The sequence below is a fragment of the Nesoenas mayeri genome (assembly GCF_963082525.1).
Source record: "Nesoenas mayeri genome assembly, chromosome: 4".
NCBI lineage: Eukaryota > Metazoa > Chordata > Aves > Columbiformes > Columbidae > Nesoenas > Nesoenas mayeri.
Genome location: NC_137540.1, coordinates 47,007,385 through 47,276,885, shown reverse-complemented (window position 1 = coordinate 47,276,885; position 269,501 = coordinate 47,007,385). Strand labels below are relative to the sequence as shown.

Sequence of the window (269,501 nt, the reverse complement as noted above, 5' to 3'; positions counted from 1 at the left end):
TAATAACAATATCTTATTGTTGATTGAGCCAAAGGATAACCTGTGTTTTAAGATAGATTTCATATAATAGAATTACAAAAATTTCTAGCTAGTGTTGCTTTCAATAACAGGTTGTGCTTACATACCAATTTAAGAATACTATATCCTGGTGTTCATTGAGCCCTGATAACTCTCCAAATAGCATCCTCTTTCTATTCCAAATAATGTTAAATCCTGACTAGGACGAACTTCTAACCTAAGCATTTACTGTTTCTACTTTAGAAATATATAATAAGTAGACCCAAATAACAGCTTCACTTCCTCTGAAGTGACTAGATAGAGTTCATTCACTCTACTAGGTGGTGAAGACTTGTTAAAGTCCTGTGGAAGCAAATCCTGGGAGGGTCAGATATTTTTCTCTTGGTAGTGAGATTTTTGGTGGAGGTAGTGGTGGTTTTATTTTTTCTGTGATTTCATTAAACATATTGTCAGTACACTCCTATGCAAATTCAATTGCAAATAATATAAAAATAAACAAACAGGGAACATACACTTACACAATGCAATGGTAAACTAGAAATTTTATAAACAAAATCAGAACATCTCTTATTCTTCTCTTTTCTTAGTTACAAGCTTGACCTTTTTATCTATACAACATTTAAAGTCCTGGAAATATATATACGTGGAACTTCACTGAGATAAGTAAACCAATCTACTATGATGGAAATCACTAGAAGCACAAAATTACTTGTATGTATGAAATGGTACATTTGGGAATGATTAGTCTTCTTACACATGTAAGAGACTGGTTTTTTAGACTTTTACGGAAGTTAGAGGTTTCATGATCAGGATCTAAAGCAACTGTTTTGGCCACAACCATAACAAACTGCTGATCAATGAAGAAACACAGAGATAGGGAAGAAAAAGACAGAAAACTTTCAGGAGGGGTTGCTTTTTACAAGGATCTCTATAAAGAAAAGATGGTGCTGTGTGAAAAGTAGGATTCATGCCCCACAGTGTTCTCAGTCTTCAGAAAGACTTTATTTATCTTGAAATATGACAATGCTGTTGTGCCAAAAAACGTATGATAGAAGCAGTTTACTGAAGATAGTGAAATGTTTTGTTTCTAAAAATTTATTCCAATAAAACATTTTCAAAATGTCACTGTGTTTACATTTCAGAATACCATTTTGTTTTGAATTTTCATATAGAATATAAACATGCTTAGCTGAAAAGTACATTCTTACCATAACATTAAAAACAATTTAAAGTAAAGCACACATTTTTTGTTAGAAAAAATTATGAGAAAAAATTTAAAATAACTGTAGAGCAGTATGTGCACCCTGGAAAAGTCCAAGAGCATTGCTACATTCTGTGGTAGATATAACTGCTCTAATTACTTCACATTCATCGTTGAGAGTCAAGTAAATGATACGTTCTGTTGACACAGGCTCTGACAATCAATTTGTGTTAATTGTACATACTGGAGGTTTACACATATTAATAACCATGGTCTTCGTGTTGTGCTATTCTGCAATGCATAGTTACAGTGAGTTTTTCTGAAAAAACTTTTCCCAGAAATATATTTTGTATACCAACACTGATAGCTAGAACCCTGATGGCCTTCTGACTGAATCTGTATTGTGTGGTCTGTGGATGCCACCTAGTCTGAGTTTCCAACTGCTGGTATTACACTGAGAGTAAATATATGGACATAATTCATGTGAAAGACAAAGAAAAGTAATTTCTTGAGAATTGACACTATTATTAAGTAAAAAGAAATTGCTGTGAAATCACTATCTGACATACAGGGAGCATCTAACCTTGTCTACCAGTAATAACCTTGTCATATGAGTAGATCCTCATCCATTCATTCAGAAATAGACACTCCTCACACTCTGACCCCAGGAGGAAAAGACAGTGGGCTTTCTGGGAGGAAAAGAGTATTTATATTTTTTTTTCTCTTCTCATCCTTTCACTTCCTGTTAAGGCTGCTGAATTATTACCGGTGTACAAGCACACTTGGATAATGTAATCAACCCCCTAGTTATCTAATGACTTATTTAATTAAAATGATATGGCCATTGTGATTAAGAGACTGCTGATATCTCGGAATCCACATATGTTATTTACTAACATTACTATAATATAAAATAAACACCCATTTTACCAAATTTACTAAAAGGCCAGTTTCCTACCCACACAGTTTCTGTTCTGAGAAGAGGACTAAAGAATAATGATAATTAAAAAGCCTAAAAAGATTTTATTCTGCTTTCTAGTTCAAAAATGAAGCTAAATGTACTGTTGTCTCATTATGTTTGGTGGTATTGTTGATTGCTAATATTCTATTTAATCTATCAACAATTGCACTTCACTGAAGATGATAGCATGCTAGACCAACTTTCAGGTTAAATGAAGGAATAATGTCTTCCTATTTGGACATATCTGAAAGAATAAAAGCTACTGAAAGAGACACTGGTCTTCATAAAGAGGCTGGAAAACAAAACTCTGGAAAAGTAAAGTTGTGCCTGGAACAGATAACAGATGCAATGGCAAAGGAATTACCAAGCGGCATGGAAAGTCTCAAGGGTAAAGGATTGAAAAGTTAGAAATAGTGAGTTTAACTGAAGGAGGAAACAGCTTCTTCTAGGCAGATATCTGGCTAGAAAGAGAACAGGAACTTCTGAAGAATGAAAACTGTCTTTATTCCACTTCTGTCCAGGGACATAGGAAATATTTTGTTGGGAAAAAAACAAACAAAACCACACACACAGACACACACAAAAAAACAAAACAGAAAAAAAAAAAAAAAGATACAGTCATGCAAAATATATTCCTGACTGTATAAATCAGTTTCTCCTCTGATTTGAAACAGATCTTAGGCATCAGCTAACCAACCGGACTACAGGCAGCTATTTTACACCTGTCAAGGAAGAGTGGTCTCTTGCCTTACACTGTGTACTGCACAATGTCAGATAGGTGACAAATGATTACCTTGTAGTTTGCAAGCACTTCGTAGTACTTGGAAGAGGTTCTGGGAAAAGGAATGTAATTTCAAATAAATCTGAATTTTTGAGGTGCCGGTATCCATTATTTTACACACACATTAAAATTCCACTTGTATCTTGGTTTCACTGGCAGAAAGGCCATCATGTGTGTCCAGTAAAACCTTAAAGGTAGGCAATGTAAGAAATACTTTGTAACAAGAATTATGGGGAAATGGATGGGATCTCTGCATCAGCAGAATCTGAGGCAGAAATTCACCATTCTCCTAAAACACTGATGTTGCCTCTTCCTCATTGTTCTCAATAGAGGAATGAAGAGCATCAGTGTGACATTGTTTCTGACTGAAAAGATATATTGTACAGACTCAGTGGTCTTGTGGATGTGCCGAGTTGATTAGTAGATAAAAGCTACTACTAATGAAAATCAGTAGTGTTATGGCATGATGCTTATATACCAATTACATTCGGCTATATTCACGTGTTGTAGCTACATCACAGCCAGTGGTCACCACACACTTAATTTCTATGATCTACATACAGATAAAATAAACACATCAGAGTAAAGGATGTCCGACAGTCAAAAACCCTGTAAGTGTGAAGGATTTCCAAAGAGCACTGATGCTATCATGAACATGCCTCGTGGATTTCTGTTTTCCCAGTAGTACGATTAGTGTTTTAATTTAGCAGATATAAATCTTTAACTACTGCTGACCAGCAGAAAGCACATGCTTATGCAAAACTATCACAAACTGTTTGTTCAGCATACTTGTTTGTGTCAGCTTTGACAGACTCTCAGTATAGAAATGAATTTATTGGTATTATGAATTAAGTACTTGCTCAGGAGCCCCACAGCACCTCCAGCTCGAGCTGCTCTGCTTTGGGCCTTTCTGCCAAAGTTCAGGGGATGTCCTGCCTCTTGGTGCAGATTTCACTCCTGTTGTGGGAAACTGAGTTACTGCTTATATCAAGACAAACAATCCATGCCTGCCATCCCAGTAAGGGGGATTAATTCTTCCTGCCCTTTGTGTCTTCTTTATCCATGAAATTACTGGCTTTGCTGGACCCTGCCTTTATGCCTCACCCTTTTCTGCTTTTCCATGTGATCTCTGACAGACCTCTTGCTTACTCCCAAAAGGAAAGTGAAGCATTTAAATTTTATTTTAAAAATGCTCAGATTTTTCAAAGCTTTTGTGGAGTGGCGGAAACACTATATACACTGGGTCTACTCTTCTAGTTCAAGACAGTTAAATGAACAAACATTAACTGAACTCAAGTAAAATATGCTAAGGACAGGTCACATGAAAAAAAAGCAAGCACAAGAATTGTTAGAGTTTGTGCTGTTTAACACGCTTTAAAAGCAGATAACACAAAAGTCTAGGGGAAATTCTAAATTTAACTGTAATTTGATGCAATTCCTTTTTCAGTTAAGTGGGTTGCATAGTTTTGTGTCACATTGGAAGAGAGAAGTGTGCCAAACTATAGCTAAAATCTTGCAGGAAGAAGTCTTTAAAAAAGATGAAAATTTCTGAAAGTGATCCATATGGTCGTACTGCCAAGGTTAAATGTGTTCTCTGAACCAGAGACCACATAGTAGGACCAGACTTCTAAGATTAACTTCTGACTAACTCTAATTTTAGTATTTACTTTAATTTCCTTCTAGATTTCTGTAGCAAAGAAGGTACTGCCTTCATGAGCCTCCATTTAATATAGACTGTTCCTCCTATGAAGTTTTGTTTGCCTTCAACAATGCATAAATTAGATTATTTTTAAATCAATGAGATGGATACAAGCTAGACTGTAATACTGTTATTGCATTTATGAATAAATGTTTTCTGCATTTTCATTACAAAAGTCTAGATGATCTGTAAGAAACCTTTTTATTTTTACAAAGAGAAAGCATAATCCATTAGATTCATGCTCATGTCAGTTCTCAGTAACCCCAATTAAATAATGCAGTAGTATTCCCATGAGTAAGGCTTTGTCCTGTTGTCATAAGACAGAATCTATAGCTATATAAAGATATTGGACAAGAGGATTGTTTCCCCCCTAAATCTGATTATACTATATACTCTTCTTTTTGTTGTTTAAAGATATATTCTGTCAATACATTTTATAATTGATTTTATAGACATAATTATATACATTAATTTAAATATTTATTGCAGTCGCCTTCTAGCTAGGTCCAGTATCTCAGACATTGGACATAAACTGTAAGGAATATAAACTAGATCATAGAAAAACAATGAAAAGTAAAATGCAGAGGTGAACAGAACAGCATTCTGCCTCAAAAAATTACCTCAATCTTTTTTTCCTATTAAAGTCAATCTTTAAATGATTGAACCTGTAAATAATGTTTAAGTGAACTTCTGAAACGAGAGAAGTGAGAATGCTTAATTTATTCTATTAATATCTGAATAGATATTAAAAAAAAGCTATTTTCTACCAAGCATTCTTTGACTGCCTACTTAATGATATTGTTCTTGGAAGAAAATGGAAATTCACTTCTGCTTATGCAGCCAAAGCAAATCAGCTTCGATTTTCTCTCTGAGAAATTTGTAAATTCTACATATAAAATTTCAAATACAATAGTCTTAAAATGTGTTTTATCAGTTTGTGAAAAACGATTATAAGACAGTTGTCCACCACAGAAAATTCAATGACCCAGAAGACACTCTTTGTCTTGTGCATTGTGATAAACAGAGTACAAAAATTCTGTTTCCATATACTTAAAATCTTGCTATTTGAAGAAGTAAGCACTCTTCATAGTGCTTATTAGTATTTTTTTCTCAGTTTTTCAATATGCAAACATTGAACTCCGTCCTGCTGGTTTTATTCTCAGGAATAGTTTCTGTGGAATCAAGCACACAAAGGGATCCCAGCCTAGCAATATGCCCTCAAGTGCCTAGTTTCATGAGAAGTCCTATTGATTTCAGTAAATTATTTGAATATATAAAATTACTCTCAAGCTCAAGTACCTGTAGCAGCTGTGATCTAGGAAAAGCAGTGTAGCTTAAGAACATTTCCTGTGTTGTCCCTGCAATTAAATTCTATACATAATTTATCATATTCTACAAGTATAGCCCATCTAGTCTAGTCTATTTAATTTCTCTAACATATCTAACATCCACATACATACAGATATGTAGCTTAAATATAGAGTATATTACAGTATCATAGCATTACTCAGGTGGGAGGGCCCTCTAGTCCAACCTTCTGCTAAGGAAGCAGGTCTAGCTGTGGGATCAGCCCAGGTTGCTCAGGGCTTTACCCAGCTGTGTCTTGAAAACCTCCAAGCCTGCCCGACCTTTCAGGATGATATGATGGACTTTCCTCATGGGGAAAACATTCCTCTAGACATGCAGTCTGAACCTCTCATTTCAGTTTACACCCATTGCCTCTCATCCATGCACCAGTATGAAAACCTTGGTTCCATTTTCTCAATGTCCTCCTCAAAGGTGCTGCAGGGCTGCTGTTAGGTCTCACACAGTAGAAACTTCTCCAGGTTGAACAAGCTTTGGTCATGCAGCCTCTGCTCGGAGGGTTAGTGATCCAGTTCTTACCAGCTTGCTCTGTTGTTCTCCCTTAGACTTGCATCTTTATTGTATTTGGGGGCCCAAAGCTGGATGTGATCTGAGTGTTGCATAGAGGGGGATAATCCATTCCCTCGACCGACTGGCCATGACTCTGCTAATGCAACCCAGGAGGCGGGAGGCCCTGTCTGCTGATCAAATGCTAATGGTTTATGTTCAGCTCTCTGCCCACCAGCACCCCTATGACCTCTTCCACAGAGCTGCTCCAGCCCAGCTGTCCCCAGGCTGTATCTTTGCAAGGAAGTGTTTCTTTCCAGGTGCAGGACTTTCCCTTTGTCCTCACTGAGTTTCACAAAGGTCCTGTTGGCCTGTATGTCCAGCCTGTTTAGGTCCCTCTGGATGGCAGTACTGTGCAGGAGCATACCAACTGTTGTCCCCAGAGTGGTGTCATCTGTATATCTTGGTTATGCACATATTTTTGTGTAGATGTGTGCATACATACATACATAAATATATATACTTACACACATTATAGTTTGTCTACCAGTCTATCAGACATAATATACTGCACACAGTATTTAAAAATAAAAATAATTTTAAAATAATAAAATTTAAAAATAGTTTAAAAATAATAGTTATAGAATTCTGATTATACTTTAGTTGTTTCACCTTGTGTTCTCTTATTCTGCCATGAATGAGGCACTAGAGTGCACTGTCAGCAGGTTTGCTGATGACACCAAACTGGGAGGTGTGGCTGACTTGCCAGCAAGACCTGGACAGGCTGGAGAGTTGGGCGGGGAAAGATTTAATGAAATATAACAAGGGCAAGTGTAGAGTCTTACATATGGGCAAGAACAATCCCAGGTTTCAGTATAATTTGGGAAATGACCTATTAGAGAGCAGTGTAGGGGAAACGGATCTGGAGGTCCTGGTGGACAGCAGGATGACCATGAGCCAGCACTGTGCCCTTGTAGTCAGGAAGGCCAATGGCATCCTGGGGTGTATTAGAAGGGGGGTGGTTAGTAGGTCGAGAGAGGTCCTCCTCCCCCTCTACTCTGCCCTGATGAAACCGCACCTGGAATATTGTGTCCAGTGCTGGGCCCCTCAGTTCCAGAAGGACAGGGAACTGCTGGAGAGAGTCCAGCGCAGAACCACAGAGATGATTAAGGGAGTAGAGCATCTCCATTATGAGGAAAGGCTGAGGGAGCTGGGTCTCTTTAGTCTGGAAAAGAGGAGCCTGAGGGGTGACCTTATTAATGTTTATAAATATGTAAAGGGTGAGTGTCACGAGGATGGAGCCAGGCTCTTCTCAGTGAGAACCAGTGATAAGGCAAGGGGCAATGGGTATAAACTGGAACACAGGAGGTTCCATTTAAATTTGAGAAGAAACTTCTTCTCGGTGAGGGTGACAGAACACTGGAACAGGCTGCCCAGGGGGGTTGTGAAGTCTCCTCTGGGGACATTCAAAACCCGCCTGGACACATTCCTGTGTAACCTCATCTAGGTGTTCCTGCTCTGGAGAGGGAATTGGACTAGATGATCTTTCGAGGTCCCTTCCAATCTCTAACATTCTGTGATTCTGTCATTCTGTGTGATTCTGTGAATGCTTGTTCGACTTTTACTTCAGTTGGATTTAGGTAGCCTCTGGGTTTTGTGCTGTAATAATAACCTAAGTGCATTTTCAAAACTGTTTGGATACCAAGTATACTAACCTTCTTTTTTTTTTTTTTTTTCTTTTTTTTCTCTAAGTCTGATTAATATGCACTTAAACATCTGATGGAGTGTAGGGATGTTAAATTAAAATAGAACTCAGAGAGTGCAAGATGCATACTTTCAAAATTCACATGCAAGTTCATCTTATTAATGGTCTTCTCTAAACGTTTCCTTTATTCCTCTACGTCTTGTATGGAATTCTACTTTGAAAAATGATGTTTTGCTAGTGTTAGTGGAATGCTAATTAACTCATCATTAAAGAGGGAAAAATCCAAAACTATGAAACAACACTATCAGAGATAACTAGGTGGTCATTTATCTGCAGAAGTCTTGGTAAGTCGATTCAAATTCTTCTGAGAGTTAATTTACCCCTCTAGTTTTAATACATGAAGAATCACTAAAGTTCAGTGGGCTACCAGTGTCCTGTTAGGAGAAACCTTTACAGAACATTCCCACCTTGAATTTCTGTGGAGGATCCTGAAATCGTGCTGTTTTGCGGAAGGTAAATCACAGGTGCAGGTTTCCACTTTTTGTGGAAGATCTCTAGCTGACCAATGAAGAGCTGAGCTTCCTATGCTAGTTTACAAATGCATCCTTATTTAAAGAAACACTTCTTTACAATTTGTCTCAAAATGCTTTAGAAACTTGCGCAAACCTTAATAAGTTCATTACGTATGGTGGTTTAAAGTCATCCTATATGCTTCTTCATGTAAATAAATGCAATTACACTTAACTATTTTATCTGTCTTCTACGAGCATATTTTTCATATTCAATCACATTTTGAAGTCTTCTTGTCCTCTCTTATCCACAAAGTCTTTAAGAAAATAAAAGGTTTGTGGTTAAATGCTGTAAAGGTGGAATTCTAGCTAAGTGCTGCAAAGTTGTCTGAAGGCTTCTTATCATCAGTAGATGACCTCGATTTCCAGTGATTCTGCAGAACATTTTCTTCCACCAAGGATGATTTGCTCATTTTCTTTTCTTGGTATTTTTCAACAACCCTAAGTAGAAGACAGAGAGTTAAGAGGAAAGGTAATAAATATGGTGCTAAAGACCACTATGTAGAATTAATAAATGAGCGAAGCAATGTTTTGAGATTTGCCTGTGAATAGACCTGGGTCTGTCCACCTATACAAGCAAGTAAGAAGCAGTCAGCAATTGACTGAAGGGATGTTACATCAGCTGTAGAAACCACAGACAGTCTATTTACTGGCAAGGTCCTGGGTGTTTTAAAACTTAATATGATGAAGTCATTCATTTCAGGCTCTGAAGTGTGTGGATAACATACAGCACATTTTATGATCATGTTATGGAGACTAGCAAATCTGTTTTGAATACAGATCAGAAGACTATGTGTAATATGTAAACTGTGTATTTTATGTTCTGATGGAAACATATATTTAATATGAAGAACAACACGGTACAATAGATTTGATGAAAAATGCAAGTTGATTTGCTAATGACTCCTCTTTAAAGAAGACTGAAAATAGTCTAAATGACATGCATATTTTTTTGCTGTTTCTTGGTATTACTTTATTATTGAGGAAAACAGAATATATGATATTCAATCTTTGAAGAATATAAAAAACACAAGCATCAACATGTCAAATTCAGGAATGCGAAATTCCAGAAAACAACCAATTCTGGCCCATATTCAGTAAAGAGTTAAACATTGCTGAAGAAGAAAGAACTACAAAATTATAGTTGTTATGTTTTTAGTTTCTCCATACTGCATTTAAAATGTACATCCAGCTGCTTCATTTTTTTACTGCTTTCTCACATTCTCTACTTACATTCTGAGCTCTTCTTTATTTAACATAATTTTGTTCTTTTAATAAGATTTTTTCATATTTTCATGTGCTTTCTGGATTTTTCCTCAAGCTTTTTATATCAAACTACAGTTTCTGGAAGACTTGATTTACTTAAGCACTTTCCAAATATTTTACTTTGTGTTTCAGTTCTTCATGACTTTACTCTTTGTGCCTGATCAGACCATCATAAGTATTTTTAGACAGGTGGTATCTAGGCACCCTATTACTATTAAAGGTATTAGAAAGTACTCTAAAATAATGCTATAAAAAGAAATATTCATCAGGAGGAGTCGTGCTGCAGAGATACAAGAAGTGCTGACAAAGGGCTGGTTGTTCTAGCTCCCATGAAGTACAAACCTGCAGGACAAACAGTCTCACAATTAAATGAAGCAGGAAGAGTGATTTGGCATAATTCCATTTTTTAACGTGATGTCACTTTTGTACAAACAGTGCTAACAGGCATTTTACGTCAGTGGCACTGCATAGGCACATATAGGTAACAGACTGAGCGGATATTGGGAAGGGATACAGAGAATCTTATCATCCTGCAGAGCAGTTATGAAGTTGGTCAGTGAAGATGAGACACAATCCCATTTTCTCACCTGTGCCATGTCTGGTCTAGGAGAAATCTTTTGCCCCATTCTGCTCATGTAAGTAACACAATAACACCCATTCCAGCCTAAGAATACGCACCTATGTATACACAGTGCTGTTGCAACTCCAGAAGAGAAACAGGTGATGCTGCGCTACATGGAGAAGCTCCCATTCTCATATCATCGTTATTACCACCAGCTTTTCATGCAAAGTGGTAAAAAGCATTTATCATTTGTCATGAAAGAAACCAACTGCCTCACACAAAATCAATCCTGATCCTTCCTCTTTTGCTACCAGGATTCCAGCTGCAAAACTTCTTTGTAATCTTCCCATTTTATCAGACCTCAGGAAGGATGGGATTTCTTCCATTTTGTTGCTACTTTTAATTACTTTGCAAGAATAGTACTACCCATCCCCCTGCTGCTTTACTCTCTGAGATGAACTAAAAGCTCTTAGAAGCTGTTGTGGTGATGCTGGACAGATTTCTGTTGTAAACCTGAGGTAACTACTGTTTCTCATCTCCACTTTTCCATGTTGTAAAAGAAGTGAGATGGAAAAAGGTATCATGAGCTGGAGGTGATATCAGTGAGTAACTGTTACCTGACAAAATAGCACTCAGCAGCCTGCCAGTGCTGGATGGAGGCCAAGAAAGAGATAATCTGGCAGCTCTTCTTGGCTAGGAAAGCTCTGCTGCTGCTTTCTATACATTTTTTAACCAGAGATGCAGCCAAAGAGTTACTATCCAAGTGTAAAATCAGACCCACAAACCCTCAGTCACAGGGTCAGCATTAGTTCAAGAGGCCCTGAAGCACCTCATTGAGTCAATACAGTAAAAATCACAGGGAAGATAACATCCGACAGGAGTAGGTTCCCAACACCATGTCAAATTATGTTTTGACCACAGACATACGGAAAAAATTAGATTAAAATAATTTAAAGCAAATGTCACTGCCAGTTCCTTCAAGCTTTCAGAAGTCTCTGAGATTTCATGACCACATACATTATTATATTATCAGATTGAAACAGAGAAAAAAAGTTTTCCCTCCTTTTTCTGCTCTTATTTGATTTTCCAGCTTTGAACGAAGTTGTTATTGAACTGATTTAGTCAGAAACTGAGCCAAATACTGTATTCTTCCTGTACCTGCAGAAGGAGAAACATCTGTCAAAAAATGGATTAGTACTCCAATAAAACAATTTCTAACATTAAGCTAATAACTTCTACTTCATTGTTATTAGCACTTAGAGCAGATACTTCCTCATTGTTCTTTTTTAATTTAAAGGACAATTAATCTAAGTTCATACTACTTGGGGTATTACCTGTCTCCCATTTTTATTTTTAATATATCTTGTTTTTTACCTGCTTATATAGTCATTAAAACTTCCTTGTTCTCATTCTATTTGCATTTCTGGTGAAACACTGTTGGAGTTAATCCTGAAAATCATAAACTAAGTTTGCCCTTTTATATATAAGAGGGCCATGGACCACTGCAAGGTCTTGTGTGCAAGTGGTCTTGATTGGCTGAATTAATGGTATACCAAACTTTTATCTGTTCTTCTATAGGCCCCATCTGCTGCTTACATGCCCCTAAGGGGAGACTTACTGTCTGTGGAATCTGGGGTGGGTATTTTCAGTCCAGAGTACGTGACATGAATATGACAGCGGTGTTGCAGCACCAGAGTTATTTTTACCTATCCTGTAGCATTTTCTGGAGTATAGTGGGAGGCTATGTGGGAGACTTGAGTCTGCCAGGAGAGTCCAGAAGACTCTCTAGTCTAAAAGGAAACAAACTTGTTTCTGCCTTGCTATGATTTCTTTTGGAAATTGTTGTCTTGGAGTCAGGAAGTAAGTTAATAACTAAAAAGGGTGAACAGCTGGTGGTCCCATGCTTTGGCATACTCTCTGGTCTTGCTTTATTTAGCAGTATTTATTGAAGCTGTCTTGAAACAAGGGCATGCTCTGAAATGATGCTTTTTAATAACAGTGTGATTCATGGCAGGAAAGATTCTCAGTGACTTCCTGATTTCTGGCCTCCTTGCATAGGTAGGTTTGGACAGGCACTGACCAGTGTTTTCCTAGTATTGACATAATCTGCTGGAGCTGATGGCCTTGGGCTAGAGGGTGCTGTGAGTCTGTGGTGGTGCTCACTGTCAACCCTTTGAATTCTCCTGTCTTGGATACACATCTGCCCCTTTCAGCAGGCAGAAAATCAGCATTCTTCCTGGTTTTGGTAGATACTTTCCAGATTTGGGATAGGCTATTAACATTAATGACTACCGTTGCACTGATTTAGAAAGCATTGCTTCTCACCATGTCTTGCATAGTGCATGTAATATTTCAGGTGTCTAGTACACAACTTGAGAACTGTCTGGCTGGGAGTCAGATTCAAGTGCTCAAAGTGTGCACAAAGATCATAAAATGCTTTCCTTGTTCAGATGTGGGATTTGGCCACTCCATTCCTGTCAAATGTCTCATAGACATTCTGATCTACTAAGGCTTGTTTTCTAAAGTCCATTTAATTAACCTTGTCACCCATTGTGATGTCACAGTCTAAAACAATGCACATATGGTTGCTGTTGTTTTTAAGTTGATACAAAAATTGGCCTATCACCTGGCAATTCTGTATTTGCCTATAACATAAAGGCAAATGTGGCAAATCATCCATATACACACTTGTTTTTGTAGACAAGGTTACAAACGCACCTAAGACATGCCTGAACTGTCAACCCTACGGGTCACTCTCATCCAATAGAAGTTATACAAACTGCCCTTTTCCACTTATCTCATGACCTACTACTTGTAAAAACAAACAGTCTAGTTTTTGCTTCTTGATGCTTTCTAGTTTGTACAAAAGTATATACATTTTTGAGGTCATGATTCATAACACTGTTATAAAAGGCTGTAGTTGCAATGAAACAGATTATTTTTCTCATCCACTGGAAGAGTCTGGTCAGCATATACTAGTTTCCCTTTGTACTCTTTCAATTACACTCCGTTTTGTTTCCTCTTTTCTTGGCAACTGCATCTTCAAATTATGGCTATGTTAGTTAGCATGGTCTTCATCTAACTGGCAGTAATTAAATATATTTCAAATGTAGGTTCCCTCCTTTAAGCTTTTGTTTTCTGCTTGGTCCTTTTTTTGTTGCCAGCAACTGCTTTGCTCAATTACATCCACCTTTCTCCCTAACGACTAAGGTTTAGACAGAAGCTACACAAGGCTGTTGGTGGACATGACTGCAATACCAAGATGTTGAAGCTTGTTTGCAAAATGAGGCAGGTTGGTGGAAGCAAGAGGGAGAAAAATCAATCACAGTCCTGAAGTCGTACCCTTAAATTCATAGGGTATATCTTGGGGCATAGGAGCATAAAAAAAGAAAAAAAAAAAAAGAGAGCTCTTCATAATACCTCAGATGTTTTTCCAGGTGGTTCAAGAAGTGTGTCTCTTGTACAACCTTATAAAAACACATTTGCTCTAGATATCTTACCTCATGGTTTTAAGGCAGAGAGAAACACTGAATTTCAAATGTGCTCAGTAAGTTCGTGACAGTTTCTTTCATTAGAAAGGAAATGAAGTTTGAGATTGTCAGAAGGAGCCAGTTCCCTGCCTGATCCAGGTGTTTTTGGTTGAGTTTCTGAGGTTGAAGGTTTTTAAAGTGTAGCAAATGACTGCAGACTTGAAGCAATCTTAAGGTTTATTCTTTCAAAATACGTTTTAGGTGTTTGGTCAGTAAATTCCTCACATTGTTTGACTCTTTCATGCACAGACCTTAGTGGCAATTACAGTTTCATATTTTGAATGTTCATTTTCATCCACCTGTATAATTCTAATATCACTGGAGTATTTCCATCTTTGTAATCTTTAAAAGCTGGATTTTTAAGAAAGGCAGATATCACTCTACATGGCAATTCTTTTGTCATGGCTAATATGTCTGCTTGACCCTGTAAGAAACCTATAAATAACTATCTTGTATAATTATTGGGCCATCTGCTACACATTTGCATTTAAGAATAAAAGACTGCAGTTTGTTGGTATGTATCATCCCACAAGGAAAGAATTTGGGTATGTGCATTCATGTGTGAATGCACGTACATGTTTATTGTCTTGATTACACACTGTACCGACTAATGTCACAGGAACTTTAGCTTCCAAACCTGATGTGCTGAGTTGTTAAATACTGGTAATGTGTGTTCAGATTCACTACTATAAAATAATTCATAAAGTTGAGTCAAGAATTGATGTTCTATGTTTAATTTAGAGCAGGTTAAAACATGAATTGTTACACTTCCATTTCCTCTCTGATGTACCTAATGAACCAGTTTTTCAAGCAAAAAAATTAACACATTTCATTAATGCTTCTGAATATATCCTTTTCATGAGCCCTATAACCTCTCAGAAATTGCTGGAATATGGTTATAAAGCAATTTCAAAAAAGTTCAAAATACTGAATTAATTGCTGTCTATTATCCTGACAGCTGTGAGATGAGCTGTATTTTAACATTTTGCTGATCATGTTTCTCCTGGAATACACCATGATTAATGATCACGATGATAAAGTAAATATTTATTCAAGGTAACGGTTAAGCAATTAACAGAAACAACAGCCAACAGCTATACTGGAAAGTACAAAAAAAAATGAGTCCTTTTGACTGAGCATTCTTGCAGATTAACTGTAAAGGAGAACAAGATATTTGACAATGATCAATTTTAGATTCTTGCCTTAATATTCATTATAAAAAAACCTATTGTCCTGGCTGTGACAGTCCCCTACCAAGACAATGCTCTGGAATAGTCGCTACAGCATTATCTTCCAACACTCATCTCATCAAAAGTTTTCATCATTTGGAAGAGCAACTGCAAACCAATAGTCTCACCATTCAGTGCATTTTAATGTGTTGCTGTGTGTTATCACCTGTCCCTGTGAAATTTCTGTGTGAATCCACTATTCATAGATATACTTATATTACATTACAATAGTGTCTAGTTGCCCTCTCTGAGACCAGAGTGTTATAAATTCTCCAAATTAAATGAAAAACAGCTTCTGCTCTTGGAAGGTTACCATCTAAACAGAATAGATAGGCAAACATCAGAAGAAAGGAAATATTGTTAGCCACATATTAAAGGTGAGAGGTTGAGGTGCAGACTCAGGAGATGCGTGAATAATATATTCTGTGGGAGGACTGAAGGAAAAACAAAAACACCAAAACCACAGTTCTTTTCATTAAAAAAGAAAAAAAAAAAAGTTTTATATTGAGAAGTGTGTTTCATTCAACATGAAAAAAAACCAAACAAACCCAGCTTTTTTAAGGAAAAACGTGGAAAGAAAGCACTAAATTTAAAGGCTATCACTCCATTTCTAAGAAAGATGTCTTGCTTCCTTCTACCCTTAATTTTAGTTATAGACCTCTCCTAGAAAGAGTTTTCTCTTTATCTTAGCTCCACCTTATTAGTCAGGTTCCTAATCACAGTACTCTTTTATATGTTGAAAGAGTATGAATTTAAGTAATTTTATTTTTTTTTTTCTATTGGCTTCAGTTCTACTTTGTATAAATACCTAAAATATGGAAGTCTATAGAATTAGAGTTATTATTTCTCTTTTTCAATGCATATGTAAGTATTCCATGTAAGATGGAATGTCTTCATTGGAAAGCAGTTGAAAGCAGTCTACATCAAGTTGTTACGCAGAACTTTAAGGGATAAAAACAAAGTGTTCAAAGTCTTCCAGGATGAGGAGATAATTTAGGGAGGTTCTGTTAATTTTCAGGAAATTAAATTTTATATAAATGGTGGAGTTTGAATTCTAAGGGGTTAGAGAAAGCAGACTTGATTTTCTCTTATTTTCACCAAAAAGTTTTCAGAGTCCAAATGTTTTGGTGAGAAATAAGGTGATTTTCTCAAGTCATGTGAAGTTTCTAGTAAGGACAGAATAAGAAGCATGTGTTTCTGTACTCTAGTCCATATCACTCATTCATTGATTGCTGAATTCAAGGTACAGAAAATATAGCATATAACTTTAAAAAAATTACCATTTCGTGATGCTTCTCTTAATTCAGATTCCTCACAGACATCAGCTTTTTCAATATCTAACATGGAGTCACGTTTGACTCCAGAATCAAAATGCAGCATGACTAAGAAAAGAGTAAGAATACTTTTTAACTTCAAAGACTTGAATGTCATGAAATTTTGTTTCCTGGGAAACTGCAGATTTTACTTTGGTAGAGGCTACACCACAAAGAAAGTGTAAAAGCCATCTTGTAAATTGTCTCTACAGATATAAAAGCCATATACAAGATTCTCTGGTTTAGGAATCCCCTCCTTCCTGCCACAGAACAGAAGTGAAGATAATTTCTTTCATCTCATATATATGAACTCACAAAGGCAATAGTTCTCTCGTGTCAAAATGTAAGCAAATCAGAATTTAAGTATTATTGCTGTCCATGAAAGATAAAACTAAAATCTGAAACTATTTCCAGAAGTCACAGTGAGGCCCATTCTCCTCTACGGAAATAATGAAAATCTAGAATATCTCCATCATTTTGACTAGAATCACATTCTTGCCTTTCACAGTTGTTTGTTTGTTTGTTTGTTTGTTTTACATGCTGTAAAGGGTCATCACCAGTAAGAACCCATGTCATTCTGCTGAAGTTTAGTGTTATAATGATTCATGTCAGCTGAAAAGTTGATATCTAGACTATGGTGTCTCCAGTAATATTCAAAACAGGCCTCCTTTATAGCACATCACTAAATGCCACTAAAACCAAACACCTGAATATAAAGAAATATGTTGTTTATATTCTCTGCCATTTTTCTTACCAAAAAGAAAGTCCCAATACTAGATCTTCTGTGCTGAGAATACTTTTTTTCAAATAAAAACTCTCACCACTACTTCTATAAATTGCTGTGAATTCATATTTGTTTCTGCCCTAGTTGATTCCCAAAATCAGTTCATTTAGCATGACGTTACAGCAGTAATTAACAAAATGATGACTCAGTGCTTTCATTTATAGTGTAGCGTGGTGAGATTACACAATACGCTTTTCTCTTATTACTATTTTTCCTTAACCTCTGTTGTCTCCTTCTGTTTACTAATACCTCATATTTGGTGAATCTAACTCTCAGACACTGGAAATACTCGCTATCTTAAAGGAGCAGCAATTAAGATTTACACAATTTCTGGAATCAGCTATAAAATCCCAATCAGATAAACTTTCTTGGAATATCAAAATATTCTTGGATTCCTCTAGATGTAAATAAAGTATCCTGTATATTACACAGAAAAACTGAAACTATTGCACATATCATATTTCTGAAGAGTCAGCCACTCGTAATATGAACCTCACATTCCCCTAGTGACGGATCCAACACCATCAGCATGTTACACCCTCTTCCTTCTGTTAACTGCTTGTCACAGTTGCATGTAAGCTTTATTTCAAGTATGTATTGGTGTTAACTATTAGTTTGAGTAACTCAGAACAGAGAATGACTGTGCATAACAGGATTTAACCTTGTGCACAAGCCATAACTAATGAGTAAAGGTCTTCAGAAACTCCTGTCCTTACAGTTAAAGTCTGCCCTCTAAGCTGCTGACATTTTAGTGATAGATACTAAGCACACTTATCATTCAAGCCAAGAACCTCCATCATTAGTAGCACTGGGAATAAACATTCATCATGTAGGCTTTATTGTCTGCAAGGGTTGTTTTTATGTGCTTAGTTTAGAGCTCTCTTTAAAACATTTTGGCTTGCATTGCAAAGTAAGTGAGAAAAAGCATTACATTTCCTATTAGATGGCAAGAGCTATATTTTGAATCTGGCATCTAGACCATACCTTTCATGGGCTTCACTGATAAAGATGTTAATATTCTTCCAAAAGCTATGGATGCCTGAGATAGAAATAATAGAAGTCACCACATAGCAAAGAACAGTTAGAATTTGGGGTGTTGGGTTGGTTATGCCTGGAATACAAGTAGTTCCATGAATACCTTAAGGAAAGATATGTGTCTTTGACCTATGCCCTTCACACTGTAATCCACTCATGAAATAAAAAACAATTTCTTATAAAGAGTTAAAATTTTATTTTGTTCTGTATCTTAAATTATTTTTTGATGCCAAGGATGAAATTGCACCTTTACCCCTAAGTAGCCTGATTAAATGATCCAGATTTAAATCACTATTCCAAAAATTGCTGATTGGGACCACAAGCCCCAGTCTCCTCTTAGCTGGTGCTTGTCTGTTCTAGGAGAACACTCCTTTTTATGAAATTCCTGAAAAAACATCCCATATGAAACACTGTCTTCAATAGATGAAACCACATTTGAAATGGAAATAATGACCGTAAGCCATTACTGCTGTCCATACTCCATTTGGTGCTTCCAAAAGGTTCCATCAAATTGGATGGCTATTGGAATGTCTCCTTTTTTTCTGCAAAGAGTTTTCAACCAGACAGTTACATAACAAAACAAACAAAGAAAGAAAACATAGCCTCAAGGCCTTAAAAATTCCAAATCCTAATACAAGGGGAGCAGCTTTAACCTGATGCTCCATTAAGGTCATTATGGAAGAGCACATAGATAACTAAGATACACTGCATGTTCTAAAAAAATAAAGTCGTTATGTGAGAGATTATTAATTCTGAATTTATTTGGTGATCTCCTCATTACTTTCTTGATTAGCTCAGCGCATCTCTCAAGCTTGGCACCGAAGAACAAAGACAATGTTTTAGAAAAATTGTGCAAGGTCTTGGCTGATTTCTTGGCTGAATCAGCAGCACAGGTGGGACCTAATTTCAGGCAATACAATGGCCTGGTATAACACAGAAGCCACAACATAATTTTATGTGAATAAAAAATTCCAATGAGGCACTCCTGTTCTCTGCTGCGATTTTAAATGCTTTTAAAAATATTCTGCCGTTCATATTAACTTTATTGACATTTGCTGTAGCTGTAAATGAAACAGATGAAGAGTTGGAGGAGTTCTTCTGAAATTACTGTCAGCTGTGAAGAATATGGTAAAGCTGGTGAAACTTCTCTTTAGCGATTTCAAGACCTGCTTTTGAGACAATGAAGTGCATCTTATACTATACAAAGTGGGGAATAATTTCCGTGGAAAACGCTTTGAGCAGAGATATTTATCATGATGGCTATAATTTGCTTCAATAATTTTTTGATTGCATGGAGGTAAAATATATGAAAGTAAATGAGAAGAGCAGATAGAAATTGTTATGAATCTGTGTTGCAGATTTCATTTAAAACAAAAGCCAGATCTTCACCCAAGTGAAACGTCCATTCTGCTGCAGCTAGGAAGAAGGTAGCCCACTTATAATCATACTATTCCAGAGCTTGCTAAGGACAGTTTAAGCGATAAAACTGGCTTCAACTGCTCAGTTACTCTATTTTATTCTCAACTGCAAATTCCTTCAGTTTTTCTCAAAGCAATCAGTGAAGTACTACCATGCAATGTTCTTGCCCCATGTACGTGTTAAGACAATGCAGCCCACTCACTGGCCAGGGAGAGAGTGCACATGCCTTGCTAGTCCTGCTGTCACACTTCTTCATTCCTCCTCAGATTATCGGTGTCTGACTGTGGAGAGTGACTCTGAACCACCTGAATTTTTAAAAGTGATTTTATGGGCAGGCTAGGTCACAGACCAATGCTCTTAGCAAAGAAGCATTGCATACACAGCAGTGTATATAGCTCGTAACTTCCAATCATGATGAAAAGGAATTCTCTAATCATAGCAATAAGATCCACCAATAACATAGATGAAAGATGTCAAAATGTATGAGGCTTCTAATATATTGTTTTTCTTACATTAATACTACAGGGCAGTAGACATTTTTATTCAGGCCCTTTCAAAATTTTTAGCCGTGCTATAATAGTTATCCTTTCTATATCCCCCTTCACAAAGGAAGCTTTCTAAGAAATTGAATCCTCATGGTTTTATGGGGAAGTTTCCACCTTTCATCTAAAAAGTCAGAAACAAGACAGCATGTTTATAAGCCAAGGGGAAGATACATGTGCTAATTTTATCCTTCCAATTTTCTACTTTAATGCTGAAATTGATTCAGAGAATAAAGGGCCTAAAGTATGCCTTAATAAAAGTATCCTTTGAAAAACAAACAAACAAAAAAACAAACAAAAATTTGAGGTTCACTCTCTGGAAATTTCAACAGTTAACTTTTGATCCATTATCTGTTTGGCAATGCCATTATCCAACTGGCATCATGACCACATAGAAAAGATCTTCAAAAGTTCCTGAGCAGAACAATAACTAGCAGAATGAATTTATACCTATATATGTGTGTGTGTGGTTTTTATTCTGGTGAATATTTGCAAGATGGTAAATATAGATATATTTTAAGGGTTTGTTTGTGGTTTTCGGTTTTTGCAATGCAGGTAGGATTTACTCTACTATTACTTTTGTAAATTTGTATGAGAGCTCCATCATTTAAAGCAAAATTTTATATGAATGTGATCAGTGTCATCCTTTTTCATAAAGCATAGTTTATGTTTTTTGTAGAGGGAATTTGAGAGATTTTTTTGTTTGATGGTGTATATTCACATATAGAGAGACTGAAAAGTAGACCAAAAGTCTGTATGCTCTTTAGTTAATAGCAGAAAGGGAATGATATAGTTAATTGCTACCTATCTTCTCTCTGCAAAAAACATAATTAATATGAAAATACAATATTATTAGAGAAGAGACTGAGTTGATCAAACAATATGAAAAATAGAATTTATGAATGTTTATTACAAAGCTGTTTTTTTCCTGGTATCATTCATCATATAGCTTGGTGAAAATCAGGATAAAATGTTTGCAGAAGTATGAACCAACATTTGATACAGAGGCAACGATAGCATTGTACTGAATGTAAATTTGTAATGAAGGAATTAATTTTTTTCTGAGGATCTTTCAACAGTTTTCAGCAATAACTGTTCACACAATCATTCTCTGCTATCTGTAGGTCTGGGACCAATGATCAGATGAAAAGATCCTTGCTTTAAATTAATATTACTAAGCAACAGGTTTGGAATAAAAAAAAATATTCTTTATGAAAACAACTATATGTATACACAGGTTACAGCACATGGAGTAAGAAGATTGGAAGACAGCAAACCATTGAGATAGAGGAAATTAACTCCTAGAGGTTCCAGCAATTCTCTGCCTGCCCTTGCCAAAGGTTGGTTATGACAAAATTAATGAAATGACATAAAAAAACAAGTCTACACCCTGTATAAACAGAAAGGCAATATTTACGTGACATCCAGACTTCTCATAAAGGTAACAACAAAGATGCTAAGAGTTTATGCTAAAAAGATAATACAGAATACATAATTTAATCGTTTCAGAAACCCATACGGACGGATCTCTCCTTCAGATATAAGATTTTGTACATATAAGTACAATTATAGAATGAAACAACACAAACACACTGTTCCCGGGAAGATACATACGAAACCTGGGTATGGGTCCTGTACCTGAGGCAACGAAACATCATTCCTGATTACCTCTTTCCTATCTCCACAAAAGTACTTTGATATTTTATCATGAAGAAACATAAGTGGGATATTAAATCTCTGTAGCTGTCGCACTGTATCTGACTGGATTTAATGCATTTTCTCTGCCTCATTATCTTTCCAATGTCGTATGGTTTAGCGTATCAAATTCTTTCACATAGATGCAGAAACCTGCATTTAAGGTACTGAAGATCCACATCCCCCAGTTCTTTCCATATGTACATTTTTTGACGGTGCTTTACACCGTATCGCTGATTTTCATACCTGGTGTTGAGTTTATCTTCCATAAGGTGTAAACGCCTATACGCTGAAAAATTAATGTCATCCATTTTAGCTCATTATATCATCTGCTAATGGCCTGGTATCATCATACATTCATTGACACTGTTGATTTCATACAGCATCAGCATTCCTGTAAGAGATTTTCCTATTGTATAGTTTGTTTCACAGTTATTTCTATTTTTTTCCTGTATGAAAAACCATGTAAAAACAACGCATGAAGGAGAGAGGTATGACTTCCTGAAAGATTTATAGCCATACACGACTGAGATCTATGTTCAACAGAACAGTGCCCTTATCATAAGGTACTTCTGCATTGCCCTTGAGTAAATCACCTGCTGTGTGTTGGTAGACTGGCATGCTTACAATGTTGTTATTAATTTAATTACTGAAAGAGCCAAACACAGTTTTGGATCAAGCCTTGGGGTGTTTCTTAGTTTTAAGTGCAAAATAGACCTTCTGCCTGATCTGTGATCATTATTCCTACATCTCGCCCTCAGTGTGGCCTCTCCCCTTTGTGACCGAGTGCTCTTGTGGCAGATGTGAAGAGCTTTCAGAGCAGTAATTGTTTGCATGCCCTTATGGATATTACACCGAATTATACATCAGTCTCTAATTTAAACTTAGCTCACTGATGTTTTTTCCTCTTGTAATGTCTATAAACATTTGGCCTGTACCCGGCTGAGCTATTGTAGCTAAAATTGTTGTTGCTGAGCTAGCACTGATGTTTGCTTCCACATAAATATGCTCTCTCTTGAAGCTTCTCATTGAGACTATGTATTTGTTTGTGGTTTTCATATCTCCTTTAAAATATTTTGACTTCTAAAAATTTTGTTGGATGTTCATTTACTTTACCAATTTTTCCACACTTTCAAAACACCGTTTCCTTTTCCATTCCCTTTCAGACATGCAAACTGGCTGTTGATTGTTGCTTTTGTGGTAGACCAGAAACTATTTAAAACTATGCATGTATTTTTTTGTTCCTATTTATTATAAACAGAACTTGAGAACTGTTTCAACTGTTTTAGAAATAGTTACTGTTTCCAGTAAAGAAAACTTAGCAATAATTCTTTGATGTCAGAGATTTTATTAAAAATATTATCCTATCTCAATTAATTTTATACATACCATTAACACAGATGTCAATTTTTTCCTTTAACATTAAAACTCAGATGTTCTGATATCTTCCATTTAGTTACAAAAACGCATGTCGTATGCAGTTTTATCTTTCATGCTGACACTGACTTTTACCTCTTCATCTGGCATATAACACTAAATGCCTTTACCTTTTTCTCCAATAACATTAGACCAGTAACAGAATCCATCTCTGTATGCTTGGATTTTGCCAGTAAATGTCTATGCAAAAGGAGTAATTTCTACATCTTTAGAAGACATGTCCCCCTGTGGTTCATTCCTAGCAGTCAAATTTTAGTAGGCTTGGGTTACTTTGGCATTTTTAAAAGACTGCATCATGCTTTGGTATTTTTGTTTGAATACTGCAGTGATTTAGGTTCTGTGTCCATTAATTCATCTTGAGATTATGATCTCATTTTTCATTATAAGAAAAAAGCCACATATTGATATTTCCTATCCTCCTGCTTTTCATTTTCCATTTGAACTAAAATTATTAAGAAGTTTTGACAGAGAATAACGGTAGGTCAATGCCTTAAATGTTAAGGTAAGCTAGATGGTACGTCCTAGTAATAGTGCTGGGAGAAATCTGGAAAAATCACTTTGGAAAAGAAGTTTCCTAGTAAATGTCTGTCATTACCTGCAGCAGACTTGTTAATGAACTACACCACAGCTGGAATACAAAGTATAAGGCTAACCTATGGCATTTGCTAATTTTGGCTGCTTAAATCTAGAGAAGATCTATCAGATTAAAATGTGGTAAATTTTGCCATTCTGAAAATAGGTTTTGCGAACCTTGCAAAGGAAAAAGAGTTGATTATGCCTATATTTCCCTCAGCTTTAACTTTTAATCAAAACTAACAGATTAAGTAGCCACAGAAGTCAACCTGTCTCAGTGTTTTATTTGTGCAAAGTAGAACAGACAAACTTATACTAAGGCAGAAGGTTTGGGTGAGATGTAAAAAGCACTGGGACAGAACTTGCAAGAATTGCTGAGTTTCAGGCTGAAATTCTTAAGGACTGTATTGAAAAAAAGAAGATCTCCAGACTTCATGCTGGCCTGAGCATTGCCTCACCCACCATCAGAGCTCCAAAAAAAACAAGTGGCACCTGAGACTTCTACTGGACCTTTTGACAATTATTTCATTCAAAGAAATGTAATCTTAAGCAAGATCTTCAAGATATTTTTTTTTTTTTTTTTTACTATGTTATCTGTCTATGGAATGTGCTATTACCTTTAACTTTGTAGTGACAAATATGAGAATTTGTTTGTATTTTTATTGAAAGAACAGAAATAATGAATATTTATTACAGATGGGGTCTATAGGGCATAAATTACTATTAGGTTAAACTGTAAATAAATGCATTTTGGTTATTTTTTAAATTACCGCTTTTTAAAAATAATCAACTTAAAATAATTACGTACATTACTTTCATTCTCTGAGTCTTGATACTTACGCTATGCACTTGTTTTATTGTATAAAGCATTTCTAGATACTCCTGGTTTTAATGTTATTAGAGTAGTTGCTTGGGGATCACTCCTGACATTAAGCATAACTTTACTAAAATTTAATTAGAATCAAATTCTAAACATCTCAGGAACAAAACTCCTTCACAAGTCTGTTTATGGGCAAATTTTTGCATACTTCATACTTTCCCTGAGCACTGGCAGGAAAATTTTATCTTCTGATATGCAATAACTTAAGTTGCATATTTCTTTATTATTTTTTAATGAGAGAGTATAGAGGTCCTACAGAGTGCAGATTACTCTGTTTTACTCAGTGTTAATATATTTACAGTGGAACTTAGACTATATGTACAGTAATTGAGGGGTTTTTAGGAGAAATATTTAAATAATATTTAGTTTTAACAAAGAAATTTTGAAGGTGCACACACGATTTTGGTTTTATATACCCATCTTGTGTATGGTATATGACTGTACTTTATACATTAATTCTTCAGTAGGGAAAATGGAAAATTTTCAACAATATAGGCAAATAGGACAAAACACCCAGATGATGTAGACAACAAGGTAATTGCTGCTGCATTTTTATACTACAGAGAATCAGTTATTATAAAGTAAAACAGTTGAGTTAAAATCAGGACTATCTTTCTTATACTGTTTGTTGATGTCTGCTAAAAAAAGCCCAGAAAATTTGAGTAGAAGGTAATGAAAATGGATGAGTGTGTGTGTGTTGCAAAAAGCAAACACATCATCAGCCCTAATATTCAATACTATTATAGTCCAATTAGAACTCAAATAAGAACATTCATTACAATGACATCAAATGAGAAGTCTTGACCTTTGATATTTAACAATATTAATCTGGTAAACACTTTTAGGAAGCTTGAAAAACACATCTTTATTTAGAAAGTAGAATAAAAATTATCTTCGTGCATTTTGTCTAAGTCAAATGAATGTTAACAGTTCAAACAAAAATGCCTTTTTAAGGATGAATTGTAAAGTAATGCATAGCAGTTGCTCAAGTCCTCACTGGTCTACACAAATAAATACTCGTGAAATTAAGAAGTTGATCCTTTTGAACCTGTTAAATTGCTGCTCACATTTTAAAAAATGTCAACTTGCAGTTCTTTCCCATGCAAAACCTAACTTTGAAAATGCAGACCAGCTTAAGTTGAAGGCATAGGCTGAATGAAAATCATTACCTTTCCATAAAATTAACAAGATTTTCCTGCTCTCCCACTAATAGCCTTATTCTTCAGGGATGACATTTAAGAGCTGTGAAGCCCCTATGTATGTTTTTGTATTCAAAATCTTATTTCAACTTTCTTTAGTTCCATGAAGGCATAGAGACTTCACAGAAATGAAAACTGAATCAATCAAATCTTTATTATCTGCCTTTTTTTTTTTTTTTTTCTTTTTCTTTTCTTTCCTTCCTAGGGGATAGAGTCTTGCAAGGAGATCTAGTGGATTTTTGTGAGATGTTTCACTCTTTCAGGAAAAAAGAGCTAAGGGGTAGCTGATACTAACACCTTTGTATCAGAAATTCCAACTAACTTAAAGCTTCTCCAAGATATTTGGCTTCTCGGATCACATTAAATTAAATTTGAATTTTACATTACATAACAAATTCCTACAGTGAATGAAGAGATGAACTGAAAGTTGTGATCCCACTTGCTTTAAAAAAGACAAAACAAATCAGTCTTTCTCACAAATCCACTATTCAAATCTTTTATTTTTCAGGACTTGGCTTAATATTTTTACATGACTGAGATGTACAATATTATTTTATTTTTTTCCTTGGCTTCTCACTGCTTAGTTTGATATAAAGGGAAATATTAATGACACACAGTGGTTAACTGTTAAATTAGTGCATTAGGTATATAACTCTGTATTCAAGATTATAATAATGTTAGAAATTGCTTCCTGTTTGAAGATGAATGCAAAAGTGGCAGTTTGATGTGTTGCAAATTTCACTACTATAATTACATTGCTGAGATGGAAAAGACATTTTAGCAGACCTAGAAATGTGTGATACAGTGAGTGACAGTGGGCATCTCATAGGAGTCTTCATGTTGGCGTAGCTTTCACCTGCATTTGGCTGGTCTTTGAGATGTTGGCTAAAAGCTTCATTTCCTTTTAACAGAATAAGATGGGGAAAGGATAGAGGGTAGAGACTGGATGTCTTCGTGAACTCAGTAATCATGAAATTAGAACTTTTTCAGGAGACAAACATAAAAAGGACTGGAGAAGCATAAGATCATATGGAAAGAGTGCAACAGAAAGGCTGACCAAAAAAAAAAAAGAGATCAAAAGAAAGCAAAACGGTTATCTGATGAAAAGGAGTAAAAGCTGATTATATCAAAATATCATGTGATCAGTTTTATGGAAGAGAAGATCTAATGACTAGGCATTCATCTAGAGATATTACTAAGTTTCAGACATGATAAAGGAGAAGAACAAGGAAGGGATGCAATTCAGGTTCTACTTTAAAAGATCTATAGGCACCTACTGAACCTAGCCAATGGAATATATTTCAAGATCCATAATTAATAACAACTGATAACCTAAGTAGGATACAGAGGACAGAAAGATGCAGGAGAAAGTATTTATGTGTAGCACAGAAGCTGAGAAAGAGCATAATTGGAGCATGGGAGAATTCACTGATCACCCTTTATGCTGGGGTAAATTAAACTACAGGAACAAAACGCATATGTCTAGTGCTTGAAGATATTAGAAAAGTGATGACTTAGTGATATTCAGACACATTTTTCCAAGTCTTGTCAAAGTTGATTAGAGAGCGGCAAGCTCGAGAATTTGTATTGTAGGGAATATATGACTACTGGGACCACTGAAGGAACAAAGGGAAGTTTTTTGATGGATTGATTCTACCTGAGGTATTAGTCATTTAGGATTGAAGCTGGCATGAAAAAGCACCTTTTACTAAAGTGAATGATTTCCACTTCTGGCTGTAATGATCAAGACAAGGGAAGTAAGGACACCAAGGAATTCAAGAAAGGAAATGGAATCGACCTGTTAAAGGTGATTACATGAAGCCACATAGTCATTGTGTAGATAAATTCCAAGAAGTCAGACGGAAAATAATAGATGACCCTGAGATTTGGCAAAATATAAATAAAATTTTAACAAGCTAAACAGAATCACAGAATCACAGAATCACAGAATCACAGAATCACAGAATGGTTGGGGTTGGAAGTGACCTCTGGAGATCATCTAGTCCAACCCACCTGCTAAAACAGGTACACCTAGAGTAGATTGCATAGGAATGTATCCAGGTGGTCCTGAATGTCTCCAGAGAAGGAGACTCCACAATCTCTCTGGGCAGCCTGTTCCAGTGTTCTGTCACCCTCAAAGTAAAGAAGTTTCTCCTCATATTCAGATGAAACCTCCTATGCTTCAGTCTGTAAAAAATACTTAGGGACTAACCTGAATTTACTCCATAAGCTTCAGCTCATCACTTGGAGAGTTCATAGAGTATTTTTCATTTCAGTGTGTATGTATATGTATTATATACATGTGTATATACGTATACACAGATATATGAATTACCATTATGTAGCTATGAAAGGCCTGAAATACATTAAAAACAGTTGTAGATGTACAAGTGACCATGTGCTAAAGAGCAGGATGTCTGTGATCCATTGAACGGCTGATGAGGATCTATGCAAGACAGATGTAATATCATGCATGGAGGATGAACAGATCAGGCAATTGCCCAATGTAGCATGAAAAGATTTGAACATTTAGCATCAGACCTTGAAAACATGCTTAGTGTTTGTCTAACCTAAATACCTATTAAAATGCATGATAGATACATGACAGAAGACAGTGCCAATGGAAAAACCTACGGATATCAAGAATAGTCATCACTTGCAATCTCTGGTTGCCAGCTGCTGAAATCTCCTGTGTGCTATTTAATCACTGCTACACAATGTTATACTCATTATTTGCCAGGCTGTGGGATAAAAGACACTGAGTGACAGCTTTGGTATTTGACCAAGCTTTCTGGCTGGACAAGGTTAAGTGAGTGTTGTCTCTGGACTGATGTTAGACATAGCTTCTAAGCAGTCAACTGTAGTCACTGAAGAAGGAATCTCTGCAGTGCCAGTAATGGCTAATGAGCCAAAATGTCCAGTATCCAGTGGAAGACAGATCCTGAAACAAGGCACCAGCAAAAAAACCTGGTTTTACTAGTGATGGGGAAGTATTAATATAATTGTTTAATAATATTTGTCATATAAACTCTCTATACAATTCCAGGGCATTCATGTGCAAGAAGGATTTTAGTACAGAGATGGGGTAACAGCAGAACCAGAGTACTAGTGGTCTTCTGGGAGAGTAAACAGAGACGCTGGTTTATTTAATCTAGAAAAATCAAAGTCTGAAGGTGAAAACTGAATGTCTCAAGGACTACAAACCAGCTATGGGGAAGACTCTTTAAAAGAAGCAAATTCAAAACAAGAAAAAATACATGTAGGTGTTGAAAAACAAACAGACAAACCAACTCAAACCAACCAGCCAAACAAACAAACAAACAAACAGACAGAAAAAGAAACACCACCACAAACCCAAAACCAAAACCCCCAAAATCCTAATAACTCATTTGAAAATTAAGAGGAAAAAAATCTTCCTCCTCTCAGTGCAGTGACCTTCCAAAACAGCTTTAAATAAGAGTGGAGTGGAGACAAACCACTTAACAAGCTTTGAGGTAGACCTTAATAAACACAAGAATAAAATTATGTGTTATGGTGATAGCAAGACAATGGGCAAAGTTCCTTTTACTGGTGTCAAGACTATTTTACATTCTTTTTCTTATAACCTTATTATTTACAAATGAATAATTTACTTCTTTCATACCATACCCTACAGATATATATATATATATATATATATATACACTACCCCTTGTGCCTTTATTTCTGTGATATCCCTGTTGTCTCTTTCCAGCTAGTACAAATCAAATTCTGCCATTAAATAAAACAAAAGAGGCAGCAAAGAATAATGAAGCAAGCTCTAGGAAATTTTCAGCTTAGGATATGCTACTACATAGAAAACCTAGAGCTACTAACACACTCTTCTGTTCTTTACCATAACACCTGAGGATAACAGAAAGCAAGAGGCCTAGTGCAGATTTTATCTTAAGACAATGCAGCAAAATGTTGGTGGCTACATACAAAACTACTATGATTTCTTTGGTGTTGCCAGGTGAGTTTTCCCATGCTACATTTATTGCAGTCTTTCACTGCAGGTGGACACGACTAATGCACATTTATTAGCATATCTATGTAAAAAGTTCCCTATCATATTGCTTACCTACTGGAAATGCCTAGTGACAACACAATGATATGAAGATTAACAACCTCGTGATTAATACCAGAGAACACATTTGCAATCAAACCGTCTATATCAATGAGGCATGTGGAGAACATTCTGTACATGAGTTCAGCAGTCCATGGAGTGGTGCCATTACGACATAAAACCACCCATTATTCACCTCATGAGCTCTGTTGCAGTGTTTCAGAAAGCTTAATCTTATATAAAAACAGTATTTCTTATGTCTTAAAATAGATTCTCGTAATATGGTTTGGAATTTGCACGCTGGCAGCCAACTTTGACCACTCTGTGAAACAGAGTGCAATACAATGTGATCTCTGCTCCATGACTGCAGGCAGAGAACTACAGAAAAAGGTCAGTGGACATTTTGCCCATTATTCAGATGAAGACGCAGATGTAGAAATGAACAACTGCTGTGTTGCTCTGGAAAATTAAAATCACTATTAACACAATACAATACAGTGGAGGTTTTTCTGCTTCTGCCATTTCTGACTTTATCTTTGGAGACAAGTATTTCTTACTGACTTTAGGCACAATTTGTGAAACAGGTTGCTTTGAAAAGCAACCTAATTGCCTTTTGCATAAACAGAGAATGTTCTGTTCATTTTTTTTAAATATGCACTGTTTCTTCTAAAGATTATTTTCATAGGCAAGATAACAAGAAGAAAGAATTTTAAGAGTAAAGAGTGCAGATGCTGTGCAATCTGTTCTAGCTGTGTTCATGATCTCAGTTGCTGCAACTGGTCTTTTTCTATATGTATGTGAGAAACAGCTATTATGGTGCTTATTAATCTAAAAAAAAAAAAAAAGCCTGTATATACATGAAGAGGAAGGTACTACTAGATCAAAATACAAGTATATAGCAGTGAAGAATATAGGTCATTTTTGCTGAGGTTTACAAAACCTGCAGCTTCCATGCCAGCTTTGTGCCTGCAGATCTCAAGGATCTATGAAGAAACTGTTCCCCTGAAATCCCTGTCATGAGTCACCCCACTCCCAGGGGTTTAGTTGTGTGTGTGTGATGGACCCAGGATCCAACCCTGATGTGGCTTAGCTGTGCTACTTTGACTCAGAGTGCAGAGAAAGAGCCGTGAGACAATCTGCAGAGACAGAAAAGGGTGAACATTACAGAAGTAGAATTGCTGAGACAGGATCATTAATAAATCAAGAGGAAAAATGACAGTAAGGAATGGTATAAAACTCCAAAGAAAAACAGGAAAGCTAGTCAGTTTTGCTGGAGGTTGTTGGGTCGAGTTGTAAGTATTGTCAGTTGATGGGACACAGCAGCTCAGCAACATCTAAGACCAGACCCATGTAGGTATCAAGACTAAACCTTCTTGACTGGAGCCCACCTTTCTGGCATCTGTATGCTGTGTTGTATCATCTTGGTGTGCTGTACCAAGGGAGCTGAGCATGACAATGCTTGCCCAAAGAGCTCCCTAAAACTCCTTTTTACCTTAAAGTTGCATGTACCCCACTTGCAGAGTCTCTTTGCACCTGGCTAAAGATGCCTGGACAAAGAGTCCCAGTGGAGGGACTGTAAACTTAAAACAAATCCCTTGTGCTTCATCGTGGAGGATAGGTGGCAACACCTGGTGAAGTTCAGCTCCCTAGAGCATGTGGCTTTCTATTTGTCAGGCAGGATCTTAGTAAAAGAAAATGGATAGACCTTTTATCACCGTGCCTTACTGAAGTGCAGACTCAAAGGGCAACAGATACTTTTATATTCGTCACCCAGTTGGTGAAACTCAGCTTTTCTGTTAACCACCCACACTCTAGGGATTTTCCTGCCTGAGCTCAGCTATAAGAACACTGCAGACCTCATGTTTCAAATGTCATGAACAATGGCTTTCAGCATTGAGCAACTGGAACTATTTCTCATCTAGGAGTAGAGAATGACTGTAGAAAAATGTGGTTTCAGTTAGCATATTGACAAAAAATGCTGAGACTGTCTACGTAAGCTTTAAATTAAGCAAAAGGAAAGAAGTATATCTAGCTTTTCAAGCAATGACAATTGAGCACTGGATATATTTCTGTATGATAAAGAAATGGGGATACGCAAAAACAATGATTGTAGCAATATAAACTGGTAACTCAATGTTGGCATTACAGAGAAGGTTTGGGAACCTGGACTAAGACATGGCTGAAACTTTGCCTTGTTTATTACAAATAAACTGCTGTAGTCTGTTCTAAAGTGGCATAGACATGACATAGTTTAATGTATAATGTACTTCTGTAAATCGATGTTGACCTTACCCTTGGCATATGTCTTTAGTCTTCTATTTCTTTCCTTTGTTTCATTAATGATGAAGCTTCTCTCTATTTGTAATTATCAGTGGTGAATGCACACCCAGAAGAAGAATACTTTTTTTTTTTTTTTTTTTTTAATTGGACATTGAGTAGGGCTGGAGACTTTTTGTTCATTTGAGTCACATAATTGTAACATATATATCTACCTCATTAACATAACAGAAGATCTACTCCACTGCCACATTTGAAAATGTCAATTTCCAATTCAATATGAAGACCCTTCTAGTACAATGATTTATCTTAAGGAACAGATATAATTAATCTAAAGTGTCATAGTAAGTAATACCCTCTTCCACTGGTGTGTCTTCTTTTTGGTGGCATTATTTATTGTTGTTGCCTTGTTTACCCATGTAATATAGATCATCTTAAAGAAAAAGAATAAAAATACATATCAGGAAACACTGTTATTTAATTTCAACACTTATTTTCAGGAAAGGACCTTCATCTACTCTTTCTTATGCATCTAAAGACAAACACATCTCATTCAAAAATTATAATGACACATATATCACATGGACCAACCTGGATTTGGAAAGTGCAGACAATAATAAAGGATGGTTGAAAGTGTCATCATCCAGCCAAAATAATTTTTAGCTTGAAAATAAAGTATGCTCCATGATATTCAATACTCAGTTATGAGCTTGAAATGATGTTTGTTGATTCCTTAGCTTTCATACACACCAAATATACAGAGTGTTAGAGCTCTTTATCTACAATGTATCAGTGTTAAAAAAATTTTGGCCAACGAGGAATAGTTAGTAATCTTGTGATTTTGAAACAAAATATGGATTTGTTCAGATAATGTGATTCAATGTGATAACATGATGTAAAATACCTGTGATTATAGAAGCTTACTACAGATATCACTAAAAATTCCAAATTATAGCATACAGCCAGGTGAATGATTAGGATGTGGCCATGGGTTGACTGCCAGCAGAGAGCCATTCCGTGCACCACCTGCCATCTCCTTTCCCTTTCGAGACCCCTGAAGAGGATTTCCATGTTTTGGCGAAAGCTTTCCTATGGAATGCCAGAGTAGCATTCTCAAGAGCCAGAAATGATCTGTCTTTCTCTACAGCATGCTGCTCTTTTCTCCTTCTCATAGCAAGGAACAAATTTAATCCTTTCAGAGTAGAAATCTCAGTCCAGGTGCAGCACAAGAAGCCCATGTTCTGCTCCCATTATAGAAAATTGTACGGTCTTTTTTTTTTTTTTTTTTCCTTAATACAGTTGCTGCCAAGGAGCAGAGCATTGTATCTGTGGGATTACAAGTCAAACTTTTTATTCTATTTCATTGTCCTGTGGGATATTAACTATCCCAATGTTAAATAAATATATAATCTGGTATACTGTTTTGCTGAGTTAAAGATTTTTCTTCAAAATTATACATACAATAAAAATGAATGAAAATATCAAAATATAGTAGTGGTTTCCTAATTCTTTTGAATATGTTATTGACTTTAAAATATTTTCCCCTATCTTTAAGGCTCCTAGAAATATTAAGCCTTAGTTCTTAATTTTTTCTCTTATTCTTTTTCCTAATGGTATAATTTTTAGGTCAGAACATCCTGACTCATGATTTTGTCCTAAATATAATTTAAATATTGTGGGTGTCTGAGCTTTTAGTCTGTGCTTTCACAATGAAATGAAGTTCCTATTTACATTTGGAAAGCTGGTTGTGGATTTGGCTTTTTAAAGCAGAACTTGAAAGATCTATTTTCTGTGTTGCTTTTACTTTATTGGGATGCAAAACTCTCTGGGACTCTGAGGATGACACTTCATAAAGGGAATTTACTATTATTGCTTTTTTCTCCGCAGTAAAAGCTATTGTTAGTGACAACTGAGTTGTAGCCTTACAGCTCACTGTCCATTATTATAATATTGCAAACTACTCCTTTTGGCTTCAAAAATCTTATTCTTAGGTTAAGTCAAAAAATTTTGGTTGATTAGTTGACTGAAGCTGGTTCAGCTTTTTATTAGTTAGCAAAACATGTTTTACAACCAGATTCTGTATGCAAACAAAACAGCATCTATTTAAAAAACAGAATGTATATTTGAAAGCTTATTTTTCTTAGAACACAAATAACTTGAAGAAGTTGAAATATTAAAATCAGAAGTTTAGCTGTTGTAAATATTGTAGTTTTATTCATTTAAGTGAAGCTTTGACTGTTCACAAATGTCAGTCCTTAAATGTCTGTCTCCTAACTGGTATGTGTCAATGAAGAATTATCATTCATAATGGGTTGATCTTAAATGATGAGTGGGAGTCTGTGTCTGTGTGTGATTGTGAGTGCTAGAAGCTACTTGTAAAATTAAGTCATAGACAACGTTAAACTTTTGATAAGTTTTCTAAAAGTCTAGTTACAGTTAAAGAATAACTTGAAATTAGAAGTTCTTAAATGTTATTTTGTTCTCATTTCATTATTACTTAACATTAAACAGTAAGCAATTCAAAGATTTAATTGTAATATAAATTCTATACAAAACCATTTAGTGCATTAATACATAACTTTTAGGTTTGTGGATTACCCCTTAATGAACTAGAATTATTTATTATGGCTGAGATTATCAGGGAGACTGTCTAAATTTTGTGACTCTTTTATGGTTTACTGTGTTCTGACTTTATATTGCTGGAGGCTGCCTGAATAGTTAAAATGGGTTTATGAAGATTATGTTAAGTAAACTGAAAGACAGAGCAAGCAGCTGACATAAGTCAGCCTTAGGTGCCCTGTTTTATACAACTTCAGATGGAAGAACTTTTCAGGGAGAAATTGATTAACTGCCTATATTCAGCATAGGAGCCTTAGTGTAACATAGGAAATGTTTTCCTCCTTGATAAAATAATTCTTTGAAAATAGACCAGGAGACCTAAAATTACTCAATAGTTTCTTCTAAAAAAAAAAAAACAAAAAAAAAAAAACGGTAGGAAAGCATATATTAATACAACTTGGAAGAAAGTGATACAGATTCTCTTTATTTCTCTTCTCACCTAGTGGTTAGGATATTCATCTTGGCTGGTGGAGGCACAGAATCAATTTTCTCACCTGTTTGAAAGGGATTAATCCCATATTGTAACAAGGACTCCTTCCCACAATACCATGATGTATTTTGAGGTGGTTTACACTCAGTATTTCCCCTTGACTGTGACCCTGTAAGTATTGGATATGTATCAAGAAGACTGGCTCTAGAAGCTGACAGCTTTAAGTCATCCCCCCAGGTTTGACAGACTTTGTCTTCTGAGCCTAGTGGCGTGTGTTAACCACAGATACTGAGTGAATTCTGCCTTTTGAATATCTTCCAGCTTGATGATTTGACCTGAGACACAAAAATCTTATTCAGAACAAGCATTTCAATTAAATATGCCACACAATTAGGATATTGTGCTGCTGTCTTTCTCAACCATTGAACATTTAAGTAGAAAAACATCACCAGATGAAACTGAAACTAGCTTACTCCAGAGTATTTTATTATATGGTAGTTAGCACACTCTGGAGGTAGATGAAATCTGACGAGTCAGAGTACAACTCTGAATTTGGGTCAGGCACCATGGGGGGTAGGTATGGGGAGAACACACAAATCACAGGATATGGTGTACATGAGAGAAGGGCTGTCATCACCATCACCTGTGAATGGTATTTAATCAGGCTCTTTTACTTGTTGTATTTTTTTTTCCAGTAATTTTCAGTAATTTTTTCAGTATATTTTAAAAACAGAAATAAAATTATTGTGTTTCATATTACAAAAATATTTTGTCCATCTAGAGTTATTATACTTTGCTTCGCATTTCTGAAGTTTCATGTATACAAATATATTTAGCTTTGTGTGTGTATGAGACATATGTATATATGCATATGTGTGTACATAAATATCTACCTGCATAAGCTCAAATAATTCTTTTTCTCATTTATAGGACCATGATAGATGCCATTTGCTTTTCCTATTTGCTGTGTTTTGCTGTGACAGATTCCTTTGAGTAAGGAGTGCTTGGATTAGGTGTAAATCTCTGAAATGAAAGGGAACCAAGTGCAATCCAAACGCCTTTGCTTTTCCTAAAGAGGAAGAAGATGGTAAGCTGAAACGCCCTGAGAAGAGTGAAGTCTATAAGCACTTTGGGATTGATCTATCAGAATGGGAGCTGGCTAGGCTGGTAGCAGCATAAAAAAGTCTAAACAATACAGATGCTTCAGCAATCAGCTCTATTCTAAATGTTTAATACCTTTGAGGAATCAACAGAACGTGCTGTATTTGGCAAAAACTCTATTAGTTCTTCAACCAACTTTTGCCACAGGGTCCCAGAAGGAAGCTCTTTAATGGAAACCTTAAACCTCCTATATTAATTCAAATTGGTCCCCAAATGTAGCTCAGGCTGTAGTCTGAGTGATATTTCTGTAGCGTATTCTGCTGAAGGTCACACAACGGAGTGGGTGCACTCAGTGAGATCCTGAAAAGAAGAGGTCCCAAAAGGTGTCTCTTAGCTTGGTAACCATGACAATAGCTTTCCCAAATACTTTCTGCTAATGAAGAGTCCAAAATGTCACATCTACTTGGTATTTTTTTTCAGTGTATTCCGTGAATATCACCAGTACTTTCAAAATGGAGATACTGAGGAGCAGCATGGTTGCGATCAGACATCCAGGGGCTTGTACACTGGGCAGGTGACATGGGGCCAAGCAGGAGAGAAATAGAGGGTTGTGTAGTGGGACAGAGAGGAGGTGTAGTCTAACTCCTCACCTAAGGAAAAACATGAATGACAGACCACAAGCAGCCAGACTACACCTGATGAGATCTCACTGACCTATGAAGACATGTAAGCTTGTGGGAAGAAAAGCCTCCTGAATTATTTAAACAGCAGTCAGTGGTGTATTCAGAACCTGTGAGCAAAGTCAGTCTCCAAGGGTTGGTTAGTGTCTGTATAACATAGCATCCGAAGTATTTTAGTCACAAACCAGAAAGCTTGCTCCTTCTGGGGGATAATGGGGGAGAGTAGATGCAGGTTGCACATGGAAATAAGCCTGAAAAGTCAACAGTGACCCTCAGGGATGGGTAATTGCATGCTGGCCCTTGGCCTCAGGAGGAAAGGCTGGCGAAAGCTGAGGGGCTTCCCAACACCCTTCAGGTTGCGTTCCCTCCCAGGAGATGCTGTCTCAGCAGGCTTGGGGCTCTTAACCCTATAGTTGGACAGGATGAGCGTGGAGCCAGAGCCATGCAGCACCGTACGGTATGTGATGGAAAGGTTTCTTCAGTTGTGTACCAAAGGAGGCAAGCTCAGCAGAACATCTAGGCACCACACTGAGGTTTCCTGCTCCTCACCTGCAGTGCCAAAATGCTGCCTCCAGCTGTGGATGTGGTAGTGGATGACCATCAGGGGATGGTGCATCACCTTTTAATCACTGATATTTGAATTAAAGTCCAATAAAATGTCAGTTCTCACAAACATTTCTCCCTATTACATACTGCTGCCTGTTTTAACGGCTGCAGAAAAAACCAGTCCTTTTCCATGCCTATCTGCAAATATTTAGCATATATAACTTCTGTAGCTGTATTAAGATAATTCTGTGGCAGTGTTCATGTAGAAATATGTGTATACATATATGTATATATATATAGCATATCTTATATTCCAATAAATATTCTAAGATTTTTGGTGGGTGAAAAAATACACAGTAAAAGGAAAATCTGATTGCTAATGTTACAGTGGACTGGATGATGGGTACCAAGGAGGGTTCTTGAAGAGGGCAGAGTAAGAAATAAGCAACGTTTCCACAATATTTGAGAAAGGAGTGGATGTGTTCCTTTCATTTGGTGTGTTTTTTTCCATTTGAACAGATGCTGTTGTCTTTTGGCAAAGCACCCCTTCATAAGGTCAATTCTAAAACATCAGGATTACTCCTCTTGATTTATGCTCTTATTGTTTTCTGCATAAATAAAGCTATGGCCTCTTCCTTCCAGTTAATGTGTCCCTAGCTTAATTAATTTTGAAAGCGGAAGAGGGTGCAGAAGAGAGCAGATATTAATGAGCTGCACTAACAACATTAGGGACAGACTGAAACTAGTTATTAAAAATAAAAATAAGGCTTGTTATATGCTTTGGAATAGCTGCAATAACTAAATCCAGAGTAAACCCAGAATTTTATGCTATATGCCTATCTGCATATAGCTATGGTATTCCAGGAAAAATTTTGATCCAAACCTGAGCTTTGTTTAGTCCATACTTTTAAAAATCCATAAACATAAAATTCCTGCCTGTAAATGACTTCTTCATTTTGAAAGCTAACATTTCACTTACTGCTAAGAGAGGCCTTGCAGTTAAAATTTTGCAGTTTGATGGATCCATACTTCAGGGATTACTTTCTCTGGGGATAATTCTATTTCCTCATCTATTTTTATACTGCTAGTACCCAAGTGTCCCAGTTAAATGGCCATTGTGCTAGGTACCATACATTCATATATATTCAAAGCATGTACATTTTTCTGTCAAGAGCAAAATGTTGTGGAGAAGATGAGAAGAAAATAATGTAGCAGCCTCAAAGATATGCATGAAACACAAGAACCGCTAAAGGCAGGAAAAAAAAAAACCAAACAACAAAAAATCCCCCCAAACCAACACAACAACAACAACAAGAAGCAGCTGATAATTCACAGTATTCCAACTCACTTTGAGGAGAATCTGCCCTGACATCTTCAAAATAAGGAAACTGGAGAGACTACTACAATTACACAGCTAAATAGGTGGCCCAATCTGTTGTGGTTGTGTTTTGTATTTATTTCACTTTTAATATCCTGTGAGTTGGAAAGATAGTCTATTACCTCATTAAACTCCATTTTGAGCTGTTCTACATGAATTTATTTCTTTCATTTCCTTGTGACTTCTTTTACTGTTCTGCCCCATTTGGGATCTTTTTTTTTTTTTTTTTAAACTTTGGTTATAAAGATTTCCCTCAAGCTTTTTAGCTTTGACACAGCATGGTATTCATCTTCTTCCTATTCATTACCCTCAGATGGTTACTTGGTTACTTTGGTCATATTTCTTCCAACAAGTACTAACCCTATTTATCACGCTCCAGGAAACGTTTGGTCAAGCCAAGCATGAACAGGCTTTCAAGAGTTTGCAGAGAATCTAGGAAGGGGACTAAATTCATCATCACCCTGAACACAGTAGAAAAGGATAGATCAACATGATTAGATTTTGTATTCTCCTTGCTATGACTCCAGAGTATTTGCAGTACAAGCCAGAACAGTGTTCGACCAAGTCTTTCTGCCTACTGAGTGCAGACATGTTCACAGCAGAAGTCATAGTACAGTGCTAACAGCTGATAAAAATGTCCCTTTTACTCTTTGACAGGAAAAAAACCCTCATAGACATCAGGCAAGAAGGCTGTGTAGTGAGAAAGGAAGATGCAGGTGCTAAAAGAATGCCTTTCACATAAGTGAAAGTGTTTATCATTTCAAGTTGTTACACAGCAAAAGGAAAGAGAACCAAGTTCCAGGGGATAGGTGAGGAAAAGATACCCAACCAATTAGTCCTGGCTCTGCAGGGGAAACTTTAACCTTGCTTGGAAGGGTGAATAAGCCTCAATGCATCTGAATGAATCAAAGCTTACTTAGCTAATGTAGAAATCTCCTTTCTCCATTGCTACCTGTATAATGTTTGGGTAGTTACAGCATATATTAGGTATTACAAAGCTATTATAAAGTTAGATTGCATATAGACAAAACATACACTTCCCTGTAACTCTCAGAAATAAGAATGATTTTTCCATTGTTAATTAGTTCCATTAGAGTGTATGCTTATGCAGGATTGATTATAGAGTAAAAATCATATTTTCCACACTGTCCTCCATGATTACTATATTTAGCATGTAATCATTCATTCAAGTGCTTATTCCTGTGAAGTGATATTCCAGACCTTAGGATATTGTGATAATTATTCAAGCTGAATATCTCTTCATTTTGCAGATATGGTAAAATGCCTTGCTCTTTCTACTTCAAACCTAAGTACGACTGACATATATCCAAATCTCAAGGATAAGACAGGTGAAATTTTACTTCCTGCATGGATTTGTCAAGAAAACTGGCTAGTATGAGACAAAAGTATGCTTGCCATGACTTAGAAGAAGAAGGTAACAGGGAAAGATCTTCAGTCAACAGAGTGAAAATCAGTTTACAAGGAAATATTAAAGCCTGCAAGTAGGTTATAAGCAGAATTAAGCTGTTGCAGCACAGCTTCAGGAAGCTCATGAGTGAAGTGCTTATCTACAGAGAGAAAAGGTAATATGCTTATGCCATAACAAAAGTGAGATAATAAAAGTGATCAACACATGGTTTTCTGTCTGCAGAAAGAAGGATGTAAATACAGACTTGCACAGCAAAGTCAAAGAAAATCTGGATTGAGTCAGGCATAATATATGCAAAAGAGAAGAGCAATTTTTATCTAGCAAATGAAATAACTCCCACAACAACCAAAATTCCATATGTGCAGTGGTCAAAATAAAGTTGAATGCCAGCAGCTATTCAGTGTGTTACGTAAGTCATTCAGATATTTTCTCTTCTGAGCAGTGTGAGTTGTTACATTCATTCGATGGCTGATGGCCTCAATGCGGCTTCCCATAAAGAAAAGGAAAGGAAATTAATTAGAGATGATATAATCCCTGGCCACACTAGGAATACTCACCATGACCTTTCTTTTCTGGTCTTTGTCATTGAAGTAGGCAATAACAGCTAAGTAACAGTTCTAGCAGTAGTAAATCTCCTTTCAGTACTGGACCAACTGCTTTGCCTTGGGCCTGAAAAAGGAATGGGAAAAAAAAGACAAACTGGCATTCTTTGCTACTTGTGGAACATACCTACTATTTCTACTCTGTGAATACACAGCTAAAAATTATCACATAGTTATAATTTTAACATCTGCAGAAAGATACCATTACAACGATGTATTTTCTGAATCTCAACAGAAGGGAAACTCACAAATTTCCAAGTGCTAAATTAAGCTTGCAGACTGTCATGAGGGATTTTTACTTATACTTGCATGCAATGTGACATATGATCTTTGGACTAAAGCAATCAGATCAATTAAAACAAGTCGTCTCAGTGTGGAAAAGTAAAATCATTCTTAAGTATGAAATGCATTTTAAAACTCTCATCACCAAGATCTCTGAAATGGAAATAACACTAAGAAAATAGAAGGAGTAAACAGTCAAAAATATATGAGAAACAAAGTTTAGACGTTACTTAATCATTGGCATACTAACAGTAGCACTACCATCTAAAAGTGGAAAGGTTTCTGCACAAATTATCTTTTCTGATATAAATCCAGAGTGACTCTAAACCAATTACAATAGAGCCAGTCCAAGATTTATGTTCAAACAATGTAAACCCACATACTATTTGGGCCTCTCTACTGGGGCTCCAATTTCTGTGAAAAAATGAATGCAGTGTATTCTGGAAGGGAGAGGAAAAAAAAGTAAAATAAATATATAATCTCCTTGAATGTAAGAAAGCATTCATATGACCTTTATTTTACAGTTCCAGTCACCCAGCCTGATGATCTCTGGAATTCTAATGTCTGGCAGAGGTTATTTTTGTAATGATTTCTATTGACGGTGAAATTATAAATAACTGTATGTAAGAAAGAATGTGTCCAATTCAATATCGCTATATACAACATTATGCATAGTTATGAGTAGTATCACCTGCAGCTACCCTTTCATGTTTTAAATTCCTTTTGGTTTCAATCACTGCTAACATGCACAATACATTCTGAAGCCACGCTGTTGAATTTTAGTCTGTCATTAAATTAGTAATTTCTGTCTATTCTATTAATAATACAATTTTTGTATGACAAGACCTGGAGAAAGTTTATCTCAGCACCTTGTGTGGTGACTGTAAAACTGATATATCATTCACGGCACCAGCAAAGCAATCCCATATGAATGTGGAATAAGAATCAGTTTCCATCAAAGTAGATTTTTTTGTTGTTGTTGGGTTTTGGTTTGTTGTGTTTTTTTGTTTTTTTTTTTTTTTTTGTTGTTTTTGTTTTTGTTTTTGTTTTGGTTTTCTGAATCTCAAGACATTCACCAAGGCTCGCAAAACAAGAAATGATATTAATGCTGTCTGGCTTTATTTTAAAGGTCATAAAAAGCATTGATCACCCTTAACATCTTTCATGTCTCTGTAATTAAATTATATTGTTCATGTGTTTTTCAGACACTCCTAGTGTCAAACCCAGGGAAATATAATGAATACTATTTACAAGGGCAGAATTACAAGATTATTGGAATGAATGCTGTATTAACTGTACAACTTAAGGGTGAATGAATTTCCATCAACAGTATTCATAATTATTACAGCTTTGTTACTTTAGGAAAGAGTGAACTACTGAAATAAATCTCAGTTTTGCCTCGGCACTTAGTCAAATAGTCAGTAAGTATGGGCACAATACTTATTTCTCCTCAGTGGAATACGCTGGGCACAGCCAATGAATGCAGCTGTCAGAGACTCTGTCAAGGTGCTTTCACACTCTGCTGTGCAATAGTCTGGACAGGGGGCCTGAATGGCAGCTATTATGGTTCTGAATTTGGTTATGAATAGGAAGTGGCCGCCTGCGTAGCTGCTTCTGGGATTTTGTCAGTCTCGTGGTTAGAAGTCTTTTTCAAAGTTACTCTTCCCCTGTTAAAATACACTTGTTCTTTTAAAAAATGCTTTATGATTTTATACATGACTTTTCCCTCCCAGTATTTGTATTTTCTGTGTTTACTGAGAACAATGCAATGCCCTTGCACATCTATTTTTTGTTACGCTAAACAAGCTTTGTTCTCCCCTCAGGATTTCAATAGTCCTTCTCAGCAGCTGTTCTGGTACAAATTCATCTTTCTTGAATATAGGTGACCAGATTTATATACAGTATTCCAGATGGAGCTTTAGCAGGTCCTTGTAAAATAACAGTAATATTTTGTAATATCAAGTAGAATAATCTTTCTGTTTATAGTCTCTACACCGTCTTCATGGTGTATTACTTTGATACACATTAGACATCTCATAAACAAGACCTGTAAATTGTAGAAAATCTTTAAACTTATTTCACATTGGCACAAGAATGTTATTGGTAGAGGCCAATAACAAAACTGTTATCTGCTACATCATTGCAATAACTTTGACTTTGTAATAATAAATACCACCCTATTTCTACCACTAAACTCTAGTTTTTTTCCTATAGAATACTGCAATTCTCCAGCATTTTCATGATGTTTGCCAACTTAGTTATCAGCACATTTCATAAATACAATTCTTAATTTATATCAAAGCAACTATTGTTATTAAGATCTGTCCTAGAACCAAACCTTGTATAACTCCACAAAACGTTTTCCTGTACCCTGATATTTCCCATTTCTCCATATTAATTTCTGAAGTTCTCCTTCCATATCCTGTCAACATCTGTAGTTTACAGTTCTGTACTTCTAAAGTTAACCAGTAATTTCCCATGTAATTAAGTATATGACTTCTTCACGTAGATTAAATATGCAATCAGTTATTTCCTCAAAAAGACAATGCACTTGTCAATCATTATTCACTGTTGGTAAACACATTGCATTATATTACTTTATTCCATTAGCTTATATAGCTTTAAATTATGACAATGTTAATGGGTTCTGTCAGGATTTGAAGGTGGACATTTTTTGCCCTCTCACAGTCAGCATGGAATGTGCTAAATTCTGAGGTTTCCTTCCACTTGGCTAAACAATTCAGTTACTTTTAGCCATCGGGGTTTCTCTGTCTTTCCTAATAGCATATTCCTTAACAAAGTTTAGCTTTTCAGCAAAACTTACTTTGCCTTTAAAATTTAACCATCCCAAGTTCATAGTGAACACATTTCTTCTTTTCTTCTTTTTTATTTAACAGTTGTTTTTTTAAAAATATTGTTCTATTTACTATTTTCAAGATCAAATTGCATTTCCTTTCTTTGACAATCTGCTTTTTTATATCGTTGCTGCTGTTACTAATGCACTTCGCAATAAATTAGGTCTGGAATATTTTTTATTAAAGTTTTTTTTTTCTCTTTTATTTGAAACATAGTTTCCAGAAATTCTCTGTGCCTTTAAAGCTTTCATGCTGAGGTCTTTAATCTCTTCAGCCTAGATGTCATTCCTAATTCCTTTACTTTCTCAAAATTTTCTCATTTGAAGCTAATATTAAGTTACAGACTAATCTCTGGTTTTATTAGACTAAGATAAAATCCGAAGTGGCATAATTTCCAGCTGGTTCAACGAAGAACTGCAGCAGGCATCACACCTCAGAATACTCAGAGTACATTAATGGTCTTCATTTTCCAGTGCCTATTTGAACAACAAGTTTGCAACACTGAAAAATGTTCTGGTAGGATATATTTCTCTAGAAACAGAATATTAAAAGAATATCTAAAACAGAATACATGCCTTTTTCCCCCCTCTACTGATAACACCCTATCCTGAGGCAATATTTGTGGAAATAGTCTAAGAACATTCTTTTAATCAATATTATCAACATCAAAACAATAAACAGGTAAGAGTAATTGCAAGCATAACAATGAGAACATTTATTGGAAAAAAAATAATACTAAGCCTTTAACTGAAATCTCTGTTAAATATACATTCTTTCTAAAAAGAATCGTGATACTGTTTTTTAATGGAAGCTACACATTAGAACTAGAGAAAAATATTGAACAGTTTGCTGTCAAAAGTTGTAGTTTTGCCAAGACCAAGATGTTTCCCTGGAAGTATTCCAATTTCTGACCAACTCTATTATAAATACTTACTTGGGGAGCTGAAGGGTCTGGACTTTTTGCATACTAAGCAACATTGGTCTCCAAAGTTTTTATTGCGAGTAGAATATCTTGCAGGGTTTGATCCTAAAGGAACTGTATATCTCTCTATAGTACAGAACAAAATTCCAGTGCTGAATAAGTCTCTGAAGACTGACAGAAATTAGAGAAAAGGTTCCATCAAAGTAAGAATACAAGCTAAAGACTGTCTTCTGAATCCATGATCTAGAATAGTGAGTCCCATACTATTATATTTATAGCTTGGGGGTCAACATCCCTTAGTCTGATAAACTAGATAGGTACAAGAATCCACAGTTTTACCAGTCAATACAGATTGTGCAAGATAGAAACTAGAACTAAAAATATAGTCTGACTGGAAACTTGCCCTAAAAGTTATTCAAGGATAAAAGAGGTACCTTGGAAGAGAGATAAAAATTGCATAAAGAATATTTTCTACTAAAAAATACCAGTCACATTTTTTTTTTTCATTAAACAGAGAAAAATGTAAAATTCAGTTATAAGCATCTGAAAAATGAAATTGGAATGATACTTTAAAAAAGGAAATGAATAAAAATCATCAGTGTTGAGGAGGTAGAGTATTGCTTGAAAATACATGAGTATGATTCTTTCCTTTGATTCATCTGGTGCTTTCAAGACATTCTATAAGTCAAGCAAGTAGTTGTTTTCTGGAGCAATGGATAACTGATATCAACTCTAACACTGTATGGCAGATGCTGGCATTTAAAATAGTGGTTTCTGTAAAAGCAGGATTTGGTGGAATCTTATTCCGTGAGTGTGTTCCTGTTTGGCCATATTATGAACCTTTTATTAACACTCATATTCAGTAAGTCACATGTTTAGTCCCACCTACAGGTTTCAAAATTGGGGCATCGTGTCAGTTTTGCTGCACGTGCAACATGGAATTAATCTACAAAAGTACTGATATAAAAATCTGATTTAGAGTGGTGCAGCTGAATGTTCAGAACTATTTAGAGTCTGAGATGAAGTATTCAAAGTCTGGAAAGATATTTCTGGCTGCTACACTGGGTGGTTTTTGAAGGATTTGTGAACAGTCCAGACCTCTTGAATAACTGCTGCACGCTACCCAGCCAGATCATATTTGTGCTGAGTGGGCATATTCTATGCACAAAGGCAACTCAATTCATTCCGCAACTTGGAAGTCCAAAGCAACATAAGCATTGCTGTATCTCCACCACATTCTCTTCACTTCTGTGTGACAGAAACTTTCTCTCCTGAAGTTTACTCTTGTACAAAAAGGAGAGTCCTACCAATAGGTGGGATCAAGCTCAAAATTGATAATTTTTAAATTGCCTTACATTTGTTAACTGTTTAATCAGCACTTGTTTGATATTAAATGAAAGAAAATAATTTAAGCAATAAAATTATTCCATTTCCTTTTTCTACTTCCCGCCAAATCTATTTTGATACCTACTAAAATGGATTATTATTATTGCTATGTGGTGCATAACAACTGATTAAAATGGTCAGACTACAGAGCCTAACAATGCATAGTGAAAGATGTTTCTTTTTATTTTAGAGTGTCTTTTATGACAGCAGAGCATATTGATTAAACAACTGATAAGGCTACATCATAAAACACTGAGATTCTTGGTACTTTATGAGGAATTAGCACTAAAAACTGCACTGGAGTTCTATCTGCATATAGTCTTATTGAAAAAAACCTGCAGTCAAGGTCTCATTATTACCTATTCTCTGAGATAACTAGGCAGTATGATGTACCTGACTTTGCAGACAGACAAAAAATGAAAGAGAAGTCTAGTCAAATGTCTCTAGCTTTCTGGTAATAATGATTTCTTTTAATTATTATTATTCTAATGTCATGTATGAGTTCACTATACTGAAAGAATGATTTTATGTTGCTTCAGTTCATTACTCTGTGCTGATCCTATCACAAGAATGTTATTCACTCCTTTCTTTGATAATTAATATTGATTGCATGTTAGCCTGTGAACAAGTAAAATGGCTTTCAGTCCCAGTCAATAGAAAATCTACTTAGAAATTTAATAGATATTTCTTTTCACATCTTTTAGCTTGCTTAATGATGCACCTCTCTTGCCCAAAGCAGTTCTTATTGTAGTTAGCAGATGATGAGTAGAGGAGGTAACTAGTTTTATCATTGCCCATCTACAATTTCATTTGCTTGCTAATGCTTCCACCTGAATCTTTCCAAGCTGCTTCCCCTGAAAGAAGATACAACATGGGAAAATGAAAGGGAATGTGAACGGACTTTTTTTAAGCCCTAAAAGACCATTGTCAATCCAGTGCTTATTTGCTTTTTTTCCTTTCAATATTCTGTCGAATCTACTATATTCTGATAATGGGAGCCCAACCAATATTCTTCTTGCTTCTCAGGAATGTCCCAATAAGGTTGACCTTAAAAAAAAAAAGTTGTTCTGATCAAAGTGGAGGAGGGCCTGAACTAAAAGCACAGCTCTGAGATTCCTGAATTGTATTAGCATAAACCTCTGACTCCTAACCTTTCATCTTAGTTCCATCATGACACTGTTGGAAAATGTATAACTCATTATACAGAACAATTATCTGAATAAACCAAACTGACAGACCAGACTACTTCACATTACAAAGAGAAAACAACAGGAGAAAATGTGGAAAAATAAGTTAAAAAATTTACAGATCAAACACCACGAAGTAAGATGTAAAGTGATTATACTGGAGAATTGTTTTACTTTATCATTTAAGAGTTCTATATTTTTTAAACAGAAAATTGTCCAGCTACATACATTTAGAAACCCAGGCATGCATCTAATGGGTTGATAACAACAGCTTTAGAGTTCGAGAAAGACCAAAACCATGCCTTTGAAAATGGAGAATAGGGAGGTCCTAAAATGATGTCTGTTTTGCTAAGCATAGATTTGAAACAGAGTCCTAGAAGACTGTGTCACTTTATTTAAATGTCAGAGAGTGGTAGTCACCTGCTAAGCTGAGGAACCATTGTCCCTAAGAAAAAAACTACATTAAAGTATATTTGAGTAGTCAACAGACAACGAATGAAAAAGAATATTAATTGATAGAAGATACACTTTAGTAATCGTGCTTACCACCAATGGCTATTCCCTCACAAGAATACCCTCATTTTACAAAAGTATTTTCTATTAACCTATATGCTGAAGAAATCTAATGGGTACCCTGAAGATTTGGGGTGACATTTACATTCCTAATAGTGGAGCATGTCTGCTGGTTACTGTGTATGAGCATGGTTAAGATACTTTTTGCCTTTAAGAGCATGGGGTTTTTTTGCTTTTCCCGCAGATATAGACCAATGAGGTATTGAACCAAAGGCTACATTAGCATCTAGCCAGGCAGAAAATAGTCCTGATAAAAAGTAGCATAGATGAAAAAGGTAGAGGAAAAAATGATACAGTAACATATAGCACAGACACGATCTTGGTTTGAGTGGGTAGCAGTGATAGACAGGCACAGGAACACCTGGCTGGCCACAGTTCCCCGGGGGCACGCTGCAAATAGCTGACCTAATTGCAGGTGCTGGGATTGTTGTTAAAGTCAGCAACTGCCAGCAGTTTCCAGAGAATAGTATCTAAGGAATTTTTTGAATTCCAAATTGTGGTAGAGTCAATTCAAACATTGTCATCAGCAGAAATTTTTTACATTCACTTTACTGTTTTTATACACATGCTATTCTCTCTTACTCTGCCAGCAAAATGGCTAATCCGCCAACAGAAATACTGACATGGGAGGAAAGAAAGAATAGGAGCTGCCTGCCAGATAGTGTCATGTGAGAGCAAAAAGCCTCCAAAGATACAGTCACAACAGAAGTTAGGTGGCCCTCTAGCTATTTCTAGCTTGGTCATGGTCCTCCAAAGCACATTAAAAAAGTCCTGAATTAAAATTCTCAGGTGAGGACCATCATGCTTTTATGAAGATCAGTTCCACACCAAATAAAAGGCATCAGTGTATTTCCTAAAGAAATGTATTTTTCTAAATTCACCCACAGATTTTATAGCTAGAGGGAGTAATTAAGAACAGCCATTCTGAGTTAGTGAATATCATGGAATTTCAAGGAGTAATTTAATTATCTCAAAAAGATGTTATGGACGAGCTAAAACAGTTTAGAAAAATTAATTGGCTTGACTTAAATTCTCCATGGAGTAGCTGATAGACACCTTCTATAGATAAAATATTTCAGAGATTAATTATTCTTACTGTTAAAATATGTGTCTTATTTGTAGTCTTGATTGGTAAAACTTTAGGTTCACTCTTGATACATCTATCTGTAATGGAGCAAACAGCCAGATCTTCTTTCAAGCTCTCCTGAAGCAAATATTCCTATGCCTTGGAAAGAATAAATTTGAATTTGTAACTTAGCACACTCTGATTTGCAAATTCTATCCAGTGGAAAAACATGTCTAATCCCATATGCAAGAATAAGAGAAAAATAAGAGAGGTGATGCATGGAGGTTCGGAGATTAGGCTATTCCTACAAGAAACCCAGGATGCTTTTCTTTAAAGAAATGCCAAACATTCCTCTAAATTTAGTTAATCCTAAATAATGTAAACATATGATGCATGTACGCATGGACATGTTTATTTCCTAGACAATTAAAAATAATTGTGAGACTGAAATGTAATGAATAGTATTTTGCTAAGAGGATAGTGAATCTAGCTATTCGGAAGCCAATGCCATCCAAATGAAAGAAGAGTTGACAGGCTATTATTGGGACATCAGAGATCAAATGTTTTTCCACTTCTTGCTTTCTGTTTTTCACTTTGTTGTAGCTATTTGTGTAGCTGCTTCTCTTGCCACCCACGTATTTGCCCTCTGAATCCAGATACAGAACAGTGCATCAGATGACCTCTGTGTATTGGTGTGGTTGCACATACGCTCCCTGGTACCACAAGCTGTGAGAGTGAAATGGAGACTTTTTGCTTTAAAACACTAAGCTATTTAGGGAAAATATTTTAAAATATACTAAATAAAATGTGATGAAGCGGCAATTCCTAAGAACTAGGCTTCAAAGTGGAGTCATTTCTGTGCAGAGGTGTTGGAATATTAATTCTGAAGTCTATGAGTCCAAGTGGATCCAGTGTGAGAGGAAATCCTTAGCTCTTTAAAGTAAATAGAGTTTCAACATAGATACCAGTAGAACTCAAAATTTTTAAAGGAAATTTAAAAGATCTTGGAGATGCCTGTAAGCTGCTGAGACAGCTGAGACAAGGAAGTTCTAAAGGAACACCCATATTTGCAGAGAAAAAAGAGAACCAAATTTTATTTTTTATTATTTGGATTCGAATCGATAAAGCCAGTCTCAAGATGAGCATTTGTAGTGGTTAAAGAGTGTGTGAGCTTCGACTGCTTGAGTTTAGTACAATATAGCACTTAAGAAACCTTACCAATACAAAAATCTGTCGTCTGACAACAGTATTTTTATCTTGCTATCTGAATATTCAGGCACTCTTCTGAGAACAAAAAGTTTATCCTGAGAAGTAGAAGATAAGGCTATGAATCAGCTGGTAGTTTTCTTAGCCAGTGAAAATACTGACTGAACCATCACTCTTGGATTTTATACTGCAAATATACTTGCATCCAAATCAACTGTTATTAAGTAAAGAGCTTATTGAACTCATTGCTAAACAAAGGAATCTCCTCAGCATACACATCTCCAGAACTTATAGGCTTGCAGCAGGATTAGTGAAATACCATTATTTGTTTCATCATAATCTTGTGCCATGGGGAAAAATATTATTTTTTTTTAATATATAGTTATCAATTTTCTTCAGTCTTAAATAGAGTATTTTTCTGTCAGTTGTATAAGCTGACATGAAGTTATTCACAGCATTTTACTAGGCAAAACTGCAATTATCAGTGTGTGTAACAAGAAAAACAAATTTTTACCAACAGAAATAGCTATTTCTGTCTAAATTAGGGTACCACATTTACCACCATTTCGAATTTTTTTTTAGTTTTTAAATACCAGTGTGATATAAAAGTGAACACTCAATTCCAGCACTGCCTCACTGATACGTTGAATGCTAAAAAATTTGTATCCATCTTCCTGTCAAGAACTGTAAATCTATTGTCACGTGTGGTATTTGGAAAGTTGTTTGCTGGCTCAAGTGTCTTATCATAAAACAGTTTTCAATTCAGTGTACTGACATTTTAATTTGTCTGTTCTTTACTGCTGAGAATTAAGGAAGGGGCATCATTCCAAGATATTTCTCCAATATAATTTAGAAGCAACATGTCTTTTGACCTCTGAATTAGACTGCAAATCTCTTTGCATACACAGTATTTTGCAGTGCTGAGTTACTCCTTCCATTAAATCTCCAGCTGGTTTACTTTGCCACAGAGAAAATGCAACCACTTGTTCAGCAAAAAGGAGATTACCATGAAATAAATTAGTGTTTTTTCAAGGAAATTAAAGGTTTATGGAACACCTTGACTCAATGTAGAGCTGTATTGCTATTCTAGAAACTGCTAGTCAGCTCAACATAAAGCATCTTCATTTATTTTTAGTTATATACATAACAAGGAATATCAAGGTCAAAGTTTCTGTCAGGAATGAAATGATGTGAAATTACTGAGTTTATTTACTCCTCACGGTCACGTTGAATGTTATCTGTTATGACTACCATATGTGTAACCATTAAACATCTGACCAAAGACCTTTCAAACATCTTAATTTCCATTATCTGTGGAAAACAGTCTCAGTCCTATGAAAAGACCCTTGTAATCAAGCATTAACACCTATGTAGAAGATTCTTCACTACAGTGTGATTCTCCTTGGAAACTGTTCTTAAAATAAATGTGTATTTTTAACCAAAAGAAGGACTGAGATAATGTGCTTAGGGACACATAGATCATGACCAAAGGTGGGTACCTAATAATCATGATGAAGTGAAAATAATTCATGAAAAGGAAGGAGAAGTAGAAAAGGTTGAGGCAGGGAAAAAAAAAAAAGGGGGGGAGGCACATCTCATCAGAACTTTTAACTCAAAAGAATGTTATTTATCCTTACAGAAAAGTCCTATGAAACTTTAATGGAAATATTGCAATAATGGCTTGGTCTTCTGTATGTTATTTCTCTAAGTAACTTGTGCATAGAATAATAACAATGAACAACAGTGTTTTCTTTCAAGAAGTTTGAGATAGACCTGGAGCTGGGCCAATCATTGTCTCTCTGTTGTCTCTCCAGTAGGGAGAGCTCCGTTCACTCTGTTCTCTGCCTTTTCATCATTCAGGAACTGAATGGCATCAGACTACTTGAAGGGCATTTAATCTCATGGCCACCTGTAAGAAAATTGACTTTACCTACTTTAATGTCTAAACATTGATCCCATAGCAAGACCAGTGGTAGGGAACATGATCTGCCCTGGTGTTTATACATACAAATTAAGAAAAAAAAAGGTATTTGTTAGGTCACATATATATATGGGGCTGTAGTCCAACAAACAAGTTCCTCTAGAGGATACGAGGAAGTGGATTTCAAGTGTAGTGCCTATTCTGTGGTCTTCATTTGTATAGGTTGCTAATCTATATTAAGTAGTACTGCTTTCATAAAAACAGAGAATGTAATGGAGCAGCTGAGGCCAACTTTAAAAACTGTCTCCTTCCATCCTATTTTCTAGTCTGCTGTGTAGAGATACTTTCCTTTGTATACTCCAACTCAGTGTAATTTATGTGTGGTCTCAAGAGATACCCCACAGCAGAACTCGATATGCATATTTTTGTCACCTCTTTAGTTCTGAACTATTCTAAAATTTAAGAAAAAGTAATCCATGCATTTATGCATGTGAGAACAGTGGCAGCCACTGTTAATGAAACTGCAGAGTGATAGAAAAAGGAAGGTATTTCTGAAGTGCAGCATGGAGCTGAGTCAACCCTGAACAAATTAACTATATTCAAAATTATGATGGAGACTCAACATCCATTGCAAAGTCTGGCAGAGATATGTGCAAGAATCTATGTGATCTCAGGGACACTAGAATCAAATGAAACCCAAGTCTGGGTTTATGAAATGAATGCTATCTATAGCTTGGCCCTGCACTAATGCAATTATACAACCATTCTTTTGTTTAAAAATTGCATGGACAGATTTTCTGTGTTACTGTGGACTCTCGCATCTAAATTACATCTAGTCCTGAGCTTGTGAAATACACATGCTGCTGTGCTATGTCATATATTTTTTGCTGGCTCTGATTTGCACTGCATTGTTACTACCTTTTTTGATATGGTGACTGTATAGAAGTAATGCTCATATCTAAGAACTTATCTGCAGACACAGGATATTTTCTGTGTTTGTTGGTTTGTTTTGTTTTTTGTTGTTTTTGTTTGGGCCTTTTTTTTTTTCTAACTGAAACATCCAGTTATTCCAAAAGCTTTGTCTTAAAAGCACTCAACCAGGCCGTCATAGTTAGGGGGAAACATGAGCTGTTGGCTTGGAGCTGGAGTAGACATGATAGGATTATTGAGGATCATGAGGTAGAAGGAAAGGTTGCATTTCTTCTCCTTTGTATAATCTGTAAAACAGGATGTGCTGCATAGGTTCTTTTACCTAATATTTTACATTAAGAAAAAGTCTAAGATATGTATGTGGTCCCAATTAATGTCATAATGTGACACTGAATCAATGTCTCTATGCTAGGGTCTTCCCAGTAGGAATGACACAGTCAGCATGGAATTTCTCTCATGTATAAACTGCAAACATTTTAATGGGTAAACATCAGTCAATTAAAAGAATAGACTGCAAGTAGGTGGCATTTAAGACCTTAATTGTCCTCTGGGTAAACAGACAATCATTTTCTATCACCATCTAATTGTTCTTTCATGGAAAGGAGAGGAAAAACATCAAAGAATGGATGTGAACAGCTTTAACTCTGAGGCTTCAATGAAGCCTCACACAAAGTCTTACAACTCTGAGGCTTCAATGAAGTCTCACACAAAGTCAATGAAGTCTTACACAAAACGAGGTATTGCAAAAGATGCATCTGCTGCACTCACGCAAGTTTCTTATGACTATGCCTTACAGAATGCATTGTTCTATAACTAAATTACTAAGGTAAAAAGATATCTGTAACTTGTCAAGATTCAGATACAGCCAACAGAAGAAGTAGCTTTTGCTTACTGGTAAGAATGGGGCACTCCACAAGCCCTTTCTTCATCAGTCCATGGTTGGTTGACCCTGGCCAGTGGCTACATACCACATAGTTGCTCCCTCATCCTCCGCCCTGCAACTGGGGATGGGGGAGAGAATAGCAAGGGCAAAAATGAGAAAACTCATGAGTCAGGCTAAAGACAATTTCATAAATGAAGGAAAGAGGAAGAAAAAAAAAATACACAAAACAAATGATACTAAGGCGTTCACTTATTGTCTCCTGCAAGCAGGCTGATGCTTAGTCAGCCTTCAAGAAATGGCTACCTTCCCCAAAATTCCTTCTCCTCTTTATTTATTTATTTATTTATTAACATAGTGTTATATGTTCCTGGGTGTGTTCTGGCTGTTTCCCTTTCAAACTCCTTGCCCACCCCCAGCCTGCCTGCTATGCGAGACAAAGTGGGAAAGAGAGAAAGCTGTGAGGCTGTGCAAATATTGTTAAGCCCAAACACTGGTGTGTTATCAACATTATTTTAACTGCAAATCCAAAATACTACAGCATAGGGGCTGCTATTAGGAAAGTTTACTCCTTCCCAGCCAAAACCAGTATGCAGTCTTACCTCTTTCCTTTCTAAAATCAATCCTTGTATTTCTTCTCAGCGCACCCTTTTTGTCATTTAGTTGGGTTAGTGGGAAACGTTATCATCCTAAAAGGTTCTAGGGACATCTTCACCTTCTGTAGGTGTCCCACCTATATCTAGATAAGTGAGTGATATAGATCACTACATGAAGGTGTGGGTCTCTGGTTAAGATTAATTATTTTCTCCATCAGTCTTAGAAATGCTGCTGGACCTTAATATAAATTAAATGGACCACTAAAACTAACATGCCTCATAGAGTGTAGAGAAGGCAGTTGGCTTCTGGAATCTGGAAAGTCAAAAGCATCTCCAAATACCACTTGGTAAGTCAAGTTTCATTACATATTGGCCATCACCCAAGCCCAGTAGCATTTCATTAATCTGAGGTATTGGATGTACATCTGAACCAGATATTACATTTAGCTTCCAGAAATCAATACAGAAATCAGATATGCTGGTAAGGTTCCGGAACTAATGTAATTAGGCTGCAGCATTCTCTGTGTAATGCTGTAATGACTAACTGTAGCATCTTCCATAATTTGCCTTTTACTATGTTCCATAACTGTTCAAGATCTGAATCATTTGTAAAACTCTTCTAGGTTCAGGTGTTTCTGCTATAGAAGTAATCACATCCAAAAGCTTTTAATTAGCTATCCAACTTCTCCATGCTGGCCAAGAGCTGAGTAATCCCAAATGATATTTCTGGTCCTTTAATCAGATTTCTGAGGTTCCAGCTGCTTCTGAAACAAGCCACTTGCCATGTGTCTTCTATGTCTACCACTGTTTCAGGATAGTGACGTGATAAATTTGAGTCCTTCACCATTTTCTCACCAGAGAAGTCTTTTCCTAAATTTCCCTACATGCCCATAATTTCAAAAGTCTTTAGACCACTAATTGATTTTCACCAATAGAAAATAACAACACCCGATTGCCTATTTCTCTATCAATAACAGGATAATCTTATTAAAAACTTGCGGAGTACTGCTGCTGACTGTAGTTTTTTTTTTCCAGTGAAAGGATTGGAAATTTCTGTATTTTATTTTGTCCTGATATATGTTTTATAACATTCTTATTTGTCATCCCTTGTTTCTCTCAGGATTCTTGAAGGTGGGTCAGCGGTGCCTGCAGGTTGTTTTCTAGTGAGTAACATAAAGGTTGAGAACTCTGTAAAATCTTCCAAATTTTGAAGATCTTACTGATTCTACTGTGCAATAATCATCTACTTTTGAAATGTCTTGTTTAGTGTACATTTGAACCATGCAGACACAGTGTCATGGACAAAAAAACCAACCAAACAACAAAACAAACCCACAAACAAACAAACAAAATCCCCCCACCTCCTCTCCAATAAAAAAAAAACAAAACACAAAACCAAAATTAAATTGTGAGCACTAAGCATATAATTGAGTGTATGGGGAAGATGAACATCCAAACCTGAAGCAAACACTGACACTAAATGAACCTGATGTAGGGGCAGCATGGTGAAAGCTGAAGAGGTGTCAAAATAGCCTTTGCAATGGTGTTGCAGCTACTTGTGACCCCAGGTACCCAGGGGCTGGTACTCAGCTAATGCAGTGGACACAGCCCTGGGGTTGTTTGCCCACAACAAGGGATTGTCCTGTTTGAGCCTGGGGCACCAGTGAGGAACTGGCAGTGATTCCAGTAGGCTCCAAGTGAGTATAACCAAGAATCTAAATTTTTCTACTAAATGTATTTAGGGATGCAAGTACTGGAAAGAGGATTTGCCAGAACCGACTTTTGTAAATCTGTCTGTGACTCAGCCTTTAGACACCTGATTTTCCTGATGTGGAGGTTTCTTGTATGTGTTTCCTGTTTCTTGTCCAAAGAGACACCATAATAATTACCTCTGTTACTGTAAACTTAGCCGGTAACATATCAGAAAAGAGACCAGCAAATTCAAAATTAGTTACTCTTTTTCTATAGCTGGAATATCAGATTGCTTCAGGTGAAAAAATAAACCGCTATTACTCTCTACACCTGGTAACACTAGAGAGCCAAAACAGCCATAGGGCTCAGGTAAATTGCTGAATAATGTACTAGGGAGGGGTTTCCATCTCATATATCTTCAACAAAAGTGTTAACTAAATCCCATTAATGGTATCAAATTTTGCCTTCAATTATATCTGTGAAACCTAACAGAGAGAACAGCATTTACAGAGACACTATTTTGCCAGTAAATACATGACAGACTGAAAGGATATATCATGTCTGAGATTTCAGGCTGAGCATGCAGGGCTGCAGCTGGGAGGATTTTGATATTTTACCTAGAACATAAGCAAATATGATACAGAGTCACTGATCACAAAAAAGTCCTATCATGATGCTATTACACTGACAGATGTCAAGACTGTTCTACAACTCAGGAAATAAAGATAGCCCTGTTGTCTCATGGTCACTGTATTCCAGCTTAAATTAAATAACACATGTGTCATGAACCCAGCTCGTATCTCAAAAAAATCTACATTTTCTGAACGATTACATCATCACTTCAAAATTGGATTGTTTACTGAGAATGGAATAAAACTTGCTGTTTCTAAGAAATGGCAAATACTAGCTTGAATATATTTTGTAGCCCCGCTGAAATGTCTGAGGTGTATATTTCAGAAGCTCACATAGAAAAGAATGAAAAGACTGCTGTGCTGCCATTAAATAAGAAACCATATTGTAAATCTAACATACTGTTTCCATGATTAAGGTGAGATTTCTCAAAGATGCTGGAAGATTGGAAATGAAGGGACACTTAGCTGCTGAATCAGGCCTAAAGAGAAAAAAATGGCTCCTGTAGTACATGGCTAATCCTTTGCTGTCACACACTGCTGTAATATTTCACTTTAAAGTTACCTAGAGAAAATATTTGTGAAGTTATTAACATTTGTAGTACGAAACTCCCATGACAGCACTGCAGGGAAGTTTTGATACAGTTGCTTGTATCTTTTCACAGAGCTCTGCACTGTGGATTCCAATGATTTTATAACACTTTTAGCATGCACTTAGGAAAAAAAAAAAAAAAAGAAAAAAAAAAAAGAAAAGAAAACACATTCCATCAACTTATATCGACAGTTGCAAAGATCTCATTGCAGAGACCTTGTAAATCTAAACCCCAAGCGTTTAAAATACAATAAAAAAAGATTTCCATATGTTATTATTTTTAGGAGAACATGATTTTTGAAGGTGTAAGTTTGGGCATCTTGAGTAAATAGAACTCTTCCATTTCCTGGAAATCAATTTTATTTTACAGAAACATTTGTATTTATTGATAGAAATGCCATACAAAAACAGCCAATTACAGGCAATAGCAGAATCAAAGAACGGAAGACAAACTTTTGGATTATCAAAAATAAAAGAAGAAGAAGAATATTAAAAACTGGAAGTTGAACTGCAAGCTCAAAGGCACTGCACAGGAGTAACTTAGAGAGAAATATATTCAGACAAGTACTCACAAATGAATAACCTTACAGAGTCAATCACAACACAACCAGAGAGAAGTGCATGAAAAGAGGAGTGCATTCAGCTTCCAGCCCTCCTTGAGAGGCTTTCTGAGTGTACCGACAGACACTGACACCTCTGATCTTCCCCACAGGGGACTGGGGCATCTGTACTGAAGGCCATCTCAGACAGCCCCAGCCCCACAGCCTGCACCAGGCACCTCTGGCATCAGCTAAGGGATGCAAAAGAGCTGTGGGGGCCTCCACCCACACACCTTCTCATTGGCTTGGGAGCTGCATTTAAACTCCTGCCCTGGCTTTTCTTTCTTGTATTCTGCCTTCTAGGCATGTGTGTGCCTCACCTTCCATGTTGTTCATCCTTGCTTCACCTCAGCTGGGCTTGTTGATTTGACTTCTTGGCTTGACCTCAGACCTGCCTTGTTGCTACAGGCTTTTTCAGCAGTCACTGAGCTGTGGCTGGCTCCCGTTACTGCTGTGGGACTTGCCTTGCTTTTTCTGAACTGCTTAAAGGCTGTATTGTTTCCTAGTGAGCCTATCTGGCCATCATCCTCGGTTCCTTGCTTGTCCTTTGTTGAAGAGTACCTTAACTTCGGGTGCTCCCTACGACCTTCCCAATAATTAAGTGTTTCAAATGTGTAAAAACAGTCTTTACAGAGCTTATTAAATCAGTGGGGAGACCACCAAGCTGAAAAAATACTAGGAAACCACTAAAGCTTTAGTTCTGTAATACAACTTAAGGAATGTGGAAGTAGCTTTTTTGAACGCCAAGATGTAAATAATGTGTCAACAAGTGAGGTATTTAACCTACATAAGACATTCGGCAAGATGGAAAATGATAAACACTAGCATCTAAGAAGTAGGATGTCAGTTGCCTCTTTGTTCTCTTCAGTTAATAATTATACAACATAATAACGTGGCAAAATATTTTTACTATAAATAGTCAAAGGAGATAACACAAATGTCCATTTGCAACACTTAAATTTTACAGGCATAGGTATGGGTCTACTTAACTGCATAGGCAACTAAGATCTGTATATAGACATGAGAGGTAAAGGATTTATCTGTTAGCCTTTGTCATCGTTACACACCGAAATGTTTAAGGGCACTTCGGAATATGCCTTTTGTAGATGTAATGCTAACATCTGAAAAGAAACAAACTTGTATATAAAAACCTTGAAACACTGATATTAGCACTATAATGTATACCCCAAAGGAGAAAGACTTGGTCAGTATTGGAAGATTCTGAATACTTCACATAATTATCTCCTGTAGTTTTTTCCTGCAATGCTTGGAAATACTTTAAGCTTTGAAGACAAAGAATGAGGTCAACCATAGATAGCCTTTTAATTGTAACATTTGAATTGTGGCTTATAATAATGAATGCAGCTATAAGTACTCAGTGAATTTAGAAGATATTTCTTCATCGTTATGCCACACAGAGAATCTGTTTAGCTACTTATCAACTTAAATATTTCTATTCCTGAAAGTCATCTTTTTCTAAGTGAAAAGATGCTCAGATTCAGGAGGCACCTTGTGCATGTCAGAGTTGTCATCTAAGAGTAAGTTTATTGAAGTCTAAATAAGATCATATAATCAGCTGCTTATACTACCAGTAAAGAGGCATGAAAATCAAAGGGAAGCAGAAATCTGAACAAGCTGTGTATAGTCTCTGCAAATGTTCTTGTGTTACACTCCAGCTGAATTTTGCTTCTGGTTAAGAAACTGTAGGGATCAGTCATCATTAAAACTGCAGAAAGCAAGCTGAGCAAGCCACTGCAGCATTAGCCTATGCTCACCCAGCTGAAACCACAGGTGCTGACATTTCTTTTCATTCATCTGTGCCTCTGTTACTTCTCAGTAGGCCACCCACTGTTTGCTTGCATATTGCTGTATATGCACATTGGAGATTATGCACTATCATGCTCTATTTCTCTAAATTTTCCTTTAAATAAAAAAGCCCTGAGGCTTTCTAGGTGCATGGCTTTCAACCAATATAAAGCTTGGATTAATGATGCCTATAAGTTAATCTCTTCTCTGATAGGTGTTTCTCATTTTAACACATGCATATTTCCTAAAATGACAAGTTTACCACCTGTTGGTTCTACTAAGTAGTACTGGTGTCAGTGTAAGTACTGTTTGCTTATCAGAAAGATTCTGATGATTAGAAGTGCGGTGAAACTCAAAACTATTGAGTCAGATAATATTCTCAAAAATGAAGTTTTCCTATCAATAAGTTATTATCCTGGAGCAAGTACAGAAAATGAACTACACTGCATCTTCTAGTATAACAAAATCTTCATGTTTTCATGAGAGAAGTAGTTAGGGTGGCTGGTATTATGCTATTATTATTACTAATAATTAGCTGTTAGTAAAAAAAAAAGTCAAAAGGGTTAACTGATAAATGAATGCAGGCTCAAAAAATAAACATATTCAGCTGCCTGATTTTTAAAAAATCCATTGCAGTATTTCTGCCTTTCTGACAAGGGCAATGAATGTGTTAGTCAAATCTGGACAGTGAAGTGGCCACCACCAGCCTGTATTTGCACCAACAAAGGAGGATTTTAGGTTTTTATTTGTTAGATTTTCTCATAGTCCTCTTCAAATGTGTTTATGGGGCTTGTACATCTTGCAGAACTCCCCATGCTTCAGTGCATTGAATCCATCCTTCTCGTATGAGGAGAACCTTGTGTACTAGGGTTTAGGCAGAGGGAAGGTTCAATTGCAAAAATCACTTTTTGTCCAGCTGACTAGGATTTGGATTATAAAAGCCATTAGTGCCATTGTCTGCCTGATGTTCTGACTTCTCTGCCTTTTTGCTAGGACATTTCTCTCACTGGTAGGTCAGGGACTGAAGTTTTGCTTGTTTTCCTACTTCAAACACTGTTGTACCCCGGAGTGTCAGAATAATGCTGAGCTTGGCTTTCTGGTCATGTTTCTCACACCAGCGATCAAAGCAGGTAAGAATCTCTCGATGAGAGTACAGTGTGTTTAACAAGGAGCAAAAATAGGCACACAAACAAGACCTGTATGTGTGATACAAAAAAGCAAGCTGAGGTGTCTGTGTCAAACTAATAGTGGTGGAATATAAATTTGTAAAGACATATTGACCTTTGTTCCAGCAAAGATGCTGTGGATTTAAACTAGCAGTGACCTTGGCACTAGGCTGAATTGGCAAACTGGAACCCAAACTTGTGCACACTTTAGAGGCAGTGGTGTATAACCTTTCAGATTCTTTATGCCTCCATCAATGTAAATGTTGATATAATTAGCTTCTAACTTTCCACTTTTCACAAGGAAACATAATGCTTATTCATTGTTTATCTGCTAAGAAAATGAATCACTAATTGATTTTTTTTTTTTCTAAATACGTATATAGTTCAAAGAAGTCTGTGCTAGTTTTAAAAATGCAGGGACTGGAGTTATCTTCTCATTGACAGGCTGGGTGGAGGGCTCTTACAGCTGCTGTGCATGCTTCTTCACATCACTCACTGTATGTGTAGCACTGGCATATGAAAGTATTAATATCCATCTGAGCCATGAACCTCCTCAAGAATTTAGTATGATGATTACCCCTAAAACCTGGTAGCAGTGTGCTTCATGACAAAGTAAACTTAAAAGAGCATATTTCAGAAAATTAACAGCCAAAGAGCTTTATACTGTGCAAAACTGCTTCAAAGACAATTCTGAAGGTTTGGGTTTTTTTCAAAGTTGAAATAATTGTCGCAGATATTAAATATTGCAGAGCTAAAGATTACTATGAAAAGTACTAGCTAGCACATTGTCCTGTGAACTAACAGAAGAGAGAGGAAAAAATATTAATCTCAATATAACATGTAACCTAGTTTTGTGATCAACACTGAATGATAGATACCACACTACATAACTATAAAGGCATTGGATTGGAAACTCTAGAAGATGGGGGAGAGGAAGCTCTGACTAGTGCTGTAAAAGCATTTTTGTCATTGTTTTATATTACACATTACACTGACACTTAACATCAACTTTAAAAAAGAACTTTCCAGACCCATTTCTGAATTCTACAGCAGTCATCCCATAAAGCAACTCTAGCTCTTCTGGAGATTTTTCTCATGACTAAAACACAATTAGCATATGAGGAGCAATACAATATTGATATCAGCCTGAAAATGTGTAGACTATAGATCTGTTTGACCCATTCTATATGGTTCAAAGAGCATACAACAGGAAAAGAAAGTCATTACTGATTTCTGTGGGGATGTTTCATAAAACTTTTAGGATGTTTTTTATTATTCCAGCAAATTCCTTCCTCCTAAAATCAAAGTGAATAAGGTTTGACAGGTAGAATTAGTAATAACTAATGTTCTTTCTTTCATTTTCAAGAATCACTGAATATTTATCTATTCTTTGAATTCTAAGTGCCTAATTAATGGGATATCCAACCTTCTAATATTACTTAGACACAAGAACTAACAATTTCTGTGCATTAAGAGGAACATATTCACTAAATCAACAAAAGTTCAAGCTTACAATTTATTCTTTTGCATCATATCCATATACATCTATTAACAGCCTTGGAGCTTTGCATTTTCTATAGAATTTTCTCTTTTTGTCCTCCTTTTACTGAGTCTTTCTAATCTCTCAAACAGGCTTTTTTGTTATCTTACTATAGGGTGGTACTGTAAGAACTTGATTCTGTGTTTTTTTTCTGATTTTTTTTATTATTATTTTTTTTTCCCCACTTGCTTTTCTAAGCACAAAGGCTTACTGATAACTCTAGGAAATAACTCTGAGAAACAACAGTCATGTCAAAAGAAAAGTACAAAAGTGAGAGGGGAATAGGTGAAGGTTTTGTTAGGAGCTGAGGCTTGGAAAGGAAAATAATCTTCTGAGGCCAAAGTTATGTATCTTAAGGACTGGGGAGAGATGGACATACAAAATGAATAAACAGAAGATATTAGGTCCAGGATTAGAGTTATAGCATTGGGGATTTTGGAAATGTAAAAATGAATGAGACTTTTTGGGTGTTCCCTGATACTTCAAGAGCAAAATGAATGAGTAGAGCCCAAGAACAGATGAAGGAAGGATGAAAGAAGCTCAGGCATCAGAAGACTAGAGGCTTTCAGAAAATTCTCGGATGAAAGACCTGTTTACACCTAGCTCTGTGAGCCTGCAGTCCTCACAGACTTCAAAATGGGTTTAAGGAACTGCTGAGATACATCTCTAGCTAAAGGTGCTGCAGCCTGATGAGAGACAGACACAAAGGGAAAACTGAAAAAAAGCCATGATCCTACCCTGGATTTGAAGAATCCTGCTGTTTGGTGATACTCTAAAGAAATAACTCAGTGAGCTGATCTATATGATCAGTGATGATATGCTTGATCTATTTTGTCTGGTAAAATGAAATATAGATAACTTGTCAAAATATAAGATTTCTCTCTGGAGTCCGAAAGGATCAAAGACTATTTTCATGTCAAGTATATTTAAGTGAAATGTTGGAGGGAGCATAGCTTTCAACAGAAAGACTTGAACTCAAATATCTGTTATTGAAGGCCTTAGCTTATTGAATCCATTTTCCTTGATCATTCACTGGAATGAAGTTATATATAAAGCTATTTGTTAACCATTTTTACACTATTCCCCTTGTTTTTCAGCATAGGATTTTGGCAAATTTTGACTTGTAACTGAATATGTTGTGCTAAGGCTGTCCTGCACATTTTGCAGAAGTTTTTAACAATTTTAATAGTTTAGTAAAGCAGCACATACCAAACTGGGGCTATGATGTGAAGGCAGGAAGAGTGGACAAAGTGTAAAGCACTGCAATTTGCTCTTTCAAGCTGTTATTGTTATACAACATGAAGTTGTTCAATTTGACTGAAATAGGATGTGGATCAAGAGGTACATCTGAATTTACATCTATTTGCTTGTGTTAGTTACACAGATCATTCCTATGCCACCTCTTATGTTTTTCCTCCTAATAAACTTTATGAATCAAGCTAAAAATGTAAGACATAAGATTAAAACCTCTTCCATACACCAGTTCTAAGGTTCCAACAACTTTTTTGCGGCATGTGTTTAATAAGAGAGGAAATTAAGACACTGCAGGAGTCTGAAGGGAGTTGCTGGGTACTGAAGAATAGTAAGCATTTTTTCTATGAATATGGGTGCCAAAAGCTTTTCCTAATTCAACAAAAAATTCTCATGTCCTGAGATCCAGGCTTTATGGAATTTGTGATGGAAAAAAAAGTCTTTTGACTATTCCTTCTGGGATTGAATCTGACAAATTGGATGAATTAATGATTATTAATTTCTCAGTTTTGGAGACTAGAAGAAGAAATGCTATATTTCTGTTAGCAGAGCTATATCTTAATTGCTTTTTGTATTTGTAGGTGTACAAATGGCACTTGATAGATTTCCAGCTCCAAATCTGGAGTCACATGAACTTCAAACAAATTCAAGACTTTGGTTTCAATTAAGTAACTTGCTACAGTTTCTTTCCTACAGATATTTAGGACTTCTAACACTACCAGCAGCAATTAAATAAGATCAAGTGTTAGTGATGGAGACCACAAAAGAATTTGTGTATGGATCTACGGAACAGATATTTTGGTGTAGTGCAGAATTAATTCCAAACAGCCTCAATGCCATTACTGGGAATATAATGAAGAACAAGAACTCCAAAGACGTGAGCGAACTATGTGCTGAAAGTCTATCCCAATAATATTATTTGAACATCGAACTTTCCATGGAGTTTTCTGAAAGGTTAGTATCTGATCTCCTTTTTATCCTGCTAGTCTCTGACTCAGGGTTATGAGGTAGATGTGCTGGACAGACATCAGAAAACTGCAGGCATAATTATCTTTTACAACATGTATGCAAATCCCACCAATGTGAATGGCTTTAGAGGACAGGATTTGGGTCCATGTTCAGAATTCTGTTTTCACCAGAAACAGTTATCTTTGGATTTAAAAAATGTTTTTGTTTTAAAATATAGTCCTTGAAGGGAAAGTCTGTTTTGTTTTGGTTTTTTTTCTCTTCTTGAATACTAGGGAGGAATATAGAAACATATTACTTCTGCTGTGCTAAGAACTGGGTGAGAGGCAGTAGTGTTCAGACAGTGAAAAGCAGTTAAAATTTTGAGGGCTTTTTTGTAATGTAAATCAGCAAAGAGGGAGGAAAATTGTTCAGCAATTCTTTCCTTCAAGGACTTACATCTCTTTGTAGGAAGAACCACATAGGACTATTGTGGTATAAAATCCATGAACTTCAATTCACTTCTCATCACTGTGCAGGAACAATAATCAGACTGTGTTCCAGGGCCAAGAACCAATTCCCTCACCAGACTCCTTTGCAGAGGCTCAGTTCCTCACTGTTTCCAAAGTCTGGCTGTCTTTTCCTTCTTCCTCCTCACAGCTGGAACCACTCAATAGACTGAAGGAGCTACTGTTGTTGCCTGTTTTGGGAAGTGGCAGATAATAGATGGAATTAGAGCCCAACACCATTCTGAAGGACTCTAATACCATAGTTGGTGCTTAAAGTGATGGAAAGTGGCGTATTTCAGCCTTTGGCTTTCTGCCCTTCTGTTTTCAGAGTATTTCTCCTTTTTGAGAGAAAGAACTGTGCCATGGTATCACTTATTTCAGACACTCCAGGTGGACCTATAGAGCTAGGACGTTCTCCAGTTGAGTTAAAGACACTGTCATTGTATGTGATAAAGTGATGGTCACCACCCCTGCAAAAGGTGTTTGTACTACACTGCCACTGAACTCACAGCTGCAGGATTTTCCTACCAGACTCCCTCTGATCACATCACTTGTCCAAGCTCTGACCCAAAGCAAGTGCTGACAACTACACTCCAGCTTTACCAAATCCCGTAGTGTACCCTTGTACCAAATAAAACCTGGAGATGACACTTAATATCTTCATTTCCACTAGACAGATAGAAATAAATTCAGACTTTGTTCAGTGAGAAATAAAGTCAGACCTGAACTTGCTTGAACACAGATGCAGACAGATTGCCTTGAATCATATTGCACTGAATATTAGATGACTTATATTTGGTAAGTTTTATTTGTTTTAATTTGAGAGGGCTAAAAAAGAATTAAATACTAAATGCTATGCCAAAATGAGTCCCAAGATGGACATTTGTATAAAATGGTTATTAACAACCCTGTAACACTGTTGGCATTAAGAGCAGTTTAGGGAAGGCCTGGAAGAGGGAGTGTTTGGAGAAGAATAGTAAAGGGGTGGATAAATAAGGAAGAGGACATGCATTAGCCAATAAACCATGTTTCACTTGCCATCTCCAAGTGATTTTTTTTTTTTCCCCTCAGCATACCTTTGCTAGGTATAGAATGGATTTCTACATATAGATCTTTGTTCACTGATTTGTGTGGTACTTAGCTAGGAACCTTAAGTAATTGTTTTATATTTGATAGTATAATTTTGGTGCTACACACATTTAGTGGTGATTCAGCTCATTGATTGCAGAGAACACGGCACATTTCTGCTATTTATTTTCTGTCTCGTAGAACTAGAATTTCAGTAACTTTTCAAGAAAGAATATTCTTAATATAGGACAATCTTGGTGATCATAAATGAATCTTAGGTGGAGAAATTTTACTTTAACAAAGTAAGTAGTTTAGGGTGCTTTCTGTTTCATAATATTTTGTTTCTTTCATATTCTATACTTTCAGGAAATGCTGACAGGCTTTTTTGGGGAGTTCAGTTATAGTCTTGAAACATTCCCAAAGGCTTAGCAGCTATCCATCCCCTATAGATCTCTGCTTTCTGTGCCATTTTCAGCTGTCTACTTGAGAAGCTTCATTTCCGTATGCTCCACATTCAAGTAATTCCAGATATACTTTCCCTGCTGAACTGAAAAAATAATTTCCTGACAAAAGTTTCCCAAATAAGCCTAATTATTTTTGGGAAAAAAAAAATCCTAACAAGACTGAAAAGAAATTTCTTCTTCTTCTTTTTTTTTTTTTTTTTTTTTTTTAAACAAACCACTGTTCTCCATTTAGTTGTGAGTGCCCTCTGTAATATACTGAGCCCAAACTGAAACAGCATCAGTTAATTGCCTATGCCTCTTTCCTAAACTAAAAGTTCCTACTTACTCTCTTTCCCCTTGAAATACTGGGAAATGGCAATAGAGTTGCAAGGATCCACAATACTGATGACTACCACAGTGTTTGTTAATACATGGATATAATTTAATGAGTTTCATTCCTCTAACTTACTAATGCAAAGAAGTTTCATTTAAATTTCAGCTTACTGGGCAAGAAGCACAAGGTGAAGGAGAAGTTTCACTCTTGAGATCAAAGCGATAAAACCCATATAGATGCTAATCCTAGGATTTCCAGAGGCTGAATATCATTCTAGCGAATGCATTAATTAACTGTTACTGGCAAGGCTACAAATTACTGTTTCTAAGATCATTTTTTCAAGCTGTCATTTCTCTACAGCATAATGTACATGTAGTCATTTTGTCTTTCTAACTTTGGTCCGGTGCTGATAGTGGAGCACTGTAAATGGGGCAGCTGATTACCACCAGAAAGTTTACTGTTGTGTTTTGTAGATTTATATCTGCATGTTTAAACCACCAGAACTTAAAAAAAGCTACCTGCTACCCCATTGACAGAACTGCCAGACATGTGGGCTCTCCCAAGCAATATTTCCTATGAAAGATTGTTTTGGATAACCTTGAAGACTGTTTGGGATTTCCAGATGTGTTGCAGCTCTGTGTCTTCTTTGCATCCAGGAAATCCCACACAGGTTCACCATGAGGAGGTCAGTCCAAGGGCACATAAACTGCACAGGGATGTTCTTGAGAGCTGTCACACCGATTGGCATTGCAGGAGAGTAGCTGGTCTGGGTTGTAGCAGACCCAGCAATGTTCAGAAGAGTGGAATTAAACACTGATGTGCTGCACATGTGCAGTAAGACAGTCTGAAACCCTTCAGCTGATTACACTGCTGCTAAATTACGGTGACATGTACCTGCAAAACCGAGAAGGGGTTAAACTATTTTCTGGGATTTAAAGACTACCATAGAGGGAAAAGAATGAATTGTTCTCCATGTCTGTGGCACACAGGGTGAAAAGGAATGGCCTTAAATGGCAACAGAAGGCTTCCACTCAGACACTGTTTTCTTATGTGTACGAACTGCAAAGCACTGAAATGGGTGGCTTAGGGACTCTGGAGTCTTCATCACTGGAAATACTTAATGACAAGTTAAACAAGCACCATCAGGAGACAGATCTTGCTTTAGAGAGGACACTAGGCTAGATGATCTCCCCAAGTTCCTTCTAGGTTTATTTTCCTGTGATTGTATGCATAATAAGTCTGACATGTCCCAAAAGTTTCCAATTACTGTGCATGAACAGACCATCTGTGCAAAGCAATCTCAATATGCCTGTTACTTCCTGGAAGCATTTTACTTACTGAAACAGAAATATAACAGCTCTACCCATTTATACAAATGTCTGTCCAGAGTCATTGGGAAAAAATCTGGTAGAGGCACCAATCCAAGAATGTTTTCTTTATTTACTTGGCATTGCCTGTTGAATTTGACTAAGACCTGATTCTCCCAAGGACAGTGTATGTTGGAGATGACACTTCCAGGATATCGGGTAAGTTGTAGTCATGCCTTTCCTTGAAAATCCCATCCTGTAAGCTCTTAAGGGAAAAGATTGCCATTAGTCAGACATGTGAAGTGGTATTTGTTTCCAGGATCAGGCCCTTAACAAGAATTCTTGTTATTGTACTGAAATAGTTGTTCTTGTTTCCTTCCTCATGGAAGGAAAAAATACATCTAAAGCAAAATTACAGTACTAGTGGATAGTATTTGCTGTCTGTAACTACAGTGTCAACATGATAGGCAGTCATTTGTAAACACCTGAATTGAATGATTGAATGTGGAATCAAAGCCTTTAAGCAAATTGAAATTCCTCAGCTTCCAAAAAGGTGAAGTTGAAAATAAAAATTGCTCTTGGAAGAGCAACTTATCATGGAAGGCTACGTGGGCAAAGGCCATGACATTATGGATATTTGAGAGCCAGTGAATCAAATCTTAAATCCCGCCAAGATACTTTTGAACCTTTCTTAAAGTGATAAGCATGCCTCCAGCTTATATTATTCCTGCGGAGTTGCATTATTCTTATAGACATCAATATTATAATAATTTTTGAGGTTTACACAGCAAAGAAAACTATCAATACATACAGAATATTAAACTTTCAAGACTATTTGGTAAAAATATGATATATATTTAAGATAGGAACCTGTCTATTCCAAGAGTGGAATTCGGTAAAACAGCTTGATCTTCTTAATGTTAAGAACAACAACAAAGTATGTGAATATATCTGTCTTTTTCTCTTGTTCTCTGCTATTGCTGCTGTTCTTCTGATAGTAGTTGGTGGTTCTGATTAGATCTAGAGTAAGTTCAGAGACACACAAAAAATGTATCTTGTCTGGTGCTCATGCTCCCATAAGTCTTGCAGTCTTGGCACCACTCTCATTTCTAAAGGGATAACACTGTGATAATATAAATCAGGAGCTGGGGGGAATTCAGTGTAGCTATTGAGCCTAGAAGAATGAGGCAGAAAAAAGGTGGAGGATACACACAGAAAGAATAAGCGAATTTTCCCCAAACTCTCTAATATTAGTTTTGTGTTGTATAGTTACAGCTGATCTTGTTAAAGTTGCAGACTTTAAATTGGACCCTGCTGAATCAATTGACACAGAAAGAAAGCTAACAAACACAAAATAATGTCTGAGTTTCACTAAAAACCCAAAGGATATCAGATCCATCCTTCAGCTATTGGGGGATTAAACTGAGTTCTATTCACAGGAATATGCTGAGAATCAAGCTTTCCAAACTAAATGTTTAGTATAAACATTTGGTGCATTGGTACATTAAAAATAAACCAAACCAAACCAAACACCTTTTTGAATTCATCCAAGTTGTTATATTTTTAAATAATTAACTTTTTGAATAGCATGATAAAAAAAAAATAAAAAATCTTGAATGCCTGTTCCCTTTACACAAGAAAAGACAAAGGTCAAAATGAATGAAATGGATGAATGGGAAAGTCTGCATGTGGAAGCAGTGAAGGAAGGGTGTAAGAATAAAATTGGCATGGGTTAACAGCATCTTAGTCAGAAGGTATTACCATACATCTACGTGCAGCTTCTAAGACACCGAGGTCAGAAAAACAAGGTGGCCTAAAACAAACAGCAAAGGAGACATTCCAAAGAAAGTGAGTGACAGATTGAACCAAACAATTGGTTAAAGCCAGTAAGACATGACAGCAAAAAAATAAAGAACCAGTTGGAATCATTAGACCCTGAGATAAGGAGACAGAAGCCAGTGAGTGGGAGCATCATGCTCATCAGCACCCCACCAGCAGAGTTGCCTCAGTGGCTCAATGGCTTGAGGCTGGAGACAAAAGTTCGAAGCCACTGACAGCTCCTAATGGGTGCAAAAAAAAGCACTGTGTCCCCAGTTGAAAAAGAACTTTGAAAAGGTGGTGAGGACTTGAAAGCCAAAGTGGTTTTTTTTTTCCTTTCTGCACCCTGAAAGAGCCTTTCATCTGGCACCTAGAACACTCCTGGGAAAGTGACTTCGGCCCCTGCAGTAGATGAAAGCTGAGACTTAGTCCTTTGCTTCCGAGCAACTGTTAGGAGGGGGAGCAGAACCCTCTCCAAAGACACAGACTTTGGGGAAATGGAGGTGAAAAGGAAAAACACCACCCTGTTCAGATATTTGGAAGGGAGGAAGGGTAAAGAATTTTTTTTTTTAGAGGATTATTTTGGGTCACAAACAGAGAGTCACCTTAGTGCTCTGAAATAATATGCCTGAGGGAATTTGAACAAAACTTGTACCCAGTATTTCCTATTAACTCTGTGGCTTCCTGCTCAGCTTGCTGGGTAGCTATGTCCCTTCCCACAGCACTGACTCGCCTCCAGCTCTGTGTTGAATTTTAAGCTCCTTAAAGCAAGTGCTGGGCTTAACAGGCATCACTTGCAATAGTTTCATTCAGAAAACACCTTTTATTTTTTCAAGAATGTTTAGAATCTTGTTCCTCTGCTAAAATTTAGGAACATTGCCTGAAGTACTGGGATTTGTTTGTTTGTTTGTTTGTTTGTTGTTTGTTTTCTTTTTTGTGGTGGTTGTCGTTTTGTGGTGGTTGTTGTTTTGTTGTTATTTAGTTGTTTTTTAATTAATTATGGGAATGGCTGAACACTTCAGCTTAAATAAAGTTCTATACCTTCCAATTTGGAGTAAACGTGGCAAGAAAATATGCTCTGTCCTTCTAGACAAAAAAAAAAATAGCTGGTCAAAAGACATAATGCAAAGGGTGGTGGTCAGAATAGAAGTAGAGTTTAGTTGGAACAAGTTTGCAGTTTCAGGGACAAATTCTTAGAGTACATGAGCCTGGGTAGTTTCCCTTTAATACTCCATCAAAGCCTGTATCTGTCATCATCTTCAGTAATTGTTTCAAAAGCAAGTTTTGTTTGCATCTTTGTTGCTAGGATAGCTCCTCATTAAAATGCCTTTAAGATAACTCAATTTGAGCAAAATTCAGGAGAGAGAGATGTCTGTGGAATGCTACTTAGCTCTGTGCTCTATGACTCCAGTTACAGAGCTCCCTCTGACAGTTGTAAAGACAGGCTCTTTGCTTGATACAGTGTATGTTGATGAATTACTGCTTAACCACTGGTCTCTGTGTTTATATATATCTTCTTTATCTTGGAAGTCTTAGGGTGTGAAAGAGAAAATTCTTTTTGTTGTGGATTTTTTGTTTGGTTGGTGCTTGTTTTTGTAGTAGCAAGCCAAAAGAGAAAATCAGGTAGTTGCAGTCTAGAAATATGTAACAGCCTGATGAGAAATCTGTGTCACTCCTATGTATGATTGAAGTATTTGGTCTGTTCATGGCTGCCTATTTTAGGATGACATTAGTTACTGCAAATTTGTAATCAAGCTAGATAAATCTGGGGGAAAAAAAGAAATATTACGGATGTATTGAACCATTTGTATGTCTCTGCCAGTCATAACAGCTGTTAGAAATGTCTGTTAGATGCTTTCATCAGCTTTGCTTTCATCCTGTGACTAACATGATAGCTATAAAAGGGATGTACAGGCTTTTACACTTTCTTTTAAAATTTATTTCATAGGATGAGTAACTTCAGTAAGAAGTGAATAAGAGGACATGTAAGAAGTATACTGAATAAAGAAGAAAATGGAGACAAATTATATAGTCAGATCCTCTCTCACAATGAAAGAACATTAAAAGAAACTGGAAGACAATGCACCGTAAAACTAAGTATATTTGCAGGAAAACACTAAATTAGAAGCACTACAGTTGGTATAGACTTGATCATTGACTTTAATGAGCTTCAGTTTCTTGTTGTGGGATGAATTTGAAAGCTGAAAAAGGAAATATGAAAGGGACTTTTGCCTACTGGGAGAATTGCACACCTTGTTCTGTCAGGGTTTAGTTTTGCTATATTTCTGCCAGTGGAAGGCTTTGCATTGTGTGGCATCAGCTCAAAGCTGGAGAGAAATTCCCTTGCTTTGATCACAGTGAAGGAGGGAGAGATTATTCTAGACCCCTACCAAAATACAGGTCTCTCTGTCACCAGCCTGAATGCTAAGAATAGATCTAAAATACAGCACCAGAATTTTTGTTACAAGATATGCACCTGAGGCTAAAATGTATCCATTTCAATATGCAGAAGATCATCTGGCAAATTTGAGAAAATAATGCTTACCTGAAAATAATTACTTACCTGAACAGATGGGAAAAGTCCAGTGGGGCAGGCAGGCAAGGTAGTTAAAGCAGTGGAAACTTTTTATCTTCAGTGAAATTTTTTGACCTGTGGGAGGACACAGAAACATAACAAGGAAGATGAACAAATGGCACAAAGGATAATAAATCTTCAAGGGAGGCTGAAGCACTTGGAAGTGTGAACAGAGAAGGAATTACTTATCTCACCAGCCTAGGGAAGGAAAATTCTTTGGGCTGAGGTTTGTCTGAACTGGCAAGAAAACCTGTAAAATGAATAATTTTGAGAGGTATATAAGTAGCTTTACAAATGACTATAAACACAGAGAAGCACTGATAAATGAGGGTATGGCAGTAAGTAAACCAGTGTCAGATATCAGAAAGACGTGTAGTCACAGGTGAGAACTTCAGGTAAGTAATATAATTAATGAAAGGCTTGGATGAGACAACAAAAGAAGAAGCAGTAACTGAAAAGCTTGTGCTCAGTTCAGGACCCCAGACATTGAATACTGCAACCAGAATTACTAGTGTAGAACCTGAAAGCAATTATTAACATGGCAATCATAGCAGAGCACAGCTACTGACAGGAACAAATCATCCAGGAAAGACAGATATAAAAGTGAAGATGATGAATACCACTGCATGTGGTACTATAACAGATAAGAAATAAATAATAATAAAAAAAAGATAGCCAGGAATAAACTAAAATCTGCTTCAAGACAAAATTCATTTTAGGAAAGGTTAATAAACCAGATTGTACTGGGATAGTACTGTAATAGAGTCTCTGGATCAGATTTGGATGGGAAAAAATGACACAGAAATAAGGCATGAGAATAGTATAGAAGGCTATGTCAGTATTGAAGACCTTAACTTTTAAAATGATAGACCTGACAACATAATTATAGGTCTTTACATCTGTGAATCTTGTAGCTGAAAAGGTTTTCCATGGGCTAAACACTAACAAAAAGTGATGCCAGGAGTGATTTTGGTAAGATGGGAAAATGTGATCAAAACATAGTTAGAGAGGGGTGGGGAAAGGTGTGATCAACAATAATAATTTTTTTCTGTTTCTGTTAAATAGAAGATTGATAGGGTGATAAATTTTGGATTTCAGAGGTTCACATTGATCAGTGAAGAAAACTGGCTAGTAAAAGTATCTGAACTAAGAGCTTAGGGGCTTGAATATAAAAGAGGCTCAGAATTTATTGAAATCAAATGAGTCTGATTTCTAAGCGAGGTAAAAATATTATCAGAAATGTAAATAGATTCAAAATTCCTTCACAGGGCATGTTAGGATTAAAGGGCAAATTTAGAAAAAGTGAGACAAAAAACTTGATTATTTTTTAAAATAGCTGAATGCTAGAGATCAAGAACTGTAGGGATAAAATGAATATAGCCTGAAGTGGGCCCAGGTTTCACCTTAGAGCATTGAAAACAACAGTAAACATTAAACATTACATAAAAAAACCAACCAAACAAACAAAAAACAAAACAAAAAACCCCAAACAAACAAAAAAACCCCAAGCTACACAGATAAAAGCAGAATAAAATAATAAGAGTGGTCATTAGCAGTTTGGATGATACTGATACGGTGCATTATTTAGATACAGTCCAAAAGACAAAATAAAACCTTCATCTCAGTTTTTCCTAAAAAGGCAAATAGTGAGTAAACTTGAAAACAAGACTAGTAGAAATGAGGATAGAGAAATTTCCGTTGCCATTTCAAGCTGAAATCATTCTCTAGGAGTTTCATGCACTGGTATTTTAAGAAACCAATAAGCTCTTACTGGGAAATTGTGGAGAGGAAAAAGCAAACCAAAAAACCAACCAATACAACAAACAAAAAAAACAACAAAAACACCCCACCACAAGCAACAATGAAAACCCCAAACCGAAACCCAAACAATCCTGTCAGCTCAGGAAACAGAGGAGATAATGTACTGAATGTGCTCAAAGAATGGATGGAAGTCGGTGCAGCACGCAAGGTACCTCTTACGCATTAATAATTTCTACTTTCACCTCTGTCTCGTTACAGAGAAGTAACCGAGATGTAGAAATGGTTGAGTGGAGCATCCATGAGCTTGGTGTACTAGAGCGGCACAGGATACCCAGACTACTGCGGGCATGTGGCTGTGTTGCAAGAGGAAGGGAGAGAAGCAGCTGTGGTTACTTGATGCATTGGAACGGGTATTTCCAGTAGCAGTGGGGCAAAGAACTAGAAGTCTGCTCAGTTCAAGGAACCAGTGTCTGAGGGGATGAGATTTCTCTACATAAATAAATCGGGGGCTGGGGTATATTTTGGGAGGGAGCACTGTTTGAACTAAATGATGATGCTGGTGGAGGAGGTTTAAACAGGTCTCAAAAAATTAATCTAGAAGTTAGAAGGTTTAAGTACTGTAGGAGTGATGGTCTGAATGAATGAGGCTTGCCAACTGGAGCAGTAGGAACCAAGAAAACTTCTATTCCAGGTGCTGCAGTCAGTCTAAGGAAAGAATTGCATTCTGTACTGAGCTGTGATACCTTATGACTAAACCTAACAGCTAAGGAGGTCCATTCTAATTCCTTACTCCTGGAGTAACTAATTCTAATTTTTTCCAGTGCCTTTTCCTACAGAATTCTTCCCTCCTCCATGGCTTTTCAAAGAGTTTTACATGTACAAATTAATTATGCAAATGAATTACGCACCTTCAATCTGACAGACTTCATTTTTATGTCAGAGACATAATTTTTTTGGTGAAATTATACTGACTATTCAAACACTCAATGCAAAAATCAATAGAAATTGAAGAAAATCTTAATTGGATGTACAGCTTGTGTGTAACTCTAGTTATAGATTTTGTTCATTTGTCCTTTCAATAATTTTTGGGATACATTACTGGAAGTTATTGCAGAAACATTGAAAGGCATTCAAGCTATGCTATAGTAAAAACAAAACCAAGAACCTAACAAAAACAACAGAAGCAACATCAAGAGAAGACTAAAATCCTGGCTCTAGCTATCAGTTTTATTTCAAAACTAGCTCATCCTCAGTTCCTGTTGTGTCACTTTAGCAGAAATGTTAGTGCCTGGGTCCCTGTCTGGCCTTTGCAGTAATTAGTGCTAAAGTTCCGTTCAAAGCACTTCTAAACAAGTTGTCATCCTTCATGCGGCTCTAGTTTTCAGCAAAGCTAAGCTGCTCTTCAAAGTATGAAACATCAAATGAGCCTTGGCATTTTCAGAAACAAACCTTAGTTTGATGCTCCCCGTGTCTTTTTCCCCACAACCTAAGCACTCTCGTGGTTCAGTGAAAACTAATTTCTTCCTCTTGGGAACTCCTGCCAAGGACTAGGAACACCACATAGTTTTGATTTCTTTTGCTATGGAAGCATACAAGCACTACACTTCAAAAAACCTCCAGCCAATTTTATTAAGGAAAATGACATCACTCAGCAGTCCTGAAATTCTAGTTCAGTGCACACAGGGGAAAAAAAAAGTTAAAGAAATGCAATGAAACCTCAATTTTAGTTACTATATTTAAGTTTCAAATCTCAGATACCATAAAAAGTAAACCTTCTATGCCTGTAAGCTATCTGCATAGAAAATACTAATTTTTTTTGTTTTGTTTTGTATGTTGTTGTTTTGTTTTGTATGTTGTTTGTTTTTAAGCTGTTTGATAAACTTGTAAGAAATTTCAGTAACAGAGATGAAAAAAGCAATTAATTTGCTGATGTAACATATCTGCATACCTTTGCACACACATGAGTTTTTATGTCCACATGCTGGCATGTAGCTATGCGTCACTGCAAACTACCAGCTGAAACATCTTAGACAATCCCAGAGCCAGTAAGAGCTCCTTTGGGTTGCATGAGGCCCTTCATCTGGCAGACGAACTCAGTGCCTACACTGCACTGTATTAAACATCACGTACAATTTGCTTGAGCCTTCAATGAATGTACTGTCAGACCATATCACTTCAAGGTATCTTGCACTGAAATTCAGACTTAATTACTTGTTGATTGTTTAGAATGTTTCATTTCGTATGCACCCTTTATTAATTGGCATATTTTCTTCCAAATTCTGATTTTGTTCACACACTTAATGTTTTATGTATTTTTTTTTTTTTTTCCCAAAAACTCATTCCTTACCAATGATGGTTAGTTATTGCCTGGTCCTTTTTGGCTCATATCTGTTTTTAAACACATTTCTGTGAAGTTGTCACTCAGAGCTGCCAAGTTTCCTTGAAGACAAGTAGCCCATAACACTAGTGGTAGAAGTCATAAGAGTGTTTCTGGGAAAACCTATAGGAAAATACTGTTATGCTGACCATTACAGTATCTGTTTCCCTCTACTTAATCAAGACCCTAAAGGAGCAACAGTCTGACAGATTTTCATGCACTTTTAAATAGTGTTTTTAGATGTACTTTAAACAAGCAAGTAGATCCATACCTGTCACAACCAAAATAAAAGTAATTCAGAAACCTGTATAAAAAAAAAGTCACACACACACAAAAACGTATGGGTTGGTTAAGACCAGGGTAAGCTTACGGGTAGTTTGTTGAAAAGACTCAACAACTTCATCTGGAGCTGAACTTGGCCCCTGAAGACAACCAAAACATTCTTAAATTGAATATCACAACATGTCAAGTATTGTATGGCACTAGAGATACATCTCTGTGCCTACTGCTATAATGGTTAGTCTTTTATCACTTAGACTAGGAGAATCACCACTAGTTATTAGCAATGTTCTATTAATACCACAAAATCAGGCAAGTCTGTTTCTGTTCAGTAGAAATCACAGATATGCTGCAGATGAAAACATTGATCACTCTAATCCAATATATTCTGCTTGACAATGATCAGTGTAAGTCAGAGAAAAATGCAAGAACAATGTGGTAACCTACTTTTAGAAGTTTCTTTTTAGTTCCCCCCAGTTAGTGATTGCATGTGTCCTGAAGCAGGAAAATAACGATTGGTTGCTTTCATTTTCTCTAACAAAACTGTGGAAGATCTTATGGTGAATTTTGAACTTGCCTATAGAATCCATACATTTTTATGGTGAATTTTGAACTTGTCTATAGAATCCATATATTTATAAAAAGATCTGTAGATTCTATAATGAATTAATTCCACATTCAGATAAATAAAGCATCTCCTTTATTAACTTTTAATTGTCTGTCTTGTAATTGGAGCATGGCTGATTTTTAATGACAAGATGAAGGTATTTTTATTTTAGTTAATTTTAAAATCAAATGCTGTGAATGCAATTTCATTTATCCTTTTCTTGTTTAGTTATTCTATTATCTTTAGCAGTAGTAAGATTTTCTGTTGAGGTATACAACTCGATTTTCATTTTGCCTTTCACTTCATAAAATAGTCTTGTAGTATGAAAGTAATGCTTCAATTTCTGGATGACTGGCTTCGATGGCAATGCTGATTTCAGAAGTCCCTGTCACCCTTTGATCCCTCACCATGCCTGCTCTTGGTATTGCTCCTGCAACTCATGAGGTTGTCAGCTGTGTCAAACCTAATTATTGTGTAGCCATGTACAACGTGGATCAAAATACTGTCTTTAAATACTGATGTCTCTTCCTCCCTTCCTTTTTCTGTGTATGTTTATGTCCCCTTAGTCCACAGGGTAATCCAGCAAGCAGTTGAATGAAGGGGATAGTGAGCTGTCACAATTCACCAAGGCATAAACTCCTTAAACCATACTGTTTTCACAAACCCTGCATCTTCAAACTGAGGCTTCTGTCTGTTAGAGAAGCTACTTACAAGATAGAATTTTTCCAGAGAGTCAAGTAGAAAATTTCATTGCTAATATATAATCATCTGGCAGGTATGCTGATGTTTCTGCATTAAACCCCTTTCAGAGAAAGAGCTTATTTCTAAACTTCTGCAGATAAAGGTACAGTTCTTGCAGATTGTGCTTTAGTTGGCTGTAAATGTTACTTTAACTTGTTTGAGCAGACTTAAACTGATAGCTTTCCCTTGTACAACTCCACTGCTTCCCAGTTCACATCAAGTGAAGATCAGTTTCTTATTTCTCTTATAGTCTTTCAAATATAGGGTATAATTTTCCTTCTGAATTAGTTGGGGAAAGGTGGTTGTGTGTAGTCATTTTCTAATTTCATATAGAGCAGCCAATAACCCAGATTTTAGTAAATGATGTAGTAGATATTTGTCTGATAACAAGGTTTAATTTGCATTTGATTTGCTCAAATGTCTGTGAGCTTTGTATTTTATTTCACGTTCTTACAGCTGTTGCTTAAGGCTTTGCAGATGAAGCAGCAGAGATCTGATACCTAAAAAAACTTCATTTTAAAAAGGTTGAACAACAGTTGAAGCCTTCTGTGACTGTTCCAAGGAGGACAATTAAATGATTTTACCAGCAGCTTAGTTCGTCTAGACGTGCTCCTTGTTCAACTTTTTTTCTTTTTTCCTGAATTTTCAGGCAGGTTTCAGCCCATTAGTTACATCCAGGATATGCTATTTCTGCCTCAATTCCAGTGATGTTTATCCTGATCTGTGGCTGAGTACTGGTTTTTTTCTTGAAAGTTGTAAGCACTTAAATGTCTACAGAACCTAGTTGTAAGCACTTAAATATAATCTACAGAAGCTGTAGATCATGCCCAAAAATCACCTTGAGTTTACAACTGCACAGAGAAAAAGTATTTTCTCAAGTTGTGTAGCTCCAAAGATGTTAAACTTTATAGCAGCCTTGCCCACACAAAGTAGATGACATTAATGGTGGGCTTTCTTGTGCTAAAGACACTTTATATTTTTCTAGAAATCTAATTTTGTTTTGTCTTTGCATTACTAGAGGTGAGAACTGGTCATTATAGAAATCAACTAGATCTGGAATCTCAAAACCAGATTTCATCAGATTTTATCATTCAAACTTGAAACCTGAAATTTCAGCTTGAGGCAAGGAGGGAATGAGAAACACTGACACTTTTTTTTTCTACTGTGTTCTTGGATAACTGATATTTGCAGACACCTGGTCATGGCTATAGAGTATAGGCAATTCAACCAAGCAATTCATCTACATTAGGGCCAACATTACACCAGCTGTGCATGTATTCCATAAATGATCTGACTTGCACAGAGTGCATGGGATATATATTGTCCATACATTTGTAGTTCATGTCTAGTTGGTCTGACTCTTCCAGAAGGTATGAGGCTTGCTGCACACATGCTAAGCAGCCCCTGTGTTCATACCCTTACTCAGAAGAGTTCCAGCTAGAAACAAGGCAGTCTTTCCTTGAAAATTAGCTGGGATGTATTCCGAAAAATATTAATGTGGAAAATAAAACTAATTTATAAACAGTGTAATTTTCTTTGTAAATTATAATACCAGAGTTAGCTGTACATAAAATGACTGTTATTGTGGCAAGTATTTTGGGGTGTGGAGGGGGTATGGGGAAAGAAGTGCACTTTCTTAATAAAAGTGAAGCATATTTGAGGCTTTCTTTTTGGCTTAAAGTTTAGCACTGAGTCATCTTGTTGAGAAATGGTAAAGGTAAGAATATTCTTAAGAAGAAACCAGTCATTATTTAATTGATTAATTAATCCATTATATAATACATGGCCAGTTAAGAAATCATTATACTGAGAACAAAATTTCTGGTTTAATATCATGGATTATTTGGCTAATTGGAAGCTTTGCTGCTGATCATATTAAGGTGCGTGTTTAAGAGCTGAAAATAATATTGATGCATATCACAAAAAATTGAGCTTAATTGTCCTTTAGAAAGGTGTTCCAAAAGATTTATAAGCAATTTACTTCAAAAATGTAGATGTGGTCATAGTAACAGTGACCACCATTCACTTTCTACCAATAAATTTTTTGTTTTTTTCTTTTTTAGGAGAAGAATGGAGAAGGGAAGAGGGAGAGGGGTGCCCAATCAGAGTTTTCTGTAATTGAATACATAATGACAAATGCTAGTCCCAAATCCATTCTCTCCCATCAAACCTTGAGTGGTGGGGATAAAATTTAGCAACCTCACTGGCATTTCAAATAGTGTTATTAAATAAAGATTTAAAAAAAAAAATCTGTTTTCAAGAAAACATAGTAATGCAACATTTGGTAGCTTTGTTTCTTCTTTATTAATTCCTATAGTGCCTGGTACAGAGGAACCCCATGGCCTGCTTAAGTGTTGTTAAGAAATGCTTACTACTAGTGATAAGAATGTTCTGTAGTTTTCCATTTATGTTTCTTCACCAAAAAATAAAGTGTATTTATTTCACGCATTTCACTTGCAATCACAGCATATGCTCACTCCATATTTGGGTTGCAGGGAGCATTCGAGACTATTACAAAGTTCTTCATGTGAACAGTTATATGCTCATAATGCTCTCTACAGGGCTACTGTTTCCAGATTCGTGGAAATGGAAGAAACTAGTTTTGGCATTTTCTCGTTACCCATGGGACTCAGACATTTTCCCAGTCTTTAAAACTTCATTAGAAACTTAAGCCATATAATTGACAGAAATGTCTTTAAAAAATCGAAGGTATGTCTCTACTATAGCTTGCAGCAGACTAATGGATGTTCTCTACTATAGTAGGAACCCCCTAAACCAATGGAGGATGGAGACACACAATAAGCAGTGCAAGTGCAGCAGTGACCTGACCAGAGCTGGCTTTGGTGCCCAGTAACTCCATGCAACATACCACCTCTCCTGTCCTCAGTGACTGCTAGAATAGGCCCCAAGTCACAGACTAAATAAGCTGAGTGGACATTTTAGAGACTAAAGGAATGATATCTATTTAAATTGAAGGAGGGGAAGGTGATTGGTGGTTAATGAAAACACACTGCAGAGTACAGGACCTGAGCATGGTGTTGAATAAGGGGAGGAGAATGTATTGGTTTTGTCTGGGATGGAGTTAGTTTTCTTTATAGTTGCTGGTATGGTGCTGTGGTTTGGATTTGTGATTAAAAGAGTTTTGATTGCACAAGGATGTTTTATCTATTACTGAGCAGTGCTTCCACAGTGTCAAGGCCTTTTCTGCTTCTCATGTTGCCCTGCCAGTGAGTAGGCTGGGGATCCACAGGAAGTTGAACAAACGGATATCCTGTACCATATGACAACATGCTCAGCAATAAAATCTTGGGGAAGATGGAGGGAGACATCTGGAGTTATGCCATTTGTCTTCCTAAGTCACTGTTAAGTGTGATGAAACACTACTTTCCTTGAAATGGATAAACATCTGCCTGCCAACGGAAAGTAGTGAATTAATTCCTTATATTACCCTTCTCATGCACACAGCTTTTGCTTTACTTATTAACCTGTCTCTATCCTAACCCCAGAATTTTCTCACTTCCATCTTTCCAATTCTGTCTCCCATCCCACTGGGTGTGTGTGGGGGTGCTGAGTAAGCAGTTGTTGCATTATACTCCCAATTCAAAATTATATATTTGATATGATTAGATACTTGAGGCATGGTGTTACTAGAGTTGTTGACATGAAATGGTCACAGTTTGTATTTCTACGTATGACGGAAGTAATAAACCTTTTCTTAACAGCACCGCTCTATCATAGCACTGACTGAGAAAATCAAAACCTAGAGTGCAGAGAAACCTCTGATTGTCTTAATGCTTATCTGGAAATGTAAAAACTAAGAGAAAGGGTTCAATTCTGTGAGGAATCACTTGTCACTGGAAAAGAGTTGAAACTTGCAAAAGTAAAAGTTAGGTGAAGCAGATAAACATCTACTTGAGACTGAAACTTTCCCATCTACAGGGAAGCTCTTAGGTTGTTTTAAGAATATAAAGGGTTTATTGGGCACCGGTATGTAACAGAAGACATTGTTTAGCAGACTGGCAACCTATCCTGTACACTTTAAAAGAGCTTTCCATGCTCACAGGGCGTACTTTGAGTTCTCAAAAATGTTACTCAGTGGGCATCTATGCCCTGACCTGCAATGTAGAAAAATATGTGTTCTTTTGTGTTTTGACATTAAAAACTGCAGTCTATGCAAAGTCTTGTGGAAAGACATTTTGAACAACATGGAGGTTCAACACATCTTCATCCTAGCTGTTATATTAAAAGATTTGTGGGAGCTTGTCTACAAGCTGCTATTAGTACAGAGAATTCAAGGATGCACTTTACAGCACTTGCTATTTGATACTACTTCCATATGTTGGTACTAATAATGAGCATTAGCTGCTCACAAGCTAACTTAGCTTTCAGTGTTTCACTGCCCTGGGTATACGAGCCAGCAGGTGAAAGCAGATACTTCTGTCTACACTATCTCCAAAACAGAAGTGCAAGGAAATAGAAACACTCAAGTTGAAAGGCTTGTCTCTGGATGCAATGGTTGGGTTTGTTTAATGTTACAGATTAGTAAACTACACTTCACCTAGACCTAAGCTAATACCCTGTGTCCTTAGTACTCTAGGAGTCCATTGCTCAGATGAGTTCTTTAACTCATCTGCCTTCAGAACAAATTCAGAGTATACAGGCTAAGAACTAATAATGGTTCAGTTAGAGGTACTATAAACTCACAACCTAAAGTAGTTGAAGTTAACTTCAGATAAATCTTAAAAGGGTTGCTATTGTTTTATTTGGAGATGTAAGCTAAGCAAACCTTTTCCTTTTCTCTGTAGTAGGGGTTGTTTTAGAAAATTAGTTAAGTAGTTGTATGAACAGTAAACCATTAAAAACACTACTTTCCCTATCACTAATCTTTGTGAGAAAGATGGATATTTTTCTTTTTTAGCATGAGCTAAAAATGTTATGTTAATGTAGAAATAGGGGTTATACAACTTTATAGCAAAAGGCTTGACAATTCAGAAAAGATCAGATCATCTTTCTAGGGCTCCAGCACACTCACTGGTAATTGAAGTGATCATTGTGATCATTCTTTAAGAGCTACAACCCTTCTTGCCACTGGCAAGTACCTTCAAAGATGCTGATAAGCCAAGAAGGATGGGTTTATTGCAAAAAAGCTGTATATTACCTCACAAGGGGCCATATTGTGCCCAGAAATTATGCAGATGTATGCAGAGAGAGAGGGCAATCAACCTTTTTTCCTTCATCCAAAGCCTGTGAAGCTTACATAAGGACAGTGCATAATTGCAGCCTTCAAACTTGGTGGAGCACAGGGATTTCTCCCTCACTACTTTTCTAGAAGCATGAGACTGCCCCAAAAGGCAAGTGGGAGAAGAAGATTACTTCTTCTAAGACATCTGTGTCAACTAGAAATATGTAGAGGAGAAAACATAGCTGACCACTTTGGAGATCAATTACCCAAGCAGCATTCAATTGCCTTGTCTTTATGGCTAAATACAATTAAGAAGGTACCTTATATGCAAATTATCAAAACACACTTGATTTACTCATTTGCCCTTGAGGCATTACTAAGAAAAACCCTAAGCTAATAGTGATTACCTCTAGGAACAAATTAAGCAATGTCTCAACTTATTCCCAAGGGTGAATTCCCTACATCAGTTTCTGAACTGTGAAGTCTTTAAGCTTAGTCATGAAAATGCAACTTAGATATTATGAACCCTTTAATTCTGGTCAAAGAGTTGCTCATCAAAATCTACCTATGAAGTCTTGCAGTTACTTCTGAAAGTGAGATGTTCTGGACCTTGCTATACAGACATAGGAATAATCTTTTATCGTAATTTTAATTTCTCTAAAAACTGTCTGCTTCAACTTTAAACTGACAGAACAAATATTTCAATGAAATATTTCAAACATCATTAAAAGAAACTTAATTCCTATCCAGATATTACATAAAACCCAATCCTAATTAGGAATACTAAGGTCTTCCATTCACATTTTGTTTTGGAGATACTAATGCTGCAATTTTTAAAATTTTACATTTTTAAAATTTTGTATAGGACTTACTGCTACCTATGTTTTTAGTCCTGGCTACAGAGCTATTTTACATGGCTAAATTACCCAAGTAACTGGGTCAATTCTTATGTTTTAATATGTAAATACCATAGGCAAAAGAACAGCAGAGAGTTAATTTAGCTAAGGAAGAAGAATTACTGAAATTAATTTATAGACTTTGATCCAAAGTTTTGGATAGTTTTGACTGATTACCATTGATTAATTTGGCATGCTGCAATGTGGTGGGAGAGTATATAATGTGGTAGAATCTGCATAAGGAATAGGAGCAATCATATTGCTAGACAACATAATATGTGTGGTGAAAACCCATCTACTGGTTATCTGCTTCCTAACTGGATGAAGGATACAAGCGACTTCCTCTTGTTAATACAGGACCAGAACTATATTTTACTATATGCACTGTGCTATTTCTGCTCAGATTTTGTCCTCTTGACATCAAGACTCCAACTCAATTTATATACCATTGTTTGGGGTAGCTTTGTTTGCCAAAATATTCTACTCAGAGGTCTGATTGTAGAGTTCAACACTCAGAGAAGTAGATGCCTATTATTAGCATCTACCCTGAAACACACTAGTGAACACAGGTATTGTTTAGCTATGTAGTTCCAATACTTAATATTCGTGGGGGTTTTGGGGAAGGTATTTTTTATTTGTGTTTAAGGCCAGAAGAAGCATGAGATCATCTTCTCTGACCTTATGTATGATATCTTCCATTGAATTTCAGCCAGGTGACGCCAACAGTTTATTTTATAAAAAGACATTTTGATCTTGTACCAAAGATCAACAGTTAGACTCTGTCTCTTTCCCTCACTTTGAGTAAGTGCACAAACATCCTTCTTCTTAAAAATATATGTCCTCTTTTTATCTTGACTGCATCTGGCTTCTAATTATTATGGTTTATTAAAGCCTTTCTTTGCTGACCTTTAATGCCAGGTATGTGCTTCTCAAGGAAAAACTTATGCATTGTGTCAAGTCACCTTTCAGTTTTCTTTTTGACAGGCTAAACAGATTAAGATTTTAAGTCTCTTTCTCGAAGGCATTTTCTCAGCACCCAGTGATTTTTGGCTCTTTTCTCTGCCTTTTCCAATTTGTTAAATGTGAATAGCAGTAGAATATGTAGTATTCCAACACTGCAGTCAGCAACATCACTCTGAGAGGCTAAGTCCTGATGTCTTTTTTTACAGCAAAGGATCAGATAACACTGAAGTTACTGTGAACTGATTTTCTCTTGTAAATCCTTTTCAGGATTCCCCTGTCCATGACAAAGGGCCACTATTCTTCCTTATAGATGTATAATACATTATTTTCTTGGATATCTTCAGCCCGCTACGTGTTCTAAGTGATTCAACAGGACTGTTTTGTTATTATCACAAGTCTCCAGGTTTTGTCAGCAATGTGTTTAAAGACTTATACATTTAATAGTAGCATTCAGCTGATCTCAGCAGATCTCCACTAGAAGCATCCTTATTTGATGTTTCTTTATTAACAGATATTCTGATATGACAACTAGCTGTTCTAGGTCTACTTTATTGAAGCTACTTAATTTGTTAAAAACCGTGATGTTGTATGTAAAAAAGCTGTAAAAAGACCAAGTTTATTAGGTTTACAGCTACCTTTATTCCCCAAAACTGTAATATCATAAAAAGTTGAATATAATTCATGCAGATACATTATATCCCAAATAATTCAAAAACTCAGAAGATTTTGATGGATTTTGAAACAGCTGTCACTACCGCCTGGCTCAATTTCACTAGGACATTTAGGATTTTATGATTGTCATCCCAAATTTTTTAATGTGGAGCTTTGGGATGAAAATTCCCTATTTTTTCTTTCTTTATACTCATCTGCAGTTTCTCAGCATAGTAAAGCCCACAATGTTGCTTTGTTTCTCTTGTACTATGCTAGGTATTTCAATATTTAACACAGAGAATTTCAACAGAGTCAGAAGAAAATAAAAGGGCAAAACTTACAAACAAAACCAATGTGCAAGTGTAGCACATGTGTGCCTGTATCACCACACATTTTAGTCAAGCATCTGTTCAAGAAGTAGCTAGAGAGATTTAAAAAGTAACTGACTGTACTTCCATATCTTTTGCATTTTTTATGTTAAATATTCAAATAAAAATATACCAAGAGAACACTGGGTTTGCAAATTGAAACAAGCACACAACTAGGGAAATACCAACAGAAAAACCTCACATACGCCATTGTTTCTAGAAATCTGCCACATTAAGATTTAGATTGCATAGCAAGAATTTATATAGAAAGTCTGTAGCAAAGGTATTGTGCATTGTCAGCTTTTCAGTTTGGTCCAAATTCTGTTCAAATACCACATAAGGAATGAAGGAGCAAAGCCATGATGTATGATGTAAGAGCAAATTAAGAGATGTGTTTGTGTGGATGGTAATAGGTACCCAGCTCAAATATGTTGCCTTGCCAGTGTGTTATTTCTGAGTAATGAGGTACTTCATAATGCCTCAAAAGAAGTGAAGGTTGACAGTGGTCTCAGGAAAAAAAAAACCAACTGTCTGTGGCATCAGTGAGCTAAAGTGCCTGCACTGCTCCATAAACCTGCGTGGTGCCATGTACCTGCTCCTGTGAGCTCAGGCTGTTCCACTGCCAGTGGACAATCCTAGAAATATTTGCACCACATGAAGAATCAGTGACAGGCATCGTTACTCACATAGTATCGGAGAAAAAGAAAAACAAAACAAAACCCCAACCACACACACAGAATCATGTGGCCAGGGAGGAACTGATAAATAGATGGTTTTATAACACCTTACTTCTCTTGCAAGTAGTGCTGACATGAAATAGACTGAGATACTTCTACCTGTAGTCCTAAAACCAGTAGCAGTGGATGAATTGTTAATGACAGATGTGCTGCAGACCTTGATTTGACAGAAGAAATGAGTTCTACATAACATATAAGAGTGACTGACATGGTAAGATGGTGGAGATAAAGCAGGGGAAATGGTTTTTGCCTAAGTTTACCAAGGAGCAGCACCAGGACCCAAGGAACACCACCACCAGAATGCAGACTCCCCTATGCATTTAGCTGTGTTAACTACAGCTTTGCATGTTGCTAATGAACATAATCTGCGTGTTGTTCAGTTGTTGATAGTAGAGTTACACTAGGTGGCATAGTGTGTCACTCTATTTGCACTTTGAAATGTGAAAGAAAGCCAAAACAGCAATTAAACTCCACTCTAAGTTTTAATAAACAACCTCCTTTAAGAAAGGAGTGGATGAACTGTCCCCACAGTTGGCTGACCTTACTGGGGAGTGACAGTAGTCATCAGCTAATATATAACACTTATCACAGAAAATAGAAAATGTAACTGGGAAAATCAACTGGAATTAAAAAGTATGTTCAAGTACTTGTGGCCACCACATTACCCATTATTAGAAACCTAACTAGAAAGTCAGGAACATAATTGCAAAGACCATAGAAATTTGCCATTTTCCTAATCCCTTAGAAGTTTCTAAGCAGTTAAGTGGATTTTGCTTTCTGAAAACAAGTCATGAACAACCAGAGAACAAATTTAGACATGTCAAACAGGAGTTGAAAATTAAACAAAAGTGAGGAAAACACTTTCCAGAAAAGAAGTTTTACAATATCTGCAAACCAGATCTCAGAGGCCCATTATGGATCACGAAACTGTGCTACATATCTTGCAAGCAATTTAGCCAGTATCATGTACAGATTACAATCTAACACAAATGACTTAAAATACATTGTCATTTATAGTTAAAAAAAAAAAAAGCAAACATATAATTGCTCAACTTAAATCACCTGTAAGAAATAAAAATTAGTATAGTAAAGGTAATCTCTTAGTGCATTATGCATAGCTAGTCAATTGAGAACATGTGGAGATTTTTTTGTATCCAGCATTTTTAAAATCTATAAATGTAGACTTTGTGCAGACACAAGTTTTGACTGAGTTGCTCCTATAGAGGAAAACACACACATATTCTTATCATAGAATCATTTCAGTTGGAAGAGACCATCAGGATCACAGAGTCCAACCATAACCTAACTATCCGCTGTTCTTGCACATAAATTTAACTTGTTAAAGGTAAGAATTTTTAATTTAAACTAATTTGGAAGTAATTTAAGACTAAAAGAATGTTACTCTCTATGTAAAGGAAAAAGTTACAGCATTGAAATCTGGTAAAGGCTTTAGGGTTAGTATTTCACCTTGTTCCACAAACTAGCAAGCATGAGATCACCATTCCTGAAGGCTGTTTCCAAATCTGGCTGTCTAACTATGTGTATTGCAGTAAGTCACTGAGACTTAGTAAGCAATTGGTCAAACTAAGTTGTCAAAAGTAGTAAGACATTAGGTGCCATCCTTCTTGCCTGAGGATCAGTCTGAAATACCTAGCTGAACCCCAAGGTTCAAGCAAAAACTATGTATAGATATATATATATATATAGGCCTTTCCAAGGGAACCCACCACCAGCAAGGTGTTATTATCTTTTTAACAATGAAACAAGGAATGTGAGTACAGTACAAATACTGATTAGATGGAAGGAATTTCCAGAACATACAACGGGTGGCATTATTGACTTTACCTTTCAGGAGAGGCATAGGGGGGAGAAAAAAAGGTAGGAAGAAGATGAACTTGAACACTCAACAGAGCATAGCATTCAAAGTACCCGCAGCTTTATTTAAGCTAAGACTATCCAGCAGCACATAGGAGACTTTAAATTCTGAAAATAGACTCTTAATTCTTCATTTACCATATGTTAAGGGAATTAAAAAGCCAAGTCTTCAGATTTTGCTTAAAGAACTCTTCTGTCTTCTGTTATTGCCTGGTACTATATTGTACAACTGTTGTGTTAAGAGGGTAATAACTGTAGCAGTTAGCTTGCAGTTAAATAGAAACAGGTGATCTCAGCATTGGAGGCTTAACTGCCATCAGCCTGAAATTGTTTTCCCAGACCCTTAGGAGACTGTCAGTAAAGCCTACAAGATTAAGATGCTTACATGCCACAGAACTGCCATAAGGACATCTACTTCTATGGGTTCCATAAGAAACTCTTCATTGTTTCTTTGGACTTCAAGATTAGGTTTTTAAATTTTAAAGGTAGTATTGCAGTTCAAAAGTTGCAGATATTATTCTGAATTTCCGTAGTAATAAGCACAGAAATCTGAGTAAAATATGCAGGCACACTTGTCTTGAAGGTTAGTTATCTATAGTAACGGAAGGAAGATGTATTGGCAAACAGTACTATGTCAGTCAAGTAGCCAGTGTCTGTGCCCAAGTGTCATATGATTTCTAAAGCAGACCCATTTACCTTTTCATGTTGGGACTCCATCTAATTCTGGATGGAAGCACACTTGAAGCTCAAATGTTGAATAATGTAGGTGAGGCTTTGAAATGAATTTAAAGAACCTTGCTTTACCTTGGGCTTGCACCTAGTTTGGATGTAAGGCAGGTCCGGTGTGAAGTGTATGTTCAGGCCTGTGCTTAGAAATACAGTGCAATATATTCAATGCAGCTATAGTTTCCTTCATGATTATTTTTGTTCTCATCTTCTTTTTTTATGTTGTATTTTTTGTTCATAATGATAAACTGGTAAGCTCTTCTGAAATTTAATCCCCTGTTAGCTTTGTAGCTTCTATGTTAATCTCTTGTTAGCTTTACGGCTTGTACTCCTGGAGATGATTTGCATTCCTTAATCCAGAGCTGAATCTCTTTGCTCTGAGTACTTACTTTTGTATGGATATGTATATTTTAAATAATTAGCTGAAAGATCCTCCCCATAAAACTTAACACAGATTGAAGACATTTTATATAAGCTGATATTTAAATGGCTTTCAAGCCAACTATGATTTCTTTTTCTGATTTGTCTTTTCATCTGGTAACAGACAAACCGTATGTTTATGATTTTTAAAATTAATGCTCAGCTCTAATTCTATCATAATATTTTTGAGAAGCTTGCTTTAGTGCTTGTGAAAGGATTGCAGCAAAACTATGGGCTTTCTTCCATCTGACAAAACTGTAAGGTGACTAGGCTGGACTTGTGAGAGTCCTCCATTCCCTGGGATCATCAGGAGGCACAGATCTGCTGCCTTCAATGTATTGTAGCATTCATGCACCCAGAAAAAGGGATGTGACCACCGCAGTCTCCCACTCAGATTATTTGATTTGCAAATAGATCAACATGAACTAAAGCAGCTCTGCCTTGTGTAGCTAAACCAGTAGTGCCCAAAGATGCCCAGGATTTCCATCTCCTTCTCTCCCCAGTGACTGTGGCAATAGGAGATCTGTTGTATCAGGAACACTGCAAAGATTGTATCAGTGTTAAAGAACAGATAAAATATCAGTTTTTCCAGATATCTATTTTCTTTCTGATAATTCTGGCAACATAACTTGCAGTCATACATTCCACAACATATATTACACACATTTTTATCATGTTATTTTTACCATGGGTCCACAGAATATATCAATAGCTGTACTCAAAGCATGTAGCCTGATATCTGATATTGAACAGTGAGCAGTTGTAGATGACCATGGAAGAGTAGAAAAGTGGAATATAAATGGTATTTCTTGTTTCTTTGAGATTGCCATACAATTTTGGTTAAAACTTTTAAGCTTTCAGTTGAAACTTTTTAAGATCCATTCTGTCCTTTTTGAACTCCCTTCAGTACTGTACTTCTCATTTCTAGTTTAGCACAGACTCCAAAATGATCAGAGAACCAAACTGTTATAAAGCTGTTCTAACCAAATATAAGAAATTTTCCTTATTCCATAGTTTCCAGTTTTACTGATATTGTGGATTTACCAATTTTTAACATAACATTTCTGCTGAGTCACTTTTAATCTCTAACAGGAGCTACTAAATGGTTACTATTCTCATTTGTATATTTATGTAACAAATTATTCTAGCTATGTACTATAAAAATATAAATAAATGCAGTCAGAGAAGATACTACTCACACAAACTGGCTGCCAAAAAAGCATATTTACATGAATTTGACACATATGACCATCAACAAACGTATTAAGATGAAGTGAACCCCACTTAGCTGGAACTCACATTCAAAAGTATCTTCATGCGATAAATATGAATCCATGTCAGGCAGAACACCATGGCACAGGACATAGGAGTGAAGAGGCTGGATTGGTCACCAGGACTAGAAGTTACCTTAAGCTTTTAAATGATTATACATGCAATAGAAATCTTACTGAATACCATAACAACCCAATCATCAATCCCTTAGAGAAGGCAAACTTGGATGCATGCCCTGTCTGTGGGACTGTAACCCAGCTCTGACAGGCTGGAGGAATTTTCTTGGGAGTTGGCCTGGCATCAGAGCCTGCTAACTGAAGAGAGGAAACTAGAAATCAAACCAATCATCTATGTCCTGTTGTACTTTTCCTGTATCAGTTTCCAAACATAATGTTTGATTTCACTAGCTTGGCCTTTTACTACAATAAATTTATGTTTTACATCAGAGCATTCCAGATCATATAAGTGATCTCAGAAGAGCTACCAAGTGGCAGGAATTTCATTCATTAGGAAGAGACAGATCTAAATGGTGAGGCTGGTTTATCCTCATGTGCCCAGCATAAGGTCAGATATCCCCTAACAGCTTCTCGAGGCTTCAAAGACCAACTGGAAGCCAGTATTACAAATAACTGTCTAGGGAGAAGTACCTTGGAAGAGAAACTATTAGCTAAAATCTCCTTGCACTGCAGCAGAACAGTGAGGCTGCTGGTGGAATATTTGGCAGGCTACTTGAAGAAAATAACAACTCAGGTCATGACCTAACATGAAGTTTATTATGTTCACGTGCTAGGCAGACTATTACAATGAAAAGCTAGCCAGCATTCCCTTTGATGCCCCTTCTATAACGAAATGACAACAGAATGGGTAGTGTTGTCAGATCACCACAAGCTTTTTTCTTTTTATTATGTTTCCTTCTTTTGTTTCCCTCAGGATGTTTCAGGGTTGTGGTGGGTTTTTGTTTTGGTTTGGTTTTTTTGTTATTTATCTCAATATATATTTTTATGGCTAAAGTAATTCCTGAATGTTCATTTTTTTTGTGTGGTTCACACTTATATATGCTGGCCTGTCAGATATAAACTGGAAGCTGCAATTAGTTAGGCTAGGGCAGTACCAATAGTGGAGGCAGAGGTCATGTCTTCTAAGATCCCCAAATTGTGATTCTTCATAAATTAAATGGTAAGTGGTACTAGCAGAAACACTGTTGTTTTCTAAGGAATGTAACAGTCTGAACAAACCTTAAATTTATCTAGAGGGAAGAAATGCCTCCTTCCATGCAACCACAACAAAGACATACAATCTATTCACTTTTACCCTCACTATCACAAGTCCTGAACGTAATTTATCAATTTAGTATGCCCGTATTACGTGGTTTTCTTACTTTGTTGAATTGACTGCCGAGCAGACACATACCCGGATGATTTTTCAATATCGTCTGATGTGACAAGCCATTGTGGAGGCTCCTCCAGGCCAGCACTGCTCTGAGACCCTGTGGCACACACAGCTCACAGCTGTAAAGCCAAATTAGCTCAGGTGCCCTCACACCATTTGTCACTGTGCTTAGATCCACACAATGCACATGTAAGTGGTGTTCAGATATTTTATGCTTGCACTGTGTATATGTTCTTATAAGACAATGGTCACTCAGCTCTCACAAGTATTTTTCAAAGAAAAATGATCAAAAAGGTCAACAAATATTAACACACCTCATGTTACTGAAGGTACTAATAGTATAGTATGACAGAGAGTAGATTTGTTTATTAGACTGTCTATAAACTACACTTTTTATCTTTCTATGTGTACTAGAAAATATATTACTGAGGGAGAATATAATTTGTAGTGATTAGATTAATTAGACTGCTGGGATTCATATTTCAAGAGGTTCTATCCTTTTCATGCTTATATAAGCCTAAATTGTGACTAAGCCATCGTATTATTAATAACACAGAGCTGAAGAGCACTCACATCTCATATTTTTTTAATATCCCCTAATTGGGAGAGATGATTCAATCCAAGATTCCCATTAAAGTGCTTTTTTTTTTCATTTGCCACGATAATGATAACTAAAGTATGACACGACAGTTACCTTAAGTCTAGTCAAGAAATGAACGTTTAGTTGTTTGTTTAAATATTAAGTATAAGTCTTATATAGCAAAAGATTATTACAACACTACTCTGTAAGGCTACATTTTTGCTGATTAATTTGTTTCACAGTGTATGGTGATACACTCATCTGCTGACATAACATTCATTGCCCATCTTTTAATTAAATTGTTAAAGAATGATGTAGGATACTAGATGGTGAGAATACTGATTATATTTTATGAATTTCAGTCCACTTCTGAAACATTAGATATAAAAGCTGATCTGGAGCCTGTGCACATTTAAAGTATAATGTCTTCTTTGGGTTTTAATCTCAACACATCTTTTCTGCACAGTTAGTTGGCACTTCATTTTTATACTCTGATAGGTGTTAAAAATCTATGCAAATCACATATTTATATATAGGCAGAAATTAAGAATAAAGTTACTTTGGTACCAGGCATAAATTCTCAGGCATTATTGCTTCATTCAAATATTTTATCTATTGATATAATTTAAACAATCATCAGAGTGTAATTTACAGGTAAATATAGGACACTTTACTCCTGTCTGTGCTAATTTTTATCATGAATAGAGATCTAAAGAACTTAAGCGTATTGATTCTGTAGGACTGATGAGCACACCCAAATCATGGCAAGACAACCTTATTGCTCTCTGCAATGACCTGAAAGGAGGTTGTAGTGAGGTGGGTGTTGGTCCCTTTTCGCAAGTATTATAAACAAATGATAGGATGAGAGGAAATGGCCTCAAGTTGCACCAAGTGAGGTTTAGATTGGATATTAACAAAAATTTCTACATGGAAAGGGTTGTCAGGCATTGGAACAGGCTGCCCAGGGAAGTGGTTGAGCCGCCATCCCTGGAGGTGTTTAAAAGATGTGCAGATGTAGTGCTTAGAGACACGGTTTAGTGGTGGACTTCACAGTGCTACGTTTATGTTTGGACTCTATGATCTTAAAGGTCTTTTCCAACCTTCATGATTCAATGATTCTTTGATTGAATGAGTTTTGGAAAAGGAAGGAACAGAAGTTCTTCCTGCAGTTGTTTGTTTCAGACCATGTGAATAAAATTATGTCCTCCAGATTCCACCCATGCTACAGTACATAGAAACTTCAATTGCTTGGCAAGAAACTTGTAAGCAGTACTTAGTGAACAAACATATCTAAGAGGTTTTGTAGACTGAGGCAAATTTTAGGAAATTATGACTACAATCTGAGTGAAACAAAAAAAGTCAGACATCTCTTGCTTAATCATTTTTACACATCTCTGATTACATTTGTATGAAGAATAACTTTATTTGAGGTAATATTTCAAACAGGTTTTTACAAATAAAATCAAAGGAGTAATTTTACTTTCCATAAACATCCTTGAGCTGAAAGACATTCTTTCAGCTTCTTTACTGTTGAATTATCCTTAAAATGGCTGCCTATTTTTTCAATGTTTGAAAGTTAAGAGCTTTGAAAAGAAAACTTAAAATATACATTAAAGAAACAAAACAAAAGTCAAGGTAACCCATTATATTAAAATATCACACAGATTGTAAATGCAAAGAGTAAGTACTCTTATAAATGTGCTTTCAGTTCTCTGAAAGAGGCCACTGAACTTCATTTGGTCACTCCTGAAATAAGCTGTAACTCTGGACTACAAAATATGTGTAAAAATAGTATTCAGTATTTATTTCAAATGATAGAGAATATCTAGAGAAGCCTTTCAAACTGCACATTGCTAATATTATTGGCATTTTGCACCTTACTTTGTTTGAATGAATCTAACTTCTGTTTCTAATAACTGCTGCTTGTTAATGTCTTTTTTGTATATGTTAAACAGCTATTGTCAGATGCCTTTTCTCTACAGGTATACCTATTGACTGTAATCATATTATGCTGTAGTCTTCCTTGGAATTAAACAGTTTGAGCTTCTTCAGGCTTTACGGTAAAATAAACCAGAGCTCACATTAATCTCATGAATAATTAGTCTTTATACATTATTCTGGCTTCAACTTTATTTCATGAACTGTAGGTATTATTAGATATAATGTTCTAAGTTTGGTCTCACTGTTTTCTATAGAAAACCAGTAATACTCTTCTAATTCAATTTGATATCTCTTATCATCTTATGGATGGAACAATTGTGTTACAGAACCACCACATGGCTACTACATGGCAATGTGAGGTCATATTATTTGAGTGACTAACATAACCCCTAGGTCACATGTAATTGCTGTTTTTCTATCCTGTAACTGTTCTCTAAACTTGTTCTTATGGTTTGGTTTTCATTTACCGTTATTAGAATGTGGCACTCGAGTTTAATAAATCAATGTAAATGATTTTTTTTTCTTTTTTTTTAAATGCAAGAGGATGCAGAATGAAGCTTCAAAAAGACAAGGATATCCTCCTATGTTGTGAAGCTGATTCTCTTAGTGGCTGCAGCTGTAATGAAGCTCACAAAATAGGTTCTTAGGAACCTGTTAAATATCATATCTGGCAGACTTCACTTAATCATGCAAGCATCTGAGCTCTGCTTTGACAGTGGTCTTACCATAGCAGCATCTGATATTGGGTCACAAAACTACAGATAGCAGCTGAATCACTGTGTAGGATCTGTGTTATGGTTACAATAAGCTGTTTGAGATGGATGGCTTACAGTTTTCTGTAAGAGGTCAGAGAGCATATCAAAGCTGGATGGTGAAATGGTGAGGTGGGAGGTTGTCTTTACCAGCTGAGGGAGAAAGGATGTATGACTGGCAATAGTGGTTCTTGAAGCTCTCAATATACACAGCTTCTGTAGGCATGTCAGCCCTTGCATTAGGGTGGGCAGTCCTGATTGATGTTATGAAGTTCACAAGATGCAGATTGGCAGTTGTTACAGGCACTGTCATTTTTATCCTTTAAGATATCATCGCAACCCCCATTAGGGAAACAGAAGGACATAGTGAGAAAGTTGTCCATCAGTCCCATGTCTTCACAGACTAGCAGAGGAAGCAGAGTGAAAGGAGATTCTTCTCACGGCCCACAACGCTTCTGATACCATATTCCCTCTCTTCCCTCTAATACAGCCATATAGGTAAGCTTTAAAATATGTGTAAATGAAATGTTATAAATTTATCTATTTATAGCTTGAAAGACTTGTTCAGTGGAGAAAAACTTTTTTAATTGTTTTTTATTTTTTTTTAGTGTGATTATTACATAGCTTGCAGTATTCAAATAATGCTGAAATGATTTCAGAATGATAAAACTGAAGTGCTACTGGGGGACATTCATAGCCTGTAAACTGAGCTGCCATCCCAATGGTATCATCTACTAGTCTTCTCATTTGGCAAATCTCTCCTGAAGACTTTCAGGAGAGTGACTAAGGCCTGTCTCCAGTGGAATTGAGGAGTTTTTTAGGAAACAAATAGGTGTCAGCAAAAATCGCTCCCATATTAAATACAAAGTAGGAGACATAACATTAGTTTGAAATAGAACAATAGTATTAAAAGTAATAATAGTTAGAAGTTTAGGAAATTCAGTGTCATTTTCTCTCCACAATAAGTTAGAATTGCTTTCTGTGAGGAACAGATGTCCACAGGGATGCAAAATAAGTTATTAAGAAAATAATATTTTACACTGATTATTATAGGTCATTAAAATGTTTCCATTACCTTCGCTTAATATCAGATGTTTAAAATTATCCTCATATGCTTGATGAACATAATAATTTGCACATTCATGTTGTTGCCTATTTTAGCAAGTAAAATATCTAAGATAGTTAAACTTACAAAATCCTTTTCTTCAGGGAATGTCATATGCAAGAAACTTCAATAAGCTTGGCTGGTTTTGTTATGCTGAAGAGATACACTTTATTCTAAGTTACCATGTTTTGCTTTTGTCTTGCTAGAACCATTTGATTTTTCTAGATGGTAGGGAGAGATATTGAAGGATGGGAATTATTATTTTAACTAAACTTATTGTTTTGGATAAAACAATAAACAGTACAGAGGAGTTTCTTACAGACAGAATCCTGCTTCATCATTGAAGAATTTTGTTTATTTTTCTAGGATCTTAAAGAGGTTCATACATTGCTATCCATCCATGGTCTAGCCACCTCTCACAGAGTCTAGGGCCCTTTATCATATTTTCATTCTTCACACACCCTCTAGAGAAAATTGGAGCTTTTACATTCACATAAAAAGGTCTGAAAGTGCTGAGTACTAAAAAGGGGCAATTAAAATTTTGTGTGCTATCAACATTCACCTAAGAGTATGCTTAGATGAATACGTGTTAATTTTCTCCTAATAGCATTCCTTAAGAGATTATTTATAACAGGAATGTTGCAATCACAGCTGACTCTGTAATTGCTCCTTTAAAGAGACTAAACACTGATTTTTAGTTTCATCTGATATTCTTGTCACCTTTGCAGATTAAAGATTGTTTTGAGTATCCACAATAAACTAAACAATATTCAGTGGTCCTTAAATTATATTCTTTTGACTAATCAAACATTAATTTGTTCTTCCATGAAAAACACACAATCTGAACTGGTGTTTAACATAAATATTTAGTATCTCCAAGTAAAACAGCATCTCAATACTCTATTACAATTATTATTGGAACACATTAAACCTTATGCTGCGCAATAAAAAGACACATTATTGATGTGGAAATAATGTATGTTTGTGTTAACTTTCCCGGAGAAGAAATAAGTAGCATTCTCAAAGGTGTGATTTTTATTTAAACCTTTCCTCAGGGAGACATGTAAAAGAGATTGTCACTGAAATAACCACCTGTGCCGCTTGACTTGGGATTTTTTCATATGTCTCTCTTTTTATTTGTTAATGAAATGTTCACACCTTAGACTAGTCAGTATTTTATGTCTTCAATTTTGATAATCCTAAAGACATAATACAAAATGACCTGTGACCTTAGTGTGCTGCACCACATCCCTAAATTAGCATTCACTATGATAGTTCCAAGACAATGATTGAAACTGGGACTATAATTTTTCAATATTAAAAATGTTGAGAAGTTTTGTGCACCTTGTCCCTTAATATATTCCTGCCTTCCTCACAGGTTCTATACCAACTATCCATTTACTATTATTTCTCCAGAAATCAAAAGCCAGACTTTGTGTGGCACGAAAAAGCTCCTATTCTAGGCGATCATTAGGAAATGTGAGGTTAGGGGCTCTCAGGGAAGTAATTGTAGTGACTGTACTTCAAAATGCAGACCAGGTTACATTCGTTCACCCAAAGTATTAAATTCATCAATTATATTTCCATGAATGATGTTAATTCGTCCCAACTTCTACCAATCAACAGTTTGATGCCTACTCTGAAATAAGCTGCCTATATCTCAATGAAAGTAAGTGCTCTCAAAGAGTGATTCATCTGATCCTCCAAAAAAAGTTACCTGAAATAGCTCGTATCTTTCACCAGTTTAGAAAAATCTAACTTAAACAGAATTAGGTGACCTTAGTTCACCCCATATCACCAGCAGGGATCACATTGACATTCATGTCATGGCTGTTGGTGTTCAAGAAGCATTTGGACACTGCTCTTAGATACAAAGTTTAACTTTTAGGTTGTGTGTAGAGTCAGAAGTTGGACTTGATGAACCCATGGATCCCTTCCAACTCAGGATATTCTACGATTCATATCAAACATCTATTTTGGTCTTGATTCTGGAATAAGCTATTAAAATGCATGAACAATTTCACATCCTTTTTTATAACTAAATGCCCAACTTTGAATTTTCATATAAAATAGAATAGCTGTTGAGAGGTTATGGTGGCACTCTTTTAAGAATTACAGGTGGCAATTGCAGAGTTTTTAAGTTTTATTTTGCTACTATTTGCCAACAATGGAAAATTTTGAAAAGCTTTTTAGCCTAGATGGTCATGAGCAAGAACTGGACAGCTGCTCCACAAATCAAGTATACAGCTTCACCATCATTCTAACCTATTTAAGCTATTGAATATGCAAACTTCTTAACAAGAAAATAAAATATACATTTTTAATTAATTAGAAAAATTATATGAATTTGCAGTTATAGAGTTATTAATTATTTGCACATGATTTTGCTGTGCATTGGGGAACTTAAACATTTTTTCTGTATGTTTTGGTTTTAACTTTCCTAGCTCACTTTTTTTTTACAATCCAATATTGTTGATGTACATCTGTAACTTTTCTTCAATGTTAATAATACTTCTATGATTTTATAGATGATACACCACTGCCTACATATAAAGTAACTTTTGGAATAAGATTAGCCGAAACCATGTTAAACAACCAAAACAGGGTTTGTAACAAGGCTAAAAAAACCATTCAAAATACAACTATGAAGACAAAGATCCAACTATACATTTATTCATAATAATAAATTATTTTCCTAATTTAGTCTTTAAGTACTCATATTTGCAGAGAAGCACACTGCATTGACACTTTCTTGATACATAAAAACTCAGTCTGCTTGTAGATTTTTATTGCAGGTACTAACCTAGCAACATTATGCATTATATTCCTGCCTGCCACATATTTTTTCCAGTAATGCAATCTGAGCTTGGGTCCTGCTCTTAAACATAGGAAACCTCATTGCTGACAAGCACCTATATACACCTACATATATGTTTATATCTTCACACAGAATATGTACTGAGAAAATTCTTGGTTATGCTTAGATTGCTGTTTTAGTTTTCCTAATATATGGATTCTTCTATTCTGGATGTGAGTCTGTTTATCCGAGATAATATGCAATGCATTCATCATAATAATATGAAATTAATTTCTGAACAAAGCAAAAGGAAAGTTTGCAAACCAAAAGAAACTTAAATGTATGATGTGTTGCTCTAGATGTAAATTATTTTGTTGTTCAATTCTATCTAGTAATTTTTTGTATAATATTTCTTGGAATCTTAGTTGAAGTTGGTGAAATAGGACAATGATAGAAAAATTTACATCACTTGTATATAAAAATAAGAAATTCACTAAAATTAAATGTAAAGAAAAATATCAAAGTGAAGATGGTATGAGGTTTTGTAGACAATCTGGTTTCATAGCACTTATAAAGCAAGTTAATAAAAGTTATGTGCAACAATGAATACAGTATGCTTTGTTGCAAGTACTATAGGAGTATTCCCAAGGAAAAGATCAGTGCCCTGTTCAGGAAGAAAGATTAGGAAGATATTGTTAGCATGGTTTCAGCTAAAGAATGCTTTTTCAGCAATACCAGCCTGGCCCACCATTGCCTTTCTTTTGTTTAGAAAAAAACCCAAAACAAAACAAAACCAACCAAGCAAACCAAAACAACAACTAATAAAGGAGGAACCTAATAGTTTACTCTGTAAACTGACAAACTTGGATGGCTGACAGTAGCTAGATGGTTTTATCTTCTTTACTCAGAGTAAACAAAGTCCAGAACAGGCATTAGCAACTGCTACACTAATGCAAACAATATGCCCTGTACAGCTTTTTCTAATGGCGTGCATTAGGATCTGTGTGATCCCAAACCCCAAGAGCTTCAGTATCTTGAAAATCACGTCTGTGAGAGGTAACAGTCCTATTAATAAGGGCAATTGATTAACAGCTACTCACCTCTCTGGGAGGCAGCATCTCCCAGCAACACTGAAGTTTTCTTTTGCATGCTTCATCTTGAACAGGAGAAATAAAAAAAGCCTCAGTACACCACCCTCCAAACCTGACATGGATGTGATGTGGCTCGTCGGTCAGGGATAGATCAATGGGGCATGAATGAAAAAGAGCTCTCTGAAAGCTGATGGCTGAAAGCCAGAAGAGAAGATATCTTTTCATTTGACTGGAGTAAATCCATCCTTCAACACTGAAGTTTGTGACTTCTGATCTGTGACTGTTAAATGACTATATAAAAGGAGTAAAAGATTGTCCTTAAGAAACTGTGTTTATCCAGAAGTTTGTAACCTTTTCTCTTGGAATTAACCCTTGCTACTGCCTTTGACACTTTGTCTGTATCAAAACCTACACACCACACCCATTTCCTAAAGAACAGGATTATACTAATACGGATCACCTTCCAAGTCTATCACCTCTACAAATTCCAGATATTCTTCTTCTAGGGAACAATTAGGCTACTGTTTTCCCCTCATGCAATAATCTTCTCTCTTTAAAGATTTTTTTAAGTGTTTCTGGGTTGCAAGATCTGATTTGAGCTAATCTGATCTGTTGGTTTGTCATGTTCCTGTTGTCTGCTCCTCATTTTACTCTCTCTAGCCAAGCTTCGCTGCACTTCTTGTCTCCAGAGCCACACATCGGGCAGCTGCTTACTCCCCTACCTGTGTTCATATGCTGTTGTTTTAGGCACCCTCACTCCATTGCTCCTGCACTCATCCTGTCTCTGCTGAGTCCCACGCTGCTTTTTTTCCTCTGATAACCACTCCAGCCACATTCCCACAGCTCTGCTGATGGGCTATTGTATCACCTCTTAGGAGGGCTCATGTCTTCTCTTGCGTTTCCTTCTGTTTCCAGTCTTTTGAACTCATTCCTCCCTCATTTGCAAATGGGGAGAACCTATTTACTGAACAGCATAAATTTTGGGTAACTAAGATCTGGAGTGACATAATCTGTGATTTCTCAAAAAAAAAGGCACATGTACATCAATTTTTTGAAGACTTATGGCAGCCCTGGTGCCTGAAAGTCAATAGTCAACAGCTGTTGGGCCAATCTTCCTAAATCCTTGAGAAGCAAGGCCCAGATTGTACACCACTTTTGATTAATATCATGCAAAGACAGTCAGAATAGGATGGATGTGGATAACATGCAGTCTGAACTCTCTTGAACTTAAGCACTTGGATCAATTTTAAGTGTCTAGTGGATTACTTGAATATGATCTGTAATTCCTATGGATATAAGTATCTTCTCAAAGGCACACTGCAAATATAACTAAAGGGAACACAATGGTCTATTTAATGTTTTAAATGTTCAATGCTAAGACATCAACAGTATCATCAAATTAGCACCTGATATTATCATCAAAATACCGTATAAAAATTCTGTGCCCAAAATAAACAGATACTTTTGAATACTCCCTCAGTGCCCCAATTTTCTATTTTATTATGGTGTTTTCATTATAAAATTAATAAAATTTTTGAGTGGTACAGCAAAATCTCTGAAGAAATTAATAGTTCTGTCTTCAAAGTCTTCAGCACAGATATATGTAAGTAACTAATGCAGAATAAGGCAAAGAGTTGGAATCCTAGGAAAAAAACAAAAAAAAGGAAAAAACTTAAGCATATGCTCATTAATTTAACATTACCAGGTCATACACTGCAGTGTGTACTTTCATGGAAAAAAATACGCAGTCACTGACTTGAAGACTGTGCTGTAAATGAGAGTATCAAATTAAAGCTGCATGGTTAATGCTCTGGGAATTAAATTCAAATTAATTGTATTAGTGTATTACATTAGTATTATTTTCTGCAAAGGTGGCTTTCTGTGCAAATAGCGAAATCTGAGAAGTGTAAGCATGTAAATGTGTGGAAAAGAAGGGTCTCCCGTCATCTTTTTCTCTCTTTTTTTTTTTGTTTTGTTTTTTTTTACAGAGTCTCGATTTACGATTGTACTTGTGCTTCAGGTAGCTGTGGCACAGAATTTGGAGCAGCAGGTAAAGCTGCTCACCCCAGCCTCTCACGGGCTGAAATACCCCATACTCTGCTGGGATCTACCACTCCTGCGGCCACAGCCGTGGTAGAACATGCTGACCCGATGAGGCTGACAGCCAAGTCTCCGCCACACACGATCTGCCTCCGTCATACATCATGAGGGCTGAGCGTTTGGCCGCCTGCCAGGTGCCAGCACCGAGGCTGCCTCAGCCCCGGCCCCGGGACCAGCCCCTGCCGCGCCGCGCTCCGGGCAGCGCCGCCCAAACGGCGTCGAGGCGCCTCAGCGGGCACGCGGCGAGGCCGGCGGGACAAGAACTACATTTCCCAAGAGCCGCCGCGCCCCGGGGTGATGCGATTGGCCAGAGCCCGAGCCCAATCGGCGGGGAGGAGGTGGGCAGCGGTGCCGCAGGTGCTGGCGGCCGGGCCGGGCGGCTGGGGGAACATGGCGCTGGGTACCAGGGCACCGCGGCGGCTGCTGCACCTGCCGGCCGGGAGCTGCCTCCTCCTCCTGCTGGTGCTGCTCCTCCTCCTCTGCGGCCAGCTCGGGGGAGGACAGAAAAAGAAGGAGGTAGAAACGTTCGCTTCTTTCGCCATCGCGCCCGGCTGAGGGTCTGGGGCTGCCCTGCCGCGCTGTCTCCCCCGCGTCAGCGCCCCCGGGCGCCGGCGGCGCCTCTCTCTGCCCGGCGGCCCTCGCCCTGCCTCCCCCGCTCTCCTCCCGCCGCGGCCGCGGGCCGCCCTTCCCCTGCCCCGCCAGCTCCTCTCCCTCCCCTGCCCTGAGGGGGGCGCCCGTGGGGCGCGGGGCGGCGGGCACCGCTCACCCCGCCCCGCCGAACATGGCCGGCTGCCGGCGGCGGCGTTTCCAGGGCAGCCGGGAGCCGGTGCCGCGGGGCGCAGTGCTGGGTGCGCTGTCTCCTGCATTGAGGTCCCGGCCCGAGGGGATGCCATCCGTTGTCGTGGGCCTTTAACTCCCTGGTTTTGAGCATGTAAAGGCGAGGGCCGGTGTCCTCGGCTGGCTGTGCAGCCAGTCAGAGGTGAAGGGCACTGACCTGCGGCAGGAGGGTGAAGTTACACCCCATGTTTGTGGTGCCAGCTAAAAGAAATGCCCAGAGTTAATGATACTGAAGTCATGGCAGCAGGTGCGTGCGTGTGCTGGGGTAGGTGTTGGTGCTGCCTTCGAGGCCTCTTCTGGGTAAGACAGACGTGGAGGAAGGAGCAGTTCTAGTTCAGTTTCAGTAGCAACAGCCTGTCTTCTGCAACTCAGGCATTTAAATAGGGAAATTTACAAAAATGTGTACATACTTGCCTTTTTCCGTTCTCAGTGCTGCTAGAGCTTTCTATACTTTTCTCTTTTTAACTTGCCCTAAGTTTCAGGCCAGATTCTCATATACCCAATGCTTGGTCAACGAGTAGAGTCTCTTTACAGTTCCTCTATAATTTCATATATGGGTGGAGACAACTTTTTACCAAACAGTAGAATTTTTTTTATTTTTTTTTTTTTTTTTAAAATATCTGTTTTCTGTTGTTACTGTTACTGGAGGGCCTGTGCTTAGTGGTGGTGGAGGAGAGGGAAAGAACAATTTTGCTAAGAGGTCCTCTCAGTGCCCTATCTGCTCAGACAAAGAGGAGGATAAACAAACATTTTTTTCTTTGTGTTGATTTTCTTTAAAGAATTGTGTAGGCTACTAAGGCTTATAGGTCAAAGAAGTAAAGTGAGGGGGAGCAAAGAGGGAGGTGCTCCTGTTTTCCTTCTGATGTCTGCTGCCATGACTGAGGGAGTGGCTTAAAACTGCATCATGGGAGGTTCAGCTTGGATATTGGGAAAAAGTTCTTCCTTAAGAGTGTGGTCAAGCAGTGGAACAAGCTCCCCAGGGAAGTGGTCATAGCCTCAAGCCTCTTGGTGTTCAGAGAGCGGATAATGCTCTTAAGTGTATGATTTAACTTCTAGTTTTCCCTGTGTGGAGTCAGGAGTTGGACTTGATGATCCTCATGGGTCACTTCCAACTCAGGATATTCTATGATTCTAAAAAGCGAAAGTTAGTATGTAAAATTCTTATTTAAGTGTCTAAATAGCAGTCTGACTTTGTGGTTTTACCCAGTTAAAGCATATAATTGAAATCATTGAGATAAATCCCTGGATATCAATGTAAAAAAACAAATACTTTCATTCTAGGCATTCTCTTTTTCCTTCTTTCTAGAAAGAGTAGACAGTAATGTATTGCTCTTCTCTTGCTATAATTACCTTATTTTCAAAACTTTGACTTTTATTTTTTTTAAAATAAAATGTGTTTAACGTGTGACAGTCTTGATACTGTCTTGCTGTGATGCTAGCATTGCACCTTTTGTTGACACTTTCATGTGGAGTGGCAGGTGTGCTACCAGGGTAGCAGAGATAATCTTTATTTCTTTTTAAAGAAAGTAAATAATGGAAAATTAAAATTGGCATTTACTATTACTCTCTATGAAGTTTCCTAGTTCTACTGCAGAGGTGGTACATAACAGGATTGAAATTGATATGTTTTGCCTAGCCATTTGGTACTGTAGTTCAAGCTGGTATTTCTCCTCTGTGAAACTTGTTTATATTTTTTTTTCGTTTTTAGCTGATTTAATTGGTTAATTAACACCTCTTGGTCTTCTTCATCTTTTCACCTCAATTTTTCATTGCTGTTTAACATTTTTCTGCTTATGCAATGGACTAAATACTGCTCCTACAGACAAAACACTGCTTTTATGTAGACACACTGTATCTACAACTGCATCTTTGCACCAGCTGGTGCAACGCTGTAAACGCTTGCTTCACTTTAAATGCAAAGTTAAAGGAGAGTTCAACTTCGTGTTATTTGGGGTTTTATACATTGTACGTATATTAAAAGTATCACTTTGTATATGTCTGTATTATGTACATTACAACTAAAGTCTGTCTCCTTTCCTTGCCCTACAGATCTCATATGGAAAACTGTAGTAGTTTGCCCAATATATATTGGTGGAAAGCATCTGTATGCAAAAGATGAAACTTGAACTTTCTTACAGGAAACCATTTGGAAATAACATTTAAAAACTGTTCTGAGGAAAACTGTATGAATTGAAAGAGCACAGGTTCTTGTGCTATGGGAGGTTCCTGTTCACAATACTGTTCAGAAACACAGTGATAAAAGGCAAAGGTGATGGAGGTTAGATGTGTAAAGTGAACTTAGTTTTTCTACACAGAGACTGATAAGATTGCCATAGCTTTTACAGAAGTTGGAAAAATGGTGGAACACACAGTGAATTGTTTCAAAGTGAACACTGCAAGATGGAAGTTAATGTAGTAGGGTTACAAGGTATATTTCATGAGATATTATAATAAAAAGAAGTCACATCTCAGTTTCCTCTTTCCTGCTTGCTTTGTGTGTGTCTTGGTTGGGATGGCTGTCTGGAAAAAAGGGTTAAGGACTAGATCAAGGGTGTCAAACTCATTTTCACTGGGGGCCACATCAGCCCCACGGTTGCCTTCAAAGGGCTCAGTGTAATTTTAGGAATGTATAAATGTAACTACTCTGACATCGATACAGTCCTAAAATTACCCTGGATAAGAGAAAGGAAACTTCTTTCCCATCATCTTTTTTGGAAACCTTGAGTACTTGAAACGTACCTGAAAGTAGGAAGAACCTGAGATGATGGAATTGGAATTTATGCAATGAAAGTATTCTTGGTGAAGACAATGTGTGAATGTGTGTGGGTTGTGGTTTGTTTTTTCTTTTTCTTTTTTTTTTTTTTTGTTTGTTTTTGTTGTTTTTGTTTGTTTGTGTATGTGGGTTTTTTTTGGTTTTGTTTTTGTTTTTCCTTTTAAAGCATTGACTACATGAAAATGTTTGCATAAAGTTTGAATGATTAGAGATGTCTGGATCAATTGTAAGGCCTGGAAGATGGAAATAATGACTTTGCAGAAAGGAGAGGACAAAATTAAGGTATTAGGTGTTTTTGAAGGACTCATTGGTAGCAGAGAAAGTTGAACTGGGAAATGAGAACGCTGGCATAACTTTCTGTGTTTATGGTGAAATACTATGTTATAGCTGTGTTTGTAGTGGAAAATATGTAAGTTCTTAAATTACTAAAGTATAGTGTCCTATACAGTAAAATATTCTTAATGATAACTAAAGAAACTTTTTCCTGTGGCAAATTACTGAAAGGTGCTGAGGCCCAGCTTAAATTCCATTAAATTTGTAAAAAAATAAAGAACTACTGGAGAATGGATTTGAGTTAGCTGATAGGATACTATGCTACTTTGGCCTATAAGCCTTAGAAACCTACATAGTTTTTAAAGAAAATCAAACTAAACAAAAATACCTGAGTCTAGCACAGAGAGCAAAATTTATTTTTGAGCTCTCAGGTAGATGATTCAGAAGCTTAGTAAAACCACTAGTATGCAATTGGATTAGCTATTTTTCTATAGGTAAATTTGCCGTTACTGGTAAATGTGACTCAGGGAAGCTGTCTGTATAGACCAGCATGTCAGTTTCATTCAAGTGGAAGTATCTGGTTGGGCTGAAATCTACTCCAAAAGATGCTGATGACACATAACAATGTTGTAGTAATCTTCCTGTAATGTCTTAGTTTGCCCTGTAGTATCTTACTGTAATGTCTTAGTTTGCCTTGAGTATTTTTGAAGTGTTTCAAGACTGGTATCTCTATCACTGTTCCTTACCTTTTCTTCCCTGTGTCTCCTACCCTTTCCCCAACTGGGTATAGAAGTCACAGCAATTGTAAGACATTGTAGAAGTCGGGGTTGGAAGGACAGTCTAATTAATCCCATATCCCATAGCTCAGCGATCCTTTTATTGCTCCTGACAGATGTCTGTGTGATGTGCCCTGAGAAGCCTTTAGTGGTGGTGACTCTACAACTTCCTATAACTGTGTCCTATTGTTAAAAGGATTTTTTTCCTAAAGATCTAACCTGTGTGTTCAATCCCCTCACTTTAAGCCTGTTATTTCTTGTCCTCCTTACCATAAGCAATAGATTATTCTTTGCATAGTCTTCTCCATTTAGATGGAGACTAAAGGTAGCATTTCAGTTTTTTTCAGTTTGGTGTTTGCATTTTTTTGGTATTTGATTTTTTTTTTTAATTATTATTTTTTAAGGCTTTGGGTATTAAATGTGACAATTTTCCTGAAAGAATCTTCAGTCATGAACATACTTTCCTCTGTTTTATGTGAGATTAACTGGGATAGATTGGTGTGATCCTCTTGTTTCTGCACCATGTGTTCATGTTTTCCTTTGGGTTTACATATTGATCTCATTTTGTTTATTCAAGGTTATCGATGATTATTACTGTGTTCCTTCCCTTGCAGCCACAGAATCTTCTGCTTTAAAATGCCTTTCCTACTCTAATTTGTGGTGATGTTTCACCAGAAATGTAGCAATTGTTACCCTCTCAGAGCTCTGGCCCACAAAATGTGCAGCAAAGCCTGCAACATTCTACAATAAATTATGAGAAATATGTTCTGGAGTGAATGGAGAAAAACGGAAGAAAAAAGATAGATGATGAATGAGGAGTGTTCAGCATAGGTTCAATGGCGTGTGTTGTATAAGAGAGATTCTTGATTTCTCAGGATCTGTTATACTAGTTCAACAAAATAATAATAATTAAAACTTAAATTTCTTCTTTTTATCTCTTGAAATTCTGTTTAACATTAAACTTGAATATAAAGTCTGTTTGGTCTTCTATTCATTAACATTTTGGGTTTGGTCTCCAGACTGTGGAGCACTGCGTGTTTTTGCCTTTTGAAACAGCATGCAGGAGAATGTTTGGCAGTTCTACTGAGTATAGACTCCTTTTAAAACTTTCTTGAAAATTGAGATGTGACAAAGGTTGAACCTGTGAATGGAAGCTCAGTCCTGACTGTAGAGTCAGCTTCAAGCCATTTTAAAGATCTATTTTCAGTGGAGGGTGTATATCCAATTGTGTTATTTGCCATTTTATCAATTGTTGCTGTAGAGAGAAGAGGTTTTTTTTAATCAATGCTTAGAGCTTTAAAATAGCTGTTCTGGGTTTGAAGTGAAATAACAGTGTTGAGTCATGGCCGAAAATGTAAAATTCTTTAAATGCAATTCTATATGTTTTTCTCTACTCTGTCCTAAGAAGAATGGGGAAAAAGGTGTTGCAAGAATTCTTTATTTTCTATTGATTTTTTACAAGCCTGTCTTATTTGCCTCTGTCTTTTATTCCTAATTAACTGAAGTTTTGGTGAAACTTAACAAAGTTAACTAGCAGTTCTTATTTTAACAAATCTGTATATAAAACCTTGATGCCTACAGTGATTGCATACAATAAGTGAAATAAAGGATGCTTAAAGCAGCCTGATAGCATTTTCTAATTGGATTACTGAAACTTTTCTGTCCTAGATGTCTCCATTTAGCATCCTTGCTGTCGTAAGACAGATCAGTGGCGTAATTGATCTTTTCCCTGTTCTGTTCTATAACCATTAATATAGCACATCCTGTGTAACTGCATGGAAAATACAGATTGTATCTGCTTGAGTTCTAAGTGCTCTGGCAAAATCAGTCAGTACAATTAGAGTGGGAAAACATTAGGGTTTTTTATTATTGTTTTGGATCTTCAGATTTATTCTTTTCATTTTTAACAGTGTTTTAAAGGTCACATTTTATTGGCTAAGCTAATGATCAGAGCTAAAAAAGGAACTTTACCTAGTATTTGTTTTAGGCCTCTTCCTCTTGCTTTATGAAGTCTGAAAGCAGGCATAATAAAAAAGCATTGTTATATTTTCATCTAATGCTATGACATATTTTAGGAGATATATATATATATATGTCTTCTGTAATGTTTAACTATATCGAATGTAATAACATTTTTTTTTTTCTGTCAGAACTTTCACTAATGATTGCCATGAAATAAATTGAAATAAATTTTATAGTGATCCTTAAACCTGCATTTCAGATAGAGAAACTCATGTTTTTATATGCTATTATCACAAGTCCATCACATTCTGAGAAAGATAAGCAAATTAATACTTGCATTGAATGGATTGCTTCTCTTAGGAGGGAATTAAAAAAAAAAAAACAGGCAATATTTTGGTGACAGAAAATAAGCCCAGAGATTTAAGATGGAAAAGATTTGCACCCTTGCCAGTGCAGGCTTCTTTGTGGCAACGCTCATCTTCATGATTGCTGAAGTTGTGGCGGGACTTCTATCAGTTCTCCAGGGAGAGTGTTCTCCCACTTAATAGGATTAGGATTTACTGTTACGTTTGTTTTTTGTTTTGTTTTGTTTTGTTTTTAATTTCTTGATGATGATTTTATCAATGGTACCATTTTGGAATACCCCACGTTCTTAGTCTTTCTCTTAAGCAGTTTCAGTCCTTAGCCTAATTATGCCATTCCATTTCTTCTGAATCTAAAGCAACTTATTTTTGATGTGCTGATCGTTAAGCTTAGCAGAGTTTGCCTGTATTGTGTAAAATATTTGTATATCAGTTTCATAATATAAGTGCTAATTGCAGTTGTGCAGTCTCTTTGTATAATTACATTTTGAGCTCGCAGAGTTGTTCAAGGTTGGAGGCTGTAGCATCTGCTGCTTGGAAGATTAAAACTGTTTTCTGCTCTGCTTTTAGTTTGGATTTTTAATAATTCTATTTCACTATTGCTGTCTACACTACTATTACAAAATTAACATGTATTTACTTTCCTTACCCAGTTGCCTTACATAGGCCAAGTATGACAGGGTCTAGTCCCGAATCTTGTATATTTATATTTTTGTTTAACTCTTCTAGATATTGATGTGCGTGTGTTCATGTCTGAGCTATGTAAATGTCTCATGGTTTGAGATTTTTGACCTTGTAGAGTGAAGGTGTAGGTACTAGAGTAAAAAAATCTTGCTTGAAGTAAAAGGTTCATTTCTGGGTTTTATTTTATAACTTCTACTAAATATTGTTGTAAACTTGATTGTATTATGAAGTCCTTTGATACTTAGCCTGTTTTTCATGAGTCATGAAAAGAAATGGACAGTTGTTCAGCTAATTAATTAGCTAATTTCCTCAGTGCTGCGTGTTATCAGGTCCTGCTGACTACACATTCAGACTTTTTCACATATTTTGTTTCTTAGATCTTGTCATGGCAGAAATACATTGTGAATCTTAAGTTAAGCCTTTAACTCAAAGTTACACTGTCCTCCAAGAGTCAGTTTGTTGAAAATAAAGAATTTTTAAATTGCACTGTGTTTTCTGCCGTATGCTGAAGAATATGGTTATTTTAACAATAAAGGATGAGAGGTATTTTTTTGGTTGGTGCTGCTTAAACATTTCTCGGTAATTGTAGCTGTTGTGTTTACTTCAGTGGTTCAAATTATTACTTAAAACATTTTGTTCTTCCCTCTCTTAGTTTTCATAAACTTTATATGATCCTCCTCTACTTTTGATTGTAAACTAGAATGAAATCTAAATTATATTTAATCCATAATTACTAAATTCACTGGGGTACTGATGCACTAAAAATATGTAACTTTCAATAGTTATTCTTTTTAATCCTATTAAAGTATTTTTATGTGCATCTTCATCTTTCTATAAAAGACATAACTGGAGACTCACGTTCTTCAAGAGAGATTAATGTGGGGGATGATAAAACTGGGTAGACAGGATGCTTTGAAATACGGCTCCTTTCTCTACTCACTTTTTTTGAGATTATCTAACAATATAAAGAAGGTATTTAAATACAAATAGAAATCTGGTGACTGGCAGAGGTAATGCTTTTTGATATACCGCAGAAGTTGCAGGGCTAGGGCTGCATAATGAAGGAATAAATTAGCAGCATATATGTAAGTGTTTGTCCAAAGAGAGAAATTCAAGCTATAATTTGGTGGGGCAATCATAGAGCAACTTAGTAACAGAAGGCATAGGGCAGTACCAGGATTCTGCATAGTCAGTGATCTTGACCTAGGGAATAAGAAATGAAAAAGGATGTTTCCAAAATCTTGTCCTTCTCTAGAGTTTGGATAATATAGTTGGAACTGTAAGGCTGTGCTGTGCATGCTGTGCTCTCCAGAATTTGGTATAATTTCCTAATGTAGAAGATGTCTTAGTAAAGTATTACGCCAACTTTGGCTACAGGAGGAAATGATAGTGGTGATGACTGTATGATAATTCTTCAATAAGGACTATGTACATGGTCCTTAAAAATTGTAACAATAAAAAAGCAAAACAAGAATGTAGTCACTTGATTAGAGTTGTGGTTTCTTTTTTTCCTTTCTCGACATGGTGATGGTTAAAGTGGTGTATGTGCTGTTTTCTGTTCAGATTGAGTAAGGTGATGCAAGCATGCCTGTTAGTTGTGGTTTACAGAGTTTGGTTTCAGGGATTTTTCCTGAGATGTGGGTCTTGAATACCTGTATGTTAATGAAGATCGTTATACTTCTTACTTGATCAAACAGTCTAAAATTTAGAAGAGTGCACAAATGCACACAGGAATAAGCCAGTTTTCTTCTCAAGCACGCTTTTAAAGTAAATCATCTGTGATGCCTTTTACTGAGATATTTTTGGGTGTCAATTTAGTATTTTCAGATTGTGCTTAAGATCAGAGGCCTAGGGGGTTAATATACTTGCTACCTACTTTATTAGTCTCTTTACTGGGGCCGTAACTTTATCTTACTGCAAAGTCTGGCATGTTTTAGATGTAGGGCACATTCAGAGGCCTGGAGAGCACTGAGAATTCTTCCTCCTCCTTTACTGCTGTGTCCAAGAATTTTTTTACTTGTAGGCTATGCATTTTGGTAGTTGGATATAAAGCAGAACTACAAGTTGCAGATGCCTGTAGTTAATGAACTTCATTACCTCCTTACCCACACATCTAGCTAGTGAAAAACAAGTTACCTCAACATGCAAACCTTATGTCCAGTGTAATGTTATGCATTCAGGTGACTTAAATGGAAATCCCATCCCATGTTTTCTTGAAGTCCGTTTTGGAAAACAAAGGCAACTCGCTCAAGTTTGATAAAGCTGGGTTTTTGTTATTTTTGGGCTAGAGTATAGAAAAAGTACGAGGGGAAAATAAAAACTACTGAAAGCTGTCCTGAAGTGAAGAGGGCATGAATTGCCAGTTTTTTGTAGTGTTGTTTTTTTTTTTTTTTATTTTTTATTTTACTACAGTAACTAGACCGGAAGAATTAAGGGATATATTAATATGGTAATATGACACAGAATGCAGCGCTTTTACTGTGAAAGTGTGAATAAGTGAAACTTTTTATTTGCTCTTGTATTTTTCTGACCTAATTTCTTAAAAATGCTTTATATTTTCATCAACCATTTATGTTGCCTTTACACTATAAGAAGGCTTTCAGGCTATCTATGAATCCAGAGTTGAGTATTATAAAAATCAGTTCAAAATGAATCAGTCTTTATGGTGATGGTTAAGTGAAGTTGATAAGATTTCTTCTTATTGGCTACCAGCCATATGCCTTAAATGGAATTGCTGTTAATGGCACATGAAACTTTGTTAGTAGGCAGATTCCTCCTGCGTGTTCTCTCAACGAGTCCTAGGTTCTTCTAGTTTATGCTGGAATGTGACTTGCTCAGTGAGTGGCATCAGGTAGGGGTGTTGAATCTGATCAACTTTTTATTTTCTATGAGCGGTTGATCTGAATTTGAGGCAAAATGCCTGTGAAAGATGATGCCACCCAAATTACATGTAAAAATATTTTAAAAGCACACAATAAGATACATGCATTTTTAAAATACAAGCTTTGATCATCCAAACAAATATTGTTTTGATCCAACAGGAATATTTTTATTGTGCTATTTAGATGTGTCCTTTTATTACAGTTAAGCAGTAGTTACCACAAAATCTAGGTGGCAATATTTGCCTGAATTTCATTCAGGAAATTGTTCTAATGGTATTCTTTTTCCTTAAGGAAACATAACATGACCTTGCCATAAAAACAGTAAAAATGTTTATGAGGTTTAACTATTAAGATTTAAGAAAATCCAAGGTCAATGATCAAATGTGTTTAAAAGTGAGGGTCCGTAAATCTTTTAGTAATGTTAGAGGATAGAAACTGGTAGTGCTAAGTTGTCTGAATTCTTTATTATTTTTGCATCACACTTTAAATATTTTAGTCATGGTTTGAACTCCAGGAAACCGTACAATGGCTCAGCTCAAATGCATTCAATTGGAAGGTTTTTCATCCTTCAGTTCTATGTCTGATTTCTACCAAAGCTTCCAAATGAAGTGCAAAGGGAATGGCCAGAGCTCCATTGGAATTTCAAGCGAGCATCAGTCCTAGGAAGGTTAATCCAAACTCAAGCCGTAGAACTGTTAATGCCTCTTTTTTGTCCACAGCAGATGGATTCAGTTACTGATAAAGGGAAATTGCTTTGAGTGGGTGAGGCAGAAATTGTGCAGAAATTGACAGGAATGGTGCATTAATACTGATGTTATTGTGTAAATATTTTCCTTCTGTTGTGAGACACTTTCTATCTAAGCTAGGTGTGAATAAAAGCTCTTGTCTAGATTTGTAAGTTTTCTTCAAATTCTGCTTATTTGTAGCAGTGCACTAACTTCTTTAGTGGGCAATTTGTTTAGAAACAAAGATAAACCATTATTAATATCCGCTGGACAGACTCCAGATGTTATCATTGTTTTTCATTTCCTTTATGTTTTTTGGTTTCAGGCATTGCTAATAATTTTCCACTTAAAATGCATGGTAGGTTTTCTCGTTTTTCTGTTTGTTTCCTCTAAGCTGGATAAATCAGTCAATACAGATAGATTTTATATATAGATATATACACACACACACACATAATGCATACACACACTGGTTTGCCCTGGTCTTTATGAAATAGCATTTACCTTTGTGTTGAAAGCTGTGAATTTTTGTCTTCCTATAACTCTAAACCTAGATCCTGTAAATGATTGAAGTGCTTTAACAGATCTCATGGAGAATGTAGCTTTCAGAATTCAAAATTATCTAAGATGCTCTTGTGTAATGGTGTATTGGTTCTAGAGGCTGCTAACCTTATTCAATTTCTTTAAAAGTAATAGACATCTGAAGTTCTGCTTTTTCACATATGGAGGACAATTCTTATCTGAATTGGCATCTTGTGTTTTAAGCGATTCTGTGCACAGACACTAGGCATTCTTGTCTTAAGTCATTGTTTGCTATGAACTTGTAACATTCGCAGTAGGATTTAATTTGTCAATGAAGTGCGACATCTCAGCTTCTTAGACAGCAGCGTTGTGGTTAGAGCGTGTCTGGAAAACTGAAACAATGGGAACAGTTGATACTCATTTGATTTCTGGGAAGTGACATCCTGCTTCACATCAAGTATCCTGAACACTTGGCTGTCTGCTCCTCTGGGTGCTTGGATCCTCTGAAGGTAGTTTGCATGATTGTTTTAATTCAAGCAGCAGCTCCTACTCTGAAGTGAATCACTTGTTTTCCCCCAGCAATGCATAGTTTGTGCTCTAAAATGGTCTCTTGAGTGTGTAAACTGGATTCTATTACTGAAATAAATCTGAAGTGTGCACTCCAGAAATGCAGGTAATGCACTCCAATTGCTAATCCACATACAGCCCTTGGAACCAGTTTAGAATTAATTTGAAGCAAAATTCTGCAGGGTGTGGGTATTAACGTTTCAGTACCAGCTGTTTTGTTCTATAGATATATATGTTTTCTTTGCGCTACTCACTAATGTCAATCTAGTCAAACTGTCCTCTTGCACAGGTACAGAGCTTCAGAGAAGGATTCACTGGGCCACAGAGGAGCAACAAGAGGGGAGATAATTTTCAAGCCGAATGGTGATCATTTGGAAGAGGGGAGTCCTGGGTTCCCACAACTATTTGTACATTTAATCCAATAACTGTTTAGTGTAAAACATTGTAATACAATCTGTTCAAATAGGTTTACTTCTCCACCATCTGGACGTGAGTGTTGCCTGCCAAATCTTTAAGTTGGGGAACATATGGAGGGCAGTGAGAGAAATCAAAGTTAATTTTTAAGTAGTGAGAGTTCTTCAGGATAACCTCTGTACACTCACTTTTTCTATTTAAGCTGCTACCACCTTCTCAGCTGGAACTCCCTTTGTCAGTGGAGGTGGCTGAGAGAGGTATAAGTGCACTATGCCCAGTGCTCAGAGTGCCAGCCCTGAATATTTGGAGGTCGTGGGGACCTTGCTGGGAACATAAAGGTGCTCAAATCAGCATTTTTCTTCTGCTGATCTAAGCTGTTTGTATATTACAAAGCTGTGGAGGAGATTACACAAAATCTGACTATATGTACCCAGTGACAGGCAGGAGAAGCTCATTCAAATCTGGCAGCGCCAGCTCTGGTCTCAGTTCCTGTTCGCTGTAGATCCAAATTCCTCAGTTAACTGCTTCTGTGTGGCTTAGTTAAGCTAAGTACTGTGTTATACCTATAGATACCAACTGAAAGAGAGCATAGCACAAGATTATAGTGGTGTTTGATTTCATATATAGGTGGCCCAATCTCACCATATTTGACTCTGTTTTAATGGTATGCTAGATGAGGGGAGAGGCACTAAAGCTGATAAATTTATTTTAGTGCAAAATATTTTATACTGTAGAAAACATATTAGTAATGGGCTATACCACAAAACAATGAGGCCTGAAGTCATCTCACTCTAGGCTTTTATTAATAGTTGAGATATTATTATTGGAGGCTTAGCAACCTTTAGTGCTATCACTGGTGGTACTGAGGAGACATTTCCCCCCATATAAGAACTGAATGATATTTCCATCCTCAGCCTGCTCATAAATTTAGGACAAACATGCTGAGCCATGTTCATTTTACAAGAGCCTCAAGTTAACTGTGATGGAGAGATCGTAAGTCCAATTATATGTTGTGTATTAAGATGACATGTGGAACTTTCGTCTTTAATTGCATTTTTCTTGTCCCACCATGTTCAAGTCCTATAATTATGGATGTGTTAGTGTATTAATCTATTTGCATATATCTTAAATGATTAAAAAAAAATCTAGCTGAAGCTGTTCAGTTATAACAACATCAGTTTTTTAAACAATGAATGCATTGTGCTCTCATGCAGAACTCCTGCTTTCTTGGCTATGAGGGAGAAAATTACAAGTTCATTAGCTGATACAGCAGCTTTGTTTTCCAAAGTAATTTGAAGTCTGTGCTTCTCCCAAGGAGTGAAAATGGAACTTTTCTTGGATTTAAGTAACTGTTCTGATGTAAAAATGTTCTGGAGGAAACACATTTTTACTCAAGTCTTTACCATGAATCTTGAGTCAACAAAGAGTTAAAAGAGTGTGTGTTAAAAATGAGCTTAGAGAGAGATTTTCAGCTGGTTTTCGTCATTAGATCTATAGTCACTTTTTCTAAGAATGAAAAATGCATAGACCTTTAGAAATTTGATTTCAGGTTGATTTTGAAAGTTAATTTCAGAAAGTAAAAATTTAGACTTCATGTTATGTCCATGCTTTTGTGACAAGACAACATTATTTTGGTAAACACATCATGTTTTTAGTTTCTAATATAGATGTTAATTCCAGTTACAGTTTCCTCAATGTGAGTTATTGAGTTATCCACTATAAAGTACTTGATTTTTTAATATTCAACACAGAAATTAATTCAGTGCTTGGGTATTTAAACGGCTTTTTCTTAACATATTTAAACCATTAGGGTTTGCATTGAAGCTTCCTTACTACGTGTATTGTTTTGATTTAGCATTCAACAATGAACTTCTGTTTTAGTCTTCTTAATTTCACTTTTCTATTTAGATCAAAATTATGTGATGGTATCTATGAATGGTCTTGCCTTAAACTACTCAGAAATAGATCTGAAACTACAAAGTAATTATTCTATTAGGAGGATTAAGGGCTTTATCTGTCATTAGAGATTGTCTACCTCCTGTTGAACCACAGAATCCATTCATTAGTTTAGCACCATGCTATGTCCTTTGTCTTCTAATGAATGACTTACTGGAGAGGGTAGTATTCTGATGAAAGGAACTCCTGCTTAAGTAACTCTGTAATATTTCTGTTCTTTAATGTACGGGTAATTGCAAGCATGCAAGATCTTCATCTGGATGGCTGACACAGAAAAAAGGAAAGCTTTGTAAAAGGTTTTGTTATTTGAAAATGTTGAGGTACTAGTCATAGAGAAGAAGAACGCTAAATTTAATGGTTCTATTTTTTTTTTCTTCCTGAGAAATAGAATTTTCTAGGAAGCTCTGACAGGAAAGTGACCAATAAAAGGATGGCATAATAGAATAAAACTATGCAGAATAAATGTCAGAGATGGTGAAGAATGTATGAATAACTATTAATAATAAAGTGACAGTGGAATAATGTGACGATAGAGTAAATTTTTTCTCACGATGGGAACATTAGTCATGATGAAAATAAGTTAAAAGTATTAGGAAGTGTACTACTCTGAAAGATACCTTAACACCGAGGTGGTGGGTACTGGCTCACTTTCTTTTGTAAGATTGTTTACATGTGCTCAGGGTCTAAGCCTCTTACTGGAAACTGTTTGGGCTCCATAGCAGATCAGCTCTTCATTAGCCAATTCAATTACATGAAGTAGATTACAGAGCGTTTTTTGCCATACTGGAAAATTCATCTACCAAGTCAAGCCCAGTGGATTTTGACTATATATGTGCCATGGGTCAAATATGGTTATCTTCCTGATAAGCCTATGGATGAAAAAGGAGGTAAATACTTGTATTTATACTAACTATCCATCTTGTCTAGAGGGCTGATGCCAGAGGTGGGAACAAGAAAATTAAAATGATACTTGGAAAGTAGGAAGCAGTATATTTTCCAAAAAAAAAAAAAAAAAGCAAGCTGATTTAGGATTGAAAACTGATTGTCTGTCCAAATCATACTTACTATTTCATCCTGCCTTTCAAAGTGACCAAACTAATTTGTCATGTCCTTTCTAGCCATTATTATGTCTCAGAGCTGGGAAAGGAATCTAGGCTTCCTGACTGTCAATATTCTCTTGCTGATAGTGAAGGAAAAGAAAGAAAGGGGAAAAAAAAACAAAACAACAAACGGTAACTTAAGAGAAATGGAAATGTTTCCTCTGGAGGCTAGGCTATGTAGAAGTGTCCAGTTACAACTTGTGTTGCTCAATAGCATCTAACATACTGAGGAGTTTTTTTGATCCAGGGAATTCACACTGAGGTCAAGACATTCCATGCTTCTCAGCTATGGAGTTAGAATTATGATTTGATAGTGTGGAATTCACTTAATGCAATCACGTTTTTTAGGACAGTTCATTGGTTGATGCTCTTAACACAATTTATGGATATAGAGTATACATTCATTCCTTCTACAGACAGATGGGGAAAATGTGGAAATTGTTGCTGTGGCAGTGTGGGGACTAAAAAATTACAATGTAAACATTAAAATGTACAATTTGATAGTTTAGGTGAAGGCTTCTAATTCTTTAAAATTTATGGGTCCATAAATTACATTAGCAGATTCTTCTGAACTCTTGTAGGAAACTTTTAAAGTCTAGTTCTTCATAAAGTTCTACTCAAACTATTTTTGCTGGAAATTGTGTATTTTAAAACTAATCACAATACATAGAGCTCTAGGTGTTTATTATTAACAAGACACTATATATTATATCTACCAAAGATCTACTTATTTAAATCTCTAAGGTCATACACTGAAACATAAACAGGTTGGTCCAGATCATTGCTTTCAATACTCTGTTCATTTCGGTGATGGTAAATATCCAGTAAATTTGTCAAAATACTGCAGTGTGAACAGATCTAAGGTATCATACAGTTCTGTAGGCTCCTTTTTTTTCTTAGGAATTTCTCAGGGAAAAGCAGCATCTGCTTTACATTCAGGTTGCTGGCTGCTGAAGTGGTCTCTTGGTGATATGGAGTTAGACATCCTGTGTTTTGCGGGCTCAATCTGATCTGTTAGAACAATCCATATGGTTTCACTGGTGCTGTCACTCTCAGCCTTTCTTGCAGTTCCTATGTCTGTATTACATTGTGCTCAGATGTCTTTGTACTCCTGAAATGCACGTATGGCATATAATTAAATTTAAACTGGCTGTTAACAAAAACCTACCAAATTATGGAGCACAAAGTGCTGTTAATTTTTGAGTATATGACAATAATATATATTTTAGGTGTGTGCCATAGATATATACCCACCTGAAGCAATAAATTATGATGTTCCTTCAGTAATGGATGACAAGACTAGTGTGCTATTACTGGTTTATCTAAATAATCCTCTGTTTAAGGAAAATTAGTCTTGTGCTTCAATTTTGGACTTATGAGAACAACTGGCTAAATTAAAAGAAATATTTTTTGTGACCTCCTGAGCTTGGTGTCTCCCAGCATGTCTGTTCTCTTCGGTGTAGTCAGCCACATTATACATAATATTGTTCACATAAAAAAATCTTCTGTAAGATAGATATGAAATAGAAAAAAAACCCCAAACAATTACATATTTCATGTTTCAGATTGGCTTCTTTTGCATTCAGGGTATATCCCTGTCCTTTGGTTGCTTTAGTCTGTCTAGTCATTCTTTTCTCCTGTTAACTCTGCTTAATTGTTTTAGTTTCTTAACCATTTTCTCTTGGGTTAATTTTTCAAAAAGGGTGGGTTGTTTACTATGACTTTGGTTTTTTTTAATTATTATGTAGAAAGGGGAAATTTAGACCACTGAGAATATTGCTCAGTAATATGTCTGTGTGTCCTCTAGAGACAGATGGCCTAGCAGTTACCACATAACACTATGTGTCTGATACAGAGGAGGAAGAGGTGTGCCTTACTTTTAATGGCACCATACAAAGAGACAGCAAAAAGCAACACTTCCTAGCAAGGGTTCCCAAGGAAGCCTGAAGAAAATAGATGTAGAGATGTAGAGGGATTTTTTTTTTTTTTTTTTTTTAACTTAAGTGGAACTAGAAGGTTTGTAATGAGTGGATCATAGATATGCTTCTGTGATACAGAATGGAATTTCCAAGCACAGGTTATTTCATCGTCTAGATAATATTTAGGTCTTTTAATAAATGTGCCATCTCAGCAGATCCTCTTCATGTATCTGATAGTCATCCTGACCTATAATTTCTCCTTGAAATTCCCCCATGTACTCAGAATATTTTTTTTCCTAAATATATGGTAAGGAATGCAGTTATTCTGTAATAGCTGTTGCTTTTTGCATTGGATTTCAGATCAGAAAAGTATTTATCTTTTGATTATTTGAACTGTTTTTATTGTCTCTCTTCCTTCTGTTCTTGTTATCCCTTTCTGTAGAATTCTCTGGGGTAGCAGTTTAGTGTACATGTTGTCCTTTGATATTTGTATATAAAACCTGTAAATAAAGAAAAAACATAATAGCAGATCAGTCTCTCATAATCTTATTTTTTCCTCTTATAGAGATTTTGCAGATTTTTTTTTTTTAGAAATAACTTTCAAATCTTCTAGTGCAGTTTTTCATTGTCTTTTTTGTTTCATCTTTTGTTTTTTCAACGAATAACTTGTCTTCCAAAGCCTCTAAGTTTTTCTAAAATGCAGTGTCATTAGCTGCAGTCAATTCATCAAAGAAAAAGTTACTTTTCTTCTTCCTGTGAAGAAAAAAAAAAAACATCCCTGCTTAAACAGAAAGTCTCCTTAAAAAAAAAAAAGTCAGCTTAGATAAAAAGTCTACTTATTTTCTTCCTGTATCCTAACTATTTTTCTGATTTTTGTTTGTGGGATGTGGGTTTTTTTGTGTGTGCTCTTTTGTTTGTTTTGTTTGATTTGTTTTGTTTTTTGTGGTTGGATTGCTTCCTAAAATTTAGGTCCTCTTTCTTTTGGTATTTATTCTTTTAGTTTTGTTATTAACTTAGCTTACAGCTTGTGCTGAAGAAAGTAACACCCAAAATCTGCTTTCCAGTTGCTATTTCGTGTGACTGAAAATGCCTAGCAATTCTAATCTGATAGCATATTCCTATGTGTAATGTTCTCCTGGTGTTTCCAAACACTGCAAGGTAACAGTAAGGATAAATCCTTCAAGTACCACTAGTACTATTTCTAAACGTAAGATACTAAAGGACTTTTAGCTTTATAGATACTCAGCACAGATTGTTAATCTGAAAGATAAAATGTTTTATTAGTTCTGTTGGACCTGGCTTTTCTAATAATGACATAAAGTGAAGGAGTTGTCAGAGATTCAACACAATTCTGTTTCTCTGTGACCTATATCCTTTTGTCTTTGAGATTTAATAGGTTCCTTATTTTTGGCTCAAATGTCTTCATTGTGACTGATTGGTCTTGAGTTTGTTTCTTCCCTGAAAATTCAAAATAGGCTGCATGAATTAGCTCTATAAACTTATTTCTTTGCTACACTTGGAGAAGAAAAATAACTGGGATGACATGGTGTGAAATGCTATCAAAAGGAATGTGATCTCTGTTAGATGCTTTTATTTTTCCCTTTACAGTCCTTATGGCAATTCCCTGATATGTACAAGGCTAATAATGGATTCTGATCTCATCATGATCACTTTCTGCATTAATCTATAAAAGTGATAATTCTCATTCATTAAGCTCTAATCATTGCCTCTCGTGTTATCCATCTATCGACAGGCGCCCTCACGGAAGTGATTTTTGTCCTGTTCCCTTGTTCTGCTGAAAATGGTTCAGATTGTATCTCTTTCCAGAACGGCAAGCTGTGTGCCATATTGTGATAATCAGAAGAAATCTTTTTTTTTTCCCTTCCTTCCTGAGCAGTGGTAAAAATCTACCTTGTTCTATGAATATCTCATAATATCCAGTCAGCTCAGATCTCAATATAAGAAGGGTGAGAATGACTTAACTCATTCAGTCTGAGTTCACTTGTTCCCAATATTTTTTTCTCAAACAGCATCTACAGATGAATGCCTCCAGAGGGGAAGTGTTGCCCCCTCACCAGCTCATAGTCTCCTACCCCTTACCTGTTTTGTGCAATGGTTTTCTTGAGTGTAAATGTTTTCTACTAATGGGCCTTTCCATGAGGAATGCTAGCTCGCGATTAATTCTGTAGTCCTAGATCTTGCAACTCTCTTTCAATGCCTTACAGAATAAGACTGTTAAGGAATGTAGATCTGTATTACAACTGTATCTGGAGAGGACTGACGTGGCTCCAAACTGCAAGTATCTTATCAGATGTAAATTCTGCTGTCGTATGCCTTGTGTCGCAGGAATGTATTGTTCTTAATCCAGAGGCTGGTGAAACCATGCATGAAATAATCTGTTCAGTTTTTGTGTTCATTTGGCATCCTCTCAGACACTAACACAAAGAAACTGAATTTCAAATCCTCCAGGTTTGTCTGAGGAGCTCAGGCAAGTCTTAGGGCTCACACCTGGTCATTTTACTACTCTTTGTCTTTGCCAAATATTTTGATACCAAATAAAGTGAGAGCTTTTATTTTCTCCTACCATCTAGGGTAGGATTGTCTGTTAGGCAGACAATGAATTTACTGAAGAGAGTTACTCTTCAAAACACCTTGCTCTGTAACTAATTTGTTAATTTCTGAGACCCTGTTCTGGCAGGAAGTAGATTTTTTTTTTTTCTTCCCTTTCTTAGCCTTGAGTTCTGAATGAGGTGAAACTACCAAATCAGTCTGGACTCAAACTCATGTTTTACTAAGCACAAATTCAGTTGCAATGATTCCACACAAAATGTATTATTCAGAGAGGTTCAACCTTCTTAAGAGTAAGGTTTTCCTTTTTCCACTTTATATGGCACCAAGACTCTACCAAATTATTGGCCTCTCTACTTAAGAAGCAAAAGAGCCCATTCTATTGCTGAAGGGCATTTTTCTTTCAGGATAATTGGGCTGATATTTGGACATTTTATTATTGATATTCTTAAGCTGTGAACACAGTCTTCTAGCTTTCTGGAACTGAGAGTAAATAATTTAAGATTGAGCGGGGAGAAAGCTTTTGGTCATTTGGCCTTTGAATTGGTCACTACCCTTTTATCTTGAAACAGATTGAAAAGTGCAAAATTGGACTTGATTTTACTCTTATGTTTGGGTCTTCCTATGCGATATACTGACACAGAGATAGCTGATATGGCATGTCAGACTTAGCCAGTTTTTCAGATGGTGTAAGTATTATACCTTATGTGCTCTGAGCAGGCATTCTTCCCTCCTGTGGATAACCATCCTTCTGCAAGTCATGTAGTTTTTGAATTGTTGAAGGAGCAGAGCTATTCATTCTTCTTTTTTTTTCTTGACTTTTTCCCAAGAAACCTGAATTGTGGACACGTTATCTGTAATCTAGTAGTTTGTATAGTGAAAGAACAAGCAGTGAGGGCCACCAGATACAGCAAGAAGAAAATTTTCACTGGATTCTGAAGGAAAAAAATTATTCATAATGAAGAGGATGCCCAGAGAGACTGTAGAATCTCCATCCTTGGAGGCTTTCAGAACTCTACTGGACAAGGCCTTTGGTGACCTGTGCAACTCCTGAAGTTGGCTGTGATTTGAGGAGGAGGTTGGATGGGATAGCCTCTGGAGATCCCTTCTTACTCCATTTTTTACCATGGTGATATAATAAATAGGATAATAGTCCTTCTTAAGGAAAATTGAGCTACTTATACTTATCTTCAATAATGGGTACATTATGCAAAGAATAAGGTTTTGGTTTAGAAAGATAGGTCTTATTTTTCACCATTGCAACTATATGACTAAAATTAATTCTTCTCATGACTTCAAGGAAAGTAATTAGTTACCACAAAATGTTGAAATGAAAATACATTCATAATAATTTTATGCACTTGAAAACCATGATATATTCTGATTTATCAAATACTGTTATATTAACTTTTTTTTGAAGGAGAAGTAATGCCTGTAATACTTGTGATGCTGTTCCTACTGCAGGACAGAGTGCTGCTTTGCTGCAAGGACTTATTGTTGGTTCACTGTTCAGTTTGTTGTCCACCAGGACCATTAGATCCATTTTTTTTCTTCCAACTGGTGGTCCCGTAAGGTGTGCTGGTGCATGGGGCTTTTCCTCCCCAGATTTAAAAGTGTGCATTTTCCTTTGTTGAACCTGGAATTTCCGTTGGCCCATTTCTCCAGCCTGTCAAGAGTTCTTCTCATGGGCAGCACTATCATCTGGTTTATCAGCTACTCTGGGTCTTGCATCATCTGCAGTTTTAATTCTCTAAGTTCAAGACTTTCTGTAGTAAGTATAAGATTTTAAAAGAAAGTGTTTTGACTAGTTGGATCATACAGATTCTTGGACTATGCATGAAACATAACACTTTAAAGACCATAATACTAAACTTATTTTTCTTGATTCTGAATTAACCATTTCTGCTTGCATGGCTCTTAGGCATCTTTTTCAAAGATTTCCGTAAGATAGTCCTGGATTGCTGTGGCTATGGGGAAAAATAATTGGGTAATAGGAATATAAGGAGACAGGATACAATATTTGATCACATGTAGTCCTGTGTGGTGTATGTCTGTGTAGAACACTGCAGTTTGTATCCATCAGATCATCAGTACTTCAACAGTTGATTTAAACCTAATTAGCAGATGTGTTCTAATGATGAAAATTCTAATGACTGCATTCTCTGAACAGATTATCTGCAATGCACTTCCTGATTTTACATGGACTTTTCATTTGCTTGTAAACTGAGAAGTGACCGTTTTCATTTCACGTTTTTATAACTTTGTAAAAGTGTGCTTTCTAGATGCAGTATCAGAGTACAGTTATTCATTAAAAATTCTGTACTGAACACATATGTGATGGATATGTGAACAACGCGTTGGATTTGTGTATGCTGAATGAGTGTACCTGGGATTCCTGGTTGTCTGTAGTAGTTCTGAAAGGTCCAAAATGTAAACAAATGTGAAAATTCCTCAATCTGCCTGGACCAAATTTCCAGGCAAAAACATTTCTGGAGAAATGTCACTGTTCTGTGTTTTTTCATCCAAAACCTGTTAAGTGCACAACTGCATACATTCATGGTAACCATGAATGAACTGTAACAGAAAGTGCCTGAAAGAAGTGGTTTAAATATATGTGGGGAAAAAATATTAATATGGCCAGTTGATAAAGAGATGACAGTTGTCATTTGCAAGGTAATCTCCTACCATCTGTTCTGCAGCTTTATAAGACAAAAAAATACACTTGCTTGAACAAGCAGCAAGATGATCTTTTGCCTGCATTTATTGCATGGCAAAAATTCTGGTTTTAATGACACAGTAACAGTTCACTTCAGTGTTGAGAACAGCCTGTGTGAGCTCATGAGATAGTACTTTCAATGGTAGTTTTTAAAATGTGGAATGAACTTGTGATGGAGGTCAATGCAGTATGAAACCTGACTGCTTTTGAAGTACATTAACAGTTTTTCTTGAAAAATTGAACTATGTTCATATCACAGCAGTTTACATTAACAACAACACAACATTGTTTTATGTTTTGAATGGGAGAACCATGTCCTGGTTCCCAAATCATAATTTAACTCTGAAACTGCATTAGTAAGAGAAATGAACTTTCATTATTTTGAAGAAGTAGCTGTCTATATTGTATTTTTATTAAAGGTGGAGTAGAAAAAAACATGTGGAATAGGTCTTACACCTTCAGAGGAAAGATGCTGACAAAATATCATTCAATGTGTAAGATCCCCACCATGACAACAGATAAAATGAAACACCAAGAATATTACAAACAAAAAGAAGCAACTCAAAGTTCATGGCACTTGTGGTTAAAACTGTAGAACCAGTAAGTGTCAAGAATGTATGATTTTTAAAAAGCATTGTAGGTGACTCTACATTATATCTTGATAGAAGGCATGGTGCTGTGGTGAGTGGTAGGCTCCCCAAATCATTAGATCTTGAAGGTGCTAAGAATAATAAATGCTAATTTCAGATGATTGTTTTGGATGAGATGGAGTCATTTTTATGTCTAATATATTAGTCATCTTCCATCAGTCATTTGGAGAGACGAGTAAGTTTATATATGACATGGATTATTTCCTGTGATTAAAAACTAATGGAGCAGTTGCTGCCTGGTTGCTCTGTGTGACTGGGAACAAAGTATGAAGGTCACTTTTACAAGATGATCCTGGAATACTGTGGTGATGGGGAAGAAATTATGGCAGCCATTTGAAAGTGAATACCAATTCTAAGCTGTTGTGAAGAGGGCAACTGTGATTTCTGAATAAACAGCTGAGGAAGTAATTAGTCCATGACATTATTGCATATGCACATAGTACTGGCCTGGGTGAGACTATTGCTGGGGTATTATAGCCAGTTCTGATACCAGTGCCGAAGAATATGTTTGACAAATAATTAACTATTTAGGAAAGAATTAAGACAAATGGTTGGACTCAATGATCTTAAAAGTCTTTTCCAAACAAAACAATTCTATGATTGTTTGTAATCTGCCTGGAAGAGAAAGGCTTGAATTCAGTCCTTGGCTGAACCCAAACTTTAAAGATGGCTTTGACCACAATCTGAAAGTACTTATATGAAGGAAGATGTGTTAAGAAAGGTGTCTCTCATCTATCAGAAAATTTTATTTTTGCTTTGACAGCTGAAAGCTGAAGCTTAGGCAAAGTGAGGCAAGAGATGAGGTGCAAATTTTGTATTGGAAGATATTTCATTAACTTCTCTTTATTTTGTATTATTTATCATTTAGATTTAGTGATTGTAGCACTTCTTTTTGGGTTAGCCTATGAAAAAGACCTATAAGAAACATGATTTCTGTAACTGATTTTTGTTTAGCATTTCATTTTGTATGCTGTGTCATTTTTCTGTATGCCACATACTTCTATCAACAAAGCATAACAGCATTGCAAAGTGACAAAACAGATATGCTGTTATCTTGTTAATCATTGGCTTTTGGGTATTTGAGAGTTGGTTGGATAGAGCTTGTTAGAATATTAGCTGAATGTTTTTATCAGAATAGTCAGCACTGAAATGAAGTGCTGACATTCTGAATGCCATTTGTGTTTTTCAAAGTCAGACCAGATGAATAATGCAAGTCATACTTTCATAGCTGTTGCATTTTCCACAACCTGAGGAAATCAACAGTACACTGATGTCTAATCAATCAATTCATTTATAGGGTTTTCATCGCAAGCCTCGAAGTTGGAATTAGGTTGGTTGTTTGGTTTGTTTTTGTGTTATTTTTTTGTTGTTGTTTGTTTTGTTTTGTTTTTGTTTTATTTTGTTTTGTTTTAGCTAATGTAATTTTTCTAAAACCAATGTAGTTTTCTTTAGAACATTTCAACTTTGTTTTGTCCTCTCTGATTCTTCCTCCTTCTCTGTCCCCTGGGTGATTTGAATATGCTTGTATTATGTGAAGGTAACATGTGCTGTTAGGACAAGATGGCTTGCATATATGCAACCCTCAGTTTTCAATTCAGTGATCTGTCATATCTCTCTCACCACCTTTGCTTGTCAAAAGAGTTTTAATGAATTACCTCAAGGAGACGTGTTGGATTAAATAGTTTTAGAAACTGCACTTACGCTGTCACCCGTTTCAACATGAGATTTCATATCTGTATGGTGGTAGAACCACTTGAATGTTATTGCCAACTTCCTTGATGATCTTGGGCTGCTTTATGTGCTAGTGTTTGAACAAGAATATGGAAACAAGGCTGGCCGCTTGCTGAGGATGGGTAGATTTCACAGTTAATTGCACACAATGATTAGAACAGCATTATTTTCATCAGTTACCTCAGGAAGTGATCGGTTGTGGTTTAGGCTGTAGAGGTGATACCAAATTCTGGAGACTATATCCAGACAGTACTTAGTAGTAAGGTCTCTGCCATGAGAACTGACAGATGGAATTATTACAAGAAAATAAATTGGCAGGTAAACTGAAACAATTTTTTTCTATACCATTAATTCGGGGAGAAATGCTTTAGGGTTTGCAGAAATTTAATAAATATGCATAAGGTGATATTGTGTGTTCCACATCCTTTACATTTATACTGGCTTATTAAAGATTTAATTAAGTTTTCTAAAAAGAGAGAGGATGCAGTCTTGCAAAAAAATGTAGATGACAATGTGGGTTCACAATAATTAGGGCTTCAGGGATAAAATAAAGGCTTTCTACAGTTAATGAATATTAAAGCAACAGCTGCTTTGAAAACTTATAAAAATGAGTGTTTTACTTACCACATCTGTCTTCTGTTTGTCTTCTAGCCCTGGCCATTCAATATTTGTGACAGATGACATACCATTTACTTCTGCAACTATGGATAGTAAACAAAAACTATAGTAGATATTTTACTTTACTCTTTTTGTGCGTAAGCAAATTGTTTTTACTGACTTCCTTCTCTTTGTTATTCTGCAGTCTTTCTTTGTTGTCCATTCATTTAAATCTTAAAAACACTTATCTCTGGATGAAATTTATTAATATTTTGCTGTTGAAACAGCACCTCACAAAGCTTTGCAAAGACTTCTGTTCTCATAAATCCCTCTTTAAGTCTGCTATGTTGTCAAGGTTCTGAATCCTTGACAGTGGTTAGACAATAAATGTGACAAAGCAACTGTGGACCATGTTAGCCCATGATCTTTGTTGATCTCTTGTATTCTGCGTGCAGACATACAGAAATAATCAAATGGGATCTGCTTTGTTTTCCTGGAGTCCTAGCTTTCAAACTCTTGGACACAAGAATTGTCTCTGTTATGTGCTTCTCCAGTACCTTAGACAAGTAAATTCTGCTCCTTGACTAGGATTTCTTAGCATTCTGATTATATAGATTAACAACAATCCTGAAGTTATAATTCCTTACATGAAATTAATTAAGAGCATAAATTAAGCCAATGATATTAATCTTGTGCCCTGGACAATGTAATTTGGTCTATAAATTCTGTATCAATATAATATTGGAGAAGAAATTGTTCTGCAGTTTAAAAGGTGTGTTCAATTTTGAGTGCAATACAGCTGCCAGGGATTCTTTACAGGCTTTTGTTTAAGGCCTTGAATGTAACTTCTTGCTTCTTTAAGCTTTACAGCACATATTAAAGTATACTATTCAACCATATGCTGTGGGTATGGCAGAAGCCTGCATCCTTTATGGTTATACCCTCTTGACTATTTTACAGGTCTGCTTTTCTGCTTCTGTTGGTCTTGATCCTGTGTTACTTTTAGAACATCTTCTGGAAATCTTTTGGATCTCTTTTTCTGAGAAGAGGAAATTCCATGGCTTTCTGAATCTTTCTTGTCTGTTCTGTGTGCTCCATTTACAATTCTGGTGGCCTGATCTGCTGGCAGTAAGTCAGTAGTCCTTCTCATTCATTTCCATGGGAAAAGTGGGCATTTTCATGTCAATGAGTAATGGAAAAGGGGAAAAGAGAAAAAGGAGCTCTTAAAGGCAATATGGACTGAGAAAAGATGAGCAGGTAACAGAGCTTGTTCTAAATGGTTTCTACGTTTGATTCAGGAGCAGAATTCTCTCCAGCACAACTTTCCTTTAAAACCTGCAGCCTCTGTGGAAGCATTGGCTTGCCTCTGGTATATAGCTTTTTGCATTAATGTTTTAAAATATAACCTTTCCTCAAACTTCTTATGTTTGTTGAAATTTGCAGTTTTAATTGTCTGAACACTGTTTATTTGTATCTTGTTTCTTCTCCCTGCTGGTCTATTCAAACACCATTTAGAAGCAGCAGGAGAGTAGATTTTCCTTTTGTGTTAACTGTATGTTTTGGGGTTTTTTTAAGTGGAAACTGTTATATGCCTGAAAGAGGGTATTTGGTTTTGTATAAATATTAAGTTTTATTTTAGTGTTACAGGTTTTGGTAACTTATCCTGAAGACAGAACTGTGTACATGCAAAGTGACTTAGTCATGCTACAGATTACTTCTCCCCCTGCTTTTACAAAGAGCTGGTAAAAAGCCATCTGGCCCACAAACCCTGTCTGTTCTGTTTTGTGGAGTCTTTAAATACTTTTATTCTTGTACTCTTATTTGTCTTTTGAACCGTATGTTTACATGATTTTTGGCAAAGAAGTATTTTTTGTCAGAAAAATATTGAATGTCTTTTTTTCACCTTGTACCATAAAACAATGAATTATTGAATATTTTGTGAAGCTCAACAAGCCAAACTAACAATGTGTCGGTTTATTTCAGTCAAGTTGGAATGCTATTTGGATTGTGGGTTCAAAGCAACCCATTTGTATGGTTAATTAATATTAATACAGTTTCACTCCTGCATATGTAACTGTGTGTATACATAGTGCAGAATACTTAACTACATTATTTTTAAATTTTCTATTTATTTTGTCCTATACAGATTTCATAATTTCATGTCTTTTATAAGTATTTTCCTAATTACAAATGTGTTGTTTTGCAGAGTAAATTCAGTTCAGTTGAACTATATTCTTGTAGTGGGAGATAAGTACTTCTGTACCAAGAAAATAAATTGGAATGTAGTGCCTCATGTATTTATTTTTAAATGTGATTCAGACCTACAAGTTTATACCAAATCATGTGATGTTCTTGTAAAAGGATAGGTTTCTGTCAAATGGAGATAAAATGTGTTCTCAGTCTTTGTGTCTATAGGGATTAGGACAGTAATTGCATCAAATTTCTGGTGATGCTTTCTCCTCCCTGTGGTTGCTGATGTATTATTTTGCTGACAATGTGTGGGGAGGAGTTGAAATGTCTGCAGCAGAATTCTTAAATCTGAATGTAATTCCTGTTACTTTGTTTCATCTCTAGCCTTGTCACAATGAGAGTTTTTTCCATAACTGTTTTCTTCTATACATAGAGGGGGAAAAAGTTGTCTAACATGAGAACTTTATTTAGGGATGTGCACATATATAGTGTTAATATTGATCTTTCTTCCTCCCTCTCCCTCAAAAAGGGGAAGGAAATTTTGTCTTGATGAATCACAGGATCACTTAAAGTTGGAAAAGACCCTCAAGATCATCAAGTCCAACCATAACCTAACTCTAGCACTAAACCACGTCCCTAAGAACATCATCTATACATCTTTTAAACACCGCCAGGGATGGTGACTCAACTCTTTCCCTGTGCAGCTTGTTCCAATGCCTGACAACCCTTTCTGTGAATAACTTTTTCCTAATATCCAATCTAAACCTCTCCTGGCACAACGTGAGGCCATTTCCTCTTGTCCTATCACTTGCTACTTGGAAGAAGAGACCAACACGCTCCATGCTGCAACCTCCTTTCAGGTAGTTGTAGACAGCAATAAGGTCTCCTCTCAGACGCCTTCTCTCCAGGCTAAACAGCCCCAGTTCCCTCAGCTGCTCCTCATCAGACTTCTGCTCCAGACCCCTCACCAGCTCTGATGCCCTTCTCTGAACTCTCTCGAGCACCCCAATGTCTTTCTTGTAGCGAGGGGCCCAAAACTGAACACAGTATTTGAGGTGCAGCTTCACCAGTACTGAATACAGGGGGATGATCACTTCCCTAGTCCTGCTGGCCACACTATTTCTGATACAAGTGAGGATGCTGTTGGCCTTTTTGGCCACCTGGGCACACTGTTGGCTCATGTTCAGCCAGCTGTCAATCAACACCCTCAGATCCCTTTCTGCCAGACAGTTTTCCAACCATTTTCCCCATGCCTGTAGTGCTCTATGGGGTTGTTGTGATGCAAGTGCAGGACCTGGCACTTGACCTTGTTGAACCTCGTACAATTGGCCTCAACCCAACAATCCAGGTGGTCCAGATCCCTCTATATGGCCATACTACCCTCCAGCAGATCAACACTCCCACTCAACTTGGTGTCAACTGCAAACTTACTAAGGGTGCATTCAATCCCTTCATCCAGATAATTGATGAAGATATTGAACAGAACTGGCCCCAATACTGAGCCTTGGGGAACACCACTTGTGACCAACCACCAACTGGATTTAACTCCATTAACCACAACTCTTTGGGCCTGGCCATGCAGTCAGTTCTTTACCCAGTGAAGAGTACGCCTGTCCAAGCCATGAGCTACCAGGTTCTTCAGGAGAATGCTGTGGGATACAGTGTCAAAAGCTTTACTGAAGCCTAAATACACAACATCCACAGCCTTTCCCTCATCTGCTAAGCAGGTGTCCTGGTCATAGAAGAAGGTCAGGTTGATCAAGCAGGACCTGCCTTTCATAAACCTATGCTGACTGGGTCTGAATCTTTGGTTGTCTTGTATGTGCTTCATGATGGCACTCAGGATTATCTGTTCTATGACCTTCCCCAGCACTGAGGTCAGACTGACAGGTCTGTAATTCCCTGGATCCTACTTCGGCCCTTGTAGATGGGCATCACATTTGCCAAATTCCAGTCAACTGGGACCTCCTTGGTTAGCCAGGACTGCTGATAAATAATTGAAAGTGTCTTGGTGATCTCCACTGCCAGCTCCTTCAATATCCTTGGATGGATCCTATCTGGCTCCATAGACTTGTGTGTGTCTAAGTGGTGTAGCAGGTTGCCAGCCATTCCCCCTTGGATTATTTGGGCTTCATTTTGTTCCCCATCCCTGTCTTCCATCTCGGGGGAGTGTGTACCTGGAGCACAACTGGTCTTACTCTTAAAGACTGAGCCAAATAAGGCATTTAGTACTACAGCCTTTCCCTCATGCTCTGTCTCTGTTCCCCCCATATCCACCAGAGGGTGTAGATTCTCTTTACCCCTCCTTCTGTTGCTGATGTATTTCTAGAAACTTTTTTTTGTTCCCTTTTACATCAGCGGCCAGGCCTTGGCCCATCTAATTTTCTCTCTGCATAACTTCATGACATCCTTGTAGTCCTCCTGAGTAGCCTGCCCCTCCTTCCAAAGGTTATAAATTCTCCTTTTATTATTCTCCTTATTCTGTGCTGGCTCACCTTCTGGCACATGGGGACAGCCTGCTCCTGCCTCTCTAAGACTTCCTTCTTGAAGAGCAACCATCCTTCCTGGACTCCTTTGCCCTTCAGGACTGCCTCCCAAGGGACTCTGCCAACCAGCCTTTTAAACAGGCCAAAGTCTGCCCTTCAGAAGTCCAAGGTAGCTGTTCTGCTGACTGCCCTCCTTACTTTTCCAAGGATAGAAAACTTGATCATTTCATGATCGCCATAACCAACGTGACCTCCAACTGACATGTTACCCCAAAAGTTCTTCTCTGTTCGTAAACAACATGTCCAGTGGGGCTCCTTCCCTAGCAGGCTCACTGACCATCTGTGCCAGGGAGTTGTCTTCCATAGACTTCAGAATAGCACAGTTCTGTAGAAAAGTTTGTGTGGTTTGTGGTGGGTTTTGTTTGTTTGTTTGTTTGGTTTTGTTTTGTTTTGTTTGTTTGGTTTTGGGGTTTTTTTTCAGTGTCCAGTTCATGAAGTATGAAATCCTGACTCCCTTGAACAACATGGAATATAAATTGTGCCAGACTAAAATTTGAATGAGCTGATAAGTGGTATCTGCTTTTTCTCTGACATCTTTTTAAGACTGTAAGAAGTTTCAATGATTAAAATCTCCCTAATTGAATATATCTAAAGCAGTCCAATCCATGTGAATGTTCCTGATTGGCATTTATCCTTGTAATGACATGATTTGTTATTTGTTCTTGTGTATTCAATGAATATTCACCCATATTGTTGCCTAACAAATTGATGAGCTTTGCATTTATTGCATCTTGTAATTGTTCTTAGGTCCCTGTGATCTTCCTCTCAATAGCAATTATTGTTAATCTATCGAAAGTATCACCCTCTCATTCCCCTCCTGCCCCCTAAACTAGAGTGAACTTATTGAATATTTTCTTTTTCTCACTTGATCTTTGACTAGTTAGGCCTCTTAGGTAATTTGTAAATGAGTTGGTAAATTGACAAGTGAATAATTCAGAACTGTTCTGTGCATTTTGGTCAATTGCTTCTTCACTTTTCATGGGTTTTCCTTCTAGTAGGAAGTTATGACTTGTAGCCTAGACCGTTGTGCTATCATAAAAAGGAATAATGGCAATGTATCCTGTATTTTTACTAGAATAATTCATTTTCACTTTCTGTCTGAATCTTTTGGGCAGCTAAGTTTGCTAGTTCATGATTGTGGCAAATGGTGTAGCATTTGTGGGGAAAATAGGGAGGTGGCTGTCTTTAGGCTATATAATAAGGCTTCTGAGGTGCATTCCATGTGTCTTCCTGCCCTCTCCCCCCCACCCCCCATTTTCCCTGATTTTAAAAACTAGATTTGATGCGAGTTGAAAGTGGGATGACACGGTTAACTAGTGTGTTAATTTTGACCTTAAATAATGCCGATTTCAAACGCAGAATATTTTTATGTGAGAAAATAAGTTCAATTAGCTGTAGTGTATCTTTTCAGCTAGATGCTAAAATAGGCAAGATGGGAATCTGCATAAATTTTATTCACATGTGTAGGGATGTGTTCTTTAAACATAACACAGCCTTTGACTTCAGTAATTTTTTGGTGTTCATCCTTTGTGGAGTTATTTTAAATACAAAGATAAGGTTTTCTACCTCAGGATGTCCCTCAGATGCAAATGGTGAGGGCTGGGAGAATATAGGCTAGGATATATGTGTTTGCTCAGTTCCCTCAATGTTTTGTAGGAGTCCACTGTTGGATGTGGATTAGGCTGATTTTTGGTCTTAGCTGGTCACAGCATCTGTTATGTCCTTACAGTGATGGACTGGGGATCAACAGAATATTTCAGAGTATATATAAGTGCATTTAGTTAATCAGGGGCAGTGATGTCTCTTTTTCTACTGAAACAAAATAGAGTGCAGAATTATCCTTTTAATTACTTTGAAAAGCAGATCTCTAGGTCTGCAGAACATCAACTTTTATAGTCATGCTTCTTTTCTAGTTTTATATTTTTCATTTTTCTACATCAACAAACTCTCCACAAAAACCAAACTGCCAAATAATTTTTTCTTTCCTTTTCTTCTCTGTCTTTAAATACTCTACATTTCAAAAGCACAAGTATTCTTTCTGTTTTCCTTAACTTTAAATACAGGATAATGAGCGGTCTGTACTGGGTCTGTTATAGAACTGAAACTTAATATTTCTTGATTTCTTGAAATTGAAATTTTCCTCTTTAGTAAAAGAACTTAGTATTTTTTTGTGGAAAATCTGTGGTTATTTTTAACTCTGATATTTCCAGATTTAGTAGATGTAAGAGCTATCATTTATGTGTAATGAGAGCACTAATGATATTTTATGTAATCTTTATTTATTTTCTACCATGTTTGTACATTGAAAGCTTAATCATATGGGTACTTGGGTTTATGGGTAGAACATGAAGAACACCTGGAATTTTAAGGAAAAAATGCAAGTCAAATCTAAGTCAGATCTGTGGTAGGTAGATAGAAGGTCTTTCAGCATCTTTGGTAATAAGTTTTCCACTCTAAAGATTGATAACTGTTTTGCCTGCAACTTTTTGATTATAATCTTTGAAATTCTTTATTTGCGCATAGACTAGTTTGTGCATAGTTAGATCTTATTTCAGAAAGTACCTAATTGGCTTGTCACAAGATAGAAAGTGTTTATTGCTTATCACCACCACTTATTTCCTCTGCCATTAGTCTTTTAATTTGCTACTGTTCAGTTGCTGTGAAGAAACATGACAAATTTAATTCTATTTTTTAGCCTCCCAGTGTGCTAATCAGCAAGGTAACCTTTCTTATTAACAGTAACGGTGCCAATAAGGAATAGGTACTTGAGAAACCTCTTGTTAATACCAAAAAGACAAATGCATGACATCTGCTTATGTGTTTGTTTTTTGTTTGTTTCTTTTAGTTTTGGGAGATGAAGTAGCCAGAATGTGCTCATACCCAGAATGTTTTTCTTCTAGATGCTTTGTGTGGCCTCTAGATCAGCTTAACTGGTCTTTCTATGCTTGTCTGGAGCAACATATTCACAAGAACTCTGCTGATGTGTTGATTTAGTTAAAGGTCATTTAGCTTAATCTAAAGTTCTTTTATGTTATATACCCTCATTTTAAATGTCTGTTATATAATAACAAAGTAAGGTAAAGTACTGCTATATTCTTTGAAGGAGCAATTTAAAGAAAAATTAAATCATTTATTATTCTTAAGGGCATTCTAGCAAAATTATTTCAGTATGTTTGATTTGAGGTCTCATTGTTTTACTGTTCAAGCAGTTATTTTCTGATTACAAAACAGTGCTTAAGTGCCCTTACAACAATTTAATTTCAGCCCTTTTGTTCCTCTTTCTTCCAGTGTGTTTTCACTCATTTATGGAACCAAAGCACCTCTGATTTGGTTTGTGTTCACTATGCATTTTAAATTTGAAATGGTTGTTGTATTAGTTTGTTCTTAGCATGTTTTCTTTTAACAGGACATAGTCCTGCCCCTACCCAGTCTTCCTTTATGACCTAATTAACTGTAAAGTCTTGATGCTTTTTCCATAGCTAGCAGTTTGTAAGCTTACTTTTTTAAAATAAAACTCGTTTTCATTGTAGCAGTTTAGTCATCTGTTCTGTACTTTCAGCGATTGAAAATATAGCATCTGTATTTTAACCTGCTGTTTGAAATAACTTAGAAAATTGGAGAAAAGGAAGAAAGTTCTTTTTTTAACATTACCAATAGTTTGGTTGTCTGGCTTGATTGCTGGGTAATTCTTCAGTGGTAGCACAGTACTTCGAGCGTACTTTGAGAGATTAGTATCTTTGTGATGATTTCACAGTGAAGAGAGCTTAGCTAGCAGTGGCTTTGTAGAATGTCTCTCTAGAATCCCTGTTTACAGAGTGAAAAGATGTGGATGCCATTTAAGCTCTTTAAATTTTTGGAGAAAAAAAAAAAAATCCAGTAATACCCTGAACTTTTGTTGCTCTTTTGTCTTCTTTCAAATTGTGATTTGTTGCAAGCATTCCAAAGCAACCTCAAATTTCTAAAGTGATTTACCTCTGTGTGGTGTTAACATCATCATTGGTATATCAACTTTCAATATAAAATCTTGTTCTACAAATATGCAGAGGAATGTGCAGGTACAGGTGGGGGATGGGAGGCAGGAAGAGGACTGGTGTATATCACTAAGAAAGGAAGATTTTTTCCACTAATATAGATTTCTGAATTACTTTATCATGAAAAAGGGAACAAATGCAGTTTGAACATAAGGGCAATCTTTTTAGTCTCTATGCTTGTCCCAGTCCCTTTTCCTCTAGATTCTACTTTCTGTATAGGGCTTGCTTTACTCTCACAAAGAACAAAAAATTTAGTGGAAATACTTTTCAGTGATGTCTTGTCACACACATCCTGTAAATAGCATGCTTTCCATCTAATGTTCTGAAATGGAGAATGTTCTAAAGAAAGGCTGAGAGACCTAGGACTGTTTATCCAAGAGAAGAGAAAGCTCAGGAGGAATCCTGAAGGGTAAAGTGTAAAGACGACAGAGCTGGACTCTTTTCATTTGTGCCTGGTGACAGGACCAGAAGCCATGGACACAAATTTGAAACAGTTCCTTCTGAACGTCAGAGAACACTTTTTCCACCGTGATGGTGACTGAGTGCTGGAAAGGATTCTCCAGAGAGGTTGTGGAGTCTCCCTCCTTGGAAGTACTCAAAAGCTGTCTGGTCATGGTCCTGGGCCACTGACTCTAGGTGGCCCTGCTTGAGCAGGGGGGTTGGACTAGATGACCTTCAGAGCTCCCTTCCAACCTCAGCCATTCTGCAAAATTGCTCTGGAGTTGTGAACTGAACTTTCAACCAGACTAGGTAAGAAATGCAGACTGTTTTCTCCATGTTCAGACTTGAAGTCTGTGTTCTGGTTGCCTGTATTGTATCTCAAAGAAACAGCAAATTCAGGTTAACATTGACTCTTTAATTTTCTTCCAGTCTTTCTCTTATTAATACAGAAAGTATTACAGGACAAATTATTCTGGAGAGTTTTTCATGTTTTTTGCAAAGGATCATACTATCTATTTGCCTTTCTCCCTGAGCAGCATCTCCACATTCCCCATATAGGACATGATATGTACAAATCTCTTTAGTATATGAACAACCTGATCCTTTATTACTATGTTCTTATGGCTTACTCTGTAATGCTATTTTCTTTAATAGATCTCTTATTTTAAAGAGATTCAGTTGAATAAAATAATTTGCAATGACGTTAACAGGGAACAGTCAGTCATGTAGCATTGTTTGGAGAAATGATCAGCTGACCTTCACAAAATAGTGCTTCAGAGCAGCCCAAGAGGCATATAATTCAAGAAAGAGAGACCTTGCTTTCATGTTTTCCAGGACATTTTGTCCTCTAATCTTACAAAACAATAGAAAAATGACATTTTTTTGGGGAAAAAGGAGAAATGGCTTGTGTCTTTATGTACAATTAAGTTTGGTTTTAGTAGAGAAATTCTGTTTCTTCAAATTATCTATATAGTTTAAATAAGGCTGCCTATTGATTACAGCAAATACTAAAGAAGTGAATGGAAAAGAATGGGATCAGAAATTACTTGATTTTTAACAATAAGCACAATATTAATGATGTGGCTGAGAAGCTGATAATCTTTCTAGTAGAGGAGAGATACACAAAGCATGTAGTAGTTCTTGAATGGCTTTCAGTAGTTAATTCATAATTCTCCATGGTAAACTCGGCCAGGCTGCTGAACATTGTGAGATGAGTATTACGGCAAGCTGAACTTAATAAAAAATTCTTGAAGGATGTGTGGAAGAATTTATGAAACTCAGAATGGCAATGCTAATAGCAATTAGTTTAAAAGGCTGGCTTAGCTAAGTTTAGTCTTACCTAAAACTCACAAATACTTGAAAATGGCAGACAGAATGAGTATGTTAGTGTCTCACATGCCTTGATAATCTGCAGCTGTGAGATGTGTTCCTGGACTTAGAAAGAGTTTTTATTTGTGAAATAATAATTGTGCATAGAATTAACTTGAAGTATCTGCTTAAACATCTTAATCTTAGCACTCCAAAAGGCATGGTTGTATCCAGTTTCCAGGAGGATTCTGGATACTGACAAAATACAGTCATTTACAATTAGGAGGTTGATGTTATTATTGAATTATCTGTGCAGAAATATGTTAGTTTCTAACTTGTTTTTACATCATTTTAATATTTTGCTAAGTACTTTTTCCAATCTTTTAATCAAGAACTTTTGCAATGATTTTGCTAGGTCACCCTGAAGTGTTTTCCACTGAGAATAAATGGATTTTTTTTAGCCTTTCTATATAACAAGGACTCTTGGAATCATCCTAGTTGTCCTATATTATGCTCTCCCGAGACTAATATCCTTTCAGTGTAAAGGTGACCTAAGTAAAATGTACTTTCAGGTTTAGCTGATGATTTTGTTGTAGTATCTTTTCTCTAATTCATAATTCATCCTTTCGATATTTCCCATTATGTTTTTAATTACTTCCATGATTGTAAAAACAAACAAACCAAACCAAAGCACCCCCCCCCAAAAAAAAAAAACCAACAAAAAACAAACAACCAACCCTAAAAACCAACAGCACAAATAAAACTCACAAAACAAAAACAAAACAAAACAGGAGGGGAAAAAGCATGTAGTTGTATAAGACATCTTATGTAGGCTTATTTCCATAAACTCTTGAATGGTTTAAGTTGTGTGTATTTAATTCAATATAGTAGGGATTCTCTTTCCTGAAGTAAACTGTATGATTGTTTGCAGTCCTACTCTGTAACTCATGCTGTTGAGTTGACAGACTTTATTTAAATTAGGTGAAGTTTATGAATACTTACATTCATTGAAAAATAAAATCTTGTGACAAATTGTGAAAATTTTGAAAACTATTACTTACAAAGAAGGATGAATTTCCTATATTTTGAAAGAAATTGTCAATTAGCATTGTACTGCATGGAAATTAAGGATCTTTTTAAAATCAACTGGACAAAATACATCCATGTATAACCATTATGCAGGTTACTTTTTATCTTGTTTTTTTCTGCAGTGGAAAAAATATTGTTGTTGCTTTCTTGTATAATGATCAGAAAATGACAGCTCTGTGTAACAGGGAATCAACCAGCTTTTCCTTAATTTGCTAATAGAGCAAATTATAGGCCAAAATAAAACCCTCCTGTACTTTTAGTTCTCTGTTCATTTATCTACTCAGCCTGAAAAGGTCATGTTTAGGCTTAATACCACAAAATATAGGCTATTTTGCATAAAGATGAAAATCAGTGTCTGATTCCAAGGAGCAAATCCTCAGTCACAGCTAAATGGCTTCAAGTCAATGGAGCATAATATCAAGTCAGTCATACTGTGCCAGCTTACGTGGTTTCTCGGTTATGGTCAGGCAATGGCCTTTTATATATAAATAAATAATCTGAAAGGGGGAAAAAGTATCCTGATAAATTGCTTTGTATATTAGTGGTTAGTAATATTTGCATTAACTCATGCTCTTTTATTTATATATGTGTATATATATATTTATATATTTATGTATTTATTTTTATTTATTTTTTAAGTAATAAAAAATAGCCTTGAAAGATGATGGAATGCTGCAGAGGAGGAAACATTTGCAGTACTGGTACAGCCATTCTCAACAGAAGAATTAGCTTATGACCTTATCACTTATAGAACAGACTGCACTATGCTTCTTATGTCTCCAGAATTTGATGTAAACGTTGCTAATTTCTGCTGCAGAAAAGTATGTTGCTCCCTGGAATATCCAGGTGCTTAATCTTGGAGTTCTCCATTAGACCAAGAGTTTCTGGTGTTGTAAATTGAGAACTTACTTTTGACAAAGTTTGTAAATTTGACATGATCTGTGGTTTCTCTTCCTCATCAGAAACAAGTTCCAACTCAGGAATAAATGTTTTGAATAAAGCTACTGATGCTGCCTGTCTTACTTTGAAGAGGATTCAATTTTGATAAAAGTGAAATATGTTGTAATTTTTTACCGGTTTCCACAATAACCTAGGAGGTGTTGGAGAGGAGAGTGAAGGTTTAGACAGATCGAAGAAATTACTCTTCTTTAGCACCTTCAAGTCCATGAGCCATGTGAGGTCTTGTTTAGAAGGTTTGGCTTGGAAAGCAGTCAACTATCTTCTCCCGTTTTAGTGTGTAGGAAATTATACAAACACATACAATTACCTGAGTATATGGAAGTGTTGTTTGTAAAGGCTTACAAATGATAAAACTATTTTTGATCAAGGATACTGATGTATTGGTAGTGTAAATTGCATTTATATGCAGGCATCAGGTGAACAAGCGATAACAGAAGAATGAATGAATGACTGTAAATTTAAATAGGTTGTAACAGCACTTTGAATGTTAATTCCATTGTCTTTCTGCTACTAATGTAATGGAGTCAGTAATTACATATCTGTGAATGTTTATCCGATACATTTTTAGAGGACTTAACTGTTCTTACAACATACTACTGAGATGCATTTATTAGTATGGTTAGTTTCTCTATGCTATTTTTCTTAGTGTAAAGAAAGACCAAGAAAGAAGACAAGTGATAATTTTAGCTACCTACATCAGACTGAGGGACTTGTGAGATTCTTTTAATGCCTTATCAGTACAACTCTTTTGTTTGTTTTTACAATAAGTGTTGTCCTGAAATAATTACCTACAAAGCTAACATTTCTTGGGGATTTGGTGCACCTAAGTGAACAAAGCAGAGTCTTCATCAAGGATGGTCATTCAGTCTTCATTAGCCAGTTTTAGTAAGATGCACATAAAGGAAATGTGTAAGTCAAGCCACCTAAATTGTTTATTTGTGACATTATCATTTAAGAAATACTCAAAAAAAATCTGTACTTCATTTATCTCCAGTAGCAAATATAGTATCAATTAATTAATTAGAATCTCCTCACTTTACTTCTTTCACTACAGAAACTATGAAATTTGAGCTAGTGGACTGAATTAGAATTTTGGCTTAGTAATAACTGATGCCTCAGCCTTACTAGTCATCAACAGTAGATTGAGTGTCTCCCAATTTTTTTGAGGATTTTTCCTAGTACTGGTATCTCATCTTACAGATCTTGACCCTGTCTCTCTGGAGTTGAAGTCTTCCATGTTCACGTGTCTGATAGTATTCAGGAGGCACCTTCTTGCATCAGAAAGTGCTGAAACCTGAAAGAAGCAAATGGGTAGAGCGACTGTATTTCACATGAAAGGAAGCTTATTTGGACATTGACACATTGTGTAGTGTCGTTGGGACTTTGTTCCTTGCTGTATATAATGGTCCTTTATGCCTTAAATTGTCTGTGTGATGTTTTGCTGACTGAAGACAAGTAAATGAAAGGAGTTCTAAAGAAGAAACTTAATTCAAAATACATTTTCAGTAACATAAACCCATTGGAAATATTTTTATGTGATAAAGACAATCTGATAAAACTTCCATGAGAAACAGGAAGCAGCCTCCCTTTGCCATACTCCAGCTATTTTGCTATGATGTGTGTTTCCCAGATCAAGAAATCTAAATCAACAAGTATTTAAATCTTAAATATTTTTGTTTGTTTAAAAATAAGAGGTTTGTCTTGAAAATATCAGTGGCATCCGTTGGACAGACAGGGCAAGCAGCATTTAGGAAAATTTGTGACAATTTTTGTGTTATATTTAGTTTGGTGGGTTTTTTTCTTCCTACACATCCCCCTGGCACCCCCACAAGAGACATGGTTTTATTTGGACCAAAAGAAATTTAGAAAATCTGGCCAAGGAAGATTAACAGTCAAGTGAGAAAAAATATGTGTATACAGGGTGGTTGTTATTGTTGTTTATGCTTTGTCTTTTAGGCTGTGTGTCTTGGGAGACTGAATAAATAAAGCTGTGTTTTGAGTAGCTAATCTGCTAGTCAACAGAGTACGAAAGGGAAGGCTTGTAGATGCCAAGCTCTGTTGGGTTAAGAAGCGGAGAGGAGATACAGGGGATCACTGGGAAGCAATCTCTAATGGGGAATTGCTCCAGGTGCAAATGCCAGAAGCGGGGCCTGCCACCTTCTTCTGTTTTGTAACTTGTCACAGTTTGCCTACATTTCTGACAGGTGGCATAGTTTTTTTTCTTCACATCACTGAAACTGAGATCTATAATAAATGACCTCTAACTTTGTTCTTTTGCTTTATTCTTGTTTCAGTGATATGGACAACTGCAAATGGAAAAAAAAAAAAAAATTGCTACCCATGGGGACAAAAGCAGAATTATTTAGAATTGCTGACCCAAGCAGTTTATTTCAGTGGTGATTTGCTTATCTGCTTAATGGGATTGAGGCCAAACTACCAGTGACTTTGCCCCTATTCCAGTAACAAAAATAATTTTCATAGGTGATTTCTTTGTGGAGAAATCACTGTCCTAAATCAAGAACTGCTTTCCTTGTTGCATGAGAAAATTCCTGGATTCTGGATTTTCTCAGTTACATTTTTAAGAGCTGTTTAGTTTTTAAAAAATGCTATTGTGCCATATGTTTACACCTATGATAAAATAGCGTAGGAACAGCAAGTAATATTATAGTTCTATTTGGTTTACAGATATTAGCATTTATGTTGCTGCATTCTTTTATTCTGCTTGGGCCATCAGCTAATGAAAATAAATAAATTATACATAGCTGCCTATTTACTGATTGATTTAAGTGTTCTCTATGCTTTCATAAGTAGACTGTTATCTGTTGACCTTTCTGTAGTTATTTGCACCAAAAAAACTGCAATTTTCTTTATAAAGGACGAATTTCCCTTCTCAGGTTTATACTTGTGTGTTTTTTGTTTGGTTTGGTTTTGGTTTTTTTGTGTGTTTCAGCTAAAGCAGTTGTTTTAAGTCACTGGCATAAAGCTAGTAAATGCTCAAAGGAATTATCAAAATAATTGGGTTTAAACAAATGTAGGATCTTTACCTATGTAGACAGTGGAAAGGAGCAGAAAATGACCACAAATAAGACATTGCGTCTCATTTTCTGGACATGAGCAACAGTTGTTCGTGTCTCTCAGTCATCAGGAGATGTGTTTTCTCTAATGGGTCTGATTTAGTAATCTTTTTTCCAGATTTTCTCTGGAAAATGTTTCCCCAGGGGTTGGAACAAGCCAAGTTAATAAAATTTTTGCAAATGTCTAGAATCCGAATGGAGATTTACCTTGATGACAGTCTTATGTATGGTTTATATAGTTGGGTGGTAACTGGTAAAAGGAAAATAATGGAGGACATGTTCAGTTTCAGTGCTGTCAGAATATTTACGGATAGATCATTGTCTTTTCTAACAGTGCTTTCCTGGGTATTAATAGATCTTTATTTTAGATCTGTATTTTTATCATTATTCCACTAGGATAATAGGGAAAATTCTGCCTTTTGTTTCTAAATTATTTCTGGTTTTGGTTTGGTTTTGTTTTGTTTTGTTTTGTTTTTTTAATTTTTTAACACTATTCTTTCACACAAGATAATTTTTGACTGAGGTAGAGCCCATACTTGTACTTTTATTCAACAATCTCTGTTTGTTTTTATACAAAAGTGTATACACTTTTACAAATTTTTATTATAAAAATATTGAAATTGCGTTCTGAATTATGAAATCCGTAAGGCCAGTCTGCTAATGTTTGTTTATTTTTTTTTTCCACTCTTTTAACAGACTGATCGATTTTCTGACTGTAGTGTCTGAAAAGTGAATTCGTTTTTCATCCAGAGTTAAAGTAGACAGTTGATATGTTGAAATGTGCCACATTTCCCTAACACAGGAACTAAACTTTAAAGGAAAATGCACAGCTAAAATGGAAACTCATTTAACAGTAGATTCATTTCTTGGGCTACGTTTTTGAATGAGATGAGGAAAAGATTGATAACTTACTCAGTGGCATATATTGTGCAAATATTCTGTAAGTGATAAAACAATATCAGACCTTCCCATTATAATGAACCTCACAGTATTGCACAAGAGCTGTGTGAAGGTGACATAATACATGGCTGAATATGAAGGAAACAGGGCAATTGTTCATTGGCAACAGGCTTCCAAGTGAGACTTTGTATGGGACGTCCCTGAATGAGACTCTTTTGATATCACTGATTCTTTTGTAGAAACAAATTGTATAGCAGTAATAGAGCTGTGGGTTTTTTTGTTGTTTGTTTGTTTGTTTGTTTTCCTCTCTCTCCTATTTATTCTGTCAAGATCATGCTTTGTCTTTAATGCCCTTAATGTTACTTCATGGATTTCTGTTTATTTTCTCTCAATAAGGCCTATTCTGAAAAGTCTTTCTTTTTTTCTGTACCAGGAAGGATATGGTATGCCCTTCTTGTATTAATTTAAAAGTTTTTTAGTAGTTCCTTCAGTTTCTTTTTGCTTCAGTTATTAAAGCTTTTGCAAATACAAATAAACATCCTTTTTAGCTCCGTATATTTTATTGCATATTACCAACTGGAGTGCCTGATGCATTTTTAAATAAACAGAAAGATTTAATCCAGGCACTGCTAATCCAAGGAAATCTTACAAATGAGTAGGCTTCATTTTTGTGTAATCGGCTTTTTGGTTCTTTTTAAGGAGAATAACGTACATAATAGTTTTGAAACAAAATTACTAAAACTCATGTGTTTTAGGGGAAGAAAAATTGTAGCATTAATTGATTCATTGGTATTCTCATGGTAGATAGAGATGTAATCTCTCCTTGACATTTGTGGTGACAAATATTAGCTAGATTCTGAGAATAGGAATGAAAACCTAAAATATTTTTAAAAAATGCTTTATAGGGTCAAATATATTTGGCTATCTCAAAACTGTTAAAGAAATATGCAGATCAAAACTTCTTCGGAATCAAAAGTTCTGATGACCAGCTATGCCTTATAAGGAACTCCAAGGACAATCTTCTGCTAATTTTTAAGATGGAAGACTGAAGAGGCAAAATGTCATTTTCCTTTATCCTTGTAGTTCACTCCTTCCTTTCCCTCATGTATCTATCTCTGCTCTTATTTATAGCCTTACTGATTTGTCAAAATGTTACTAAATGAGATAATTTTTCTATTTCATTCTTTTTTTTTTTCTTTTAGAAGTCCTAGAAAAGCCACCTTGTCTCCTTGCTCAGTTATTCCTGCATAGTATTTGAGTTCTATCCTTATCTTGTCTGTCTTCACATTCTCTATTCTCAGAGTGTCTCCATTTCATTATGTTTTGTAAAGTTGTTTTTTTCTTCCCTTCCACCGCGGATCCTTGTTAGTTCGTAGACCATTTCACAAACTCATGTATATTTTATTGGAGGTCTTGCACCTTCCAGTTTTCTGAACTTAATTTCTCTTTTGTGCCCCTTTTTCACTCTCTTTGTTTCTGTCTGTCCGTCCCAACTTCCCTCCACATCCAGCCTCTGTGCAAGTCATAATATTCCAGTTTTCTCCACTTTTTAAGCTCATGTTAGATATAGGCAGCTTCCACAGTGTCCTTGAGCAGGGAGCTGAAGGCTTAAAACAAGATGGATTGTTGCATTGATCCTGATATGCTGTAGGTGTAGCAACTCACCTAGAGCATAGTCAGTGCAACCTCACTGAAGTTAGGTAACTTAGGAGACTAAAAAGTCTCTCCTAAGCATGTTTGATGTTAGGCTTACTTGATAAAAAAAATTCTAAATAGATTTTCATAGGAATCATTACATGAATGTATTTAGCATGAGGGCCACCTTCTAATATGTCTCATTGCCTGTTTTTAAATTATTCATGTGATGGAATACTTTCATGCAAAAGAACAGCTACAAAGAAGCATTTTTTTTTCTTCTACACTTAGATTTCAGCTAAAATATCTCAATCTTGAAAGCAACTAAAATGTTGATCTCACAATAGAATGTGCCTAGATGGATTTATAAGACAGTGCACCCTTGTCTGTAGCAAAATATAGAACTTAATTTAATTTAAATTCAATACAATACATATTTGTATGGAAATTCTGAACGTAATAACCATTTCTCTGTCTTTGTAGCTACATTTTTCTTTCATCTAAGTATCTGAGTGAATGACAATATCCTGCTGTGATTTTGTCTAAATCACAATAAATATAACATAATGCAGCATTTTCCAAAGCTTCCAATTTTTAATGAAAGTTAAAAGTTGCTGTACTGGTATCTTGTATTTAGACAGCCTTACTCTACTCCTTTGTCTTTGATAGCAACCTGTTTTATTTCATTTTCTATATATTTTTTGTTTAAGACTACATCAAGTTGAATTTTTAAATACCTGGAATCTGCTTGTCTACATACAGCACTAAATGGTGCTATAGGCTATATAGAGGTCCTCCCAGCCTCCTGCTGAAGTCCCTAGGAGCTCTGAGAATGCAAAGACAGAATATGGGTACAGAGCGCTTGAAGTTTAAGCTTAAACATTCTTTATCCTTGTCTTCAATTACAGAATCTCTTGGCTGAAAAGGTGGAGCAGCTGATGGAGTGGAGCTCAAGGCGTTCAGTCATCCGTATGAACGGAGACAAATTCCGAAGATTTGTGAAGGCTCCGCCTCGTAACTACTCTGTGATAGTGATGTTCACTGCTCTCCAGCCGCAGCGGCAGTGCTCTGTTTGCAGGTAATTTATACCTTAGTGATCTTTTTCATCTTCCTCACCACAGTTTTCAAGTGAACACTTTAATCAATGTGCAGTACACTGAGGATTTTTCTTTACATGGGATAGATGCTTACTATTTAGCAGGCTCATTTGTTTGTTATAGCATCTTTTCAACTGCCTCTTAGTCTATATGCCAAATTTTAGAAGCCTTCCTAGTTTTGGGTTTTATTAAATCACACTTGAATAAAAAGTACACAACTAAGAAAGACTTTAAGAAATTTGCTGTATTTTATTATCAGTTGACCATGATCTTTTCAAAGATGCGTCATGACAGAAGTGATTCACTACCATTTAATAATATGACATCTCTCTGATTTCTTCAAATAAAAGATATCCAAGGCTCTGATGAAGATGGGAGTTACCCTGTAACTTCACAGCTTTGGAGAGTTCTTACATGCAAGCACCTTTTTCCACAATGACGTGCTTATTGTGGAATACTGTCTGACACTGCACATTGATATGTTCTGGTGACTCCTTTTAGAATATGTGTAAGAGTGGCTCTGGTATTCTTCTAAGTTCAAGATCTTTCTCTGCATGTTCTTAGTTCAGTAAGTTAATCCAAAAATGACTAATGATAGGCATGGAAATAGGGCCAAGAGACTGAAAGGTAGTCATGGACTTAATTACCTTACTAAATCAGAAGCTGAGCTAATAAAACCTTATTCAGACAAAATATGCATTAGAAATTATTGTTTAGTAATAGATGGGATTATTGTGCAGGGAGTTCTAAACAGTATTTAAATAGACAGCAAAATACTCCATAGAACTACGAAATACATAAACTACATATGAAGAAGTATTATTTCTTGGTTTTAAATAGAAGCACTTTAAACAATACACAAAGTTGGTAAATGCACCATCTTGTTAGATCGCTTAGGTGTTGGAATATGTGATATTTACAGCAGAAACTTTAACGTCTGTACCTGTAGTCATGTGGGTTTTATTGGATTTTTTAATTATAGATTATTTGCCATTGAAGTCAGTTGGCCAGTTTTGAGGGAGAGTATAAAAATTGTATTCCTGTGACTTCACCCTCCACATCTGAACTGTGAAGGTGAAGGAGTAGGTACAGAAGCTTTCCAACATTCTTAAGTCAAAGGAGATTTTTCTTTAAAACTTCCAGCATTTGATTGCTGTTGTTTTTTTCTTTGTGTGGCCGGAGTTCAACTTTACGAGATGAAATAGGAGTTGAAAGTTTACCTCATGGTTTAAATCCCTCCTTATTTTCCTACTCAGTAGATAAAGCTACAAGAGATGCACTAAGTTCAGCTTTATAAGGGTCAGTGTATTCATCATTATAATGGCCATAGCAAATTTTTTCCCTGTGTTATGTATATCTCTTTTGTAGGGCATCTGAAAACAACATAAATATTACTATTATTAAGGAAGTTAATTTTGCTTACGACTGTATATTGTTTAAGGAAGTCAACTTTGCTTACGACTGTATATTGTTTACTATGCTGAAAAGAGCTTATAAACTTCATCCTGTAATATACCAGGCTAGCCATTTATGTACGGAAGAAACTGAAAATCTCTGAGCATAAGATAAAGGAAAAAAATCAACATACTGCTTTCAGTTGCTTTTGTTTAAATAAATGTGAAGTTGTGATCCGCTTTTTCATGTCAAATAAAAGGAATTTAATGAGGTTGATCGTAGTGCACATAAAACCATTATCAGGAAAATTGATGTTTTCAAATCAATGACTAATTAATGGACAGGAGCACTGAAAGGATATACAGAACTCAAATGCATGCATTACTTTATTGTTAGCTATTTACTAGACACTTTGCCTAAAGGAAAAATAGATTTTTTTAACTTAATCTGTAATGTTCTGTGAGGATGCTTTTGTCCAAGGTTGAAGTTAACTGTTCCTCATCAAAATATTTTCAGAACAATTGCATACAAAAAAAATCAATGTCATATTTCAAAAATGAAAAAGCACCTAGACTAAAATCTTTACATTGAATAACTTTGTCACAAGAGTTGGTATTTTTTTTTCCCCCTATAAATTGAGCCTGGTTAGTTTATGCAGCACAGGATTATTGGAAAAAAAAAAAAAAGGTGTTCTCTTTTCCCTTTGATGGCTAGATTTGACATTTCAGTGTTTTGTCTCTTTTAAATGTCCAGTTTATAAAGAACAGGAGTGCAGTATTTTCAAAAGGGAAAATAAGATGTTTGTATGCTGCTGTTGCATAGAGCTACATCAAATGCTAAGCATAAAAAACACAGCATTATGCAAAAAGATAACAGGATGGGGAGCAATGGTAGGAAATGTGGTCCTCTTCTGGAGAAGAGCAGTGAAAGTTGGTCATCATTAGAGCAGACCATTGCAGATTTGGACATTTGAGGCCAGAAAGATCATGTGCATTCTATATTGTTAAAATAAATTTTATTCTTTGTATAGCTAATTTTGTATTTGGTTATATTTAGAATGTTTGTTGTTAAAATGAGCCCCTGCTTACAGTACAGTCAGTATGAGTTTTCTGACAGGTGTTTTGAATGATTGTGCCACTAAAGGTTGCATTTGGCACTCTTCAAAGCAAATGCAAAGTCAGTGTGGTGGTCCAAGTTCTCTATTAGACTAAGGATTATTGTGCCTCTCCATTTGTGCAAAGTAGTATAGTTTGAATGTTGTCTAGAAGGTATGAAGAAAGGATTTCTCCCCACACCACCATCCTTTTTAATGCTGGAGAAGCTCCAAATTTTGGATAAAATTTGGTTGATGTGATCTTAGCCAAGTCTTAAAACACTTGGAGGCATGATACTTAAACATTTTTTAAAAGTCTTACCTATTCTATAGCAAGGACCTGCATATGGAAAGCTGACCAAATTTGTCTCAGGGAATCCAAGGCTTTTCTGTGCACAGCAAGGACATTGTAACATCAGTCACTTAAATATCACTTGCTCTTAAAATGCCACATACAAAGAAGTCTCTGAGACTTCAGATATTTGGATAAAACTTTTCAGTGAAAGGATCTGATCTTTTTTTGTTTTTTCCAGTAAAACCAAAGCATATTATTTTATAGTAGTTCATTCTCTAGTAAAAGTTACTCAACATAAGATCTTTTCTTCCAATGGGATGAGTATGGTTTCTTTACCATTGCAGGAGGTTAATAGATAATCTTAAGATTATCATCTTGAGAAAGATCAATTAGAATTTTTTTTGACTGCTCTATTTGCCGGTTTTTTGAAACTTGCCTGTTCATCCAGTGCTAGACTTGTTTCTTCCTGATATACGTCATATTGTGGTATTTAATGCTTTCCCTTCACTTAATTTTGCTTGATTTGCTTCTAATTTTTGGTATTATCCCTTTTCAATATACACTTTTAAAAATTAGAACTCATATGTCTGAATTACTGATTACTCTGCCCAAGACAAATTCAGTTGACTTATAGATGTTTCTAAAAGACAACTACTAGTTTGTCATCTTTGAGACAGTATTCATCTTAATGAAATATTTTCACAAACCGTTGACCAGAAAATATATCCGTAGGCTATCTCAATCAATCCAACCTAACACATGAAGGCTTCTGTAAACCAGCAGCTCTGTGTATGCATTAGTAGTGCTTCTAGTCATGCCTCTGGAGTGTTTTTCAAGGAAATTCTGCCTTTATCCTAAAGCGAATTTTGGAGCACAACATTTTCATCTAGCTTTGTGTATAAGCAAGTTTCAATTTTCTGGTCCAAAGAACTGTTGAAAGCCATCTGATGTCTTCACAACTGTATGAGTGGTAGCATAAATATCAGTGTTCCTGTTGACACATTTGTTTAGGCTCAATATAAAGTAGCTGGTATTGAGAGACAAATTAAACAACAGATTAGATGTCCTATGTGCTCTCAAATGTGAAGTCATTGGTGGTAGTGGGATGTGTTTCTAACAGTTGGAGATATGTGGGTTTTTTTCCATGCTTGTTTAGAAATATGCTTGATTAAACAGTTTTGTTCCCAGGAAATTAAACATGGTTAGTCTTAATTGACTTGACGTGTTATTACTATTCTTGCTGTATATACTCTGCAAAAACACAATGGAAGGAGATACTAAAGAGTCTCTTATGAACTGTGATGATGAATGAGTTGGATTATTTTGGTTTGGATGAACAGTCAGCAATAATCTAAGTCTAAACAGTGATTCCTCAGGATATGAGACCAGCTTCCCTTTTTCCTTTGTGCTTAGGTTTTCACTCAACTAGATAGTTGCTCTGTGTTACCCACATCATTCAGTTGCACTTCTGAAAAAAATTACTTATGTATATAAGAAGGAGAACAAAATAATAGTCACTCTAACAACAGCATCTTCACAGAGATGAAGACTGTCTCCCAGACTGTATTTTGTATTGTATCCAGGCAAATGATAAATACTAGCCTGACTTGACTTGAATGCATTTTTCTGTGAAAATTCTCTTCCGGCTTCTCTGTTCTTCATCTTCTTGCCTCTTGCAATCTGTTCCCCCATTTTATTATCACTACATTTTCCCAAAGGGATCAGCATCATTTTATGAACAAGACTTCAATGAGTGTCCCCCCTCTCCACTCGATTATTAGTGCTTTGATTTTCAGCTGCACATGGGCTTTGGGTCTAGCCTGCTGAAACCATTACTGTGCTGACTGTTCCTCTGCATCTTTCATAGTTATTATTAACTCATTCTTTTTGTTTGTTGCTGTAACATCTAATCACTCCATAAGCAGATTAGATGAGGTCTTTTGCTTTACTTTCTAAGCTCTACTTCTTTCATCTCACTGACAGAAGCAACCATCTCTTCTTTGCATATGGGTGCATTTCAAAGATGTCCCGTTTTTTTTGCCAAACATTGAAAAGATCAGAGCAGTGTCAGGGGCTAAAGATGCTGAGTTTCAGTGGATAGGGTCTGTAGCTTGACTTTTGCCACGAGTTTGTTATGTGATAAAGGTTAAAACATGTAAATTAGACATGTACATCTCTCTGTGAATTTCAAGCTACCTGAAACAAATGGATTTTGTTTTACATGCTTTCTACTATGCTTGTTTATGTCTCTGAATTCCCCAATATTTCTTTTAAAGATATAACTGGAACTGTTTGAATCATTGCAAATCAAGATTAAATCCTAGAATTAGCATCATAAATGATCAGGAGGAAAATGGAGAAGTGCAACAGAGGAAGACTATAGTAATGCAGGTGATCACTTGAGGAGACAAACTTGTAAACTGCACTAAATTGAAATTTGTGTTGTTTCAATCCTGGATGATGATTAATAGTATTTTACTGTGGAAGTAACAAGCCTGGTTCCAGATTCTTGGAAAACACAATTTTGTACAGACAGTATTTATGAAGAAGCAGCTAGCAGTTGTTGATAATGGACAGGAGTTTGCGTAGCCAGTAGTTCTCTTTGCCCCGTACATTGACTAGACTATTGTATTTTTCAAAGTGTCAGCACTGATTACTTCCATTAGCTGAAGTAGTATCTGTGTTTATAAATACATGTGTGTAAATACACATATGAAGTATATGCATAAAATATATATGTAGCATGTGAGGGAGATTGCAGATGTGGCACATGTTTTCTAAAGACTTCTTCTTGTATTTGTGTGACAAGGCTGAATTCTGTCAAATTATTAATGGCATCTATTGGAACAAGTTACTACAGAAAACCTGCTGCAAAATGAGCTCCAAGTCAACTGATTAAGCTATTCCTTATGTTTTTCTTAGAGGATTATATAAAAGGTAGGGTATAATTCAATATATAGTTTGTGTGTGTTTCATAAAGGACTCTGATTGTAACTGCCTTCTGCTGTTGACTCACAATGTGTACAAGTAAATTATAAAATATATGACAAGAGATTCTACATAATTTTATTAACATCTGCCCTATCAATGAGACCTCTGAGAGGAGGTTTTTAATCTAGAAAAGACAGGAATTCTGTTGTTTTCCCTGTTCAAGAAGGTATCTCAGAAAGTCGTTTTCAAGTAGCTGACTGAAGAGTTAGGTCAACAGCAGAAAGAATTTTGACAATCAAGGAGGAGTCATCAGAAGAAATGAGATCCTCTGCCTTTCATTTTTTTGTTGGTTGATCAAGAGCGGGTAGTGAGAAAGGCATTGACATGTTTCTTAACTGCACTAAGAACTTTTATTCAAAGAAGGAACAGGAGATGTGGAAGGAGCAGTTGGAAGTTCTGCAATTGTTTTTTCAATGCACTTCAGGATCTTGATAGAATCGTAGAATCATTTTTGTTAGAAAAGATCACTGAGTTCAACTGTTAACCTAACACTGCCAAATCCACCTCTAAACCATGTCCCTAAGCACCTCATCTACGTGTTTTTTTTAAACACCTCCAGGGATGTTGACTCAGGTCTTTCCCTGGGCAGCCTGTTCCCTTGCCTGACAACCCTTTTGGTAAATAAGTTTTTCCTAATATCCATTCTAAATGTCCCCTGGCACAACCTGGGGCCATTTCTTCTCATCCTATTGCTTTTTACGTTGGAGAAGAGACCAACACCCTCCATGTTACAACCTCCTTTCAGGTAGTTGTAGACAGCAATAAGGTCTCTCCTCAGCCTCCTTTTCTCAAGGCTGAACAGCCCCAGCTCCCTCAACCACTCCTCACAGGACTTGTTTTCTAGACCCTTTACTGTTTTCATTGCCCTTCTCCAAGTCCTGTTTAATAGGACAGTAATTTTATACTTGACTCATAAAATACTCTTTATTCTTCATGTGGTCACAATTTTAATTTTCATATTTTCTTTTGTGTTTTGTTTTGTTTGGTGGTTGTTGTTGTTGTTTTTACTTTGCAACTTCTACAATATAAGATCTCATAGCTACTTTTCATCTGTAGAATTCTGAAAATTTCATGGGATGCTGCAAGTAGAATAGCATGGATTTCAGCTTGCTTTCTCTTGGTATGGATATCTAGATGGCATAGAAAGTGTAGCTTTCAACTAGTATCTATACTATCTTCATTTTGTTGTGTGTGGAGAATTTTTGGACACTATTTTATAGCTTCTTCAGTGCTTTTTGTTGTGACATTATAAGCCTCCCAAAACAAAAATGAAAACAAATAAGCATTCTGAATTTATTATCTTCTTGATACTGAGAAGAAGTTAAAGTATGAACTTAATCCCTTCCTCTCTTTATTTTGGGAAAACCATTCTGAACAAAAACCAAAAGTTGTTTTAGAGGTAAATTGTAGCACTGATCACAGTTTACTTTAAACAGATGGAGAAGAACGGGTAGGTGACCTGGTAGTACATTCTTTGCCAATTGTACATTTGTGTTTTGTACAGTCCATAATAGTGCCAAAAAATAATGCTTTACTGCTTTCTTTGGCAAAGAATTCCACAGTCTCTTTTATTGGTTTCCTTGTATTCTGTTTGTGTTTTCCTTACTAAAATGTTGGACTAATAGAATAAATTAATCTAATTTAATATAGTTCAGGCTATACAAATCTGATTATCTGCCATAGACATCCACATAATTAATCTTTTTAAACAAACTTTTAATATTTCTTGAGCACCACTTGTGTAATGTAAGAAATTTTTGTAGAGAATTTGCTTAGCAGCTTTTCTGTATGTTGAATTTTCCAAGTAAATCTAATAGTAGTATTCCATTTAGGACCGGCCACTGTTTTCTAGTAGCTGGTTAATATTACTGTTGTGCTAGTTCCTGTGTTGCTGTTATGATGAAATTCATAAAAGGTGACTGTAACAGTACTTACAGCTAAATCTTACCTATCAAAAAATCCTGTCAAAACAACAAGAGCAGTGCTAACATGTTATTATCCTGGTGAGTTCATACCAAGTGTAATTCTGCCCTATGTCTTTGTAGTAGTTCATATAATTATTATAATAGTGTCATATAATTAATATTACTTCATAGAAACAAATGGGTAGAATTGATAGTAACTAATGATAGAGATAGGTGGATAAGAAGTGACAGAGTTTACATTGCCGGATATTAATTGGAGGTTGAATTTTTTTCAGCCAAGTGCTTATGCTTTTTACTATTATTGTATCTGAAAAGGAATAGCCAACACTAAAAAAAAGGTATTAATGTGATTGCATCAGCATTGTATTAATTGGAAATTATATAGTGGACTGTAGCATGTTCTTCAGTTCTGCATGTAGGAGTCCTGCCCCTCCTTGTTTCACTCTCCTTTCTCTTCAAGAGCTGCCATGAGGGTGTATTACAAAATGCTTTGCTGTCTTCAGTCTGAGGATGAAATTGTGCTTTGAATCTGTTACAGAAAAATCTAAGACCACCTTTTGCAAAATTATACTTTCTGAAGTATACTTTCTGCCTATTATATTCATTCAAAATAGTTCAAAATTACAAAATACAGGGAGATCAACAGGAACAAGAGTGTGCTCTCAAATAGTAGAGGCATGACTGGAGTATCTGAATTTCCCAGAAATACTGTTTCATCACGAGTAAAAGGTAGACTAAGAAGAATGATGGAATCAAGATAAAGTGATTTTTATCTTGTTCTTATAATAAAAATGGTCCAACTTTAATATAGCAAGTTTAACAGAACAGTGTCCTACAAATACTAAAGATTTTACAGCATTCCTTTGATGTTGTCTGACTGCCCTCTTCAGGATGACAGTGAATATCTTAGTCTGCTTAATGTTAGCATCTATTTCTAGAAATAACCAATCTAATGCCTAAATTACATTTTTTTTTTTTATAATTGCAACTTTGCATGTTGAAGAAGTGTGTTAAGTAGCAAATTTTACTCAATCAGGTAATAAAGGTGAAAGTTGAGTTTTGTTGTGCTTCATAAGACTTTTTCTTTAGTGGGGTAAGGCATCATAAAATTTCATTTTAGCTTTTTTTTTTTTATGACGGACATTTTTTGTGCACAATATGTTCCTTGATACAACACAACTCTGCTGTTGTATAATAAATTTCAAGCCTAAAGCTGATCTCAGTTATGAGAAAATGGGAAGGGTCTTATGATATCTATGGTCCTATCAACCTCTCCCCACTCTTTGCTCTCTCAGAATACAATATGTATTATGTATGCTTAGTGTGGAGTTTTTCTTGCGACAGATTTTTCCATCTACTACTTTTAAGTAAACAGCATTCTGCACCATCAAATATATGAACTGGTTTTGTAGAAACACTGTTTTGAGAAAAGCTGCAGAATAATTTTATTTATACAACTTTGGCATTTTACCACATGCGAAGATAAGTTTCCGAGGGGTAGAACCTTAGTTTGGACTCTACAGCAGATATGAATATTTAGTAATATGGAAATAATTAGCAAACTAGCCTGTGTAAAGCCAAAAGTACTGCAAGGATTCTTTTAGTTTGTCTTTGTCCTCCTCTGAATTATTTGTTGATAAGGATTTGTCCTGGGGAAGAACCCATGGTTTTATGGTTCTGTGATGGTGTGTTTAGAGAATGTCTCTGATGGTAAGGATCCCAGAATTCTTCTCCTGGAATGACTTTTTTCCTTCCCCTCAATGCAGACAGAGCAAAGTTGTTTGATTTGTTTTGTTTTCTTTTAGAATGAATGAATGAACAAAGCAAGCTCAACCAACCAAAAAGACCTCACCTGAATATAGAAGCATGAGTAAAGCCAAAAGGAGGCTTTCTGACAAATTTGAGTAGCTGCAATATGATTTTCTAGTGGTGACAGGAGAGATTATGTAACCCTATATGTTGTGCAAAATCATCCTTTTTCGCACTTTTAAAACAAGTTTTATGAAAATTGTGTGTTATGCTACTTACAAGCCTATTGTTAATTTAGTTGATGTCATTTCAACAGTGCTTAGCAGTTTCTGTGGCTCTTTCTATGGCTCTGCTATTTTGGGAAAATTACTACTGTCACGTTTCTGTGTTATTTTTCTATTGGTTTCAGAATTCGTTATATGCAGCTGCCTTCAGCAAGTAAATCCTGATATGGTACTCAAGGGCCATGTAAGCATCTCCTTGTATGGATCTGTTAGGAGATTTGCATGATGCTTGCCACTCAGGCCACTCCTGTTTTCTGAGACTTTGAAATACGGAAAAAACTACTTTTTGTTATCATCTTGGAATGTCTCTCATATAGTTGCACTTAACAGATTTCTAATTTTGGAGAAGGCAAATTTGGAGCAAAATGCTCTATAACTAGCTGAAACTTGAATTGATGGTACGGGTGTTGAGAATGGTACTGCCAAGTGTAACTCATCTAACTGCTGCATATGGTTAGAGAATCAGCAAATGCCACATGGATGTATGTTTGTTTCTTTTCCTTAACAGGCAAGCTAATGAAGAATATCAAGTACTGGCTAATTCATGGCGCTATTCATCTGCTTTTTCAAACAAACTGTTTTTCACAATAGTGGATTATGATGAAGGGGCAGATGTTTTTCAACAGGTAAATGTTGGATACAATAAAACGTTCCTAACTTTTAGAACTACATGCTGATTCGCCAAACGATACCAGACAAATAATTTTTTGTGTGCAGGTGTGTACCTCTGTGTTTTGTATACAAATTTTTCCTGGTTAAAAACACCAGTCACTCCAGTTTTCATGACACTAGTGACGACAGGTTATAGCACTAGCCACTTCTAGTATTTTCTAAGTATATTTTATAAGGTTTGTTTGTAGATTACATTAAATGTATGCTTTTTTTTTTTCATTTTTTCATTATATGTATATGATTTTTTTTTTTCATTTCTCTTTTTTGTTAATGTCATTTTTTAGAATTAATCGCAGTGCAACTAACATTTGCATTTACAAATTTGCTTTATCTCTAGGGGAAAAAAAAGCTCTTAACTAAAAGAGCCTTTTAATTGCTTTTAGGTAATACAGTATTCTTCAACTCTAGTAATATTTGTATTAATCTGGAAGTTCTTCAGGGAAAAGAGATTGGTTTAGATTTTATGTATTGGTTATGAAGAGTGAAAATTCAATTGTTAGAGAACAGTCTAAGGCTCCCTCTTAAATTGAGTAGTCAAGGCAAAATACATCCCTTGCAAATTAACAGTAAATACTGATGTGCTTTTCTCTGATATTTGTCTGTTTATTGAAGCTAAGAATGTAGATTGGAGAGTGACAGATTTTGAAGTTCTCTGTTTTTACCACCTTTTGGTTAAGTGTATGCTTTAAAATTTTCAGGGGAAAAGTTTAATACTTATTTTTTAAATTACTCTGTTTAGTAAATATTTTTGCTTTCAATTGGCATCTTGCAATGTATTATGTAAAGAATGTATATGAATGGCTTAAGATATTGCTTTAAACATTTTAGTGCCTACAAGTTTTAAGATCATCTTACATTATCCTACATGGTTACAATAATAGGCTCTTTGATCTTGCCTTAAGCCAATCAATACATATTAAAATAGTCGGTCCAACTTATTCCGTGTGTAAAAGGGCACAGATTCAGTTTATTTCAGGTGGTATGTATTTAAAGGCAAGTAAAATTTAGACCAAATTAGATTAAAATATGTAATTTTTTACTGTCTTTGAGAAAAAAAGTGCTTAAGAAGAAGTGATAGCAATGACAATTTTAAGGTGGGAAATGTAAATCTGACCTTATGTTTATGTGTGCCAACCAGTCATGTAATACTGATGCCATAACAAAAAAATCCCAAAAAGTAATGTGACCAATTTTTGTTTCAGCTTTTACTCTATTTGTAAAGAAATGACAGAGCAGTTGCAGAGTAACTGCCCCCACACTCTACACAATGTCAGAAGGCTTCTGTATCTCAGAATGTTTCTGTGTCTTGTAAAATATTTTATTAGATTGCTTCACAACATTTGTCTTAGCCTTTCTCAGAATACTTTTTATTTTTGAATCAGTTCATTAAAGGGGGCACAGATGGAAAATAATTTAATAGCTCATAATTTCTATTGATAAAATTCAGTTCTGTAGTTGATTAAATATAATGTTTTGGTTATGTGATAAAAGTCATTTTAAGGAATTAAACAAACAAGTTTACTCTGCATTTGCTACTTAAAGATCTTCATATTGTCATCTCTAAGTATTTCCCCTGATTCATTTTCATTTTTTTCAAGTGTTTTATTGCACTTTCTCTGAGATGGACTGAACATGAAGGAATTTTATGTAGTAAAATTATATTCTCCTGTACCATCTTGCAAAGTTAAAGTCAAAATTTAAAGTGGCTAATGTAAATCTATTTGTTTATCACCCTTGAGTTTTTTGATATGATATTACTAGTTCCAATGACAACAACACATACGTTAACAGTCATGTAATTTCTAGGGCAAGTTAGGTGTATAAGCTAGTTATCTAAAAGGACTAGTCAGTAGTCTAGTTAATTTTGGAGGGCTAGGTAAGAGAAACAGTATCAGCCTCTTTGAACACTTTTTTCCTCCACTAGAATTATAACCTAATATACTTTAAAAGAATGGATGAATGTGGGCTCCTGATTTCTTAATTACAAGAAAATTCATACAGTGTGTGAGAACTTTAAAGCGTAAGATATTCAGAAAAGCTTGCAGATAAAATACTCTGAAAAGTTAAACATCCCAAAGAATCTGTGGGAAAGAACATTCTGAGCACTTTTTTTTAGAGAACTATACATGAAGATGTATAAAAAAGAGTAACGTATGGAGGCAAATAATATTTTTCATGCTATTTAGACTTGTTTTATGCATAAAAGGTAAATATTTTTGAAGATAGACTTACTAATTTTTTTCCTGCTATTTTTTGGTGTTGTAGCTGAATATGAACTCCGCTCCGACTTTCATGCATTTTCCTCCAAAAGGTAAACCCAAGAGAGCTGACACGTTTGACCTGCAGCGAATCGGATTTGCAGCTGAGCAGCTAGCTAAATGGATAGCTGACAGAACAGATGTTCATGTAAGTCTTTTGACAATTTTAAAAGTTGAAGCCAAATATATCTTTGTAGTCTGAGACAGGCTGATGACAAATTCCATCTTTCCTTAGTACTTTTTCTTCTGAAGGCTAGGTTCTAGAACACATTAAAAAAAGGAAGAAAAAAAAAAATCATAGAATCATAGAGTATCCTTAGTTTAATGGATATATAGTTGTGGTACTTTTGGTAACTTCCGCAGTTTGCAGAGGATTTTCCATTATTGTTTTGTTAAATTTTATGTAGTCTTATTCTGGATGAAAACAAACAGTGATATTGTGGTAATTAGTTGTTAATAAATGCGCTTTGCAAAACTATATACAAAATAGATCCAAAGGTAGGTTTTCCTTATTCAGACACAATGTGCAAATCTGTTGAAGAAATAATGTTTTTGAGTTGAACAGTTCAAAATGATGCTTAAAACTTTTTTCATATTATTTGCTTATGAAAGGAAGTAAGATTTTTTTTTTCTTATTTAAATATATCTTTAGGGATTAGTCTTTCTGACTCTGAAACCAGATTTCAGATGCTCCCTATTTGTTTATATGGAAAGTGACCTGTATGTATGCATTTATTTGCAATCTGTGTTTGCATTTATCTTTTCCAGATTAGAGTGTTCAGGCCTCCTAACTATTCTGGTACAATTGCACTGGCTCTTCTGGTATCTCTTGTCGGTGGCTTGTTATATCTGCGGAGAAATAACTTAGAGTTTATCTACAACAAAACTGGCTGGGCCATGGCAGCTCTGGTATGCAGATTTTCCTTACTAATATGCTTTTTATTAGTTTCTTGTTTTAGCATATGTGTCTTCATTACTTCCACAGTAAATTACAAGACATTGCATTAACACATTCTTCAGAATGGTACTACATTTGAGGGCTAATTCTCCTAAGCAGTTACTTTTAGGGATTCACTGAAAATTAGCAAATTCTCTGATGGCTGCAGACTTTTTTTTGAACTTTAACGAGAAAATATTTTTAATTTGTGTTACTAATGCTCACTGCTATCATTCAACTTGCCCTTTTTTATAAAAGCAGTAATGTTGTGATTGGTTTAGTGTGTATATTCATGTCAGGCTGTATCACTTTATGGTAATGAAAGGTTAAGAAAAGTAACCGAGACTTTTATATGTTTGTAAGGAAATGATAAAAGAACTAAGAAATGAAGAAAAGTGGAATTCTTTCCAAAACTGGTATCAGTGGTACTGACCTTAACTTTCCACTGTTAACATAAATAAGACTAGGATAGTGTTCCAGGGTTAACTCCAAGGAAATTCTAAAGCTATCCAGTTGTTTGTTTGAAATATTAGGCAACTAAATCCTCAAGGCCATAAATAATGAATTAAGGTTTAGCCTGCTTAAAAGTGTATTGCAGTGTGCTTATTTACATCATAGTTTTCGAATAACTGAGTAGGCTAATGCAAAATGTGGACTGTGCTGCATAGTCAGCCGTCTTGGTTTTAGATAGGAAATAGCATGCAAGGATGGTAGATGATGGTTGAGGTGTATCAAAAAGTACTCATTACTCTGGCATCATTGTGACTGACAGAAGAGGAAAAATATGAAAAGCAGCATCTAAGGCTTAATTTTCAAGGAAATAGTCAGGAGAATCATTATCAACACTGTGATAGTGTCTGGGGTTATCAAGTCCAATCCAACATTTTACAGCTTAATTGAGCTCCTTTGTTCCGTGTTAGCAATATGTTAATTGAGAACAGTACTTTTAAAAATTTTGTCCATGTGTTTTGTACAACATAAGCCAAGCTTTTCTTCTGTTTTGATATAAATGATCATTTATTCACTTCATTGTTTTAAAGACTTTTTCTCAACTTGTGTCAATATGAGTTAACCTTTCTTGAAAGCACATGTCTAGGATTATAGTTGAGATATGAATTTACTTGTGCAGCAGCATTAATATTTTATTTTTATCTGGGCTCCCTTTCTCACGAAAGCGTGGACCAGGTTGTCATTTGGGGTCAGTTCCAACCTGACCTATTCTATGATTCTGTGTAGTTTAGCTCTACTAGAAGTATGTTACTGATATATGCTATAATCATATTTGCCTTTTCAAAGACACATCATATTGATGGTTTTCTATTCTGCTTGGATTAAAAAATATGAAAAGGTACCTTCTTTTTTGACATTTTCAGCTGATGGACCCATCTGCAGCTTTTATTAAATCAGTTTTGTTAATGTGTTTCCTGTAAAATTCTGTTTATTTTAACAATGAATAGCACTTAGAGATTATTTTAGAAAAAAAGTCTTATATTTGAAAGTATACAGCAATTAATCTCGTCTTTGAACTGATGCTTCACTTTTTTAGTCATTACTGTTCTTTTTCCTTTATAATGTTGTCAAAGCCCCATACTACAAAATGTTTTATCAAAGATCATGGAGTTACCAGAAGTCATTTTGGCTTTAACATACAAGTTAATATTATAAGGTCTTCTTGGTGGAATCAGTAGGGACTCTTGATTGCAGGCTTTTGTACAGGTGACTTCAGTTCTGTGAAAGAGCTAGAATATGTCAGGATCCACAGAAGAAAACAGACAGTCATTAATATATTCAATCTAAGATATTGTGTAGTTATGATTCTCTTACATTGTGCTTTTTTTCTGCCAGTGAGATTTAAAGCTTCTTTTTTCATGAAAGCTAATTAAGAGGAAAAATGGAGAAGATGGTGTCCAGTTAAGCAGAGATAGTCATGTCTCATAAAATGCTTTTATGAAGTGTATAAATAACAAAGAAATACTTAATTTTAAGGAATTATGTTCTTTTTTTTTTTCTTTCTGAACTTTAAAAAAAAAAAAAAAACGGCAAAAAATAAACAAATAATACAGGGAAAGCCTGGCAAGATGTATAAAACTACAGGAAGACCATGTTTTTGACAGTGTTGGCAGTTAGTTTGTTCCTTATTGGCTGTTCTTATTATGGATATTGCAGAACTGAGAAGGGAGAACTGGGAGCTTTTTTCTGAAAGCTGCAGTTTTGAGTTTTGATTGTTTTTGGGGAGGTGTTGTACTGCTAGGTAGCTGGCATTCATTAACCATATGGAAAGTAATATTTTTCATTTCAGCTGAAACTCATTCATAGATATTCTAGAATTCAGTAACTGAAAACTATATCATTGCACACACACAAGTCTCTTGTTTTCTTTTGCTTGTTTTTCAGAGCTTCTTAGTTTGTTTTGAAGAGTTTTCATGTTCTGAAATGTTGGATAATTATTTAAATGAGAAATGGGCAGCGCCTCTCTGCCCGATTGAATGATCTGATCCTAAAAATCAGAAAAACATTCTCAGCATAATTTACCTCTGCTGTTCTTACTAGCAGGATAACAGAGAATCCTAGAAATGCTGACTGAATTTTTATTTGGCATCTCTTTTGATGCCAAAAAATTGTGTCTCATAGATAATAATTCCAGCACTGTTTCAGGAAAATATTTAGGAATGCAGGTTTTAGTGACCCATCTAATGTTTTGATAGACTATTAGAAGCAAGACCAGAGCTTTTGTCTCATACAGTGATTCCAATGCCAACTCACACAAGACTGTTGAATTGGTTTTGTCCTCAACATTAGATTGTGCAAGTGCAATGCATCCCCCCATAGAAGCACTGCAGACTCTGGTAGTACCTTGTATGCCTTAGGCATTTTTACTTGCAACATTACCCAAAAGACCTTTGGAATGGCAAATCATGATGACTGAGTCACAGTGCATAATATCCCCAAAAATGTCTTTTGAGATCACATCCAAAATTTATCCCCTAGATTATTTTAGACTTTAATTCAAGCCTACTATGCATCTATAGATATTTTTCCCTCTGACATGCTAGCATGAAGATGAGGAAAGGCTTCGGTCACCAGGTATTTACAGAGCCCTGTCCTTTTATAATGATAACAAGAAGCAATTCAGATTCTTGTCAAGACTATGAATTTCTTAAGCAGAGAGCATAAAAGGTCAGACAATATAAACTGGGCAGATTTGTAACATTTTTAGATAAGGAATTGCTACATTTTAGACAACAGTACTGGTGCTGAGAGTTTATTTTTTCAGTTGGCTAGAATGGGGCTACTAGGGGGCTTTTCTTAACCAGGCTGCCGCTTTGGTTTTCTGCATGTGATTTTCAGTTTTGTTGTATATGTATATTTCAGGTTTACCTGTATACCTGTGGAATCTGGGAAGGCAAAGTCTGTGCTCAGATTCAAAGTTAGCTGCCTAGGAATTGGCTCTATCGGGCAAAATAAGTCACCTGAATGAGGAGAGAAAACATATGTTTACTGTTGTCATAACAGTTAATGGTTATGAGAAATGTGTTCTGTGGTGATACAACCCACAGTACATATACTGTAGAGTACATTCATCATCAGTTATTGCTCCAAAAGAGCTTTAAGAGTATCATGGCTACTAGTGGCTTCTTTACGCCCTTCTGGGAATTGAGGATAAAAAACTGTGCTGGGTTAGCTGAATCGAGACGATTTTCCGTGGAGTGAGAATCTTGTCTTCTTAGTAGCTAGCATGGTCTTTCATTTTGGATCTAGGTCAAGAATAATAAGATAGCACTCTGGGACAGAGTTAATGTTTTCCTCCAGTAGCTTTCTGGTGTTTGGGATTTGGTACAAAAAGAATGTAAAAACTCACTGGTATCTTGGCGGTTGCCAAAGGGACAAAGGACTTTTCAACTGCCCAGCTGCAGGTGCAAGGGAACATAACGGGACAGCACCTAGATTGACATCCAGATTGATCAGTGAACTGTTCTGTACCATGAGTGTCACACTCCGTATATGACTGGGAAGTTACTGGGGACAGTCCTTCTTCAGTGGCCACTATCTGTGAGGGGTCCTGCTTCCTGCTCCTGTTGTCTGATCCGTGACTTCCCTATGCCCGTTTGTAAACTCCGTGTTTTACTGAACTTTCTGTGCTCGCAGTGTCCGCCCTTTGGCGTCCATTGCTGGAAGCACAAGTTCCAGTAGCTAAGCATTGCTCTGTATAGCTTTGTGTATTTTATTGTCTTTTTATTCACTTATCCTTTATTATTCTATTAAACCTGTTTCAATTTGAATCAATGAGTCTTTCTTCCTTTTAACTTCATTCCTGCTGGGGAAGGAAAGGTGAGAGAGAGTGGCTGTTTACTGTTTACCCACCACCCAGGGTTAAACAGTAACAGAGAGTAATGTGTTTTATTCAAAGATACAGCTAGAAAAAGTTAGGCACCTCAATGTGTCTAGAGAGGCATCCAAAAATAATAGCAATTTCTTTCCCATTGAGGTTTTAGAGATGCACAGTACCTTTGAAAAGGTACAGAAACCCATTTTCTTCACTTCCATTTGGTACTACCTGCCCTTGAATTGTATATCTCTTGTTGGAGATTCTAATAAGTGACAGGTTGTTATTTAAAAATTGAATACAGATCTTGCAGCTCTGCAGCCTTTGAGTACAAAAGCAAAGTTAAACTGAGTAGAAAGGGTTTTATTTCTTTAAAACAATAACTTTCAGAGAGCCACAGTTTGTGCAATCTATGCATCTGTTCTCTTTTGACGTTTTAGTTTTCATCTAACTTTTGGTCTTTCAAAATATCTTTCACTGCGCTTTTGTAACCCACATGTTTGGTTTCTATACTTTCGTACTTTCACATAAGCTGTCTCCTATGTGATTTATCACCAAAATTGCCATATAAATTTCTCTGCTAAAACAATCTGCAAGATATAGAAATAACTATCTGTTACCCTTTTTCAGTAATGGAAGCATATATTCTCTTCATCTCTTTGCGTATTATTAATGAAAACATAAGCCGTTTGCTATTAAACAGAACCAGTATTCTTTCATCTGCCATATTCATCGCTATATTGTCACACTCCAAATCCTGCTAAGGGCAAAATGAAACACACCTTACATTTAAAGCCACGAATCTGTTCTTAGTGTAATTGAAATCTTGACACAGCAACAAAGAATTATGATGAAACTAGATATGCAAAAATATTTTTTTCTATTTTTTTTTTTTTTTTTTCTTTCTATTATCAGGACAAAAAGTCACAGTAATAACAGCACTTCCACCATTTCTCTCTAGATCTGGAGGTCATTCATCGGCTTTGGTTTGGGGCGAGGGGATGCTATGGTGAATTGTCAGTGTTCACGTCCTTTGCTAGGAGGAGTATAAGACTGCTGCTTTCTTCCTTCTTGCGCTAGGCTTCACTTAGGGATACTTATACGCTGGATGCATTGGATGGTTGTTCTTTTTTCTGTTTGTTACCTCTAAAACTAGTTTGGGCCAGTTCCCATGTCTGTGTTTCTTTAATTCACCTGTGACATAACATTTATAGGCTTGGGGTCTCCATTGTAATGCTGTGGCCTCTTTCATATCATTCTATGCTGGTGCACTTCATCCTGTGTTTCCACTTTTGTTGTCTCCACTATCATCTCATGCCTATACTACATCATTATGTTGGTCATAATTATTTCATCCTAAATAGAATAGAAAAAAAAAAAAAAACCATACAAAGATAAGCGAAAGTAATGTAAAGTAGGCCTAGCCCCCTGGTCTTTGGAAAAATTGCTGTTTCAGCTGAACAAGTTTAAAAAAAAATCCAGGAAAGGCAAGACAGATTTGGAAAAAGCCTGACAAGATTCAGTCCTAAGGCACTGCAAAGTTTGTTAAAATCATATTGCTAGAGGTAGCAATGCTGGGTTTATGGGAACACAGAGCTACACCAGCTTACATCTTGAATGTTACTAAACATACTAAATACTGGTTTAGTTAGCCATCATGGTATGAATTTTTACATTCGTGATCCATCTGCTTAAATCACTATGACTGTGTTGTGCAGGTGGGAGTATTGCTGTGCAGTAAAAGTAAGCATATATGTAAAAACTTAAATTATCCTTGAGTTTTTGTAAGGATTATATGTACTGATAAGTCAGAAGACATATTTAGATGATCCATATTTCCCATTCCTGTTTTTCTCATTTGGTAATCAAAAGATATTTTATTTTCCTCTTTAAGGTAGTCATAACAACTTACCATGACTGTGATGTTTGTTATGTAGATTATGCAGTATGACCTTCTACAAAAATTAAGGTCAGTTTTTACAGTTGTTATACATTCCTAACCTAACTTTACACTTCTTTCCATAGGGAATTTCAGTTTTCTGTGAAATCAACCATTGTTATTTGTCATAGATAAAATGAATCACAGTCGTATAGGAAATACAATGAGAATTTAATTAAATGGGGCAGAAGTGTTTTTGTTTTTGTTTTTTTTTTTGTAATTGGATTTTTTCTTATATTTTATATATCATTTCATATACCTGAAAACAAACAGGGAAGCTAAACATTTGTATTAGATTACAGATAGAAATAACTTCCTGAAGGGTTGTATAAAACTTGAACACTAATTTGCAGCATATTTACAATAAATGCCTTCTACTGCTATGAATGCTTTTTATTATATAGATGCATAACTGTGGCAATTCTGAGTGCACATAAAGACAGGATTATTTCAATTGAGATTTAGAAAATCTTCATCTTGAGCTAACTCATTTTCTAGCAGAAGTCATTAAGACTTTTATGAGAGCAACACATCTGAAAACTCCATGCTACTATTCAAGTAGAGGTACATGCTATATCTGGTTAAGTAAACAATTATGTATTTAAAGTAAACATCAACAGCAGAATGGTTTTCTGTTCAGTTCCTCTGGGAAATAAATTAGCTTTCTTTTTCAAATTTTTGTTTTCTAGTGTGTTGTATTTGCTATGACATCTGGTCAGATGTGGAATCACATCCGGGGACCCCCATATGCACATAAAAATCCTCAGAATGGACAAGTGGTGAGTTGATTCTTTTATTTTTATTTTCAAGAGAAATATTATATAGATAGTTGCTGCCTACAGTAAGTCTACAATGGCAACTAATTGCAGTTCTGTAGCAGTATATGACAGTCTGTCAGAGTCTTAAGTCTCCAGTTGCAAGCGGAGTCTGTTTTGGAATTTAAGATGTTTAGAAAGTGCCACCATATTTGATTTGAACAAAGAAATGAGTAGCCATGTTTTTCAAAATTTTTTCTGTCAGGTTCTCAACTGTAGTGAATATGTTATAGTAATTCCTTACCACACATTTGCCACTGCCCAAAGTAAATGAATATTGTGTCTTTTCGTAGAAGTGTGCTCCCTCACAAAGTGAAAAGTGAGTTTATATTTTTTCCCTTCTCTTCAGGCTCTATTTATACAAGCCTTTGAGCTTTGTAACTTCTTGTGGTCTTCTTTCTTGAGAATTTTATGTAGAAAAGGAAATGGCAAATATTTTCATGTGCTTTGTACCATTTCCCGTCATGCCTATAACTCTTCCACTGACAGTTACAGAATGTTTTTTCCTATATATCTTTAGTCCTTCAATTTAAATTCCTTATCAGCTTTACGAAGAAATTACCACTACTTGACTACTGCCAAAATTACTGTTCTATCCTGCTACTGCTGTCTTTGAAGGAATTCTCTTACTTGCTCCTTACTGCTCACGAATTAGCAAGCATTCATCAGAGTTCAGAAGGAGAAACTCTCTTTGACTACTGCGAAGGAAAACAGGACCTTGGCTAATTTCAACCCCTCTGTTATTTACTACTTTTTAAGCAAGTTGTTGGAATGGAATCTATGAGACCTGCAATAAAGTTGGTTGTCAGGAAGCTTTTTCATAACTAGTGGCCTGTTGAGCTATTTTCAGCTTTGACCATTGCTTCTTAAAGGAGACTGGCTTATAGCTTAAAAAATTGGAGTAGCAAAAAATGATGGTTTGAATTTGATAACTGATCTGCTTTTTATCAGGAATGTAGCAGCAGCAGCATAACTATGTCATTAAATGACATGATTTTATCTGTCAACTTTGTTATGCAGAAGTAGAACTGATAGTGTAATAAATAATCTCTGTAAAACACTGTGTATTTAAATATTTAGAGTTTTTCATTACTGCCTCACAATATTAAATTTATGATTCTTTCCTACAGAGTGACGTAAAGGGGAAACAGCATAGAAAAAGCACTATTCGTGACAAATTAGTTTTTATCATATCCAGTTTTATACATATCGCCATTCTTAAAGGCTTGTTTCCAAAGTATACCCTACATTAAATAATTTTGTAATACACTATATTTAATTGTTCCTGAATTTGTGTCATCGTGTCTCAGTTTTCGGAGTGTGAACTAACTTCCTATATGAGTGTCTGAAAAGCTACTGGTTTGGAAGTATTAGCATACACAACTAAATAATGCAAATAATGGTAAAGATGGTTTTAAGTTCTAGATACTAACCCTACTGTGTTAGTCAACATACATACCTTATTTTCTGGTTTTGCTCCATTATGTGACTTCAGGTAAGTTATTTTGTGCCTCTGATTCATGTGTCTCTCCTTGTTCATATTTGGTAGTACTTTCACTTCCTTGGAACTGTGTCTGTGTCAGTAAGTAAAACCAGTCAGATTCTAAGAATTAAAAAGTATAGATGTAGGATCACTAAGTTCCTGATTTATTTAAAGTAACACTGTTTTCTAAGTTGCAACTTAAAACTCTGATTTTTACCAGTGCTAGAAGCTTAATAAGTATTCTTTAAACCTTTACCTATTTTGCATTGCCTTTTTTTTTTTTCTAATAATACTATTGAATATTTCCCTCTTCCATTTTTCTAGCAGTTATCTATGTTCCTGTGAATGTGAAGTCATAAAAGTACTTACCTAACACTTCTATGAAATTTATTCAACCATGATAATTCACTGTAACACTCTTCTGCATTAAGTCAGCAACTGCTGTCTTTACATCTGGATGAAATGTAACTCATCATTTTATTTCCATTCTCTAGGATTTAGTACCAATTCCAAATTTGCATGCCAATTTTGTACAAGGATTGCCTGTATTTAATACTCTGAAACTTTCTTAACAGTCTTACCATGTAAAATTCTGTTTTTAACAGGAGGCATAGAATAGCTCACAAAGCTTATTTTATTTCTTGTTAGGTTCAAATTTACTAATTCTTAGCTTTTCTTATTTCATAGGAGTTAGTGGTTCAGTTCTGTATTAGCTGCAGAGCCTGATATGCCACCAGACTTTGGAAGTGATAACATTCTGCCTTCATAAATTTTCCTTGCCTGAGCTATCTACTATTATTTGCTTTGTTCTTGTTATAATTTTAGATGACACTTCATTTCATTTCCTTAAACTGCTGTTTTTTCAGAAGATGAAAAGACATTTGTTTGCTTTGCTTAAACAACTCTACTTGCTAGTGCTGGTATCTTGTACAAGTAACATTACCAGTTCTTAAATTTTTGGCTTGTGCACACCATTTGTGCTTCTTTGCTCAATTAGCTAAATAATTCTGTGATTGTTTTCTTTGAAAGTTTTAAACCATATTTCCATCTGGGTCTATTCTATGAAGGTAATGTGGTCTCTTATAGAGGTTGTTGCAGTTACTTCCTTTATTCCCCATTTGCTGTCAGCTAATTTTAGGTTTTTGGTTCCACATGATAGCAGTATCAATTTTTACGTAGAAAACTGAATCACACAGTACTGTCATTTGATACTTCAGTTCTGGTTTAGGTTGATGAAACTGGTGCTAGTCTTCTATCTTGACACACTCTTTATCTTTGTTACATTTCTGGAGTTGGCTGGATTGCATGGAGATGGCAATTAGCAATGGCAAAGTTGAGAGCCTCTGGGTAAGGATTAAAGGACAGACAAAAAAAGCAGATGTCATTGTATGGGAGTCTACTACAGGCCACCCAGCCAGAATGATGACACTAATGAGTTATTCTTTAGGGAACTAAGCAAAGCCTCCAACTCATCTGCCCTTGTCCTTATGGGGAACTTCCGTTTGCCAGATGTCAACTGGAAATATCACACAGCTGGCACCAACAGGTCCAGAAGATTCCTAAAGCAGCAGGATGATAACTTCTTGGTACAGGTACTCAGGGAAACAACCAGCAAAGGGGTCTTCCTAGACTTGCTACTTGCTAACAAAGAGGGTCTCGTGGGAGAAGTGGCAACTGGTGGCTTCCCTGGCCACAGTGACCACGAAGCAATCACTGGCCCCTCATCTAAGAAGGACATCGAAATACTAGAGAGATTACAGAGGAGGGTGACTAAACTGGTGAGAGGCCTGGAGCACAAGGTTTATGAGGAGTAGCTGAGGGAACTGAGACTGTTTCCCTGGGGAAAAGGAGGCTGAGGGGAGACTTTATCACTGTTTACAACTACCTGAAAGGAGGTTGTAGCATGGAGGGTGTTGGTCTCTTCTCCCAAGTAGCAAGTGATAGGATGAGAGGAAGTGGCCTCAAGTTGCACCAGGGGAGGATTAGATTGGATGTTAGGAAAAAATTCTTCACGGAAAGGGTTGTCAGGCACTGGAACAGGCCACCCAGGAAAGTGGTAGCGTCACCATCCCTGGAGGTGTTTAAAAGGCATTTAAACAAGGTTCTTAAGGACATGGTTCAGTGCTAGAGTTAGGTGATGGTTGGACTTGATGATCCTGAGAGTCTCTTCCAACCGAAATGATACTGTGATTCTAAAATCTATGCTAATGGGAAGAAAACTGACACCAAGACTTCAACTCTAGATTTGTCGGCTGTAAGGAAAAGGAACAAGATCCTCGTGATCTTCCACTTTTGTATGAAGTATCATGTGAATGGGATGGAACACTTAGTTAGTCAGTTTTTGGTCACCTGTTTCAGTTCACTGCTCTTGCGGGATATGCATCCATCCTTATCAATGGCCTTGCATTCCATTGCTATGTCTACCAAAACATGTATCTAGCTTTCAGGAAACTGCAGTTAGTAAAAAGACTTTAGCTGACAGGAAAATTCACAGGTACTAAGGGAACCAACCAGGAAAGTTGCCATCCTAGATTTGATTCTCACAGAAAGGGTCTGGTCAGAGAAGTGTTAACTGTCAGCTCCCTTGGCCACAGTTACCACAAAGCAGTCAGGTTTAAAATGTTTGCTAATAGAAGGAAAACTGCCAGCAAGACCTTAACACTAGATGTGAGGAGAGGAGACTTCAGGCTGCTCAGAGAACTACTAAGATTCCCTGGAAGAAGCTTTTGAAGGTGTTGGGGTCCATCAGTGTTAGTTGTTTTTTAAGTACAACTACTAAAAACACAGGACCAGGCAACTCAAAAATGCTGAAAATTTAGCAGACAAGGCAAAAAGTCAGTTTTTTTGAGCAGGGATCTTCTTCTCGTAATATAGAAAAAAAAGAAATTACGTGGTCAACGGAAGTAATGTCAGGCAACATGGGAGGACTACAGAGATGCTGTTCGCCCTTGTAGAGAGAAAATTCATGCTGCCAAAGCTCAGTTAAAACTGAAGCTGGCTAGTACTGTGAAGGACAATAAAATGGCTTTTTTAAACATATTAGTGGCAAAAGACAAACTAGAAATAACGTTGACCCATTACTCAATGAGTATGATCACCTTATTAGGGACATAGACAAAGTTGGGACGTTTAATGCTTTCTTTGCCTCAGTCTTCAACACCAATGATGGACTTGGGGGCCCCCATAACTCTGGGTTAGAAAACCATGGCTGCATGAATGATAAACTCCCAATTAATCTGGAACTTTTACAGGATTTGCTACTCCAGCTCGATCCCTATAAGTTGATGGGGCCTGATGGGATTGATCCAAGGGTGGCTAAAGAGCTAGCTGACATCATAGCAAGACCTCTCTCCATGACTTTTCAATGCTCCTGGGAATCTGGAGAGGTCCTGGAAGACTGGAAGCTGGCAAACTTTGTCTCAATCTACAAGAAGGGCACCAGGGATGACCTGGCAACTATAGGCCTGTCAGCCTCAGTTCTGTGCCTGCCAAAATCATGGAGAAGTTTGTTCTGGGAGTTATCAAAAAACGTCTGAATGACAGCACACTCATTGGTACCAGCCAGCATGAGTTCATGAGGGGAAAGACCTGCTTAACAAACTTCGTTTTGTTCTGTGACAAGGTTACCCCACCTAGCTCACCAAGGGAAGCCTGTTGATGTGATATTTCTGGATTTCAGTAAAGCCTTTTATACGTTCTCTCACAGTATCCTCCTGGACAAGATGTCCAGCATACAGCTGGGTAAACACACAATGCAGTGGGTGAGCAATGGGTAGATGGTCTGGGCTCAAAGGGTTCTAGTAAATGGGGGTGTATTGGGCCGATGTCCAGTCACTAGTAGGATTCCGCAGGGGTCCATCTTAGGGCCAGTGCTCTTCAATGTCTTTAGAAATGACTTGGACACAGGACTTGAGGGAATGCTAAGTTGACCGATGACACAAAATTGGGAGGAGCTGTCGACACTCTTGAGGACAGAGAGTCCCTGCAGAGGGATCTGAACAAATTGTATAACTGGGCAATCACCAATCACATGAAGTTCAACAAGGGCAAGTGCCAGACTTTGCACATGGGACACAGCAACCCTGGCTGTACATACAGCTCCGCAGAGAGGGATCTGGGGGTTCTGGTCGGTGGCAAGTCAAACATGAGCCAGCAGTGTCCCTGGCAGCCAAGAAGGCCACCTGTGTCCTGGGGTGCATCAAGTACAGCATTGCCAGCGAGGCGATGGAGGTGTTTTTCCTGCTCTGCTCTGCACTCATGCAGCCTCACCTGGAGCACTGTGTACAGTTTTGGGTGTCACAGTATGAAAATAATATTAAGCTACTGGAGAGTGTCCAGAAGAGAGCTACAAAGTTGGTGAAGGGTTTGGAGAGGAAGCCATATGAGGAGCAGCTGAAGTCACTTGGTTTGTTCAGCCTGGAGAAGAGGAGACTGAGAGGAGACCTCATCACGGTCTACAGCTTCCTCACAAGGGGAGGAGGAAGGGCAGGCCCTCACCTCTTCTCTTAGGTGACCAATGACAGAACCCAAGGGAATGGCAGGAAGATGTGCCAGGGCAAGTTTAGGTTGGACATTAGGAAAAGATTCTTCACCCAGAGGGTGGTGGGGTGCTGGAACAGGCTCCTCAGGGCGGTAGTCATGTCTCCAAGCTTGTCAGTATTCGAGAAGACACTGGACAACACCCTCAGACACATGGTGTGAACTGTGGAGTTGTTATATGCAGGGATAGGAGTTGGATTTGATTATCCTTGTGGGTCACTTCCAACTCAGGACACTATGATTCTGGAGTTCTGCGTCTTTTGCCTAATAATTTTAAGATTAGGCCCTTACTGTCTGTGTGACACTAAAATCGATATGTATTGTACCAGGATTGAAGAGTGCAAACTAAACATCCCATTGGTGTCTACATATAAGCAGTCTTGGGAGAGTTCTAATTTTTATTCAGAGCTTGATCTGTATAGCACTGGTGGTGAGACAAGTAGAAAGCTGGAGGAAGCAATTACATATTTTTGAACCTCCTGCAGAGGTAGTTCTGTTGCTGTTTAATTGACCTAATAGCAAAGAGTTCTCAGTAGATTTTCACCAGCTTTTAATTAAATAGCAGCAATGGCTAAGAAGGCATTTATGTGTGTGTATCCAGGGATTAGCGGCCTTTTTTTTTAATTGGGATACAAATTCTAAAGTTTTTATTATGCAGTATGCTCAGGGCTGCATCTTTAAAATAGTCAAAAGTTTACTATAAATGAGTTTACTATAAAGGACAAGCTCTGTAATACTGAGTTAAGATGTTTTCCAAAGCTCATAATTTTTTTTCCTTCTCTGAGAATAAATTATTAGAAGTTAGAAAAGTTTTTGTGTGAAGAAGGAAACATGTCTTTATTGTCAGATATTAGATGGTTTTCCAATATAAGATGATGTTTTGTGATATGGATAATGGTATTGTTTGCCACTATATTAATTTGATTTTTTTCACATGTCTTATATTTTAAAAGCTTGTCAAAATTGCTTAAGCATAATAGAAATTATGTCCTTAAGAAATAATTTGTATCTGTTTGGCAGATCTTTTAGATAGGACCCCTTCCAATATCAGATCAAATATAAATATTCAGTTATGGAGTTTTCACAGCCTTTTCACTGTTTTATAACCACTGTTCTTTGTTCAGGAACAATCTCTAAAATATCAGTTTTCAAGTTATCTTGCTGATATGAGTATGTGGTAATCTATATGTTTCTTCAGTTAAATGAAAAATATATTTGACTACTAGTGTCATTTTTGCATTTGTCAATGCAAAATTAATGTACTCTGTGTGAAAAATAAATGCTTAGAATGTCAAGATCCTTAATTTACTTTAATTCTCTACTAAGCAGGACAATATGTCATTTATTAAAGTATATTCTTCTGTGTTTTCTGACATGACTTTTTCATATGAGTCTAGTTAAATGGAACTGTTTCCTTGGAACAGTTTTAAAGAATGACTCTCCCTTTCAAGTTCAGTAAGTCACTGTAAATACATTGTCCTTTTGCCTTCAGTCTGTCTGGAAGCATGTTTGAGGTACAGGTCACCAAGATTGTATTTGTAATGCCTGACTTTTCTGAAAGTGGCCACATTGCTTGGTGCTGGTTTCAATACATACAAAAGTCAGTTTGTTTTGTGATATGTTCTTATATGCTTGTTTTGATTTTGGATAAAAAAAAAAGTTCATGCAGGTTATTATATCAGTATCTAATATAAGATGTCCAGGTTGGCATCACTTTTACCACAGCAATATTTTGATGCATCTGTCAACCATAATCACAACCATAGTGCTATTGAAAATACTTCTTACCCAATTATTTATGTTAATAGGCTTGATAGAAATAAGAAGTAGGTTATTGATGTTATGAGTGTGCTGAATTAAATGGCTTTCCTGTGTTCATCAAAGCAGTATGTCTACTCAGAAGTTGCAACTAATAAAGGGTTTCTCAAGCCTTTAATTTAAAGTTCTATCTTGATTTGGTAAAAATAATTAACAATTGGCAGTATAAGATGTGGAAATTGTGTAAAATAATCTAAATTCTGTAACAGATCATCACATTAACAAATGGGCAACACATGTAAACTAGTGTTAGGAAAACTATTAACCTGTATAAGACTTCTGTCCTATGATCATAGCTGGCATTTGAATAACCTTCTGTGTAACAACTGTTTCTACCTTGACATTAAAAAAGGGAAACCTTATGCATTATTTAGTATCATGTTTTATTGTGGGAAGAAAAGGAAATGGGAAAATGGTCATGACAGAAGGGTTGCTCGATGCAATTCTTGCAGCATACATGCTGTAAAAGTTTGGATAGTACCATTATGTTGCAAGTACTGTAGTTTTGGATGAGTAAAGATAGAACGTGTTCCCATCAACTAAACTGAATTTTAGACAAGTAATCAGGCAGCAAGTAGTCTGTCATGATAAAATTCAATAAGGAAAAAAAAGTGCTAGATTTTAATTGTGGCTTGTAACAACAGAAATCCAATTTTTATTGTCACATTCAAGTAACAAACACTTCTGTCCCCACTCGTCTTTTCATAAGTGTAGATGGACTCCTTGAAGCAATTTAGTTTAATTTGGAAGAACTGTTTTGTACAGAACTCCTCTTTTTTATGTCAGAAGTTAACAAGACCTCAAGTATGTGAAATTATGAAGTGTCTCAAAATAGAATGATAACACAATACAGAAAAATACACAGAAAACCAGAATGACAAAAGGGAAAACCTGCTCATGTTATTCTGTTACTACTAGAACAAGAGCCATTTTCTTAAAAACAGCTTGAGCACCAGGTAAGAATCTAGTTTTTCTGTCTTCCTGTCTTTACTGGTTATGTAGATGTTAAAAGGTAAGAGCCTTCTCTAATAAAATCATTTTGATTGGAAGGTACCTCTGCACGTCATCTAGTCCAGCTCTTTGCCTAAAGGTGTTCAGGTTGATCAGGACTTTATCAAAGCAAATTTTGAATGTCTCCATGGTTAGAGATTCCCCAGCCTGTTCCAGTGTTTGACCATCTCTATCTTTGATTTTTTTATCTATGATTTTTTTCCCCCACTCAGGAACCGTCAAGGTAGATTTTATCTTTCTCTTCAGTAAAAGCTGATTTAGCTGAGGTGTTAATTAGAATTTAACACTGACTTTAATGAAATGAGACTTAGCCCAGCAGTACACCTTCTCAGAACTCCTGACAGTGTAACTTTGCTTAAGTAGTACTAGCACTATTATGAGATTGCTGCAATATCCACACCATAAATGAGAAAAAAATAAGCCTGGAGTAGTCATAGAGATTTTTCTCTCAACAGATTCTGTTCTCTGAATAGAGTTGTGCAGACCTTCTTCCTGTAGCTAAAAAATAACTTAAGAATATCTTAGAAGTTTTCAACAATTTTGAGAGAGTGAGGAAGGGAGAAAGAGGAAGGAACTCCACCATATTTTCCCTATTGCACAACACAGTCTTTCACTCCTTTAGATGGATGATTTTGTGAATCTTTCCTCTTCCCTGCTCAAACATAATCTATAGCACAAGGGTGAAGGTGTTCCTTTTGAAGTAAAATTTCAGCATTTGAGAAATGCCTCGTGAATTACTGTGCACGTATCAAAATATTTTCTATCCTACAGAGTCTTCCAGAGTTACAGACCTGGTGCATTTTTCTACTGGAGAGCTCTTGCCTCTCTGCATAGTGTTGCTAGTAAGCTCTAATGCTGTCATTTCAGTGCAGCAGATAAGGTTTCTCTTATGCCTGTGAACAACGTCAAGAGAAGAAATATGCATTTGAGTGTGTCAATGTAAATGAAACAGCATACTTCAGACAGTCCTTCATGGGCTAATTGACCTATAATCTCTGGTTCAGAGACATACTTTTTTATTTTGGTTATTATTTTCTTTTATGGTGGTTATTATTTATTGAACAGAAGGAACATACAATACTTTTTTTTTTTTTTAAATCTACAAGGCAACAGTTATTTGCTACTTGATATTTTGATCAATATAAAATACTTTTTTGTATGTTTTCATTGAAACAAAAATTATTCTGACTTTTTTTTGTCTAGTTCTGGTGCCAAGGTTAATTCCTTTCTTTGGCTAATCTGTCATGTTTACTGACTGTTCTGGAAGGAAGAAACAATAGAAAAAGACATAAGGACTAAATTAAAAGGTAAACGAAATATTCTATTGTACATGCAGGTTGTTCCTCTGAGCCTCTAAAAAGCAGTAGGATAGTACTATACATCCCAGCTTTTAGATGTAAAATATTTCTTCAGAGTTCCTGGACATTAAATGGTAGGACTTCTATGTGGGTTTTTTTTGTTTGTTTTCTGTTCTTTGAGTAATTTGTAATAATTTCCTTTTAAAATTATTTATTTATATATGTGGACACCCAGACCTTGTAGGTAATCTAGTGAGCGACAGGTTCACATGCCCGTTTTCATTATTTTCCTTACAAATTCTCTTCAAGCATTATGAGCATTCCAAGGTTAGTGATGATACCACTACTGTTCTTTGTACCTTTCACATTGAGATTTGGAAGTGTACTGTTGTTTTGTGTTGATTTTTCCCCCATTGCATAGCAGCTTACTTACATAAGAATTCAACAGAGTCTGAACCGAGGGAGCTGAGAAAACAGTTTTGTCTTCATATAGTATGCTCAGATAGACAAAACCTATTCCTATGGTAAAATTAAGAGAATAAACTAGTACTTGATAAGATTGTATGTAAGAATGAGAAACAGAATGTTGAGAGTACATGCTCTGGTAAAGGCAAGGGTTCACTACGGGGTTAAACAGGTTTTGGTGTTTGTTTGTGTTAGGTTTTGTGTTTGTTTGTTGTCCAAGTCAGTGGTAAAATTACCACTCATTTTTAGAACAGTAGACCTGTTCAAAGCACTTCTGAAAATCGTATCCAAGGAACATGTATGTATTTATTTTTCTTTTGGCACAGTAATACTTCAATAGCAGAAACAAAATTTGGTCTAGCTTTATGAAAAACAACGAGAATCTTTAAATAAATTAAGGACCTTGTTTCCTGAACTTTTAAATTTCTCAGATTAAATTATACAGTTTATCTCATGTTCATTGATTGGTATTGTACTTCTGTTGTAATTATAAGATACTTTGAATGTATGTATATACTTTAATCTTCTCAATACTCTTCATTGCAATATATCTTGAAAATATAAAAGCTGTTCCAAAATTTTTTGAAGACTGTACTCACTGAATCTATAATGTATAACTTGTCTGGAATGCCATCCAACATGTGTTATTAACATTAAAGCTTTCTACTGTTCTTTTATGTCCAAAGGACAAATTCAAACGAAACTATTGGAATTCTCTAGTATACTCTAATATGTGAACTATAGTCTTATAGTTTAGGATCCTGATAGTTAAATTATTTTTCTATTAGTTCAATTAGATTTTGCTCACAAGGATGGCTTACATTCCTGTTAGGTTTTCAATGCTTGTATGGAGAAGCAGACATTGCTAAGTCAATTGTCTTGCTGTGGCTATGTAAGTGATAAGCTATATTTATTTAAAAAGTCACCAAAAATGTTTGAAAGGGAAGTACAATCTTCCAGCTCCTCCATCCATCTTCTTGGAAGATGAGTAGGAGAGAATTTAACTCTTTGACCACATTGTTGAGGAACAAGTTCACAAAATGAGCAGGATTTCCAGAAGCTTTAGAACAAGGAATTATTTTCATTTTGCACTACCCCTTAGATAAGCGCACTCCTGTCTGCCACTTGAAAAGCCGTTGCAGAATTGCCATATGAATCAGTTAGAAAAGCTGATCTAGAACCCTTCTTAGGAATAACTCTGTTTACTTCTGTGTAACACAACTGAGACTGATCTGTTCTTTAAATGTTTTAAAGGCATCTTGCACTAAGCTAATATGATGATCCAAAATGGGTTGAGGAGCAGATTTAATGTACATCACATTTGCTTATTATTTAGTGCTTACAGCATTAAACTTTCACACTTATTAGAAATAGACTCTAGTTCTTTTGTATGTGTTTGTACTGCAAAGAGGAGGCATTTTTCACTGTCCCCCTTAAAAGTCTAGCATTAATATCTATATGAAACCTGCTAAAGAGTGAAGTGCCTTAACATTAGATACAATGCAAATTAAAAAGTTATTTACTGAAGGTCTTACAAATCTAGGTTTTGAGCAATAAACAAAACCATGAAATAACCTCCTTCATGTTCGCAGGTCCTGAGGTCACTTAGCATAGTAGAATGCTCTACGTGAAAACAGCATTGTCATTTAAAAGAGGGAGGTTGTCTGTATTTACCAGCCCTTTACACTTCTTATATATATATGAGTCAAAGGAATAAAAAAAAGAATTTGGTCTATATTTTTTTTTATAGTCACTGTTCTAGAAAACATTCTAAACAAAGTGTTCGTGTGCCTTTTGCACATCCATAGTTCTGTAGTTCATATTAATTAGACTGTGAAATCTCTATCAGATAAAAGAAGAAATTGTTGTATGGTCTTCTCTGTGGCTAAATACCAGAATCATAGAACTAAATTGTTTTTTAAATTGTTGTTTTATTTGCTTATAGACAGAGAGCAATTCAATTAATGATATAATGACTGAATAAACTCCATCTGATCTTGTCCACTGCTGTCATTTATAATGTTATTAAATGCTGGAAATGGGGGGAAAAAACCCCACAGATTGTCTTTAGAACACAAGTAGGTATACTACCATTAAAATACTTTGTGTGTAAGACCAGAACTTTAATATTGACGTCTGGAAATGTGCAGAAATATTTAGGCATAGTACTATTCCCAACACTTTTGTGTGGCACTGTAAAGGACTGGAGAGAGCTTTGTCAGTGGTAGCTACTTCACCTTCTGAATGTATATTCAGCTAGATGTATGCTGCAGTAAGTGGAAATAATGCAAGGATTGGATCATTCGCAGTTTAAGAATGCATTTTAAGAATTGCTTAAGGACAAAATTGATTTAAACTCATGCTGCTAGTCATTTAATATCCCAATAATTGATCACTTGCATTATTATTAATTACTTCTGGAAAATGCAGAACCACAAGGACTTGATGTGAATGTATATGCCACTTTAGGTAGTGGTCACAGTGGGACCATAGTGTATTTGCTGCTATGGTCTTTGCACTGTATCCCTCTCATCTTTTAAAAGCACTATGTTAAATTCAGGCCTACAAATATTTTTAAAACTTTGAGTAACTGGAAAACTAAAAACAGTACACAGAATTTAATTTGTATTTTTTTCTGGCTTTTTTCTACTGTTTGATTTCCTTTTCTCTAATCCTACTAAAATATTGGAAAGCTTCATTTACTGAAGAAGAAACAATTTAAGCCCCTCCAAACAAAGCTTTTTAAAGATGAGGAAAAAAATTCTAGAAGAAACAGATTAGAGAGAAATTCAAATCACTGTTACTCAGAGGATTATTTTCTGGATAAGTTCAAAATTGTGTAAACTGAAGAACATACCTTCCAAAAAAGGTAGCAGATATAGCATGGGGTAGAATGATTTATGAAAGTAGATAATATGACTGAAGTAGTATATGCACAACAGCAAGGAAAACAAAAACCATCACCAAATCACCAGAAAGAACTACCAACAGAATCCTGCATTTTACTGATATAGATGACCAGTGCATGTGACTACTGATATATTTAATGTCTTTAAAATTAACCCTCTTTTCCATGGAATTTATTCCCTTGGAGAGTTAAAGGATAATGTAAGGTCAGCTTATTAACTTAAATGTATTGTCAAGTTAACAAGTTCAGTCCAAATGCATAATACTGGCTTGAGTTTATTTTCATTCTCCCTTGCCCTTTGCAAGGAACTTTAATGCTTAGTTCGTAGTGCATGAGTACACAGCACTAAGAGGGCTCTTTGTACATTGTTTGGTCATGGACAAGTGCATTTTATCAAAATATTTGACTTTAATTAAGATTTTGCTCCTGGACTTGTTGTACAGTGCTGTTATACCACCTTTTGTATTCAAATGAAACTTCTTTTAATTGTTGGGTAGATTGCAGGTGCAATACTTTGAACGTTGGTTTTTGACTTACTTTTTTAATAGATCACATTAATGAATCATATTCAGTCTGTAATTATATAGTGGATTTTTTTTTTTTTTTTTGTAGCTGAGTTCTTTTCAGATAGTGAGAACATAATTTGTTGAAATTGTGCTGACTTCTGAAGTGTATATCTTTCATTTTTTCCCTAAAATGGTATTTTTTCCTCGGTTCCTTTCTGTCATTAGGTGAATTCGCTAGTAGCTATTTTTGCACTCAGGTCATGAACTTGAAACTTAATAAATTAGTCCCAACATCTAGAGTTCCTCTATGTGTTTTTAAACAGACTGTTCTGTCTCCCGTTGAGCCAGTTATTCAACCTGCTTACAGTGTTTGTTCCAAACCCATTTTTCTTGAGCTTTATGTGTAACAGAATGAATTGCCAAAGTCCAGATAAAGAGTAGCACATTTTCTTTGTCAAGAGGATTAACTACCATAAGAAAGAGATTGTGCCTGATGAATCTAGTTTCCATGTCTTTGGACTAAGTGTGCTGTATTTAATCTTTTTTTTTTTTTTTTATGTTCCTTCATATGTTTAATTGTTCTTCATTTCAAAATTTATTCAGAAGCATTTCTTGTCGTCAGAATGTAACCTCTTTCCAGATTGTGTTTAGTTTCTATGTATGCTGTTCTATAGCTTCAGACTAACATGCTCAGACTTGGCTAGAGTGCATACATAAAAAATTAAAATTGCTACTGGACTTTAAGATGTGTACTAGTTTTGGAATTCTGCTTTTTATATGGTACAGCTCCACTCTGTCAACTGTGGACCCTTGTATCGCTTTTATTCAGAATAAGCATTACTGAAAACAGAATTTAGAAACTGGATGATTACCACCCTTTACTGTGTATCAACTTCTTTGCTTGTTCTCTGTTTTAATGAGCTACCTGTTTTCACTTCATTTGTGGGGCCACCTCAGCTTTACCTCCTGACAACTTTTCATTTTATTGCTAATCTTCTTGACCTTTTAAGAGGGAAATGTATCTGCTAATTAGTTGCTTTCCATTCTTTCTAAGCTCTGGTTGTTCATTGTATTCCATTTGGGATTATTAATCGGTTAGGTCTGGAATCCTTCCCTGAAAGGTCACAAAATAATTTATCTATTTATAAGATGTGGCATACACATTCAAGGCAGCTTAAGAAACTTAAACTATTAGTCTGAGTCATTCAATTCACTTGATTTTTCTAGAGTAGATGACTCCCCTCATTTTTTACTTCAGTTGAATTATTTTGAAATGTAAAAATCTTAAATTGAAAGTTTTAAATGTGTGAATATTAATCTTTCAGTTCAATTTACTGTATCAACTCAGGTCATTTTATCTGAAATGATTTTATATTTCCTGTGTCTTTACAGTGACCTTCTTTCTTTGAAAAATGCACTTCAAGTAGTATTGCTTCTTGTTGAACCAGTGGGGAACTGAGGACAGAATTTGCCAGGTGTCACATACCAATCAATGAAGTTTACTGTTAGTAGTATCTGTTTCAGTTCTGTCTAGAAAATTAGTCTTCAGTCTACCAAAAGGAGTTATTTTTCTGAATGCTTTTCAGTTTTTTTACTTTGTAATATCCTTCTCTGTGAGCAGAGAAATACTTTGTGAGTTACCTCTTGACCTTGTTTTCCTCCAAAGCCTGAAATGTTCCACTGAGGCTCAGCTTATCTTTTCATTTGCATTTTTCTAATGAGTTCACCCACATCAGTGCTTAGTTCAAATAAGGGCTGTTCTTTCAAAGTCCAGGCCACTTTCATTCCCACCTCCTATGCTTTGGTTCTCATTACGCAGGACACACAGACTGTGATCCTTTTGGATGAAATGAAGCCAGAACGTGAACTCCAGGAGTTCAGCCAGTACATTCCCAGCTGCTGCTGCTTTATTCAGAAGTCTATAGGACCCAAGAGGAACTGATGTGAAGTAGAATCACATGAGATTTGCAGTGAGAATGTTGGGTTTGGAGAATTAATATGCACTAGTCACTAATATAAACATAGCCTTTGAGTCCTTAGCAGCTCAACATAAGCATCTTTCCATCAGTAATGATAGTATTCTATCAGTCAAATTTTGAAATTTGTTCTGGTGTAAAGGGCGATGTTGAGCATGAGGTTCTGCTTCCATGAAGACATTTCAGTTGCAGATTTGTATCTGATAACCCTGTTCCTAGGAGAACGTATGTCTTACATTTTATCAGACATATTCTGGTAATAGATTGTCAAATGAATGTATATCTGTTTCCTGCTAATAATATATGTATATATGAATGAAAGCTAGATAGAGCTTTGGGTCATGTCTGCTTTTATATTAGTAGCTCCATACTGGTCTTTTGTCTATTGCTTGAAAAGACCCAACCTCAGTAGGCTTCTCAGAATCTTGACCTAAATGCTTTGCTGCCTGCTTTGCTTTTAAACATTTAAGGCTTTGCTAGACTGTATGTCAGAGGAGAAAATATATTTTCTGAAGGCCTTCCTTAAGCTGAAGAACTTTTGTCTTCATATCTTGTAATTTTCTTTTGACAGTTTGTATGCCAGTTTGAATGCATGCTTACAAAATAATAAAACCAAAGGGTAAATCACTTTTTTAATTCTAAATTTGTAAAACAATTTTCATGTTGAGAAGAGATTCTTACTTATATGTTATAGGAGAGTCTCTGTGTAACTAATAGCTAACTCAAATTTCACAAAAATTTTAATGTATTCTTCAACTTTACTTCTTGACTTACTTTAGGCCTTATAGAGATAAGGTTGGTACAATTTTTGTTTAATTATCAAATCAAGATTTTTCTCAACTGAGAAACTATAAAAGTAACTTAATACCTAAATGCCATTAATGTGTGATAATAAGAATGTTAAAATGTATTGTGGCCTTTGTACAAACATCTCGATGATTTTCTGTCATGTTTTCAAGTATCACAGCTCCTTTTGTCATACATTAATTTTTCATATGCTATGAGGATAATGTCCTTTCTTAATATGCCGTGAGTATAATTTTGCTATATTTAACAGACCATACTATAGAAATATTTTTATATCCTCTTATTTAAGGCTTTACAACACAATATTCAGTCCTTTAATATTTTTATAATCCTCTACAATTCTTTTGAAATTTTAGTAAAAATACATATTCAAATTGATAGATAGATCCTAGACATAAACAATTTAAAAAGCTCAGTCTTTTAACAGAAATAACAAATACCTTTGTGCATATAGATGTATTTCGTAATTGCAGTGCTTTATTTTTTAATAATAAAGGTCAGTTCTGTTATTTCTGATGATTTTATTTTAATTTGCCAAGCTAAAAAGAAAAGAGAGTAGAATACTTTCAAACATACAGAAGTTGCATTTTAATGTCTATCCCAAAATAGTGCATTTCTCAACAGAAATTTTGCCAGAAAAGGGATGCTGGATGGTATTAAAAACACCAGTTTCAAGGGAGAAAAAAGAGTAACCTTCAAACTTTTTCTGACTTTGTCTCTTATCAGTCATGCAAGTGTCAGAGTCATAATGTGAATACTCAAGAAGGCTTTGAATTGTCAATAGATGAAGCTTCCTCTTTGAGGTTATATTCGCTGGAACAGAAGAGATAACACCATTATCAGTGTTTTTATAGTGTAGCCAATTTCTCATTGCATGTACTGAAATGCAGTTTTTAATACAGTTTAGATATTAGTATAATGATAAATATGTCAGACTTTTAAACTAAATTCTGAATGTTTCTGTCAGTCCAGATATTCCGCTCTGGTCTCTTTCAGAGAGTTTTATAAGTATTTTCTGGAAAAAAAAAAAGTGATTTTCAAACATATTTCTACTTCCTTTTTAGGAAATTGACATTAAATATGCATTTCTCTCTGAGATTTGTCAGCCAGTTGGAAATTCAAAGTTTAGCAGTAGAATGTAAACCTACAGAATAAAAGCTAGCAGACTGTATAATATACAAATACCATTACAATCTATTTATGATCACCATAGTATGATTTTTATTTTTTTTTAAGGCACTCAAGCCCTCTATTTTAGCTGCTGACTGTGTGAATTAGTTTGAACTGCTGTTCATGGGCTTGTTACTTTTATTTCTTATATACTGTTATTTTTTTTCTGTGGGCTAGCTAATGAGCAAAATCTCAATGCATTCAAAAGTATTGTGCAACTTTTGCATGATATAGAATTGTGCTAAACTTTTACATGTGGCCCATTTCAAATTTGTTAATATTTACATTGAAATTGATCAAGGGCTTAACTACTGCTAGTGGACTGTAGAGAGCTGTAAAGAATTTCTTTTCATTTCCATTGACTTGTAGGTCACTGTTAGCAATAGGTCAAGTAACTAAATTATTCAAGATCATTTCTACAAGAAATATATGTTATTGCCACTGCCAGATTTAGGTCGTCTTATGAATCATTACTTCATTTAGATATTCTGAAGTAATATTTGTGTTTTACTGAAGTGAAATTCTCATTTCTGATCTTCTAATGTACAGGTTAGCAAATAAAGATTGACAAGTGCGTCAGGGCTTAGAGTTTCACCAACAATCTCCAGTATTTCCAGTGTATGAAAATAGTTCTCAATATGTCATCATGACAATTAAAATCCAAAAGTCATCAAATATGCTAAGTGCCTGGAGAATTCTGCATAGGCAAAATTGTGGCTCTGCTGAAAGTTAGACTTTTTTTTGGAACTAATTATTAGTGAACATAGATCTTCATTTGATGTTAACAGTAGCCTATATCTTATAAAGATGGCTCTGTTTCCCTGAAGAAGCTGATAACAAACACATTGTTTTTGACAATAAGAGTCCAAATGAATTCATATGATAGCCTTTAGATCAACTTTGGATGTTGTGCTGAGAACTCTGCCAGTGGAAAACTTCTGTGTTAGAGTATTACTGATTTTAGCAAGCTGCGTAGCTGGTAGTATATTTTTTGTAATATACATGAATGATTAGGCTATAATATTTGTCTTATGAAACAAGGACTAAATTTTGTCTTATTTCCACTTTGATTTTCTTAGTTGCCTTATTTTTTCTCCTTGTCTCCTTCTACTTGTCTCCTGGAAAGCAAAATGGTTGAAGCACTGGTTAAGTGCATTATTTCTCAATCTTCCTGTTGCTGATGGGGTAATTCATTGAACTAAAAAGCTAAAGTCCAATATCTAAACCAGTATTATTTTCAAATATATACTTCCATGGTTCACTGCATGCCTAACTTAGCAGGTTGAATTGCAGTAGTTTTTGTAATTCTTGCAGAAGCTAGACTGATTAAAAATATCTTGCCTATTATCCAACTTTTCTTCCTGTTATTTAGCTTGTATAACAATAATGTGCAATCTTCTTTGAGAAAATATCCAAAGACTGTCATCTACTAAAGAGTAATTCAGATAGTAGTGGTTCAGATCAGCTTTTCTGCAGAGGATAATTTTTTTGCCTAATTGTATGCTGTTCCAGATACCTAAGGAAGTAAAGGAACTTCATATTTGAAGTTGTTCTTAGCTTTTTGCTAACCAGCTTAGCTTACCTGTTTTGGAGGGCATAATAAATAAAAATCAAGAACCTATGTCATGAATCTTGAATTACTATTAGAATGAGAATGAAATATCTGAAATTACTTCTCTCCAAAAGCATACTATAATTCGTTTTCAGTGATTCTAATGAGCATTTTCTGAAAGTGGAATGGGGAGTTTGAATTGAAGAATGGCACTTGCAAGTATTTTATAGCAAGCATTGCAAAATAAGTCATATGTCATTGAACATGGGGAAAAAATAGCCTTCTTCATTCTTGGTTGTAGATGGTGTTGTTAAATATGATTAAATATGATTGCTTTGGCTTTCTAATATGTGATATTTTTACATTTAACATAAAAACAAAAAGCTTATATCCATACCGATATTAAATCAAACACTGATACTGAGTCAGTGATGTACAAATTGGTCACCTCTATTCAAGAAATATATGAAGCTGGCCAAGCCAAAAGAATAAGAATTTATTTTTTATCATTAATCTCTGACTGTGACAATAGAGTTAAACCAGAAGTTACCTGGAACTTTCTATGAAGTATTTATGCCTTATGATTACTGTATCATTATTTATATTTTCTAATTTCCAGAACTGTTTTTGGATTTTAAAGATACTTTTCTACTAGCTTGTAACATGTATTTTATTGTGCATTCTTTATTCCTAGTTTAAGAAATACATAACTGAGTGGATGGAGTGGATGTGAGGGTGAAAAAATCCACCTCATAGCTAAAGTGGTGTATTTCTTAGAACGATTAATGAATTATTTAAGAATAATAGAGTAGCTATAAAAACTTCCACATGCATGTGCAAAGGTGTGTATGTGCATATATATTTATGTATCCTTATGTATTTCTTCTTCATTACTGTAATTCCTGTCCATAATAACTTTGTATCAGAGTATTTAGTTTTTCTTTGGTTCTCTTAATCTCTTTATATGCTCTGGCAACTTACTGCTTAATGCTGATTCTGAACTTCTAGGTATTTTAAAAATATGGAAACAGTCAGCATTCAGATATGTGCAACTGATACAGACATATGCAACTGTTTACCATATATAGGAATATATTATTGAAACAAACAAACAAAAAAACCATTACTGAAGTACATTTTTATAAAAACAATGCATGACAATAGGAGGAGGTCTTGTATATACTCAAGTGCCATGAAGGCATCAACAGGAATGAGAGAGCTACTGCCGACAGTTCACTTGAACTGACGAAGTTTTGTCATCAAGTAGGTTTGAAGAAGTTACAGAATGAGATCTAATAAGTTCTTCTCATGAATGAGTAAGGAACTGGTAGATATTAATTATCTCTTTTCAAAGTAAAAGGAAATCAGTGCTTTGCGTGAGGATTTATGTTATGATCTTTGCTATTTACTGTTCATCCTTTTCCAAGACCTTAGTAGTTTGATGTTGTCCTTAAGTTTGGAATGACAGAGACGGGCCAGCTGTGAAGAAGTATAGGGGGACTTCTGTGCAGAAGAACTGAGTAAGATTGTTATCTGCCATTTTATCGCTCTGTTGCAAATAACTGTAAAGTGATGTGGATGAAAAAGCAGATCATACATTTTCTCTATGCAAATAAAATGCCTGTAAAATGATTGATGCTCAGCAGACTATTTCTGTTCAGGAGTAAGGCCTTTTGGTTAGAATAACATAATCAAAAGAACCTCTAAATACTCAGAGGACAAAAGAGCAAACAATGTTTAGAATTATTAGGAAGGAAAAACACTTTCAATGTTATAAATTCTGTGTGCTATGCACAGCTTGAATACAGTCTGGAAAAAGCTCAGGAGATGACACAGGGTGACCTAAATTATAGAAGTGGTTCTGTAGAAGGAATTTTGACAGGCTGATTTGAGTGAGGTGCATTAAATAGTGACTGACATGGAGACAAGCATGAAGGGAGTAATTTTCAATTTATTTGAATTAAATTTGAAAGTGACATTTTCAAATAAAATGTTTCTACATGTTGCAAAGACAGCTGTGGAACTCTTTACTGCCGGTTATCACATATATTAGAATTTTACCACTTTCAAAAAATTACTGTACGAATTTATAGCTACTAAAACCCCTTTGAGGTGGTAGCTTCAAGATAGGCTGCCTGAAAACCGGCAGTATGTTTTGGAAGGTAGCATCTCAGGCAGAGATTTAAGGGGACCATTCTAGATCATAACATCAACATAAACATTAAACAGTAGTGTTATTCATAGCATCAGTCTTTGAGTATGTGAGTATGTGAGTAGCTGGTCATTAAAAAGAAACTAGTAGGTTTTTATTGTTATATTGCAAGACTGAAGAGCTTTCTGTGTGGTCAGGCTAGAGCCGTCTTTGTGTCACACTGGAATACCCTCATCATTCACATGGTGTACATACTAATTTGCATCCTTTGGAGCTAGCGAGATTTAAAGAGGATGGAAAAATGAGATGTGTACTGGTAGGGAGCAATACGTAGTCATGCTAATACATGCAGTTGCACTGCAAGCCAGCTGTTCATATTAGCTTTCGAGAGAATATGGATCACTGGAGAGAAATACTTAAAAACAGAAAAGATGTTCACTAGTAAGGGACTATTAAACTGTTTTAGCAGAGAGATAAAAAATGTCCTGCCTAGTGTTGAAAATAACTTACATTTTGGAGTCCTTTATAAAGATGCTGCATTCCCTATTACTTGAAGGAGTTTTAGGACATGTAAAAGATGCTTAGATTGAACTGGGAGAAACTTACCTCCTCCTAGGAGAAGTTGAGAGATAGTAACAGTCCTCTAAGTACTACCTTTAGTGTCTATTTTCTTCTTGATGTGTGATCAAATCCTCTTTACTTCTTAATCTTTGAGAAGAGTGAGCACATAGATACATTACCACAGTAGCTTCTAGACTTCACAGTTCCTTGTTGAGATAGACATTGCAGTAAAAGTCAGTGCTTTATGTTTTAGTTGCCTTTTAGAAGAAGTGAGGAGTAGTTCCCTCATGAGGGAGAAAAATCTGTATATTCTTAATAGGGGCAGAGCAAAGAACTCACCCCAGAGAAACTTCAAATGCTACTAATGGGATACTGGGCTGGATGTGGAGCATTACTGTGTGGGTATCATGAAGTGTCTCCTAGATATTTGTTCTTATCCAAGCACTTAGTCATATTTTGGTTCTCTAAATAATTCTGTCTCCGTATCAGTTTAGAAGGATCTTTGGAGGGAGGCATTTCTAACCTCCAAAAATATGTATGGCAGTTTACCTGCTGGATCTCTTGTCTGAGGTTATTTGCAGAACCCTTTCTTTTATATTGAAAACTTTTTTTTTCCTTCTGTCAGCCAGTTTAGTCTTCTGCAGCTAAATTAAATGTTCTGTAGAAATAAATGCATTACATTGAAATTCTTTAATATGAAGAGTTTACATCATAGTTTGTTCTATGCAATTATGTGGCTTATTGTATACCATATATCTTTCTAAATATTGATGTTCTGAAATTCTATCACCAATAAACCATCAGAATGAAATATTGGTTCTCTTGAAATCAATAGAAAAATGCTTATTGACTTCTTTTGAATCAGCATTTCACACAAATTATTTTAGGTACAGAGAAGAAACCTCTCTGCTCTTCCACAAATATCGTGGGACTGAAAATCTGCTTAGGTCAAAGTCACCGTGAGGTTTTATAACTGGAGCTTCATACCGTGTATAAACTAAAGAAATAGGTATGTGGCAAAAACTTTTTCTTTTTTTTAATAAAGATACTTTGAGAAATAACCTGTTGTGTTAAAAGAGTTGCCTAATTAGTCTATAAGAACTGAAAAAAATCTTGAAAGTCCAGAAGGGTGAAAGGCAACAAAATTCACTATGAAGCAAACAGTTGGTCCTCTAACACAAGGAACAAGACTTTGTACTAAAGTGGTGGGATATGTGGTGAAACAGTCTTCAGATTACATGTTCATGTTGTTAAATTAAAGACAAACCTGCCTGTATTGATGAGTTTTGAAAACTGACAAAACCACTGAGATTTCTTGGAATTTTTGACTGGAGTTTTGTGATTCATTTTGAGAAAACAAGAAGGATCATCACACTAGAACTTGCTTGTTTCAGTCAGTAATAAATTAGTGAATTAATTAAATTCAGAGAAATACAGCAGGTTGAGGCAGCGTTTTGCCTGTGAGACCCTGATTCAGGCTCAGCTAGTGAAAGTTTCACTCCAGCACACATCTAAAATGCAAACTTGGAGCTTTTGCTTAGTTTCAGTGGGCTGCAAGTGCTCTGAAAGTATTAAGAAAATACTATATGTGTTGTAAAAGTCTTAAATTTTAGTCTGATTTCACATGCTGTTTTGAAGTTCACTTGTGACAGAAGTATCAGTAAAATTATTTGGAAAATGCTATGTATTTTACATACATTGTCCAAGTTTATGTACAATGGGATTAAACTTCAGGAAGTCAGTGAGCAGGCAAACAATTCTTTGCTGTCACATTTGTGAAGGCTGTGTTTTGCATCCTTACTTTATGCTAGCTTTGTAAGGCCAGGCATCATGCTCTTTCCTGTCACTTTCCTAGAGAACCATGTCTTGGGCTCACTGTATATGCAGTAGGTGTTCCCATGCTAGAGGTTTTTATTTGTTATTAACTTTCAGTTAACTGTTACAGATGCCACAATAGAGTACAAAAGTTTTTGGCTTGGAACAAATGTTTGAGCAAAAATACACTTCTGACAGAAATAAACTATAGCAGTTCAACAGTAATGTAAATGTTTTAAAAGTCTAGAAGTTTGGATCTTTCCAGATTCCAAGAAAAGAGGAAAATAATATTTAATGACCTAAAAGTTGTTGAAGTTTCTTTATGTTCTCAAAGCATTCACTCATCTGGTACTGTGATGCATTTAAGTATCTGCATGCTAAATTTGTAACTACTCAAGCCACAGTGGTTCATAACTAGAACATTTTAAAAATCTGCTTGAACTTAAATCTGACAGTGCTTCCAGATCTTTCACCAGCTTATCAGGCTCTTCTCGTACATTAATTTTAATTTGAACAATTTTTTAATATTAATTGTCTAGACAATATATGGCCCTTAACTTGTTCAGATTTCCTCTCTACCTTCTATCTTCAAATCTCACTCTTTTTTTTACCTTGGTGATTATTTTTGTCTTAGGATGTAAAATTTTTCTTCCTCGTGCATGGAAACTATTGACCTATTTTTGCACTTTGTCATACGATGAAACAACCCATGCACTAGATGCATGCTTAAAGTTGCTGAGAAAATTGTTGTCTCTTAAAGCCTCCCAGGCTTCCCTTTTCAACCTGTTTCACCATTTCACGTAATAGCACTAGCTTTATTTTACACCTGCCTAGGCAGCAGATCACTCTGATGTTTTTGTATCTGCAACTTTTATTGGAAACTTGGTAGCAGACTATTCAGTGTAATGAATGGTCCAGTATAGTGTATAGAAATGCGATGTTGAGTGTTGCTAAGTGTCACCAAATAAAATGTCCCTAGTTAGGTACAAAGAATGCTTTAATTCTGATATTATGGTTTTTGGGGTTCTTTTATAGTTCTGAGGCTTGCTATAGCATCTTTGGTCTCCTCAGGTTTTTTTATTCTTACTGTTCAATTATTATTTCTGCTTTTATTGTTTCATAAATTCTTTTCAGAACCACCTTCAACATAAAGCACTAAATATACAAAGCATCAAAAGAATATTCAATGATTTGTAAATTCTTTTCACTTACTGTTGATCTTGGGACTCATGTCAGTTTTCTCCAGATATCTAAGCTGCACAGACTGAAAGCATCTTTTCACTTCCATTCGGCCTGAGGACATCCATAGAAAGAGTTTTCAGATCTGGAACTTTTCTTACTTTGATTGGAAGAACAGTTTTGTACGTGCTCTCCTTTATATTTAATTTATGTTTATATTTTACTGTGGTATTCTTTCATCTGCATAGTCTTCATGCAGTGTTGTGATTCTTCTTTGGTTTCTTCCATTATTATTTCCATTCTAATCCCTGTTTCTCTCTCTTTTTCACTCTTCCCACCCTGCCCCTACCCCCCACTGCCCCACAAGTGGTAATTTTCAGTTTAACCCGTGAGAGCTCTCAAAATCTTAAATATCTCACTGGATTTAGTCACTTTGTTTCTGTCTGCTTCATGGTATATCAGTTTTTCAGATATTTTTGTGAGCAGTTTAACTTCTGGGGTCTTTTTGTTTTCTTTATTTAGCCTTGTCCTGTCTTTTTTCATTCATAGTGACCTTCTCAGACAAGGTGTTGAACTTTTGCTTTTACTTTTCTTCTTAGTGTGTTCTCATCTACCTCTTTCAGGCATCACAGTGCTTTCCCATGGAACTTATGAATGCTACTGGATAAAATTTGTTGTTGACATCAGTATCGTCCCTTTTTCTGGGTAAATTAATACCCATTTTAAAAAGTGAGCCATCTAAGGTTTTTGTTTTTCAACAATTTTTCCCAAATGAATAGTACTCATTTGCAAACTGCCTTCATTTCTGCAAAGCCATTATCTACTAAAGAAAAGTTATTTCTTCTCTGTTACTTACTGCAGATAAAAGAGAATCATTCATCATGAGGTATTGTATCTGCTCTTTCAAATATCTACTTGGTATTTCAGTCTATTTTGTTAATGAAATTCATTAAATGACGTTTGCCTTTGACCTAAAAGCTTATTTGTCCTCAGTGGCCTGTTTATTTGGGGGTTTTTGTTTGGTTGGTTTTATTTCAGAACACTAAATATATCAAGAAAGTACAACTTTGTTATTTTATTAATTTAGGCAAAATAATGGAGCATTGAACAACTCTGACTTCTGATATTTGAAGAGTATGAATAAGTTTATTCTCTCTGAGCTGAAAACTGCAATTTCACAATTCAATAGTTGTAATATTGTTTTAACTTCCTTGCATACTGTAGTACAAGTGTCAAAGTCTCACATGAACAAGCACTTATTATGTCTTAAGAGAATTTTTCATTTGACTTCAGGTAATTCCTAGGTTTCTTTGTCCCATGGACAAGGGCACTCAGTGTTCTATTGATTTTTCCTATGCCAGATATTAATTTTTATAACTTCTTTAGTAAAGCTGATATTTTAATTATTTCTAGATAAGCTTGAATGTAATGATCATTCTGAATGTCTCTAAGACTTGTGTTGTGTTTGGCAGTCCTGGAAATTTTTGGTTCTTGACTATTTGGGTGGGTTTTTTTGAGACAGCTGACAGAAGGAACTTGAAATGCAACTTGTCTTGCTGACAGCAGTATTTGATTTGTATTCATTGCAGGCTGGAATACTTGCTAAGGATAGCTCAGCAAATAGGTCTGAGGTTTTGTGTCATAACATAAAATTTTTAGCTACTGGCTTTTATGGTATATTAAGTTAATGCCTGCCATCCTAAACAGAACTTCATAAAATACATCATCACAAATTTGATAGTTGCTGAAGTACAGGATGTTTAATGGCATAGTGCATCCATTGAAAAAAATGTTCTCACTCCCATATTCTAATAATTAGGAAGCATCTGTCAGTGCATTAAACATTGAATTTAAATAAGTGAATCCAACGGCAGCCTTCATAAATCATGGATTCCAAGCAGTTGTTATTGAGAAATAAATTCCCATTTGTCAAGTGTATCTACTTTCAAATTTTATATTCTAAACATGGAGTGATTCCTTTGTTCTCAATTTGTCCAGGTAAAGGCTTTGTTTTGCTCGGTTTCTGTGTCATGTCAGCAGTACTTCTTCCAATGTGCCAACTACAACTAATATACCATGCAAAAAATTGTTTTGGGCAGCACAGAACCATTTTTTTTAATAACTCAGCTGTAAAATTCTGAAAAATATAGGCTTATTCTAGAATATTGATATGAAGATTAAAAACAGTACAGCGAAACTTGGATTTGAATTGATTTTGACCCTTTTTTCTATGCATTCATTTCTGATTTGAGTTTTTTGTTGAGTCATGTAAGGCTTGTCCTTTTGCTTAGTCCCCTTCTCCAAAAGACTGCTTCTTTGTAATCCTAAGTGCCAATTAGCAGAAACAAAGACCAAATGACAGAGATTGTACTGGGAAGAAGATAAATAGCATATACCTCTTTTCCATTGAAAAAAATGAGTGTAGATTTGCGTTTTCCATCATAATGGAAGTTAATAAGTTAGCTTGTAGAGGAATGACAAGAAAAGAGAGATTAAATACAAAAAAAGGTTTTCGAAAAAGAAGCATTGAAGAAGGAGTGTAAATAACTTTGCCTCAAGTAATGCATGCCTGCCTGAATTCTGTTTTCTTAAAAATTTGATGAGATGTTCTCTTTATCCCAAGAGTAATGTTAATATGTAATGCTGTGCAGTGGTATGATGTGGTGAATTTAAAATGTCAGTATTTTGTGCTTTAGATCATTGAAATGATATCTTCTTATAACAATGACAGATGATGTTACACCTACATTTGAACAGAATAATAAAACTCTTGCTGTAGTGAAAATACACTTCCTCTTTCTATTAACTTAAATTTTGATATTTTATGTGCTTGCATATTTTAGTATATAAAATTGTTTTTAATAAAGAATATTCATTTTTAAGGTTTTAGTCTGGCAAGCTGTCACATAGTGACAAAATCCCAGAGGATATAAAATCCTAGGACATGCATGTATATATGTGACTGTATGTGCTGTATGACACATAGTAAAAAATTGGTTATAAAACTGTGATAAAACTTGAGAGTTTTTGAAACAGTTTTATTTTTCACACAGGTATCATTTTCTTTTTCTTACCAAACCGCTCTGCCTCCCCACACCCTGGGAAATATGACTAGCTGAAAGCATTACTACATTACTACAAATATTACTTCTTGTCCTTTAATGGCAGCTCATAGCCTCATTTTCTTGTGTTTGTGTTTTGTCAATTAGCTGTCAATCTTCCTTTCAAGAATAATGCACTTTTTTACTAAACAGTGTAATTTGAAAGGGGCCCAGAGTACCACAGTTATACTTAATAAATAAACTTCTGAATTCATTAATCTCTTAGTTTATACAGTGTTCACTAAGATACCTCTTTCTAAAGTAACTGTTAAGGTTTATAAATTCATATATAGTCTGTGCTTCAGATGGTACTAAAAAATACTTCGGCAAGAAAGACTACCATGGTCTTTCCTCTCTGGTGTCTGTCTAACTACTCAATCATATAGACTAATATTTCAGGCTCAATTTTGCATGCGTGATCGTGCCTGCTTAGTATGTATCACCTTCCTAATTAATTAGCATTTAAAAAGCAGCATTCCAAATATGCAAGTATTTCCACTATACTTAACAAGTTTCCCTGCTATTGCAAATCCAAAACATGACTTAACCTACTATGGAACTTGTAGCTTGCAGTCATATACAAAACCTGTAGTTGGAATAACTTAATCTCCAAACTATGTATGGCTGAATTAGGGGCAGCATCCAGTTTGCTCAGAGTAGGTAACTACATCAAACACAGGATAATTTTCACATTCTTCTATTTCTGGTATTTGGATTGTGCCTTTGGGTCTTTCCTTCTGCTACAAAGTAAACTTTTTTGTTTGTGTTTCTTACAGCTGTTTGAATTTAGCGAAGACTATTTTGCAGTTAGTGTCACAGTAAAATATCTCTTTCTTCACTTCTGCTTCTAGCACTGACATTCAGGTTAAACTACCTTTTTTGGCCTCACAGCTTGGAGTGACCAATAATGGAACCTGAGGGAATGGCAGGAAGATGTGCCAGGGGAAGTTTAGGTTGGACATTAGGAAAAGATTCTTCACCCAGAGGGTGGTGGAGCACTGGAACAGGCTCCCCAGGGAGGTGTCACGGCCCCAAGCCTGACAGTGTTCAAGAAGAGACTGAACAACGCCCTCAGACACATGGTGTGAACTGTGGAGTTGTCCTATGCAGGGACAGTAGTTGGACTCGATCCTTGTGGGTCCTTTTGAACTCAGGACATTCTGTGATTCTGTGATCTCTATAAGGAAAACTTCCTTTGAGTCTCCTATACGGTACGTGTCTTTCCTGTGTTACGCCATGACCAGTATTTGTCAGCCTGCTAGTGGTGTGCAAATCATCACACTTTCACACTATTTTGGACAAAAGGATTCAGGAGATGGGGTGGGGAAGAAGAGTTCTCACCCTACAGCTGGACATGGGGAAAAGTTATTTAACCATATGATTGTTTGGATTTGTGTCATCAGTGCTGCCTAATCCCTGTTCAAAAGTAATTGTAGGCACATGGCAGCATTTAGGTGAATATTTTACTTTTGCCTATTAGCATTATTTTTTTAAAAGAGGGAGAAAAAAAGCTGAATGAGCAATGACATATATCCCATATTGTACTTAATGTTAGAATGAGGGCAAAAAGTGCAGGGGTATTTTAGAATTAGGAAATAACAATGTGTTTGTGTATTTAGGGAAATGCTGTTCATGAAAAACTTCTCAAAATCTCTTCTGTTTTCTAATTAGAAGTAGTATCACAGTTTGGATTCCATGTGTTAGGCAAGCAGTCCATACTCTAAAACCAGTATCAACAGCTGAACTTCAATTGCAGCTTGTCTTTCATTAAAATCACTGGTTTGCTTGTCTGGCTGTGATGAAATGTGTAGGGATGTCAGTTTTCTCAGATTTTTTTTTGCCCTCTTAAGTTGATTTAAAAGTTGTCACATTGTTAATAAAAGCATCACAGTTGCAAAAATTTCCTTTCCTTAAGCAAATAAGCCAAGCAGTGTCATGTAAACTTCCTGAAACTACCAGAATGCTGTTCCAGAGATCCTGGAAATCATACCTTAATCTCTGTTCAAGTCTCTCCCGTGGGTGCTGTATGTCATAATGCCCATTAAGAGGGAAGACTTTTGTTGCATGCCAGTCTATTGGGCAATTTAGAAATTAACTACTATAAGGGTAGCAATGTTTTTATTCCTAATGAGAGGTTAAGATTTGGGTTTTTTTTTTTCTGAAACCCACAAAGTAATGATTCATTGAAGGATTGCTGTATCCTCTGTCTTATTATTTAGTAATTAATAAACATACGATGAGTACTCGAAATAAATTCTTACTCAGTCAGTTGTATCAAAGCCTCTGTATAGCTGAGCAGAGTGTTTACAGTTTCTGGATTTGTGAGATCACCTCTACTAACTAATTCCCTTGATAGCACTTCTAGACATCCTAAATCATAAAATGTCCTGATTTGGAAGGGACCACTAAGGATCATCGAGTCCAACTCCTGTTCCTGCATAGGACAACCCCAAAATAATGCAGTAGAGCTATGAAAACCAAAGCAGCATCATAAACTAGGATCTGTGTACTACAGGGTGTTTCAAAAAGATGGACCCAAAATTTTACAACTACACAAAACTTTACAAACAGTTTAATGAGTTATCAAGTTTTAGTAACCTTTTTATAAATGTTCTGTGTTCCCTCCACCTGCTGTACGGACTACAAGAGTTTCATTCATGGGTGATTCATGGTTGCAGAGATAATAGTGATTTCAAACCGGGTTCATCTTTTTGAAACACCCTGTGTTTTAAATTATACCAACTCCCCTTTCTGGCCAGCTGGTCCGCAAAAGTAGGCAGCAATTTCTCCACTTTTCCTCTAGGGCTGGGGACCCAGCTCGTGTTTCGTGCTTGGTGCCAGCTGGAGTTTGTGGCGGGCAGCCAGCACAGCCCGCTGCAGCCAGACAGGACTCTGGAAACTGCCTACTGGCTCATGACTCTGTTTTGGTTTGGGGCAATGGTGAACGCAGCAGTGAGCTCAGGGAAGATGTAGCTCGTATTCATTGAATTAATATATGAGTGAATTAAGGAGTTTGAATGAGATTACCGTATCTGTATTATATAAATTAGTAAAAATCAACATCAGATTTCTTAAATAGGGTAAATTTTATCCATAGCTATTAAAATTTGCCCTCAGAAGTGGCTGATATTTATGTTCATGTTCAATAAGTGGGAGTCCGAACACCTGCAGTGTTACACCATGGATGCTGAGACGTGTAAAATACACAGTTTTATTTGTGGAATCTAATGCTGATTTTCTAGAATATCCTACTATTTTTTACAGTGAAGTAGTTGAATTTAAGCTGAACAAAATCACTAAATGTGCGTAGTCACCACCTTTAGTAATACTGTCTTCACCATTTTGGATGTACTGGTGTGTGCACTTCAGCTGTTTTCTTAGTCCTGGTCTCATTTACCTGTAACTGAACTGGATTGGATTTCATGTAGAGACATTGCTTAGAGCATTTGTTTACTGGGAATATCATAAATGAAATTTTCACCAGAATTGCAATCTGTTGGCTGTATTTGTATTATATCTGTTCATAGTGCTAATAAAAGAGTCAGTTTCAAGGGGGTTAGTGCTAAACTAAAATGTTTCTGTTTCATTGTTAAATAAAACAAAGATCCCTGAAAGAACTACTGGCTCAAATACCTGGCTGCACATTTCTTACTATAGTTATGTAAGGTCTTCATTTTTCCAGAAACACAAATTAACTAATGCAGGGTTTCTGTTAGCAATAACTTTAGATTTACTTTTTGTTTAACACTACATTAAATTTGGAAGCAGTGAAGCGTCATTTGTAGATATGCCCTTTTACAACTGGGTATCTACAATGAAAGAATAACTACAATAAAAGAAATTCACCTATTAAATGCTTGCACATTATCCTAACTGTTGGAAATTAATGTCATTAGAATAGTCAAGGGTTTCTGAGATGTTTAGTAAATGAACTGTAGTCAGTGTTGTGTAAGTTATTTAAAATAAACTCATAGCCACACTACATCCCCAGTCTAGAAAAAGGTTTAAAATTATTTTTGCAAATTGTGTCCATATGCTAACAGATGTTCTAAGTTGGCAACCATTCTCACGCATGTGAACAACTTAGGTCCAAAACAGCATCATCTCATGTTTTTCACATCAGTGGTCATGATAAGGGCTTCTGAGGGCTGGCTGCTGCAGGGAAAATAGGCTACTGTACATGTGCTATCCCCAGCAGATAACAGTATCTTCTATGATGGAAAGAAAACAGGGAATTACATTAGGTTTCTATTTTCAGATTTTCACAGACCTGCCTAGGTTAATAACATTGTATGAAGTCTGCTATTGGGTTCTTAAGCAAGTTAAAACTCTGATCTGCCCGTATGAACTGAATAGATTCTACTGTGTAGTAAGCATATTTGGAGAGGATTGCCTCAAGTGAAGCTATGCTATTCTTTGGAAAACATAATATTTAAACAAGTCTTAGAGTGTTAAGGGCCTGAAAGATAGGGTTTTTTTGACCTGCATAAAATGTTATCCTAATCTTGCTGGACAAGAAGTGTTATATAGTTAACATGGAAAAAGTACTTGTCTGGAGAAATATCAATATGACCATGAAAGCACACAATAACACATTAAATGAATATACCTTGGTGTTTGGTTTTGAAGCGCTTGCTTTACTGAAAGAAATATTTGTTCTCTGTAACATATTTAACGCTTTTCTGTATTCACACTTACAATGCCAAGGTGTGTAAATGGTATTGTGAGAAAATGTTTTAGAAGTTTTGTTCCTTAAACACTGATGAAAGTCATTCTAGTCCTGGAAACTAATTTGAAAACATATAAAACACTGATGTGATGAAAAATGTTGTGAGATTCTCTCTTTACCCCCTCTAAGTTAAGAGAAAAGAACAAATTCCTATAGCTAATATATGTTCTTGGCAAAATTGATGGACTTTACAATTCAGCCATCAGAATGGTCTATTTCACTTAATGAAGTAATCCATAGCTTTCTGTAATGTTCCTTTCTCTGATGAATTTCATCTTGAATGTTAATGTAGTGAAGGAAGACAGGATGACCATGAGCCAGCACTGTGCCCTTGTGGCCAGGAAGGCCAATGGCATCCTGGGGTGTTTTAAAAGGGGGGTGGTTAGTAGATTGTGAGAGGTTCTCCTACCCCTCTACTCCGCCCTGGTGAGACCCCATCTGGAGTATTGTGTCCAGTTCTGGGCCCCTCAGTTCAAGAAGGACAGGGAACTGCTGGAGAGAGTCCAGCATAGGGCAACAAAGATAATTAAGGGAGTGGAGCATCTCCCTTATGAGGAAAGACTGAGGGAGCTGGGTCTCTTCAGTTTGGAGAACAGGAGACTGAGGGGGGACTTTATTAATGTCTATAAGTATATAAAAGGTGAGTGCCATGAGGATGGAGCCAGGCTCTTCTCGGTGGCAAACAATGATAGGACAAGGGGTAATGGGATCAAACTGGAACACAAGAGGTTCCACTTAAATTTGAGAAGAAACTTCTTCTCAGTGAGGGTGATAGAGCACTGGAACAGGCTGCCCAGGGAGGTTGTGGAGTCTCCTTCCCTGCAGACATTCAAAACCCACCTGGACATGTTCCTGTGTGACCTCATCTAGGCGTTCTTGCTCTGGCAGGGGGATTGGACTAGATGATCTTTTGAGGTCCCTTCCAATCCCAAACATACTGTGATACTGTGAAGAGAAATCTATAGTGTTTGTCCTATTTGCGTGAAATTTGTAACTCTCTGTCTTTGGAGGCAGTTAACTAGTGTGTCGCTTCACCTCTTTCCACATATATTACCTTTAATTTCTCCTGTTGTCTCCTCCAAGGGGTAGTCTACATCTGGAGGTTTCTTCAACATAAAATCCAAATTCAGCTTATGGTTAAAAAGGGTAATTATTATAAAAAATGTCTGCTTTTGATTGGTTTCTAATACACTTTATTAGATGAGCGTCCTGTAAACACAGGACAAGTTATTTCTTAGTTACCCAGCTACTTCATGAAGTAGCTTTATTGTATACTATTACCAAACGCAACAATTTAACCCAGTCCCTCTGCCCCAGCATCCATCATTCACATAGTCATAAAAAATAAACATCAGGATGTTTATTTTAGAGAATAGTACTGGAGCAACTGAAATAATCTTTCAGTTTTGATCTTGGGTGCTCCACAAGTTAATTGTATTGCCTTAAGAATTAGCATATAACTCACAGAGACCTTATTTCCATTTACTTCATTTCTGTTTTATTTACATTACATTAACTGAAAGGAAACAAAAAGCACAGATTACACTTAATTCAAATACTTTACTGAACCATGACAGCTATCACTCTTGAAGGAAAATCACAAGCATATGCTGTATTTAGGGAAATTTAAAAACATATTACATTGTTGTTATCCTTAACTTTCCTAGTGAGAGATTATATATATGTGCCATCTGCAGCTCAATAACACTAAATATTTAACAAGTTTATGAATAGTAGATAAATATTTAACACAGACTTGTAGAAATTTGCATGCATTGAGCAATTGTTTGTCACTGCTGAAGAAAATGGCCTGAACTGGGGACATGATTATTTCAGTTAGGAATTCAAATTGCTTCTGTGGAATCAGACCTGAGAAAGGAGAATGTTAAAACTGGAAAAGAACCAGTCATTCAAAGTGTCAGTCACTCATACTTTGGTTCCCGCTATTAATCCTGCCAGCGTAGCATTTGCTGTTTCATCCATTGTGTGGCTGCACAGCTCTTCTGCTCAAACCACGGTTGCATCTCTCTGACGGACTTTAGCTTTGTGTCTTATATGGCACACCCTCTTGATGCCTCTGAAATGAAAGGGAAGTACCGATTTATGCATAAATGTATTTAAAGCATTTGCCTAGATCATTTGCGACCAGACTTCACAGACCTTCCAGATATTAAATGGTTTCAGTGTCAAAATGTAGGAAAGATAGCAAAACCAGAAATCTTACTTCTCAGTCCCTTAATAGTTTGTAACCTCAAATAAAATTTCATTAGAGTATGTGCCTTGCATGTGCGTCATTCAGCAATCTTCTTATGGAGGGAAAGAAGTCTGAAAATAAAGAAACCTCACATGTGACCAAATCCTTTATTTTGTTTATATGGATATAATTTCAAGAACTTTACTCAAATAAAATCTGCTTTGGAACCACAAAAAAGTATAGAGAAAACTGGTCGTGAACTGTTGAAAACCAAATTTGTCAAAATTCCTTAAAAACTTACTATCTTTAAATGTATTCTATTTAAGTAAGAATGAGCCAGAGATGGCTATGAATTTCAAAATATGATGAGTCATTGACCATTGCAGCATATGAAACTGGTGTGTGTGGGTACGTTTGCATAAATATGTATCCATACAAATATAATCTGTGCTTCAAGTAGCCTCACGGTATTGTCACATGCCTCTAGGGAAAAGCACAAGGACAAATGGCTCACAGTTCTCACTATTCTCTCTTCTAGAAAAGCGGTTTGACATCATTTTTGCATTAAATACTGGTTTTCTGTCTTCTCAAACCTTCTCATTGAGGGTAACAGAACACTGGAACAGGCTGCCCAGGGAGGTTGTGGAGTCTCCTGCTCTGGAGACATTCAAAACCCACCTGGACACCTTCCTGTGTAACCTCATCTAGGTGTTCCTGCTCTGGCAGGCGGATTGGACTAGATGATCTTTTGAGGTCCCTTCCAATCCCTAACATTCTGTGATTCTCCTATGATTATTTTCTGTTGTTTAGAACATAGGTTTGAAAATTTGTTGTGAAAAAAATGCACCCTGTAATTCCTTCATGAAGGGGTTATGACCCATTTCTCATTAGAAATGGGGTGAGGTACTGTTGTAAACTCAGGTGATTCACATTATATAGTCGAATGCAAATTATTTTGGTTATCTTTCATCACTGGAACAGTCTCTCACTTTCTTCACTTTTTCACTACCATTTCTCTGACTCACCCACAGCTATGAAGGAGATGCACCATGCTGCTATTTTGAATATTTGGAGAACAATGTCTGGGGAGGCAATTTGAGGAGCCTATTGATCATACATAGATTTGTTTGTAACTTTAAAGAATTATCTACTTAAGGACATTTGTGATAAAACAAAGAAGTTAACAGTTAAAATGTTTTTGGTTTTTTTTTTTAAGTTCGTATGGAACAGTAAACATCTGCATATTTAACACTTTAAACAACTGGCTTTCAACTAGCACACTGTCTAAGTTAAACTGAAATCTCTTGCCTTCTAACATAAAGATGAGATTTGTTTTTTTTCATTTAAGGTGGCTACTCAGTTTGCTTTTATCCCTTTCTGCCCCCTCTCTGAAGACAGAGCAGTATTTAACAGTTTTCTCTTACTAGTTTTTTAATATACACATAATGTTTCCAGAACTAAATTAAAGAACTTCCACTTCCTTGCAAGCAAGGCCATGCCTTTAGCAACTCACATTTAAAGAAATATAGTTACAACATGAATCCCTATGAGACATTTAGCCAGAAATTCATATTCATCAGCTATTTTTCAAGTTACGGTCTCTGATTCAGGTCTTCTAGGCAGGTTTTGTTTGTTTCAGGTTTTGGTTGGTTCAAGTTTCAGCATTTGCAGATAAACTGTATCTACTCCATGCTTTTTTTCTTTATACTGAGCATCAGGTGGTAGCTAGGACTTCTGTCTGTCAATTAATAGCAATAATGAGAATATCTTTGTTTTCATGATTTGGTCTTATTAAGGACTTAATCTTCTGAGAGACTAGTCTTGTGATTCATTTTGTACCTTGAAAGCTTCTCAAACAGCTCCTAGAAAAGCCTCAAATGAGAAAATACATTTTACATCATGCAATAATTTAAGGAACAGGTAGACAAAGATTTCTGACTGAGAATGTCTTTCCAATAGCCATATCCTTGTGATACCATTGTGATACCAGCCGTGCTAGCAGATTAGATCAAATCACCATAGAGCTGCTGGAATGTGTAAAACTTGCCTTCTCAGGTGGACTTAAGTTTTTAAAATCAGAATATTGTTTAAAAACGTGAACAATCTAATCAGTTTTTATAGCTTTTAGTCTTTGTGGTGTTTCAACTTCGCATTGTAAGCAGTCTACATGTACCGCATTGCAAATCGAGTTTGCCTGGTGTGAACTCTAATCATCCTCAGATTGAGAGAGAATTTTTCAGTCAGTTTTTCAAGTGTGAATAACTAATGAAAAATCATTCTTCAAATTTTCAGTTGAGAGCACATTTGCTGGCATTTTTAATAACATCATTAATGTATGGGTTTGGTGGCTAGATAGTTGTAAAACTGTCTTGTTTCCCCTAAAAAAATTATTTGTAAATATTTTATATTTTCAAGTTCAACCAGAATTAACACAAACTTCAGTGATTTTTTTTAAAAAAGTTACTATGCTGGGTGATGATGACTAGTACCTAAAATGTGATTCCTCCCCAGTGTGGAACAGATTTCTGTCATCAGAAGTGGTAACATAAGAACATAAGATTTCCTTTTTTTGGAGGTAAGACTCTTCCTCCCAGTTAGGATGAAAGCTACACAATTAACTGTCGGTAAACTATTTAGAGGAAAGGAATGATTTCTCTATATAGTCCCTGTATGTGTTTGTGTATATACTTTGGATTCTGTTCCTTCAGTGGTTTTATGGGGAATTAAACTGCTACCATAAAGAGAAATGTAATTTACTTTAACAAAGTAGAAAGCACATCAGTAAAAATCATATATTTAATGTAAACATTTTACAAATACAGAAGGCATTTGTAGTCTTAGGAATCATGTGACAACCAGTTTTATTCATCGGTTATAATAATGTTGTCTTAATATTGAATGTATTTCTTTAGTTCCCAATGTGCACTTTTATACAGTGTGCATTTTTATACAATGTGTGTAGAGGAAAAAGTAGTAGGCATTATGTTTAAATGCACAGTTTTTATTTCAGTTCTCATTGTATTGTATTAAGAAATACAGTATGTATTATAATTGTAAGCTGGTACTATGATTGTAAGAAGAAATATGTGTTTACCATTTGTTAGGCACACTTGAATCCAAATCCTGCAAGTGTATATGTATGCCTCTGTGTGTGTATATATATATATATATATATATAGCTTTAGCTGCATGAGAAATAATGACAGAGGGTCAATATTTGCAGTTTGTAGTCATAACTGAGTTAGAGTACACAATCTGTTAAGGATTTGAGATTTATCATTATTTTTGTTAACATCTAATATTCCTATTTCCTCCCTTTGTTTCATATGTATGTGTGTGTGTGTATATATATATATGCATATAGCCTTAGTGAGATTTTTAGCGGGCCCTGCAAAAAATCAAGAAATACAGGTTGGCTCATCATCATGTCATACTGCAATGAGACATTCTTATGAGATCAGTGATTTTTATCTTGTTAAATAAAAATATATCTTCTTTGAGAGATGGAATATTTAGATACATGAAGTTCTTGCCCACTTTAGCTTTGAATTGGTTTTTTGAGCAAAATATAATTGAATTTTGAAAACAATAGATAATCATCTACTGGGTAAAAACTTCTATAATACCTTACAAACTGCATGTTTTGACAGTGCATCAACCAGAATTTAACCAGTGTGGATAAAGGTGCTCTTTTATATGCTAAAGTATCAGGGTATTTCAAATCTGAATCTTGACAAGGCTGGTATTCAGGCAGAATTAATCAGAGTAAAATGAATTAAAGCAAAACATATGAGTTTAAAAAAATGAACAAACAAAACCCTGAATCTATAAGGAAGGAAAAAAGTTTCCTTTTTCTTTACATTAACAGGAGTGAGCATTTTTCTTTCTATTTAATTGGGGTGAAAGTTGTATATATGCCTGAAAAGGATATATGAAAATAATATTTTGAGAACATGGATATATTTAATTTCACATAGGATAGTATGACAAGATATACTCAATGTTTGTAATGGATATAGTAGAGGAAGAGAGAGAATCTCCCTCATTTTGTTCATGCTTGCAGCCCTTCAAATTGTTGCTTCCTTTTTTGCTGTCATAGCTAGTTAACAATGAACACTAACAACAACTGAATAATATGCTATATGTTCTTAATAATAAATATACAAAATGAGCCCATTAAGAATAATTGTTTGAGGGGAAAAAAGTAGACTATGTTAGGATTGCATTTAGTATAAACATCTGTGATTGCTTTTGCTACGATTCAATATAAACAAGGCATTTTATGAATTAGGATTTTTTACGGACACATTTGCACCTTCGTGGAGAAACACAGATTAGACTTTGTTTGAGGAAACTTCAGTCAATCTGAGTAGGGCTAAAGTAGAATGATCTTTTTAAGGCAAGGTTCAGTTTTCACTTCTGTAAAGACTGCTGAGGCATGTCATTGATTTCATCACCTCCCTCTCCTGAGCAAATAAATGCATGTTCTTTATTCCACACTAGAAGCAGTGTGAAAAAGAGTCCAGCATAGTGCACTTGTGTATGAAACATTACACTTACTGTATATTTCTTCTTTGCCTAAATACACTATTTTTAACACTCCTTTTCACTATATATACATAAGCTGTGCTGTTAACTTGTAGCTGTTGCTGTCTGTATTTTTCTGCAAAACAGGTTTTATTTTGATTCTCACGTATCCAATTGTGCCATTTTCAATGGATTTTTTTGTTTTAAAGCGGCTTGTTTTTCATTTTTATTTTACAGAGTTACATACATGGAAGCAGTCAGGCTCAGTTTGTTGCAGAATCACATATTATTCTTCTGCTGAGTATCCTTCAAAATGGTGATGAATAGAAAAAAAAATAAGCTGAAGCACAATATGCTGTTAAATAAAATTGCTCTGACAGTGACTATCATTGAACTTCTGAGCAGGTATTGTATTTTGGCTTAATATGTGTTTAAATAGATAGTCAATGTCATTGCTGTTTACTGCCAACTGAAGCTGGCATTGCTTTTCACTTATGTGTACCTTATTATCTCCTTTGTTACTCTTATGCCTGTTTGCTAATCACAATGTTTTTCCTTTCAGTGTTTTCAGTAGCAGCAACTACTTTTATTCTCTATTTCACTCTTTATAGTAAAAGTTAAAAATTTTATATTAAAAATTATTTTATTTATTTTAACTTAATAGGAAAGTGTACTGCAATTTACTAATTATGCATGAAGATAAATTGTCCTGCATTACTCTTTGTTGTTGGTTTTTTTTTTTTTCCCCACCTAATCTGAACAGTTTACTACAATGTCTTGAAACAAATAACCCAATCTTGTTTGTTCTGACATTGTCTCCTCACAGAAATACTCAGACCTACTTTTACTCTTCCATTCTTAATTAATTTTGTTTGGGTTGTTGGTTGGTTGGTTGGTTCTTTGTTTTTTTCGTTTGTTTGCTTGTTTTGTGTTTTTGTTTTGGGTTGGTTTTTTTTTAATATGTCTTAAAAATCTGTAAGAAAAACTCATATACTATCTGGTTTCTTTAAACCCTGCTTCTAATCACCTTTGTTCATTGAGTGAAAACTCCATTCACCATTAACCACTATTAAAATACAGTGGTTCCATCATAAATACCTTCCTCTAAGGAGAGCAAGAGAAAGGAAATAACATTTCCCAATTTGAAGTAATAACCAGACCTTAGAGTCCGATGATCATAGCTACTCTCTTGTTCTCTCCCTGAAGTTATGTTGGCTTCAATACTGTGCTTCCTCTGGCTTCCCTGTCTGCCTTCATCTTTGGCATTTAGTATCCGAAGAGAATGCCATAATTACATCTTTTTGCTCCATGACATTAATTTACCTGGCATGAATTTTGCTTCCTGTGAAACCTCATTTGCTCTGTAAATAGCCATTACAAATTTAATTTCAGAGTTGTCATATTTTGTAGAGTAAATGCAATATTCACAATTGAACTGGAATTCTGTGTCCTGTTCTGGGTCCCCCAGCACAGGAAAGATGCAGATTTAAAGTTAAATTGTCTTACCTAAAAACCGCCAAGTGATTATTAATTTAATTGCTACATTTTTTGAAAAGTACACAGAGACAGCTATTATGTTTCAAATGAAAAGTTTCTTGTATAATAGATAGTATGCATCTTATTAGTATAATCTTTGTTTTCTCTTTGTATAGCCACAATTTGTTTTTTGATGTTTTTTGGTTTTCCCAAACTGCCACAATTTAAACAAATCTGTTATCTAAAAAAAAAAAATCCAGTTGGCTTCTTGAGAATGGGAAAAGTAAATGCAAAAACCAGCTATGATTAAAAAGAAACAAAACTTCTGTTCATGACATACTTTGTTTGTCTGACTCAGGCATGAAAGTGATATATTTTTGTTGGCAGAGACAGTCTTTAAACTGGGAAGTTGGCTAACTACATTGAAGCAGCTGGCTGAAAGAATCCTTTCAGTGAGATTGTTCATTGCCACTTGCAAAATGAATTCTCTTAAGGTTTCATTTCATGGCTCAGTACTGTTAAGCTGAGTTTTCAGTGACACAGAAGTTTCACAAGTGACATGAAATTTTGACAGATTTTAAGTTTTGCATGAAAGAATTAATATTTCTTTATCCTTTCAATGTTGATAGGAATTATTAGCTGCTTCATCGCTTCTTTATTATTTGTTTATTTGGGAAATGTTGATAGAAAATGTGGGAATTAGAAAAAAAACTATGCCAGACTGATAAATAATCATACATGCTCTTTATCCTATAAAGTTTAAAAGATGCATTCAATTTTAAACCAAGACATTACTATGCTGGTAATGTACATGCTTCATTTGTTTGCTTCTTTTCACTTTGTAATAGTAAGAACAAGGACAAGGTTGTCACTTCATGCTAGATCTTGAAATGCAATGTTGTGTTTCTCTAGAAAGTGTATTTTTAATACCTCTGATGAGAAAATATGAATTTCCATTGCATTTCTATACTTGCTTTTAGATAGTGATTCTACCCAATCTGCTAGATGATTTCCATATGAAGATCTGCTGTTTTTTCCCAAGCTGTAGCTACATAATTAGGACATGGGTGACGAGGACTTGTGAAAATGTCAGATAGTCCTTTTCAATTATACAGAATTACACAAAATTAAATTCAGCAAAACCTATACAATGATACTGATCATACCAGGTGTATGCCCAAAATTTTTATAATCTTTTAAACAAGTAGTTTTAGTCCTAACAGATGGTGATTAGTAGTGACACAACGGAAGTCACTGTGATAATACAGCATGTACAATGTTACATCAGTAAAATAATTTGAAAAAATTTCAAAAAAAATTGATTATTTTTTTACTTAATTTTATTTTTGTGAAATGTGTTCTAACAGCCAAAATACTGATATTACATTTAGCGGAAGATCAGACTAACTGAAATGGGTTAGATGTGACACTTTCTGAAGAGATAAAAAACTCACAATAAGCAAGCTCCTCAGAACAAGGAGACATTATTTCATTTCCAAAGTCCCAAACTTAGAAGTGGTTGATGGGAGCCATCTTACCGAGTCCATAGTGTCTTATACCTTGAGTTAAGTTGCCTTGTAGAAATTGAAGAAAAATATCACCGTATTTTGACAAAAGCTTTGTTGAATTCCAGGCTGCAAAATAGTGAATACAAATTTGGGTAGACTTTTAAAAACTGAGAAACAGTCCTTCATGTAAGAAGTCACGTCTGTGATTCTGTTATTCGTTTTACCTTATTAAATGAGGATTTATAGATCTTTCAGAATCACTTGCCCAAACTAGTTTTCGACTGCAGTGTTTGAGGTGAAATTTTTCTGTGGTCCAGAGCATGTGGAGACACTGGGCTGCACTGGGCTGGCTGACTATAGAGGCAGCTCCAGTCAAACTCCAGCAGAGCATGGCATCACTGCCTTTGTTCTTATTCCAGGACCATTTTAGTCCACAACAGTTTAGCTGTACCCTGCCAAGACAGAGATCTCATCTATCTAAACTGTGATATATCCAAATCCACAGAGTTGGCTTGGCATCCCAATGCAATATTCCCATTAGTGGGAATGCAATACAAAGTACCTGGTTGCCCATGCTGAAACTAATCCAGAGCTGATAAGCTTTGCTGCACACACGACGATGCCTGCTCAGTCACTCAGAAGGCACTTCGAAACAGGCTGTTGTCTTAGGTATGGAGCAAATACATAGAACTGACATCCAAAACTGTGTCTGAGCTAGTAAAAGTCCTTGTGGGTGAACACCTAGCAGAGAACAGTGAAAGAACACATGTGGATATGATGGTGCTTGTTATATTACACACTTCTGTGACTTTCAGGCTATTACTAATAAGAAGCTTTGAGGGGTTTGTGTTATGCTGACAATATGACTATTATTTATTTTTGTCATTATTTAGCTCCCCTTTTGGAGAATTAAGTTCAAGAAATAATTATGAAAATGGTATAAATGTTGGTTGAAGGGACTTCTGAAGATCATATACTCCAATCTTCCTCTTAAAGCAGGATTATCACCAACACTGGATCTGGTCTTTCATGGCTCTGTCTAGTGCGAGTGTTTGAAAACTCCAAGGACAGAGATTGCATAAGCTCTCACAGCAGTTACAGAAATGAAGTTTTTCCTAATGTCCAGTCTGAACCTCCCAAACTGCAATTCATGTCTTGTTCTGTTGTCTGTAACAGTCTTGTCTGTCAGTCATAAGATTTTGGCTTCTCTTTGGATCTTTTGCCAGCCTTATAGAATTAGTGGAGTCTTCAGTGATGTTTTCATTCAAAAATGAACGGAATGTCCTAGGGGGCAGAATAATGAGATCAATTATGTTTAAGCTTTGTTATTGCCTAGAATGAAAGCAAGAGGCAATATTTGCTTTTGTTCATGCTACTTTACAGCTCATTCCTACCCACAGATCGGCAGGTACTTTTTTTTTTTTTTTTGGCACAGACAGAATGCAGTAATAATTATTTCCAGAGAAAAAGTAATACTGAATAGCAGTTAGGTATAAGTTTGAGGTTGTATTTAATCACCCATAAAAATATGCTGATCTTTTAAATATCTGCATTCAGTTTTCTTTGAAATTGACCAACTTTGATTTTCCTTCCCAGGAGTGACAGAACCTTATTATCATTTGCAATTGGAAAGGAAATTTAATGTAATACATAATGGAGTTTATTCCCACATCAGGCAGATGATCACTGTTTCAAGCAACTGGGTAAAATTTACACACATTATAATTTGCAGGTTATGTAGAGTTATATCAATATTGGACTGTCCTGTGAAGTAGAAGTGTTATCAGTAAGTCATCACAGAAATGGATGTATACCTGCTGTGGAATACGTATTATATGTCAGATTGCACAAACAAAAATTATTTAAATAAGAGCATGGTATAGATTTTGTTTAAATAGAAATCACATTTGTTAAATGGATATGAAAGCAGTAACTTACGTGGAGATATCAACATGCTAGACTTTGTGCAGCCTGCAATGCTAGTTTTTTGCTTCTGAAAAGCTTGAATATCTCTGAGGACCATAGGACTGCATAATTTGCAAAGAGGAATAACTTTGTTCACATGAGTAATCCTGGTAATACAATATATTTGTTGGCTAGATATCTAATTCTACCACAGAAAAAGGAGCACATATCTCAACACATTATGGTTTAACAATAGAATGTAGCATCTTCTCAAATTATCATCACAGTTTATATCCATGTGAACTGTGATGATACACACTATGTACATCACATAGTATTCAGAAGTTATTCCTTTTAGTTGTTTTGGTTGGGTTTTTTTTAGCCTACAATTTGCCTGATAACTATATTTGTAACTTTATTTAACAAGTCACTGGAAATAGTGATTAGTCTGTCCTTCTTTATTATTTCCCCTTTTCCTTTTGTTTGGGGCTTTATAGAATTTGTCATATAGAATTCTCTTCCTTTTCTCGTTTTCAAGTTGAAAAATTCTACTCCTTCCTCACGCAGAAGATGTTCTAGGCTTCTGGTGTCTATTCTTTTACCCCTTTCCTGACAGAAATGGGGTGGTAGATAATAAGAGTCAGCAGAAATGATCAGCTATTTATTTAAAAAAAATAAAGTGCAGGGTAGTTCAACATTCTGGGAGAGACAAGGTAAAGAGAAACTACAGAGAAGAATATTGAAGTCCTATTGCTAGAGTTAGGGAGGATAGTTATTAAGAAGACACAGAAACAGAGGAGATATAACAGTGGAATAAAGAGCTGTCGTTTTCTAAGAGGAAAAATGTGATCTGTACAATCAGTACTACTGTTGTAAGTATATATATTTTAATACAGATAGAGTATGTTGACTGTTGTGAACCGAACATCCATTGGAGTGTGCAGTGTAGAGCTGTAAATATGGCTCTGGCTGTGAAGATGCAGTAAGAAAGGTAAGGAATAGTAAGACTGGAGAGTCTGAACTTAAGTAGAAAGATATCCGCGATTCTTTTGTTTCTCCCTGTGGTAGACACTAACCAATACTACTAATGAGCATCCATTTTCATCAGGTTATTCTGTCATTCCCTTGATAAATAAAACTGATTTGAATGTAATGTGTCATTTATTTCCTTTTGCCATAACAGTAAATCTTTTTTATATGGAGTAAGTTTAAAAGTTCCAGTGAATATTTTCATTATAAAAAGAGTTTCGGTTATTAAGCAAATTATTTGTTGTACAGGAGATAAATCTAAACCATTATTATAGGAATTAGCAGTTAATGTTAACCTGATAACCTTTCTCATTATTGTTATTAAACTTAGTTAACTGTGATGCTAATAAAACACATGCATGTAAGTAAACATGGAAATGTCTTTTCAGTTTATTAATTTGGATACCCAAGGCAGAGTTTGATGTGACAGCTGTGTGGGTGGAGATGAGATGTTGATTGAGAAGGAAAAAGAAATTTGATTGGTTACAAAGAAAAATCTTTTCTGTAGCATTAAAATTACACCTATTATGAAAGACATTTCCTGTCCTACAGAGTGAATTAAAATGAAGTGTATTAAGTGCCTCTGTGGTGTAAGGAAACTTAACCACACAATGAATTTAAATGGGATATGTCTTTCTGTGCATCGTCATGGCTCATGCGAAGTTACTGAGCGTAAGAACCTGAATTCAGTAGAACAATACTAATTTAGCTCTTGGTAGTAAGACACTATCAGTCATGCATAATGGAATCAAATTGTGTTCCCCAGAGATTATGTAAGAGGGAGAGATGATGACAACTAAAGCAGTGAGATAAGGTTTTTATATTCTTGATCTTCAGGATAAAAAAAAAAGGGAAGAACACCACAGTGGAAAAAGATAGTACTAAAAGTACAAAATTACAGCATATTTAAGCATGTTTCTTAATTAACTGTGAAAATCAATATCCAAAGCAGCAAAACATTCTGCATGTTTTCTGTTCTTTACCTGGGTTATCCACCACTACTGTCTGTTAACCTTGTAGGCTCTTCTGACTTTTCTGGAGTATCATAAGTACTTTTAAATAGCTCAGATAAAGTTTATTTTAGGGAATGCATCTATGTTTAAAGTTTAAGAAATGAAGCTGTTAATAAAAATCCTTTAATTATTTTAATCTCTAATATACTTAACATTAAGGAAACTAAACTACTGTTATATATCTACCTGTTCTGGAGGTGTCTATACTTCTGTGATTTTTGTCTGTAGGCAATTAAAATTACAGAGACAAATTATAAAATGTAAATAAGGTTAGAAAAAATATTTATTTTGTACAGTGGCAAACCACATTATAAGAATTCGCGAGATGGACAGAACTAACCTTGAAACTCTATCAGATGTAATTTACAAAGTCAAAAATGTCATCAATAATAAATGTAAACCACATCGCCCCAGAGTTAGTTTTAGGTAATCCTAAAAGATGACAGCAATATGAATAAATAGGATGTAAAACAGGCTGAAAATCCCTCAATATTTGATGAGTGATTTAGCACAAACTTAGGTGTCTATATGCTGTCTTGTTGCAGTTGAGTTAAAATGGATTCCAATGTCTTTCTCTTTTCCTGAAGCTTTTAAATGGCCTTTCCCTTCTCAAGTGTCTAAGAGCATCACAAGAGGAATGGTTCCATCAGATTATCCATGGACTAGAAAGACAGTCTCATAAATTGAAGCTGAAACTAATTGGATGAATAATAAACTTCTTCACTCTGGAAATCCCATGTTAATAGCAGGTTGATTGTCTGCTCTGTTAAAATGATGAAAAGGCATAAAAAAGGAAAGTGGTATGGTTTGGTTGGCATTTAAATGGTTGAAATGCAAACTTCCAGCTACTTCACTGTTGGGAGTTGTATATTCCGAAGAGTTGAGGGGAACTCCAGTGCCAAGGCTTACGTAATATTTCCTAAAATTCTTGAAAAGCCATTTGGTATAGCTGAAGCCAGAAGGTTTTAAGCTGAAAGCATGTTCAGGGTTATTGTATCAGTACAATGAGATTTCAGGCCATAAAAAGAAAAACTAAGTACATTTTGTTTGTGTACGATTCATGCTTGATTTAAATTAATATTCAAATAAATAATTTTCAGACTGTGTTCCATTTTTTCAACTTCTGAGTTAGGAATCATCTGTCTTCACTGAGATGGGACATACAGTGATTGGTATCTTAAATATGCCTCTTTCCTCAGCCCTCAAGGCCTGTTGAATCATCCACTGGGATGGTTAATGTTTAATTGAGAAATGATTGCACATTGAATAGGGTAAGTGGAATATTAGAATCATAGCTCGTTGTTTCCTGAACTGGAGCAACGTCTTGAAAGAAATCATGAGACTAGTTTCATTGCAGAACCATGCTTTTTGTCTTCATTGGTTTTGTGAACCTATGATAAAAACTCAGATTCTCGAGCTGGGAAAAGTGGCTAACACCTTATTTTCAAGAACTGCATGTAGCTGAAGAATATTTCCTAAATAGAATTGCTAGAACGCATGTTATGTTTGGATTTTTCAAATGTAAGTGGAAAGTTAGATTCACGTGGAAATGGTTCAGATAAAGAACCTGTAATGTGGTCAGTATTTCTGAAATTATTGCAGGTATTTTAGAGGTTTGAGTATTAGTAAAATGCGGCCCTCTCATAAGGAGCCAGTGAAGATTTTTTCATGTTCTAATCATCACCTTCCAACCCCCACTCACCCCCCAAAAAACTAAACAAAGAAAAAAAGAAAAACCACCATAGATTTTCCTGTTGATCATGTTATTCCTCCAGAAAACATGTATGTGCTTTTCTTTGTTCTGTATATGATAAAGCAAACCAGAAGTTTTTAAAGTTTGTGTGGTAATTTCTCCCCATTTTAATTAACAGTAAACTGAGCACATACTTCAGTGGATGAATATTTTGCTCTCTACTTTTCTTGCTCATATCTTATTAAACAACTGCATGAGCTGCAACTGAAAGGTAGTTGTTTCTGTATGGGTATAATGCCACATTTTGTGCTCTTGGTAGAAATACAGCAGAATAAGAATGAGACCACCAAACTGTTTTCACAAAAGTAACCAAGTGTTAGTCAACTTATTTTCTTTACTTCTTTTATTCCTCATTCACTACTGAATTTGTAAAGTAAAGATATAAATCGTATATTACATTAATAAACTTATGAAGTATCAGGTTTTCTTCTTTTTGGGCATTCTGTCTGGAATTAACAGTGATTAAATTTTCTGTTTAAGTATGCTGATAGAAAGTGTCCAATATTTACTAGTAATTGCTTTCATTTTGTAGGGTATCTATCATTCTGGACTTTATTGATCCAGTCTTTTTTTTTGTGTTGAGTTTGTTCTTGTGGGTTTTTTAATACTTCCAATCAGGCATCTTGTTTTTTTAAGGGCTGAATGTTGTTGTTCTATTATTGCTATTTTCTGAATAATCTCATGAATTTTGATAACTGTCTTTTTAATCCTGCGTTAAAACTCTTCTTTATGTATCAAACATTCAGAGCCTTTTCAAAAGCACTACCTAAATGATATATGTTGTCAGGTTCTGTGGAAAGCATGTACCAGCTGGGAAAAGGAGCAGCAGAAGTTTAATATGTAAAAGTGAAATCATTCCAAATTTGAGAAGACATATAGCTGGATTTACAGAGGAAGAAAATGCTACAGAGAAGTGCATTCATCAGAAAACATGAAAATCTAAATTTAAATCATATGCTAGCAATGGTCTGTCTGAGTGTCACGTTCCCCCCATCTTTTCAGAATAGTTTCTTAATGAATAATGAGAGGGATAAAGAAATTAGAAAATAAGTACATCCTTTCATGCCATCTCATTTTTTTGCAGATGGAAAACTGTCCAAATAAGTAGTTGCTAAAATTTTGCATTCTGCACTGCTAGAGAAATATGATACTGCAAAATATTATTTTCAGAGCTAGGACTGTTGCTTTCTTTTTTAGAGTATCAAAATAATGTAAAGACATAACATCCTGTGTTAGAAACAGGAGTAAAAAATAATAACTATATAATCTATGTATTATAGATTATTGCATTGAAATTATTGCATTGAAACCACAGGTCAGGAAGACTGAATTTTTACTTTAACATCACAGAGCTGAGGCAAGTGATATATTTATTCTTAGAGTGTGAAGGTACAAAGCTGATGTTGTTGAAGCTAAAAGGCAACCAGTGGTGCTGAAAACTCAACAATGATGACCAAAGTTTAGAAAGCAACAACTGAAGCAAAAATAGTGACGATGTGAGGGAAGCTCTAGGGGTAATGAGCTGAGAAAAAAAGGAAAGGAAAGGAAAGGAAAGGAAAGGAAAGGAAAGGAAAGGAAAGGAAAGGAAAGGAAAGGAAAGGAAAGGAAAGGAAAGGAAAGGAAAGGAAAGGAAAGGAAAGGAAAGGAAAGGAAAGGAAAGGAAAGGAAAGGAAAGGAAAGGAAAAAAACAACACTACAGCACAGTTCAGCTGGTTACAGATCTAAAATTCTCTGTTGCAGAGCAAACAGTTACTTTTATGACACTGTTATTCCTAATGGTAAGAAATGTGAATTAAACTCATGATCTGGTAAGAAAATAAGAATTACGTTACAGATGAGTTGTCTGCCAAATGGCTTTTAGTGTGGAGTTGCTTGGTTGGTTTGTATTTCAGATGCAGCCAGGTAAGGGAAATAGCAAAGGACCACATTACGTCCAATGTTGCATGGGGTAATCAAGCAAATAAATTTACAAAGTAGTCCAAAACTTTTGCAAAAAGTAACACTTCCGTGAGAGGTTCTGGCAGGTTACCCTCACATCTTGGGTATGGATTTTTTTTTTGACTAAGAATAAAAACACTACTATAAATCTAAGTAAGGTATTGGTAAAATAAAGTTATTAGATAATACTACATTAGAGGCTTTTCTTAATAGGGTAGAAATACATATGGAATTTTTTTTCTCAGCCTTTCTTGTTGCAGCTTCTTCAGTTCATTTTTATGCTTTTGTAACTTTTGAAAGCAGAGAACTGAATGATTCTTTCCAATTATTTTTCCTACTTCAAGCTTAGCAGTAGCACAGGAGATTTCCAGTTCTTATGCTCACGAATCTGCATCTTAACAAGCAAGATTTTTAGAAAGTAATCTTTGCCTTCCCTTCCAATTTGCAGTCTCATGGATTTCAGGGGGTTTTTTGTTTGTTTGTTTTTCATATTTTGCAACTTTTTTTAATGTATTTTGTCAAGTACAGTAATAAGCTTCTGGAAAACTTGAATAAAGCCATTTATTCATAAGACTGACCCTGTGCCTTATACCTTGTGCATGTGTAGGTAAGTAGTTTGGGCTACTAGTGTGTTTCTAACCAGTGTCTAATTTAGGACTGTAGGTAGATGGCTATATCAAAGAGGTGGTGTTAAAACTTGTATTTCCTTGATGTTGCCTATTGGAATCTGCTTCCTTTCACCATCAGTCTTTGCTTTCTTTAATCCTGTTTTTCTTCAGTTGACTTTTATCATTCTATATATAAGAAATTTGGAAGTCTCAAACCTGAATCAGGCTGCTAATCTCGGATGAAGTGTGATTATTTTAACATTGACGTTTGTAAATCCTTTTACTCATGCTCAGGTTAATTGGAACTGTATAATTGAAATTTCAGATGTCTGAGTATTTTGGGTTTAATTTTGAACATTTCTAACGTAAAAATGTTAATATGAACATTGATAGGATTAACACAAGTGTATTGTTACAGGGTGCAGATATTATTTATGGATGTAACATGTTTGAAATATCTCTCATGAATTATCTGTGTGTGTAAATAGAACCATCTTACAGTTCTTAAGGTTTGTAGTCATCCCTGGGATGAGTAATGCTTAAAAAAACAACCCTTTTCAAGAATCAGTTGACTCTGCTGAAGTTTGTATTTCCTGAAATTGTGAGATATAGCTCCCCTGATGCATTCGTGCTTCACTATGGCATTCAGGCAAGTCTCCTCTTCAGAACAGATGTTACGCACATTAGTAACCATCTCTTTTTGTTTATACAGTTTCAGCTAAACAGTTAAGTGAATGGTTTAAGGTCTTGCTAAATTAGTGAAATTGTTTCATCATTAATTACTTTTTCACATCTGTAAAAGTTATAATGAGACAATAAAACACTGAAAGTGACTGGGACTTTGCCTCTGAGAAGTTTCTCTGCTAAACTATTAAGCAATATGACACTAAAGAGAAAGCTAATCTCTTATCTAAAAGCAGGGAAAGATAAAGCAGTCCAGCTGTTTCAGATTGCATCAAATAAATAACCAAAGAATTGTGTGCAATAAAATTGAATGATTTCTGATTCTTATAGTTTTAAAAAAACCTTTACTACCAATTTACAGAATATTGTAAGATATTGGGGAATAGTTATTTCCATAACTGTCCAAAATTTGTGTGCACTCCTTGACAGCTCATCCTTTAAAGCTTTTTGAATCTTCTTTCCTCTTTTATGTAGAACACACAATGGAAAATCTTACTACACATTTTTGCCACGGGTGAGTGTATTGGTACAGTACAGAGTGCAAGGCACAGTTTTATATTTAAGTACAGTCTTTCATCTTATGAATTTCAAAGCTTTAGTTCATAGATGTATCTTTGTGGCTTTCTGAGGTATCCACACACCTGCTGTTTTCCTTGACAATGTTGATACAGACGCTGCTATCACCATGGGAATGGTACTCCTGAATGAAGCTGCTACCTCCAAAGGGGATGTTGGAAAAAGGAGAAGTAAGTTATTTAGTGCAACTAAGACAATGTTTAGACAATTAGAAGACATTGAGAATTACAAATTAATATCTCATTAAGTTTGTAGAAGCCAATTTTTACCTATTGTGGGGTGGAGAAGATGTAAGTAAAAAAAAGAATCTGTTGACAAAGCTGCATTCACATGAAGTTTTAACAGTAAAAAAAAAATGTTTTAAGCATAGTCAGCCAAGGTATAGCTTGGCTCAATACCTTCACCACATAGTACAGAAAAAATGCTTTTTGGATTTTGATTTATATTGAAATTCAGTGGCATAAGGAACAGGAGTTTCAAAACACTTTTCAAAATTAATTTAGACATTTAAGGTGCTTAAGATGACAGCATCCAAAGGAATGTGAAAATTCTTTTACTTGGTACGCTTTGCCAGTATCATGTTTCCAGAGGAAGGTGAAAGCCCAGCAGAAGATGTAATACAGAACATATCCTAATCTGCAACAACAAAATTCTTAGCCTGAAGTGCTAGTGTTACATTTTTCTGAATGCTGTTGTCATTCAAAATATTTGCAATAATTTTTGGCAATGAGTTGTGTAAACATACAGTATGAAAATATTTCATCCAGATTTAAACTTCCTAACTGTTATGTTAACCAACCTTTTACTGGGTATGACATAGGTTGAAACAAATATGCCAATCTGCCTTTGTACCTTCTATGTTTTTTTCATATCCCCCACCTCTTTGTCACATAAGGTGTTGAAGATTTTGAAAGCCACCAGACATTCTACGCTGCTTCCTCTTGCTTACTAGATCAGTTCTTTAGCTGCTTCTATGTAATACACAGTATTGCAGATTGGGCTGGCCAATTATTTTCTATAAAAGAATTATGTAATTCTTCATAATAGCTGCTTGAATGTTAGCTAGACATCTCTAATTTATAGTGATTTGCAAGTCTACTTTACTGAGCTGTAGATGTATAATTTAATACTGAATATCTTCTACAGTGTCTAGCTTTAATACTGATGTCAAAAGAGACAGTGACATGAGTTTAACTGGAATATGATCTTAGATCACAGTTGAGATCTGTGTCTGTGAACTTGGACACAGCAAAATGAGAAAGGGCAGCAGTACAAATTCAGACTCTCTGCTGTGGCCATTATGTGAATGCTTTCCTTGTACCTGCCTTACATTGGTCATGCTTTGCAATCAATTAATCCATGCTTTGGAATCATATTTGTGAATGGTAATTTCTTTATAATGAAGTGTGTTTATAAGATTTGTACATGGGTAGTTTTCTCAACATAGCTGCAGAAATTTTATATTTCAATTGACGTGTGTCAGTTTCCACATGGTCAGTTTTAATGAAAAAACGCGTCTTTTGTCAGCTTCCCTGGCTTCATGGTTGCTCATCCTTCTCTCAAAGCCAGCACACTTTTTAAGCATGAATATTACCATTAAATAGCAAAGGTTTGGCTAAAGTAGGAATAGTATAAGAAAAAAAGGTTTTGAAATTGAAGTAGCTCACTAGAACCAAAACATTACTGAATGTAGATGAGCTGCATCTCAATTATATACATCAACTTGTAACATGTTGCCTTTTTTTTTTTAGCTTATTTACATGCAGTTGAGCAAGCTGTCATGATCAAAAAGGTTTTATGCTATTATTACACAGAGTGCCAACTGGTGTTCCAAATTTTATTTGCTAATTTATGCGTTTACTTTGCTAATTCATTTTTTGCCAGAAAAGGCTCAAAGCACTTGCATCTGGATGCTATCAGAAGGTCTGCGTCATTGTTATTTATCTTCAAAACCTAAAAAATTATATACCTATCAAGTTAAAAGTGATTTTGCTACCAGCCTTGGAACTTTATCTAGTTCTTAGTAGCTAAAACATTTCACTTTTTAAAGTAGTTGCTAAACTGCCTTTGCTGTTACTTCAGCCTTAGATGGTTGATTAGAGATAACATGATTATATTAGTGAAGGAGCATTTTTCTAAAGATAAAATTGTTTTCCAAAAAGAACAAGCAAATACCTGGAATTACATTGCTTGATACATTTAATTTACAGGGTTATTAAATCCATTATCAGCAGTAAGGTGTTTGCATCCACATACATTTGAGTTGCAAATTGCTACATTTTTCTTGAAAATACATTTACACTGACAAGTCATTTTTTTCTTTATAACCATAAATATTATTTTCATATGTGTTTGAAATCCTGTCAAAAGATAGTGGGCACCAGTAGTCAATGCAGTAACATGTTTTTATTTAACTGTGTCAAAATTCTCCGTAAATGATTGACATAAATAATATTCTGTGTAGATATTCCAGTTTTAGATTTTTTGTGTGCTAATAAACAAAGTTATTTTCTTTCCAGTAATATGTCTGGTAGGCCTGGGCCTGGTCGTCTTTTTCTTCAGTTTCTTGTTGTCGATATTTCGCTCCAAATACCATGGCTACCCATACAGGTAATCTCTCATTAGATTCTTATCTTATAGATTTTAATAACTTTGTATAATTTTAAGAATAGCTTTCAGGTAAACAGCTTTACTTTTTACCACTGCAGTCTATGAGAGCTGGAAGAAGCAAGAAGAATAAAAATTAATTCAAGCACACCAAAAAAGGGCTGGAAAGATAATGTTGTTAAGATGACTGATAAGGCAGATCAGTTAAATGAATTTAAGCACGCACGTGTGACCTACACACTACCCCATGAAAAATGCAATATAAAATGTGCTTGAGTTTATAAACCTTTATTGGGTATTTATTTGCATATCTTTATAACATAATGCACAAAACCACCAAACCACTGTACAGTGCTAAATCACTAAAAGTACCTTCTTTTATTGCCAATCACACCAGAGAGGTAATAAAGCATTATAGTATTTCTGAATTATAGGGACAACTGTCAATTAAACAGTTACAATTTGTCTGAGAAGCAGAAAAAGTAGAAAAATAGTAAAGAAAACACAGTTCTTGCCTTTTGTAGGTGGATGTTTTCAACTGGGAGGTCACCTGCAGAGGTAGTCTAGACTTCTGATTCACATCTTCTTGCTGATCTGTTATATGGCCCATTGCATTTTCTTGTGATCCTGGTACCATTTTCAGATGTACATGAAAAACCCTGGCTAGATGAAAAAGTGCAGTTAAAGAAATCTGCAGTACTATAGTAATGACGAACCAGGCCACTGAGTTAAAAGCAATAGAATGACATTTCCTGGGTCATCAAGTTTGTGGAACAAGACAGAGGCCTGTTGATTTTTCTCTTCCAAAGCTTTGTTTTGTAGAATGGCTAAATAATTTTAATGAAGAACGCTTTCTCTGTTGCACTATTCTCCAGGAATTTTGTTCGATTGACTTTTGATTCTATTTGAAATTTTGCTGTTTTTCCCATTGCTTCAGTCTTTGCTCCTTTTAAACTTCTTTATTTTCCTGTAGAGTTCTCTATAGATACTTATGTATTCAGTAGACATAGTCTTAACATGCAATACTAGGCTTTACAATAGAGATGATATGCATGACTGCTGTTTTCCCCCTCTAGTTGGCCACAGTGCATCTAAAAAGATTAGTTTCTCCTTATTTCCAGTGAAATTTGTTTCTATAAACTATTAGACTAGTCCTTCACAGAATATTACTCTACATTACTGTTACCATATTTGGAAGAGTAAGTGGATGATGTGTGTTGCAATGTAGATACAGTAACATTTTGCGGAAAGATCTGCCATGATGAAATGTCGACTAATAGATATGTAAGAGAAACATTAGTACAGCAGATTCAGAAAGTTATATTTTCAAGTAGAGGACAAAAGAACTATCTGTTAACAGTTGTATTATATTTATAGCCACTGTTAAAGAATCATATGAGGAATACTTCAGTTTTTCACAGATACTTCTTATTATTGATTTCTATGACTAGGTCTTGTGATTAGTGCAGCAGCCCACTTAATGTTGTGTTGGTAAAAACTCCAACTTGCAAAGCCAGTTTAGATGTAACATTTGAGCTAATACATAAAATTTTTCTATTACTTTTTCCTGTGAGACTTTAGAACTATTTTCTTTACTGAGCTTGGTCAATTTATGCAGATGAATTGACATTTAGTTTAGATTGCTTCGGTTTTAGCATTTAATAACATCATTCTCAAGACAAAGAAACTCTTACTTGCAATATGCACAGAAGGTGTGTTTCTGCCTTTTGTTCCTTTCTGCTAAGGAAAGAAGTCTGTAAAGGGCCCAGTAGTATCATATTGCAAGGCTTCATCAGTATGGAGTTAGTAGTTTGCCATCTGGGATAGTCTGTATGGCTTCTCAGCATCCTCTCAGGAGACTGCCTTCTAGCTTGACTGATGTGGGGTAAAAGACAGGATCCAGTTTTCCTAGGCACGAAGTATTCATACATCCCATTAAGTGCTTAAGTTTTGAACCTAAAACAAGAAGGAATTAGGAGCTTGATGTGCAGCTCATAAGCTCATTTGATTTGCACTGCCAAGGAATGTCAACCCACAGTCTCAGCTCACTTGCATCTTCTCATAACAAGTTCACTAAAAGGAAAAAGCAGTTGTTGTGTTCGTTGCCATGCAATTTAATAGCCACTAAAGAAATCTGACAGTCATACTAGTTTCATTTTTAATTCTTTCATCTTAGGAGTATTCTTATCACCTGTTAACAACATGTTTATATGACTGTGCCAATCTCCAGACCTTGCATGGCTTCTGTGAATGTTTGCACTAGGGTTTTTTGACTGCTGTATGATACCAAGGATGTCTGAGGTTGAACAGTACCTTGTGAGCATTAGTATCCTCTGTGAGCCAGCATATATACACAGTACCATTGATGTTCTTGCAGAGCTAATTGCTCAGTTGTACTACATATCTTGTAGTATCATATATGTATAGTAAGCTTTAAGAATCTTAATTTAAGTAATGTAGGGGTTGTCCTTCTTTTCTCCCTAATTTGTTTGCTTTAAATTTTGGGTGGGATGGATTTTTTCTTTCCTCCCCCTGCCCTCCCTTACAACCAAACCTGTATTTAGTGAAATATCAGACATCTTTTCTTTAGAGTGCCCAGCAGAAGTTGGAGCCCTGTGTAGATTTTGTACTCTTCTGTTGGTATCCAAGCTGCGAAAAAGGGACATCGAGAACATCAGGGGTTTGGAGGGGAAGAGGAAGAGAAAGAGAATTCTGAATTCTAATAAAAGTTTAAAGAAATGTAGTTTAAATGCAATGCATGTAGAAAAGAAGTACATATATTAGTATGTTAAAGCTGGTGAAGAAATAAATAAAAGAAATCCAAGATATTGCTGAATTAATGATTCATCACACATTACAATCCTGTTAAAATAGATAGTGCTGCATCATGTTGTTACTGTGAAGGAATTATTAGATCCATAAACCAAATCCCACCTGAAGGAGCTAAGTAGATTCAATATCACAACTTTTGTTTGTTCCTTTTGTTTTTCCAACATTGTTACTGATCCTGCAGGATTAAGCAAGAACTTACAGGCTTACTTGGACTGTCCTAGATTCTTCATGTTTTCATGGGTATAAATTAATCATGCAATCTTTAATCCTGACTCATTGCAGAATTACTGGAAACCATCACTAGAACTGATGGTTTTGCTTTGCTATTATCAAATTTCATTTGCTAGTTTCCCAAATGTATAATTTACTTACCAGTCCTTTCCAGTGTTAAATCTTTCAAGTTTCTGTTGGTCTTTTGGGTAGCTCACACCCCATTTCCTGTTATTTTAAAGAAACATACTGTTGATTCTTTGACACTTCAGTGATCTCATCCATGTAATCCTCATGGCAATGCCATAGTGTTTCTTAGGAGAAGCCTCTTTGGTTTATGTCCATAGTCCTTATGAATTTTAATGAAGTGAACCTGCAAAACACTAAGGAGGACCAAGTATATAAACTTTGTTATTTTCTCTTTCCCCTTTGAATTTAATATCCTGCATTTTAACTTCAGTCATCTATGCCGGTATACAGTCATCTGTCTCAATTCTTTAGGATCTTCCAAGGAGTTCCATGCCCCATCAATCAATCCCAGTGTAGATATATCTTAAGATGTGAAATATGTCTGTCTTTTTACTTTCACTGGTTGTAGATTTCACCTTGAAACTATCAGTCTTTATGTGGTAAATTGTCCTCAGGCTAGTAAAGCTTTGCCTTTAACAATACTAACAACAACGCATACTAATGATCTGTCATAAAAAAAGAATGTTTATGTTGGCTTGCCTAAAGCAACAGTTAAAGAGAACTGAAATTGTTTTAATGCTATGTGCATCAAGCATCAACTTCACTGTTCTACTTTTAAAAAGTCAAGTATACGACATTGTTTCTGTTCTCTGGCACTGAAAAACCAAATAAGTCCTTTATGAAGCAGCATGCATCAATAAAAAGTGAAGCAGTAGCACAACCTGCTGTGCATCCTCTTTCTCTCCAGTGACCTCTGTGTACTGAAGATAAACCAAAACAGAGGTGGATAAACATAAAGCAGGAGTCAAAAACAGGAGAAAGACTGTTATTTCCATTTCTAGTGTGCATATATTAAAGTACTGGGAATACTGTTATTTCTTTGACCCCGGTAATGCCATTGTCATTGTTAATTTCTGTGACAAACACAAAAGTGTCCAGAGGACTGCTAGATAAGTGCACAGGTCTATCAATGTGCTCTTTAGAGGGCATGTACGTAGGAAGGTAGAGTAATTTTGTTTACCTTTTTTTCGTCCACTTCAGACATTTTCCAATTAAGGTTTTGATTCTTACTTCCATAGAATTTTCTTCTTGAAGGCTAGGGTTAGGGAAAAAAATGGTTTAATTAAGATGCTGGTAAAATACCTTTATACAATAAAGCATTGGAATGGGAGAGGTGATGCAAAACGGAGGTCATCATGAAGGTTACTTACTGAGCAAACACAATTGTGATGGATGAGCTAGCATGTAACAAATCTCTCTGCTAGAGTCATTTTTATGATGGCAGGGCTTTTTCATGCCTGCACTAATCCACCTTTTTTATGGGAACTAGATGAAATTTTTCATTTTGCTAAAACTTTCATTTTAATTGCTGTCGTTAACTGTTGAAAGATAATGCAATAATTTTATTTTATACTGTTGAACATTTTCTCCCTTGTAATGCTTTCTGGATAAGATTGTTGATATATCTGAGAGAATCTTTTCTGGAAGCATCGTCACCCCAATATTTGAACTGAATAAGTGATATATTAAGTATCAGGTACTCAGTGATTGAGCAACAAAATTTCTTTATATCAACACAGAATTTTATCTGTCAGCTAATACACATGGGAATGACAGAGACTATTCTTAACTATAAGCCAAAAGCATGAACTCCGATTTAGCTTTGCTAGTCAGAGAAGAGCTTGGAGGGCTCTCTGGAAACCTCGCTTTAGGCAATTTCAGTCCAAAAACCACAATGAATGTTAAAAAGAATGAGAAGGATGGTAAGAACAAATCAGAAGACATCAGTACACTAGCACAGTATTGTATTATAGGGAATGTTAGGACTGTACATATTTGTAACACTGCTGGTTTTTGGGAGGACAGACAGATGCAAGTCTTATCCACTGTTTACTGATGTTAAAAAAGTCCCACTGTTTTTCATTAACTAGCTGTCAAGAGTTTAGATTGCGGAGTGACAATAAAACCCTGGCAGATGTATTGTTAACCTCCTGTCTTCCCATGCCGCCTTCCCCCTTTTGCCCCTCCCTCTCCCCCCTTCCCACCAAGGACAGGCAATCACGAGGGAAAGAAGGACCAAGAGAAGAGAATTGGAAAAATTAAAAATGTTTTACTAATGCTACTAATAAGAATAGAGAAAATAATACAAAATATACAAAGCCAATCTTGAAAGTCTCAGCAACTGCAGAGCCGGCACCCAAAGTCCTGGATTGGACTCTACAGCCAACCAGAGCTGGATTCAGTCTGTTACTAGGCCTCAGTTCGCAGGGACGACTAGCAAGGTCCTCTCCTAATGTCGGCCGTAAGCAGAAGGGAAAAGAAGAAAAGGGGCGAGATCCTCGTGATCTCCCACTTTTATATGAAGTATTCACGTGAATGGAATGTTATACACAGTTGGTCAGTTTCTTGGTCACCTATTTCTTGTTGCCCCTCTCACGAGATGTCCATCCATGCTTATCAATAACTTTGCATTCCATTGCTAGGTTTATCAAAACATGTATCTGGTTCTCCAGGAAAATGCAGCTAATATGAAGCTTTAGCTGACAGGCAAATTCACTAAAAAAGAAACTTTTTTTTTTAACAAAACCAGGACAGTAGCTTACATTAAATAGCTTATTCAAGATTTTTTGGTACCTGCAGTTGAGTGTTTCATTATCAGATTAACCTTTGTAGTCATTGTATTTGAGCATTGAAAAGAAAAATGTGAAGAGTTTTTACTCAAACCATTAAAAAAAAAAAAAAGAAAAAAAAAGAAAAGAAAAAAATCAGCCTTCTGAACTATGTATTGGTGGAATGGAAAATACATATTCTGCATTGATGAGAAGAGAAAATGAACTAAACTGCAAGAAAGCATGATAAAAGATGCCTTATTTTCATAAAAAATCGTAAATGTTAAGTCAGACATGAAGTATTCATTCATTGCTTACAGAAAAACAGTCAATGCAACAAGAACAGAAAAATTGCAAGATGCCCCAGAGCTTGAAAATTCCTCTCATTTATGGTATACACCATACAAGAGATGTTTGTCCTCATTGTAATTCAATTAGTTTCAGTAAAGAAAACTGATATAACACTGAGCAATTGAAATTAAATGCAAGTGAATGAAATGGAATAGTTATTTCTTGGAAATATGCTGGTAAAACACCAGTAAGTAAAAGAACTAGTATAATATCTGCAGACATATAAAATTAAGTTTATTAATAAATGTGAACACTACTAACAACTGCTCAGGTCTTCTATGTTGATTTCATGCATAATCGAATTGATTCACCTGAAGTTTATGAACTGGTAAATCTACCTCTGATAAACACCAAGATTCACATTCAGGTCTTAGTGCTCGTTCTTCTAAATGGAAGAAATCAGGGTTATTTTAAAAGACAGGAAAACAATAACACACAGTTGTCAAAGCAAAGCATCTTACATTTATCATTTTCTATACTACCACTCTTCATGTGGGTAGACACCATGTCCAGACCTCATTCAAATGGAAGGCAGAACAGCTCAGTCTCCTGTGTTCATCCAAACCATTCAACAGGACACTGAATTCATGAACATCTACATGTTCAGTGCTGGTTTCTTGTCCTTTAAAGAATGGGAGATCTGAATTCCAGGTGTCTGGCCCCATAGCAGATCTCTTAACAAGGGTGCACTTCTTCTGTGGCAAACAGTTTGCATGCTTTTCTGTGAGCAGGACCTGCCTTACCTGATTGCCACCATTAAGCATCTCTCTTATTGCTTTTGTGGCTTTCCTGAAATTCTAGTTTACAGTTTACTCCTACCTATTTTACCCTTTCCAGTTAGTTGATGTCAGTTTGGCCATACTTCCCTCTTCTGTTTCCTCCTGCTTTGCGTAAGGGGACATGATTTCATTTATATTTTTTCAGATCTGTCAAAATAGGTGTTGTCCAATTTGTTATTCCAGATTTTTCAGAAACTCTGCCCACCCACACCACCTTACCACCTTCATTTTGGGTATTCTCTAGTTTTTTGTTTGTTTGTTTGTTTGTTTTTTTAATGGCATGTTGGCTTTTTATGTTTTTTTCCACCTTGGACTTTTTCCTTCCGTCTGTACCTAGCCTCCTAAACTTGTTTTATAACTTTGATATAACTATCAGTGTTTACATTACCTTTATTGCATAGTATATCTCTTAGCTGCTAAAGATGCATTTTGCTGCAGACAGACAGCAAGGAACAATAGATGTATTAACTAAAGTGACATTGCTGTGTTTGTATTTCCTACAGTTATATCATTCATTCTTCTACACCCCAAGCCTATCACTTCTACCTTTCGTGATTATTGTAATTTTCAGCTCTTAACACTCTGCCCCCCAAACTTTTTCACTACCAGTGTTCATCCTCTTTATTCTCTTCTCCCCTTAATTCCTTCTTTCCTGTACATCTCACTCAGCTGTCCTTGACCTGCGTTATCTCTTTAGTCTCATGTGCTCAGCATTCTCTTCTCCACTCGGCACCCTACATTCACCTCTTCATGCGGTTGCTCTTGCTAGTCTTTCCCTTTTGACAATCACTTTACTCTCCAGCACCCAGCCAGTTGCCATCTGTTTTGCCTTGGTTTGTATGTCTTGCCTAATGAGCTTGTCAACTTTTTGCAGCAGGGAACATCTTTATATTGGTACAGTCTTTTAAGCTTATGGCACTTGTATTTATGTTTTGTAATGATTAATTAATTATGCTGGGAAGGGAAAACTGGTCAAAGTACTACAAGATGTGTACACTAGAGCACACTGCATATCTATAAGGAGATGAAAGATCTTTCACTCAAAGCTAGAGGCAGTGAAGAAACCCTTCCATTCAGTAGTTTATTGCTTTTGTGTTCATACAGTTAACTTAGTCATGCACAAGTCTGCGTTCCCATTTCCCAGTTTACGAGATAAGCCTTTGGTAAAGTACTCAGAAAAAATACAACACACAATATGTATCTACTTTTTAAAAAATACGAAGTTTCACTCCAGGGTTAAAGAAACATCAGTGTAATCCGAAATTATTGATATTTTAACAAAATAAGAAGCTTAAGAGTCTGCAACCCTACAGAAGCTTGCTAAGTCCTCTGTACCCTCCCCACTCTGGGACCACTTCAACAGGAAAAGAAGAATTTTTTAAATAAATCTGAAACATCTCCTGGGAAAGGTAGTTCTCAGTTTAAGTAGTAAGAGCAGATGCAGAACTTGATTAAAGAGAACAGATGTTTGAAGTGCATTTTGCTTTTTAATTTTTTTAAATACGCAAATTAAAGTTTCAGTCACTTAAGTTTTATTTGATAACTTTCATGCTTGCTTAGTAATTACTAAATGGGATATAAAAACTTAAGAGATTATTACACAAATGTCAAATGACTTTTGAAATGAATGTTTTGAAACCCTTGTTTATTCTTTTCAATAATTATGATGCTGTGGTTTTTATGCATTTTTTCAGCATTTAATCATGTTTTCTTTCTTTTCAGCTTCTTAATTAAATGAATTCAAGAGGGATTCATTTAGAGCTGCTTACCATGAAGATAAGCTATAACTGATAGAACCTGCCCACCAATGTTACACGTATTCAAGAATCTTTTGTTGGTTCATCTGTTTTTGTGATAATTTATATAATATGCTGATAGAGTGAATGCAGTTTCATGCAATGAATGCATAATTTATAGAAACTTACAGTAAACACCTCATTGGGAAGTACTAAAAAGTTATGAATATAGTGTGCTCAAGAATTTAAATAAATTTCATTATAATGAGCTTCTGTTTAGTGGTTCCTCATTAGTTTTAGTACCTAAATCCAAATGGTATTGCCAAGATTTTTCACCGGAAGTTTCATATAAGGTTTTGAGAGGTGGTTTAGAACTGAACGAAATCTTACTGTTTCTTCAGCTACTATTAAGAGAAATACCATGGTGGAAACTGTAATTCAATGACTACATGCACTTTGCTTTGAAACAATATCACGTATACATAGACTCTGATCACCTCAGACATGTTGAACCATCAATATAAAATTATATTCTACATATTTTCATCCTGAATGTCTTCTTTTCCTGACTCAGCTGTAATCAGAGTACATACATTGCCAGTTCATCTCACGTGCCAAAGGATGCAATTCAAAATGGTTTGTGGAATCCTGAAGGCATGAAGGCTTAGATCAGTCTGAACTCAGATCCTTTTAAGCTCTTTGGTGGCAAAATGGAAGGATGGGAGGGCACCAATGTTTTGCAATCCACAACATGCTTTTCTTTTTCTTGTAAGTAGCTGCAGAAGGAATGTATTATCCAAAATTACGTTTATAAAGCAATACAGATGAGTCTGCTCGAACCAGAGTTACAGCATTTGCCAGTTTTCTGTGTTCACCCGGCTTTATGAAAAGCATATGTAGGAATTTTTAATGCCATTTAAAAATGCCATTTTTGTATCTACTCACATTTCATATTACATGAATTGCTTGTAAACCTTTGCATAAGCCTACACAGTGTGTTCTCTGTGGCTCAGAAAACAAGAAGAATCATATGAAACTCTTACCTCGGTCCTTCTTCTTTTCCTCTCTGCTGGTCCTTTTCCATGCACCAGTTCACAGTCCCTGCTGTTCCAGGAATGGAAACAAATTGTAATTTTTTCATTCACTATATTGGAATGCCTCTAAATGTGAGGATAAGATTGACTAGACTTTACAAAACTCACTTCGTCTAATGCTCTAGCTGTTCCTTCTCCAGAAAATACCAGTCTGTTAAGAACTGGGAAGCACTTTAAGACAAGAAATAACCTGTCCTTCCTGTTTTATCTTACATACATACACACACACACACAAAAACAAACAAACAAAAAAAGAGCAGGAGTGCTTTGAAACTAGAAGCTGGGGAAAAACTGACAAACTCAAAACACGTGTTTCACAGACTGATAGGTACTGCGAAGAGGGTTGCAGGTTTTGCAGAGGTGCTTCGGCTGTTGGCTGGGAGGGCAGATCACATTGCCTGGGGAAGGCAGATCAGACTGCCCATGACGCCAGTTGACTGGCACATGACAGAGTGACAAAGCTAGGGCAGAATTTGCAAGAGCTTTGTATCAATGCTAGAAGCTTGTGAAAGGGATGGAGGAATTATCAAGTGTGGTATCTAACAACAGCCTTGGTATAATAGGCATTCAGAGATCTGGTGGGGAAAAAACAATCAGTATTATACTGTTGCCAAGCTATTGACTTGAGAATGGCCCAGGAGGATATATGGGTGACAAAGTGGTACCATATGTGGAAGATAACATGAAGTGCAACTGCATGAGCGTCTTACAGGAAAAAAAACACAATTGCAATAGGGCTCCATGGTTTGAAGTCTATACTGACCTAGTTGTTAAAAAAAAAAAAAAAAAAAAAAAAATTCTAATTCTGAAAGAGAATTAGAACTGTGCTGCTGACCCGTGATCAAGATGACAATAGTGATCAGAAAGTCAGACTCGAGAAACTGAAAGTTTCATACAGGTAGTAGTAGTGAGAGATCAAGACCACATCTTAATGGGATTAAGTATTTCAGCTTGTGATGAGGTGTAAAGTATTCCAGTGATACGTGACTGCTTCCTGGAACATCTACTAAGTCTCAAATAATAACCAAATAAAAAGTAACAGCTTGAGTAGTGCATGGGTACTAAAATAAGAGATATTAATGGGAGAAGTACTGCCACAATGCAGTGGGGTTAATACTGTTGCAAGAGAGGAGTCAGAAGTAAAATCTGAACAAATAAGCTGAAGCAATGTAGAAATAAATGCAGTGAATAAAAAAGAACACCACACGCAAAAACCACAAACAACAACAAAAAATGTAACAGTCCAAATAGCAAAATGCATATGACCAGCCGGGGGCTGGTAAATACTGTGTTAGAGGCCCAGGTAAAACATGTGCTGCAATTCAAAAAAGAAATGAAAAAAAAAAAAATTTGAATGATAAGAAATTTACTGAGAGGGAGTTCTGTGTTTTGAATGCTGGCAAGAGGAACAGGAAAACTCACAGCACATCACAAGTCAACTATAAACATGATAGGTCTAAAAAAAAAATCTGAAGCTGATGCTCAAGGTGGTAGCATGGTAGCACAGAATTCTTTAAATACATCAAAAGTAGGGGACCGTATAGGGAACATAGTGAGAGCACTGTTGACAAAAGTTTAAGAAGGTGCACTCACTAATAAAGACACTGACAGAGAAACCAAATTCTCTGTAGCAGCTAGGCCAGAAGATCTAGATCAATGTGGTCTAGCATCTTCTGTGTAATTGCTTTGAATAGATAAGCTAGATCCTGGTAAGACCTCAGGACCAAGTGGCATTTATCAAAGAGCTTTGAAAGAAATCAGATGTGAGGTTGTAGAACTGCTAAGCAAGGTGCCTTTACCTGTCATTATAGATTGCCTCTGTATCAGAGGACTGATGAATTGCCTACACAGCTGTCATCTATAAAAAGGAGAGTCTAGAGGAAAGACTGAGCTACAGACGAATGAACAATTTCCGATCCTGACAGGATGGTCAAGTCTGCAATAACGAGTAAGTTTACTGAGAGCAAGGATAAACATAGTCATCTAAGAAAGCTGTAGGACTTGTTTATACAAGAATTTAAGCCCACAAACCTTGGAGAGGGCTAAAATAGTGTCAGAAAATGCACATGGATAAAAATTCTTTGGCAATACTTTGTTAAAGAACCTAATCTGAAATTGAGAGTAATGTCTTCTTGAAAACCAGTTAAAAGGTACCAAGCAAAAGATAGGGTTATTGGTCACTTCTCATGATAAAAAAAGTCAGGAATGGGACCTTCCTGAAGGCTGGTGCTGGGACCACTTGAATACATATTCAGTGACCTTTAGAAGTGCATATGCAGTGCAACCTGCATTCTAGATAAGTTCATATGGTACTGTGCTGATAGAGAGAAAAGTCCACAAAAATGTCACAAAACTCAACAAATGGGTAAAGAGCTTACAGGTAAGCATCAATGCAAGGAGGAAAAAATAATTCATGCCATATTCAGCTAAAACTCAAGAGGCAGGAAAGTTATAACTGAACAGATGTTAACAGAATTGTCAGTGTGTACTCGCAGCCAAAGAGAAGATGTTTGGTGTCAGTAGGGGTACGGGTTACAAGACAGAGGACAACACCCTGCAACTACACAAAATCTCTGTGCACTCCTGTTGAGTGAGTGCTGCCTGTACTTCTGATTGACACATCTCAAAGACACAGGACAGTCAAAGGTACAGAAAAGGCACTGAGAACTTATCAGGGACATAGTGTCCCTCCTTATGAAGAGACACTAAAAAGACTGGAACTCTTCACCTGGAAAAGAAAAAAAACTGAGGAGTGACTATAATTGTGGCTTACAAGGTTATAAACACATTAGATAACAAGCTGAATACAAAACGTTCACTGAATCCTACAATACTAGAACTAATATGCAGCTGATTTAAAATAAAGTAAAAGGAAGTACATCTTTACTAATTTTTCAAATTCTCTGCCATAGGCGTTTGTGGAGCTAGATAATATCAGCAGGTTCAGAACAGGGTCAGAAAACTCATGGTCACAAGAAACTCTAAAGGAGAGGCAGAGACAGGTATTGGCAGAGCTCAGGAGGAGAAGCAGCATTTCAAAAGACCCCAATCACAAGGCATGTGGTCAGGCAAACCCTGTAGGAAAAAAAGTACAAAATGTAGCAGAACAAAAATGCACAGAGCAATGTATTTAGATCTCAAGTGCTGAGCAACAAGAACGCATACAACTACATTTTTAAATATATACAGAAATGTATCATTAACAACTTCAAGACACTTTCATCACATGTGATACAGCAAAAATCTTGCAATCTTCTTTTGATGCTAATGCACAACATTTTATGAAGTGCTAGTGTGAATGGTATTTGTTGTAAATCTTTCCTGCCTGTTATGTTCATAAAGAGCTAATAACTCAGTTCCTGTCGTATTCCATAGGTGATCACTGCCAGTGCTATGAATGTACCACCCTCACTACAGCATTCACAGTAGTATTGGTACACATTGGAGTTTCAGTTAAAGAACAAACTGAAGCAGTGAGAAACAACACAGCCATATCAGAGGCAATAAGAGCTACAAGTCTACAGGCAGCAGGCAACACAGTGCCCTACATTTCTTATGCTTGCTCTGCTGCGTGCTACGTGGCACATATGCTTCCTCCCCACACCCAGGGTAAGATATTTTTCTATAGACCTTAGCAAGCACTTTCAAACACCTTAGCTCCATTTTCTTCCATCCTTGTGTACCAGCAGCTTCCTTCTTATGTTCTGTTTCTATAACACAGGCTTTAAAATTGTTTACACATATCCAGCTGTTGTTTGGGGAACCCTAATTGCACATTTGTTTTGTTACACTTTGTTAGTTACTTTAACTTTGGTGTAATTGGACTAACATACATGTTGTCATTAAAGGGACCATTTAGATGAAAATTAAATTATGTATAAATCTGAAGGTGGAGATAAGCAAGAAGTATCTCTTCAAAGTACCCAGATTCTAAATAAGTGTGGTACTAAAAAGCTTGGTGGCATTTTTCACTAGTTCATGTTTGCAGCTGTAGGCATCAACAAACTTGTGAAAAAGAAATCCATACTTGAGGATCAAAACAAAGATTTAAAAGCAGCAAAACCTTGCAACTGAAGTTGTGAAGAAAGTGGGAAAAATAAAAAAAAATCACCATTCTCTTTCCAATCAAATTCAACTCCAGATACTCTTCAGAACAGCCAAATAAAACTCTCTCCACAGTTGTGTAAGTGACATTAACAAGGCTCAGTGTCCTCTTAAGGATCTAGAACAGATCTCCACATGGATTCAGGGGTCTGGTCAGGCAGAGTCACACACAAACTTGGGACCTCATCCTTATAATATTTAAGATGCCTTTAGACCAAGTTGAAAACTCTGGTAGCTGTTCTTCCAATTCTTTGTAATACAATGAACAACTGAATATGATTTTCCTCTTTGTGTTTGATACTACTGAATAACAATATTCATGAGAAAAATAGCTTATATTTTATGCCTGTGATGAAAACGTGATCTAGATTATTCCTGTTTGCTCTAATAAGAGTTGAAGATTTTATATACTTACTTTTTGAGGCTTTAGGTTTGGTTGGGTTTTTTTGGTTGTTTGGTTGTTTGGTTGTTTTTGGTTTTTTCACCACTCTATTTCTGTCCTAAAATAATTTCACCCCCATATCTATCCCAGACACTTGCACAAGAATGCCTTGTTAGGAGTTCTTAATTAAAAAAAGATTTGAAGTTCTGACTTCTTATTAGAACCTCTAAAATCCAAGAGTAGACATCCACCTATGCACAGTCCATTTATGAGCAGGCATACTGTATACTACAGTATGTGCTACACTAAGAGCTACTCAGGTTCAGAGCTCATTGTCTGCTGTGTGTCAAACCAAACCCAATACCATCCATGGAGGAAGGTTAGGTCAAACAACTCAAGTTTCTTGCTTTCTGATATTGCCATATAAAACCAGTATTTACAGGGGAACAAACCTTTATAGAATGGTTTTTAATTGTATATTATCTATGCTAAAAAATTAATTTCCATGTCCTCCATTCACCTGAGTGAGCTATACTATTGTGCAAGATATAGCTAACATTAGTAAGCAAACCAAAATTTCTTTTTGCATCACAGTAAGTGTATGATGCTGAAGAAGCACCTTCTGATATTTTAAAGGGAGGTTTGTATTGTGCACTAGCATAGATCAGTACACTTTTGAGACTAGTAACTTCCATAACACTAGGCTGTGTGCTGGTCCCTCTAAAACTACTTGAATTAAATAGGAAATATTTATCTGGTTTGTATTTAGTCTTTCTGCCTTGCATTTTAAAAATGTTTCACAAGTATAAACAGTAATGAAGAAGTCTCAGAAGTTCCCAAGTTGGAAAGCTTTGTTTTGTCTTCTAATAGCTACATTTTTGCCTTAGGAGTCTTACTCGAGAGAAACAAAAAGCCTCAAGGTGAGTCTTTACTGAGAAGTACTGAAGGTAAAAACAGTGGAAAAAGTTTATCTAGGCTGTAGCACACACATCTCTGTAAGTATTTGTTTCCCTTCTGGTAGCACTTGGTGCAGCAGTTTCATTTTCTGGGTTTAAGGATGGAGAACAGGAAGGTATACATTATGTTTAAGAAGAGCTGTTCAAGTTCTATTCAGTTTTAATTTGTTTTGTAATAATACGTATTTTCACTAGCAATGGAGTCATTTTGCAGAATGAAGGCAAACGGAACTGTTCACTTCTTATCTGAATTTTGTTGGTCAAAGCTAATGGAAGTTATTGTTAGGATCAGAGGAAGCTTCTAGCCAGTTTTTACCCTCAAGAGGGCTATCTACCTTTAACACATCTGATGGCAAGTAATGAATCACCTCGGTACTGAGGTTAGATTTGGCCGTCCATCTCTGTCAGTAGAAAGTCCTCCCTAGTCAAGGTATTTAGAGCTAAGAATAATTGCACCTGGTGCAGAACAGAATTTTGCCCTTCCTTTTCTATAATTACTCACTCTCCTCAGCTGTGTTTAACCAATTCTTTACCCCTTCTCCCTCTTGGTTAGGGTCATGGCAGGTTGACGGTCCTGCTACTGTAGCACTTAAAATCTTCCTCAGCTAATTGCTGCTCAGATGCCCTGTTTTCTCCAGGCTCTCCTCTTGCATCTCTAACTTGCCACATTTAAGCCAGAGCCACAGAGCTCAAATGGATTGTGACTCTTCTCAGAGAATTTCATTAACTCCAGAGGTGTTAAGCCACAGGCCAAAGCTTCCTGCCCTCACACACAACATTTCCCATGGCCACTTGACCCAAGCAGCCTCTGGCCTTTGCCAGCTTCCCTGCTGGTCTCCTCCTAAGATGAGCATCTCTCAGAAGAATTATAGAGTCCAGGTGTTGTCCCTTCATATGACAACCCCACAGTTCACACCATGTGTCTGAGGGCATTGTCCAGTCTCTTCTTGAATACTGTCACGCTTGGAGATGTGACACCTCCCTGGGGAGTCTGTTCTAGTGCTCCACCACCCTCTGGGTGAAGAACCTTTTCCTGATGTCCAACTTAAACTTCCTCTGGCACATCTTCCTTCTATTCCCTTGGGTTCTGTCACTGGTCACTAAAGAGAAGAGATCAGCACCTGCCCTTCCTCCTCCCCTTGTGAGGAAGCTGTAGATCGCGATGAGGTCTCCTCTCAGTATCCTCCAGGCTGAACAAACCAAGTGACTTCAGCTGCACCTCATATGGCTTCCTCTCCAAACCCTTCACCAACTTTGTAGCCCTCTTCTGGACACTTTCCAGTAGCTTTTTATCCTTTTTATACTGTAGTCCCAAAACTGCACACAGTGCTCCAGGTGAGGCCGCACCAGTGCAGGGGGCTTGGCTTTCCTAGTGTCCTTGCCCTTTCAAGCAGAATGGTCTTTGCCTTTTCACAGCTTATATATTACAGAACCACAAGAAGAAACAAAGATAAAAATCAGCCTTTGCCGTACAGTATCACATCAGTCCAGAGAGGCCTTCCAAGTTAGTGACCTCTTTGTTTCCAAGAAACAGGCTGAAAGCACAACAGAAAAACAGATACAGATTTGCAATAAATAAATAGATAAATCAAGTTGACAAATAGTATTTTTCATGCAAACACTGCAATTACTTGCATCTAAGATCTTCAATTAGCATATTGTGTGACAAATACTGGACTACAGAGAACATGTAGAAAGAGCAGAGTAAGCACTTCTCCAGCACTTCTCACCCAGTGAGAGCAGGATGTAGTCACAGTTCATTGGCTTTATAATGCTGCCTCTATCCTGAAGCCATTGTAGGTTGATGTCAAACTTACCCTCACAGCTCAGTTACTCAGGAATTTTTTATAAGTTCTGAGAATTTTAATGAGCATTTAAAATGCCTCAAGTTAAGAAATTGAAGACAGTAATGGTACAACTTCATCCTACATCTCTTTTGGTAATCACATCTGTCAAAAGCCGTAGCCCAGCACTGCCCAGTTCTTGTGTAAGAGTGGTCTCAGAGGAATTTTCTCAAAGGAAGACAAGATTTCCTGCTGGGCATACAGCTCCTTCCCCAGACTGGTTCCACAAAAAGAAAGTGTGTAAGCCACAGGCACAGGCACACACATCACACCAAATCCTAAGATTACATTTTAGTTCACAGAATAAGAGCAGTGAAAGCATTCATGCCAGTGCAGCACAGTAGTAAACAAAGCCAATATCATTTATAAGAAGGTAGACAGACAGCACTGAAAAATCTAGCCACCACAGCTTTGGATACAGGGTTTACCATGTTTAAAACTGTTGCCAGGTGAAGCAATTCTTAAGGATTCAAGAAAATTACTCTTAAGTGGCTACATACTTAGTTATCCAAGTGTCATAAGGTCCAAGACCTCTGCACCTACACAGACTCCTGCTAGGAGAAATCTCAAATCTCCATGGTTTCTCAGGAATGCTCAAGACATCAATGTCCTCTGACAGACAAGTCATAGTTACTCATATCCTAGTGTTCCTATCCATTAAAAACAACAGCAACACTTAGATGCTTATGCTCTTCGGTGATATATCAATTATCATCAACAGGCCAACCAGCTGATACAACCCAGGAACTATTAAGATAAAGTAACTTTGACATTTCTTTTTCTTGTAAGTCCTTCACCAGAAATTGCTTCTACAAAGCAATCCCAAATAACCTACACCTCTTCCCCTATATGTATTCCAGGACATCTGAATGCCTCTGGAGTTTCTGTTTATTATGAAATAAAGTTGTGTGAAAAACATTTTGATCACTAAGAGCTCTTCAATACCAGCACATAATATAAAAAGGACATAATATATAACCAGTGCACAATAAGTCAAGGTGTCCAGTATGCCATATGAAACCTGTCTTCTGATAAAACACCCATTTCATGGTCTTTCTTTCAGCTCCCTTTATTGCCAAATCTTAGGCATATTTAAAAACCCTCAACATTTACTTTTTCTTTAAAAGGTTCTGTACTGCTATTAGTGCAGAAGTATAATAACTTATTTTTCTGAAGTGGCTTAGTACTTTCAAGTGTCATTCACACTGAGGGATACCTGAAGAAGTGCATTAAGAGACTTTGGTTTCAATTGGTCATGCTTTCTGAGTTACTCTTCCTTCAAACACCTCTTCTGTCTCATTCATTTCAGGAAGACATTAACATTTAATGTCATTACAGGCTTAAGTAGATATTTATCATCCTTTTGAGGGAGGGAATTTCCTTTTTGCAGGTTGCAATTTTTGTGACACTAATATAAATCAGCACTAAAGGGTGCTCTAGTGTGTCATGCATTAATAAAGACAAAAAACTGGGCAAGATAATAGAGATAAATGAAGATGTATAATAGAATGCCTTGATACAGAATAGCTTTTATCACAATTTGCAGATGAGGCAAAGCAAGCAGCAGTACTCCCGTGAGTGTCAGAAGTCTAAAAGCTGAAGTACTGCTCAATGTGCAGATTTATAATATTATGTCGGTAGCTTTATAAATTACAGCTACAAAATGTACTCTTGATACACACCAGGCTCTCAGTTATCACATAATTGCTGCAGTTTACTAACAGGTATATATATACAGGCAAGCTTTCCTTGTTTCCACGTTTGCCATGCTTCCTAAACCAACGCTTGTGTTGTGAAGAAATAATGGAACTAGGCCTCATTCTCTTCAGAAATATTATTTACATTCAGATATGTTGTGTGCTTGCAGTCCTTTATTTAAATCTATGTGTTACAGTCAACAGTATATAGTATTCAGGTAAGTAACTGAAAAGTCTGCTTGTAAATAACATAACTAAAAGCAGAAAGCCATGATTTTGTAAGAAACTGCTGGTATTCAGTGCTTAGTGCTACAGCCTGCACAAAGAACCCAAACACAGTATTTTTAGAAGACAAACCACAAAATAAAGCTTTTGCATAATGCTGATTATTGGAAATGGCTGGGAAGAGTTCATTCAGCCCATACTCTGTGCAGAGAGGATGCTGCAAGTGATTTGAGCTTAACAAGACAACTATCTTCAGTGTTATTAACTCCACCAAGGAAAGGTTTGTCCATTCAGCCCATACTCTGTGCAGAGAGGATGCTGCAAGTGATTTGAGCTTAACAAGACAACTATCTTCAGTGTTATTAACTCCACCAAGGAAAGGTTTGTCCATTTCCAGATTGCCATAAAACAAAGAGAATCTGATGTTCTCTAGTGGAGAAGATAACCAACTTTCTAAAACAATTCGGCTCACCAAAGCAGAAAATATAGTTGTCTTTTTAAATTGCTACCAATGTATTCTTTGCTACATATGCCGCCATCACCTCTCAGCTAGATTAAATGCAAATATTTTAAATTAAGTATTTTATCACATGGGCTACAACAGCTGCTATGAGATACTGGGTACACCTCTTACAAACTGTGCAAGTGACTGCTCTCAACAGTGAAATACTAAGAAACACCTAAGGAATACCAGTAAAGTCTTATTTTTCAGCTTTGAAGGGAAATTGATTGCAATTATATCAAAACCCAATAATAAGTGGGCTTCATTCTTTCTACAGACAGTATTTTTCACCAGCTAATAGCTTGTCAGCTGTTGAGACCTTAGAGTTCAGCACCAAATATCACATCTACTATAGCGTTAGGTGCCAAAAATTATGCAAAAAGGTACAGATGTTCTAAGCCACAATCCTGTAAAGGTACACAGAAAGAACATGTAAGTACAACTATTCTCTGAGCCAAAGAGCAGTAGATACATACTTAGAACCATTAAGGAAGGTATTTAGATGTGTGTATACCTAGGGCACAAATCAGGAAACATTAATGGCTTATCAGTTGCTGAGTAACTTTGGGAATTGGAAAGCAATTTGTTAGCTTCGACACACAGATGATGCTTCTTAAGCACCTTGAAATGAAAGGTGATATTCACATGCACAGTATTAGTGTTTTCTGATATATATTTTTTTTTTTAAGCACTAGTAAATCTTCAAGTTAAAGCTCTTCATCTCATATCCATAATTTGTACATACGTATGAACCATAGTATTCCTTCTTAAATCTAATACAGTCCAAAGCCCTGGAAATTTATTGATGCTTTATTGTGTTTTTTCAAGTACAGTTAACCCTTAGAGTAACTGCCTCTTAGGGTTACTAATGCTTTTTATTGAATCACTATAATTTTCTTAGTACACAATCAGCTTTTCTTGATCCCATCCAACATAAAAGGATTCAGCAAGAATTATCCAGAAAATATTACTTAGATCCTATAATGTCTTGTCCCTTTAGCAGTTCATTGCTCTAAATTATCTAAAACATGTTTTATATTTGTCCTATTTAGCCTCAAGAAAACATTAATTTAAAAGCAAATCTGATTATTGTTCACAAAAAAAAAAAAAAAAAAAAAAAAGAGACAATGCTACACAATTAGTCATGCCTTTAGAGCCTTTAGAGTAAATATTTTAGAACTAGAGGATACAGGAGTAATTTTGCCTGTGGATCTGACATGTAGCCTTCTATGTAATTAGGATTACAGCTTTGTGAGATAAATAATAAAGAATAATCCTGGCTTATAAAAGCAACAATTACATTTTACATGAATCATTTCTTATGCAAAGTAGTTGTCTTCCTACTTAGCAATAATTGATTGGTTACCAGTTTGCTGAGTTTAGGAGACTGCTGGCCTGAATTCTTCTTCACTTGTGCTTCCAGCAGGCACAAATTTGCACTAATTATCAGTATCATCTTCAAAGTCCCAATAAAAAATGATATGGCAAGCACAAGAGTGCATAGTATTCCTGATAAGCAGATTAAATCAAGTTCAGAAGTTAATACTAAAAAGCAACTTTACAAGTTATAGCTCCTATACCTACTATTTCTGTTATTACTTTCAACACAGTAAGCCATGACTATAAAAGCAAAAGAGAACAAAAAACATGAAACAAAAAAACAGGGAACATTTCCACTTATAAATGCAATTTATGATTTTCCATTATTTCCAGGCAGATGTGAGCTCAGGAAGATGGTAAAGGTAATCAGAATGTGAACTGTTTTGTGACTCTGTAAATAAAATCAATTGATCAAAATGAAAATAAAAAAGAACTAATGCAATACTGGTTTTCCCCTCCATCTGGACATAGTTGTCATAAATATTGTAGGGCAAGGTACAGGTCATTTGCCCAATTTACTAAATAGCCATATGGTTTTGTTCAAGGTGAACATAGACAAAAAGGTAGGTTTTCTCCCAGTCAGACACAACTCCCTTCCAAAGGGTGCTACACTTTTTCTGCTGGAACAGGCTTCTTAGAGCACAAGGTCAGATGGCAGGCCTGGGGGGGACACCAATCAAGCAGGGTATTTACAGCATAGACTTGAGGTTTAAAGCACTCTTAAGAAGAGAGCAGATCCACAGCTAAAACTCAGATATGGTAGAGATCATTCCTGTCCAAGGAGCAACCATGGTAAAATGATATCATGGGCAAGATAACTCAGGGTTCAATAACTAATATTTAGTTCCATTTTACATAGCAGCTCTGCATTATTATTTAGAGCACCTTAATAAAACTCAGCTTGTAAAAACTGCAAGGCCTTTGACATCCTAGCTTCAAGGAGAAGATAGCTGAAATTGAGCTGTTTCTATCTCTGATCAGCTCAAGAAAATCAGGAATCTCAGATAAACACAGCACTTGAAGTGGCTTCACATGTCACAGACAGCAGTTCTCACAAAGGAAACTTGTATTTCTTCCTATCTGTTTCTAGAAAAACACAAAAAGCCCAGAGTCCACTAGACATACAATAAGAGCTTTTACAGAGAAGGCTAAGTTACAGCTGAGGTTTACCTGCATATTCACAGAGGAAAGATTTTCAGAAGGCAACAGGCCAGCACAGCCCCAGCTATGAGCTGAAATCCCACAGCTGTACCTGGGACAGCCTCCACCCCTCTATAGAACCTCTATAACATTAAATCCACACCCTTCACATTCCAGAGGCTTCCACACACCTGCAAAGCTTCAGCTGCCTCCTCTTGCTCTTTTATTCTCAGTATGTGAGCCCATTTCCTTCACACTGACCTTATTTGTGAGGTTAACCCCAGCCTTGCTACAGCGTGTTTGTGAATCCTACTGGTGCCATGTATATATATATATATATATTAGTTGATTCCCTAACAGTAGGTGAAATTGTTACACCTGTGAGGTGTGGGTACCTTTTAGAGTAGGCAAATGAAAATTATCATTGGCTTTTTTAAATTGGAAACACTTCCTCTAAAATATGCATATTAATATAACTAATATAATTAGGAAAATAATAGATGTATCTTACTGTTTTCATATTATATTTCTGTGGTTCGATTCTACTCAAAATACAGAATGGTTCCAAAATTCACAACATGTAAGTTTTGAAACTACCGATATTATTATAACAATGAAAGACATTGCTTGCACTTCTTTTTGGTGTGTGTTTGGTTTTTTGTTTTGGTTGGTTTGGGTGGTTTTTGGATTGACATCAATGCCCTTACTAGTGTATTTGAACTATTGCCAGTCTTCTGCAAAGGGTACATTCATTAAATTTTAAAGCTCAGATGTGCAGTAAGTGACTGCCTGTGAAATGAAAGCTCTGTTCTAGTGAGATTCAAAGCTGAATAAAAGCTCAAAGGAAAAATGCTTCTCTTGTCAAATCCTTCTTAAAACTTTGAGCGAATTTCTGCTTAATCATCTTCAAATTCACCTGCCTCCTAAACTAGAGATGCTTGTTTGTAGCAAAGGTAAGACTATTTTGTATTTATTACTGAAGCTGGGCACCACTTCCATGTTGATTGTCAATAACCAGATGCCTTTGTCTGAGACACGTTTATATGACCTGGAAAAATAATAAGTAATTGTCTATAGGACCCTAGCTACAAATAAACACAAGGCTTCTGTTTTTCATGCTCTGGCTACTAATTTATGGTTCATGTTGGGAAAGTATTATGTCAAATACTTTATCATTAATGTATTGAGTTTTTTCCTTCTTTGATCTAATTCCCTTTGATCTAGCAGCTAGTCTTTAATTACGACTAATCTTTGCTAATGAAAAGGAAAAAAAAAAAATCACAGAAAAGGAAATTAATGGCCAGACTGTTACACATAGGGCATCTCTGACAATATCTGCAGCTTTTTCAATGTGAAGCCATTTGATGGACTTACTGCCTGCCATTGCTGCTCTTTTCCAGTGTCACAGGGGTACAGTCCATCAAAGTAACTGTTCATGAGGTATGTTGTACTGGTGCTTGCTGCCAGGTTGAGAGATGTAATTACACTATTGAACAGCACTGTGACTGAATCCATTTCCTCCTTCTTCCTTTACAGTAACAGAGAAAAGCACTGCAACAGGCTGCCCAGGGAAGCAGTTGAGTCACCATCCCTGGGAATATTTAAAAGACATGTAAATGTGGCACTTAGGGACATGGTTTAGCGGGACAAGGCAAGTTTAGTGGCAGTGGCTGAGAGGGCTGAACAAATAAGTGACATCCTGCAATTACATTGCTCTCTGCAGGGCCACCCAGCCGGACATCACCTATCTACTCTTAAAGCCCTTGCTGAGTCCCTGGTCCCTGCAGTGGTCCAGCACAAATCTGGATAGCCTCTCCATTTGTGACCCACTCCCCTTGCACTTGGGATGCACAGAACACACACATTGTCCACACAGCTCCCACTGCTCCTTTGGCTGGAGGTCTGCTGGAGAAACCATCATGTTCTCCAAGCTCTCTCCTTCCTTTCCTGCCTCTGGAGGCAGCTCCAAGTGCCTCTGCTTGGAACAAAGGAGCTCACTCTCCTGTGAATCAGAATGCACAGTAAATTTTCTGTGGTTACTTATTTACTAAAATCCAAACATTTGACCTTAATTAAATAATATTAAAACCTCGCAACATTTCTCATATTTCATACTACAAACTGCATTGATTCTGTAGATTGGAGAAGGGTGGGACCTAAAGTTGTTTCAAGGACTAAAAAAAAAAATCTGAGTTCTTCCTACGAGCATCAAGAAAATAAATGAAAATCTGTCAAGTATCTATCCTAGAGAAATACGCAAGTCACAGTTGTGGTTTGCCCATGTAGTTGGTAAGACGTGATATGTCCAAGGTAAATGAGAACTTTTAGGCGCCAAAATCTGATCCTACTAGGAACTATTGATCAGTTAAATCAATAAAATAAAATAAAGCAAAACAGAAAGACCAGGCTAGATTAGAATTGAATAAAAAAGAAAAATAAAGTTAAATGAAAAGAAATGAAAATTAAATAAAATAAACCAAAGAAAAAGAATACCCTTTGTACTACCTGCTGGAGTCTAATCAAAATATACTAGAATGGTATCAAATCTATTGAATTCAGTGGTGCTGTTTCCAAGCTATGTCTAACAAGGGGCAAGAGTGCTACAGTTGATAAAATTAGCCACTATTGACAGTTACACATACATCTTTTGGGTAAGTATTCATAGTTGTGAAATTTGACTGCAAAACAGAATTATCAGTTGTGTAAATATTTCAAGGATATTAACTGTAAATTGTAAACCTATTTTGATTATTTATGTGTTTTTAAAAGTTTCCTTAAATGCTTGTTAATAACTTTATTGGTTACTTCAGTTATACTTTTATAAAATACAAATTACTGTAGAGAATGTTCTTCCTTCTCCCATTCTTTATGTTACTTTTTAACAAATATACTCATCAATTCACAGGGAAACCTGAATAGTTTAAAGGTTCATAAAACCTGATCCTAAAAAGCCCTGTTTATTCAGATAGTATGTTTAATAGTGTCTGCACTTTTTATCAGTCTGTTCCTAAAGTAATAAGCTGCACAAATGTTTGGTAGAGATTGATGTGTTGGAGACCTGTTACCAGGAGTCTTTGCTTTCTGATCTTTTCCTCCTCTGATCTCTCTTTGTATAGCAACTTCTCTACTTGCCCTGACAAGTGTTGTTTCCCAAGTAACGCAGTGAAACATCATTGATCACTGTTTTGTTTTGTTTTCCCAACTACATGTCCTTCATGTTTTCTTTCCCATTTATTTTTACTTGTTGTTGTGGTCCCACCCAGTCAGAATAGTTGACATGCATTGTAAAAGTGCATGTAGCTGCTGGGCGAACTGCTGTAATGTTCCTTCCTTTACTCAGAATACCACAGGAATCAGTTCATGAGGTTTGTGAACCCATTTTGAAATATTTGAAAATATTTCTGACCAGATATTTGCAATAAGGTTCCAGGTTTTTGGAATTTACTAGCTTGATTGCTCTGAAATGGCACAAATACAATGAGCTTCACCTACATTCTGCCACATCACACCCTTACATTTTCCTAGACATTTAAAAATAACAAATTGGTTAGACTACAAATCACTTTTTGAGAAGGGGAAGGGTAATGCAGTGAATTATTTTGAACTTCTAAAAGTAAACATCAGCTTTGCAGATGTTTATTTTCTAAGCATGTAAATATTCCTGCCAATCTAACCGTACCTGCCTTACTTTGTCTGCATCCCATAGCATTGTTATATTGTCTTGTTAAACAACTGCTGTATCCCAAAGGTCTTTGCGCTTGTTTGACAGATGATAGGTAATGCTTGCATGCATCACTTGTAAGGGGCCTTTGGACCTTTGACTCATGAGAGCACTGAGCCTTATCTGAACAATGCTTCTGTATTTTTTTGAGGTTTGTCAATCACTGGTGTTATCAGAATTATTTTTGATTACTACTTCTTTCAACACTTCAGGAGGATAAATCAGTTCTAATATTTCCACAGATCCATGGAGGACCATTAAAACAATAGGGAAAAGATGTGAATGTACATATGAATGAAGTTTCTCTGATGATGATGTTGTGGGATGTTCTGCTTGTGACTATTTCTGCCTCCTAATTTGCATTATTTTTATCCTGCAAAGAAAAGGAAGCTGCAATTCATAACTACTTTTATTTGTTTCTCATCAAATTCCTTGGGATTTACCCATCATAGGAAAAGTTCCAATTGCATTGTCAGTATTCATTAAACTGCATTTTGACTTGAAGTTCTTGTTCTGGAAACTTAAAAAAACCCTATAGCTCCTTCAGCAAAACTATTTGAATTCCTTTAACCATGAGAACTGATGTTTTACAGGCTGAAAAGAGGCAACATATCTTACTTTATAAACAGCACAAAAAATGATGTAAACAATAATATGAGGAAGCATTTATAGACCCTGAAAGAAAAGTAAATGTTAGATAAGAGAGAGAAGAAAAAAGGGCCTTGAGAAGTGGGGAAGGAACTGCCAAAATGAAATAACCTACCGCAGTCAATAGCTTGGCCATGGAGAAAACTCGCTCCCTCACTCAGCCTCTTGTCATTAGCACAGGCTGAGCCTTGCAGCTGGGTTGGAATGAGCAAGGTGACAAAAACCAGGAGGAGCCAGGAAATATCAGCAGTGAAACATGGTGAATGACCACTCCTTCACCTGGTCTCCTGACCACATTTTAAATTGGAAAGAGATATATTTATCAAGTTAAGAGCAGTGAGTACACAGTAAGCCTCACCTAATTCCATTTCAGTTTCATCTCTGTCTTTCTTAATTCTGATCCTAGACTGGTGGTAGGAAGAAGGAGATTCCTGGCCTTGTGTGGCCCCAGAGAGGACATCCAGTGCAAGAATCCAGCTTATAGGACTGATTGTATCTATATTCAAAGACATTATGTAGATAAATTAATTTATTGTATTCTCTATTTAGCCAAATTCCTCAGCACGTTATGTTCTTCAAAGTCTCATTAACCATGAAGTTATACATATTCTTTTAAGTGTAAGCTCATTATAACTTCTCCCTTAGGCATTTAACATCTTTGGATGCCCACTGTACTTAAATTTCAATTTTTTTATTTTTTTTTTCTAATTTAATCCAGCTATCAGAGAAACCTGACTGGTTTTAAACACTTTGATTATAGCTTTTGAACTAGGTCTTTGGCTGTTCTTTCTACTGATTTACAGCAGCTGACAGATGATTAAAGCTCCATGTGTCCAATCACCAAGAAGTTATTTCCCTTTATGCATTGTCTGATTGACAGGAAAGGTGAGAAATAAAAGTTCAAACAGACTGTAGCAAATGAGATAATTTTAAATTTACCACTGTGCAGAGAAAGCAGCACTTCGCATTACCAAACAGAGAAAAAATAGTACCCCAACTGTCAAAATTTTGACACTGTCAGAATCTTTATCCAATTATAGGATTGATTTTCTTTTTGATAGCAGGAGCTAAGTCATGATTATGATGTGTCCTGGATTCAACAAAATGCAACACATGATTTTCTGTGGTGTATCCTTCGGAGATTTAAAGGTGTTTCAATGATGTGCAAAATTCAGAAAACCAATAGGGGGAAAGGGAGGGCAGGGAAGGAGAAGCAAAGAGACTCCTAAGATACCTATAAAAAATAATTCTGGATGGAAAACTTAATTAAAATATAGTTGATGTAACAACACTAGAAAATTATCAGAAGCAGTTTTTACCCACTAGACAGGGAGACAGACAGACTTTGCAGAAATGGAGAATGCTGTAGCTGATCAGCCTCTCACCTTTTGAAGGTGTTCAGGAATTTCACATGCACAGGCTTCTCTTCTTTAATCCCTAGTGGTGTTCCTGGGTTGAGAAATAACTGTATTGGGATTATGTGAGTCAATATGCTCCAGTGCAGCAACTCATGACACAAGCACTTGCATCGTGTATAGATATGGAGAAACGCACACAACTATGATGCAAATTCAGGCTTCTTTGGAAAGAGTACAGAGAACTCATATTTATTGATTATGTCTCTCATGGGACACTAACTGAACAATATCCCTTCTCACTTATTAGGCTGAAATTCTATTTCACTGTAAACTAAGCTTATTAATTTTCCTAGGCTTTTCACTGTTTCACAGGGAAAAAAAATGACTGAAACTTGGACTACTGCTCTTGCCTGACAAATACTTAAACTCAGTATTTGAAATCATAATTGCCTAATCAAATACTCCTAGTAATTTAGAGTGCAGCATAGTTGGTATTCTCAACTAGAAGAAACAGGTAACAAGTATTCTTTGAAGACTTTAAATTTGTTTGGTTTTCCTGAAAGGATGTTTGCTGTACATTAAATTAATTAGTCTGTGGCTTAACTAATATTAGAGCTTCGTGCCTTTGCTGTGATGTTGTATGAAACTAATGCTATTGGAATATTAATTCTAATGATTGTGTCTGCAGAAAAAATTCCTCTTATTGTCACATCTATACACCAGCAATAAAAAACAAAGATCAAATCCTGATGAGTGAGATGCAAGCAAATTTCATTTGTCTCAGTGTCTTTGAATCTAAACGAGTACGCACAGCATCCACTTGTTTTAGGAGTCTCTTGAGTAGACAGTCAGGTTTCCATGAGATTACATTTCCTGCTTCAGTGAATATTTGGGAATGTATTGACCCACTTCACCTCATTTGGGATTATTTTATGTCTTGGAGAATGACTGAAAGAGAAATGTAGTTAGCAGGCTACACCTGATCTACAGTGTTGTGATTCTCAAGCAGGAAACCAGTGGCAAGTGACTGATAAGCACTGTAGGTAGAGCTATGCTCTTTTATTACACATTCTCTGAAAATGCTGGGCCTGCTTCCCAATGCACTGTGCTCACAGTGATGCAGAGAAACAATGCGATTCCTCTTCACTTTCAACAACACGTAGCATAGCCTCAGAAATCCACAGGCGGTTTGTCTAGGGAGCTTGTAATAGTTAATGTTGTGTTCCAGACATTATTGCATTCCATGTTTTTAACCCTGGGAATATTTTTTGTATATGAATTCCCCCACCTTGGGCTCAAATGAAAATGCTAAAATATTTGAATGCTTTGCTAGCAGAATAGGAACAAACTTTTATATTTTATAAATTTGGAGATTTTTATTTCAGTCCAAATTTTCTTCCATATCACAAATGATTCAGCTCTTTGTCTTTGAGATAAATGCAATAGGAATAACCCAAATTATTATTTTGATTGTTTTAGTTTCTATGAGCACTGTATTCAGTGCTAGATTTGGTCATGTTCCAGGATCATAACTGCCTTACAGCAGGGACTGTCTTTGGAAGTGTTGTGGGATCAAACCTTGAAATACTTTTCTAGCAAGACAGTAATTTTTAGTATTTTTCTCAAAGGTGAGCTATTTGATCAGGCTTTCTCTTTTTCTAATAGCAGTTTTACATCAGCAGAGCTCATGGTATTACTGGGTCCATCTCATTTCCCCTGTATGGTGGAATTTCAGGACAGTACATCCTCCTTACGAATAACTAGTTTGACTTATGTGTCAACATTTAAGTGATTAAGATAATATTTTTTTCCCATTTAAAAATGTGTAAAATTGTGAGGTTACAGGGGTTTGTATGAAATTTCCTAAAATATGTCAAATATTTCTTAGTACTGACATTATCCATGAAAGGTAAGAAACGTGAAACATAAGCTCTGTCCTCTGTGGGCAGAATGCCTCTGGCAGCTAAAACTGAAGGAATGGACTTCATTACTCTACATCTCCAAAACAGCAATAGTTGCAAAAGTCACAGTTTTGCCTTAAGGTTATTTCTTATCTTACCAAATGCCTTCAGGGAACAGTCGATCTTTGTTCTCTCACACACACACTGAAATACAGTTCACATTTCATTTACTAAGGGAAGGAGAGGTAAGAATTTTTTATATATTTTTGTCTCCTCAGAAATGTTTATATAAAATTTCATATTAGTACAACATAAATGAAATGTATATACAAGAAATGTAGTTGAGAGTGGACAAGGTGAGCAGGGACCCTCTTGCCTATGGGCAAGACAGAAAGGTTCATGAATATTCTCTACGTTAGTTCTGAGAGGAGTGAGAAATTGAACAAGCCAGATTGGACAAAAGCAAAGGGTAATTTACCTCTGAAAAAGGGGAGAATAAGAGAAGTACAAATAGAGCTGTTCTGTTAGAAATTCCATCACTTCTCAAGACAATGTGCACCAATTATTGAACCAGCATGTGACCCAAGCAGTGAAAAGTGGCTAATTCTTATTTGATTGAACTAACCTTCCAATATCACTACAAAACACTACAGCTCATGACCTGTTCTTGCCATCATATTCTATAGCCTCCTTGCGATGTAGCTCTTTGATCTGTTCAAATGTCCCAAAAAAATCTGCCTAGTGGTTGTTTCCTGCTTCCTTTTGTTATCTCCTTCAATCAAGAAATATCATGTCTTCCAAAATGCAGTTCCAACTCTCAAAGAGTTCAAGTCTAAGTTCAGAAGGACCTGGGCATAAAGCATCATATTTTATAGCAGTGAGAACCTGCCACCTTGACCGTCAAAGCATCCTGTTTCTCACTGAGCTGGAGGGTTCACAAGAGACAAGGAGGAACCTCCTTTCATACGGGCTTTATCCTGCCTTTGCAAAAGTCTGTCACTTCCACTCTGCCATGAAGTAATCACAGGGATTACTGCCCCCACAGGAGCAATGGCCTACACCTAGACAGAAATAAATGCCCTTGTTCAGGCCTCTGTGGTTACTCAGATGCAGGCTTGGGGTGAGCCCAGCCTGAGATCCAGGACAGGTCTGAGACACTGCAGATCATCAGGACTTTGCAAGTCGGGGAGGTGCTGCTTTGCGCTGGGTCTGCTCCACCTGGAGTCAGGCCAAAGATCAGCGTTAGTACTGCTCCTGTAAGCACACCAGAAAGAGGCCCTTTCTTCAGGATGAACCTGAGGGTAGGAAAAAGAAGGATGTATTATCAGAAATACCGTTTTCTACTATATATCACCAATCTTTCTCACTTCATTTTCTAGTCAGCCTCACAGTTCTAGCCCTGCCTTTATCTACATTTTCTTTTGAAAAACTAATCTTGATCAGGAGTACAGCACAAAGGCACTAGTGAGAATACTTTTTGTGATAAAATCTGGAGCAAATATGAAGCAATGTGTAGCACTGTATGATTCATTTTATGTTTATCCAGATCACAGCAGTTTTTATAGTGACTGCCAACATGCAATTCCTATTTAAACTATAAGAGCTAGTATGCTGTACAAGTAATGTCTGACTTACTTATCACACTATAAGGAATGCCATTAGCATTTCTGTTGTATGGCTATTTCTACCTATGGTTACAGTCCATATGTGTAAATACATGTCCTAATCTTAAAAAAAAAAAAAGATCATTAACTGTTTGAAGAGGAACATAATGTGAACAAATCACAGGGGATCACTGTTCCTGCTAATTGGCAGTTGTCCTAGAAAAGATGATAGTACAATGAATTATATAAACTGTACTATACTGATGGTTCAGGATCTTTACACTCCTTTTAATCTACTATTTTACAAGTATATACTGAACTAAAGAAAAAAAAATTAGAAAGTTTCACAAAAGAAAAAAATTATATTACTAAGAGCATGGCCTTTCTGACAAGTGCCAATTGACAGTGCCAATTATTCTAGCTGCATACGTAAAATATAATAATGTCTTGAAAAGAGAGTGACGTTCAAATTCTGTTATAAATTTCAATCATATAAAACCATAGTGGATGACTATGTGAAAGTAATTACTTCTATTTGCCTGTGGGTATCAAGTTTGTGAATTTTGAGACAGTGATAATGTCAATACATGAGTGTCAGTACAACCAACTGTGAACTCCAAAGAAGTCTTTTTTTTTTTTTTTTTTTGGTGATGAATATTGAAAGTGAGTAATCCAATGCATTAGTTGTAACAATGCAAACAGATTGATTACGTATGTGCCTAGCACGGGGGCAGGCAATTCTGCTGTGGATCCAAATTTATTATCAGCTTGGGAAGAAGTCTGTTGGATACAAACTCTGCTGCATATATAATGACACAAGGAATCCCCTTGGACCAATTAAATTTTTTGTTTACATTTCCATTAGGTAAAGTTGTTTCCCAGTTTGGCATTAGTTACCACACTTAGGCAGCTGATGCAGGATTTATTGCTCATGTGTTTTTCAGTGGTCATAAATCCAATGTATTCAGAGAACTGTTTCTTAGCAAAATAATATGATCCATTTTTTAAGCTTCTACATATTATTGACAATTAGATCCAAACTCACACTCTTTCTGTCTCCAGAGTTTATGATGTTTGACGTTTTTATTGGAATATATACTCTTTATTAACTTGCTTTGTTCAGTGTTGTCTTAAGTTTAGAAATAGTACATAGCCTGTGAATAGTTGTACTTCTATTTAATACATCTAGGGCAAATGAGAGGCAGGGGGATGGTGGTAGAAAACCACAGAAGGACACACTTAGAGCCCTGTTTTTCACAAACTCACCAAGTTGCACTGTATTTAACTTAAACATGTTTTAGTACATGTAGACCAATATGATGAATGCTACTGGAATCCTACATTATTTCCACCCAAATTATTATTCATTTCGTATTTGGCATAAGGTCGATTTAGTCCAGGGTCAGAAATAGCAGTGAGACACTCTCCTAAAACATTTCTAGCTCATAAAGATAACCAAGTAATCACAGACAGTCAAATATAACACATCCAGCCACACCCCGAGACAAACTTGCTGATTATGAAAGTGATCTTTTTTCCAAAACAAATGGAATGAGTATATTTGAAAAAATAATGGAGTGCAGACCACACTTCCCAAGATGGATTTTTAATTGCATACTTTAACTTCTTTGTCAGTGACTACATCATTGTTTTTCTGTGTATTGTGTGTTAAGGTGCTGTACAGTGCCAACTAAACCAAGACAACTGTAACTTATAACTTGTAGATTCAAGATGCCTTGTCATATGATACCATAAAGATCAATAACAGTGTCTGGACAAAGTTTATAAGGCTTCATTTTTAAAATCTCATTTTCAAATGAGAAATACTTCTCAAGTACAAATACCTAAATTCTGCCTCTTTTTTTTTTTGATAGCTAAACTTTGTCCATGTAGAAATGCAGTCATATTGCTTAACTGAGAAAGTCCTTCAGAAAATTCATTCTGCAGTGTGTATCATAATATTCCTGCTATTTTTTGCTTGTATTCTACATTATTGTGCCTAACACTTGAAGGATATAGTGGAAATATCCCAGTGGGTACAGGGCTTAGAACTCAACCAGCCTTTACCACTTTTTTTTTCATGTATTTTACTTTGGGATAGGTTTGAGCAAATAAAACTAAGGTAAATTCAATAATGTATGCCATATATGTTATATCCGATAGAAAATACTACCCATCAATTTCAAAATTACTGGTGAAGCAATACAACATTTTAAAAGATGTTGTGATAAAGAACCACAGCAGCTCAGGGCATTTCTGTCCAAGTTGTTTTCTATTAAAGGTATTGTTTCATATCATTCATCTTCAATATGTTGTGTTTCCTTTGGGCTTCTATTACTATACCTGCTATGTCAGTCCTATTGTAGCAATGACAGTGATTTATCAAGCACATTAAAACTGCAGTATCTCTGGCTAGAAAAGCTAGTTTTTCAAACATTAAATCTCAGATGTGTCACATTTAACCTGCCCTGAACTCCTGAAGCAAATCTGTGCTGCTTTTTAAAAAGACCAAATTTGATTTTATTAGCAAACTTTTTACCTCAGTGTAAAATAGAGCATTATCAGCTGCTAAAGTAAGAAGTATCATTGGATAAGAATTACTTATAGAAGGAAAACAAACTCATCCCAAAGAGTCTGTCCCTCTTAAGCTTATCTTAGCCCTTACCCTCTGATATGTCTCTGTCTCCTTCAATTTTCTCTCACCATAAAAATGTCTAGCTATCTCTTAAGATGATTTCTGCCATTTGCCTCACTGGGCATGTTGTACCAGGCTGAGCAGGTTAGCTTGTGTTACTTTGTCAAACCAATTCCTAATTTAGAGCTATCTATTAGATCATTTTGAAGTCTTCCTTTTTTCTGTGATCACTGAAGTTGACACATCTAAGAGAGCACAGAAAGGAACAAAAAAGATGACAAGAAGATGCTAAAGGAAAGATGAAAAAAAGCAGAGCACATTTAGCATTGACAGATTTAAATGAACAAATGTAACATGACATACTCAAAATACAAGTGTAAGGAGTAGAAGAATTTTTCATGTTGGTCAGAAGGAAATAATCAACACTCATGCAATAACTGTGTATGATGAATATTTTTATAATGGTGTCAAGTGTTTTCCAAACAGACTAGGAAAGAAAAGTTTATTTTCTGAAGAGCTTGAAATCTAAGGTGGACATTTTCAGAAGCATGGGCAAGAATGGGTCACCAGCACCCATAGGCTTTCTTCTATTCAGTGTTATGGGGAATATCTGTGCTTCTGAAAGTCTTTTCTTTCTCCTAACTCTTCTTTCTAGGCACAATAGATTAAGTAAGGGTAATGAAAAGAAACACAATGGAATGAAACGTAGCTGAACTAGATATACATATATGTCAGTTGTGTGTGTAAGAGTGCATGTTCAGAAAAATAAAATGCATTTTATTTCACTTATTTACATGTAAGGCTCCTTGGTAAGGAGCCATGTAAGGCTTCACTTATTTACATGTAAGGTTTCTTTTTTTTAGAGTTGATAAGACTTTTTTTTTTTTTTTTAGGGGGGGTAGGAAAATGTTTCCTTCTTTAAGGCAAAGGTATTAAGGATATATCAATCTATCTACCTTTAAAAATTATTATATTTTCCAGCAATGGAATCTCTAAACTATAGAAAGTAGTATAAAAACTTTGTGCTGGCTTTATATATATGAAGAAGTTTCATTCTCTAATAATAAAATTTGTATTTACTGTATCTCTGATGTAGCTTTAAAACCTAAAGTTACTTTATCCCACTCACAAATAACCTCACCTACAGCCAAATCTTCATTTTATTTGAGTCAATTGCAAAACTCCCTTTACCTGCAATATAATAATACAGAGCCAATAGATATAGCCTTTAGATAAGTTATCATTCATTCCTGTTAGGCATGGCTATTGCTTTCCATGTAAGATTGTGTACCAGTCGGCTGAACAACCAGCTGAGGAAGCTGAATAATGTTCTCACCAGTGCCAGAGTTTCAGTCCCTCTCCTCAGGGCTTTCTTTTATTGATTTATAAAACAAACTATTTCAAACAAAAAACCCAAGCCACTTAAAACAGCCAGAAATTTCCAGCTTCATCCCAACTACTTCTGTCCTTCAGGCAGGGTGATAAGGTGGAAATACTGCCTGCTACCGCCTTGCTTTCATAATTCTGTGACAGGTTGCACATCAACCCCTCTATACATGGGGAATCAGGAAATTATTTCATTTCCATTGAATACTTTTCACAATGGTGCCATTAATATTCATTTCCTGCTATCACATATGAGGAGAAATGGAAGATGTTCTCAGGTTTTGTAGCTTGCTTTATTTGCTGCTGTATTTCAAAACTCTGTACTGTGGTTATTGTGCAAACAGTGAGAACATTCAGCTATTGAGTTGTTTCACTATACCAGCTCAACCCCTACAGCTTGGGAGCAGTGTCTTGGATTTTTTTTTTTAATCCATTTTCTTCAGCTCTCAGATTACCTCTGGAAGGTGGTGATGAAGAATGAAGTACTCATTATAACTCATTCATTAATATAGTGTCCCTGAACTCTGATATAAGTAGGGCCGGGGTTAGAAATGAAGGTGAGAGACCAGGATGGAGAACCACTGGACTGGATCTTACAGGCTCAAGAGGAAACACACAGCATGACACAACATCCCAGGTTCACTTCAATTTTCTACTAATCTTCTGCTTTTTACTATTATTTTTCAATTAGATAGCATTACATAAACACATATTTTAGAGCACGCATTTTCAGAGGTGTCCTGGAGACTAGGAGGTCTCCACCTTCGTTAACCTGCTTGACCTTCAAGAATAATGCCTGGTATTCCAGGAGAATTATAGAACATGGTAGTTTGCATGAAACTCTGCTCCCATGTTTTTCTGATTCACTGATGAAAGTTTGTTTGATTTGATGAAAGCTGTACTCACAGGTTCAGTACACCAAGGACCAAAACCAGAATGGCTCTTTTAACACCCTGCTTTCTTGTGCAGTTCTGATCACATTTCTTACTCAACATACAGTTTATGATGGTCTTTCTAATTCTCCCCATTCTAGTAACATACTAATGCAGAAAAACTCTCTAGATTAATTTATTGGTTTTACAAAAAATGCAAAATCAAATATTAAATGTTATGGAGCAAAAATTAAACCAGTGAAAGCCTGGCTGTTATGATTAACAAACAAAATTTTCCCATGAAGGTGTCTGCTCTGCTACTATGGTTCTCCCATGTGTGCAGCCTCTTCCAGAAGCTTCATTTTGATTTGTGAAAGGAGTGGATCTGTCTGAGGAGAGCAGAACTAAGTTTTGCTGAACCTTTCTTCTGATGAATAAGCTCCAAACCATCTTGAACTCTGTCTCTACACATTTGATTAGGTCAGGTTCTCCCACTATCTCCTCAAATACAGCAATCAGACAGTTGCCCGCTAGGAAAAGGTTCTGCAGTAAATGCAATGTAAATTTCATAGCACAGAGTAACTGCTAAAACTTTTCTACTTAAATGGAGGCACCAGGGGGGTTGGCAGCAGGAACACAACAGTGGCATACACTTTCTGCTCCCAGAATAAAAGGTTCCTCAGGGTTATGTGAGGACTGTCATGCATAGCTTCAGATAGGGATGCATTTCCTTATCTCTTGTGTATCAGTGAGAGGACATGTCTTTATGAGCATGAATATTAATTATTTGTATTTTAAGCTTAGTTTCTGCATAGGTTTTAATCTGGTATTGTGCTTGTAGAAAATAACAACGAAGTTTTGAACAAGGGTGAATACAGAGCTTGAGGATGAATCTTCACCTGTATAGTTAGTGCCGTTTTCTCAAAGGTATGTAAGGGACTGTTAGTCTCCAGATAGCAATGCCAAATGCAGAGGTGGACCATCTTCAGACAAAGCATGTAGGGAATTGGAATGTAATGAAGTCAGCCAAAAGCTAAGTAGCAATTAATAACAAGGAAGGGACTCAAGTATCTTGCTTCTGTTGAGACAGACACTATGATTGAGCCTCAAGACTCAGTTTGAGAATTTATATGAGTTTTTGACATTCTTGGTAAGAGTTCACCAGGCAATGCATTTTATGTATTTCACGGAGAATTATGTTTACTTGCAAACTTGTGCAGAGGCACTTTTTAGTATGCTTTGTGTTCACCTACTAGCCCATCTTCACATTCATGATAATGTGAGCAACTGGAAGTGAGTATTATATTTGACGTGAAATTTTTTTAGGGTCTATATATTCACACAATTTTTGTCTAATTCTACTGAACATATATCTATTAATACAGGTTTATATTTTTCTTCAGTTGCTTTTAGAGAGTGAATTCCTGTTCAGATGAAGTATGTTTTGCCTCCAAGTGCAGAACTTGACTTTTATAAAGGTGAACATATCCTATTGCTTTTCCTTACTCTAGTCAAGGGTGCATTTTTTTTTTCTCATGTTGATCTTTCCTTCTTCATGCTGAGTGCATTTACCATATCTTGTAATTTTTCTGCTAAGATCCTTAATGAAAACATTTTAAAACATTGAGTCACAAATTTATCTCATAGAAGATCCACTAATAATCTTTTAGACAATAAATGGTCCTTGTTCTGTTTTTTAGGTCTTGTGAATTCTTTATCCAACTTCCAATTTCTCTGTTCTCTCTCCACCATTTCCTATAAGACAAATGAGTTTACTTAAGGAAAAATTAAAGAAAGTAATTAAATTAGTGTGGCATGATCTTAATTTATTAAAGTTATGCTGCATTTTATTAAGTTTTTCATTTGTGTCCTGGCTCTATTTTACTCTTTTTCAAGACTTTTTTATAAGCCAGGACATTTTACCCTCTTTGTTAATATGAGTTCTTCTGGGCTAGGATTATCCAGTGCAGATTGTGAGAGCAAACTCCATCTCCATACTTATTCATATGCCTGTTTTGGTTTTGCTCTGATGGTCAGTAATATCTTGTAACTAGAACAGTGAAACTACATGTTAATTCACTTTCTAATTAATGTATCAATATTGTTTAGGCACCTCCATCTTCTCTCCCTAAAAGCAAATTTTGTTTTAATACATCTTCTAGTTTGACATACTTTTCTTTGCTGATCATCCGTCCTTTTCTTCACTCCTTTCCGATGCTATATACAGTTTGAATATCTACCTCGAGGTGTTCATGCTGGTAAGTGTACTCTTTTTTTCTCCAAGGATTTCTCTGACTTTTTTCTGAGATATAGATCCTATTTATAGTACCTTCAACTGAAATAAATTCTTGGCTTCTGTCACACTTATGTCCCTCAGCAGTTTTCTTGGTCTTCCCTAACTCGTTCCATTTTTTTTTCCCTAAGTCTGTCATTTCAAAATCAAGTACCTTAGTTATTCTTATTTACCATTTAATGTACAGTCTTCCAACTTTTGTTGTTTTAAAACCAGCTGTATCTTAAGCACCTATGAAAACTAAGTTTAAAATAGCATTTCTTCTTATGTACTCTAACTTTTTGATGAAGAAATCTCTCAACTACCATCTCCAGGACTAACTGATCCTATGAATATTTGCTTCAATTATTTGTCAGTCTACCTCCAGTAGCTCTGAAGATTCTCATGGATGTATAATTTGGTAATATTTCTCTAGAAACTCCATGAAGATCTCTATCCTTATCTATATCTAATCCAAAACCTCCCAGTATCCTACCTGTAATTCATCTTTTTTCATGGTCCTCACATGATTTTGACACAAAAACATTGTGCTTTATGCATCTCATATCTTCTTATTTCCTGAAGTTTTTCATATCCTTAAGATACAATCAGCTTACGTCTTTATTTCTGTCTCTTTTGAACAATGCCTGTCTTTTCATACCTGTGTCCCTGCCACAGCTGCTCTTTTAATATGCTTCTGTTACCTGTAGAATTATTATTTCTCAGGTCATGCACCAACAGTTATTCCTGTTTTGCCACTGAGACTGCTGGCATTCATACATAGCATTTCAATTACTTTTTACTGACCAGAAACTAATTTCCTTAGCTGGATTAATCTTTCACTATCAGTTTTAGCTAACTGGCTACAGCTCTCATCTATATGAGTACCTTCTGTTTTCTATCCATTCTCCTGACGACTGATAATCTTTTATTCTTTGCTGTGCCTTATCTGATTTCTTTCTCCCTGTATATTAAAACTACAAAAATATGTGTAGAAAGGTTAATAAAACAGAACATTAACCCTTAGAAGTGAAAGTAACTGTTTATCTTTAGTTTAAAAGTAATGACGAAATTGACTTTTAAAGGCCATGGATAGGATCACTCCAGAGGGATGGTAGAGATGTTATGTAATTAGAAACTTAATTTCTTTTAACCCAAAACACCCATTACTGCAAAATGATAAACTCTAGAAGCCATTGTTGATCCTCATCGCTCCATTTCACTGTGTTTTCATTCATCATTATTTGAATCTGAGCACAATGACAGCTAAAGAAGCCTGCTTTCTTTCCTTCAAGCTTTATAGAGGGAATGATTTTTACTTCAGCTCATTTCTGAAATGAATGCATAATGAACGTTGTAGAGTATATGAAAGCCAGCTAATACTGAGATGCCTAAGAGCATATTCGCAGGATTGCAAATGACTGAGGTACCATCACCTAGTGAAATACCCCTTGCAAGTATTTTACTCAGATTTACTGCTGAGATGCAGTAAATGCATGCAATTAGTCCATTGCAAATGTAAGATAAATGGATTGACTTATATAGACTGTTGAAAACATAAATATAATTTGAAATTCCACTGAAAACTACTTTCTTCAAGTTTTTGTTTTGTATTATGAAGTGATGACTGGCTGTAGTTTCCCTAGAAAAGTAAGCCAGCAGTGTTTCAGCCAAATGGCTTACAATAAATTTTTATTTTGCTTTTCTAATTATGTTATTTAACCTCTGTCGGGTTTGATGTAATTTACAGTAGCTTAGTCTTAGTATTTTTAATTCCTCCTTTTAGCTTTTGTTATAAAATTATAATTACAGTGAGTTACTCTTGGTTAAATAAGCAAAATGAATGAAAATCTGCATTAGCCCGAGTCATTCAGATTCTCTAAAATGCTTTCTTATATTTCCATGCTGATTTTCACTTACTGAATCTTCTTTTTCACCTTTTAAAACAAACAGGATTATTGTAGGACTGCAAACACACTACAAATATTTATTTATGGGAATCTACAGATGCTGAAGTTGCTCAGGCTCTTCCAAACTCAGGTTGAGATTTTGCATGGTGTTTCCCTGAGAACAGTATTTCATTGCTTCCTCCAAGCCTTCTGTGTTCAAAAGACTGAAACAACTGCACAGAAACCTCTCTAATTCTTATTTTGTGGCATATATTCAAGCTGCAAGGCTATGAAGTTATTTACACTATTTGGCCTCTTTCTCCCTCTTACAGGAGAAAAAGCCTCCAGCGCTGTCAGCACTGCCAGCGGGTCTCCGCATCTGCATCTGTTCTCAGTGCACTTCAACATACAGAGTGGCCAGAAGCCTTCTTTCTCCATGGCTGTGCGCTGCATTTTCTTGCTCTACTGACAATTCCGTCAGCAAGATGGGCCTTTCCTCTCCTCCTTTCCAACATTTCCACCCCAGATAGCACACTGCTTGGTTTTGGCCCAGGAGTGGGCTAGCTGCTATGCTCTCACATAGTCTGTGGCTCAATGCCTAATCTGATGCCCAGTGACTTCAGGTTGTCACTGCCTTTATATACTTGAGAGTGGAAGTGGGAGCAAAATCAGTATTTGTGCAGAAATAAGAAAATTCGGTTTTGGGCATCATAGGTCAGTGATCTCAGACAGAGAGCTGATGAAACATAAACAGCACTTAATGACCTTGAAAAATCTTAAAGATGCTCATCCTCTGGACAGATGGCTAAGGAAATTTCAGCTGATAAGACAAATGGTAAGTACCCATGTGCACAGAAAATAATTACAGGATTTATGTAACAGATCTTCTCTGTAGTTACTGTTTCACTAGGTCTTTTATAAGAAACCAGTGGGTTTGTATTTTTCCATGTTTGATCTGATCTTGATTTAAGAGGAAGGAGAATTTTTTAAAAGTAAAGAAAACTCTGTTCATTCAATTTCAGGTTATGTGAAGGTGAAACCAATGTTGCTTTTTCATTACACAGATAACAGACTAAAGGCATCCCAAAAGTGCAGCTTCACAGTCGGGAAATTTGACTGATAAATAGTCAGCAAACTTCATAGAAGTGAATTCTGCTACTCAAAACTAAAGCATATTTTTAAGTATTAAAAGTCCACTGGTTTCACTTTTAATTATTTTTAAAGGTTTATCCTCCCTTTCTCATCATACTATTTCCTAAATTTTAATGTAAGGACTGATAACTAAATAGTTCCTAAAGCTAATCCTTCAAATGTTGAGCCATCTCTTGTAATTACCTCAATCTCCAGATTTTATTAATAGTTGCTAATTATTGCTACTCTCAACTAAATGACACAGAACACAATATAGGCCCAAAAGCAACAATCAGGCAACCCTGGCAACTTTAAAATAAAGCACTGTGTTTTCCTAAAATTACAAGAAAGAGTTAATTTAGGGAACTTCCGTGGTGGTTCTTGTACAGGAGATTGAATATCTTGGTCATTCTAGCTTCGTAAGGTCTTTCAGTCTACTCATGTCCTTCTTTCTGAAGGCAATGTACTTAGGAGCAGATGTGTTTGTAGGAATCATGCCCACATTTCAAACAGAATGAGGAAAGTGTAAACCCCAAGATCATAAAGGTTTGACTAGATTATGATACAGTGATTCCTCTTATCTTTCACTTGACAAAATAAAGGATTATCCGTCAGGTTTTGATGTTACAGTTTTCATGTTTAATAAACTTCACATAGCAAGACTGGCAGCTTTCTGTCTTTGTAATATCATTTTGTATGTTTGTATGTTGCCATTTTTTGTCTAGAAAGTAGTATTGCTGTATTTTTTTGATTTACTTAAAATACAGTTGTTCAAGACTTAACTAAGATAATAGAAGTGTCTTTATTTCCAAAATTAGTCTAGCGCCTTAGCTACTATCCTACTAGTGACTAATACCGAAAGCAATTGATATTGCCCAGATAATACTTGGTAAACCAGATGTGCCTGGTTTACTCACATTGACTGCTACATTTACTTAGTTATCTGAGAGGAAGAGGACATGTAGGCTCCTAGAAAATATGTGTTCTGAAGACCAAAAATGACAAGTAGGGCCAGAAGTTCCTAAACAAGGCACATTTTTTAATATGCTGTCTGGTTCTATATTTCAAAATGTCTGTTAATTTGTCATGTTTGTGAATATGAAGAGTGATAGCCTGCTCCTCAAAAAGTGCTGTTTACTGGCAGCCCTGTTGAGTAAATATGTTTTTGTCAACACACTCAAGGAATTTGAGTGTCACATTGTTATTGTTTATTCTAAAACACAGTACGCTAAGCAAAATAACACCCAGATCTGCATGCTAATAAGTGTTAATTGCTTCCTGAGCTACAGGTTTTGCTGTTCTCTGGAATTAAACTAATTTATAAAGTTATTAAAAAATAAAGATGAGTAATACCTTGTAAGTAAAATAGTTTGGGATATGCCCTTGATAGTTTTTTCCTGTTGTAAAAAGCAGACGTCAGAATCATTGAGCAACAAAGATATTTGAAAGCCTGTAGGAAGTAGCCGCTTTTTGCACAGCTCCAAGTGAGTGGGGAAGGGGCAAAAAGTAAGCATCTTTTTATAACATACAAATGCTTGAGATTACCAGGGCTCTCTTTGAGAAAGTTAAATTTTCAGTCTCCTGTGGGGATGACAGGGAAGTCAATGCACAGATAAGCAACTTGAAGCTACTCCATAACCCACAGCACTCGCAATATGGAGAGTCTGAAAGGTCCATTATACTATAGGTGACATGAAAGAATAGTTTTCAGGACAGAATGTGGCCCAGTGGGATATTACAAGGACTAACACACAGATGGTTTATTTAAAAAAAAAAAAAAAAAAAAAAGAAAAGAGGAAAACAACCACAAAAAAGCATCTCTTATTATTCTTGGTAGTACTAGAGGCATTAAAGTAATACTATGAGCTACATCATAGTTAAATCATAGTGTCAGTGGAGGATTTCATTAAATATGTCCTGCTTAGCCTTCCCCAGAGCAGGAGGGACTCTGTTCTTTTTCAGGATACAATTTATTCTCCAGCATGAAACCTAGGCAAACATCAAAACAAAGTAGTTCCCCTGCCTACCACAGGTAAGGAAATTGAAGAAACACATACTCCCCACTGTCTTCTCTTTAATCCCCCTGCTTCAGGCCTGTTGCAGGATCCTATCTCCCCCCCTGCAGCTCTCAGTTAGATCTGAGCCACTTGCTGATTTTTATAATCACCGGTTTCTTTCCCAGTAGGGCTTATAATTGAATGTGTGCAGCTGACTGCAGGCTAAGTGGGCCCTAAATGGCCAAGCTTCCCTGTTAAAGGAACTGGTGTTCCTTCGATAGACTAGCCTTGTCATAGCAGAAGAGGCTCCTCCCACAGGCCTCTCATGGACTACCTCATTTCTTTTATAAAATTCTTGCAAATTTCTGTAAATAACCCCTATTATTTAATGCTGTGAAACCCAGCCTAATTAGCCACATCCCATGTGTCCGTCCGTCTATCAGGCTTAGTATTCACAACATCAGCAGCAGACAAAGAGCTCTTATTCTTGTGTCACTGTATTTTCTTTTATCACCTGTATCACAGAAAACAAACAAAGCCCCCAAAACCAACAGAGAAACATCCTGAAGATAATTTAATCAACACTTTCCAAAAATAAATGACCCGTTTAACTTCCTCTCCTTGCTTTTCTCCACGTGTTCAGATTCTGTCTTTGGAAACAGTGCATTGGGACACAAGAGAAATACACGGTCAGAGAGTAACTCGGATTTTATGCAAGCAGAGTATACATTGATTCTAGAAAGTGCTTTGGCTCCTGACTGTCCTGACTTACCTAGGCTCCTGCCTCGAACACCTCTGCTAACTGCCTATACCTAAGGAGAACTTACAGCGGTTCTGCATTTCTAAAAAGGACATAATACTTTCCTACTTTACAGTGCTACTGTGAAGATAAATATGTTAAAAAAGAGCTTGGCTGAGAGGGTAATAGGGAAGATTCTTAAGATAGATACTTAATTTAATGAAGAAAATAATGTACTATTGTCTCTTGAATAAAACACTTAGCTCATCTTGGCTTCTAATCATATTTACTTAATCATTTGCAGGGAAAGTTTTAATTATACAGGTGCTTTTAGATATTTTAAAACATAACATTGAATCACATACATTCACGCATCTGTGAAGCA

General features: G+C 36.0%; 1 protein-coding gene across 2 annotated transcripts; it reads left to right on the top strand.

The window, feature by feature from the left end:
• Window positions 1–104,473: 104,473 nt before the first annotated feature.
• On the top strand, window positions 104,474–224,940 carry TUSC3 (tumor suppressor candidate 3; the record flags this gene model as incomplete). 2 transcript variants are annotated; one of them, XM_080344125.1, is made up of 9 exons in its annotated part: window positions 104,474–104,599; window positions 149,180–149,349; window positions 159,609–159,726; window positions 162,038–162,178; window positions 162,799–162,939; window positions 169,920–170,009; window positions 210,074–210,137; window positions 222,422–222,496; window positions 224,846–224,940. In XM_080344125.1, the coding sequence occupies 9 exons, from the start codon at window positions 104,474–104,476 to the stop codon at window positions 224,938–224,940; spliced, it is 1,020 nt and encodes a 339-aa protein (XP_080200251.1). The 2 variants fall into 2 exon arrangements, with proteins under 2 accessions (XP_080200251.1, XP_080200250.1); XM_080344124.1 differs by having other exon boundaries at window positions 104,474–104,640.
• Window positions 224,941–269,501: the final 44,561 nt, after the last annotated feature.